Here is a 208,986-nt window from a genome sequence, read left to right on the forward strand (position 1 = left end):
GTACATTACTGTTCACTAAAAGTACAAACATTGTAAACAATCGCAACAATGGTTTTAAAGTCCATCCGTGTTCCCTAAAGGTACATTACATTCTCTTCTCCAGATGGAGAGGTGAATATTTGTAATCTTTCATTATACAACTGTGTAAAGTAAAAGAACATAAGTGGAGATGAAATGAAGCATTTGAAATATTTTACATTTAAAATCTACAATTATTATAGATTACAGTACAGTTAATTCATTCCTTTTCTAGATTTATGCTTTATCTGACACTGCTGGACATAATGTGGACACCTGAACAGTCTGAGCCTCACAATGACCTTCGTTCTCTCGCTGCAATTGAAAATACCATGAACATGAACGAAGATTGCTAATGTATAGCAGATAGAGATTCTTCCAAATTACAGGTGAATGACAGCAATTTGTCACCCACTTTACTGCTCCCATACCTTCACAGAGGGGACTTTTGGAGTCTTGGGTCTTCTTAGTGTTTCTTTCTTCTAATCTTTCAGTTTATTCTTTTTCACATTGTTTCTTGTAAACCCTTCAAGAGTTTGTCTGTTTTGAGTCTTGGTTCTTTTCTGTGTTTCTTCAGATTCAGTCATTCATTGTCTGTAAGCACTTATCCAGTTCAGGGTCACGGTGGCTCCGGAGCAAACCCTGGAATCACTGAGAGCAAGGTAGAAACTCAACCTGGAGGGGGCGACAGTCCTTCGCAGGGCGACACGCGCTCACCCATTGATTCATACCTAGGGACACTTTTGAGTCGCCAATCCACCTGCCAACGTGTGTTTTTGGACCGTGGGAGGAAACCAGAGCACCCGGAGGAAGGAAACTAATGCAGACACAGGGAGAATACACCAAACTCTCTGGAGCTGTGTGACTGTGCAGCCGTGCTGCAGTTATATTCCCTAAAATAGGTACTGAAATATACCCTTGAGGGTACCACTGCAGTGACAGATGTCTGAGAGTATACAGCTGGTAGAATTACAAATATGGCACGTCATAGAATATAATTATAGAATATAACATTATAATTTTGTAATGTCAGATTTCATAACGAATTATAAAATCTGTGATAAGCACACCGGGTTAAGCTTCGGTAAGAATCTTAGCATTAGACGACGGAAGAACATATTCACCCAGCCAATCAAAGTACCAACATGTGTGTTTGGACTGTGGGAGGATACCCATGCAGACATTGAGGCTCCTTACAAATTCCCAAGACTATGGATCTATTTGGCAGTGACAACCTGCAGGAGCACTTTGCTGCCTTGTCTGTCCATAATGAAGGGCTATGTTTTTCAGATTCAAACTGAAAATCAGTCAATGCCAGAGGTAGAGTAGTTGATACTTGGTATTAAGTAATCAACCGGATTGTGAACAAAAGATCAAAACAAAAATAGACACACGAATGGACCAAAGCATAGTTGTTCTGCTGATAATGTTGCTGCCAAACAGCTCCAGGGGTCCTAGGGTCCATGCCCAGGGTCACTGTGTGTACTTTGTTATATTTCCAAGGGGTTTTGTTTGTTTGTTCTTTTGTTTTCACTAAACAGTTCTCAGTTCTCAAATACTCAGTTAAATAGTTTTTACTGCAGACAAACAAGGATGGTCAGTGATTTACTATTTATAACAAATTATTTTTTCAAACAAGAAATAATCAGAGGAAATAGATACTAAGATATCGGTGTTGTTGTGTAAATGCTAGTATTTAACAGTGTAGGAATTCCGTGAGATTTTAGATTGAATAATTAGGAACTGAACAGTGATACCCCTGCTCCCCTGTTTTTTCTTGCCTTTCCTACCTGCAGCAAATGCAGCAAACAAACACAAAACAGTACATATTTTCTGTTTCTGCTTTTTTTCCTCTCTCTCCCCCACTCGAGAGACCATCTGGTGGGTCTGTCGGAGGGTTGGCGGAGCAGTGACCTTGGCGTGTTTGGAATGAGATACAGTATGAACACACACATGGCCTGGGGACATGATCAATCCACGCAGAGGCCTGGAGTGCGTTCTTCTCTCGTTATGATTGACAAGAGTGGAACTAGTGCCCACCCTGCCTCTCCGCTCTGTCAAAAATAGGCACGCTTCACTCAGGTGCTTGTAAAGGAGAACGCTGTTTTTTTGAGTACTAGATTTGTGCATTGTCTGACACTTGCTGAAATGCTGGACATATTCTGGACATCTGAACGGTCTTAGCCTCGCGATGACCGTCGTTCTCTCACTGCTATAGGGCCATAAACAAAGAGCACTAATGTCTAGCAGCTAGAGAGAGATACCTCCAAATTACAGGTGAATGACAGCAATTTGTCGCCCACTTTACTTCTCCCATACATTCACAGAGGGGACTTTTGGAGTCTTGGTTCTTCTCTGTGTTTCCTTCTTCTAATCTTTCAGTTTATTCTTGTGTTTCTTGTAAATCCTTCAGGATTATTTAATTCATTCATTGTCTGTAAGCACTTATCCTGTTCAGGGTTACGGTGGGTCAGGAGCAAACCCTGGAATCACTTACACCTAGGGACACCTTTGAGTCGCTACTCCACCTACCATTGTATGTTTTTAGAGTGTGGGGGGAAACCGGAGCACACGGAGGACACCCAGGCAGACACAGGGAGAACACACCACACTTCTCATAGACAGTCACCCGGAGCGGGACTAGAACCCACAGTCTCCAGGTCCCTGGAGATGTGTGACTGCGACACTACCTGCTGCACCACCTTCTTCAGATTCTCTTTGTTTTTGACTCTTTTTTCTTCTTGATATAAGTCATTTTCTAATTAATTTTAGTGTTTCTTTTAGATTTTTATGTCTGTTTTTGAGTCTTGGCACTTTCTTTCTTTCTTTCATTTAGAGACATTGTCTGTTATGAGTTTGCTTCTTCCTCATGTTCTTCCAGTTTTAAACTTCTTTTTGCTTCTGTATACATATTCTGATTCTGTATCTGTAATTTCTGCTTTTGAATCCTTGAAAGTCTCCTGTGCAGTTCTAACTTTCGAGTCTTGGTTCTTTTTAGTAGTTGCTCTTTGGAATATTTCCTGACACTGTCTCTTGGTGTGATGCTCATTGTGGGGCTGCACTCAAGCTTCTTTGGGACAGTGTCTGCTGCAAAAAGCGGAATATATGCGGAGATTGGATTAAAGTGTGAATGGTTAGCACTTATCTTAGTTTAAACCTAGAGTCATTGTGGAGACTTTGCTTTGGCCTCTGTCCTTTTTTCCAGGCACTTGTCTGCTGCATCCAGAGTAAAAGCTTTCTAGTGTTCTGGACGCCTGGCTTGAGATAAAACGTGTGAAAAGTTCCTTTTAAAAAGCCCTTTTTTTTTTTGAGACTGGAGGACTCTTGCATTAGAGAAAAGTGACACTTCGAAGCAGATCACTTTCCTCAGCGACAGATGGTAGTTTTTACAGCCTCATAAAAACCCTGTGCAGCGGCAGTGCCGTCCAGATTTTTATGGAGGAGGAAGCATCACAATTCATGGTACGCACATGAGCTGAGCGCGGAGTCTATCATACTCTGGATCAAGGCAGTTATATGGGATTTCTTTCACATTTTCAATATGCTTCTCCGCTCTCGGAGCTAGGACTTTACTATGTTTCTGATGGCTGTCATCAATATCTCACACATCACCATGTTCATAAAGAGCAGCTGTTTAAGTATGAGACAGGAGTCTACCCAGGTCCGAAACCTGCAGTTTAAAGGGGAATGGGTCAATGTGAACATTCACGTGAGGAATTTACTTTGTGTGAAATTATAGATAGAACACTTTCTGTGAACATTATGTTTCTAAAATATTTACAGCACATTGGTACATCATCATTAAAATGCTATTAATATTCAGAACATTATAACATGAGTTACACTTTATAATCATGGCTTTTGTGGAGACAGCTGTGGCCTAAATGTCAGAGAAATAGTCTTGGCAATGGAAGGTCCAGTTGCTCATTTGTGTGTCTGTGTGTGTGTGTGTGTGTGTGTGTGTGTGTGTGTGTGTGTATGTGTGTGTGTGTGTGTGTGTTTGTGTGTGTGTGTTTGTATTTACTACCTAATTTTGGTTAAATGCAGAAAATCAATTTATAAAGTAACAATTTGTTATCTTCTTCTTCTGTTCCTGCAGCAAACCATCTTACCACCCCTGATATTATACAAGTAGGTGTCCATTTTATACCCCTCTAGGTAACTTGAGAGCAGGCCCTAAAGAACTGACCATACTGAGATGTCATTTTGAATAACTTCAAGATTGATCAAGAATTGTGAACAATCTTCAGCTTTTCATAAAGGGTGTCTCCAATAATCAGTAATCACTGGCCCAGTGAAAGACCCTAAAGTGTGGGCCACAAACTCATGTTCCGTTCTGTCACCAGTCAGGATTTATCTTTTGTCTTGAGGGCCATTATTGCAGAGATATCCTATAAAATAGAAATGGCCTTTTATAAGGAGCCGGTCCCATTATAAATCTGGAATGAGGCTGGAGAGGTACAGTATGGTGGTGGGCTTCCTGTAAGTGTTCTTCAGAAAGCGTGTTCTCCAGGGAAGTGTTCTTTTGGGAGGGACAGGAATTGAATCTCCTCTTTCTGCTGCTAACAGCACAGTGGTGACAGATGAAGGGCAATGGTCCGGCTGAAATGTTGCTGTGACTGATAGGCGCATCAATCACAGAAGTGTCATTTTTCATTGGACACGGATAACCCTCACCAGAAGTAGGTCAAGGCTTTGGGGCTATAGAACTGCAGCATTTGAACCAAACGGACAGCTTTCAAATCTACACCAGCACTGGATTCCAGCAATATCCCCAATAATATGTGTGTATTAAATATGTACCCTTCATCAGTGGTCACTTTCTAACTACAGAAAGGGCCACTGTCAAAATGCCTGCAGTCCATGATTGGGTTCAATATAGTGAATCTCTAAGGTAAGTGGATACAACTGGTCTGCTTGGCTTACTATGGACCCTGCCCCCTAGACCCCTGAAGCCCTTAAACTTAATAGGTCACTCTGCAATTACACCCCCACAACACCAGTGAATCTTAAACATCATCCTCTACACTACATAGTATGCAATGTAGTGGTGTAGTAGAATTACTGTTATAAATCTTTAAAGTGCACTATTTAGGGAGAAGGTTGATGATTGGGACACAGCTTACATGAGGTGCCAGGAAAGAAACAAATACAAAACCAAAACAATACAAAAATGTTTTTTCCCACATGATCCTGCATCTCTTTATATTTTCCCGGAGACGTACGTATTTTTCTTTTGTTCAACATTTTTATTCTTGCCTGAAGCACACTGAAATCTCTCATTTTCTATGTATTTGCTATGTATTTCAAACTATGTATTTGCTGCTGTCTGTGGTCTCTATAGTGTGGAGGAGAGGAGTTCATATTCCTGTACTTCTTTGGTTCAACATAAACAATGTCTGTCTGACTGCCGAACAATCACAATCGTTGCAGTTTGTGTTGACACAACGCTTTGTTACATTTCTGGAGAGGTGCGCATCAGGCTACGGCATTGACTATGGTTTAGGTTTAATGCAGAAGTATAAATTGAGCTTTTCCCTTAAGCGAGGGAATACTGCAATGCATAATTCTGAGACCAACACCAACTCACTAAAGGTGTGATACAAACCATGTTTGCTGAGCATTGGCAAACACTGTTCTACCAAATATCATGTTAAATTTATGCATTACTCCATCAAGTTCCAAGCTAAGCCTCACTGTATTCCCATCAGGTCTCTCTTGGGTAATAACTCAGCATTATGTTCAGAGGGCTGAGGTTATTACAGTTTCTGCCATGTAGCCCCACACCAGCAGATGGTGGTGAAAATGCATAAATCTCGTCTCAGTGTTTGGGTGGAGGTTGCCACCCCTTGAGTTTGTATGGAGTGCTGTTTCTACTGCAGAGATGGTCTAAGAACTCTTTGCCAAAGACTCAAAGATTCTAAGATTCTAAGGTTGCTGAAAGGCTTAATAAGACCCTGGAAAAAACACTGCAGTGGTGAAGCCAGAAGAGATCAGTGGGGTCAGTTTTGTGGAGAGGGAGATGGTTAGGAGGTAAGTAGAGCAAGAAAAGCAATCTCACATTGTCCACCTAGCCTTCGTCTGTGTGCTGGACTGCCTTACGGCTTGTCTGTTGGCATGTGCTTCCAACATTTATAGACATAAGCTAGTCTGGGATTTCATCTGGAATTGTGGGGAGTAACAGGGAGTTTGACCCTGATTTGCTGTTGTTTCAGCCTCTAATCTTCAGGGAAGGGTTTACAAGACATATAGGCACATTGCTCTGAGGACCGGAATGCATGAAATCAAATAGCAAAAACCATCAGACGGCGGTCATGTCCCTCTTGTAAAATCATCTAATTTACTCCTGGACCCAATTAACTCCTATCCACATACTGAATAACATGGACTGGGATCAGTCCCTATAATAAAGGCTCATCCTGACGCCTGATATGGATCTCCGCAGTGCTGCAGGAGTGATGAAATAGCCATGGCTTTTAACAGGCAGAGAAAAGGAATGAATATTAAGGTCATATCCAAGGCTATTTATAGGACTGTGTGGCGGATAAACAAAAGGCTTTTCCCAGGAAGATAATGATGTGAGAGGGAGGGTGTCAAAGAGACAAATCAATCTACTGTTATCAGAAGGTATTTGCACTTGCTAAGAGGCTTTCACCTCTGAAACTGTTGGGATTCCCATCTACTTTGGCAACACAAGTCTCTTAATAGCTGTTTACCTAAAGCTGTTTATTTCCCTTGGTGTCCATAATGGATTCCGGGGAAGTTATTAAAATCTCAATCCATTTCTGTGGAATATCATAAACTGACCAATATTTTGGGCGATGTTGTGGACATGTGACAGATTGTGTAAAAGAGATTAGCACCATCAGCTAGCGATGTATTAATATGCACTTTGTATAATAGACTGCAGAAAATCTCCTTTCCTGCCCCTACTGGGCAATTCCCTGATTATTATAACATAACAGATCAGCCTCAAGGTGAATTTTAACATATTTTACAAAAAGGCCATTCCCAGGTTCTGTAAATAGTTTACAAATTATAAATGTATTCGTAAAATGTGTACTATTCATTTTTGTGGATGTTCATGTGAATTTCTGGCAACCCAGGGTAAGAAATCAACCTTAAACGTTCCCTAATCTTAACCACAAACTTAAACAAAAGTTTCAAAAGGTTAAAAATGGCATGAAAAAATATTTTGTTTGTATAATACTAATGCTAATCCCAACCCTAAACCCTTAAATTAACACTAGCCCCTAAATCTAATCCTAAATCTAACCCCTAACCCCAACCCCTACACAGTAAATTACACACCAGTGTTAAATCAACACTATTAGTGTTATATTAACTCTGTTAGTATAATAATTTAACACTCTCCATGTTTAGTTAACACTAATAGTGTTGATTTAACCTAGCCTAAATGCTAACTGTAAAGATTAAAACCTGTAGTGTGTTGTGGTTGTGTAACTCTAACGATGACAGATAACAGAACTGTATCTGTGACACTTCTTCAAGTAGAAAAGAGTGTCTGAGTGTTTTGAGTAAAACAGCTCCACCAATGGATGGGAGCTCATTTAGTGAATGTATAATAACCACAAATCATAATGAATCACAGCACACACATTTTAGTAATTTCTTGGGTGCATTTTTTGTAAAATATGTACTGAACACACTCCTTATGCTGAGAGTAGGGCTGTGTTTGTTTGTAGTTTATTATGAGCTTTTCTCTACTACCTTCTCTGTGATGCAAATTTTGCTACACACAGTTCACAAAGTTCACACGGTAGGGCCTGCAGTCAATTACCAACTAATTCTCAGCTTTAAACCAACACGGAAATTATAGACGCTGGGTACAAATTGCTTCCTTGTGATGCTGTGAGTCCCACATTTTCAATCCCTCAAGCTCTACAGTGGCTCAGAGGGTCAAAACATAACACAAACAATAGTCACAACCACAACAATATTAAGAGAGCACAAAAAACAATAACAAAGTCTGAAATCAAGGGTCTTTGTCAGATTCTGACAAAGGGTCTATCAGTTTCTACTCTTCTGGGAATGCATCACACTACATGTGAGGGTTTGATGGGAGCCACTTAACTATGGGTGTGATGTCATATACTGGTGTTGGATAATTAGTTATTGATCACAAACACTGTTACAACTCACCCCAAATGTGTTGAATGGTGCTGCATCACTCCAGGACAACATGGTTATGCAAAAAGTAGTGTCACTCCAGTGTCCTGGGGTTATAGGTTCCAGCCTTGAATCACTATCTGTGAGGGTTGTGGTGTGTTTTCCCTGTGTCTGTGTGTGTTTCTTCTGTGTGATCTGGTTTCCTCCCACAGTCCAAACACTGTTGGTAGGAGGATTGTTCTGTGTGAAACCATGCACAGATGTGAATGTGTGAGTGACTGGGTGACTGTCTGAAACTGTCCACAGTTGTGAGTGTGTGAGTGACTGGGTGAGTTTGTGAAACTGTCCAAAGTTGTGAATGTGCGAGTGACTGGGTGAATGTGTGAAACTGTTCAAAGTTGTGAATGTGTAATTGACTGGGTGAATGTCTGAAACTGTCCTCAGTTGTGAGTGTGTGAGTGACTGGGTGAGTGTGCAAAACTGTCCACAGTTGTGAGTGACAGGGTGAGTGTGTGAAATTGTGTCTGCAGGTGTGATTGTGTGAAACTCTTCAATGGTATGAGTATAAATGACTGGATGAGTTTGTGAAATTGTCCTCAGGTGTGACTGGGTGGGTGTGTGATACCATGTGATGGACTGAAGCCCTGTCCAGGATACACCTTGCATTCAAAGATTAGGGGTAGGCTCTGCCCCCCCACCACAACTTTGTGCTTGATAATGTGGTTACAGAATATGAATAAGTGAATCAATGCATCACTCTTTGGGCCACCACATATTTCCACTTCAGATGGTTTACTTTATGTAATGGGACAGTAGGCACACAATAAAAATATTCTGGTGTGAAAACAGCTCATTCTCACTTTCCTGCTGGAGATCAACAGTGATATTTGTGCCTCTCAGCATTGCCTCTTCATAAGCAGCTGATAATTAAACATCTCCCACTGTGCTTTGTATTGGGGCGAGCTGCTACTTTGTGCTGATTTTAAACTGCCGCTACAATTTCTCTGGCGATTTCAGAGCTGAGACCAGAGCAGCCAATGAAGGTTGAATGTAGATCGGTGTCAAAATCATCAACATCTTCCTGGACGGAGGTATTGACCTCTGAGAGTACATTGGCTTTTTCGCTAAGACTTCACAGTGGCTTGAAGGACTTAACCCCAGAACGTCCTAAGTGATCCGAAAAGTTGGATCCTTGGAAAAGTGGGAGAAAAACCTTTTCACGGAACTTAACGGAAGAAGGACAATACCCACCATTTCAATAGGCCCAAAGCACTCACCAAATTGCGTCCAAATGAAAGGAAAGAAGCTTCAAAAGGAAAGACTTGCCTCAGCATGTGACGGACAAAGAGAAGCAGAGGAGGATGGAAAAAGTAGTTAATGGAGTACATTGTATTGATCATTTCAAATGTGCCGTGAGGGTCCGTCTGTGAAGGTCTATATAGCAAGCTGTCCTAATCAGTTTGTCTGGGTGAACAAAAGGACTTGCAAAAGTAAGGACATTTAATTTTATGGAATGCCTTGGAATGACATCCACAGTCTTTTCAAAGTGCTACAGAGAAAAGCAACCATATACTGAATGTTGTAGTAATAATAATCCAATATAAGGTCTATACAATAATAAAGGACCATAGGTAATCCAATTTAGGCTCATCCTAAGATGACCACACGTCAACTTATTTTACATCAAGGTAAGGTTCAAGTCTCAGATGTACACAACGGAGCCAAATTTGGAGCCTCTGTGCTGTTAGTTGGAATCATCTTGTGTCTCAGAGGTGCAAGTACAATTGAAGCATAGCGTCTCTGATGTATGACTCTCAGTCAAATCTTGAGTCTTAACCTAACCATACACTAGAAGACTTTAAAAAGAAGTCATTAACTTTTTAAAAAGTTAATGACTGTTAAGATGGCTCTCCTGACCACCTTAAACCAAACAATCGAGATGACGGGAACATGTTGCCACTCTTGCAAGACTCTTGAGCTTATTAAATTGCTTGTTTGGTTTTAGGCCAGCATTAGATATGTGAGTCTGAGACAAGTCTCAAAGGTGTGACTCTGTGTACAATTCTGAGTCTCAGAGGTATAAGTTTAAGTCCTGGGGCTTAGAGGTAAGAGTTTGAATCAAGTCTCACATGTTTCAGTTAAGAATCAAATTTCAAATCTCAGAAGTGCTAGTTTTTGTCAGGTCTCTAATCTAGAAAGTGTGAGTCTGAGTCAAGTCCTGAGTCTCAGCTGTTGAAATTTGAATGAACTCTTGATATGTGAGTCAAAATCAAGTTTAAAATCTCTGAAGTGCAAGTCCTAGTCAATGCCATTTCCACCAAGTATTTTATTATTTTATATTTCATAATTCACAGATGGAAACCTTGCTAGTACCACTGCTAGGTTAAGAGTAGTCAATCACCCAAAGACGTCCATCCAAGAGTGAATCTGTGGTCAGAAAATGACCATTGATGACCAGCCAGAGAATGACTAACTGAAGGAGAAACTTAGCATGTCTCTAACAAGTTACAGTTGTCTGAATATAAGCTTTCCAGACTTGCCCTTTCTTTCACAACCTGAAATTTGTTTTTAATCCCATCTGAATGGTCAGATGGGTTCTGATGCCCCCAAAACATTCAACAGCAGAAAACAGGATGGTCAGTTTCTTGGACGCAAATCAGGCTAAACAGTAGGCCTGTTTTTATTTTTGGCTCAGATTGCATGAATCATTTCTGCACCTAAAAACACTGGCCTTCTTTCATTTGGGACTGATATGCTGTTGGCATTCCTAGATAAAGCTAATGCTTTACTGACGTTCCTTGCTAACAGTTACACTCCATGTCTAAAGGTTTATAAATACCTAGTATTTAGAATCAGTAACTTTGATCAGTAACTCCAGTTTCATTAAGGTACACCCAGTGTTAAGTCATGCCAAGTGACGACAAGGGGTATAAAATTCCCCAGCATTATTCTCTGTCTGGAGAGATCCAGAGCTCCATTTGATATATCTCTGGAATGGTTTGTTATCCAGAAATAATTGTCCAACACCAAACCTGAATCTCACCACTATCAGTCGATGACTGTTGATACTCTGATGTGGGACTAAATTTAACTGGAGTTCTCCTACCCCTCAGGCCTAAAGAAAGTCGGTGCTGCATAATAAACAACCCCACCTTGTTTTTCTGACTTGCCCTTGTGCTTCTAAACCTCTCCACCCACCCCACCCCAAATGCCTGTTAATGACGAGGCCTTCAAAGGTCTCACTTGCTTTGATGGCAGCTTGGTAATTACTGGCAAAGGATTTAAAACATTTGATTCATCTTCTATCCTGACAGGGAGATAAAGGCACTGGAGGTTAAGTGCCAAAGTCCTGATTAGTGTAAGTGCAGCACTTCTCATATCACTGCTTTTTTAAGGATCAGGTAATTGGAGGGGGTTGGTTTGAGGGGGTGGTGGGACACATTTCCGTGTGCTGGTATCTTTGATATATTTGACCTTGTCTTTGAATAAAAAGCATGTGTTTTTTGGGGACATAAACTGCTTCATTCCTTGCTAACTGCAGAGCATGAACTGTTTGCTTTGATTTTCACCAAGCAGCACCTTCTTTGGAAGATCATCCAGACTTGCTATGATGAGAAAAAGAGACAAAAATATAGTCAAACTAGAAGAAGCAGAATGGCTTTCTATGAATGTTACATCTATAACAATGGAGAAGCATATTAAATAATGTTAAAAAGTATTTATTAGACAATCATAACAAATATTAAGTTGGAATTCAGGGATAAAAATCATAGACATGTTTTTGGACACCTGCTCATCCAACATTTCTTCTGAAATCAGGTGTATTTATGACGATCCAGTTGCTGTGGGAATTTGATGGTGGCCCCATCAGCGACATCAGGTAATGTTGAAAGATAAGTAATGGGTCACAATCACTACTCCAACTCGTCCCAGTGGTGATAGTTTGAGCTTCATCACTCCAGAGAACACCTCTGCTCCACTGCTCAGTGCTGGAAGGCTTTTATGCCCTTCTATCCAACAGCTGCCATTCAGCATACTGGTGTTAGACACATGCAGCAGCCCAAGAGTCATTAGTTTGCTTTATACTTTACTATGGGGATTATACAAGGAGCAAAATGGGTGCACTTTAGTGTTACTCGAAATATTGTCATTAAATATATTGTAATGCCAGGGTCGTTAATATTTAGAGAATAGTGTTTATGAATGTCTGCAATGTCTACAAATGCAAAAATCAACGGTTCTCAGTACAGTGAGAAGCCAGTTGTCTAATAACTTCAGCTCAGAGAAGGCCCTCCTGGTGAGAGCAGATTTTTGAGCTTCCATTGAAACTTGATGGATCTTCTAATGATGACAGCCTGGGTTTTATCTTTGTTCACTTTCTCTGTTCCGTGCTGTGGAGGAGAGGGAGGGTTATTTATTCAGTCAGGCATCAAGAACTGATCTGGAGATTCATTTTGGGAACAGAAAACAGAAGAAGAAAAGCATTACACATGAGCCTGAAGTCACACCACTTAATGCCAAGTATATGCTAGAGGGGTCTACAAACACCAAGTGGATGTATCATGTGGTCAGAGCCGGACCACCCTATACACTCATTGTACCTTGTCTCTCCCTTGCGTCAAGTTAGGGAGATTTATCACATCGGAAAATGAAGCAAATCTATTCTTCAGGATATAAAATAGAGGAAAAAAAGACTCCAAAAGACTGAGCTGCAGGAACAGTTATTCGCAAGGTTGCAATGTTAATAAATAATAGACTACAAACATAGCCACGGGAATATATTTAGAGGTGGCGTGCACTGCGCAGAGGTTCTCCATGACCTTAAAAGCCTCGCTGTGCCACAGTGTCAGGAACTTTGAAGTACAAAAGTGAACATATACTGATGTTTTTATACTGTCTAGTACTCGTTTAAACTTCCCCAGTACAGTCTAAAAGTTCCTTACTCTTCCATTCCACCTTAAAAAAATGACCTAGTTATTTCCAAGTGCTAAGTTCAGCTCTTCAAAGTTTCAGTTTCACCTTAAATTCTGCCACAACATTCACACAATCACACAAAACACCGGCATATTTGACGTTTTTGTTACACTTTAAACAGTGAAGCAGTTATAGGCGCCTGGATAAAAAACAACTGCATCATTTAAGGTAACACAAAACTGCAAGCTGGAGAATAAACAGTGCTGTTTATATATTGTTTTTTGAATAAATGTTGTTTGTTTACATTTTGGCTGTTTATTCTTAAGCAAAAAAAAAAGAGGGAAAGTACAAGTTGAGAGGCAGGTGCAACTGTCAAAATAGGTCATTTTTTTGGCTCACAGAGTTCATGTAGGAAGGCATATCAACATTTTGCTTAGGGCCCCATGAGAATCTGGACTGGCTCTGGATGTAGTTGTTTTGGATGAATTTATAGCTATGGTTAAATGCTCTGGCCTATAATCAGTGTCTAGGTTAGCACACAAGGCTTTTAGACACCACAGGGATTTCCAGTGGTTTATAGCATAAAGCAATGGGATCAGATATAACTTGAGCAACCAGACGATTAGGAATTTGAATGCGCACCATTTCAGAACTCTGAAACATGATCTTCTGTGTGGGTGTGCTCACCTCAGTTGCGTAGTCATGATGCTGAGCGTTAGCGTAGCTGCACTATAGGCTTGAAAGGTTCAGGCCTGCAGGCGATTAAGCTCTCCCCCACCATTCCTCCTTTAAGCAGCTTATCATTAAAGATGCATTAGTAATGAGACATTCCTCTGAATCCAGCATCAGATCAGACCCAGGGGACGCCCCCAAATATGCTTTTGACTATTATAACAATGCTAAATAAATCAACAGTAGAGCAGATGCAGCGCCCTTTCAAACGAAGAACACGCTAGCACATGGAGAAGATGATTCTTGGTTGATTGTAGAGTTATGGAGAGGTATAGAAACATGGAGGACAACAATCAATCAACACCAGGCTCATCTTTTTTCGATATTCAAGCAGTGGCAACATTAGCATTATTACTACAGATTGCAGTGTTCATTCTTAAGAGGCTCTTTTCTTGGTCCATTCTGTGGTCTCCTACTTGTTTAATGTCTGAAATCAAGGACATCAGTAGAGGGAGGTGAGACAGTGGAAGACTTTTGCCTGGATACTGGAACATTGCTGTGAGGTCTTGATTGCATTCCACCACATACATTTTTCTGAGGTCCGGTCCTAATATGAGATATTTGAGATAATATGAGATGTATCCAGTGATCCACAACCCAATGCTTTGGTGTCAGGCATGGGCATAGGGTGGCTGCCCTCTTTATGTCTCTTTGGCAGTGATTTTCTATGGTCATAAGATACTTATCTCCTCCTTGGATCACCACCTTAACGTGGTGGAGGGGTTTGCGTGCCTGCGTGAGCCTAGGAGCTATGTTGTCGGGGGCAATAGCCCCTGGTAGGGTCTCCCAAGGCAAATTGGTCCTAGGTGATGGGCCAGACAAAGAGTGATCCATAAAGACACAGATGAAAAAGACAACGAGGACACAGCCTCCCTTGCCCGGAGCAGGGTTACCGGGGCCTCACCCTGGAGCCAGGCCGGGGGGAGGGGCTCCTTGGCGAGCGCCTGGTGGCCGGACTTTCACCTATGGAGTCCGGCCGGGCTTAGCCCGAAGGGGATACATGGGTCCACTCTCCCATGGGCCCACCACCTGTGGGAGAGGTAGTAATCCGGGTCTGGTGCATTGTGGATCGGGTGGTGGTCGGGGTCGGGGGCCCTGGCGTTCTGATCCTCGGTTACTGAAACTGGCTTTTGGAACATGGAACGTAACCTCTCTGGTGGGAAAAGAGCCTGAGCTGGTGCGCGAGGTTGAGAGGTACCGACTAGATATAGTTGGGCTCACCTCGACACACAGTATGGGCTCTGGAACCAATCTCCTCGAGAGGGGCTGGATGCTCTTTCACTCTGGAGTTGCCCAGGGTGAGAGGCGTAAGGCAGGTGTGGGCTTACTCATAGCCCCCCGGCTTAGCGCCTGTACGTTGGGGTTTACCCCAGTGGACGAGAGGGTAATTTCCCTGCGCCTTCGGGTTGGGGAAAGGGCTCTGACTGTTGTTTGTGCTTATGCACCGAACAGCAGTTCAGAGTACCATGCCTTCTTGGGGACCCTAGAGGGAGTGCTGGAGAACACTCATTCTGGGGACTCCATTGTTCTGCTGGGGGACTTCAATGCTCACGTGGGTAATGACAGTGAGACCTGGAGGGGCGTGATTGGGAGGAACGGCCCCGCTGATCTGAACCCGAGTGGTGTTTAGTTATTGGATTTCTGTGCTCGTCACAGTTTGTCCATTACGAACACCATGTTCGAACATAAGGGTGTCCACAAGTACACCTGGCATCAGGACACCCTAGGCCGCATTTCGATGATCGATTTTATAGTCGTATCATCTGACCTGCGGCCATATGTTCTGGACACTCGGGTGAAGAGAGGCGCTGAGCTGTCAACTGATCACTACCTTGTGGTGTGTTGGATCAGATGGCGGGGGAGGATGCCGGACAGACCTGGCAGGCCCAAACGTGTGTTGAGGGTTTGCTGGGAACGTTTGGCAGAGGAACCTGTCAGAAAGATCTTCAACTCCCACATCCGGCAGAGCTTCGACTGCATCCCGGGGGAGGCTGGTAACATTGAGTCTGAGTGGGCCATGTTCCGGACCTCCATTGTTGAGGCGGCTGAACGGAGCTGTGGCTGCAAGGTTGTCGGTGCCTGTCGGGGTGGCAATCCCCGCACTCGGTGGTGGACACCCCGGGTGAGGGGGGCTGTCAAGCTGAAGAAAGAGTCCTATCGAGCCTGGTTGGCTCAGGGGACTCCGGAGGCAGCCGACAGATACCGAGGAGCCAAGCGGCTTGCAGCCTCGGCGGTCGCTGAGGCAAAAACTCGGGTGTGGGAGGAGTTCGGTGAGAACATGGAAAACGACTTTCGGTCGGCTCCGAGAAGTTTCTGGCAAACCGTCAGGCGACTCAGGAGGGGAAAGCAGTTTTCCACCAACACTGTATATGGTGGGGGTGGGGAGCTGTTGACCTCGACTGGGGACGTCACCAGACGGTGGAAGGAATACTTCGAGGATCTTCTCAATCCCACCGGCACGTCTTCCACAGAGGAAGCAGAGCTTGGGGACCCCGGGGGGGGCTCGTCTATCACTGGGGCTGAAGTGGCCAAGGTGGTAGGGAAACTCCTTGGCGGTAGGGCCCCGGGGGTGGATGAGGTTCACCCCGGGTTCCTCAAGGCTCTGGATGTTGTGGGGCTGTCCTGGTTGACACGTCTTTGCAACATCGCGTGGACATCGGGGGCAGTGCCTCTGGACTGGCAGACTGGGGTGGTGGTTCCCCTTTTTAAAAAGGGGGATCGGAGGGTGTGTTCCAACTATAGGGGGATCACACTCCTCAGCCTCCCCGGTAAGGTCTATGCGGGGGTACTGGAGAAGAGAGTCCGACCGATAGTTGAACCTCGGATCCAGGAGGAACAATGCGGATTCCGCCCCGGTCGTGGAACACAGGACCAGCTCTTTACCCTCGCTAGGATCCTGGAGGGTGCATGGGAGTTTGCTCAACCAGTCTACATGTGTTTTGTGGATCTGGAGAAGGCATTCGACCGTGTCCCTCGGGGTATTCTGTGGGGGGTGCTCAGGGAGTATGGGGTACTGGGCTCTTTGTTACAAGCTATCCAGTCCCTGTACAAACAGAGCAGGAGTCTGGTTCGTATGGCTGGCAGTAAGTCCGACTGGTTTCCAGTCGGAGTTGGACTCCGTCAGGGCTGCCCGTTGTCACCGGTTCTGTTCACAATTTTTATGGACAGAATTTCTCGGCGTAGCCAAGTGGCGGAGGGTGTCCGGTTTGGTGGTCTCAGGATCCCATGTCTGCTTTTTGCAGATGATGTGGTCTTGTTGGCTTCATCGAGCCGGGACCTCCAGCTCTTGCTGGACCAGTTTGCAGCCGAGTGTGAAGCGGTAGGGATGAGGATCAGTACCTCCAAGTCCGAGTCCATGGTACTCAGTCGGAAAAGGGTGGAGTGCTCTCTCCAGGTTGGAAGTGAGATCTTGCCTCAAGTGGAGGAGTTTAAATACCTCGGGGTCTTGTTCACGAGTGAGGGAAAGATGGAGCGTGAGATTGACAGGCGGATCGGTGCAGCGTCAGCAGTAATGCGGGCTCTGTACCGGTCCGTTGTGGTGAAGAAAGAGCTGAGCAGAAAAGCAAAGCTCTCGATTTACCGGTCAATCTACGTCCCAACCCTCACCTATGGTCACGAGCTTTGGGTAGTGACCGAAAGAACGAGATCGCGGGTACAAGCGGCTGAAATGAGTTTTCTCCGCAGGATGTCTGGACTCTCCCTTAGAGACAGGGTTAGGAGCTCGGACATCCGGGAGAGACTCGGAGTGGAGCCGCTGCTCCTCCACGTCGAGAGGAGCCAGTTGAGATGGTTCGGGCATCTGGTTCGGATGCCTCCTGGACGCCTTCCTGGAGAGGTGTTCCGGGCATGTCCAACGGGGAGGAGGCCCCGGGGCAGACCAAGAACACGCTGGAGAGACTATATGTCTCGACTGGCCTGGGAACGCCTCGGTATACCCCCGGAGGAGCTGGCGTCGGTGGCTGGGGAGAGGGAGGTCTGGGTTTCTTTGCTCCGACTGCTTCCCCCGCGACCCGGACCCGGATAAGCGGTGGATAATGGATGGATGGATAAGATACTTATGCAGATAAGTAACTGAATTAATTTTAGTAGGTGTCCACAAAACCTTTGGACATGTAGTGTGTAAGAGGGCCATATTTCACATTCCCCACATGGCTGTTGGCCTCGCTGCAGCTGTGTCATTGGAATGCTAGGAGCGGAATGACCTCGGAAGCACAGATCCTGGCGGATGAAGGAGAAGAACTTGTCTTATACGTGCCAGAGCGCGAGAGGGAAGGCTTTCTTTGAAGTGAAGGTGATGTCAGTCATACGATGGGGAAACAGCTGCTAGGGTTCATTATCACTCATGAGGCACGGCCTAGCGACTGCATCCTCGCAGGCCCTGACACTCGACCCGGCTGTATTTGAGGGATATGATGTAAAGTAAATTCGTTTTGAGTGTTTTGATGTGACCTTTTCGTTCCGAGACGCTTGAATTACAGTGATAGAAAGGGTGATAGAAATTTTAACCATTTATTCATTCATTTTCTGTGACCATTTCATCCTCATCAAGTTTGCAGCAGGTCAGGAATCTATCTCAGGACCCTGGAGCTGTGTGGGAGCAGCACCATTTTAAATGACATACCCATCACTGCATACTTACTTCCATACATCCTTTACGTTGGCACGGATGTTAAGAGTATATACACTAGAGGGTGCAGCTCATTGTCAATAGTTTCTGACAACAGCAAAAATTGTGTCTCTGTCCAGTGCTTTCAGACGTCTGCCAGCAGTTTCATAGACTGCTTTGCGGGGTATTAACATACATCAAGCAGCCATTCTGCACCAGTACACTCACCACACATCAGTGATTAGTTAGAGAGAAAATGCCAGTTTATTCATCAGATGTCCAGAAATGACCACTGTGCTAGATTTATCCATGTGAGTGATCAAAGGCCATGGGACAGAGATGTAGTTTCTTTTATGATTCACGTTTATGTATGAATAAAACTACATACACACTTGCATCCAGCCTACTCCTCCACCTTACCAAGATACTCACACTTAGCTGCAGCTTGGCTTCAAAATATAGCAGAAAACAGGCCATTATCTGACCCAACATATCTGCATTTACAAGAACAAAGGTCACCCGCTTTTAATTGAAAAGGACTTGTGCTAAGAAGAGTGAAAGTAGTAGACTACATTCTGATTTCAGCTTGATATTAAGTCAGGTCAAGTCAAGTCAAGAGAATTTTATTTTCAATTCTGCATATGTACAGGACATAGAAAGGATTGAAATTACGTTACTCACCTCTCCAAGATGCAGTAACATTTAACAAAAAATAGACTAAATTCAACTAAGCTAAGTATATAAATATATGAAAGTGAACAAACAGAATACAAGTGCAGGACATACGATACCAGCAGCTCACTGATAGACATACATGAGACAATGGGACACTGACTGAAGACAATAACCTGATTTGGAGGTAGAACTGGATTAAGGCTTTGAGACCAATGTTCAAGCCACAAAAACAACACCCTCAGGGCATCATCAACTACAGCTATGTTGCTGATTCCATATGACAATACAGGTTTTACAAATAAAACAAAAGGAGGGTGTCACGGTGGTGTGATGAGTAGATTCAGGGAGGCGGACACACTCGCTACAACACAGACTTTAATAATGAAATAACAAAACAAACGAACTATACGAGAAACACGAAATAACATTAACGAGCAGGAACGAGAAACCACAAACGAGAAACACTACGAAGAAACGTGAGCGTGAAACAAACACAATGAAATCATGAACCAAACAAAGAAACAAACCAAGCAACGAGAACGAACAAACAAACTCAAAATGACCGATCCCAGGAAGTGAGGGAAGAGGGCTTAAATACATGAACTAACTAGACACACCTGACACAGATAACGAGGACAATTACTAAGAGGCGGAACAAGAGGTGGAGCGAGTGAACATAAACAAAGCCATGTGAGGAGAAGGAAAACAACGAACAGAGCCACATAGAAAGGGGAAAACAAACCAGAAAGTGTCAAGGTGTGACAGACGCCCCCCCCCCAAGACGCGCAACTCCCGGAGCGCGAAAAACGAGACTCTCCAGGAGCTGGCGCAGGAGGGGGCCAGAAGAACAAGACAAAAAAAAAAACGAAACTAGAAAAGACTCAGGATGGAAAAAGGGAACAAGGAACTAGACTTTAAACGGACATCGGACAGAAGTAGAAAGAAGAGACGGAGATAAGGCAGGAGAAAACACACGTGACTGGACCTTGGGCTGAACACTGAACGGGGACTGAGACAAAACAGGAGCAGATACACGTGACTGGACAGAGGACTGAAGAGGACTAACAGGGAATTTGACATGAGACTGGACAAAGGGTTTAACTGGGAACTGGACATGAGGCAAGGGAACAGGGACCATGACATTAACAGGAACTGAAACAAACACGGTGACAGGGACCGGAATAGAAAAAAAAACAGACAAAGGCACAGGGACAAGGACAGAGACAGGAACCAGAACAGGAACAGAAACAGGAACAAAAACAACTGGGTGGTACCCAGGACTGGCATGTGTCTGTGGGACTGTCCAAGGTGCCAGCCTGGGTACAGTTCTGGGGATTGGCCTCGAAGTCCTTGGGGCCGGAGCCACAGTCACAGGCTTAGAAACGGCCGGAGCCACAGTCACTGGCTTAGAAACGGCCGGAGCCACAGTCACTGGAGTAGAAACGGCCGGAGCCACAGTCACTGGAGTAGAAACGGCCGGAGCCACAGTCACTGGAGTAGAAACGGCCGGAGCCACAGTCACTGGAGTAGAAACGGCCGTAGCCACAGTCACTGGAGTAGAAACGGCCGTAGCCACAGTCACTGGAGTAGAAACGGCCGTAGCCACAGTCACTGGAGTAGAAACGGCCGTAGCCACAGTCACTGGAGTAGAAACGGCCGTAGCCACAGTCACTGGAGTAGAAACGGCCGTAGCCACAGTCACTGGAGTAGAAACGGCCGTAGCCACAGTCACTGGAGTAGAAACGGCCGTAGCCACAGTCACTGGAGTAGAAACGGCCGTAGCCACAGTCACTGGAGTAGAAACGGCCGTAGCCACAGTCACTGGAGTAGAAACGGCTGTAGCCACAGTCTCGGAGATAGGAGCAGCTGAGGGAGCCGTACTCACGGAGACTGGAGACCCTGCGACGATGTCCACGGAGACAGGGGAACCTGCAGTGACGTCCGAGGAGGCAGGCGGAACTGCGACGACGTCCGAGGAGGCAGGCGGAACTGCGACGACGTCCACGGAGGCAGACGGAACTGCGACGACGTCCACGGAGGCAGACGGAACTGCGACGACGTCCACGGAGGCAGACGGAACTGCGACGACGTCCACGGAGGCAGACGGAACTGCGACGACGTCCACGGAGGCAGACGGAACTGCGACGACGTCCACGGAGGCAGACGGAACTGCGACGACGTCCACGGAGGCAGACGGAACTGCGACGACTTCCACGGAGGCAGACGGAACTGCGACGACTTCCACGGAGGCAGACGGAACTGCGACGACTTCCACGGAGGCAGACGGAACTGCGACGACTTCCACGGAGGCAGACGGAACTGCGACGACGTCCACGGAGGCAGACGGAACTGCGACGACGTCCACGGAGGCAGACGGAACTGCGACGACGTCATCCACGGAGGATGTGCGACGACGTCCACGAAGGCAGAGGAATCTGCGACGTCGTCCACGGAAACAGAAGAGGCGGGCGTCGCTCTCATGAAGACAGGAGAGGCGCGCGCCGCCTTCAAGGAGAGCTCCAGGCGTACCATGATGCCTGTAAGCTTCTCCTGAATGTCAGGAGTGGGCGCAGAGCGGTGATTAGGAACTGGGGTCCTAGCGACGACGTCCACGGAGGCAGAAGAATCTGCGACGTCGTCCATGGAGACAGGCGCGGCCGGAAGCGCCGCGCTGAGGAAGACAGGCGCGGCCGTAGGCACCGCGCTCAGGGAGACAGGCGCGGCCGAAGGTGCTGCGCTCAAGGAGACAGGTGCGGCCGGAGGTGCCGCGGGCATGAAGAGAGGCGCGGCCGGAGGTGCGGCTTTTACGGGAGCAGGAGTTAAAACGCCCAGCGGGGCAGGTGCTCGTGCTGCTCGCCGAGCACGAGTTGAGGATTTAGCGGGTTTGGACGCACTCTCGAGGGACTTCTTTGAACGTAGTTCCCCCGGAGATGCGTCCCTGTTAGCCTCATCTCTCATGTCCTGTGATCTGAGGCTAACAGCCCTTGTACATAACGCCCCCCCAAAAATCTCTCCGGACCTGAGGGGGTAATTCTCTGGAGCTGGGTTTTCAGCCTGCTTTCTCCTCCGGCTCCGTCGATTCCCGCTGGAGGAATCACTCGATTCCTGAATCGAGTCTTCTGTTCGGGGGAAAGGAACCAACCCGGAAATGCGCTGAAGCCGTTGACTCCATTCTGAAGCCGCTTTCAACGCCTCCTCCACGGGATCTTTGCGGAACGGGGTACGGCGAATTACACCTCTCTTAAACGGGTAGTCCGTGCTAGCTGTGTCCATTTTTGGATCGGTCATTCTGTCACGGTGGTGTGATGAGTAGATTCAGGGAGGCGGACACACTCGCTACAACACAGACTTTAATAATGAAATAACAAAACAAACGAACTATACGAGAAACACGAAATAACATTAACGAGCAGGAACGAGAAACCACAAACGAGAAACACTACGAAGAAACGTGAGCGTGAAACAAACACAATGAAATCATGAACCAAACAAAGAAACAAACCAAGCAACGAGAACGAACAAACAAACTCAAACTCAAAATGACCGATCCCAGGAAGTGAGGGAAGAGGGCTTAAATACATGAACTAACTAGACACACCTGACACAGATAACGAGGACAATTACTAAGAGGCGGAACAAGAGGTGGAGCGAGTGAACATAAACAAAGCCATGTGAGGAGAAGGAAAACAACGAACAGAGCCACATAGAAAGGGGAAAACAAACCAGAAAGTGTCAAGGTGTGACAGAGGGATTGTAGCTTTCAGGTTAGAAATGTGAAATGATGTTAGAAAACATGTAAAACTCTTTCACGATCCGCCTTAAATCAACATCCACACATAAAAGCAACAAACACAAGTAGGAAAACACTACTTCTGCTTCACTGCTTAAATCATGCCAACATGAATTTTGTAAATCTGGTGCGAGAAATGAAGAGACAGTGTTTACCACAGATTTTGGCCTTCCTTGTCTAGACGATCAGTGGTTTTTATGGATCATCAGATCTGAAAGGTCTCTCATTGTGGACGCTTGTGGCGGACCGCATGTTGTGTCGTGAATAATTAGGTATCTGCTCCTTTCATGCTGCATACATTTTCACACATTAACCTCGTTTTTTTACGAGCCAAGCTGGGAGCACTTCCAGCTGAGGGAGGGTTTGACCGGAGGCCAGATCTTGTTGGCCGACAAATACAATCGCTTCCAACACAAGGTGATTTACATATCGTGTGTCAAGTGAGAACACGCATCTCTGGACTTCAGGATTCCTCCGGTAATTATATGACAAGGATCTCTAGGGGGATCTCTGAGGGGAAAGACCTGATGGCTGTTTTCATAAACCGCAAGGTGTCATAACTTACAGCTCTCCCCTGAACAAGTCAGGAAATGTCCTTTGGGCTTTTCACATCCATGTTTGTGGACACTTTGTACTAGTCTCAATTGCCCAGTGGTTCTTCGTGATAATTTTAGGCATCAGTTTAGAGTTTGTCCTCCCTTTTCCCAAACTGAGAGCACAGGGTCAGTGGGATTATTGACCCTGTGAATAGGGGTAAAATATTAGTCAAAATGACTGGATAACAGGATTACTGAAGCTTGTATCTATCTATGAATAACTCATTCAGATTCGGTCTCAAGCTATTATGGCTAACAGCATATAACAGTTTTATTCTCTTCATTATGCAACACTGTGGGACACTTTAATCCCATGCAGTGAGCTTCTGTGCTTCTGAGTGCTGTGAGACTCTCTCCAGCCCAGGGAGAGGAGCTGTGAATGAGATACATTTATCTGTATTTTCCATCTGTTTACATTCATGCTGCCCTCTGAAACCAGACAATCCATTCCCAATATGGCACCCATACAAAAATAATCATGTTACTGCAACCCATGGTAACCTCAGGGTCATGTGACTGCTACAGTTGTTTATCAACACTTGCCAAAGACCCAAATTCCAATCACATACTGAAATTAGTCCTTGTATACCACATTATTTATGTTTATACTAATGCCATTTCAGAGTTTGCTAATAACAAGATTCTGTAGTCCCTTGTATTCTGTGAATTATGGGTTGTATTTAATTGTAGCTTTAATCTGATATGATATCATTAGTGTCTGCCTGAGTAACTCTTGCTGTTGTGGAGCGTGATTAAGTCAAAGGTACAGAGACCTTTGCCTGAGTAAATACCCCTTAAACATTTTGCTGTAAATACTATGCAACATGAGCGTTTAGTGCCTTTTAACCCAACGTGTCATTACAAGCTACAACAGCAGATGCACTACATGCGGTGCCATGACCCAGTCCGGAAGCTAAGCTGCTAATTTGGACATGATGTGGAAAATACATCAGTCCTTGTTTTCTAAAGAGGCCTGCCACAAGTACAGCATGTTAGACTATAAATTGAGAGTGGAAACTGGTGGCAAATTCTATGGTGGGGGCTGTTATTTTCTGTGTCATGATATCATTAGTTATATTTGAGCTCAAATCTTTCCACAAGACATAAAATTAAATATATAAACTAAAATTTCTCAGCATAGAATTTGAGTGGAGTCTTCTGCAGAATGTGTTATCATAGAGATAATTTGGGCAAAGCGTGCTTCTGAATGCATAACCATGAAGAGTTGAGGATAGAGTAAAATGGTTATCATGGAGACTGATAACTACTGCAAGGTGTGTAACCATGGAGAATAAGAGGCTGTAGCCTGCCGATAGCCATTACCATGGAGACTGGGAGGGTGGGGTCTGCTGTGGACTATGTTGCCACAGAGACTAGGTGAGTACAGCATGCTAACATTTGTTATTATGGAGACTACCTGGGTGGAGCCTGCTGAGAATTGTTACCGTGTAGACTACCAGAGTTTAGTCGGTTATTTGTTACCATAAACACTACAAGGGTGGAGCCTACGGACAGTTGTTACCATGGAGACTACTGCAGCCTGCTGATCAAGGTTGCCATGGATACTACCTAGGTGGAGCCTGCTGATACTTGTTACCGAGGAGGCTACCAGGGTGGAACCTGTTGACAGTTATTACCATGGAGACAAACTGGGTGGAGCCTGCTGGAGATTTGTGTTGCCAAAATATATTATGGGTTTCTGCTATTCACTAGTGTACATGGGTGGTAAATTTCTTTTTGTGGTGCATTGTGTATTTTCGCACACTAAAACTACAAAATTGTGGAACCCCCACATATTGTATTATATAGAAAATAGGGCACTATACTGGACACAGAATTTATGGGTGGAGCCTGCTACACAGTGATGTTCCACTGACTGGAATGGCTGTAGACTTGAGTATTTTGTGGTTTGTTTACACAGCTGGACTAGATACTGTACAAAAAAAACTTAATTCATATAAAAAAATCTTTTAGATGTTGGTGTGGTTTTGTGGTGTCATTCCATATAGTTTAAAGAGAGGGACAGCAATAAATCTTTGGAAATATGCTGTTGCACTCACTGATCTTGTGCTCCAGTATCTTCTTCAGCATTTGTTTTACCTCCAAAGATGGGATCTGATCAAGACAATCAATACTGCATCCAAGAGAGTTACCTTGCTATAATGTTCATGACTTTTGGAAGTAGTGGAAGAAATAGAATTATTCTTTTACTCACTCTGCACTCAGCAAACTCCATGTTGTCCCTGAATGAACCAGATTTTTTCTATAAAAATGGCCCTCCACATGTATGTTGCTGTTTATAATTAATATATAAAACAGTCTATAAACCAACACAGAGTAGGGACACATAGCTCCTTATGCTCCATGGCACATGGAGACCATGCTGTTGTGTGATGCTGTTTATGATCACTTTAAAACAGAAAGTTAAAACATTACCATTTACTTTTGTAAAACACCATATAATAATAACGTTTAGCAGTTTATCCTCCATAGAGTGGGTACTCCACATAGGTGTCATGCCGCTGTATGCTGTTGGTAATAATAATAGCAATGTTTATGTTCAAAAACAAATATTATGTTTATCCATAGCCAACCAATATGAAGCACATTAATCTTGCATTATTTGTTGTTCAAAATGTTCAAAACCCCCTCAAACGCTCCCCCAATGCTTTTCATACAGAAATATTTGCTAGGGACTATGAATGCTTTCTTGCCTTCTGGACTCTCTTTTGTGTGCGGGAACATTCTGGGTCAGTTCTCTTCTGTTCAGATGTAATTCCTGACCGAAAAGGCCACTCACTAGCACAGCGTAAAAATAGAAACAGGAGCTGTGGTCAGTGGCTCAACAATGTCCACACTATTTCCACTACATCACCATAATGAGTGAAGCTGTAACACAGTGGACAGACAAGACAATGTTGCTCCTCCTATTTCTGCTCATTTCTGATGTCCATACTTAAGTACTCAAATAGCGTACACTTCATGTTCAAATATTTTGGGACACCTCTTATAATCAGCAGTACCCACTGTGGACACAGCTATCTCCAAAGACAAGCATGGAATGAACTGGGCTGCAGTGAAGCAGCTGCACATGGGCCTGAGGCCATCGTGCTTAGTGCTAAGTATTAGCCAGAGAGGTACAGGGGTTGGACAATGAAACACCTGTCATTTTAGAGCACAATAATTTATTAGTATGGTGTAGGGCCTCCTTTTGCGGCCAATACACCGTCAATTCGTCTTGGGAATGACATATACAAGTCCTGCACAGTATCATGTATAGCCCGGTCTAGTGTGTTCCTGCTGTCTGTTTCATTTGTCTCCGCCTTTGCTCCTCCCTCTTGTGGCTCCTTTGTGTTCCTGCCCCCTCGTTATCTGTCCCAGGTGTTTCTTGTTTGCGTAGTCTTTTTATAGTTCATGTCAGTGTTTCCTGGTTGTGGGACATTGTGATTGCATGTATGTTTGTGGTTCATGGCTGTGTGTAAGATGCTAAGTTTTTGTGTTCTGCTGTTTAGCCTTCTTGTTTGGCCTTGTTTAATGTTTATCTTATGTTTTAATGTCTTGCCCCTTTAGATCTGTTCTTGTTTACTGTTTAGCCCAGTATTTAGTGTTTAGCCCTTGTGTTTAATGTCCTAGCCTTTGTGTTTAGCCTTGTTGTTTATAGTTTAGCCTGTTTTGTGTTCATCGTCTCTGTTAAGTGTTTAGCCTGTTCTGTTTTGTTCTTGTTTAGTTTCTGTTTTTAGTCTTGTTTAGTATTAGTCCCTTTGTGTTTAGTGTCTAGCCTTGTTTAGTGTTCTTTGTTTTTGTTTCAAGATCTTTGTATTGTTTTTGTTCTATGAGTTGAATTAGTCGTGCATATTGAGTTTAGTAGTCTTTGTCTAGTTCCCTTTTTGTGTTAATTAAGTTTCCTGCGATTACCTCCTCCCTATTCATTGCTCTTTGGCCTCCCCTATGTACCACCACGTGACAGTGGTCAGAGGGATTTTAAGCCATTCTTCTTGCAGGATAGTGACCAGGTCACTACGTGATGCTGGTAGAGGAAAACAGTTCCTGACTTGCTCCTCCAAAACACCCCAAAGTGGCTCAATAATATTTAGATCTGGTGACTGTGCAGGCCATGGGAGCTGTTCAACTTCACTTTCATGTTCATCAAACCAATCTTTCACCAGTCTTATGTGTATTAGTGCACTGTCATCCTGATACACGGTACTGCCTTCAGGATGCAATGTTTGAACCATTGGGTGCACATGGTCTTACTGGTGCAATTAATTAAGTTTGGCCACCAGGCTGGTCCAATTTAGCCATGCAGCCTCCCACAGTAAAATGACAGGTTTTTCAGTTTCATTGTCTAACCCCTGTATTTCCATGGGTATTATACAATCTGTGGATACCCCTACTGAGCTCTTTTATTCATGTGTTCAATGAATAAAAATGATATGTCTACACAATGTCCACTATTTCAGACATACCTACCTTGTTGGTCCACCTTGTAGATGTAATGTCAGAGACAGTACAGCTAACTTGTCGCTGCACACTGTGTTGGTCATACCCTAGTCTTTCATCAGTGGATGCAGGAAGCTGTCAGCTGAATATTTTTGGATTGTGTACTATTCTCAGTTCAGCAGTGACACTGAGGGTTTACACAAACTCCAGTAGCAACTGCTGTGTCTGATCCACTCTTACAAGTATAACACACACACACTGCAATCCTGACTATTGTCAAACGGTGAATGAGGGGTAACAGTGTATGCAATATTAGCCTGTTTTTGTAGCTGTGAGCTGCAGTGTCAGTACTGTAAATAAACAGCCATTTCACAGGTATGTGTTTGAAGTGTAAGGCTAAAGAATGCCCAGAGACAGGTAAGGGGCTGAGCTGAGTGTAATTGTGCGCAATAAGCAGAACGCACTTTTTCTTTCTAGTGATTCAGCAGCACTCCACGAGCCGTGACTTTGAACATGAATTCAATATCAGCCTCAAAGGCCTGACCATCAACTCGGCATGGATCCTCTTTAGAGAGACGCACAAAGAAAACCCTCGGTTTTGAGTAGCTCACAAAACTGCACACCATACGTATGGGCAGATATATCTGGAGGATATGTACATGCAAGTTTGGAAATGAAAAAATAGAAGACAAGAGGTGCCCAGCGGCGCTGACACTCCCTGTTTCTGCACATTACGCTCTGCTACAATTATAAACAGATGGAGGAGGGGAAGTGATAATTTCCTTTTCAAACTCTTTCTTCCTCTCTTTGGATCCACTCCTACCTTGAGTCTTAGGACACTGCTGTTCATCGTCCAGCAGTGACATTTTACAGATATTTAAAAACTCCAGCAGCATGAATGTTCCATCACCCAAAGTCCTAGGACTGTGAATGTCTTCCGTAATGAAACTCCATTCATGGGTTTTAGATTGGCATTCAAGGTCCTGCTGATGTTTACAGTTCTCAAATCAAAAATATGGACGCCTCTGAAAAAACCACGAGGAGTGGGGACCTCGGCGGGAAAGTGTGCCACAGTCTCCCCCTCAGCATTGCTTTTGTTTTTTTTGTTGTTATTTGTTGTGTGTGTGGGAGTTTTATTGTGTTTATTTGTTTGTAGTGAAATATGTTGTTGTTTGGGCATCTCAGGAAAAAGGTTGTCTGCTGGTGTGTGGTGCCCCTGAATCTTGCTACACAGAAGCCCTTATACAGCTTCTTCACTTGAACCTTTCTGCATTTGTGCCCTTTCTAGGGCACATAATAAAGGTTTGCTTTATTATAATACCCATCTCAGAGTCTGCCACAGTATGCTAGTTTTTCTGGTAGCTGGTCTGCTGGAGCTTAGCAGGTCACCCAGTAGGGTCAGACTGGTTGGCAAGAGGCCAGGACTTGTTTTTTCCATGACCAGACTTCCCATTGTTGTGATTTTGGATGAGAAATTAATGCCTCCAATCACCACAACAAACTTTGTGTGCTAATCTATTACCTGTGCTAGTCCATTTTCTCACTACTTCATGACCTCTTTAACCTTGTTTTGGTTACTTAGTACTGTCCTGCAGAATCCACATCAAACTCTGCTCCTGAATGGACTCTTTGACTCATGGTCAGGGAAATGCTCCACAAACAGAAATAAGCAGCTGTGTCAGTGTGAGGGAGGGAAAGCATCAGGGGGCAACAAAGAGAAGCAGAAAGAGCGGCACAGGCAGAGTCAGAGTGAATCGAGAGAGTAGGAAGAAGTGAAAAGATGGAGAGAGAGCGAGAGCGAAGGAGGCTGGAGGTTTAGGAACATTTCAATTACTGCGTACACAGACAACAAAGAGCCACAACACTAGAGACTATAACAGGTTTTAGCCCTGAGGGACTGCTTTGCTTTTTCTCTCTCTTTCTCTTTCTCTCTCTCTCTCTCTGTTTTTTCCTTCACTATTTTTGTCTGTTCCTCTCTCTCTCTCTCTCTTTCTCTCTCTCTCTCCCTCTCTTTCTCTCTCTCTCTCTCCCTCTCTTTCTCTCTCTCTTTCTCTCTCCCTCTCTCTCCCTCTCTCTCTTTCTCTCTCTCTCTTTCTCCCTCTCTCTTTCTCTCTCTCTCTCTTTCTGTCTCTCTCTCTTTCTGCCTCTCTCTCCCTCTTTCTTTTTTTTCTCTCTCCCTCTCTTTCTGTCTATCTCTCTCCCTCTCTCTCGTTCTCTCTCTCTCCCTCTCTTTCTGTCTATCTCTCTCCCTCTCTCTCTTTCTGTCTCTCTCCCTCTCTTTCTGTCTATCTCTCTCCCTCTCTCTCTTTCTCTCTCTCCCTCTCTTTCTGTTTATCTCTCTCCCTCTCTCTCTCTTTCTCTTTCTCTCTCTCTTTCTCTCTCTCTCTCTCTCTCTCTCTCTCCCTCTCTCTCTCTCTCTTTCTTTCTCTCTCTCTCTGTCTCTATCTCTCTCCCTCTCTCTCTCTCTCTCTCTCTCTCTCTCTCTCCCTCTCTCTCTCTCTCTTTCTTTCTCTCTCTCTCTGTCTCTATCTCTCTCCCTCTCTCTCTCTCTCTTTCTCTCTCTCTCTCTCTCTCTCTCTCTCCCTTGCTTCACTTCTTAAAAAAATAATGACAAATACACAGAAAGCAAATATTTGATGTGCAGCTCTTGATGACTGACTTTTCCTCGCTGCTGCAAATGCAAATGGAATTCTATTCGACTGAGTGACTCTTTTACCCCAGGAACGAGCAGGTCTCTATGTGTTAATAGAGCACATCCTCATGACCAGTGTGTGTGCATGGATACTGACTCAATTTGATCGAGCCTATAGGTGTATGTATCTCCACAGAAAAGCATGAAATGAAATAGCATGGTCTGGAGCAGCTACACATGAACAAAAAGTTAACATGCTTAATACCATACATCTCCTAGAGGAGTATAAAGCCTGGAGCTCTGCATCACTGTAGTCACAGGACACAGCTGGCTGGATATTTTTGTACTATCTAGGACACTGAAGGTTTTAAAATGTTCATCAGCGTTGCTGTGTCTGATCCACTCTTACCTGCACAACGCACAATAACACACCACCACCACATCAGTGTTACTGCAGCACTGAGCATGATTCATCACCCAAATCATACCTGCTCTGTGGAGGTCATGAACGTTGAAGAACATGGTGAAAGAAGGCTCATAAAGTATGCAGAGTAACAGGACTCTAGTGAGTGATTGTAGCGCTACAATATGCTCCTGCTTATCAAATGGACAATGTGTGTAGAACACGGAGGTGGTCTTAATGTTATGGCTGATATATAACATTGCTCTTATTAAGGTGCTTTTTAAACCCCACCCGTTTTCAAACAAACCCCACCAATCCTGGCAACGATTGGACGACGACCAGTCAAAAATGAGCTATTAGCCAATTATAACGCATCAGTGCGCAACATTAGCCAATCACTGTGCAGGAGGGTGGGGCTTCGCATCAGACGGTTGCCCGCGAAAGCGCTTGGACAAAAATCAGCTTGAGCTTCATTGACAGAGTGAAAAGCGAAGTACCTCCGGTGCGGGCTGAAAAATAAATTTCACGAAAAACAGAGTATTTAAGGGATTTTATTATTGCTGTCAGCGGTTTTAAGGCTTTTGTTCGAGCTTTTCTTCTGCCCCAGGGCTTCTCTGCAGTCGCTTGGATTCCTTCAAACCGTATTTGAGAGGATTTGGCGAAGTTTGTATGTGTTTTTTGGGGAGAGAAGGGATCGAAGCTGGGGTAACGACCGTGTTTCTCCCCGAAACGAAAACAGTTTTGGGAGGCTTTTAACGGCCAGGAAAGGACAGCAAAGTCGGGATATAATCCGTGCCCAATTAAGCGAAGTTATACAAGCTATAAACGTTTCATTTTGTGGATAAAAGTGTACTGAAAAATCTTAAATTGGTATTAAGCGTTATAAAGCGGGTTAACGGCATAACTCGTTTCTATTGCCAATTAACGGTAAATCGATTACTTGTATTAACAGACTACGTTAAGACGTCATGTACTAAAGAAATTTAACTAGACGTTACATTTGTATTTTACAGTGTTAAGGAACTTCAACTCGGTGCACGTTAATTCGACGTCGTTTTGTTTTAACTTCATTCAAAACATTAATTTACTGTACGTTAACTCTGCGCCAGACACTGAATAATATTAAGGTTCAATAACATTGCTGTGACAGACTGATATTAATTCAGCGGGATGGACGCGCACGTTCTCTAAGTGGAGACTCTCTCCGGACTCTCGTCTTCTCTCCCAGAGAGTTGTGGACGCTCCTCTCTGTAAAACATCCGGAGCTGACTCGGGGGAGGATGAAGGCTACTCGTCCGCAGGATGCCGCAGGGGAGCGCCGCGGGTCCTGAGCCCCTCGTCCGAACCCATGTCCCGGTGGCGGGGCGCCGCCGCGGCTGTGATCTCGCTGCTGGCGGCTGTTGTGGCGGCGGAGCCCGGCTGGCTTCTCGTCGACAAAGGGCCCTTTCACCGCGCCAGAGATTTCGAGGAGTTCTCCGAGCGCCACCAGCACGGATACACCACCAGATACAAGATTTACAGGTGAACGGACTAACCTGGTTTCTGGTGATGTTACAGTACTGTGCAGAAGTTTTACTTCCTAATGGGAATTGCTTTCATGGACATCATTAGTGACCACTAGTTTCCTGTAGGACATTCTCAAACCCTGACAGAAAGCTACCAAATGCATCTAGGGTCCATTTGAAATCATAAGGATTCTTTACATTTTCTCAGGGAATCCCAAAATACCATTAGTGACTAGTAGACCCCTTTAAAAGTAATAGAAAATAAGGTAGGCACCAACCTACCTTCAGTTCCATTTTGTTGAGGTATTTATATTAAAATAAATACAAAAATAGCAATATTTAACAGCTCTCTCAAGAAGCTCAGTATCATCCATCAATGCCAAACAAATTTGATTTCCAGTCCAAATCACTCTTTAAGAACACTCATTATTTCGTGTGAGTAACCCTCCAGCCCTCAGGTGGCAATGCATGAGAAGCCATAAAGCTACTGTGATAAATACAGCCACATAGGCTCAGGGGTATTTCTGAAAACAGGGAAAACAAAATGGAAAACATGAGAAGAAACACCAGAAAGTTTAAAAAACATAAATTGCATTTTTCAGTGTTCAGTTTGTAAATCCTTCATCACATGTTCCATTCTTTACAGGACCCTTTCTTTCAGAGCGTCAGAGAACATTTCTGAGATGTTTCTCCACAACATTCACATTCAGAAGAAGCTTGATTTGTTAGCTTCTCGTGATCAGAAAAATCCCAGTTATATTCAGCGATATTGAGGTCAGGGCTCTGGGGAGGCCAGTTTGTTGTTCTGAGAAAATAATTTTAAAATTTCAAATGTTCTTTTATCCATTTCCATTTAGACAGCTCTGCATCCATTTAGACGCACGATGCTAAGTGTTCCTCTGATGGTGGAAAGATGGTCACAAACTGTTGTGGATTTGTTTCAGATCTGAAGTGATACCGGAGCATGATTCAGAGGGTTTTGTTGGTCTACAGTCTTGCAGTGTTGTTTGGAGTCAAACATCTTCTATGGGTTTTTATCATATTTAACACCAACTCTGAAAACTTATTTCCTTTGACATTCTTCATTCTTATGCAGTCTTACATCTCATTTCATCAGAAATATTGCCTGAAAATTAATAACTAGTACTTAATAGTTGTTTGTTTGATAATGGAATAAACAGGACACTGTCTTTGGCAGGGTAGTGCTACAATTAGTGACTTTGTTATAAAACACGAGAGTTCTGGGTATGTGCGTTCAGGCCTCACTTCAGATCACTGTTTGTGTTCTCCCTGTCTCTATGTGGGTTTACTCTGGGTGCTACGTTCTCCTCCCACAGTTCAAAACCACAGGTTGCTAAGTGGATTGGATGTTCAAAATGTGAGTGTGTGATGCCCTGTTGCAGAATGGCAACGTGTCCAGGGTGTATTGCCTTGTGCTCAATGATTCTGTGTGGGATTAGCGCTGGGTGATATGGCTGTAAAATAATATCATGATATTTCAGGGTATTTTGGTGATAACAGTATTGTTGGCGATATGAAAAACACTGGAAAATATTTATATTTATTTCCAGAAAACACTATTGCAACAAGATAAATTATATATTATTATTAATTAGATTCAATTAATAATGTTTTATTTCTTATTTAAAATACTATATATAATTTTTTTCCCTTGCTTAAATGCTTAAAGTCAGAATATAATGATAATCACAATATTTACTTTTTTATCATTTGAAAATGTTTTGCGATATGGCACAGCCTTAGGTGGGATATGGACCCACCAAAGTCCTGGACTGGATCAAGCAATTACAGAACATGAATGGACAGTCTCTGATGGTACTGTATTGCCAGAAATAGAAATAGGGCTTTGCTGTTGGGTCTGTCACTCTTAAGGAATGTCAAGTCAACATATTCATGTTCAAATTGGTTTAATATCATCCTCTTTAGGGTAGCATTCCAAATTAAGCACAGCTGAGAAAACTGTGACGGGTAAAATTCCCTTAAAACGTGAGGAAGAATGCTTCGTGAGGAAACCATGTTCTCTCATGAAACATTGAGCAGGACCAAGACTCAAAAGGGGGACCCACATTTTGTATTCTTGTTTTTTTTGTATGTTTTGATGATCCATAAAGGAGAATTGCTTATGGCAGAAGCTTCAAAAGTTTTGGCACTTTTTCCATATAGCAAGGCAAAAAAAAATATGGACAGTAATAAAAGGCCTATACCACCCTCCCTTGTAACAGATCCACCTCTGATTAGAGCATTGGCTTCAGTTTCCACTTGACATCGTCTTCATTTGCTCCTCTGCTCTCCGCTCCTGATTACACATTGCCTTTTGGCTTTTGATTACATGACGCCTGCAGGACCTCATGGGTGGCTCTTGGGCAGTTCTGGAGCCAAGGGCCCTTTTACCCCTCTGGCCTCTCTATGGTGATCACTGGTTAGCTCACTGCTGTAGTGCTCATCAGACCTCTCCACACCCACTTTGAGCCACTCTGTCTGGTGTGATTGGCGGTAATGACACCCTTCATGCCATCAATGATTGTTCCCTGCCAGGATATCATTTCTTCATATGAGTGATTCTCCAGGCTCCCCTCAGCCCAGAGGTTTTTGTGGACTGAGGTGAGCAAGTTTGGAACATACTTTCTAATCTCTGAGGGGGGGGGGGGGTTTAAAGCCTCAGACTACATTGAATTACTAAAAGAAATGAACTTGAGAGGATTAAAAACTAATTTGCATATTCTACTGTGGGGTCAATTGATTTAAGGCTTGACCCCTAAGTTTATTTGTATGCTGTAGTCTATCTACAGCTCAAATACAAAGCAAAATCCCTAGTGGCTGAGAAATATCATAGGTTTAATCAGAAATATGCACCTTAAACACGTGTGTTAGTTATTGTGGATGAAATTGATGTGATTATTAAACATGCCTTTTTAATAATCACCAACAACCAACAATTCCCTCTGCTTTAGAACCTTAATGTTTTGTATTAAAAATTATTTAGGAAATAGACAAAGCAACATAAAGTACCTAACCCCTAAACTTGGGTAATGCTTTTAATGCTAAAAAAAATTGAAGGTTTATCTTCTCAGGGACTTTTGCACAAGTGAGGGGAGGAGGGATTGTGTGAGTGACCATGGATTTGGTTTGCTGTTCCTGGACTGTAGTGATGAAAAGTGAGCTGAGAAATAAAGCAAATCTCTCTATTTACCAGTCGATCTACATCCCCACCCTCATCCTACCAACCTTGAATCAACTGAAGTGAGTTTTCACCCGCAGGTTGCTGGGCTTGCTCTCTATGGTTGTCTGAGGAGCTCTGAAATCTGGGAGCAACTCAGAATAGAGCCACTGCTTCTTTGTGTTGAAACAATCTAGTCGATGTGGTTCAGGCATGAGAAACTCCTGCTGGACGGATGCTAGACATGACCAGCTGAGAGGAGCCCCCAGTGTAGATGCCTAGTCCCTTAGGAGAAGGTAGAGAGCGTTGCAGAGGCCAGAGGTGTCCGGAATTGTTCACCCTGTTGCCACTGAGACCCAGAAATGGATCAAATGGATAAGATGAGAGATGACATGATATTTTCAAAAGAATATTACATCCATAGAGGCTCTTCATGTAGGAGATATTTACATATTGCATATTTTTCCTGAATGTTTCTAGTGAAGTTGAGATTAAATGCTTTGTTTTGCGTGTGTTCAAGCCCTGGGCCTGAGGCTAGTAGCAAATGCTGTCAGACTTGCTTCAGATGTAGTAAGATGAAAAAAAGCTTTGCTTTCTTTGTTCAGCGTTGTGTTTGAGTGCTTTTTAAGCAAAGGTAAAAATATAAATGCCTCACGAAATATAGAATAGTTTGCATTAATATTCTCACATTGTGTGTCTTTGTAGGTGACAGTGAGAGCAATCATTCATGTGAAGTTTATCTATGCAGACAGCTGTTATAGTGTCCCCCAGGGGTAGACATTTGCATTGGCGAATGATTGCAGATGTTTATCGTCAGCACTGTCCTGGGGGTTTGTTATTGAGATACATGCAGACTGTTGAGGTCTTGTCTGGTCTATGCTTTTGAATGTTGTTTTCCAAGGAGTTATTCTCAGTGTAGAAAGAACCTGTTGTAGAAACTAAGAACATTCTTGAAGAACATCACATTCTTTTCAGAAACACCCTCAAGTCACAAAACTTTTTTTTTGTTTTGTTTTGTCATCATTTCTGTTGTCAGCATTAGCAGTGAAACTATATTTTAATAACCCAGCCATCATAACAGGCTATAGAAAACTGCTCAGATGTCACCTTAACTAACATGGTGGAGGCATTAGCATCACTATTGGTAAATTCCATCAGAGTCTAATTTAGTTTGGAGCCATGTAGAATGTTAAAGATATTTGCTATTTAATGTAGATATTTGTGATTCTACCGGTCATGTATTCAAAAGAATAAAAAAAGAATAACACCAAAGCCAAGTATCCACTGCTAAAGTAGTTTCTAAAATGAGAAATGTTTTAAACCAGATCACTTGGCAATAGGCAGCGCTGCCCCCCTACTGACTGTATTACATTTTAACACACTTTATGCCACAGTAGGAAGCCAAGGTCCTGAAGAGAGGCCAAGGGTGGTCTGAACAGACTGAAATTCTGCAGTGTGTGTGGAAGGATCAAACACCTGAGTCCCTGCTGAGGTCTTCAATTCCCAGCACAATGAAATACCACCTACTGCCTAGGTCTGTATTTGCCAAGTGTAGTGGAGAGGTTTGGAGCAGAACCAGTGCAAACATAAGGAGGTGGGGGTGGTGATGGAGGGGAGCCAGTCTGAGCAGAGACAGTGGAGGTGGTGAAACACGTGGTCTTTTTTTAGTGGGTAGACCAGGTGGGATGTGCTGATTACTGTCATGCCCTGCTTTTGTGCCACATTGCCCTTCATTGTTAAAAGGCTGTGCGCTCTGCAGGGAGTTTGGACGATGGAAGGTGAACAGCCTTGCCGTGGAAAGGCACGAGGACAGTGGCGTCTCCGTCCCCTTTGACCCAGAATTCATCCACAATATCAGGCAGCTGGGAAGACGACCAAGCTTGCAGAAGATAACGGACAGCATCATAAAGAAGTACGGCACACACTACTTGGTTTCAGCCACGCTGGGAGGTAAGAAAATTTGAGGAGGTTTTGTGACAAATTCCTCACTGTCTTTCATTTCTCTAATTAGAAATATCCTAAGTGAATGTCATCAGGATTTAACATATTTTATACCAATGTTAAGCATCTAATTTGGGATTTAATTATTTGTTACAAGTTTATTACCAGAGTATTTATCTGATCTGTGGACATCATGCTCCCACTTTTTTAAACATTACACATCTTTTCTTTTAATTAATGTGAATGAAATTGCCATTTTTCAGCCCTACCCTTCCATACCATCTTGTTATCAGTTCTGTATTTGCTTCTGTCTTGTTTCTCTTTAGATTTTTCTCTTAGTGTTTACTCTGTTTTGCGTCAATGTGCACTTTGTGCTTGTTTCTCACATACCGTCTCAGAGTCTTCCTCATGTGAGTACTCTAGCCACACCCCTTCCCTTAATGTGACCATACTCTCATGTGATCTTTTCAGGTGTTTTGTGTTAATCAGTGTTTATAAGCCCAGTTCTGTTCTAATAGTATTTGCAGTCATTTATTTATTTATTGTTGCTGCAATTAATATTTGTGCTCCCTGTGTCTCTTGATGTTTGTATTTCGATGTTTCTTGTAATGTATATTTAATGATGTGTCTTTTGATAATCCTTTTATGGTGTTTGTGTTATCATTAATGTTGTTTATGGTGGTGGTTTGTCTGTTTTTTCTAGTCTCCATCTTTGTTAGTTTATAGTTCAATTCCTTTGATTCAGTTATGTTCTGTTCCTCTCTGTATTCTGTTCCTCTCTGTGTCCTTAGGTGTTTCTCCCTCTACTTCCACTTTAGATTCTCCCTATGTCCTTAGTGTTTGGGTCTAAGTTCATGTTTGCCTTTGGTTTAAAACCCAACATAGTCACACTTACATCTGACTCCTAGTATCCATGCCTTGGTTCCCCTCCAGTCGTGACAGAAAAATGAATTGTTGGGTTGCTGCAAGTAGTGTCACTCACACACCTCCAAGGTTCAGGGTTCAATCCCTGCCTCAGGCCTGTGAGGAGTGTGGTATGTTCTCCCTGTGTCTGTGTGGGTTTGCTCCAAGTAGTCCTGTGAGACTAAATAAGGCGTGTCTGAAGCCCTATGATGGACTGGTGCTCAGGCAGAGTGTATTCTTGCCTTGGGCCAACAATTCTGGGTAGGCTTTAGACTCATCTTGTCCCTGATTGGGACGAAGCAGTCAGAATATGAAGGAATGAATAAATAAATATTAAGTGAATTCAGAAATCAGTGAGGGGAAGGGAGTTGGTGGGGTTGGGTTATTCTGGTCTGTACTGATACCTAGTTTTCATTGACAAAATTGTTAAAGCACAAACAGCTGATATTGGGTCTCATTGTATGCCAAGTGTGCCATTGTTCACTCAAATGAACAATGAGAAAAAAGGACAATTTAGAATAGTTAGCTGTCAGCATCTGGTATGTTGATTTAATTGTTTATTTAATTATCTTCAAAGTTTGCAGTGTCCATCTATCAGAAGTATAGGGAGTATACAGGAAGTGGCCACTTCTGGTGAAAAACACATAGAATGTGGGCTACAAGGTGCATCAGTGCAGTAGCTTTATAGTGTCCATAAAAAGTTTGTGTGTAAGAAATGTACACTAATTATTCTGTAAAGCAATCAAGATGGAGTTCAAAATCAACAGACGCTAGAGATTGCTGCTGGTGTGTTAGGTCCTTGATAAACAAAAGAGAACTTGGTACCTACATAATTTGCCCCCGCCTGCCAGTATGAGACCATGGCCTTGTGGCTTTCCTAGCTTTCAAATTGTAGAAGGAGTCAGAAGACAACAGAGGTTTTCCCCTCTGAGAGTAATTACAATATTCACCAAGATGATCCCATGATCAATATCTCCGTCACTAAGTGCACCTTCTCTGCCCTTATTCAGACTACGCAGGGAGAACATTTAGAGCTCTACTTAACTCACCATAGAACACCATAGACCACTTGACTGCACCCATTTTTCTCTGAAAGGCATTTTCCCCCCTAATAAACGCTCCAGCGGAGTCAATCGGCTTTGGTTCTCCCTCACCCATTTAGAGATGAATGATGCTTCCCCTGTCTGTATCATCCGTAAAATGAGAGATGATCCTATTGAGGTCCGAAGCAGGCTGTAGGGCTCTGTGGATTCCTGCTGTGCAAGAATATAGATAGTTCAGGCTGCTGCTGATTAAGAGCTGATTGGTTAGCTCTGCGTGGGCTTATGGTTCTTCTCTCGCTCTTGGGCAGGGGAGGAGTCCTTGACCATTTTTGTGGACAAGAGGAAGCTAAGCAGGGGCCAGACCAGCGCAGGAGTTTCCAATGGCACCACCTCATCGCTGACCCTAGAGGCCCTCCATCAGCTCGCTGCCTCCTACTTCATCGACAGAGACAGTACGCTGCGGAAGCTTCACCACCTCCAGATCGCCTCCGCAGCTATTAAGGTAAAGTCGTAAAATGGGCAGAGGCAGTAACTTCAGGTGGATTTTTGCCTGAGTGTGTGATACATTCTCTAACTCCAGAAACATAGTGCTGCTTTGTATGCATGCAGTGAATGATATTTTAAGGTGAGATGCCTTAAAACGCCACCTATGCATAATTATGAACAGTCCTCAGTAGATCTCTGTAGCTACACTGCCTTAAGAAATAAGAACAACTTTCTATACTTCAGTGATCCTATGCTGCTGAAATTTCAATATCCTCCTATTTTGAGAGTAAATATGTGCATATATTTCACTGCTTTTTCTGTGCTTCCCATCTTTTATATTGAATAATTCAACCTAGGCTGGATATGGAAAGTTTGCATTAAGAAGTATAGCTGATTAATGAATGTGTCAAGTGAAGCTGCCGGTAGCAGTAGACATTTTGTCAAGCTCCACATCCAACATCACTTGTCATGTTGGGAAACTTTGGTTGCGTTTTGTGTTCTGAAAGATTAGCAATAAAAAAGATGAATGGTTCGGTTTGGTATGAAGTATAGCTGTATGTGGCAATAAGGCAACCTACAAAACTGAGTTCTCTGAAAGCATATCATTTGTAAGACTGTAGCTTTCACACAAGAGGAGTACACTGAAAATGAATAAACTGCATTTCAAAAAATGCATATTAACACAGAAGCAATGGTTTTAAAAAGAATGTTTTATAACCCATTTCTCTGCCTGTGACCTGCTTTGGACAAAATACCACAAGGATCAAACACTAAAGCTGCGTTCTCCCCCTGCCCAAGCATCCCTGTTCAGAATGACCAGTTTCAGTGTCTGTTCCTTTAATTGAGATTGAGCCACACACAACTCACCCCTGAGCATGCAGCAGTGTCAAACCAGCTGCACACAAAATCTTGTTGACACCTTTTTTGCTCTGTTCTCTTTTTTCTCTGCTTTCAATATTGCTGTTTCTCTACTAATGTTGGGTCAGTTTTACATGAGGTAACCCTTAATTTGTGAGCTTACATAAACGCAGGTCCAGTGCAGTGTTTGGAGACTCAGACGAGAGACGGGGCAATTGCACAGTCTTTGTAGTTTATGTCAGAACTGGACGAAAAGCAGAATGTCTCGTAGGTCCCAGGTTTTCTGACTTAAGCATATGTTTTCCTCGTATGTCTTTAATACTGTTAGCCAGGTGAAATTCTTTAGGTGGATGTCAGTGGCAAGAGTGCTGTGGTATTTGCTTCTTCCACCACCAAGAGGTTTTGAACTAAGCTGCTGTTAATGAGGACAAAGCATCTGTAGCTGCTCCTGCTGAAGCATGTATCACCATGATGGATGAGCCTGGCTCATCTCTTTATATTCCTCTCCTCAACAAGTAATTCCACCCATTATTAGCCATATCTACCGTGAGCAAAGTGTTGCCCCCATAAAACAGGAGCAGAATATGAGTTGTTTTGAAGGAATGCTAAATGTGGCAATAGGCAGGCGATCCTTCAGTGTTATGTTTATGGATGAACAGGTGACTGGGGAGTAGGAGAGCAGCAGAGGAGAGAAATGAGGGGGGTTTAATTAAGATGCAGGAGCCCCTGGGTTGGGAGCCTCATTCATTTCGTTGGGTCTTCATTAGAGACACAGATGGTACTGGTAACAGTGGGCTGATCAAGTTGCGGGTCTGGACAGTTAGAACAGTTTGGACAGCATGATTTACTACGAATAGGTTCAGTGTTACAAATGTACCAGACTTGAGCAGTCACACGTCACACGTCCATGGAGAGAAGAATGGGCCTTATTTGATTTAGGTCAGAGAGCTTCTGATATGATAATTTCTGTCTTAGCTGGCAGATCAAGGGAATGACATTCTGAACAGCAGTGGCGCGTTAAAACCCATGAGATTACTCAACAACTCAAGAACATTGATCAGAAGGTTAAAGGGGACATATGAAAAGATCACTTTTTCAGTGCATGTGCATGCTAATCTGGGGATCTGGAGCCCACTATCTCACACACTGTGAAATTAAAGAACACAGTCAGATTTTCGTAGGCTGCTTAAGTCTGAAAAAATGGAATAAAAAGAATTGTTCAGATTTTGTACTGCATCCTACCCAGATGGCATTGCAGGCATTTCAGAATTGTTCCACCATCTCGTCTCTCCAATTACAGTTCTGGACTCATATTTGTGAGAACAAAGACTAAGGTTAAACAAAGCAAAACGAACACAATGAGCGTGGAGAAATAAAAGCACTGAGTTGAAAGAGAACTGAGAGAAAACAGCTAAAAACCAGAGGTTTTGCTCACCACTGCTCTGCGCTCGTGGTCGGGTTCAACAGCAAGCAGCTATTTCTCAGTGAAAGGAGTAGGAGCTGAAATCAGCAATTCTAAACAGGCATGTTTATACAGGTGGGGGGATTTGCGGCTATTGTGTTTGGTCTTTGTGGCATTTTGACCACAGACGTTTCATTAAGACATCTGAACTGTATTCACTGTTGGAGAAATGGGTTTAATGTCCTCTTTAAAATAGTCAAAGACAAATCTTCATGAAATGTAAGTATAGTCTGAAAGGAGAGTATTTCAGCGACTGCTTCATTAATTTAACTTCTTAATTACAAGATGCTCAGTTTTATTTTATCAGTATATCATGGTAGTTTCCACCTGAGTATCCATCACACTCAAAACACTGCATTGTAAACATTGTAGAGAAGCAGTCGAGAAGCTTCTCTGGGTTTTGAATGTACACATCTCTCTAGGAGATAACACTATTTACTTCTGTGCCAAAAAAAGACCTCTTGTTTAATTAAAACTATGATTTGAAAACAACCCTCTATTCTGTAATGTTTATCTATTTTAAACGTCCCGCACCACCTCCTGTATCAGAGCGGAGGTGTCCTTCATTAAATTCCACTTTCTCCCAGCATCTCTTATTGTCCTCTCTCGTTTTAATTTAGATTTATCATATCTCTAATGAGGGTGGCACGGTGGCAGTGTCACAGTCACACAGCTCCAGGGGCCTGGAGGTTGTGGGTTCGATTCCCGCTCCGGGTGACTGTCTGTGAGGAGTTGGTGTGTTCTCCCTGTGTCCGCGTGGGTTTCCTCCGGGTGCTCCGGTTTCCTCCCACAGTCCAAAAACACACATTGGTAGGTGGATTGGTGACTCCAAAGTGTCTGTTGCCCTGTGAAGAACTGGGGCCCCCTCCAGGGTGTATTCCCGCCTTGCGCCCAATGATTCCAGGTAGGCTCTGGACCCAACGCAACCCTGAACTGGATAAGCGGTTACAGATAATGAATGAATATCTCTAATGAATTTTATTAGCTAATTTTTAATGTATTCAAGTATTGTTTTTATTGTAATAGGAATTGTAAATAAGAGTTCATTTATGTGTAGCATATCCACATTAATCACTGAAATCTGTTTTTATTTTCTCCACACAACTGGACCCTAAAATCTAATCAGTATATTTCACATTTGTCATATATCTCCCCTTCCTGTCTGTATTCTCCAGATTAATTAGATGTCCTTAAAATATCAGACTTTCTTCCAGCGTTATGTTTATGTCTTTTAAATTCATTAAATATTCTCAGAGTGGAATGGTGATGCTGGTGATTGTGTTGATCCTCCCACTGTCCAAAAACATACGTTAGTAGGTGGGATTGGCGACTCAAAAGTGTCCGTAGGTGTGAATGTGAGGATGTGTGTCGCCCTGTGAAGGAATGAGTGCTCTCGTTGGTTAGGATTTTTAAACTGCTGTAGGCCAGGCATTAGAGGGCAAGGTATAAGGATGGCAGCTGTTTGGCGCTTCCACTCAAACTTTATAATTGGCAAGCTGCTAAGAGACTCTCAGAATGAATGTGACTACAGGGTATCACTAGCCAGGCCAAAGGAATCCAATTTAGAGTCAGAGTGGGTTTCTTGTTTTCATAGTAAACAAACATGTTTGTTTGGGGCTCTGATGTTTTGGCAGTGGTTAATTTTTGCTTGTGAAAGCAGTCTTTAACCAAGTCCTCCAAGGATTTCTGTTCCGGCTCCCAAGACATCTGGCCCATTCTGTCAAGCTCTGCAGTCCATAATTAACTGACTCAGGTGTTTTGGGAGCTGGAGCGAAGCACAGTATGAACCTGAACCTGAAGAAAGTTTGAGTCCTATTGAAGTGGAGCCTGAAAAGTAACCCAAACATTTTTTTAAGTGAATATGCTTGCTTTATGAAATCAAAAAAACATTCTATGAGTCAGCCTACAGGTGTCATTTTTATTCAGCCGTAACAAAGCTAAGAACGAAAGCCAAGCTCTAGCTTTGCACAATGATCCGTAGAATAAAATATTTAATATGGAGAGTTTTCTTTTCTCCTTTTTTTTAACATCCATTCGCCCGCTGAGTAAAACAAAAGGGTTTCTTTGTAAAGTAGGCTTCAAGGACTTTGGCCTTGGCCGGCACTCCTGTGCCGTGTGAGATGCGAGCGGGTCTGAACCCTGCGGAAGTGTTTGTGGCTTTAATGAGTCTCTTTCTAGCAGCATTAACAGCAACACGAGAGCCTGCTGTGGGTGTAATGAAGTTGTTTCTCCCTCTCGCTTTCTCTCCTACACAAACACATTTTGTGCTTCTCCTTGTCCTTGAGTTCTTCTTTTAATGTGTGTCTAACTGATGTCAAACTTTGCATAATTCTGCCCTGCTGGACTTTTTACTATAGTGCAAGTGCTGGGACCGGAAACTCAAGGATCTGTGCAGCAATGCAAGGACTTTTAATTAAAGAAGTGCCAATAGACTAATTAATTTGATCACTACACATTCCCCTCCACTTCCCAGCTCTGAATAGCCAGCCAATCATGCGCTAATTCTCGACATTATCACTGACTCTAGGCCATGTTTAGAAAGGGGAATATTCAATTACCCCACAAAAACGGATCAGTGGTGTAATCTGGAAGGTCATTGTACAATCCCAGTAATGTATTCTCATTATATCACACAGCTTTAGAATTTGCCTCCGTTGGAAAGCCGTGTAAATATAAAAGTGTAGCGATGTGGCAGTTCTACAAAATCCTTGAATGCATAGCTACTTATAATTAATTTTCATTACGAGATTAAAGATCTGTTTTCATTGTATGTCCTATTAGACAAGATGTGCTGCTCCATGCTGAAAATAACTACACTTTAATAGAAAACCATTTGAAGTGTTCATCTACATGTTTTTGTGTCATTAAGCAATGAGTAGCGATGTCCTCGTATGAGGTTTTAGATGCCTTTGCAGTCATATTTCAGTCTGAATTCATGATATCATATCCTTTCTGCAGGTAACTGAGACCAGGACTGGCCCTCTTGGCTGCAGTAACTATGACAACCTGGACTCTGTGAGCTCCGTGTTGGTTCACAGTCCTGAGAACAAGGTTCAGTTACAAGGTAGATACAAATATGAAATATCTAACACTTCCATTTGATCTCAGATCTGTGGCTAACAAATGTCATGACGGTCTACAATGCCCTAGAAATACCCTGATCAAAACATAACCGCCAATATTGTGTAATTACCCAGAGACTGGTATGCTGCACCTACTCTGATAGCACTTACTTTGATCTGCCATCTAAATGATTTGATGAATGACCAGAATTTGACCTTGAAGACTTATCAGAATATCACAAGCATGTGATCTGCCTGTGCTATCTATGCATTTAGGTTCTGGTTTAATTTCCCAGGGATCCAAGCAGTTCTGCCGAAGTATCTGAGGGGCCGATTTGTCCAGGCTGCCCTGGGCTATATTGGCTGCAACGCTGAGGGTCAGTTCGTGTGCAGGGACAATGACTGCTGGTGCAAGTGCAGCAAGGTGTATCCACATTGCAACTGCCCCCAGGCTGACATTCGTGCCCAGGAAAGCTACCTGGAACAGACCAGGGAGGCCTGGAGGCGAGCCAACCAGGAGTTTGAGGAATCAGGTGACGGAGACTTGACACAGAGGTCTTGTTTTTGAGAGCGTCTACTTTGGACAAGCTTATTTCTGTTGTGTGAAACAACTCTTTCTTGCAATTACAAGAACACTAGGCTACCACAAAGCTTAGCATGAGGCATTGCTCCAGAAGCAATGTACAGTAGTGTTTTGTTTGGTGCTGACATAGCAGTCAGTGTAAATGATACTTTGTATAATGAGAAGGCACTTTACAGCCCGTTTTTCAGTTTGTCTAGATGACATTCACAATTTGTGAAGCCAATTGATTAACCATACCCCTTGGCTAGTTCTCATTCATTTTTTGAGCAGTAATTGGATTTCAAGTCTTGCCTGTTCATGTTAATTGATTTATTTGTCCCCGTGAGCAGATGAGTTCCAGGCATTTGTGGGCAGGCTGCCGATACACTCTGCACTCAACTCCTCTGCCATTCAGCACATGTGGAGAGCAGACGCAGCCCTGCTACAGCGCTACAGGCAGCTGGAGAGCCGCACCAGCCTCCTCCTCAGCAAAGCCCGGCAAAGCGCCAACAGGCTTTTTAGCCTCAGCAGGAGGTGTCGCACCCAGCCCAGAGTAGTCCCTCAGAGGGCAAGGTAACTACTGTTTATAAACTCTCATTGACCTCAGCACGCCGATGTTATACATTTGTTATTGTGCTACTTTTCCAGGTAATAATGCGACATTAGAGAATGGTCCTCATATCAAATGAGCAAGCTAGCCAGCAAATTAGATTCTTTGTCTGGAGAAGGTTGAAATTTGATGAATTTGTGGTAAAATGTTTCTGCTAAAATCATTAGTGCAGTATGGTTCTATGGTTTCTATGTGTTCAATGTGTTATACTACCACCCACTGCAACCTTTAAAGCTATTAGCAGGCATTAGTAGGCTCTTTTCCTGCCATGTATGCTTTTAAAAGCTGGTTTTGCTATCATGTAATAAAGTTTGAAAGCCATTATCACTAGTACAATATGCAAATTGTTGATTTCCTGTCTATTGTTGTTATATCCCAGTCATTTGTTACATTTAGTGACTCCATTACAGTTCTTACTCCAATTTGCACCCATGCATCACACATAATTATGTGTTTTTCACAGCCACTGCTTTATTTTGCTTCTCTCTGTTGTTCTGTTGTATCCCCACATTGCTATTTTATTGATTGTTTAATTTATGCCTTCCAGGTCTGTTGGTTTCTGGTTGCAGCACGTCCTCTCCATCTTGTACTGTGGGGAGAGCAAGCGCTTGGGCTTTTACTTGGAGGAGACCCGAAGCTGCCTGTGTCCGTACGAATACCCTTTGTGCCAGGGCATGATTCCCTGTGTGGTAGGTGATGGACCTCGCTGTGCCTCCTGCTCAGCTGAGAATCGAACACGCTGCTCCAGCTGCAACCCTGGCTTCACACTGAGCCACGGCATGTGCAGGCATGCCGTACCTGACCCCACGGACCATTACTTGGGCTTTGAGACAGACCTGCAAGACCTGGAGTTACGATACTTGCTGCAGAGGCGTGATGGGCGTGTGGTCACGCGTGCCACCTTTGTCAGCAGCGATGTGCGTCTCAACACCTGGTTTGACCCTTCGTGGAGAAAGAGGATGCTCCTTACTCTAAAGAGCAACAAATTCAAATCCAGCCGTGTGCACATGTTGTTGGGGGTCTCAGTGCAAATCTGCCTGACCAAGAACTCCACGCTGGAGCCTGCGCTGTCCGTCTACGTCAACCCTTTCGGTGGGAGTCACTCCGAGAGCTGGACCATGCCCATCAACCAAAACAAGTACCCAGACTGGGAAAAGACAAAGCTAGACATTCCTCTGGACTGCTACAACTGGACTTTGACATTAGGAAACCGATGGAAGAGCTTTTTCGAGACGGTTCACTTCTACCTGAGGAGCCGGGTTCGGACTGACTTCTCTCAGGGGAATGAAACTGCCTATTTCGAGCCAATGGAGGTCTCGGATTCCTCACAGAATTTTGGCTACATGAAGGTCAACAGCATACAGCTGTTTGGCTACAGCATACACTTTGACCCAGAAGCCATTCAGGACTTGATCCTTCAGCTGGACTATCCATACACTCAGGGATCTCAGGACTCTGCCCTGCTGCAGCTTGTGGAGATCCGATACAGAGTCAATCGACTCTCTCCTCCAGGACCACTGCCACTGGATCTGTTCTCTTGCTTACTCCGACATCGACTCAAACTCTCCAGCTCGGAGGTACTACGAATTCTGGCAGCGCTGCAGGCTTTTAGTGCCAGGCAGCCATACTATATGGAGTACGAAGCAACCAAACTTTGTAGTTAATAAGCGACGATCTGATCCAATTTATTTTCGCTGTTGATGTTTCATTATACTGAAGGGGAAAAAAATTCCATTTCACTCAGAGTCTGAAGTGTGTTTTTATGGCAGGGCCCATTGTTGCTGGTGTTTGATATAAACTGCTTTACTGTTCATAGGCGCGCTATATATTTGATGTCTTTGAAAATCAAACAGTAGTTCAGATGAAAAGCGAAAAGTTTTAGCAGTTTCATCGACCTTGTCGAGTTGGAATGAAATAAAATGGGCTGAAACAGCTATTTAAATGAAAACATGTTTCTTAGAATGTTTTCAAGGCTGGATATCGAGTTGGGCAGGCTCCAAATTGAGCATTTACCCTCCTTTGTGTTTAGTCCACAATATACAACTAGAAATATATCCTTAACTGGGAATGTGGAAGTTTTATAGGATTATATTATAGGCCGCAGTAATCTTCAGTGTAAGTGTTGAATCAGTGATAAGTCTTATATTTATCCCTTTCAAGTGCCCTCTTATAATGTTGCAGAGGACAAGTGAAAAAGAAATCTCTTTCTGAATGCATTAGCATGTGTATTTTACGATGTGGAGTTTCTACCAACCTACATACTGTGAAATAAAACAAACCAGTCAGCTTTTTGTGGGTTGCTTAAGTCAGAAATCATGGGATAATTCAAGCCATTCTGTTGCATTTTACATAGAGTGGAGGCACTTCAGTTGTCCCGCCCCCTTGTCTCTCCAGTCACATCGCTGGACCTTTGTTTATAAGAGAGCACAATAACATGGTTAAATGGAGCACAATTAGAGCCATGAGAAGACGAGTACAGAGAAGAAAGAGAACTGAGTGAAAACCGCTAAAAAAAACCCAGAGCCTCTGCTCATCACTGCTGTGTGCTCAGGTCAAGGAGAACCGCGAGTGGCTCATTATCATTTAAAGGAACATATGCTGTTTAGACAGGGGAAAAATCTGCTGTGGTGTTTGGCCCTTGTGGTATTTTCATCAAAGCAGGTCACAGAGGGTTTGTGCAGGAGGGTTTGGAAACAGGGTAGTGTATGTCTCCTTTACAAGGTATAAATATATTTCTCTCGCTAAACTGCTGGTGATATTTCGTTTATTTATTATTTATTTTTTGATATTTCGTTTTCCAATATTCTTTTTTAAAAATCCTACATCATCTTCATTTTAGAACAAACGGTTCTTAAGCACGTTCTACCACTGCACTGTGACACATGATCAGTTGCTTCCATTCCTCTGTAGATCTGAGCTGTAGCACTTCCAATCAGAGCCAGACTGACCTCCTTCAGTATTCCTCTCCCTCCGTCATTCTTTCCCTGCATGATGGATGAGTGCAGGAGCCAGAAACACAGTGAAGCATCAAAGCCAGGCGCCCTATCCGAGTCTATTATCTGAGGTGCTTTCCCCTTGGTGTTCCACTCAGTTTAAAGATTATGTACTCTTTCTGTGCTTCGGTGGCTTTAGTGCAGCTCCAGAGATAAATCTGCAGCAGAGGGAACCTGGTCTACAGTTGTACAGTGGTTGCTCATCATTGGGATACACAGGATTGTTAGGATATACAGAATTTGAAAGACATCTTAATTGCGTTAACCTCTTGATTGTGGCTGCTTATTTAAAGGAGACATTTTCTACTCCTTCACGAGTGAACACAGTTCTGGGGTGTTAATGAAACATCTGTAACCTTCTGTGGTCAAAATACCACAAGGATCAAGCCCCACAGCAGCATTGTCTGTTCACCCTGACCCTGAGTGAGCAGCAAAAGCTTTGGTTTTTGCCATTTCCACTCTGTTTTTCTTCTCTGCACTCGTTTTCTAAGTGTATACTCAGTGCTCTCATTTCTCTTATGTTTGTTTTGTTCCCTCTAATCTCTCTTAAACATGGGTCCAGTGCTGTGATTGGAGATGCTCAAGCAAGGGGGCGGGACAATTCGGAAGTGTCTGTACTTGACGTAAGATGCAGCACAAAATCAGAATGGCTCATTTTGTCCTATGTTTATAGACTTAAGTGGACCTCAAAAAACGAATAGGGTGGTCTTGTTTCGCCATGTGCAGGTTGGTGGGCTCCTGATCCCCAAAATAATGTGCACGAGCACTTTTTTTTTGTTATACATCCCTTTTAACATACAAATATCATCCTAAAATCTAAAGAAAAGCTGTTCCAAAGTCCTCTGTCGTCAGAGACATCTACAGATAAAGCGTAGGAGTTACTGAGTGATTAAGTGGACTGCTAAACTGACAGTTCTAACATCCCCAAAGAACCCAGCTCTGCGATCACCACTGGTGCTAATAACTGCATCAGTGCCACAGTGAATATCGCGGAGGGACGCTCAGTATTCGCTGCAGCGTGTCTCTGCACAAAAATAATGACCGAATTTATTGTAAAAAGCTCGAGCCTTAATGATAATTAAAGCTTAAAGATTAAAGGCAAACCTGAAAGCAGCCCACCACACCGAATGCTAATGAGCAGCTCACATCACAAATGTATGCACGCTAATGATCTGGAAACTTAATCCAGTCAATATTTGGCAACGGACGTCAATGTTAATATAACCCAGATAACATTGCGTAAGGTCTAAACATCTTTAATATCAGCGAGTGTGTGCCACTCTGTCCCTTTATCTCATTTGAATCCTCTGAATATGACTTTCAGATCAGTTTATTAGCTGGGCTATCAAAGCTTTGAGTAAATCTGTGCCTGTGGTGTGAGCAGCTATTTTGCATAGGAAATGGACAATATTACAGCATCCATGGGGAGTGCTTATTGGAGGAGCTTTTTTGGCTCACGGCAGACCTAAGCTGCTGGGAGAAAACTGCTTTCAGTTTTTCTTTTTTATTCTATCCGCCTTTTCCAAAGCTGTCAAACACCTGATAAGATGAATCCATACTGTGAGGCATTGCCTTGACCCTCGTAGATTTGTTTTAGACTCCGGTGTGGCTTATTGGCTCATGCTGTTTCACTATCGCGTGCACATCTGAAATTTCAAAAGCGGATCCAGGCGACGTCAGATCTCCAGCACAACAAAAGGTGGCGGAAAACGACAGAAACAGCAAACGTGGCTGATATCAAAAACGGCGTCCTGTGAATGTTGGATATTTTCACTGTGTGTTTTCCTCCCTTTCTCACTAAGCTGCACTTGGAGAAAAGGAAAAGAAAAAAAAGTCCAAATCTTTTTTATTACTGTTTCTCGTGCTTGCTGCTGTTTCAGCTGGCGCCCAGGGTGCCATAGGTATAGGCTTTCGTTAATGAAACGTGGAGAGGCAAGGCTCTAAAAGCCTGCGCGATCAATGACAGTGTGATGTGAAGCGAGGGAGGGAGGGACAAAGGGAGGAAATAAAAGAAGAGTATATTTCTGTTTTATTTTTTCACTGTGGGGGCCTGACTGAGGCTGTTGCTGCTTCGCAAAACTAAGCTATTTACAGACGTCTCGATGATGGCCTGCCAAGCATCACAGCCAACGCAGCGGAGGTGTGTAAAAATACACACTAGCACACGATGGGGACCTGTGGTGTCTCGCAAGCTTCCTTGCCTATGCGCTTGCCGTCTTAATCAGCTGCACGGGGAAACTTCAGAGAAAAGACACACAAACACACACAGGCGACGCTGAAGGACCTGGAGTCCTTGAAATGAAATCGACGCTGGGTGAAGTGCACTATTGCCGCGTTCAAAAGAAGAAGCCGAACCACCACAGGCAAATCAAGCGGAAGCCTTTTAAGTTCAGTCTTTCACCTTTAGACATGAGAAGGTTCTTTAAAACGTAGCTTCAGAGTATTCTGCTCAGCCTTCAAAAGACCTGTGATTTAAAACTTAAATAGCTTTGTTCCAATTATTTATTCCCAAAACACTGCATACTTTTTGGAATTTAATATTTACCCTCTATTTTAGTCGCTAACATTCCTCATCTACCGCTCCACTTAGGGCTTGTCCACATGTACACGGGTATTTTTCAAAGCAACACTATGTAATATTTTGTATATTTGCTCGTGGGCTCCCCCTGTATAATGTGTAATGTTTACAGCACAATCCTGAAATCAAGGGGAAGTGGGAGAGAGGTGGGAGTGGTTTCCTACCCTCTTTCATAAATTACAAAGTGCAGTTGCGCCCAGAGCAGCAATAATAGAGGCTCTGTTTTCAGGTCAGTGAGACATTACAGTGAGTTAAACATACTACCTAGTGTTCCTTAAGATATGCATTTTGCCTTTTCATCCACATGTAAATTACGGTTAACTGTCCTTTTGAAAAATGCCGTCCAAGGAGAAGAGATTCAGAAACGTTTTCAGTGTTGTGTCGAAAGGGAAAGGAGTTTTTGGCTCGTAACATCTTTTGTTGGACGTCTGAATTTGCGCCATTGTCTCCTTTGTTTTTACACAGAAATGTACAGTTCCTTTTAAACCATAATGGACAGAGGTGTCAGAATGCTCTGTGGAGGTCATTGTTATATTCAGGACAATCACGACTGAAACCCCACTTCCGTATATTAAATGTCCTTTACATAGAACATGCATAGAACATTGGATGCATTAAAAATCAGGCTGACCAATCAGAGCACCGTTGTCATGGTTACAGACCAAAGCAGGAAGATGGCAGCTGAACAGCTCATCTTGTTCATAACACAACACAAAAACTTAAAAAATAACCAACACGCTGAGAACTAAAATGTGGAGGGTAAAGAAAATATCCCTTTTAATGAGAGAAGCAACATCAAGAAGCAGAACTGTCCCACTGAACTTCGGAAAACACTGCTGAACTCCCGTGTTGCTCTGGAGACTGGGGGCAGATTCAGTGTGGCGTTTAGTTTTGGGGTTCACAGTAAAATGATAAATTCATCATTGTTCCTACTCAATAAATCAATTTATTCTTCCTCGTCCAGCGTCGTCTCGTGATTTCAGAGCACTGAGACAAAATCGTAAATAAAAACGTACTCTGCGTGAATAGGTGGCTTTATTGATCTTATTAAGTGGACCATAGAGACGGGTAAAGTCAGTCACAGACAAATGATCAGTTATTGGTCAAGAGTAATGGGTAAAAAGTCATCATGTATAATTTTGAGTGAAAATCAATATAGGCCATGGTTATTCAATTAAAATTCTGTGTTATCCAGTTGCTAAAATATCCTTCAAAACTTGTTTGGTCTCTGAGGTGTTTCACACGGCTGCTTTTGATTAATAACACTGCTTTAGAACCGACTGAAGGAAGTATGACCATAAACTACTCTGTTCATTTTACGTCTGGTTTTCATTTTGGAGCGAGCCCTGTTGTCCTCACTCTTACAACCCTCTCACTCTCTCATGAACTGACCTCACAGGGTCAACGATCAGTTTGATTGGTTTAGTTATTGAAGCTTTAACTGGATTAACTGTATTTTGTGTCTACCGCTTTGTCTGCCAAAACAATTATGCTTTCTGAATGTTATTATTTCTTATTGCCAACTGGTTATGGATCTGCATAGAACTGTCTCCCTGTCCAGGTCAGGACCCAATTCCACCGTTATTCGATGCCCATTACAGTCTTGTGTTTATGTAAAGCATAACATATGAAGCATGTGCACAAATTAGAAATAGCATTGCCTCCTACAGAGGAATTCAACTCATACATAACATGTTCAGCAGGAAGCTCCAATTTAATGGATTTACCCTGCACTGTATCTCTGTACCAGTCCATCTAATGATCTCCTTAAAGGATCGTTTTGCCGGAAATGTCAGTTATTCCTAAAACAATCCTTGGGATTTGCCCCTTGTTTGGAACTAAAACTGTAACACATTCTTCAGTCCAGCTGCAGCCCTGAGGGAATGTGAGTTTACGAAAAACCCATTAAAGGAACAACAGGATCCTACGAAGAACATAAATCAAACATTGACAAACCCTGTGCCTAAAGGGGACGACTGGGGACAGCCACACAATTAAGCCATATGCTAAACCTTGCAGAAGAGGCGTCCACGTCTGCAGTTTCATGCGTCCTCTGGGACACTGGAAAAGCAGGAGATTTCAGAGCCAAATGATGCATAATCTCACAGCTCACGTTGTTTCAATTCATCGCCTACAAACAAGCGAGCGCGAGAAAGGCACACGCACATGGAACAGAGAAACGTCCATTGTGTGTTCCGTTTGGTTCCAATGCATCTTCTGTGATTTTAGGTTTTTTCACTTTGTATTCATCTTCTGAAAAGGAAGCCATAATAATGCACTTCAACAAAGACCACCATTTTATTTAGATTTAGTTTTAATAGAAAGTACACAAAAGCCTCAGTAACTGGATGCAGTATGAAAATTACCTTTATTTTGTGTTCCTCTCTTTGAGCATTGATTCTTTTATGGAAGCTTGCATTTTAATTTGCAGGAACAAGCTGTCTACACCCCTGAAGTTTTAGAAGCTGATCTGCTCAGTTTAAGCCTTGGCTGTGTTGTCTGGAGATCACAGGTTCCATCCCAGGAGATGGCTCAGCCTTCCAAGGCCAGGAGGCCAGCATGGGCATCGGTCACCTGAAGTAGACGACTCGTGACGCTACATTAGCAGCAGTGGATGACATCAGGTGTCTCTGAGGAAGCACACCCACCCAGTGTTGGTGGCTTCGTGAGTGATAGAGGAGTTCGGCTAACGGAGTGGACTCAAGATTGGAGAGATTTGGCTGAATGTTCTTCTTCTCGTGATCCAAATAAATTCCAAACACTCAGTGATGTTGAGCTCCAGTCTTTGGGCTTTCTGGGCTAGTCCTAAGTTTTTATTATTTGTCTGTTCCCCTTTTTACAGCTGCACACAATTTCAGACCTGTAGCAGTAAGTGGTCTTTCAACAGAAAGATGGACAAACACCTGGAGATGTTTTCAGATGTGAAGTGAGAGTGGAGATCGATTTTGGAAACTCATGGAAACTTTGACTTTACTCTTACTTTTGGCAAGTGGCTGGTCTATATTTCTTCAGTAATATCTCCTGAAAAATGAACTCAGTGGCCAATGAAAGATGGTCTCAACTTTTGCCCAAGACTTTATATGACTCTAGATTTCTAGAGTTTACTTTGGAATGTGTATATCGTCCTACTGCAAATACAAGTAGGATTGGGTCAAGAGCCACGGTGACAGGTAGCATGACACATCTCTCAGATGGTCTGCTGCACTTCTCTCCGAAACAGCTCTCTGCTGAAAGACGCTAGCATCCGCACCTGCCTCATGGACATTGTGTTTGTTCAAATTACAGACTACAGACACAGCCGAGCGATGAGGCAGAAACCTCCCACCTTCCCTTCACAGCAAGGACAAGAGAATCAAGCTAGAAAAAAGGAGGCTTTCTACAGAACGCCAAGGTTGCAAACCAAGTGTACCGTGCAGGACAGAGCCCACTTGGGCAGTCTTGAAGATCAAGTACTGTACCACAAAACAGGATGAATCCCCACCATGTGAAAATAGGACTACATTGATTAACCTAGACTTGCATCTACTTGTGTATTTAGTGCTCATTTCCAAATAACAGCCGGAGCAGTATATGAAATGCAAAGCAAAATCTGCATAAACAAACGCAAGTTTAGACTAGACAGTGCACTGTGAAAGCCAACTGCCAACGTCCAGAAACATCTCTAGGCTGAAGCTCACCTGCAGTTCCAAAGCTTGATGTGGGAGGCAACCTGGCAAAGCAAGTTATGAAACGCCCCAGCAGATGTCTGAACAACAAAGGACTTGATGGTTGGGGTCTGAAAAATTTGACTGCACAGCGCCCTCTGGTGGATGTACTGCTTAACATCCAAGTAAAGGACACATGGAAGTGACAGTAGCATTAAGTCATTTTCACAAGTAAAGGGAGCTTAAATGAGCCTTCAGACAACATCTGTGTCAGGAGGCGACAACGAGAATCTGCCTTCTTTATGTGGCAGCGTGATCAGAGAGTACTACACGGCCATTCTCACCAGTCTTGGTCCATACCTGTCAAATACTGTACCACCTGCGCCTGTTTCAGTTTTATTACTTCTTCAGATACTTTCTCTACACTTCTGGAAGTGAGGTTCACAGATGGATGGAGTCAACACTTTGTTGACTCGTTGTAGCCTCAGTGCGTCACTCACAGCCCAGGGAGGTGTCAAGAGCTCTTCCACGGAGATAAAATAGTCCCCCATAACCAAGCTTCAGGCAAATGCCCTTGGCTGTGCCTAATAGCAGCATCCATCCATGTCACCCTGCCAAGCCATCGATGTTAATTCATTTATATATGCGGGCACATGAGCTACGGTGCCAGCCAAGTGACACGTAACCTTCAGCACCCTATAAATTCCCGCTTCATTCCACAAGAGCTGCGTGGCTTGATTTGTGACATGAAAAGCAGGGGTAGAATGGAGGGGATGGTTGGGATTCAATTGAGGCATGTCCCAAAGACATGAAAAGTCTTCTCCTTTCTTCTTCAGCAGAGAACCTGTACGCCGTTCTCTGATAATGATGATGAGGATGAGGATGACGATGATGAAAGCGCGTTTGTGTCACTCCCAGAGATGAAAGAGGCGTCTCGGCAGCATTCGGCACTCATTATTCCCAGTTCAGGTGTGCTCCAAAATCCCCCATTACTCCTCCTCTTTATAGCACTCTTCCTTCCAAATCACTATTGAGGACGTATCTCTAATATGAGGGCGAGGAGCCTCGAGAGGCTTTGATGGAGAAATTGAGATACATTTGCTCCAGCTCCAAAGCCACTTCAATCTCACTTCATTAATCCAGTAATGGTCTTCTCCCCTTTGATAATCTTAACACTACTTGAAATAAGATTTGTCGCTAAGGAAATGAATCCCTGCCTCTGGCCTCTACAGGGATCTATTTTACAGTCCTGGGACTTGGCTGAAAAGTCTGTCTGTACTGGGTTGGGGTCTAGCATCTTTCATTCATTATCTGTAACCACTTATCTAGTTCAGGGTCCAGAGACTACCTGGAATCATTGGGCACAAGGCGGGAATACACCCTGGAGGGGGCGCCAGTCCTTCACAGGGCAACACAGCCACGGACTACGGACACTTTGCCAACGTGTGTTTTTGGACTGTGGGAGGAAACCAGAGCACCCGGAGGAAACCCAGAGTGGGAATCGAACCCACAACCTCCAGGCCTCTGGAGCTGTGCCACTGCGACACTACCTGCTGCGCCACCGTGCCACCCTTGTCTAGCATCTTGTTCCCATGAATTTGAAATATGGACAACAAATGCCAAGGATTCTTCTCCCCAAAATTTTTTTGGTTATGCATTAAAATGTAGAAATTGCACTTGAGATACAGAAAAAAAAAGTTTCTAAGACTTTTATTATCAAATTACAGCTGGAATGAGACTCAGGGAGTCTAGTGTGTTTTCCCTGTGTCTGTGTGGGTTTCCTCCAGCTGCTCCCATTTCCTTCCAAAATCCGAACACACACGCTGGCAGGTGGACGTGGTGTGTGAAACTGTCCACAGGTGTGAGCGAGTGTGTGAGTGACTGGGTGAATGTATGGTCCTACCTCACATCCAGTGATTCTGTGTAGGCTCAGAACTCACCATGACCCTGATCTGGATGAAGTGGTTACAGAAGATGAATGAATGAATGAATGAATGAATGAATTAAAGAAACACTAGGTTTGACTTGATATTTTTACTCCTTTCCTTCCATGGTCCAAAAACACACGTTGGTAGGTGGATGGGCTACTCAAAAGTGTCCATATGTGTGAGGGAATGTGTGTGTGTTGCCCCCTCCAGGGCATGTTCCTACCTTGCGTCCAGTGATTCTGTGTAGGCTCCGGACCCACTGGATAAGCGCCTACAGACAATGAATGAATTAATTAATTTTTGCCACTAGGCTCCCTAAGCAGTTGCAAAGTGTAATTCGCTTTTATAGCTTTGCCCTGAAATGAAGAGGGAGGGAGGAGGAAGGAGGGGGTGGGTTCCTACCCTCATTAAAAGGTTACATAGTGCAGTTTCTGCAGTGCTGAACCCAGAGTATCAACGACAGAGGCTCTATCCTCCCTACTACAGCACAGTGAAACAGCACAATGATTTTGAAGCTGTAGTTTTAGGTAAAAATTCCAACCTAGTTGCTTTAATGAATAAGTGAGTAAGGGATTCTAATTTCTACTTGGAAAATGTTACAAAATGTACAGCATTGCTATCAGAAAAGAAAAGATGACAGAGCCACCTCTCCTCTGACTCTGTTGATATATTATCATACGTATAATAGTTGCATCGCTATGGACCACAACAGCTGTGGAACAGGAAAGAATCGAAGCGTGTGTTTTTCATGAAAATGAAAAGCCCTGCTCCTGGTGGATGCAGGTCATGGTCGGGCTGACCGCAGGGAAGTGGAGTGAGGTTTCAGCCTGAATCATGTCGTGTTTTGCGAAGGTGGATGCCGATTGGCTCTCTGAAGGCTACTGCCCAGGTGCAGTACTCAGCTTTTCCTCCGACTGTCAGGAAGCAGGACTAACGCAGGCCACAGCAGCCTCCCCCAGCTCCCAAGGCGCATTAAGACTGCTGTAAGCGAGCGTGACTCTGATAGGCTTCCAGACGCTGGCTTTTGTCCTCGTCTGGAGCCTAACCCTCCATGGAGTTGCCTTTACAGACTTCATTTCACTTCGTTTATAAACCTCAGAGAGATTCATGGACCGGCAGCATCTGCTCAGTTATCGTTTCCACATACAGTATGTGTCCAGTGTAATTTGTGAATTCAGCGTATTAATTGGTGTCTACAGGGGTTTAATCAAACCACCCCACCCCCCACAGCTCCCCCTTGTGACTGAATGGTATCAATCCTCAGACATGTTGAAACATTCTCTGGTGAGTAGAAGTATTTACTTCAAATTAATTTAAATTAATGGCAAATGGTCAATTTGCACTCGTTTCTATTCACTAATGAACCATTATTGAGTGCCTGGAGATTTAAAAGGATTTTAACTCTGCTGCGAGAATGAGGTAATTAGTCGGGTCAATAGTGCCCTAATGTCTTCACTTTCGAAAAAAGTGACCAGTCCCCACAGGACAGGTTTGGTGTAGTCCAGTAGTCTCCAGCAAATGATGGTGGTCTATTAAATCAACAGCCTGACTGCGTAGCCTTGAACGTATCAGCTGTTTATTTGTCGTATATTACTTTAAGAGTGTTTTGATGTCATAGTTCATCGTAGAGAAATTCAAAGGAGTGAGTGTGTTCTGACTTATTAAGTGATGCCCTGTGATGTCCAGGGAGTGCCTTGGAATGATTCCAGGTAGAGGCCCAACCCACCAAAACCCTAAACTAAAGAGGAGATAATGAATGAATGTTGATGGGCAATGTAGTCAGAAGTCTGGAAAGAGTAAATTTTCTTTGGGGACTATTTTGCATTAACATCTGGTTCCTATCAACACCACTCTAAAGGTTCTAGAGGAGGCAGCTATTTTAATGGCTTTAATTATGTAGATATTGTTGATGAGTCTATCGAGTTCCCGTTTTAAATCACAATACATGTCATTATTGCTTGAAGTTGGTTATTCTCAATAGAAAAGTACGCAGTTTTTATTTGTAAACTCAGCTTATGCTTGCTAAATTAATAAGAGCAGTTCATTTACTCTAATGAAGGAATCGTCCTGATGACTTCAACAAGCTACTTGACCACAACGAAAAAGGGCAGATATTAAAGCAACATCTTCAGCCTGTTGAGATCGTGGGGAAACTGTGAATAGGAATTAGGCAGTAATTGCCACTTCAGTAAATTAGCATTTCCGTCAGTCTGAGGAATACGAAGAGCGCTGTCACATCAGTTTGAGGCTGACGAGAAATGTTCTGAGGCAAATCAAAATGCTTCAAATGCACGCTTTTCAGAGCATTGCCTTGATCAGTGGCAATTTTTCATGACATGGCTTCCAGCCTTGATCTCCTGTCAATCATTTCTGGGGGCGTGGTTAAATCAGGCCTGTTTGAAAGTGGTAGCCCTGATGGAAAGAGTACAGATCATACCATATCAGAGGATGTATATTTCAGCTTAACCTTGATCCTTATAACCCATCCAGTCCCTATTGTGTCGTCCTTTCACAAAGGGAAGTGGGAAGAGAGCAGCAGAGGGTACTATGCCTCTTCCCATAATGCAACAATTGCCCACTCTACCTGTTATTTAGTGGGATTTGGTGCGTTTACAGTTGATCGGAAGCTGTGTGTTGTATTTGTGTCCTGTTAGCTGGGCTTATCTTTGTGGGCTTTTGTGTTAGTTGGTCACACCATTAAAAAGCCACAGCACTGGAAAACATACTGCCTGCTTCAGCATCTTCCCTGGGAAGTCTAGGGTATATTCCATCCCACTTTCCGAAAAGGAAACCACCACCGTACTTTCCTGCCCCGTTTTGCTTTAGTAGAATCTCACCCCCTCCTCCAGGGTGTATTCCCGCCTTGCGCCCAATGATTCCAGGTAGGCTCTTGACCAGTGGCGATTGCTCTAAGACTGCAAGGGAAGCTCAGCTTCCCCTAAAATGTAAAAAATAAGTGATCAAATATATACTGTTGTGTGTACATGTCATTGAATAAATATGCACTACAACATGCTCAACATTTGTTCAGAATCAGCTTCTTATCACTGGTAAAGACACGGCTTTCCTCTTAATCATTCCTGCAGTTTCACACGGTCCACAGAGTTCAATAGCGAAGCAGCGAAACAAGCAGAGTCATTGGATAAACGCTGGGCTTTGTCCCGCCCATCGGACGCTCAGCATCTCTGGGGGTCTATGGGGCAGTGGGCTGTCCTCGGCTGGCCCGGACACTCAGCTTCTGCATGATGATTGGATGATCTGTCTGAGGCTGAATCCCTTTTTGATTGACAGCGAAATGAGCGAATCAGCGATCCTTTGGTGTAAAGATCCGTGGGAGCACAGGCGGACACACTTCCCATGGGCCAAGGCCGTTTAAGCAGCCTAGCTCTGCTGGCCATTGAGAGGACACCAGTCAAGTCCCTGCAAAAGACGCCTTGTTGGTACGACAGGGTCATAGACCATTTTCTTAAAAAGGAACGGAGGGTAGAATTTCCGTATCATTTTATGATGTAGGCCAAAATTGAGTTTCCCCTCCTTGAAAGACCAGCATCCGCCACTGCTCTGGACCCACCGTGACCCTGAGGTGGATAAGCGCTTACAGACAATGAATGAATGAATAAATGAATCTCACCATCTAAAAGGGGTTCTGGTTTTTGAATGGTATTGGGGAGGGAGTTGCTATCAGCATTCTCTGGAGCTCTTGATGTTGCTTGAGGTAAGCAGCCTACAGCCGTGTCATATCCCTAAATGCTTTTAGAAATTTCATCACAAGCTCATTCTGAAGAGTCATGCAAGTGGTGAGGGTCTTCCAACCATGTGTAACATATGTAGGACACATTCAGTGGAATCATGGCGCCGTTCCCATGTGAGTTATGGTAGGAAATGATTGTTTGGCTCTATGCCGACTCTTAGGAAAAGAGTTTGTCAGTGGAATCGTCCATGAATCTTCCTTGCTGTCGTCAGAAGCACTGAGATGTGTGAGATACCGCAGACACTTGCTAAGACATGGCAGTGAGCAGGATATTAATCATTCAGTTAACTCCAGAAGCACAGCTGTGTTGAATCATGTCATTTGCATCCCACATTTACTGTGTTTTTACGTTATTTCGGAAGGAATCTAGTGGTAGGAATCTTTCTAAAGACCGTTAGCATTCAAGTTTCTCTTTCATAATTTACACTTTATGGCTTTAAAGGGAACGTATTCTCCCTCTTATCCACAAGTGAGCACAGGTCTGGGGAGTTAATGAAATGTCTTTGATCTGCTTTGGTCAAAAAATCACAAGGATCAAACCCCACAGCAGTTTTGACCACACCATGTCATAGATGTTGCATTAAGACCCTAGAACCCTTTTCCCTTTAAGGTGTGGCATACTGCGGCATACACACTGTGGCCTCTAAAGTTGTGTGCTCACCATGCCAGTAGATAAATCATTTCTGGTGTTGGGCCTAACTTTGTTTTTCTTTTCCTCATGATATGCTTGTACATTTAGAGAATGCCATTAGTATTCTCTACCATCCCAGCACTATAACAAAGGAGCCAGATCATGGCTGCACTGCTGCTTGCTGAAATAGATTGGACTGTGTGTGTGTGTGTGTGTGTGTGTGTTGCATCCAACCAGAAATTACAACTGATTGCTATAGGCCAAGCAAAGCACACTATTGCAACAAACTCCTATAAGCAGAGCAATATAAGGGGTGTATCAGCAGGCGGTCTATAACAGCATTCTGTCTGACCAATTTACAGAAGTCATTTCCAGTGTTTGGCCTGTACACTTAAACAAGGCTGCATCGAGAAACAATAAAGTCCACCTAGCGAATTTTTAATTCATCGATTTCCACAGGAACTGCTGCAAGACCGGACCATACTATTTCACTCTACTTCTCTTTGCTGTGGAAAATTGAGGATGAAGCAGAATTCAAAATTAGATGTGGGTGCACTTTTTGGGGGATTTTTACCCAGTTTAGTCAAGGCCAATTCTACTACGGGAACTAGGTCTCTCCTAATGAGGACGTCTGGAGACACCCATAATTTATTCTGGGCTTAGTCTTGGCAGGAACGTAGATTATGAAGTTGGGGGACAAATAATAGTGTGTAATGTCTAGACCAAAACAATACCTGGTGAGGGAAGCTGTCCAAGTTTGGGTCAGTTGGGTGCTCATCAACAATGTCCAGCAGACAACGAGTTTCTCGTTAGGCCAAGAATGTGGATAGCATGCCATAAAACACATATAAACATGACCTATGAACAAAAAAACAGAGGCTCACCTGGAAAAGCATCTGCTGCTAGAGGAAAGATATTATACCATAGGGGTGGCTTATTATGGCCCGAAAATAATATCACAATATTTCTGGAGTTTTGGCAATAACTATATTGGCAATTTGACAAAACAATGAAAAATATTTTATTAATTTCAAGACTATGTAATTGCATATTGCACCCAGTGATTCCGGGTAGGCTCCAGACCCACCGTGACCCTGAACTTTATAAGCAGACTTACAGACAATGAATGAAATAATTAATTAATATGTAATTGCAACAAAACAACTGTTCAAATTTAATTTAAGTATAAACAAACAAAACAATATCTGTGAAAATTTGGTAAACACCAAGATATTGGATATAAAACTTTAACAAATATGTCTACCAAAAAAAAATAATGTGCAGAAAATCTTTTGCAGTCATATCAATAGAAAAAAGTACAATAATACAAAAAATTACTTAAAGTTTCACAGTAAATAACTTCTCTGCTTGACGTGGTGAAAGAGATTTGTTGTGTTTCCCCCTTGTGTGGTTACAGGCTTGTTACAGACTGACTTGTTTACGTTATGACATCATAATACTGTGGTTTGTTGCGTATCTAAAATTTTGTAACCAAACCACCTCCATCATATTGAAGTTGCTCAGTATTTGGAATGAATGTACGTCATATTGTGCACAACAGCATGATGTCATTATGTATACAAGTCAGAATATAGCTATTATCATGTTATGAATATGTTTTGTTTGTTTGTTTTAGAATGATATTTATATTATCGTGAACAATACAAGGCACAGCCTTGTTTTACAGCTCAGCACACTTGGAGGAGAACACTAGCTGCTAATTCTGGTATGTCTGCTGAGAACACGGCTCCCAAACTGGTCCTCGGGGCACCGCAACTCACAATGTCTACACAAAGGTTTTGAGCATCATGCTCAGTGATGAAGGGAGATTGAGGTGCATTGTACCCCACCAAAGAAAGCAAGACCTGTTGTGCCCTCTAGGGCATCCACTTACGGATGGCTGTGGAATCGCCAGGGATCAGACTCGAAGACAGCTTCGACTCTTGGGAGCCCATTAGTATGTGTCTGTCTCTTTCAAATCTTTTAGTTCCTTCATGCAGAAAGTCTTATAGCTCTGCCTCAAATCTGTCATCTTATATAAAGCAAATATGTTTGATTTAATAACAGCAATGCTGTCAGCTATTAATCAAAGCCATCATGTAGTGCAGATTGTATTCCAGGCTGGGCTGGAAAGGCCACAAATCCACTGTATCGGAGAGATGGATCTTCGCCTCTCAAGCCCACGCGGTGCTCTCCGAGCACTGAGCAAGATCTCCGACGGCTTGACACAATTGGTTGTTATTACACGCTGGGTAGACCCATTGTGACTTGGGCGCTTATCTAAAAATTTCTCCCATAAATTGCAAAAAGGAGACGTGGCCACTGTCTGCTCCTTTGAGAGCCAAGAATTCCATTATTTCCCACTGTGCTTTCTGGAAGAAAAGACAGAAGGCAAACCTGTGCCTTTTATTTCAAGTATATATACACTGTGACCACCTGAATGTCCAACATTTCTAATGAAATCAAGGCTAATAATAGGTAGTGTACTTTTTTTGCAGTAACATCTCACCTGTTCTTAAAAGACTTTAGACTAGATTTGGAACATTGCTGTGAGGATCTGATGGCAGCCTTGGGGGGTTCTGATTCAGACGATTAGTGCTGGATCAAAAATGCCACTCCAACTCATCACAGAATTACGGGATAGTGGTCTAGCATAAAAACCCACTGGCTAACTATTAGCATTGGACATGGTCACCTGCTCATGTGCAGCTGCTCCAGAGCATCTTGCTTGTCTGTGGAGGTTATACAAACTGTGCTTCTGTGTCCACAGCGAGTGTGCCGTAATGTAACTCCTTAGTCACTCATTAAGTGGTGTTAGCATAGTTTTAGACCCATAGCGATGTAGCGCGAAGTGCTCCCTAACTGCATTTTACTCACTGCTCAGCATTCAAACAGTTCAGATCAAGTGCTGTTATTATCTCAGGTGTGGATCACAGATTCCCGTGTTCCTACCCTCCTCCAAAGGGTACATAGTGCAGCTTCTGCAGTGCTGAGCCTGGATTAGAAACGACAGAGGTTCTGTTCTCCCTGTTACACGTCAGTGAAGCATCACAATAATTTTGAAGCCATTATTTAAAGGTAAAAACACTACCTACTGTTGCTTTAAAATGTCCCACTTTTTATGTTTCTCTCACAGCTTTTTCAAATGGAAAACTAGACCTCAACTTTTAAACTTTTCAAATTCTTCTAAGGATTATTTTTTCTCCTCAATCCAGTTAGGCTTTCTTTTCTTATTCATTTCTTTTGTTTCAGTTTTCTCTCCAAAAGCAGTGTTCACTGAACAGTTTTTTATGTATTTATTTATTTTTGAGGAGTCGTTGTCATGGAAACAGCCGACCATTACAGCCACAAAACTTCTGGTGTAGTTAACCACTTACAATTTTCCCTTAGTTTAAATGAAACATCTGAGTAATTTACCTCCATTATGATTTTAACTCCCTTATGTAATTCCCTTAGGTAAGGGGAAATCTAACATGGTAAGTATAAACCTTAAAGTAAAAACTTGTTTTATGCAACTGGGCACAGGATTTTAAAATGGCCGGGTGGTTTGATATTAGGGTCAACTGCAGATGAGCCTGACAGGCCAGGTGTAGGGTCATACTGGCTGTCCATTTTAAAATCCAGCATATGAAGACCTCTGGGATAGAGGATACACATAATACACTGCATTGTTTGGTTAAACAAAAAAAAAGCACGAGCTAGTGTCCAAAATCATTCACTGAATCCAGTTCACTATAGTACTTACTATATCGTAAGTAATGTAGGGAACAGTGAGTAGGGAGCCATTTTGAACACAACTCCAAAGTCAGTGATGGTCTGGGGTTCAAAGCTTTCTGCTTTGATTCTTCTTTTTTTGCTTTTCTCACTGAGGGCTTCTTGCTGGCTCCATGTCCTTTCAGACCCATAGCATTAAGTCACTTGTTATCAGTTTTATAAACTTCTGTGTCCTCATGCAACATTTCTCATTGCTTTTATGCAAGAGTATTATCTGAAATATCCTCAGAAATATCACCTGAATACCTTTTTGATTGGAGGATAAACAGTGGAGGGTTATCTTTTCATCAGGACTCTCATTACTAGCTTTAGCTTTAACTCACTGGCGTCTCTTCCCTTTAACATGAGAAAAGTGTGCACATATTTATGTGAAACAGATCATTTCCACTGTCTCATAAACTAGATCAGTGTTGTAAAGACACTGTGAGCTTGTTTACCCTTGTACTCGTTTACTAATCACGGGGGTCTTTGTTAATGAGCGAGGGCTGAATACCGTTTAAGGATTCTTGTGGAATTGTGCTGCCATCTACTGGAAAAGGTAAGGAATTAGCTCCATCTGCTGGTTCTCAGTGAATGTCTGTCAGTTTCTAAACACCAATGAGCCATAACATTAAAACTACTTCCTTGTATCCAGATTCAGTGTCCATTTTCTCAGCTCTACCAGCCATTCAGGACCACGTTGTAGTTCTACAATTACAAAATGTAGTCCATGTGTTGCTCTGCATACTTTGTTGCCCACCTCTTTTTTTCTTCTTCTATTTTTTCCCCAAAATTTAGGACCACCACAGAGCAGTTACAATTTGGGTGGGTGATCATATGAGTGTCAGCATCACATCAGTTAATATAGGATAGAATGTTGGTAGGAGTTGCTCCATCACTCTAGAGAACACAGTTCCACCGTTCCACATATACCCAGAGGGTCTCATTACAGACCAAAGGCTTGTATCCATTTATACCAAGACAACACACACTAACACACCCCCACCACATTAGTGTCACAGCAGTGATGAGAATGGCCCACCACACGAATCAAACCTACTCTCGTGGGGGTCCTGAATATTGAAGGACAGGGTGAAAGGGAGCGAAGAAAGTATGCAGAGAAACAGAAACAGCTCAGAGAATGGGCAGTGAGTGTAGAAACAAGGATGTGGTCATAATGTTAAGACAAATACTATAGTATTATATTGTGTTTGCTTTGCAGTGACACTACTGGCCTCTGTCTCTCTCTCCCATTACTCCCTGAGAGCATCTGGCTGGAGTTGCATCACAGAGCTGCCTCAGATTCTCTTGGGGCTTAATAATCGTCCCATGTATCACAATGGAGTGTTTTTGGGAAGTGACAGTCCTCTCCTCTTTGGCCACAGTTGGAGGGGCACTCCAGCGCTGAGGAAGTCCCTGTCTTCCTGCTGTGTTTTCCGCCATGAAATACTCACTTCTTCCAGGCATCGTTAATCACCAGCAGCCCTAAGGTGGCAGGCAGTTGGCCGTGGAGCCAGAGGCCTACTGCTGACCCACCATGAAGCTAATTTGCTGAATGTGTAGTGGGTAACAACATTATGACACCTTTCCACATGGCAGACTAGGGTTCAGTTCCCAGCTTAGGGACCAATAAGTGTCCTTGGGCAAGACTCTGAACAGTCAAAGACTGACGCAGTTAGCACTTTGTGGAACTTAGGGTGTGCAACTTAAATAATCTGAAACAGCAAAAATAAGTCAATATTATGTGCCTATGGAGCAGGAATAGACCAAATTTTTATCCATGAAAAGAGAGATTGAGAGCCTGGCATACTGGGCCAAGACGTGTGTTATTTTTTTTTTAATTAATTAACATATTTATTTTTAATTTTTGTAATTTTTGTATTATTTGTACATTTCATAAACACATCAGACCTGATTCCAGTGCTCAAACAAGCAAAAAAGCTCCTCAGCTGTTTTTACATTTTTTTTACTGAAAGCTCCGTTTTACTGTATTTTTCTGCTGTAGTAAATGGGGTCGGTCAAGCGGGGGCGTAGTTTGAGGATCCCAGTTCTAAATGAGATGTACAGAGGCAGTACTGTGAGTAAGGAAGCTGCCAAGTCATGTCTGAACCAAATGTTTACATTTCAAACATTAACATGTCCGCTCATGACACATTGCTGCCTTAAGAGCATTGCCTCCATCGGGATTTGGAGAGTGTGTTCTGTGAAGTAGTGAAGCAGTTCTTCCTTGGTTCAGAGTGCTCAGGCCTGCACTCTTCTCCACATAACTTGAGGCCAGTGGGAGCGTGGCCTTGGATGTGAGGCCTGTAGATCCCAGGGAAGGATTTCAGGTGGTACATCTTCAGCTGAATGGCAGGGATTCGGGAATGAAGGTCAATCAATCGGAGGCTGTGTACGTCTCTTACAGCTGAATGATAAACGAATCCAGAATACAGTTGGTCTGAGGGGGCGTGGCTACTCAGGGGAAGTGGGTTGGGTTATTTGGTTTAATGTAGGAAGACTGGATATGTGTGTGTGTTTTGAGAAAGTTTGAAGATTGTGTGTGTGTTTGGTGAAAGTATAAAATTATGTGTGTATAGAGAAAGTATGAAGGCTGGATGAGTGTGTATGTGTATTTTTTTTGAAGTATGAAGATGAAACGTATGTGTGTATGTGTAAGGCTGGGTTATTAGACTGGGCTTGACTATGACTCAGCATGTGATCCCCATGATGTTTATCAGTGTGGTTAAAGACCCTGTTGGTCACAGATATGTTCCTAAAGACGAGGACCATGTGACAAATTCAGCAGCAGCCTGGAAATATAATAACGTCAGATACATTCCACACTAGCGTTTGAAGCCACAGAGACACAGGAGAACGCAAAGCCGGAACCACAGTCATGTGCCTTGGTCGCAGCACCACAGAAGGCTTCATTACTGCAGGAGTATTACTCATTCCTGCGCCTCTGCCTTTACCTTGTCCTTGAGGAGCTGCGTGGGCAGTGCTTTCACATCAGTGCGGCGTAGAGTCCCTTTCGCTCCTCTTTCTACGTTAGTGAGGACTCCCACCTTTCACCGCCACACAATCCCTACTCCACAATCCACACACTGTTGAACTAAAAGGACCTCCCAAAGGCACCAGTTCAGTGTGTTGGTGGGTTACGTGGGATGAAAGGGGTCCACTGTGAGAAATATTAAACACCCACGCTGCCACTTGAATCGGCAATTGTGAAACAATGGTGCATGTAGGATTCCCATTCCCAGATTTTAATATCAAAAACATATGCATCTTGTGGACTTACAATTGCAGCATGGATTTGACTGATCCAGAGCTAGGGTCTCTCTGACGGTGGAGGTGGAGCTGACCGGTCTGAAGGTGAAGACGTTTTGTACCGTGATATCTGGTTTTGTGGGGTCATAGTTGAGCTGGAGACTCTCTCTGTGGAAGTGGAGTTGACTAGGTGTGAGGTAGAGACTTTCTCACTGCAGTAATCAAGCTGACTAGCCTTAAGTGATTTTATACAATGGTGATGTAGATGGACTAGATCCAAGTTGGGGATTTACCCATCACAGCAGTGAGCACTCACTGCCTTCTCCCACCTTGCTTTCTTAATGTGGTAGCAGAGTTAACTAGGCCTGGGCCAGGAACCTTCTCAATATGATGGCAGATTTGGCTAGACATAATGCTGTGTGTGTGTGGTTTTATTTGGTTGTCTGTGAGTGTTCCCGTCTGACCCGTCTGATCTGGCAACCCGTTTGGCTGTTCCTGTACCCGTTTAGAAGAAGCTGTTTTGATCGCTTGGGTTTTCCTGTTTACTTAATTCTACTGTTATTTCTGTATTTATATCTGTTTTTATAACCTACTAACCATCCATAGATCTATCTTTTAGATTGTCTCCGCAGGAATATTTATTAAAGAGGCACTAAAACTGCCACCGGACCCTGGAGTAACGTTCTTGGTGTAAGTTACTAAAATCAACTAAAAGCGGTAAGTACCTGCAATTCCATGGCTACTACTGGCTGTTTTGCCTGCTCAGAGTGTGGCATGTTTAGTTTAACCCCCTTTTCCACCTCTAGCGACAAAGATAGTGGTTGTGTTTGTACTAAGTGTCAGCTAGTTAGCTCTCTGGTGGATAAAGTGGACCAGCTAGAATTGCGCATCCGGAGCTTATTATTGTCAAGGGATAAACAGCGAGATTCAGTGTTAGTGACTCCGGGTGCCTTAGGGAGAGTTAGCACCCCCACGACTCCGGCGTTAGAGCCCTCACAGCGGGGTGAATGGGTGACGTCTCGGCGTCATAGCCGGAAAGCTAAGGCTGATGCTAACACTGAGGCCAAAGCTAGCCCACCGGGACACCACGCTCCTCCGATTTGCGTGTCAAACAGGTTTGCCCCGCTCAGTGAAGCACCTGCTGAGGAGCCTGTTAAGAGTGCTCTGGTTATAGGAGACTCTATTGTTCGACACGTGAAATTAGCTACTCCTTTAGGGGCGCCGGCAGTAACAGTTAGCTGTTTATCGGGAGCCAGAGCGCCGGATATTAGTGGCAACCTTAGACTGTTAGCTAATAGGAGATATTTGAGGGTAGTCATTCATGTAGGGGCCAATGATATTCGTCTGCAGCAGTCTGAGGTAACTAAGGGTATTACAGAGGTGATTAAACTGGCCCAGACGATGTCCGATGCCGTAATCTGCTCTGGTCCCATACCAATGCGGCGTGGCGACGAAGCTTACAGCAGACTTTGGGCGTTAAACTGCTGGATGTCCAAGTGGTGTTCCAAAAATCAAGTGGGCTTTATAGACAATTGGTTACGTTTCGAGGGCAAGCCTGGTCTTATAGGTAGGGATGGTATCCACCCCACGCGGGAGGGTGCTGCCTTACTTTCTTGCAGCATAGCACATAGTCTTTTAGTTAGTCAGCAGAGTAGTGTAGACAGCTGCTGACAATCCAGAGCCGGGACCAGGCCGCAGACAGACAGGCTAAACCGACCGTCTGCGAACTGTCTTGAGGCGTCACCCAGGTTCAACTGTATTGAGACTGTGTCTTTCCCCCAAACTAAATGTAAAAGTAGAAAAACAAAATCAGCCTGTTTCAATACCTAATCAATATTAAATCATACACAACACCTCAGAACTAAAATTTGGGTTACTCAACATAAGATCACTAAACTCAAAAGCACTCATCATAAATGATATTATAAGTGATCATAAATTCAATGTTTTCTGTCTCACGGAAACGTGGGAATGAATATTCAGCACTAAATGAAGCCACCCCCCCTAGGCTATAATTATGCACATAGCCCAAGAATATCAGGCAAAGGAGGTGGAGTATGTGTAATTTACCAAAATACCCTAGAAATTAGTCTTAAACAATGTGACACCTTCTCTTCTTTTGAGGTTCTCTCCACTATTATTACAAATCCGGTCACAAAAAAGGACGCATTTTTATTATGCAACATTTACAGACCACCAGGGCCTTACTTAGAATTTCTGAAAGAATTCAGCGATTTTGCTACAAACCTAGCGGTGTGCAATCGTAAAGTTATAATTGTAGGAGATTTCAATATCCATTTTGAGAAGGAAAGTGACCCACTAAAAAAGGCATTTACCTCAATCTTAGACTCTATTGGTATTACTCAAAATGTAACAGGGCCTACACACTACTGCAGTCACACTTTAGACTTAGTTCTGACACTAGGTCTTAACATTGACAAAATTAATATCTTACCGCAATCCTCAGCAATCTCCGACCATTACTTAATTTCATATGAGCTACGTCTTAGCCATAATATATGTAAGAACCCTCGTTATTCTACAAGGCGTATAATAAAACCATCCACCACCCTACAATTTATAGAAAACCTCCCAGAACTATCAACCCCAGTTCCAACTCCATCAGACCCAATGGACTTAGATGTACTAACTGATTACCTAGAAACAGATACCTGTCGATCTACTTTAGAAAAGGTAGCACCACTTAAGCATAAAAGTATAAGAGAGAAAAAGCTCGCACCATGGTATAATGATAAGACCCGTACTTTAAAACAAACATTACGAAAACTAGAGCGGAAATGGCGATCAACCAAGCTTGAAGGACAGCCTTATAGAGTATAGAAATGCCCTCACTAAAGCTCGCTCAGCATATCTGGCCTCGCTGATCTCCAATAATAAATATAATCCGAGAGCACTGTTTAGTGTGTTTTCTAGAATTACAAAAAATCAAGCAGGTTCCGAACAACTAATTCCAGCAACTCTCACCAGTAAAGATTTCATGGACTTTTTTAATAAAAAAAATTGAGAATATTAGACAACAAACTCAAGCCACAGAATTAAATACATCCTGGCTGCCACCCGATGTAAATGATATAAAATATAATGTAACTGTAAAAGAAAGACTTGAAACCTTTTACCCACTCCCACAATTAGAACTAGAGAAGATTATCACTTCCGCAAACTGTACAACTTGCACACTTGATGCAATTCCCACAAAATTGCTCAAAGAAGTACTACCAGCTATTATCGATCCTTTTTTAACTATAGTAAACTCATCCCTTATCCTGGGCCATGTACCCAAAGCTTTTAAACTAGCAGTTATTAAACCTATGATCAAGAAACCAAATCTTGATGGTAGTACACTGTCTAATTACAGGCCTATTTCAAATTTGCCATTTCTGTCCAAGATCTTAGAAAAAGCCGTGGCCCAACAACTTAGTTCATATCTACATAAGAATCATATATATGAAAAATTCCAATCTGGATTCAGGCAACATCATAGTACAGAGACAGCTCTAGTCAAGATAACAAATGATCTTCTTCTTGCCTCTGATCAAGGCCACGTATCCCTGTTGGTGCTTCTTGACCTAAGCGCAGCCTTCGATACAATAGACCACAATATTCTCTTAGAAAGGTTAGAAAACATGGTTGGAATCACAGGGACAGCCCTATTATGGTTCAAATCTTACTTAACGGAACGTTACCAATTCGTAAAAGTAAACAATTTAAATTCAAATTATTCTAAAGTAAGATTTGGAATTCCACAAGGCTCTATTTTAGGACCATTGTTGTTTACATTATACATGTTACCGCTAGGCACAGTTATAAGAAACCATGACATTAACTTTCACTGTTACGCAGACGACACGCAATTGTATATTTCAGCCAAGCCCGATGACAAACACAGATTAAAGAAAATAGAGGACTGTGTAAAAGACGTGAAAGGCTGGATGTTGCGTAAGCAGGTCCTGCTTTTGGGTTCAAAAGTGGCAAGAAATAAATGATCAGATTTAATTTTAAATCTCGCTGACTTTCCAGTTAAACCTGGTTCAGCAGCAAAAAATCTTGGTGTCATAATTGACCCGGATTTATCATTTGATCAACACATAGGTAGTATCACTGGGACAGCTTTTTTACATCTTCACAATATTGCTAAGATTAGAAATGTCTTATCCCTTCAGGATGCAGAAACATTAGTACATGCCTTTATTACTTCAAGGCTTGACTACTGTAACGCACTACTGTCAGGATGCAACAGCAGCAATTTAAGAAAACTTCAACTAGTTCAAAATGCTGCAGCCATGGTCCTCACTAAAACTCGAAAATTTGAACATATCAGCCCAGTTCTATCATCTCTTCATTGGCTGCCTGTTAAATTCCGCATTGACTACAAAATTTTGTTATTAACATATAAAGCTCTACATGGGCTTGCTCCTGAATACCTTCAAGATACAATTTCCTATTATGAGCCTCCAGATCACAGACTACTGGATTTTTAATTGTTCCTAGAATTCAGAAGGCCTCAGCTGAGGGAAGAGCCTTTTCTTATAAAGCCCCCAAACTCTGGAATGATCTTCCAGAAAATGTTCGGGACTTAGACACAGTCACAATCTTCAAATGTAGGCTAAAAACTCATTTGTTTAGTTTATCATTTGGTAGCTAATGCTCCCCCATAGATAAAGGCGGCAGATCTGGGGGGTGCATGGACACAGGGAATTATAGTAAACTGAGACGCTGGTGCTGTCGTCCCGCCGCTTCTCGCGATCACTCAGGTTTGTTGACGGTGGAGCGGAGGGATGCCAGTGTTTCAGGATGCTCCCATGTCTGTGTGTCCTTCTGGTTCTCTCCTTTTAGTTAAAGCTGTCATAGTCAGATCTGCCGGAGTCATTAGCCACACTCTGGAAATTTTCATATTTTCTACTTTACAAACACCAAACAGTTCAAAATTAATTCCATCCCTTTACATCTTTCCGAGTAAACAACTGCCCACCTGTCTGTCTGGACACTGATGGATGACTGTCGAGATCCTCCTCCACGCTTCAGATCAGCTGCCCACGCTCCTGCAACCACCAAGTGCCTTGAAGCTGCCCCTACACTGAAGTTCTCACGGACTACTAACTATTATCACCAGTAGATTGACCAGAGGAGGATGGGTCACCCCTTGTGAGCCTTGGTTCCTCCCAAGGTTTCTTCCTCAGCTGGGGGAGTTTTTCCTTGCCACTGTCGCCCCTGGCTTGCTCACTTGAGGGGTTTACAATTTGTTTTTACATTTCATGTCAAATCTTGTCTTACTGGAATTCTGTGAAGCTGCTTTGTGACAACATCAGTTGTGAAAAGCGCTATATAAATAAATTTGATTTGATTTGATTTGATGTGGTTTGGAATTGGGCAGCATCTTGATTTTTCCATCCACCAAGTTTTTGTACATTTTAAAACTCAAATATCTCAAAAAGATTATTGTGCTCAGATGCATTGGAAAAGTTAGAAACTTTATAAAAGCAAAATAGAAAAAGACTGATGGAAAATATGTTTTTCCTATAAACAATGATGTTTTAAGCAGTAGGTCACTTGAATCACATGAGTCACGTGACCCTACGAGCGGTCAAATCAGGACACAGCCTTTCATAATTTGCTTTCGACATTCTTAAATGGCAAACCCAAAGCTTGTCTGAAAAGTGGCTGTGCACTACGCTTTTGCAGAACTCTCTGTGTGTTTTGTGTCTCCGGGTTTATGGTGGACATCATCTGGGGACATGGACATTTCAGCCCTCATTGGGGGACCAATGCAGTCACTGCCTGGCTTCTCTGAATTGCAGATATCACAGCCATCAAGAGATTTAGAAAGGCTGTAAAAACGCAACTCAAATCTCTTCATCTTGCTGGATTCAACGTTTCGTTTTGATGAGACATCATCTACAGTTTTTTCACAGAACTGTAGTGGATGAGAGAATGACTTATTTCACAGTTTTACTGTGGAAATTTGTTAAATTGCACCAAACATTTATGAAACATTTGAATAGAAACCTGGCTTATGATTGTCTCTCATCCGTGTTTTGTATTTATTGTTTTTACACTGCTCCCTATTGGACACATTTTACTGGTAAGTATATTGCTGGACACCCACGCAATCACCCATGCATACCCTTGCAAGTAGAGCTCAGATATAATTCTGGCTTAAAACACACCAGGTACACAGTGATCTTCCCCTCCTGAACGTCCTTTATGACCAGCGAGCTAATTTGAAATGTCTGTTGTTTACTGGCAGTGCCTCGCAGCAACGAGACTCTGCCTTGATGACTTTGTTCCACAAGGAATTTGTCTGAATACGAGGCGGATTGACCGTACAAAGAGGCCAGCCATCCTTCATTAAAGAAATGTCAGTCTGCGAGAACAGGGATTTTTTTTGTAATGTTCTCAATTAGGGTCCTGTATGAAAACATCTCCGGCTGAGGCCATTTTCATTTGTGCTCCGCTGCCTTTTCTGAGTAGCAGGCAGAGAGAGGGACTTTTATTCTGCAGAGTGCTGATGAAAATGATCTGCTCATTGGATTCAGGTGGGTGTCCAATGAGTGCCCCCCTGCTGCTCTTCACTGAAAGCTCATAACACTGTTTAGCATTCAGTCCATGACAAAGAGATGCAAAAAAACAGAGCCCATCCTTCCGAGAATATTCTCCAAGCGTGAAACAAATAGGTGTTCGAAGACTTCAGGTGATTTCCAGAATGTACACCCCAGGGGGCTCTTCTAGGGGTCAGTCAGTGCTTGTGGAACGTCTGCTAGTAGGTCTTTGCTCTCAGTTCCATTAGGGTCTGCAGCTCTTTACATTGTTTTGAATGAACCAAAAGACACCCCAATGAGTCCAGACGGACCAAGTGCCCAAAGACCAAGTATTAGGCCGAGCTCATCTGACTTACATCAGTCCATAATAAAAAGACCTTGTCATTGGTCAAGTTTCCATATAAATCTAGTCATCTTTCCAACATCCTTCTACCTTCTATAGAGATGTCTAATGGATGTCTGCAAACTTGCTGGTTTAACACTAACTGGGATGGACCAAGATGTATGTATGTATATGTAAGTATATGTATGAATTCACACCAAGACCATATTCTTCAACAATAGGCAACACCCAAAATGGATGCCAGAGGAAAGGGCTGAAACGAAAAGTGTCTAGACATATGAAAACCCACCTTAAAGCAGTTATAGTTTTATTGTTCCTCACACCTCCAGTCAGACGTGGTTTGTAAACATCTGTAAACTGGAAAACCTCCCTCTGAAGCTGATATGTTGTATGCATGCCACAGTAATTGCACCTTCTTGTGACAATCACAAACCGAGACTGAGTCGACTCCAAGACCCTTGAAGAATCGATAATTTGGTATTCGACTCCTTTTCACTAAATCCATTTACTGTGACTTATTCTGCCACTCTCTCTGTGTACCGAGATGCTGCTCAGCAAGACGGCTTCGGAACCAGTCAAGAGCAATATCAGCCCCATTTGGTTTATATCATAAATAGGGATATAGAGTTGACGCAAGCCATTTTAGATCAAAATCTCCTCAGGAAAACCCTCCTCTTCCCCATAATCCTGCGACAGAGATATTTTTGTATGTGTAAAACGAATTCAGAGTGTGATCCTACTGAGAAGCATAACAGAGAGAGCAGTAGGAAAAGGTCAAAGTAAAGGCCCAGAAGCAGAAAGAGCATTTTCCTGTTTTAAGTCCTGGATTTTCTGCTTGCAAATCAGAATATATGCACAGTATTCAGTTTATTATGAACAAAAAAGCTGCACTTGTGCAGCTAAACAGTCATATACAGCTTGTGAGCTGTGGGTGGAGACTACTGTGCGGCCTGTAGGCAGAGAGATAGCACTAGCTGCAGCGAAGATTAGGATTCTCATTTTGGACAGATTGTCTCTTTATGGGTCCTTCTGTATGTTCACATGTGTTTTTGCTTTAGATCTCAGTGTCCTTTTCTCAGCTCTAGACTTCCTTTGTTCTGCCCAAAAAAACATCTTACTGTGCTGAGACAGCCTCAAAACACTGCAGACTTCATGTCATGCCCTTCCCAAACTGATGTTAAAAACATCTAGACATATTTTTGACCACTTGTTTACTCTGAAATATGGAATATTAAAAATAGAAACATTTTACATCTAAGCACTATATCTCATGCCTTTAATTAGGAGAATTATTTCATATCCTAACTATATTTAAGACAACCTCTTTTGCTAATAATGCATCTTTTGAGGTGTTAAATTTTAAAACAAAATAAATAAAACCAAAATTTCTGAGACCATCCACAGAAAACTTCTTTAGAAAGTGACCATCCCTTGCGGGTCAAGCCACGTCAATCTATGAAACCTGCGGCAAGTCCTGGATCACTAGAGGAAACTGGAATATTTGGCAATTTGGAAATTCTAATCTTTTCAAATACTGTCAACCTCTGACCAGTGGTTACAGCTAGGGGACCTGGGGATTGCCCACCCCAAAACTCCACAGACTCAGACAGAGATTCAGACATAACTGCCAAAAAATTTTTGGGAAGCCAGCCGGAAGGACTGACCTCTGTGGGAAAATTACGCTGCATGAGTTTCCATCCTCCAGAGCTGGAGAGCATCCAGGAACATGTTTGGCACAGATCCAAGACATTTTCCAGCCTCCAGACAGGAAAACAATAGAGGCTAAATCACTTCTCCTTTTCTAAAAAAAAATCAAAAATGAAAAAATAAAAAAAAGAAGGAATAGCTAATAATAGAGGAGCAAAGAGGCTGATTAAGTGATAACAGCATCCCGTCAAACTCAACAGCGACGTTAGACGTGCCAACTCCTTTCCTTCCACTGGAGGCATCGCTTTCACTAGAACGGAGTGTGGCAACTTTTCAAGGGTATCATTAGGTCAACTGCAGTGATGATTTGATGGCAGCCACAAGAATCTCCAGGATGTCAGCTTCTGTTGCTGTATTATTAGTTCTTGTGCTCAAACTCATTCTAAATATATTGATTGTAGCATCATTATTCCAGAAGTATGCTTTTCCATGGCTCTACAGCCCATTGTCTGTGGGCTTTATACCCCTCTAGCCGACATTTGTCACTGAACCTGTGGTGCATAATTACTACTAGCCTAATTCTAACTGTAACCCTACTTTAACACATGTGATCACTGTAAAATGTAATGATTACATTGTGAGGACAAGCTGTTGGTCGTTAAAAGGAGATCAAGTCTCCACAAGTGAATGTGTAAACAGGTTTTGGTACCCATAATGTGATATATTCCATATATATGCATGTTTTTGCATTTTAATTTAAATAAATAATGCCTTGTTTGTCAATATCTTTAATGACCATTGCTGGCCTACTTTATTTGTTTGGGATTATTTTTCTCCAGCTTTACATAAATGTTGTTCTCTTACTATGTTCAGCATCGCTCAACTGAGTCATGTTTGCTTTTATAGCCACGAGGCCAAGGCTAGAGGCACAAAAACAAGGTTGCAGGAGAGAAATCATACAAGACACAGAGTCAAGATGACACAAGGACGGCGTTTCTGATGGCGATATGTAACCAGGTGACCCAGTTTACAGGTTCCACAGTGGGCCATTCTCTCAGCTCATGTTTGGGGGCATATTGAGATGAAATTGAAAGGCAATCTCATTACTCCGGCCTTGTATTATTCTCCATATCCTCTTCAAATCATGTAACAGCACACTTCAAGGTCAGGTAGCAATACATCGAAGCGTAAGACCAGTTATACAATATCTGACCCAGATGCTGGAAACTCATTATCTTTACACTCGACTTATAGTCCACTGCAATACATTTGCCTTCACATTTCCAAGAGGAGTGTTGCAACATGGCCTAATTTAGGACTCCACAAGCAATTGAGTATATCCGCATGTAATTACGGGGCCACAACCGGGCAATGGGGTCAGAATAAAAATATTTCAATACAGGGATTTTCAACTAGTGCTCACTATTTATTTAGTTATTCATTATCTTTTTTGTTTTTTGGGTTTCCTATTTAGAGGAGGGGGTTGTTTGTGGACACTAAAATCTCCAAAATTAAGTATATATATATTACTAAAAACCACACTCCAATTATTTGCATGATTTGATTAATTATATTTGATTAATTATAATGTGTACTTACTTTACATTCCCTAAGTGAGTTCCCGTCCACTGGTGGTGCTGTTTCAGTAAATACAAACATACACTATTACTAGACTATTAGATCCCTGAGAGAGAGCCACAAAAATAGTGTTAGCTGTTACACAAGCACACAACACTGCAGTTTATAAACAGTTTAGTTTACATATAAGGTTATGAGTAGGTGAAAGCAATAGCTTTAAACAAACACAAAATTCTGATGTTTCTTACTTTTGGAGCTTAGAATTAACTAGGTTCGGATAATGTTTGGGGTTTGTCTTAGGGTTAAGTTTAGTGTTAGGGATAGGTGTTAGCATTAGCCTTAAAAAGTCACTGCTGTTTCAAAATTTTTGGAGCTTTCAGATTTACAGGTTTACAGTTGGGGTTAGGTGAAGTTTAAAGGTTGATTATTCATGCCGGTTTGCCAGAAATCCATGATTTCCAGTTTTATTTTAGTTCAAATTTTATGAATTCAGGGAATGGTCTTTATTTAAAATATGTACAAATTCTACTAGACCTCAGGCTGCCTGTTTGGAAGTCATTCTAGTTTTTCTTTAAATTTGATTACATGATCACATTTTGATTGATTTGACAAATTTGATTACATGATCACATATGACTGTGGGAGGAAACCCATGCAGACGTGGGAAGAATGCACCAACTCCTCACAGACACCCAGAGCGGGAATCGAACCCACAACCTCCAGGTCTCTGGAGCTGTGTGACTGCGACACTACCTGCTGCACCACTGTGGTAACGTGGCAACACATGTTGGTAGGTGAATTGGCGACTCAAAAGTGTCCGTAGGTGTGAGTGAATGTGTGTGTGTGTGTTGCCCTGTGAAGGACTGGCGCCCCCTCCAGGGTGTATTCCCGCTTTGCGCCCAATGATTCCAGGTAGGCTCTGGACCCACCGTGACCCTGAATTGGATAAGCGGTTACAGACAATGAATGAATGAATGAATGAATGAATCCATCCATGGCAATAATGACAAGAAATTACAGCTCACTCACGTCTATTGACTCTTATTGACACTTTCATTAAAGCCTTTCATACATTTTTTCACTTTTATTGTCTACTCTGGACCAATTTTATCTAATTTTCTCAGAAAAACCTGCTGATAAATAAATTTTTAAATGATTAATACTTGATGCACATGTTGACACCCAGTAGCCAGGCAACATCCCAGACAGCGAGCATATATTGGTCCACTGGCATAAAAAGGCTAGCACTCCACTGACTGTAGACCACTGCTGGTCCACCATCGGACCACTCAGATTACTGTCCTGTACAGAATATAACTTGTTTTTAACAGATTTTACATTCACAGAGACTTTTATTCTGGAAAACAAACTGATACAAATATTACCAACAACTACGAGAGATATAATAATGTTGACACTGTGCTGGAATAAAATTATTTACTAATCTTATTTATAAAGAATAACAAAAGAACCTAATGAAGGGAAAAAAAATAAATTGGACTGTGAATGAAAAAGTGCTAAAATGTGGCATTTTGTCTAAAATTATTTTTAACCACCATTTTCACCAGCGGTCCGCCTGGAAAACGCTGTGCAAAACACTAGTGGACCCCCAGCTTTGCCCTCAGTGGGCCAATAGTGGTCCGCCATCTCCTTGCTATCAGGGATGTTTATTCATCCTGTAAAGCCTGTATATTGCGTGCCTTAAAAGTATTCAGTTAGAACGAAGGACACAACATTCCAGGCTGGGTTTGTGCTGTTATGGCAACGCTTACTTGAAGTCAGTGAGTTTATGGTAAAGGTCTATAATTGGATCGATGACAATGTGATAAAAGCCTCTAGTCACTCAGTGTAAGAGCCTGCATTGTCTTCAGTCTGGACGTCCAGACAGGAAGAGATTCCCATTAACAGGAATGCAGAGACCCAAGGAGGTACACAGTAGCTGAAAATAACTCTCCGTGAATCAAAGGGTGTCAAAATAGCATTTGGACACAAGGTCCACCAATGGTCAGTCATTGAGTCACAGCTTGGTGCTCTGTGTTACAATTAGCCTCTGAAACAAAGACCATTTCTCTAACCTTTAGGCCACTGGTGCCCCCTCATTATCAGATATAGGACTGGGGTCCAGTGCTCAGAGTGTTTTATCTAATGCCGCAATATTATTTGTCCTTGGCTATTGATCTCCCCAATTATCTAATTTCACCTCAGCATGGTGCTAGCTAATATATGTGTCTGTAAGTTAGTGTCCTCCTCAGAGCGTGTTGAGCTTTTTAGTCATGTCTTGTTACCAGAAACTGGTGGGTGGAATTGATCATAGTTAATATGTATCTTGTCCAATTTTTAGGTGTTTAATTAAATTCAGTGCTCTATTCAGTGTTTTTTGACCCTCTTAAAAATTGTAATATGGTGTAGTTTCTGCAGTGCTGTGTTAGTGCTAGTATAGGTCAGTGAAACATCAGAGTGTTTTTAAGCTGTTATTTTAAGATAAAAATACTTCCTGGTGTTTCTTTAATAATGTTAGTCTACAGTTTGGATGCCACCATCAAAGAAATTAATTAGCTTCTATTTAAACAACTGTGTCATATCAACAATGCCTAATAAACAGTTTCCTAGAATGCAGCTTCATTGAAACATTGAAAATTCATTGAAAACATGTTTACAACCAGATGGTGGGCAAAGAGTGGAGGCATGATTCCTGCTGGCCTGTGGCCTGGACAGTGTTTTACAGTGTGTCCCCAAAAACACTGACCCCTGTGACCTCTGGGAAAAACAGAGCACTTCACTGTGGGTCTTTCTGAAGCCAAAACCACTGTTGATGCATCAGACTCCTCTTGAAGGTCACTGCCCAAATCTTGGCACTATATGCTTGATCCAAGAAAAGCTCAAAGAAAAGACAACAACAACATTCACAGAATACTAGAAAAAGGACTGGGAAATGGCCCTTTGTCACATGACTCCTGCTAAGTACAGCCATTTGTCGTTTTGAAAACTCAGGACTCACATCTTTTGGTTCTCTTCTTGCCTCAGTTTCACCCTCATTTGGACTTGACTGTGACATTGCTTGGTTTCCAAAGAGAACGATCAGTTTTCTTCTCAGTTGCAACAGATTTTTATACCAATATCTTTAAACACCTTACACCCCCATCCCCCAACTCATTTGATACAGATGCCACAATTCCTCATAATGGCTATAATAAACTAATTGTTAATGAAAAGGCATTTGTAGAGGCTAAGACCTCTAGTTGTTTACATTGCCTTTGTATTGAGGGCACTCCCCCGGTGTGTGATCCTGCTTGCTTGTGATCTCTTTTGTAAGTCGCTTTGGATAAAAGCATCTGCCAAATACATAAATGTAAATGCAAATGTAAATGCTTGCGTTGCTACATGCTACTTTGCTAAGGGAGCTTCCAACACGTAAACAGTGACGCAGTTTCCTTTTCTGAAACAATGTCCATTTTATGGCATTTATAGAGGAAGAAAACTGAAAACATCTTAAAACTGGGAGAGTTACCAAAAAAAAAAAAATGTCTGAGGTGCATCCAAATTGTCTCATACAGGTTTAGAAATACTCAAATGAGTAAAAAGCTGGAACTGGTGGCAGTTCAACTATTGTTTAATTGCAGATGACTATTCATAATAACAATAATATAACTTTTAAAAAACATCTATAACTTGTAAATAGACCGTATTTTTTATTATTTTTTATTACTCCTTGTATGGCAAAATCATTAAACAAGACAAAATGTGGATCAAAATGTGCAGAAAAGACTTACATTCTTACTCAAAACTAAGAAAACATCCCCCTTCACCTGGGCCAATGATTTGTTAGCAGCAGACTGCAGCAGGTTTCTTTGTGGCAGTGTAGGCGGCCTGCCTTCTAACTGCCTCCTCTCAAACATCCTGTAACCCCACTTAGTGCCGTCTTTTACTCACTGTACGCTTCCTCTGAAGAAAAAACTTCAGACGCCTTCCGGCTGTATACAGTGGAAACCTAGCACTACGGGAAACTTAACTGTACATTTCACAAAAGTTTTGTGCGACCTACAAGGAGCCCACCCCTTCCTTAAAGCTCAAAAGCCTGACAATGGAAATGTCAGAACAAGTGGCTTGCAGCTTATTACATGAGTCATGGACTGACATTAAGTGCTGAAGCTTTTGTTTCTGCAGCAGCTGTCTGAAAGCAGATGGGGAATAAGGAGCACTGTAAACAAATCTAGCAGAAGCACATATATATGATGAATACTACAGCAATATTTTTAGTCTTGTGAAGTCCAGTCCTGTTCGCAAATATGAAAGCTCATATTAGTTGGCACTGATACGCCAAGCTGGGGATTGGCATTTAGCATAAAATTCTGGATCAAAAATTAGCAGCACTGCATTTCTGCACTTTTAGTACTATAGCATACCTTTTGGGTTCTTTAAATATATTTATTTTATTTATTATATATATATATATATATATATATATATATATATATATATATATATATATATATATATATTTATATTTATATATATATATTTATTTATTATTATTTTATTTTATTATATAATTATTTTATTACAAATATATTACATATATTTGTAATATTACATATATATGTTTCCCTCTTTGTCAAACAATGATGGACGATAGATTCCACATAAACCTTAGCTACTGCAGTGTCACTGAATAGCTCAACACGCTCAGAGGAGAATACCTACTGCCAATGCTAAGTAGCGATATTGGATTTCTGAACTTTTGAACACTTTTGCACATTTTGTCATCATTTCTGAGCCAAGAGCTTTAAAACTTTAGAGTCATTCAAGTCATATCACCATGAGAAACGTATTTATCACCTCTTCCAGTTGTGATTTCTCACATATCGCAGCTTTTTTTGCAACTTTTGGCTTTTGGTAACACTTATTCACACCTTTGAGAAGGCTGCCTTCATTCTACACGCATTTACGGGTGGCATTACTGCATTTACTGAACATCAGCAGAGGTGTATACATTGTTTAAAACCCTGTGAGGGAAAACCTGAGTCTCTGAATCTCAAAGTCAGATGTGGTCTACTGGAAATGAATCACAAGCCAACGCTGGAGAAATGTGCACCTCCCATTTCACAGCTGCGGCTTCCTATTGGCTGTGGGCTGCGACATCACAGAGTGGGCTTTTGTATAAATAGCCCTCAGCTGCTGTGCTTCAGACAGAATCCAAACTCCTTCATCACAATAGCCATCTCCAGCATTCTCTGAGGGTCCTACACAGAGATTTTTTTTATTGCCTGAACATGTGCAGAGGACTTGAATCACTGCCATTCACGTGTCTGGAGAGGTATGTTTCATATCTGATTGCTTTATTTTTCTGCGGTTGCTGGTGAATAGGGAACAATTATAGGACAATGCTTGTTCAATCACTGTCGTTTCCCGTGTCTATAGAACATAGCCTAGAAGACTTGCTTTAGTCATGAATTTAGTACCACTATTGATTAACGTCCCGTATTCTATGGGCTATATTTCCTTCCCTGTGTTCTATAGATGTGACCCAGTGTCTAACAAGTGGTTCTGTTTCAATCCTCCAGGGCCAAGGAGCTCAAGGCTCGATTCGGAAGCTTCCTCTTGAAGCAGGAGCTCAACCTGATGGGTCTCTCCAGCAATGCCAACAAACTGAAGGCGGAGGAGGCTCTTAAGTGGAGGACGTCTTTTCAGAACCTTCTAGCACACAAAGGTGAGTGGTCAGCCAAAACACTGCGCACAAATGCAAAATACCTAAGTGTTCTTATGAAGATATGACTTTTATCTTTTAAGATTTTATGGATGCCAAATGGAATTGTGACAATATGATAGCAAGTCAGATTTGACATGAACAGCCATAGCATATAGTAAAGATATATACATATATATAGTAGCATGTTGGCATGCTGTGTCGCTGTCACATGGCTCTAGTGTCCTCACATTGGGTCTTCATTGCCTGTGTTTCTGTATGGGTGACCAGTCTAAAAAGCATGACCTCTAAGTGCAATGGTTCATTCTAACCAAACATCTAATGGGCTTCATTTTGTTTCTATGTGTCCAGATGGATTATGTGCTTTCAGAGCGTTCCTGGTGTCTGAATACAGTGAAGAAAACATCACCTTCTATCTCGCCTGCGAAGACTACAAGACCACAAAGTCCACCTCCAAACTCTGCTCCAAGGCCAAGAAAATCTATGAGGAGTTCATTGACAGTGATGCACCAAGAGAGGTAAATATTGACTGACCAGGAAGGCTGTATATCTGTAGAAATTGATAGAAGGCTACATTGTACGTGCATAAGCCTCACATAGACATTTACACTGAAGGATCACTGGATCTTTTGTATCTGCACTCACTGTCCATTTTATAAGCTGCACTGACCATACAGGAGCACTTGGATGTGATGTGTTAATGTGTGTTGCGCTGGCAGAAGTGGATCAGACACAGCAGTGTGCTTAGAGTTTTCAAACCTTGTGTCCAGTCTGTTAGCACACCTTGTAGACGTAAAGTCAGGGACAGTAGTTCATATGTTGCAGTATGTATTGGTCGTCCTCTAGTCCTTTATCAGTGGACACAGGACGCTGGGAATTTTTTGGTCAGTGCACTATTCTCAGTCCAGCAGTGACACTGAGGGGTTTAAAAATTCCAGCAGCACTGCTGTGTCTGATCCACTCACACCAGCACAACACACACTAACACATTACCACCACGTCAGTGTCACTTGCTGGGCTCAGTCTGTGCAGAAGTTCATGTGGGGGGTGGGGGGTCATCTGAACAATGCCATTAAAACCCAATGTCATTGTCATCTCAGGTGAATCTGGACCATGAGACTAGAACCTTCACCAAGAAGAATCTAGAGCAGCCAACTGTGACCTGCTTCGATCTGGCTCAGAGTAAGATCTACACCCTGATGGAGAAGGACTGCTACCCTCGCTTCCTCAAGTCCACTCTCTACCTGGACCTCACCAAGCAGCTGGCTTCATAAAAGCCAGTTCCCGGGATGGAGGACAGAACATTTCAGTTTTCGTCAAAGAGAGGACGCGAACCTGTACCCACATGGCGACTGGAGGTCATGTGCTGGAACTGTGCAGATGATGTTAATGTCTGACCGAATGTCTTGTCAACACATGTGACAAAGCTGGTAGGAGCCTACTGGAGCGGGTGTCCAGAATCTGAAGAGAGAAGACGGAAGGGAGGACTATGTCGTAGCACTGGAACAAAACTGAGGACACAGCCTCGAGACTCAGAAAAGCCTTTTGCACAAATTACATTCTGTTTTTCATGCCTATATTTATTTAATAACTAAATAAGATTTTATAAAGAGCTGTTATTTATTGGAGAGATGTTTACAGATGTGACATATGAATTCATGACACTGTGATTGTTTATAATTCTGGATTAAATATTTTTAAACTTTAATTTCCAAAGTCTGGCTTTTCTTTGTTGACATCCACTACACTCTAAGCCCAATAGGGTTCAGTTTAAAGATATATAATACCCAGTATCAGTTCTACCTTGAGCCATACCTTAAAAAAACATGAACAACCGGTTTTCCATTTTAGAGAACCAATCAACCAAGAAACGTGTTCCCCTGGCTCTGCTGTTACTAAGGAACCACTGAGGAACCATGGGAGTTCATGTCCTTGATGACAGAGAGGTTCTTAGAGCCATAGACTTCCTCAGAACCTTCTCAATATTTGGCTTGTTCATAGACTGTGATTCTGTGTAGAGACATGAACACTCAGAAAACCATGTTCAATGCCTGGTTCTTCTCTGTGATGGATTCCCTGTGTTTGCTGTGGCTAAAGAACCACTGAGAAACCACTGTATGTCAACGTTCTTGGCAAAATTGTGGTACTTTAATAGATAGTTCCACAGACAATGAAAGAACCATCTGAATCTTTGAGTTGTTTGTAGGCTGTGGTTCTGTGTTGAGAACCATAAATTCTTAAAAATTATGGTTCTACAAGGGTTCTTTTAATAAATATATAGAACCACTTTTTACATTGTGAAGGTGTTCTTCAGATTGATGGAGAATGTTCTATAGATATGTCTGCAGAGCATCTTTTAAAGAAGGGTTCTGTACAGCATCAGGAAGTGTTCTTCTTTTGGTGCCATATAGAACCCTCTTTTAAATGGTGCTTTATAGAACCCTTTATGGCATATTTTCCATCAATCTAAAGAACCCATTCACAATGCAAGAACCCTTTAATCATGCAAAAGAATTTTTACATATTCAGGGTACTATATAGAACCATCTTCTGTACTAAACCATCATTTTTAAGTGTGTAGATGAGTGGTCCTCAGTCTGGTTCTGTTTTGTGATAGATACTATATGAACCGTATATATAAGCATTTTTTAGAGAGTGTATGGTTCTGTATAGAACCAGAAAGGGTTCCATTATTTTTATTAGTCAGTACGTAATGGAGTGTTTTGATAACAGTGTGGTTCTTTAAAGAACCATTTAAATGTGGTTCTTCATGGTATTATAAGGGTTCCTCTATCATAGGTCCACTAGAAGCCCCCTAGACCATTCCTCATTTGTCAGTAACTGACCGCAGGGCCACTGCTGTGCACATCTTAACTCATCATTCATTATCTGTAACCGCTTATCCAGTTCAGGGTCCGGAGCCTACCCGGAATCATTGGGCGCAAGGCAGGAACACACCCTGGAGGGGGCACCAGTCCTTCACAGGGCAACATACACTCACACATTCACTCACACCTACGGACACTTTTGAGTCACCAATCCACCTACCAATGTGTGTTTTTGGACCGTGGGAGGAAGCCAGAGCACCCGGAGGAAACCCACACGGACACAGGGAGAACACACCACACTCCTCACAGACAGTCACTCAGAGGAAACCAACGCAGACACAGGGAGAACACACCACACTACTCACAGACAGTCACCCGGAGGAAACCCACGCAGACACAGAGAGAACACACCACACTCCTCACAGTCACCCAGAGGAAACCCACGCAGACACTGGGAGAACACATCACACTCCTCACAGACAGAAACCCACGCAAACACAGAGAGAACACACCACACTCCTCACAGACAGTCACCCAGAGGAAACCCACGTAAACACAGGGAGAACACACCACACTCCTCACAGACAGTCACCCAGAGGAAACCCACGCAGACACAGAGAGAATACACCACACTCCTCACAGTCACCCAGAGGAAACCCACGCAGACAGATGGAGAACACACCACACTCCTCACAGACAGTCACCCGGAGGAAACCCATGCAGACACAGAGAGAACACACCACACTCCTCACAGACAGAAACCCACGCAAACACAGAGAGAACACACCACACTCCTCACAGTCACCCAGAGGAAACCCATGCAGACACAGGGAGAACACACCACACTCCTCACAGACAGTCACCCAGAGGAAACCCACGCAGACACAGGGAGAACACACCACACTCCTCACAGATAGTCACCCAGAGGAAACCCACGCAGACACAGAGAGAATACACCACACTCCTCACAGTCACCCAGAGGAAACCCACGCAGACAGATGGAGAACACACCACACTCCTCACAGACAGTCACCCGGAGGAAACCGATGCAGACACAGAGAGAACACACCACACTCCTCACAGACAGTCACCCGGAGGAAACGCATGCAGACACAGAGAGAACACACCACACTCCTCACAGACCTGTCACCTGGAGAAAACCCACGCGGACACAGGGAGAACAGACAGTCACCCAGAGCAGGACTCAAACCCACAACCTCCAGGTCCCTGGAGCTGTGTTACTGCGACACTACCTGCTGCACCACGGAGCTGCCCCATAGTTTCTTTATATTATTATTATTATTATTATTATTATTATTATTATTATTATTATTATTATTAAAACACTTTAACACTACCAGCTGACCAGTGGTAACTATACTGGACAATGTCCTCTGTTCTATATAAACCCTGCCCACATTCCAGGAGGCCCTGCTACCTCACAGCAGACGCTGATGCTTTTTTGTATCTGTTCCGCTGCTTGCTGCGCTGGTTGACTCACTGAGCCATTGTTGCCAGCATAAAGTCAGCGAAGGCCATTCCTTTGTCTCACACATATTTTCTCCCTCGCACTTAGGTCCTACTCGCCAGGGAAAAAGGAACTTAGTCATCATTAAAACCCCTTGACTCCTTCCTTCTCCCTCTCACCCACCATGCGCCTACCAGCTCCAATCTAAAGCCCCCAAACTGCAGCCGGCCACCTGGGAGATAATTATTCCTTTCTAGAGTAACCCGCCAGACTGAGATGTGTTTTTTTTTTTTATTTATTTTCCGGGAACGCTGCATAGACAGCAATCCGGTCTCCATGGCGACTACGCTGGCCCACTCAGCCCTCCCACTCCACACCTCGCCAGAGATTTGTTTTTCTCGCCAAGATTCAGAGTGCCGCAGTGAGTCATACACCTTTCTCCACATTGCTGACATCCTGGTGCTGAACCTCTACTACTTTTTGGGTTTTCGTTGCTTTCCATGTGTCCATGTTATTACAATGTATCTGTAATCTCTGTAATCTGTATTCTCAGTGTATCTGAAGTGGTAGTTGCTTTCCAATGGGTTTCTGTTTCCAGTGACAGTGATATTAATCATTATATGCTCTTATTAATGCACTGTAACAGTGTTCTGAGAATTAGAATTAGAACCCCGTTATTGGCCACTGGGCTTGCGCACACAGAAAATTGTCCTCTGCCTTTAAACCAATCTGTGCAGTGAAACACACATTTACACAAACTAGTGAACACTTGGGGGCAGTGATCACACATGCCTGGAGCGGTGGGCAGCTCTAGCCACGGCGCCAGGGGAGCAGTTGGCGGTTAGGTGCCTTGCTCAGGGGCACTTCAGCCATGACCTGCCGGCTCTGGGGATCGAACAGGCAAACTTCCGGTTACAAGCTAACTTGTTAACAGGTTCATTGACAGCACAAATTTCTGTAATACCTTTGAAAGAATTTTCCCGTATGATGAGCCTTCACATAATCCATAGGACCACAACAATGAAGTTATCTATCTGTTTGACTTCCACCTTAAATGTCTGTATTTTTTGGAGTAGAGTTTAATGTAATAGCAAAGCACAAGAACAAAGATAAAGGAATACAGAGTAAAGAGACAGACGAGAAAGAAGGAATGTCTATACATCCAGTAAGGCTATTGTGTATATAGCTGGCATACAGATAAACATCCTTAAACATTTATGAAGCAACAATGTCAAAGAGAAATATGTTAGATTTGGAGGTGAAAAAGACTCCACGGCCCAGTGTTTGGGAACCTCTGGCCTCGTTTGAGTAAAACACTAAATCACAGTATGATTGTACCACATGTGCTTTGAGAATACATTGGTAGGAGATGAGTTCCACAGGATGCAGGGCTGTTCTCACATGTAAAAACACTAAGACGGATAGAAGTTTGACAGATTTATTCCAGGTGGTTTTAATTCCAGAGAAAAGTTATAATAGGAATGGACATTACTTCATTCAGTTATTCATTCGTTCATCCTTGTAACTGAATGGCACAGAGGGTCCTCCAAATCTCTGTATAGCCTACAAACGCTTGCTGACAGACAGTTGCTACATGGCATGGTTATGAATTACTGTCACAACAAACTCGCATTACCATAAGGAGCTTTTGTCATAAAAGGAATATATATTTTGTTGCTTTTTAGGCTTAAAGGGAAAATCTATCTAGGGAATGAACAGAAGTTGACTGTGACTGCAGTGGGATGAGGGTAAGTCTGGGTGAATTGAAAGTTGTCCTGGTAAAAACCTGTGGTGTTAGAAGTGGAGACAAGATGTTCTGTCTGTGTGTTGAGGGCACTTCAGACTCCTCTGTATCTCAGTGCTAAAATAAGCTGAGTGGTTTGGGTGCTATTCTTCAAGCAGTTCTCATTGAGTTGACACTGACCTGTTTTGTGCTTCCCCTGAGACGTGTGAACCCAGCGACTGTTTCTTTGCTTCTTTACAAACTGCAGATAGTAGGAGTTCAACACGCTTGGAGGAGGATACTAACAGCTCAGTTCTGTTAGGTCAGGTACAGACCAACAAGATCTCCAAATATTAGTATATATATTAGTTTAAATAAAAATAACTTCAGGTATTCATAACATTTGTACTTTTTGATTGGTTGTAATTCATAGTTATTATACCTTCACTAAGTGAACTCCCCTCCACTGGTGGTGCTGTTTCACTGAATCCACTCAAACTCTCTGTTATGTATCTAAAGAAGAGCTGCAAAAAGAGTGCCGTTTTCTGTTAGCAATAGCACTACACAAGCACAACACATCGTTGATAGGGCTTGGTATGGGTAAAGTGTTAGTGGTAGCATTACACAATAAAAGCTCAGCCTTTTCTAAACATTTGGAGTTTTAGGGCAAGGGTTAGTTTTAGGGTTAGGATTAAGTTCAGTGTAAGGTTTAGGGTAAGAGTTAGGTTTTAGGGTTAGGTGTTAGCAATAGCATTAAACAAGCATCAGCCACTGCCATTTTGGAGCTCAGGGTTAAGTTTAGGTTAGGGTTAAGATTCACATTAGGGTTAGATAATAGGTTTAAGATTAGGTGTTAGTGAGATTAGGTGTTAAACAAACACAGAACTGCAGTTTGTAATAATTTGGAGCTCAGTATTAGGCTTAATGTGAAGTTTAGGGTTGGGATTAGAGTAAGGTTTAAGGTTAGGGCTGACATTAACATGAATATCCATTCCTATATTTAGTACACATTTTATGAGTGCCTATTATAGTTAGTACACACTGTACAAATCCTGGGAATGGCCTTTCAGTTAATTTGTACGAGACCAGCCTGAACAGACATTCAACTCCCAATGACTCGAAAGTGCCATAAAGGGCTGTTCTGATCTGAGGTCAGCAGCACCCCGCCCTGCCACACACACACCCACACGCACTCAAATCAGTGTGTTCCACACTCGTCCTGACCAAAACGAGCACCCTGTGCCTCAAACATATTAGCTGTGTTATCACTCATGTTTATTTATAGCTCACTTTACCCAGTTAAGGTGTAATGACGCAGACTCCTGCCTTGACATCTCACAAGGTAGAACTGCAGCAGGGTCACGTACCCAGCACTTATATCAGTGACCAGTGTTGACCATCCAGTTTTTTGGAAACACTTACCTTATACCTCACTACAGTTCACTACTGAACACAGATTCAGTATTGATTCATCACACACAGCTCGTATAATCGCCGTAGAAAAGCTTGAAATGAATCTGGCCTTCATTTCCCCTTTCATTCAGTGGTTTCCTACGGCCGTTATACAAGCTGTGCATAATGAACATCTGTGTAACCTTGACTACAAACCAAAACATTAAAATCACCTCCTTGTCTGTGCACTCATTGTCCATTTTATGCATTTGGAGTTCTACAAATACTGACTGTAGTCCATCTGTTGCTCTGTAGATTTTGCAGACCCCTTTCACCCTGTTTTTCAAAAGGTCAGGACAGACAGAGCAGGAATGCAGGTATCATCAATGCTGCAGTGACACTGACTGAGAGTGTATCAGACACAGCAGCTGCTGCTGGAGTTTTTAAACACTGTGTCTACTCACTGTCCACGCTGTTAGACACACCTACCTCGTTAGTCCACCATGTAGATGTAAAGTAAGAGCTCATAGTGCTCTTACAAATGTATATACCTATGCTTCCACATCTAATCACTTTTTTATCTCAGTGTCTTTAAGAATGAACAACAACAACAACAACCAAAAAAACATCTTGAGTAACTTCCCATGTCTGTGTTGGTTTCCTCTGGGTACTCCAGTTTTCTCCCACAGGCATTTGGGATGTGATGAACTGGTCTAGTAGTCTGATCCTAATAATTACAGACTATGGCACTGACTTTATTGAACCAAAGCAGCAGCTCTTCAGCACACTGCAGAAACTCTCTTCATATGGCAGGACTTATTTCTCACACTAATTCCAAGTTCAGAGTTAGAAACAAATAGGTGGTGTTAACAAATTAAAAAAAAACATTTGGATCTTATATTTCTTTACTGTATCTCTCTCTCTCTCTCAAATGTCCAGATTTTCGATTTAACCCCCACCTGACCACTAGATGTCAGCATTGCACGAAAGATTTGACAGTGTTTCAGTAAATGGCCCATATTCTTAATCCATCCATCCATTCATTATCTGTAACTGCTTATCCAATTCAGGGTCGCGGTGGGTCCAGAGCCTACCTGGAATCATTGGGCATACACCCTGGAGGGGGCCCATATTCTTAATGTCATCCATTAATATTTGATTGTTTATGTACCAAACTCAGACCTAATTATCATTTGTAACATGATTAAATACCTTTTATAACTTCAGCGTGAATGATTGGGACTCATTATTTCTTTACTTCTCATTACTTCTTATTTTCCTTTCCACCTTAAATAATGCAGTGGTCAGATTCAGGCATTTGTACATTTAATGTGGAATAGAAAACGCTTAGTATTAATTAGTGCACTTCCACATACACAAACACTTTAACTTAAAATTAAGTACAGGATCAAAGTTTACATTTCATCTCCAGGACTTATATTTTGTTCTTTTATTTGACACGGTTCTATAGCAAAATATTACAAGTATTCCCCTCTCTTTCTGGAAAAGAGGATGTAATGTAATGAACACAACTGGGCTATAAAACCACTGCTGGGACCTTTAAAGGTACATTTACACAGTGTGTACCTTTACTGACAATAATGTACCTCAACAATTTTTACTGTAATTACTGTCAAAGAAATCATACGTCTGCATTTAACCCATCAGTGGGAGTGAACACACACATTAGTGCATCAGGGGCAGTGAGCACAGAGCAGCAAGCAGCCCTTCCATTTGAGGGTAAGATGCCTAATTGCTCAAAGAAAACGCATCTTGTGGATGTTGAAGGAGGAGAGTGCGCTGTTCCTTCACTCCCCACTCCCCCTAGTTGGTGCAACAGGTGGCGACGCAGTTCTCTGGGTTGCGGGATCAAGCTCCCCCCTAAGGTCATTGAAAGTTTGGTGCGTTCTCCTAGTGTCTGTGCTTTTGCTCTGGTTTTGCCCCACGGTCCCAGCACTCGTTTGTCGGTGGATTGGCTGTGTGAAATTTTCCACGGTTTTGAGTGTCTGGGTGAGCGTTGCCAATGTGAATGACTGGTTGAATGTCCAGGCTGTGGGCCCGCATTATGCCGAATGATTTCTGGTAGTCGCAGACTTTAACAGGAATTGATTAATGAAAATGTGTTGTTTTTCATTCAGAAACTTTATCTTAAAATTAATGGTTGATTTATGTATGGACCAGGAAGTAAATGGAACATAAAAATTGTTTAACAAAGCCTGCTAATTATAGCAAACACATATTTGAAAATAGAGACTTAATAAATATTTATGTTGAATATGTTGGCCCTTTAACAACTACAGCACACTCAAGACTGTGACGAGAACAATCTGCACCAACGGCTATTTTCCCCCCACCCGTTTACCGTCAAGTTACACGCCTTCTTGCGCTTTAATAGGCTAATTTGGGCGCGCATTCTGCACTGTGATTGGCTAATACTACCTAAAGTGTTTCACAGTAACCAATCACAGCACAGGAGGGGCGGGCCTTAACCAAAAACGGGTGTGAAAAATAAATACAGTGAACATCTGCCTCATTCACTGCTTACAGACTGTAGCTTGGAAAGCTTCGTGTTTTCTCGATTTTTAAAAGGTTTTAAACATATATGAGAAGCTTTCGTTTTAAAAGACACGTCTGAAGTAATTTAGCCGGAATAAGCAGAGTTTCTGAGGGGTTTTCGCTGGGAAAATTTTCCACCAACACGGTTGTTTATGAAAACAGGATTGGAATTATCTGTAACGGTTATTTGCTGAGGTGACATGTCCGACTGAAGGTTGACGTTCACAGACATTTACCTCAGGAGGCCAAAGCTTCGAGATACCGCCTCAGAAATGCCAGAGAAGACAAAATACAATCTAGTGGACGACACGTTAGACCCGAGAATGCCTGTGGACAACGACGACATCTTTCAGTATGGAATCACATTCGAGGTGAAGGTGAGTAGGAGTACTTGTCTCTGATACGAGTTCGTGATAAAAAGCAGACTAACGCAATTAGTTTAGGCGGGAATTTCCTAGCTGTTGTGTGTTGTATTGTAGCATTACTAACCTGTTGCCTTTGTTTATTCTAGCACAGATTCTCTATATAAAATCCAGACTACATTGTAAATAACTCTCATGTTTTGTTTTTAGTTTGTGGGCAGCTTGGACGTTGTTAGACCTAAAAGCAGACTGGAAATCCTGGCAGCCATGAGGAGAATAAGGGTGAGTTGGCTAATATTGATCAATATTTCTTGTATGAGTCTGACTGGCTACAACATAAGTTTGTAGACACACATTTTAAATACTGTAAAGCACCCTCCTGGTAAAACCAATCATTTAATATTTTAACATGTGCATACACTAGAAGAAGTATCATGAGCAAAATAAGCAGTTGGCTGAGCATTTCCACTTTGAAACTGCAGCACACCAAAGACAGCCTCAAAAACATGGATTCAGACAGGCAGAGTTTCTGATGTCACAATCTTGAGGAACCAATCCCATCAACTTGCAGGGTATGACAGGCAAGCCTGAGAAAGGTGACTAGAAACAGAAGTGAAGACTAATTGCATAGATCTGTGCATAATGCACGGAAATTACATCTAAGCCACTGTTAAGTAATTAGAATATTTATTTCTTGGGAATAACTGGGAAAAAGAAGGATGAGTTTTAGGGGTTTATTCGATGACCAAAGGTGGGATTTAATTAACTTCAGGTTTGTCTACTGTGGAAACACCGTCTATGTGTAACTTTCACACACCAGATAACTGGAGTGTAATTAATTTAAACTCGTAGCCTAATTTGGGTACATCTTGCCCCATTTTACTATAACATTGAGTGCAGGTTGATAAATATGGCTGTGCCAACAGAGACTTCCTTGACTTAAAAAAAACAGTTAAGCATTACAACAACGCTACCACAAAATTAAGATAAAACATTAAAAGATATTAAAAAGAGCACTACAGTCTATAAGGATTGCCCTTAATTTCCCCTCACATTTTGCTGATACTAAGCAGGAACTTAAGATGACAGAATGAGGCTTGAGTTTTCCGTGCAGTATATAAATCTCTACAAAGTGGCTGATCTTCTTAGGGGAAAAAACATTTCTGATGTCTGTCATGAAGTCTCATCCACTGGGAAACATTCACTTCTCCTAGTCAACTTCACAGATCCTAAGAGATGAAATCCTTGATGACTTTTGAATGAATACATAATCCCTTGCCGTTGGACTCTTATCTCCACAGGATTAGATCTTGAAGAGCGCATCCTCTGAATCAAGGCTTTTCTTTCAACCAAGGCATTCGTTTTTGGACATGCCCCAGGGCTGGTTTTAGATTTATGACAACAGCATTGCACCAGTTTTTCTCCAGGAGCAAGAGCTTTCCTTTTTTATTACAGACACGTCTGGTTTTATTACTGAGAAAGTGTTTGAGTATAGAGAGAGGTCTCTCTAGGGGGGAAGTGGTTGTGAAAAATAAATAATCAACTGTTGAGGAATTGATGGAGAAAAGCTAGAAGCATGTCCTATTTGTCAGAAACAGCCTCTGCATTTGGTCTTCTGGCTCTACTTTTCTGTGATTTGAAACCTGCTGAGAGGGGGAACGATATTTAGGCCCCTCTTGCTGATTGCTAGCAGGGGACATGAAAGTGGCTGCATGCCTCCATTTGACGAAAGGAATGTTGTTGTGATCTCTCACTTCCATTTGAACCAAGCCCTGTGGATTTTTTGTATATTTTCTTGTTTTATGACTACACTGCAGTTCGGTTCTTCTAGAGATCTCCAGGTCTCTCAAAAGCAACAATGAATCTTAGGGGTATATGTTTATTTACATGTTTATTTTTCTGTATAATGTCTACTCTTCGCAGGAAATTTTGCAGCTGTGGTTCTTCAGTTTCTCTGCAAAGTATAAGAATGTGTAAACATTTAAATATTTTTTTCATCATTTGCAGTATGAGTTTAAGGTGAAGAACATCAAGAAGACCAAAGTCAGCCTCGTTGTAGCAGTCGATGGAGTCAAAGTGGTTTTGAGGAAAAAGAAAACGGTACCAGCTTTTAGGATGTTCCTAACACTTAATTCAAATAAAGTGTGAATTTATATCTGTATACTAATCAGTTTTTATGCTGGATATTTACAGAAGAATGTGTATAGTTGGGATGAAGATCAAGTAACACTGGCCCAAGACCCCATTTACAGGTAGGAATTAACATATTCAATAAGACCTATCAATCTATTGATCCCATGGCTAATTTTACTGTGGTTCCAGACAGTTACATTCAGACAGCAAACACATGAGGTCTAATCTTATGTGCTGGTCACTGAAATAAGTCTTGTTGATCATGCACTACAAATGTCATGTAAAAAAAGGCCTTTCCTGTACTGCTGCAGTTTTGCCAGTTCTATATAATACACATGAGTTAAGTGGTTGGTGTAGTGTACTGCATAACCAAGTTGTATTCCAGTTCAATCCCTGTTTGTGTAATTACTCCACTATACACCAACAAGAGTCCTTGGGCAGGACTCGTAACTCTACAGTTGCCTACATCTGTAACATGGTTAGAATTTCAAATCGCTCTGGATAATAGAGTCAGCTAAATGCTGTGAATGTAAGTGTAAACAGATATGGTTTTAATTCAAGCTGTATCTTTCCATTTTCCAGAATATTCTACGTTTCCCATGATTCCCAGGATCTGAAAATATTCAGTTATATTGCCAGAGATAAGAAGAGCAATGTGTTCCGCTGCAACGTCTTCAAATCCAAGAGAAAGGTCAGTTGGTACGCATTTCTGACTGTGTGGGCAAATAGTTGCTGTTGGTGTTTTCTCCATACAAAGCAGCTGAAAGGGATTTCCCAGTCACTCCGTTTGGATATGGAACGGGCTGGAAGTGGTGAGTGATTGCTGTGGAATACTAATGAGTTTGGTAGAGGCTGGTTTAATCTCCTTTTTTATTGACCCTGCCAAAAGCTCCATCGATTTTCATGCCTGCTTAGGTCGTCACAGTAAAGCACTGGCTGTGTTTTAGTATGTTTAATTGGTAAGTTTAGTTTGAAACAGTTAAGAAAACATTTCTAGTCTTGAGAAATTTGAGTATGTAGCAAATGCACATTTATATTATTTTACTACTTTACTGATCTATATTTATGTTTTAAAGATCGTGTCAGGACTGAACAGACTGATGGAGGCAGACACACTTGCAATAACACAATGACTTTTAATTATAACTAAATATAACTAACAGACAGACAGACTTGGATAACGTGACAGGATACTTAAACAAATAAAGTCAGAGACAGAGAGACTTGGACAGAATGACCTGGACAGAATGACAATACATAGAGAGCTTAACAGAGACCTAGACAAAGGGGCTAAACAGGGGCCTAGACAAAGAAGCTAAACAGACTAAACTTGAACACAGAGAGCTAAACAGACGAACTAAACAGACAGAGAAAGCTATACAGACTAACCTGAACACAGAAAGCTAAATAGACTAAACTAGAACACAGAACTAAACAGAGTAAACCTGGACATGGAGAGCTAAACAGAGAAAACCTAAATGGAATAAAGACACAAACAGACATGAGACGAGAGATACAAAGACTGACTTGAGGGGAATGAGGAACAGACGAGACAAACAGACCAGAGACAGACGAACGAGACAGACAGACTGGAGAAAGCAAAACAAAGGTGGAATGTCCAGAACAGAGGCATTAAGACAAGGCAACTTAAATACGCAACACAGACAATGGACACCTGGAACAGATAACGAGGAGGCAGAGCACAAGAGCACAAGGCCGGGAAAACAGACATGACAGGACCAGGGCGTGACAGCTCATCAATTTATATTGACATTCTGTAAAAATGCACAAGTTCATCAGTTATGAGGGAACCTGAGTGGGTTTTACTGATAAAATATTGGCTGATAATTGACGTTTAAGAAAAGGGAACATTTAGATCAAGCTGTTAGTTTCCTGTAGGGTGTAAGAGTGTTTTGTAATGGAAGGTGACTCTGAGCACCAAAGCCCATCTGCTCTGAAATGAACTAATCCATCACAATGACAGCACTGTTTTCAAGATCAGACTCCTGAATGTAATTCTCTCTCTCTCTCTCTCTCTCTCTCTCTCTCTCTCTCTCTCTCTCTCTCTCTCATGTCCCTTCCTCTCTTTTAGATCATTGATTAATACTCTTTAACTAAATTATAGTTTTTAACACAGACCCTGATGACTTTTACTTGGTGCAGAAGTGTTAGCTGTGTCTGCTCATAAATACCCGTTTGTTGTTGTGATAGAGCCAGGCTATGAGGATAGTGAGGACGATCGGCCAGGCGTTTGAAGTGTGCCATAAACAAAGCCTGGACTCTGTAGATGGTGAGCGCATGCTCAGTGGTTCAATCGATTTAAACTTCCTTCAGTTTTTCCTCAGTAAACCACAAGTTCCAAAGCCTGGAGTCCTGGAGTAACCCTGTCCTGCATGTGTATCTCACTTCATTTTTTATTCAGGCTTAAACAGCATTTTAATGGTGTGCTTATTTTTCTCACCACCATCATCATTGTCATTTCAAACAGTTTCCATAAATATTTATTAATTTGTTACATTTATAAATTATTAGTTTGTAAATTTCTGTAAGTAACCTCGTTTAATGCTTTTAAAGGTCCACATCTTCACATCATTTCCTGTGTGCATTTTTAGTGGGTTTAACTGAATGTTAAATGCTTGTTTTCTTGCAGCAAAATAGCCATTTTGTTTGATTCATTTTCACTGGCAGCTTGGTTGGTGAAAGGGGAGGAAGAGAGAGAAGAGGAAGTAGAGAAGACTCCAGCCTCTGTCAGCAACGAAGATTCAGTACCGAAGGATGCAAAGGTACTGTGCTTACCATAGTTTGCAAATACTCTTTTGTAAAGTTGAATATTGCATATGTTTCCTTTGGAAAACGAAAGACAACATTGTCCTTTTGCATTTTTCCTGTTTATTTTACTGACATGAAATGAAAGCTGATTAAATATGTTAATCAATAAAGAAGAGGGCAAAGGTTTCTATAATTCCTCCACTGCTGGGGATCTAAGTTTAAAGGGAATTGGTCACACGGTCTCGATCAGATTTTCAGCGCTCTATATAAGCATTCCAGGGAACTCTGATTCTGAATGATGCCATTTTTATTGACGTTTTTATTTAATTGTTACTAAAATGATCAGTGTATTTAAAAAAGGAAAGATCGCTGCTTTATCTCTTAGAAATCATTGGAGAAAATAAAATCATGTTATTTTAGATTAATTATTTCTTGCACTTATGTCATAAAATCTGGACTTACCTAAAATCAGGTTCCAGGCCAGGATTTTACAATGGCAGGCTGGTATGACACCATACGGGACCAGTCATGGGCATTAGCCCTTGCAGTTATAGTGTCATACCAGTCACTTTAAAGTCTCTGCCTGGAATCTGGATCCAAGGTCCAACTTTGAGATAAAACTTTGCTGTTGGTTGTGCCTTAGCAAGGGTAGAAGCAATAACTTCTACTTGGGGAGGGCACAGTTGAGGTGGGGCTGCAGCCAAAAGACCCTCCACAGTCTCCTCAACTCTGATTTCACATTGGTGCACTCTGAATAAAAAACACATTGGCAAAGACACAGTCTACAGGAAGATTTTTTTTCCTGTTTAGCTGAAAGTCTGTGCTTATTTTCTGCTTACAATATTCTTGGATGTTAATAAACCAGCAGAAGGCCAAACTGCTCCTGCCTCCAGCATCCTCTTTCCAAGAGTGGCAAACCATATGTCACAGAGATATGTTGTTTTCATTCAAATGTGTTGTAAAGTTAGTCAAAATAGTTGTCTGAGCTATGAAGTTAGCTGAAATATAATGAGGTAGATGTGCTGGTCATTTATTCACTGGTCAGATTTTGTTTTACTCTTTGAAATGGAGGCTGTTTTTTTAAATCTCTGGCATGATGCAGCATCTTCTCCTGTTACACAATAAAAGTGACGGCTCTCCTGTAACTCAAAGCCCAACCAGTCACATTAAATCCCTTGTTTTAAGAATTTTAATATAGATCTCGGCACTAATATCAACAGCAACAAGTATTTCATGGCTTTTTGGTTCCTCAGTTCTCTCTGTCCATTATTGAACATGTTTTTAAAAGTTACAGAAAGCACCCTGTTTAAGTTTTTTTGCATATACCTGGCTTTGAAATCATGACACAAACATATTTTTTGGAAAGATGCATCTCCCGAAACAATCATATGCAGATGATCTCACCAAATTGTTTGTTTATTTGTCTGTTCTGTGACTTGGACATAAAGCAGTATCAGACAAACCAAACTAAATAACATTAAAATTACCAGTCTTTCGGATAGCAGTTCTGAAATTCCTTTTCCTCCAGAAAATCATGAATAATACATTCTGCAACATCCATTTTTCATGTTCGTCATTCCACCAAGTCTATAATGAATAAAATATAGGGATGTTCCCACAGACGCTGTGTGACCACCTTCTTGTAGTTAATCTCACGAGGTATCAGGGAGTCTGAAAGAGACTCCACAATGTGGCTTTCATATATATGTAATGTTTAACAGCATTAAATAGTCTGTGGTTCACTGTCCCTGGAACTGATATATAGAGCCATTTTCCCAAAGGAAGTTGCCTTCATTTTCAATGCTTCACGCAAGAACTGTATTGAACTCAGCTCAACTAAACTTTATTTATAGAGCACTTTAAAAAACAACAACAGCTGAAACAAAGTGCTGTACAAAGATGGTTATAAAACAAAAAATAACCAATAAAAATAAATAAATAACTCAGATAAAACAAAACAAAAAAAGCAAAAATGTATTGAAAGCCAAGGAATAAAATGGGTTTTAAAGGCTAAGCACCACTGATGTGACGTCATTGGTGGACAATAGCTGATCAACGCCACGGTAAAACACCGTTATGACTGACTGTTATGACAGTATCTAGCTAGCTAAATAACAAACATTATTCATGACAATAACCTAGCAATAAGCTAAACTCAAATGTAGAGGTACCTTTATTCTTGTAAATGTGATCGAAGTTGAACTCATCCGACACTATAAACCTCCGTAATGCAACTACGTAGCTGAGTATAATCTGAGCCACCAAGTTTAGCAAGTCAAGCTAATGTTAACTAACACCAACTAAAACAGGCGAAGTACGTGTACTTACCCTGTTTACCTCCATGTTACAGAGGCTCTTGAACACCTTTCGTTGGTTTCCTTACATGCCCATATTGTTGGAAAAGCACCAGTGAAATGAGCTACAGATAACGGAGTGAGCGGATGGCTCTTTCCAAAGTGCCCGTTTAAAGTTGACAATTTTCTAGATATTTTGGGATCTTTGGGCCATTTGTGCACAGATATCCCACTGTACATTGAATTGTTGCAGCCAAAAACAACACACCTTTTCGTCATTTTGCATTAAATTAAGTGCAACTTCTAGAGTTGTTGTCCACCATCTACGTCACATGCAAGACGACTATTAGAGTTTCCGAACACCGTTGGGGGTGGACCAACGGTTTTTAAACCTTATTCCTTGAATTAGTAAGAAATAACATGTTTTCTGACTATCAATAAAGACAAGTAAGTAACTCAAATTCCACTGTATTTATTTGTTTGACACTTTCATATAGCTGGTGCTTAGCCTTAAAGATAAGTTTTAAAAATCAATAGTGAGGAAGCCTGCCTAATATATAATGGGAGGTTATTCCACAATTTCGGCACAGCAATTGAAAAGGCTCTATCACCTCTGAGCAGCTGATCTGACCTGAGGCACCGAGCAGAGACATAGGGATGTAGCAGCTCAGTGAGGTAAGGTGGGGCGAGTCCATTTAAAGGTTTAAAAACAAATAAGAGAATATTAAAATGTACTTTAAAATGCACAGGCAACCAGTGGAGAGAGCCAATAAGAACGCTTGGCCAAGATTTGTATTGTAATTTGTCGACATCTGTAACATGATTATTTTATTAGTTGTACTCAATAATAGTAGATGCATGAATATGAACAAGGACAAGGACAGTGTATGCACTTAATAGCTGTCCTTATGAAGCAGTTCTTGAATGTGTGTAGGTGGGTGAGTGACCCAATTCCTTGATGTCTTTGTATCTAAAACAGAAGAGATAAGGTCTTAAGCTGTGAATTTGGTGAAAAAATGATTGACATCCTTTATATTTCTGCAATTCATATATTTTACATTGAAAAGAACAAAAATGCCAGAAGTGCAGGCTCTTACCTTTTTGCTACAGAATGTACATTGATGTAAATATGAATGTGATTCATTAAGTAATAATGTAACAGCATTCAAACTATGAACAGTAGCAGCAGCAACTCTAGACATTTAAATTTAGCAGTAGACATAAGCCACTGTCCCCTATTGAGGTTTGATGTACCGAATCCTTGTTTTTTTTGTCTCCAGGATGTCTCAGAGGAAGCACTGTTGGAACTGGGGTCCCCCAGACTGGCATCCCCTCTGTCCGAGCCCTTGACCGTGAGCCATCAGGTGCAACTCTTGCAGAGACAGCTTCAGCAGCAGGAGCAGAAGAACCAGGCTGCTTCAGCACAGGCAGGACCACCACTTACACTGATACACTCTGACATGACATTTAGGCTCCTACTGTTACTCCATGTTTGTAATTCTTGAGTTTGATTGGCTGATACATTTTAGTTTTGAGTATCCATGTCATATTGAGTTGAATTTTTGTTTGCAAAAAATACAGCTGTTTTGTTGTAGATACCTCTGTAAAATGTAAAAATTGTTTCTTGATATTTGTTGCTTGTGTATAGGCGGTCCTGCTTCAGCAGCAGCTCTCTGTGGAGTCCAGGGCGAGGGCAGAGGCCCAGTGCCGGGTGGAGCAGCTTCTTCAGCAGAACAGCGAGCTCCTGCAGCACCTCTCTCTGCTGGTCAAACACATCCAGGAGCTGGAGCTACGCACTCAATCCTCCTCCTCTAGTGAGCATTCTCACCTTCTTACCTTTCTTGGGATGGATGTTATGTAATGTTAATGTAATGAGATGATACCACAATACACAGCAAGAGTCTTACATATGTTCCAGTGGGTGAAGTGCTGTTTGTCACACCTCATTTTTTGAGCTTATCACTGTGCCCTCAGCCTCAATCCATCTTGTAAGACAAAAATAGTATTACAGGTGTTTCTTACAGCCCTCTTTTGTCTCTGTTCCTCACTTCTTCATCACAGAGCTTGCAAATACTTGCATTCTTAAATGTAAAATTACTGAACAAACACAGTGTGTGTAATTGTAGGCAAAGACCTGGCGGGCAGGTTAGTGGACCATAATTACAGTGCACTCCAGTAAAATCTTTATGTATTCCAGTAATTAGTTTTAGTTTATAGCACTAACTCTAGGCCAGAGCCTCAAAGTACACAGGCTCTTGAAGAAAACAGAGCTTTCCACTTTGCTGTTGCTTATGTTTGCTGCTTGTTAATGTTTTCTTCCCCTGAGCATTTTTATTGGCATTTGCTGAAAATGCAGAAGGTATCACTTTATTATTAATTCAAAAGCTGGATTTGACCAAGAGGGATACGGTCACAGATTTTATCAGAGAAAAACACAGTGTATGAGTTTCTACCTTGTGGCCAGTGTTTTCAGGTAGGTGCTGGATAGCACACGCAACACTCATTTTACAAATTTTTTTTTTCTTTCAACAAATTTAATAAAGTAATGTAATATCTCTTGTTTTGACATACAAATACATGTGGTATTATTACAAGCTTTAGAAAAAGTAGTTTAAACAGTTTTATTAAACAGTTTTTTTTATTATTTTCATAACAGTTAGGAGAAACATATGATTAAACAAAACATAAGAAGAGCATTTCAAGGCATATGTGCCAATGGGGACTGAAAACTTTTAAACATTTTATATCACAAGTATGATGCTCAGGAATGGACATAAATATCATGTTGCACCAAAGCTGTGTTGATAGATTTTCTAGTGGGGAGTGAATGGAAAGGCATTTATTCAACGTTACTGACTGGTGAACTCTCTCCTACAGTGGGGTCTCAGGACAGCCTGCTGGAGATTGCCCTGAGAGGCAACATTTCAACCGATCCCCGGCCTAGCTCTCCGCAGAGCAGTGCCTCCCGAGAGCCTGGCTTGGCCCAGCTCAATGCTTCCTTCTGCTTTTTCCCGGGACCTCCACCCCAAGAAAAGAAGAAAGATCAGGACCGAGACTCGGGCCAGGGACAGGATGAGGAGCAGGCAGTCGACGGCTCTCCTACTGAGGGGCAGTTCTTCAGCACTCTGGGGACCCCTGGTTTCAGAGAGTCCGGCATTGCATCCGGCTACGAATCCAACACTGATGAGAGCGATGATCGAGACAGCTGGGGTCAGTAAGAGATGAGAGACACATCTCTGTGCTGGAGACACATTATCCCTGCTGTTAAAACACTGTGCTTGGTTATCATCATTGTGTCAGACTGCAGCTAAAGAATGCAAAACAATGGCCTCCAGAGGATGAGCTCTCATTTTACTAATGGATGGTTATTTTAAAGCTTCACTGATTATACTCCTACTGTTATTAATATACTAAACTGTATATCGTGGCCGTACATCTGTACTAGCACTGTGCAAAAACCTTCCCCAAATGCAGGACTTGTTGGAAGCTTGCTGCTTTACTGTAAACGTTAGCTTTATCTGCATCTGTGTGGTGTGGCTGGGCAGAAGAGACGTAAAACACAGCCAATAGTACTGAGCAAGTATCAGAGACCACTCTTCAGTTATTTCTTTTCCAATCAAGCTGGCCTCAACTTCATTGAAAGCATTTGGGATGACGTGGAACTTATAAAACTTGTGTGGATAAAAATCCCTGTGGAATATCTCTTTGAAAGAAAGGCCCTCAAAACGAGTAGAAGCTGTATTTATTTAGTCTGGAAGTAGAATGAATGAAGAGTAGTTTTTGACCTTTGCATTTTCCCAGTAGATCCAACCTGCCCTAATATTACTTTACTACTGCTATCTTACAGGGCTTTATTGCAAAGGAATTCATAAGGCCATTACCTAAACAGAGCCCTTTTAAGCCTGCTGCTACCAATCTGAGGTATCCTCTGTATTAATCTTAATCGAAGTTGCACCACATTTAATCTTAAACCTCGATGTCATTTTCCTTTCAGTAGAAATCCCAGTGTAGCAGGGACTAACAGTGACTGCTCAGCAGGACTGCTTTATTACCAGCGGCCATAAAGACTACACAGCTCCTGTGTGTTTTCATCTTTTACGTCTCTCCTGTTTCTTGTTTCCTTAAAGACCAGCTGTCCCCTCTGGGACTAAATGACCAGCATGGCCTACTCCTGTTTGGTTTCCAAATGTGATTGGGCAACAAGCAGAGGTGGGTTGAGCAGCAAAAGCCCATACTCAAAATGTTAAACTTGAAAAGTCTCAAACCACAAATCTAATGACATTCAACAGGACAAATAAAATTGATAAGCAAACCATGAGAACTACAACATAGAAAGATATTTATTCATTTTCATTTAAATGTAAATTGTAACAAACTGCAGAGACTCAGGAAAATACAAGACCATACAATTATTTATTCCAAATAATTTTGAACCCTCCCTGTTGGTCTAGCAACCATGAAATTTTAACGTGATACAAAGGAAAATATGAGGTTTTGTCTTCACAGTGATGACATGTAAGTAGTCATAATCCGCCTCCGCCATTCAATCAACCTGGGATATGATTTGCATGCTGCTGTTGTCGTTTTAGAGTTGATATATCTTTTCATGTCTGAGAGAGTATGTGACACTTTTCCTGCTTATTTTTCTCTTCTTTTTCTCTATCGTGCTGTGTAAGATGGTGCTAACATTCTGTGGGTCCTCTTCTAACTATTCAGGTTGCGTAAAAATGCCAAGGTGAAAAGAGCAAGCTAATTAAACAAGCAGTATAACTTTGATGCATTTCTGTCATAAGATGTGTCATGTATTTGGACACCAACACCGTCTTTAATACTGTGATTCTGTGCATCAGGTGCATGCTCATTCACTCTGTAAACTCTGTCACTTTACAGCAATTTGTTATTAAAAAGGGGTTATTTTGTAACGAGCATCTGGCAAACATATATGAAGAGGTGGGTCAATGAACCTAGAAGTTTCCTTGAAAAAAAGTATTCATACTTTAGTAAAGTTCATGAAAGAACTGAATCCATGACAGGTTTCATTTTTTTAAGCACTGAACCAACAAAACCCAACAAAGGCTATGTTCACATAACTGCAAATTTAACTACTTTCTGTGGAACTAGGGCAGTCTCTTGATGTGATAGTTGTAGATTTATAATCGAAAGTGCACTAGGTAGGGAGTATGACACTATTTTGGACTCAACTGAAGCTCAAGTGTCTCCTACTTCTGTTGCCGGTGCTGGCTGATGACTGCAGCACTAAGCGCATGTGCACAGGCAGAATGACGGCTGAAATCCGATCTGACCGTTCACATCCCACAAATTGGATATGTATCGAATCTAAAGCTGCATGTAAGTGACTCAAATCTGATTTGAAAAATATCGGATTTGACATGTCAACAAAGCTGAGAACATCAGATCTCTGTGACATTACGACTTGAGTCACTTCAGCCTGGTGATGTGACAGTAGCCAAAATGAAAGATTTAGACAATTATGAATTAAATTTAAACAGAACACTAAAGACTAATCATGTTACAAAATATCTAGTGTAGTTTTAGGAGTCTGGCCCATGGACTATTGGTTCTTGGCTGTTGGAGTGAGGAATCAAATCCTGTTCTTCTGAAAGGAGAGAAGCTATTACCCACTAAACCATCCATATTGTACTCTGAAGACAAGCATTGAATAAATACATATGAGACATAGATATTATATGGTTACATTGCCCTTCTGTTTTGTACAATTTTGTTTAATAGCATGGTGGATAACGCCTCTGTTCTTTACCCCAAGTACTGAGAAGTGAATATAACTAATTACTACCCACTTCAGCTTGTTTGAATATGGGTCCATTTCACTGCAGTCTTCTCTACTCCTAATATTGCTGTCTACTGTTCCGTTCTATTTTGAATGCTGTGTTTATTAGCTGCTGTGAGATATTACAAAGTGTTATATATGTATGCTTCTGAATAAACTGCTCATTTTCATTGTAGCAGCTGTTGGATGGATTTTGCAAGTGCCTTGCATCTGGATCTGTAGTGTTGCCTTTATTTTGTTTGTTCCTTAACCTCTGTAAAATGCTCTGGCTTAAGTCTCCATCTATTCATGCCTTTACTATCAATGTTGGATGAATGAATGATAGCTTCACTTAAACAGTGCTTTTCTAGAACCCCAAAGTGCTTTCGGGAGTATCAACAACTTCCACCAGAATGCAGCCACCTAGTGGACAATGCAACAGCAGGCAATCTGCACTACTACACTCACTACACATCAGTTTTTTGGTTACACAAATACTAGAGGGAGTGACCGAGCAAGTTTATTTGAAGCAGAGGAGGATTAGGAGGCGAGAAGTGACCCCACTAACATCATCCCGTGCTTTCCTTGGAGGGCTCTCTAACAAGTATTGGCTAGACCCAATGCTTAACATCCATGGACGGGCATGTTCTGCTGTTCAGGTGCTTTACATAGCCAGGTATTTCTGGAGAATAGTTTCCACTCTTCTTTTAAACCTTTGGTCTAGATGTGGGAACACTTATGTGAGAGTTGCATTCAAATGGCAGTGAAGTGCATGTCCTGATGTTGAATGATTAGTTCAGGATCACAAACTTCCATGCAACCCATTCAAAGGTATATCCAGAGAATCCATTGCCATTGCTCAAAAGTCCGTTGCTGGGGGGCTTTATACCCCTCTGGCTGATGCTTGGCACTGGATGACTGGAAGCTCATGTGCAGTTGCTCCAGAGCATCTTGTTTCATTTCTTGTTTTTCTGTGGAGCTTTTGGACATAAATTGAAAATCCTTGTGGTCCTGAATGTCCGTTTTTAACATTTGGCATCTTGAGCCACAGCAGAAACAGTCTCAGACAAGCGTTAATCTTATAGGTGTTAGATTTGAAATGAAGTAAGAAAAGGGAAAAGAAACAGTAGTAAATGGCTACTGTGCCCCATAATTGAATCCTTATGTGTCCCAGGTTGAATTCTGGGCTTGGCATTTCCTCAAAGTGGCCTGGGTTGTAAACTTCCTTTTTTCTCCCCCTGTGTGTTTATTTCTGCTCTGGTTAAGGGCTACCGGCCTCACCTCTCTCTCTCTCTCTCTCTCTCTCTCTCTCTCTCTCTCTCTCTCTCTCTCTCTCTCTCTCTCTCTCTCTCTCTTCTCTCTCTCTTTCTCTCTCTCTCTCTCTCTCTCTCTCTCTCTTTAACAACACTCTTGAACTCATGGGCAGTTTTGGAACTACACTGTGGAGCCACGTTCCTGGACTATGGCTTAAGAGTGGTGAGTTTTATGTCAGATCTACCGTTTGAAATATATTAGTGTCATTAAGTGTCAGCGCAGTCTTGCAAGGTTTTTAACTTCTACAGATGTAGAAGATATCTAATAATGTTACTATAATAGTATGGCAATGTGAAATAAGAGTGTGTAACTAATATAGGTGTTTATCCAGTACTTGCTATAAATCTAGACTGTAGAGCATAATGGTATGAGAACTGCAGCTGGATGAAAGGTAACAGTTTAGTATTAGTCGATAGTTTAAAGCTGTTGTAAAGCTCTTATTAAACCTGATCATCCCTATTGCTGCTCTTTAGGACTTCATTTAGCAACTTTAGGGTGATTTAAGCACTTTTGTTCTGTTACAGAAGCCCTTATTTCTCCTTATCAAGCCAACTGCTTATTTACATATACATATTCCTGCTTTATGTGGCAGTAAAGCACTTTTACCTTAAAACCTTGTATACCATTATAACTTTCTATGTTGTTTCTATGTTCTAAGGTTCTATGTTGTTTATGAAATGTATTATCTGGGACTTTCTGTAGGTCTAAAAATGCAGTTAAGTGAATATATAGCATGAGTTTGATCATTATACTAAATACAACAGTTTGAAATATCTGGGAAGTCTTAACATCTCTTCAATGCCATTTTTCATTGATTCCAATTGAACCTTGTATTCTTTATTCATAAAGGATTCAAATCGATCTTACCCCCATTAACTTCCCAAAATAACTTCCCGAGTAACTTTACTAACAGAGCATTAAACCCTGTTACTCATCTCCCCTGCCCTAATGAATTTTGGCACACGGGTGATTTCTGGGTGGCATAAAGGCAGGAATATTAGCATCACTTAAGTAGTATTTACTGTCCTAACACATAGCCCATGCCTGTCATCCACTGTGCTGGTTTTTCTGCAGTGTAATCGCCTCAGGAATGACTCTACACTCATTTTCTCCCACATCCAGCTGACTGGAGACATACCATAGAGCCCCATTTACAACATAAATAAACATCAGTTGCATAGTGGGCTGTATGTTCAGGAAGAGGGGTCTTACCTGGGAGCTTACAGACCTACAAGAAGGCCTTTGTGTTTATAAAGCTTTGGTCAGTGCCCCTAGATTAAGGCCTGTTTGTGTTAATACAGGAACTTGCATTTTTATACACCCACGTTGTCCATTTTATTAGCAATTCCTACTCACTGGACACTCTGTTAGCTGCAAGTACACATTAGGACCTAAGTCAGAGACCACCCTTCGTATAATTTCCAGGCAAAACAGCCATGATGTGTAGTTATTCTAGATAGATTGCAGATTAGATTGATAATCCACTTGCTAAAGAAGAAGAAAGTCAAAGGAAAACAAACAGATAAGCCTGAGTGGAGTTGGGAGTCCTAACAACCAAGATCCAGTAGAGCAGCAGCGAGCTGTACAGGGGTTTGTGATCATTCCACAGCGAGAAGACAATGTATCACCTTGGGTTTGAATTAAAGTGGAGTTCTTAATGTTGGAGTAGGTGATTTGTCTTAAAAACAGTTTTTGTTATATTTCTTGAAAGACTCTTTACATCCCAATAGCAATCAGTAAATGGAATGCTCTGACAACATATAAAAAGATTCAATTCCTTTTTTGGCTACAGGACAGTAAAATCAGTGAATCAACTAAGGACAGAATTTTGAAGGTGTGGGAAAGTATCTACACAGTGGACACATATTTACTTTGAATGCTTTGTGGTCTTACTACTGTTTTCTATCTGTTGCAGGCTTAAAAACCAAGGGAAAATGTTCCTGATGCAATGGCACATCCTCTCTCTTGTCCTCACTGGAACAGTGAGGTCTCAGGTGAATCCAGGTGAGGGCTAAACACATGAGAGAACTAAACTGATCCCATTCATTGACATTCCAGCCATGACTGTCTGAATCTTCTGTCACTTTCTAGTTAAGGAGGAGCTTATTCTGACGCATTAGGTCTTCTGTTCAGCTCAGACCTGGTAAGTCCTTACCAGTGAGAGAGCTTTGCTGGGCTGTGTATATTGACATACCAGAGTTAAGAATATTCTGACTGGACTTTTTTCTGTCGGGTTTCCAAGATTTTAAGCTGTGTTGTCCAACCAAAGCATTGCAATAAAATACTATAACACATTTTATATATATATATATATATATATATATATATGTGTGTGTGTGTGTGTGTGTGTGTGTGTACTTTGTAAATTTTCCACAAGTAATTAAGTTTTCCCTGAAGACCTAGAAAACAGTCATAGTGCTTCGCTATTGTATATAATTTTGGTTTATTCTTAGGAATACCTTCCTACAGATATTTACCTTACATTCTGCCAATTAAACATTGATTAGTTATCCTAAAATATACACAGTGATTTATTTTCAGGCATGAAAGATGATTTATGGTTACACTGGAAATCAGCCAATTTTCAAGTGTTTTCAGGAAAGATAAGAGGATTATGAATCATGTGACGAGGTTAGGAAACGTTCTGAAGGAGGAAAGGCACTTGAAACACACAATCTAATTAGTTTTTAAGCCTTTAGAGGCATTTATTTTAGTTCAGAATAGAGATGAGCTAGGATAATGTCCCAGTACAAAATATATTTATATATCCAAACATTTTTAAACACATGCTCATGCCCTTCTGTATATTTTAAGGCTTTACCCTAGATATTGAAACATTGCTGTGATATTGCTATGACTATTCAGCTCATCCCCAATGTATTGGATTGTGCTCCATCACTCCAGAGAACACAGCTCCACAGCCTGGTGACTGGTTTATCCAGAGAAAGAATTTTCTTCAGAGAAAACACTATAGCAGTTTCTACACATAGGGAAAAGCTTTACACTAGTTTCAAGAACATTTCTGCCAGGAGTTGATTACATTCAGGCAAGACAGCATTTTATGTGGTTGACGTTAGCATGGTCTAATTCTCCAAGTATATGATTTTATTGTTTTTACTTGTACGGAAAGTTGTACGGGAGGAGGGGGCAACAAGGTGGCGTAGTGTCACTGTCACACAGCTCTAGGGTCCTTGGTTTGGGTTTGTGGGTTCAAACCCCACCTTGGGTCACTCTCTGTGTCGTAAAAGCTGCTTTGGTCATCTTCATCCCAGTAAATGTTATTAAAATTGACCTTGGAGGTTGGTTTATGTCAGTCGTTAAGAGTATAGTCTTATGTAGGTGTCATGCAGCCTTATAAATGATGACCAAAAGTAGAGTGTTACCAAAAACTCTGTTAAAGAAGTGGCCATTTGTCTGCACAGCGTCTGCAGTGGACCGATGCCTCTGTGGTTTTTGGTCCACCGACTAGAACAGGGAGGTCATTCACTCTGAGTCAAGGGTAGAGGAGGCTTCACTGGGGGGGTCTAGTGTCTGTTTAACCAGCCAAGGCTAACAGTGCACCAATGGGGTGACAGAGTTCTTCATTCATTCAGTGCTGTCTGATTTTCCAGCTAGTGCTCTGAGTACAGGATGACCTGATGGACTCAAACTGAGTCATTGCACATATATACAAAAAAACAGCCATAGCATTACTACCACTTGTTGTTTCTACACTCTATATATGTACATACTGTATATGTGGAGTTTGTAGTTCTACAGTTATCGATTGTAGTCCATTTGTTGCTTCACCTCCTGTTCTTCAATGATCATGACCCCCACAGGACCACCACATGGCAGGTATTATTTTGGGTAGTGGATATTTTTGGTTGGTAAAACTCCAACAGCACTGCTGTGTCTGATCCACTGAGAATGTTCCACCACCCAAACCATACCTGCTCTGTGGTGGTCCTGTGGGGGTCCTGACCATTGAAGAACAGGGTGAAAGGGAGCAAACAATGTATGCAGAGGAACAGATGGACTAGTATGTAATTGTACATTTACAAAGCCCTGTATGGTAATGGAGATGAGAGCACAGAACAGATCAGTGTAAGTAGATGCTGTAAACCTTAGAGGAGAACTACAATACCATTCAAACGTTTACAAGAAGACAGCTCTATTAACCAGTGGTTCATATATTGTGACATAAGTTTTCAAGTATGCACATATGTCATAGACATCTATTACAAACTGGGATGCATAGCAATGGATCTGCACTGGATCCCTGGAGCAAGGGGCATCATTCAGTACATTTGGGATGTAGTTTGTGATGCCCTAAGTGAAACTATTTAAGAGTCATTTTACCAGTGTTATTTATTCTCATATAGTGCTTTATACAATTTATTGAACCTGTTACTATAGATTTAATTGATATTTAAACACATGCTGGTAGAAACGTGCAGGAGAAGCATCTCTTGGCATTAGAATTTTGGTTTTCACCACAGCAGTATGTCTCCCAAAGGTCCCCCCTCTCTAGGTTTTTTCCTTGCTGGTGCATAAAGGGCCTCTGTCTCCATAGAGAGGCCTCCTGGAAGGGGCTGGGTGGTATTTGGCTATTTACTTTCGGGGTGTGGATCAGTGCCTGCTCCTTCACCTTCACACTGAAAGCTCCTAGAGAGCAGCGACAGGTTCTCTCACAACAAAAACAAACCCACCCATTATAATTGACCTCTGTTATTAAAGGCAAAAAATCTAATTTACACTATATACCCCTTAGTCAATCGTCCTAGACATGTTTGGCAGATTCTATGCAAAGATTCAGACCAATTCAATCTTCCAGAGGCTGCTGCTACTGTTTTTATTTAGGAGTGTATTCCTTACCTTAAAAAATATTTGCATTTTCTGCCTGATAACATAATCATTCTCAATGATGTTAAGGTCTGGGTTTTTGGAGCTGGGAGAACTTTGTTCTGAGAATTGCAGCAGCTCCTTTCTTTCTGCTTTTGTTTCCATTACTACTTCTTCTACATCAAGGGCTTCTTGATGTCCTTTCAGACCCATATTTTTGAGTTGTTTTCTCACATAGCCCTTTCCACCAAAATAACTCTTTCTTTTACCAGGTTCTTCAACTGGTTCTGTTCAGGATTCTTGAACATATGCTATCAAGCAAACCCGCCCAGATAGAGTCAGGACAAAGTCAGGGTTTGTCCACTGTTTACAGCAGGTTCAGATCATGCTGATAAATGATACACTTGTATAAATGTTGCAGAGTTCTGAACCATTCTGAGCTTGTGAACAGTGGAGAAAAGTAACCAACATGCCTCGTGTCGCGTTGAACACAACCCCACAAAACACTCAAATTCACAACACTATATATGAGTCTCTGGGCTCTTTCTGGAGCTTCTTTATCTCCACACACACACACACACACACACACTATCATTGGTTGCACTGAAGGATCTACTCTTTTTTGGTTCCAGCTTGGAATGAATTTTTCTGATTCACTAATCAATTTTTGCTGGTAGAAACATACAAAATGTTTCCAAACTATGTTTGTGAAATTGAACCAAACCAGTTTCATGGTGGTGGAAATGTTCAGTCACCTGTGGACCTAAAGCAAAACTTGATTTGGTACCATCTCTCAAAGAAGAAAGCTTGAAGTACTGTTTATCAGAGGGGGACTGTTTTGGTGGGACAGGTTTTGCATAGCTGTTTTGGAAACTGCATTTTAAATAGTTGCTCTTCCATATGCTGGTATATTATATATCTATGTCTTGAACCCAATGTTCATTTTAACTAGACATAAAAAAATATCTGTTTCTTGCATGCTCTATTCTTTAAATAATGTCTATGAATGGAATCCTACTTTAATCCAAAATAGGGATAATTTTTGGCTCATCAGAAACCAGAATCTCACCCAATTAACATGGCAGCCTTCAGCAAAGTCAGTCAGAGCTTAGAGCGACAAGTGCTGTCAGAACTGGCTTGAGGCTAGTGATGTTACTGTAAATCATCACTCAGTGACATTCTTGTATTGCATCTGCTGCTGCTAGGGTGCTTTGTGCTGTGTACCCTATCTGAATATCTCTGTGTGTAATAGGTGTGTGTAGGTATCCTCTGGGGATGACTGGCGGCAAGATTCAGGATGAGGACATTTCTGCCTCCAGTCAGTGGTCCGAGTCGACCGCAGCTAGATATGGCAGGTAAGTACACCAACAGAACGCAGACTTATGTATTACTACAAGTCCCAGAGGTCAACAAAATGGCACACTATTTTTATAATACACATTTATGTAAATATTTAAGGGAAAAATACTCACTTGTGTGGTCCTGATGAATTAAGTAATACGTGAAATAGGCCTGAGGCCACTTTTTGGCAAATTATACAAATTATTGGTGCCATTAATAACACATACACACACAAATGTTGTTTTTTTTCCATGCAGTTATGGCTATTAATACATTCTGGTTGGAAGCCCTTCTTCTACTGCGCTGTATTTCACTATAATCCACCCCTCTTGCCCTGCCATTTAAATACAGCTTTTAAAATATGTGCCATTGATGACTCTCTTTATAAAATCCATACTGCAGTGTTGTGAATTTCTATATCACTAAAGAATGTAGAACACAGTACCTCCTGCAGTATCAGAAATGTTACCACTAGAGTTCACCTTCAACAGACTACATTAAGCAATGCTCATCTAAGAGCAGTGAATAAATCAATGAGCAGCAAACTAACAAAAGCAACAGCAACATTGGATGGGCAATGCCAGACAATACACTCTTCCCTGCTCTTTTTCTGGTCTAAGGCTGGACTTTGACGATGGGGATGGGGCCTGGTGTCCTGATGTCGTGGCAGAAACAAACAGCCTGAAGGAGTTCCTGCAGATTGATCTTCGCACCCTGCACTTTGTCACTCTGGTGGGCACCCAGGGGCGTCACGCTGATGGCATGGGCAATGAGTTTGCCCAGCGCTACAGGATAAAATACAGTCGGGATGGAGGTCGCTGGGTCTCTTGGCGCGATCGCAGTGGTGGTCAGGTGAGGTCACTGAACAAAGTCTGAATGGTCAACCAAACGTGCTCTTAATAAGGTGAAGATACTGACTGAGTGGCTAGTTTATGCAAAAGAACACAATTTAACCATATTTCTCCTTACCTAAAATGTAGTTGGTTTTCCAAGACATATACAGTGTTTGCAGTTACCTTCTTTCGTTTTGTACTGGAGCTGCAATGCTAATGCAAACTCTGTTACATGTTTACAGCATTAGCCTTGTAGCTCCAGAGCACAACTAAAAAACTACACTTCAGTAACCAACACATGTCTCTGCTGAGGTTTTTGCTAAACTTTTTCTTAAAAACACGACTTGTTGTGGTTGGCCTGTTCCTTGCTGTGACCTAAGTGTCTTTTGGCTTTGATTCTTGCCTGTGTGTGCTCATTAATTAATGTTTTTCTTCTTGTTGTTATGTCTGCAGCTCTCATCATTCTCTACCACTATTTGTTTATTCCCAGATCATTGAAGGGAACAAGAACCCTTACGATGTTGTTTTGAAGGACCTGGAGCCACCCATTATCGCCCGCTTCGTGCGGTTCATGCCTGTGACAGACCACTCCATGATCGTGTGTATGCGGGTGGAGCTTTATGGATGTGAATGGCTAGGTCAGGGTTGTTCAGTCAAGCAATGAAACTATCAATCATTCAGTCAAACAACCTTACAACCATGGAGCTTCTGGTGTTTTTCTGTTCTATATTATGTGTATTTGCATAATTAATACAACTATTAACTAGTTTCTCACATTTTACTTGGGGTTTTCATGGTGAAGTAGTTATAAATCAATGCCTTTTCTATCTACCAATCAAACAAACACAAACAAATTTAAAAATCTATTATATAATAGAGTGTTCTACACTTGTTGTCTTTTTGTAATCTTGTAATCGTCTCATGTGCATATTAATGAGTTACAAAAACCATATTTATATTTGTTATATAGAAAATAAGCTTAGATCCAGTGGCTCAAATGGTAGTTGCCTTCTGTTGCAGACGGTCTCATGTCCTACAGCGCCCCTGCTGGCCAGGAGATGACCTTAAATACCCAGCATGTGTATCTTAATGACACAGTGTATGATGGAGCTGTGGGCAACAGGTGAATCATTTTGTTTGTTCGTTGACACTTGGAAAAATTTTAGAATAACTTTATTCCAGAATATTAAGCTTCGGTTGATGAACCTTTGGTAGAGTTGGATTAGCACTGCATTAAAACTCTCCAGGAGAATAAGCAGGAGCTAAACACTAAGTAAAGTCCATCTAACTCTCAGGATGACTGATGGTCTTGGTCAGCTGACGGACGGAAGCTGGGGTCTGGATAACTTCACTCAAAGCCAGATCTATGGCGTGTGGCCTGGCTATGATTATGTGGGCTGGACAAACGCCAGCTTCCCTGATGGCTCTGTGGAGATGACGTTTGAGTTCAATCGTGTCAGGAACTTCACGTCAATGAAGGTCAGTCTGGGCTTTTCCCTCATCTCTAGTGTGTGTTAATTCACAGACACTTATGGTTGATGACCACTTATTAAGTCATAATCTGGCTCTACATTAATGGTCAGCTGCTGACCATAGAGCCACTCCTTGTTCTATATTTTTGGATGATGGACCACTGTCAAATTGCCAAATGTAATAAAGTGTGAGCAAGATTGGAGTTTTTAATCAAGTGGCCATTGAAGGTAATGCAATGTGGGTGTTTCTATTGAAGTGGCCAACTAGGGGAAGTAAAGCTTACGTGTTTGTAATAGTGTGAACTTTTGCTTTTCTCCATTCCTGTAGGTCCACTGCAACAACATGTACACTTTAGGAGTGAGAATATTCCAGCAGGCCGTTTGCTACTTCCGTTCGGAGTCGGACTGGGAATCCAAGCCTGTTTCTTTCAAACCTATAGTGGATAACACCAACACAAGTGCACGATTTATTACAGTGGCTCTTGGTCATCGCATGGCCAGTGCCATTAAGTGTCGCTTCACTTTTAAAGATTCCTGGATGATGTTCAGCGAGATCGCTTTCCAGTCGGGTAACGAACGCCTACACATTCTGCATCCTTTATGACTGTTCTTACTCGACGTTTAAACAGTTGAAAGAGTAGTAACCAGTGAGCCAAGATGCATTTGGCAAGTGAAGTTTGCTTTTATAGTTTGGCACTAGAGATATGATGCTAGTGTTGCTAGAAATTGAAGTCTTTCAGAGCACAAACTGATCTCAAAGAGATTGGATGGGGTAGAATCATGTGACTACCAACGTGGTAGTGTTTTTAAGGGGACTGCATGAAAACACAGTATAAGCAAGTTCTGGCTGCTGATTTCAAATCATTATTTGATTAAAGGCCCAGGCCTACCTTAAACCCTTTACTAATTCCAAAATGGATTTCTTTATTCGCTTTTTATTCAGAAAGGATGTAGATAATGGTGAGAATATGTCTTCTTTGAAACAGGAGCAATCATTCATTAGAAGGAATGCACATAAAGGTTTGTAAATGTGCGATTTGTGAGTCGTATAAATTGTAACTGGAAGAAAATAAGAATCCCGGGCTTTAACAAATTAACACTTTTTTTTGTTTACATCAGGCACAGCCGTGTACAACACTTCTCTTGTTCCTCGGAAGCGAGGTCACCCTACAAGCATTCACCCAGGTGAGTATAATCTATTATAATAAGTTATTTAAAAAAAAAAAACAGCTGTTTCAAGAGATTCATTGTTCATTCTTCCAGGACTTTTCACCAGCTGATATTGTCTAATGAAGCCTATGTTCAGCAGTGCCCCCTGCAGTTTATACAAAGCATGAACCAATTTCAGCAGAGTAAATGGGATGGGAATGTGTCAGATCAGTCTGACTTAAACAGCTTCATATTTTCTTTAGGGGGAGATCCCACTCATAAAATTGACGACAGCAACACGCGCATCCTCATTGGCTGCTTGGTGGCCATTATAGTCATCCTGCTGGCCATCATCATCATCATCCTCTGGCGGCAGGTCTGGCAGAAGATGCTAGAGAAGGTGAGTGATGGCAATATTTCTTACCTTAAAATCCCTATATGTTTTTTTCAACTGCCCATGATGGGTGCACCTTAAAGTTGGTCTGTTCTATTGGTCAGTGCTTTTCTGCGCACAGTATAAAAGCAAATTTTTTTACAGGCTTCACGCCGGATGCTGGACGATGAACTAACTGCACGTCTTTCAGCTCACAGAGAAGCCTTTGTTCGTCGCCACTCCTCCACCTCCAGCGAAGCCGACTCTACCGCCACGTACGAGAGGGTCTTCCCACTGGTGTCTGACTATCAAGAGCCCACTCACCTCTTACGCAAATCTCCAGAATTTCAGGCCACAGAGAACCTCGGTGAGGGGTGGTAGCGTTATTGACTCCATGTTCTCATTTTCTCTAGAGTTACATACCAACTTCGATTCATTTTAAGGACAGGTTCATCTCATTTACAAATTTATTCTTACCACAAATCAGTGGTGAATTTTGATTATTATGTGAATGCTAAAAATGTAACCTTATTTTAATGAGAGCCCCTTTCAAACAGCTGCCCCTGATGTAATTATATTTTTGCTGACGTTTCCTTTAAGGAAAGCCCATATATATGAGCCTCCATTTTGAAATGGCTGTTTTACAGCACTGATAGCTGCGTCTTCAGATGAGCCACCTGCAGACCCTGGAGATGAAGCCCCCCACTATGCAGAGGCAGATATAGTGAGCCAGCTGGAGCCTGAGAGCTGCCGGGGCTACTCTGTTACCACCGTCCCCGTGCCTCTGCCCCTTGGAAGGGATGGAGCTCTGGAGGAGTTCCCCAGAGAGAAGCTGACCTTTAAAGAGAAGCTTGGAGAAGGACAGTTCGGAGAGGTCAGTGAAGAGGCCTGGCTTCAGAAGAGCAAAGGCAAAACAAAAGGCTCTTTACATGTGATCGTATTTTGATTCTGCATTGGTTTGCATACTTAAAAGAACAATTTAATCAAATTTCCCTTCCATTTGATGCACAGCATAATACATGGTTTAATCATCACTCACTTGGCTCAAATTGTGAAGTATTCCCAGATACTATTAGTTTAATGTGATTTCTGACATAGCATGACTCTTGCGTATTAAAGCAACACTAGGTAAGGTTTGGTGTTTTGATTCCTGGGCTGCCCCTACAGTTGCAGGGTGTAATTCACTTGTACAGCACTGTCCTAAAGTGAAAGGGGTGGTTTCTTGGCCGCCTCCAAAAGTTACATCATGTAGTTCGTGCAGTGCTGAGCCTAGAGGCTCAGCAACAGAGGTTCTATTCTCCCTATTACAGTTCAGTGGGGCATCACAATGATTTTGTAGCTGTAAATTTAAGGTAAAAATACCACATAGTGGTGCTTTTAAAACAGCAACAAGACAAAAGCATGTTCCAGCTAAAAGCTAGTTGTAGCCAATTTGAAAATTGTGTTTGGTCTACACTTTTTTTCTTTTATATAGAGAAGTTTATCTTGACCTAACTCCCATCATTCAATGCAATACTAAGCCATGAAGGCATTTGTTCGCTGATGTACATATTAAAGCTTCAAAAAGTGTTCTCCTCTGAGCGCGATGAGCTGAAATGTGTAGCAACAGTCTGAAAACACAACGGAGGCACATGCTAATCTTCAATCTCTCTGCTTGTTAGTATCATGTGATAAGGGGAGAGATGGCTAGTGAATGGGATTTAGGTTCTACGTTTGTTTAGTTATTTGGCGGCTGTTCTGCTTCAGGTTCACCTCTGTGAGGCCAAAGGACTGCAGGATTTTATGAAAGAAGATGGGGGCGATATTGGGGACGAGCCTATTTTGGTAGCTGTTAAGACCCTTAGAGAAGATGCAGACAAAAATGCAAGGTTTGTGTGTGTTTTTTTACGTTCAACATTTCTCTAAATGTGATGTTGTCACTTTCTTTTTCACAAGGAAATTTGTGGTGGACTTTCACTGCTTAAACACCGCCGTTGGTCTGCAGTCGAATACTATTGTAATTTTACAGATTTTTGTAAGGGATCATTTACTAGGGTCATCAGGACCCAGTCAAAATGGCTAACCTAAACTACATAAACATGTAGAGCGTGTACACTTCAGTAAACAACAAACACAAATATACATTACAAACCATAAAAAAAATGTTTCTCTTCAGAAATGACTTTTTGAAGGAGATCAGGATCATGTCGAGGTTGAGGGATCCCAACATCATCCGTCTCCTGGCTGTGTGTGTGGAGAGTGACCCACTTTGCATGATCACGGAGTACATGGAGAATGGAGATCTCAACCAGTTCCTCTCTCGACATGAGCTTCAGGATCCCGCAGAAGAGCAGAGCAAGGCAGGCACCATCAGGTCTGTCTGATGAACTACAGTCGTAAGAGTTCTTGCAAGGTTTTAACTAGTTTGTAATTACTGATCTGAACTTGTTTGCATTGGGATCTTAAAGTGTATGTTCAAACTGAGCTATATCAGCTTTATTCAAGGCCTGAATCCAACTTGGCCAAATGTGTGGATTCAGACATCACACTGTAAATGCATTTCTATTATATACCTTGTAGCTCCATGGAATTCTTCTGGAGTCAACATAATCCTGCTCTCTGTACAGTTACAGCACTCTGATCAACATGGCCACTCAGATCGCCTCTGGCATGAAGTATCTGTCCTCCCTCAACTTCGTGCACCGTGATCTGGCCACACGAAACTGTTTGGTTGGGGCAAAGTTCACCATCAAAATCGCAGACTTCGGCATGAGCAGGAACCTGTACCGTGGAGATTATTACCGCATCCAGGGCCGGGCCGTGCTGCCCATCCGCTGGATGTCCTGGGAGAGCATTCTCCTGGTAGGACCAATGGTTTTCTTTAGCATCATGGGCAAGTAATGGTGGAATCAGCTGCTTACTCTTCTAGTATGTGTTGACCACAGAGTTTGACTGTATCATTTCTCCAGGGAAAGTTCACCATGGCCAGTGATGTGTGGGCATTTGGGGTGACTCTGTGGGAGACCCTCACTCTGTGTAAAGAGCAGCCATATTCTCAGCTCTCAGACGACCAGGTGATCGAGAACACAGGGGAGTTCTTTCGAGACCAGAGCAAGCAGGTTAGCCTCATGTTCATGTCTAAAACCTCTCACTTCTATATGCAGCAAGCTCAGGTACTCAAAGGTAAGTAAGTGGTAAAATCCTCTTAAAGAAATGTTTACGGGTTTTAACTGGCTTATTGTTTAGTTAAGCATTTCAAAAGAAGCAATGACATTAGCAACTGAACATTCAGAGGTGGGTAACTCATGTCCAGAATGTTCAAATCCTATGCTCCCATTGCATAGCTATTCCTAGACTGTTTATCTATGGCATTAACTAGTAAAGCCTAGTAAAAACACTAAGTAAAATCAGAGAAAACAAGAATAGAGAAGAGTACTGAGAAAAAACAGCTAAAAACAACAGCTTCAGCTTCTCACTCCTCACTGCTGTGCACTTGGTTCAGGGTAAACAGCGAGCGGCTCATAGCCAATTAAAGGAAGAGACGCTTAATCTTGCCGTTCTGAACGGGGCTGTTTAAACAGGGGGGTGTTAGTTTCTTGACCGCGAAATGTTCACTTGTGAAAAAAGGGTATAACGTCCTTGACTATATGCAATAAGTAAAAGAAACCTCTTCTGCTGTGGTCCCCCAGTTCTTTCACAGCCACAGAAACATTTAGCTCATTTCTCCTGAAGATGGCAGTGGTGAGCTGTGTTTTCCTCTGACAGGTCTATCTCCCGCGGCCGGCTTGCTGTTCTGACTCAGTCTACAGCCTCATGCACAGCTGCTGGAGGAGGAACGCCAAAGAGAGGCCCAGCTTCCAGCATATCCTCACAACTCTGCTGGAACAACAGGCTCAACTGCAGACAGACTGAGGGAATAATGACTTTCTCACACACACACACTCTTAAACGGACCTTCACCCAGGTTTTCATAGCAGATAAACAAACCACAGACATGACACAACTTTTGTTTAATAGCTGAACACTCTGGCTTCGTCAAACACACCGCAGACAAATTAAGATAAATCATTTCAATGAATGGCATATTTTTTCCAGACAAAGATAGAGGATATAATTATGGAACTGCAATTAAACATAATTACGATTAGTATGTGACATATGACAAATGATTTTCATTGCAAAGGCAGTAGACAGACGTTCTAGCCTAATCTTTTGGCCCAATGTAGAATCACTGTAAGTCTAATTATTTTCCTTTTTTTCTGTGTTAGTGTGGGTTTTCATTGGGCTTTCAATCTGTAAATCTCATTCAGCCAGATCCTTACAGTTCTCTCACAAACACTGACTCTTGTTTCCAATCATTTGGGTCTTCCTGGGTCTAACCATATGTTTTCCTTACATAACCTTAACATTTTGTTTATTCTTGCACCACATTTCACATATAACTGACTGAGAACAAACAACATACTCTTTCTTGGATATCTTCTTTTCCATGGTTGCAAATGCAAAGTCTCTTGTTTGTTTGTTTATTTCAAATTCTTGTTGTAAGATCTCCCTTTAACCGTGGACTAATTAGCATTATTGGAAAATACATAGAAATGTAACTTTAACATCAGTCTATAGTTTTTCCTCAATATTGAGCAGTTCCATTATTATACCTCTACTTGGTCTGGAAAAGGGCGGCACAGTGGTGCAGCAGGTAGTGTCGCAGTCACACAGCTCCAGGAGTGTGGTGTGTTTTCCCCGTGTCTGCGTGGGTTTCCTCCTGGTGCTCCGGTGTCCTCCGACAGTCCAAAAACACGTTGGTAGGTGAATTGGTGACTCAAAAGTGTCCGTAGATGTGTGTGTGTGTGTCGCCCTGCAAAGGACTAGTGCCCCCTCCAGGGTGTGTTCCTGCCTTGCGCCCAATGATTCCGGGTAGGCTCCGGAACCACCACGACCCTGAACTGGATAAGTGTTTACAGACAATGAATGAATGATGATCTGGAAAAAATATATGCCTTTAATTAAAATGTTTATCTGCATTTGAGGTGAATTTTGTGAAGCCAGAATGTGTATTAATTAAAGGAAAAATATTTAACAAAATAACATGTGATTACTATATTTGCTGCTAAGTACTTACATGCTAAGTATGTACATACTTGGGTTACATCCTGATGCCATAATTTTTGCCTGGGGTTGTATATATATGCACACACACACGTGTCTTTCACCTGTTCATTTATTTTCAAGCTACGTGCTGGTGTCTTTGTACATATAATAATAGTAGGATCTAGTCTGGCTGTAAAAACATTTGCTATTTTTTGCTATTTCAAATATTTTTATATTTTTTTTATCATTCATTCCCTGCAAGCTGGTGCTCCAGTATATATATTAATAACTCACACTGCTTCGCAATGAAAGTTACCTACCCTGCTGCTTTGTAATAGCAGTGTCTAGCCATAAAATTAATTCTCTGTGCTAATCCTTATGAAAATATTTATTCATTCATTCACTTTAGGTAACTGTTTCATCCTATTCAGGGTCATGGTTCCAGAGCGTACCCTGGATCATTGGTGTAAGGCAGGAACACACACTGGACGATTTATCGGTCCATTACAGGGCACTGTTTCTTATGAAAATGTTTTAATTATTATTTTATTTTACTGTCATCTCAGAATTGCATTTGTGTTGCGTAATTACACGTTTTATAAACATGACGCTACATTGTTTGTGTCAATAAAGTTTTTGTAATTTTTTTTCTCTCCTGGATAATATTCGTACTGTATGTGTCTTGTGGCTATATCTGATTAAAACTGACATCATCAAAAATACAGAATGTAGAGAACTGAAAGTTACCAAGTCAACATCTTACATAAGTGTCATTCTTCGCACCATGTCAGCATTTAGTCAACGCTTGGGGTGAAAAAAACAGCTAATGCCAAGAACAAGTGTATTCACTAAAACATGAGGTAATGTGAACAACAGTCAACTTGTGGACAATACAAGACACTCTCTGTGCCACTTTCAAAGGGAATTGCAGTTATTTTTCAAAATGTCTGTCTAGTTAAATGGTTAAGACCTAAACAAAGTCACTGAGAGCAGTTTGATGCGAAATTCAGGTGTTCAGGATTGTTTAGAGTGACGGGCATAGTAACTGAACAATGAGTATGCCGCTTGATGTCTGACATGTCTTAAAGTAAAATCCATTATCGTGAGGCAATAAATAAAATAGTTGTTTGACCTCATGATCCCTGGTTACTATCACGAATACTGTTCAAAATTAAAAAAAAATAAAAAAATAAAAAAAAGTAGTCTACAATCCACTTCACCCTAGAACACTCTGAATGCCTGTTTCCTTCTCAAAAATCCAATTATAATTTAAATAATTATACAATAATAGTTATCTGCATTTATGCAGACATCTTCACTGCACATTCTAGCTCCAACCCTCTAGTCATATTACACACTCATCGTCCACCATTTCCCAATAAAAGAGGCTGTGTTAGGAATGATCAGATGCACAAAGAATATCTGGTCAGCCACAGATGGTCTCATAGGAAATGACTGATGAGGAACAGGACTGAGGGTGGCTGACAAATGTATGAGAATAAAAGACTTACAGTGTAATTGTATGCTTATTCACTTATAAATATGGGACTTAGGTGTGTGAAGGGCCTTATATAGTCAGTGGATGTGTAGTATCCAGTCAGTCTTGGTGTAGATGGTGTATGACACCAACATGTAGAACTACTTAAATGCACCATCAACATTCACCTTTTTCACCTGTACTTTGTGTAAGTAGGCTGAAATTGCTTAAATCAAAAGCCAGTTTTGGTTCTGGTCTTGTAACAGACCAAACTAAGGTGCTGAATGATTAAAGGAGGGGGGGGGGGGTGTTATGGTCTCCTACTCCTTTATATTTAAAATGAGGTAAAGATGGGAAGCCAAAGTCCTCAAAAATCTCATTTTAAGGTCTTACACTGCTGAGTGTAGCACAATGAGCCTCATCCCTTTAATGAGTTACAGATTCTGGTGTAAACTGAGTTAGGCGCGAAAACACGGATTTAAACCGGTCACTAGAGCAAAAACTCATTAAAGTATGGGACGTTACAGGCATTGTATGTTGATTTGGGTTAAATAAAACAAGAAACACTGGCGAAACAGTGTCAATTCTTCGTGTGAAAAACACTCTTCCCCCTCCTGTATAGTCGCTGATGTATATGACGAGGCGATGGCGTCATTGACCTGACAACACTATGGCGGCTGCCAGACCGTTGGGCTTCAGAAAACACGGTGGGGAAACGGGCGACGAGTGAGCAGGCTTCGTGGGCGCTTTTTCCAGCTGGAAAAAATGTATACAGAATAAAAGAAATAGCCAAGTGTGGGGTGTTTTAAGAACATGCCTGAGGAGAGTCGGTTTCCCCGCGTTTGGTTTTGTTATTGTGGCGAGCGGCGGAGAGCGACCGTTTTAACGTCCGCTGTGGAAAGAGATAGAGAGGAGCTTTTCGTTCGTTAAACCGTATTTATTCCGATTTAGCCGAGGTGAACGTTCATTTCATTGCCCCGAAAGAAGCCCTTCAGAGGGGATAACATCACACAGGATGAAATTTACCGAACATTTGTCGGCGCACATCACTCCGGAGTGGAGGAAACAGTACATTCAGTATGAGGTGAGGACGATACAGCTATAATCTTCCGCTCCACCTTAAATTAAACCATTTAAGGTGGAACGGGTTCTTTCAGGGAGATGAAGAACAAGCTACAGACACAGTGGCCCGGGTTAGAGACTCAGAATGAGCTTAAACTCTGAATAAACCGTTTTTAAATGGCTGAATGATATTAACACATAATACAAGGCTAGGTTTAATCCATGTCATGCCACTACTGTCATGTTTATCTAGGACTCAGTCTCAAACTGCTGATGTAGGTCACTAATGTCTAATAGAAAACCATTAAAATTCACACATATCATCCTTAACCCACATGTAATTAACTATAAGGTTATTTATGTATTTGAGGCATAGTTTCATGTCATAGTCACAATTGAGCTGAGCAATGTGAGGCTATTGTATTGGTATCACGATATACATCATCAGTGCCTGGTTATATTGTGGGTATCATAAGCATTTAAGGAACCCCGAACAACAGCATGACCATAATTATGTATTATATAACACAATGTTACCAATTGATAAGATGTGTTTGTGTGTGTGTGTATATATAAACAATATGCATATCACCTGTGGGCTGTTTAAGGAACTCAAAATATAGTTTACATATATACTTATATATTACATATTTTAAGTTGTCATGTCACTATGTGATGTGTTGAATAATGATCATTATAACTATAGTTTTGATCACATTTTTAAAATACATCACCGCTAGAATGTTTTTATTTTTGCAAAAAAATATAGTGATATTTACACTTGTCACCACTTATTGTGAATATATGTATCATGATGAACTGTTTTGTCTTCCCCTGTATTTAATGCTCTCTTTAGGCAGTAGGGAGCTATTAAAATTAGTCTTTGCCAGTACAAGTCTACACAAGCCGCAGACTTTATCATAACAACCCGAATGGCAAAATGTGTTTGAATATCTGACTACATTGTCACGCATATACAGTGTTGACATCAGGTAAAGGGTTACGGTGGAAGCATGACAGCTTGCATACTGATAAAAATAATCAGATATTAATGAACTAATCTAATAAGGCAATGGTGGCGCATGGTGTACCTTGGATTAAAGGCCCTGGAAAAGCTCAGTCACTCCACTTATAGTCAGTTGTTCAATTAACCGATCTGCCATCAAACTGGGAATGCTGGTAAAAAAAAAGCATTATTAAGACGCTCCTCTCACATGACAATGATCCATGTGTTGGGAAAATAGAGTACAAAAGTCAAAGAACATCCTTCTTTTTGCAGACAAAGTAGCCATTAGATACATTATTCATGCTTCATTTTGAAAAGATATAGACCTATGTATTTGTTGAAATTTCTGTGTAAACATGTTTTAAATAATAACTTTAAAATAACTTTCATGTTTACTGGAAATTAATAAGATGAAGGGTGTTCTTGGATTTGTGTACAGTTCTGTAGTTATGCAGAAACTAATGTTTAGGCCCAGTCTTCCAGTGTCTGTTTACATCACACTTTTGTGCCAACATTTGGAGGCATATCCTGGCAGCTTAAAGAGGACTACTATGAAATAATAATTTTCTAATGATTGTGCTTGTTAATGTGTATATCTGGAGCCTACCAACCCACACGCTGTGAAACAAGATCATCCAGTTAATTTTTATGGCCTTCCTAAGTCAGAAATGATGGGATAAAACAAGCCATTCTTATGTACTGCACTGTTGTTGGAGTCCAATCACAGCACTGGGCCTGCAAAGATGAAATTAAAGCATAAATCAGAAACAACAAACCTGGAAAAAAAAGATTAATGTGTAAAAATAGAACAGAGAAGAAAATGGCTAAAAAACAGCACTCTGCTCCTTACTGCTGTGCACTCAAGGTCGGGGTGAACAGCGAGCGGCTCATGATCATTTAAAGGAACAGGCGCTTGCTGAAAACAGCCGTTCAGAACAGAGCTATTTAGATGGGGAGAATGCTGCTATGGTGTTTTTAACCCTGTTTTTTGTCCAATGCAGGTAACAAACGTTTTATTAAGACCCAGAACTGTGTTCACTTGTGAAAAAATTGTAGAATTTTAAGCACAGCAGTGTGGCAACTTGAAGCTTAATTTTTAGTGTCTCACTAGACAGAAACAAAAAGCCAACAACCACCAACCTGGTGTCCCAAGTTCATGCCTGCAGTCATTTCTGCAGACATGTGGATTTACTGTCCCTCCCTAACAGGTTTGCTTAGATTTTGCTTGCTTCTTTTCTGTGTTGTTTGAAGTTGCCTTTCATTTTCTTTTTCATTTTCTTTTTCACCGCTGCGTAACCTACCACATTAAGCTAATCTCCACGTCCCATAACACGTTGACACAGGCCTTCAAAGAACACTGCAAGGCAGGCGACATGATTGAATTATTTCACATGGCCGCGTATGAGGCAGTCCCACCGTAATTGACAGTGGGCACTGGCTCGGTCACAGGGCTTTAGTGCACTCCAGCTCCTTCAGGTTTAATGGCCTACACATAATGAGATTATTGCTGTCCTGACGCTTGGTAACCGATTAGTCATCACCCTCCTTGAGTAAAGTGGATAGGTTACTGTCTATGAACGTGGCCCACTCAGCTAATGAGAATTAAAAGCTGGGTTGTTACGTGAAGAATGATAATTGTTTACTGGGTGTTGTGTGGTCCCTATAATCGTCAGCCATCTTGGATTGCTGTTGAGGCCTCATACACACTCACTACAACTGTGGGGGTGAGGCAGGGTATCTTCAAGGGTATGTCTGCACCTTTAACTAAAGGAACAGGATTGTCCCACTTTGCAGCTGTAAGTTTTTAAATGGCAATGGGTTTCATGCACCCCTTTTCCACCCAGTTTCTTGACCGCAGCTGAAGTATTTTCCTGAAAATGGATGAGAAATGCTCCTTTGACACCCTTAGATTTGTTAGAGATAAGAGCCTAGATTGGCTGTTCTTAGCACCAGCTACAGCCTCTTCTTGGTGCTTTTCATGGATTTAAAATGCTGATGTAAGCTCATTTCAGGGGAAATGAAAATACCTCTGAGGTCTGGAGGAGGTGGCCATGTTTGGAATATTGCACATTTTAGATTTATAGTGCATAGACTTGGAAGAATGCGAAAAATGGGTCTTTCTGCTTTAACAGTCACTTTTACAAGTTCGTCCACGACCCTATCCTTATGAAGCTAGAGAGCATTATGGTCTCAAATACTGCTCGCCAAAACTAGTACAAAGTCCACTGAAATGCACAGTAAATGTGGACCTGTTTGTCTAGACTAATTACCTCCTGTTAACACAATCAGTTTAATTGTTGGGTAGGTGCTATGTACCTTTATGAACAATTACAGATAGCGTTGACCGTGTTTTTCATTTGTGTCATTAAAAATCCGGACACTTGAGAAGCAGAAGTGGATAAAAGGGCCATACGTACTACCTAGTGTATGAGATTTAAGTGCTGTTGACCTCCCAGACCTACAGTGTGGTCTACGGAGATCTGGTTTATGCTGACTCCAGGCTTACGGAGAGAACAGTCACTTTGTTGTTTTCTTCTCCCACATTCTCCTGGGTGGTTTGTGAACGTCGTAAAGTGACACCTTAGTTACGAGTCCTGGGAAGGTCAGCAGGAATATGGGAATGGATTTTTTTCTTGTTGTTGTTTGTGGTTTCCTGCCCTTATGTTTTTCTGACCAGTCTTCTGTTGAAGGAGTTGTTTTGAGTGTTTCTTAGTCTCTGCAGAGGTGATGGTGATTTCTCTGGCCTTGCAGCTAACCTGGTTTATCTCTTGGTCGACGTCCCCCATCACCCCCTGATCAAGTCAGTGTTTGTTAGCGTAACAGCTAATGAGGTTTGAAAGCAGGCAGGGCTTGATGTGGTTATTGATTTTTGAAGCTAAGGCCTAGATCTTGCCATTCCCTCACCTCTGTATCTTCCTACTGCGAGATGTGACCTTTCACCCAGAATCCTGCAAGGAGCCCTGCTTTAATGTTGAAGACAGAAAAATGCTGAGCAATGAAACGTGCAGACCTCTCAAGTAGGATTTCAAGTTCTTGGGTGGTGTTCTTTGGGTTTATACTCCTTGTGAGCAGGAGATTATAAATTGCTTGCCTGTGAAATGGTTCCACACTGTTTAGTTCATGTGCTACTGCTCATGCCCCATTCAAGACCATTTGAAGTAATTTGTTTGGTGTTTGATTTTGACACTCTGTTGTAGATCTACCAAAAATGAAAAATTGCCAACTCCAGTCATAACAAAGGTAACCAGACCAAGATAGATGTAGGGCTGGGCAGTTAATCATATATAGCGATAATATTCAATATTTATTTAATTCTATTAATATTTGTTGCTGATAAGTCTGTTAATGTCCCTCAGTGTGTGTTCATATACTGTCCCATTTAAAACCACACTAACGCACTGTAGTCATGTGATTCTGTCCCATCCAATCTTCCACTTGGAAACAACTTAAACACAGAGTTCAGCCAAGCAACTTGAGCAGCTCGTGCCAAAGAAAAATGCTGTGTCTGTTGTTTGGACTTTAGTGAATAAAACACTGAACATAAGGCGTCAAATGTAAACACTGAGGGGGAAGGGGGTGTTCAGACCACCACCAGTCATATTGCCCAGCACTAGGGCCATTCCCTCACCTCTCAGGTCCTCCTTACTGTAACCTAATGTCCTGCAAAGACTATAATGCTGAAGGCAGGGGAAAAATTAGAAGTGAAGCAAGAGCTGATTAAAACTGAGTGAATCAGTAAATGCTGAGAACTAGAGACCCCCATCCATTCAGACATTCTTTTCCTAATGCCTTTCTTTAGTAATTTAATACCAGTCTTTTAAGATGCAATTTATATTAAAACAAAAGATAGACTTCCCGATTAAGCATGGTACATTTTGTTTAAGTTTTGCTGGTGACGCTGTTTTATCTACCTCCTGCAGTTTGACTGAGACTCCATTAAAAATGATGTGTTCTACCCTTTTCCATGAGTGAACTGGGGTCTTAAAGAAACATCTGTGACATATTTTGGTCAAACTACCACAAGGATCAAACACAGCAGTTGTCTTACTCTGTCTTAACAGCCGTGTTAAGACCCACCAGTCTCACCTCCTGTTAAGAATGAGAATCGCTGGCCTTTTTAGTCTTTTTTCCCCCTTTTTCTCTCTGTTCAGGTTTTGTTTGTTTTTACTCAGTGCTCCAATTTCTATTGTGGTTTATTTGCCCCGTTTATCCTCGTCTTTGTAGTGTGTCCAGAGCTGTGATTGGAGAGAATCTACTGAGAGGGCGAGGCATTTCTAAAATCTTACTTTAAGTGAGATGCAGCACAAAGTCAGAACAACTAGATTTATCCCATTTTTAGAGTTAGGCAGCCCACAGAAAAATAACTGGGTGGTTTTGTTTCTCTCTCTCTCTCTCTCTCTCTCTCTCTCTCTCTCTCTCCATGTCTTTTCTGTACATTACTTTAAAATGATTACTGCGCACAATGCATCACCTGGGCTCTTCTGTTTTGGATGGATCTAATGGGGTTATTTTGGTGAGGATTCGGTGGGGTTGGAGTGGGGGAGCACAGCCTTTATTTCTCTAAGTGCCAAAAAATAGCAGCCTGTCGAATGGAAGCGTGAAGCACCGTGATTATCTGCCATTTCCTCTCCAGTTTTGGACAGTTCCTCTTCTTTTCTCCACGGCTTATTTCCAGCCGAGGTCAGAAATGGCAGTCACATGCTGATGTGCAGGGTACATGCTGATTGTTAAAGTCGTGGAAAACATGTCTTATTGTCCCTCTTCCTCTTTTCCCAGGCTTTCAAGGAGATGCTGTATTCTGCCCAGGACCAGGCTCCATCAGTTGAAGGTGAATATTTATTGTGGGAAATAAATCTATTGGCTTTATCAATATAAATATGTTTCAACTACGTTGAGTTTATTTATTTATTTAAAATCAAACTACTGCTAACACAACAGCACTAGAGCTCAACACGCTTGCAGGAGGACACTAACTGCCAAGATCTGCTATTGCAACTAAAAGATATTAGATTAGTGCTATTATTACAAATAAAAGTTATTGCATTTTAAATTAAATTCAGAATCTGAACCGTTCACTCTCCACTCTCTGACGCATCTAGCTCTGAGCTGGATGAAGAGATGGGACGTTCTCCTCTGAGCACATCTGCCACACGGTGCTTAGCAACCCTGAACAAAGCTCCATAGGTTTCCTCATACCCCCCCCCCCCCCCCCCGCACATTGTTCCTCACACTGCAGCGTCCAGAGCAATCATTACTCATCTTCTATCCTATTTGCTTAACAAATTCAATTATTTATTCTGAGAGAAAGCAGGCCTTTTGGAGCTTAATCTTTCCCACAGCACAATCACAGCAACATCAGCATTCACAGCAGGGTGTAAACCAGTGGTTAGATCTGATTTACGATTAGTTTAGACTAGGGATATATGTCACAGTATAAAATGTTTAATTTATTGTGATATTCGTCCAGCCAGGAGGATTCAGTCAACTTCAGAGAGAATAGTGCATGTTGAAACATTACATTTTACATTTTATGAACCGTTTGTAAAACCCCTGACAAATGAGAATGCTCTCATTTATAAATTTAGCTTTCTAGGTAGGGATGAACAACTCGGGGGAAATACCTAACTGAGATATTTGCGATTATGGTTAAATTGCAGTTATTTTAAATTTAATTTATTTATTTCAATTATTTTAATTTTTTCAATTAATTGTAAAGTGCCACGATGCCATTTAGAGAGTGTTTTCTTGCTTCAGGTTGTTCTACATTGTAGAAGCGCAGTGTCCCCAATTAAAACACTTAAAGACTTGATAACATTGATTTGAAAATTGCACACATTTAAATTGTGATTTCATTATGAACATGACTCCTTTTTTCAGCTCTTCCACTTGGCGAGGAATTATCACAACATTTGGCCTTATTTTAGCGTTGTAACTGCAGTCCAAATATTGTTCATAAATATGAAGCATATGCAGATAAAATCTTGCTTTGTTTACACTTAAGTAAATGTAAGGCATCAACAGAATTGGAATCTACTCATTTGCATCTCTCCACTAGCAGGAAACGACATCAGACAAACTTGGCACACATTGCTGCCATGTTGTAACATTTATTTTATTGATGTTGTATGTGCAACAGTGATGTAATTCTGTCAGTCCAATATATGTAGACATTGCTCAGTGTAATGAAGTCAGATATAAAAAAATGGTATGCTAGTAATCCATTCAATTGCAGTTCACAATTTCACAGTGTTAACATTTTTGTTGGAATTTCTTTAAAACTTGAAAAAGAAAACCAAGAAACCAGATGTGTGTACTGAAGGTAAATCACTTATTGTTAAAATTCCCAAGTGGTGCTACCTCTTTTGGCCCAACTGTAACCCCCAATGCGCATTAAGTGTTCTCCTGAAATGTGCCTTTTGAATCTGGATGTTAAAACTCTTGCATAGAAATTGTCATGATTGGAACAGAGAACCCCAACTATAGAGTTACCTTTATTTAATAATGAAAATACACATTTCAAAATGGTAATATTAAGCTCATCCAGACGGATTCAAATGAGTCTCACAAATAGCTGCTTCTATAATTATAAGACCCTCATGCACGAAATTGTGCTGGTCTTATCGCAGACAGTGTTATATCACCTCGGACTGCAGCTGGATGCACTCAGAAGTGCATGCACACATCCCTTTGTTAATTATGTAACCCTGCCCCCTCTTTCCTCTTATATTTACACACATTTTGTTTATTAATTGGAGAAGGAAATAAAGTGCTATTATTTGAGTCACTGCTGTTTCAGTTTAGCAATTTCTAGCAAAGGCTAGAAGGTTATACATGCAATACAATTGGAAAAATTATGTATTTAGCTCATCCTGACTACAATAAATGTGTTATGGATATCAGTTAAAAGCCAAAGATTTCAGCAGATAAAATCATAGTTCATGACTGTAATCAAAAAATAAAGTTTAGAAGATGTTCCCTCATCATTTGCTGCTCTTTGGTCTGTTGGTGTGCTCAAAACTGGTCTAATGTGTTTACAAAGCCTCAGTGTCTGTAAATGAGTAAAAAACAAACTGTCCTTGTCTGGTGTGCTAGTCTTTCTCTCTGTTCATGGCAGAGGTGTCTGGAGTATTTTTAAACAACAAATGTTGAAAAGCATGAACCGAAATGAGGATATTGCTTAATTCCTGCTCCATAGCAGGTTGATATTGACTTTTTTGCTAAAGTGGAAGTGTCTTTAAATTCAGGAGACAGCTAACTGCATTACAGACAGTGCTACAAAACGAAACAACACAAGTTACAAATGAGTTTCTGTGGTAATTCAAACAGTGAATAAAACTTAGAGACAGGTTATACTTCAGCCATGTACTAACAGCAGTGTTTTCCCCCTCAGAAACACTGTTCTACCTTTAAAAAATGCAGAGGGTAAATCTGTGCTTGCCCACAACCGTAGACATTCCCTTTAAAGCTAAATTTCTGTCAGAGGACAAATATGGGCCAATTCCAAAATGATTCAGATATCATTGTGCAGGAGAAATTGAATAATGAGTGGAAGACAGCAAGGTATTGTTAGCATTAGTCGTAGCGTTAGCTCATTAGCTCCTCTGAAAGGGCAGCCTCTGCTACTCTTTTGACGTAAAAAATGAAAGCCTTTAGGTTTTTACTAATGCATTTTATTGAAATTATTATCTTATTTAAAAACATATATTATTATTTTTATTATTAAGGGGAGTGTCTATGATTGTGGCTAAGCACTGTTTTCTCTGGTTGTTTATAATCAGAAGCTAAGCATCTTTAATGTGGAACGGTTTGTTGAGGAGAGAAAAAACAATATTGTTTGTTCCTGACTGAGGTTTAACTTCTTATGTTTTTATTCACTGTTTGAATTACCTCAGAAACTCATTTATAAATCAGTTGTTTATTTTTGTGGCACTTTCGTTAATGCATTTAGCCTTCTCCCAAGGTTGGAGACATTTCCACCTTAAGTGATCCGAAACAGCAAAAGTAAGGCAATATTACTCACCTATGCAGTAGCAATAGAGCAATATCCTCATTTTGGCTCTTGCTTTTCAACATTTGGAGTTCTTTCTGTTGAGATAATCTGAATTGTATAAAAAGTTTTTTGTGATTTCAATCGTGAACTACACCTTAAACTGAACATTATCTTCTGCATATAACTAACCTGACATATACACATTGACTTTTACATGCCTTGTAGGCATCTGTGACTCGAAACTTAGGTCAGTAGCTCAAGTTAAGTATCTCACAGCTATTACTGCGGTTGTATTTTTTACATTAGCTGCTGAAGATTAGAATACATACTCATATGTGATTATCAGATTTTTCAGTGTGTTACTCTGCAGTGTTGCTCTAAGCTTTGAGCGAATTTGAGACACTGCTTCATGTCTACAACAGTGGCCAGACATGGCTGGAGTGGCCGCCTCTCGTTTGGACACTTTTTTTAGGCAGATACTTCCACGTACAGACACGTTTGACGAAGCACAGATTAATATTATGACACTGAAGGAAATGCCAGAGTCACTTTTTAATTCCTTTCTCACAGAAAGTGCAGCTTTTGTGCTTCGTCATGGACTCTGTGTTAATCTTTCAAAGTGAGTTTCTGTTATGACACGTCTGTTCTCATCCTCGTGGTTAAAGGTGTTCTCGCTCTGACTCTGAAGTCTCTAATGGAAGTGAAATGACTTTTTATTTAAGCCGCCCTTCGCTTCTGTGTGACTGAGATATGTTGAAGTTTCCGATCCCGTTTTTCCGTCCAGTCTTGGTGTTGTACAATAATCTTTGACTGAGTTTCCTGTTCAGGCCGCTTAGCTGTTTCTTTTTTGTGGACAGTGAAAACAGCAAAGTTGTTGACGAGCCGTGAGAGTGTGCCATTACAGTGACGTCCTGGTATTTTTTTCCCCATCAGGATCATGGCGTTGTGTGGACATGACTAAGCACGACTTGTTTTGCTCTGGGTCACTGTGCTACTTTGTGTGAAGACACTGTTACAGTTACAGGACGCAGTGTTTATGATGATGTCATTATCGACAACTCTTGCCTAATTTCTCAGCAAGTGTCTAAAGTCTGTCGTATCAACCAGAAGGTCTTTAAGTGTGTGCTTTTGTGTAAATGTTGAACAGCTCTACGTGGTTATCATCATTGTTGGTTATCTATATGTTCTTCGGCTTCAAATCTCATTGGCACATTTCTTGCAACTTCTAGCCCTTGATTACTGGTCAGTTCTGACCACAGAGCCACTGCTGGTTGGATATTTTTGCCTGTAAACCTCACAGTAATCACTGGTGTACTGACAAAGGCCCACCACTAGAATAATAACTGGTCCACAGCCATCATGCTGTGAAACTAATCAATGATGAATGGGGTAGAGGAGCGAATTACTGATTATGCAACAAAACACAGGCTACCGTTCTGATTAGGACTGTCCTGATTATTGATTACAACTGATTACTCAACAGAACAAGGGATATTGATCCTCTGAATTGGAAGAGTTTCACAGGGGGGATGGTTTACATATCGCCTCAGCGATGAACCTCTTGCATCCTGACTGCATTAAAGGAACACTAGGTAGTGTTTTTACCTTCAAATTACAACTTCAAAATCATTATCATGCTTCTCTGACCTGTCATTGATACTCAGGGCTCAGCAATGCAGAAACTGCACTATGTAACTTCTGGAGGAGAGTAGGAAACCATGGTTCAGACACAGCAGTGCTGCTTGAGGTTTTTAAAGCTCTTAATGAACCATGAATAATCCACCAACCAAAAACATCCAGTCGACAGCGTCCATTGTCCACTGATGAAGGACAAGAGGACGGCCAACTCACAATGTGCAGAAACAGATAGGTAGGTGTGTCTAACAGAGTCGACACAGGGTTTTAAAACTCCAGCAGCAACTGCTGTGTCTGATACACTGGTACCAGGGTGACACACACTAATACACCGCCACCATATCAGTGTCACTGCAGCACTGAGAATGATCCACCGCCCGAATCCTTCCTGCTCTGTCGGGGTCCTGACTATTGAAGAACAGAGTGAAAGGGAGCAAGCAAAATATGCAGAGTAAGGGACGGACTCCAATGCTTCTGTGTGTTCAGTGGAGCTGATCAAATGGACAGTGTTTATTGAACATAACACGGGTAAATGCTTATTTAAAAACAAGTGGAGAGTGGCTGTAATCACTGGTCACCATCCAGTTCCAATAATGATTTAAATACAAATGTACAATACTTTACAAAGCATGTAATAAATAAACATTATTTACAACAGTGAATATATGAGGGCTGCCGCCTGTTGCAGCAGCAGAACATCTGTTTGTTTTGCTGTGACACAGAGTACTGCCCGCACTAGAGAGAAATCCATGTTGATGCTAGCCCCAAGTCTTCCATATTTGGGATGAGAAGAGCACCACGGACACGGCCTTCAGCTTCAGCGGTCAATGAATAGGACACTGCTTTGAGCCGAAAACTTGACCCATTCATTGCCTGCAATTTCTCTTAAGACCCATGCTCAGTGGAAACTTGTGGAAGGCAGCTCAGACAAATACGCTTTCGTTAAAGGTCAAAGCTGTCAGATAAACAAGGATTGTCCTGTTCTCTCACACACACACTCACACACACACAATCACCCCCACTCTCTCTCCCAGATGCTGCTGATACTTTGTTGTGTTTTCCTTTCCTCTGTTCAGGACGGCAGCAAGGCCTCTCCGTGTTCAAAGCTGTGGGCTCAGGTCGGCTGTAATTATCTGTAAATAACAGTAATCTGCTTTCCCTGACTGTTTATGCTTTTTTTAGGGGTGCTGGTTAAGCGCAGTTTAAACTGTGATCATTTCAGATTTAGAAGGCGCTAGCACCTGGAGCTGGAGCCGGGGGCCTGGCTTCAGGTCGACGGAGCGGCGCTTGTGGCCGTGACGTTAGCTGCCCAGGGCCTTGATTGCCAAGGCTCAACCCCTTCATTTCAGGACGTTTGGGCGAAAAGTTACGCAGGTTGTTATGACAGTGCTTGGGCTGGCTCATAGTGAGATCATTCGCTCAAAATTCCACCGTCAAGATGAGTGCTTTCTGACAGTGTAGTGTAACGTGTAGAGTGGAACAGTATGGACAACCTGTTCTGATCTTAAAGGCGTGAATATTATCTGATTTCTTTTCGTGTTTTCTAATCACTTTTTTAAAGCTTTAAACCACAATAACAAAAGAATGCCTCAGTCCCCACACCAAAAATCTGTGATCCCTGTACGTCTGGGAACACCAAATGAGGGATATATGTGTGAGTGTGTATATATGCATAGGATCTGTGCTTCGTGTCTTGGTGATGCTTCATATATATATATATATATATATATATATATATATATATATATATAAATCCTACACAGAACAGAACAGAGCGAGTGGTTAAAATACTGGTGACCTTATTTCTTATGTAAACAAACACAAGTAAACACAGTGAACAATATTGAGGTCAGCAAAAATTATTGAGCAAATGTTCATATATTGTAGGATTCTTGGGCCCCATCACGTATCTGGACATTCCTCGTTTCTTTTTTGAAAATATCTCAAATCACCTCATACCCCTTATGTAGTGCACTAGGCAAGTCATGAAATTGCTGAAAGTCGATTCATAATAATGCCTTGTGTATTTCTAAATCAACTTTTTATATTCATTCATATATGGGAATCTGAGATCTAAGCTATCTACATGTATACGTTATAGGTTTGACCTATGGCATTCACTATATAGAGAATGAGAAGCTATTTAAATTTCAGCCAGAGACAGACACTGTTTTCGAAAAGCTATGTTTTGCCCGTAAACACAACACCACTAACAATAGTGTTTTCAAAATCTCCAACTTGGAGAGTGTTTTTGAAAACCTCCAGACCTACAACACTGTTTTTCATGTTAAAGGAAGGCCAAAACAGACAAAACCCTCAGCTTTTTAAAACATCTATACATGTAGACCAGGCTTACATTTATGTAATTGTACAGGTTAATTCAGATTCTTTTTTCTTACTTTTTGGGCTGTGCCATATCATATTGGTAATTTTTAAAAGGATAAAATAAAACAAGGGCAGCAGGTAGTGTCGCAGTCACACAGCTCCAAGGGTTGTGGGTTCGATTCCCGCTCCGAGTGACTGTCTGTGAGGAGTTGGTGTGTTCTCCCCGTGTCCGCGTGGGTTTCCTCCCACAGTCCAAAAACACACGTTGTTAGGTGGATTGGTTACTCAAAAGCGTCCGTAGGTGTGAGTGAATGTGTGTGTGTGTGTGTGTGTGTGTGTGTTGCCCTGTGAAGGACTGGCGCCCCCTCCAGGGTGTATTCCTGCCTTGCACCCAATGATTCCAGGTAGGCTCTGGACCCACCGCGACCCTGAATTGGATAAGTGGTTACAGATAATGAATGAATGAATAAAATAAAACATCAATATCGTGATAATAGTGATATTCGTACATGTTTACGTACTGACTTCTTGCCCATAATATGGCATACATTCTTTACACGAGTTGTTTATGCACAGTAATGTACATTGGAAAGTGGCTATGAGGTGGATAAATTTACTCCAAAAAAGTTGTTGTAGATTTATACGCAACTGTATTTTTTATTTAACAGTTACTGTTGTTTACAAAGCAAATGTTTACAGATTTTTTTTTTCTTTTTGGTAAGTGCTTCTGAATGTTTGAAATGGTTACATTCGTGGTAAAATAAGTATAGTTCAAGTTATTATAACACATATTTTGTTGGAAACTATTGCAACAAAACATTATTCTACGTGTTCTTGAAATGAATAAAAGTCTTTCAGTGTTTTGTTCCTATTGCCAAAAATATCACTATCGCCAAAATACCCTGAAATACTGCGATAGTATTTTAGTGACATATCGCCCACCCCTATCTTGTTTCCCATTAAATTTGTGCATGACTTGCACAGGTAAGATTTTCAGAAGCTAACCTGGTTTATTTTATTTTTTTTTTTTTTTATTTATTTATTTATTTTTTTTATTTACCCTGGGCTAAACGACGGCTCAGTAGTCCCTATTTAAAATCTGCACTGCCTGTGTTTTTCCCTAAATTTCCACATGTAAAAACGTGAGCAAATTTCCACTACAGACTTAAAAAAAAAAGGGAAATGGAAAATGTTAAACTTTGCCAATCAGAAGCTGTTAGTTTTCCCAGTCACCAGATCTCGACATCCCTGAATGTGTTTGAGAGTGAAGCCACCTTCTAAGACTGAGCATTTGTACATGGGAAATGAACTGACAGAGTAGTATACTTCAATATTTTTAACCTATTTACCCTTACAGATCCTAACAATCTTAATACAAGGTGCAGTGTGCAATCAGTCATAAATTCCCAGCCCACAGCTTGTTTATGTGGTCTTGTATTTGCAGAAGTGGACAACTGTCAGTGGTTCCCAGAGTAATTTGCAACCCTAGGTCCAGCTGTGTGAGAAAATGGCCGAGCCATGTGCGCGCAGTCCCGCGGTGATCATATGTAATGGAGCTGTGTGTGTGTATTTCTGCTAGGGCTTCATCCACTTTCTCAGCCAGACACATTGACCCGTTTACAGGCCTCACTCGGAGGGTTACCCAAACGGGTTCAGATCTGTACTCGAGGCAGAGGAGCTCAAGAGAACACACAGAGCGGGCGTTTACAAATCATGGCTCTTTTCCCATGGTGCACCATTTCTAGGGTTAGAGCAACATAACATCTCAAACCACATGTTGAGCTGGACTAGCTCCCTGTTTTCCTTCCTTTGAGGATAAATACCATTGAATCTTCAAACAGCGAAGGGACCTAAATACATTGCAGTACAATCTGACAAAAATGTTTTCAGACCTATGTACATGGAGCCATGTTGTTCAAATGTGTAACTGAATGTCCCTTGAAGAGTGTGTGTGTGTGTGTGTGTGTGTGTTCCGTCCCCAGAACAGTTTTAATTAATATTTGTGTCTGTTTTGTACACTGCATTTACACAGGTCGTCTTACTTTTTCTAACATCATTACATTGGTATTTCTGTACCTGGTCTCACCTACACTTCATTCATTCATTCATTCATTATCTGTAACCCTTATACAATTCAAGGTCGCAGTGGGTCCAGAGCCTACCCAGAATCACTGGGCGCAAGGCGGGAACACACCCTGGAGGGAGCACCAGTCCTTCACAGGGCCTCACACATTCAACACACACCTACGGACACTTTTGAGCCACTGATCCACCTTCAGTTTTTGAGGTTTTTTTTTTTGGGGGGGGGGGGGGGGGGGGTTTGCTTCACAACTGCATGTGATCTCAAACACATTCAGTCATGCTGAGGTCTGGGAAGTGATGTTCTTGTGATTTTCTGGTGGTCTTTGACTGTCCCTTTGTATTTGCCATGTAAAATACAATAGTTTAATCAGGAGATGACTGGTTCGATCCCAGATAATGCCTTATCTTTCTGACTTGTGTACAGAACTGAACATTAAATGTTTACTTTAAAAAAGCACTTTTAAACTTAGCTGCTTTTAAATTCCTTTGTGATATGCCTGAGTGTGTTGTCAATTTTGACAATAATGTCTGGCATGTCTCCCCTGACTCAGCTAATAAGATGCGTCAGTCATATCGGTAAACAGCAGTGTGTCCACCCAGCTGGACAGCTGGCCAGATAGGGTTAAGTGTGAGCAATGAAGCTGACAGGGCTGCACGGATCAGTTAAATACTTCATTGATTGCATTGATTCCTTGCTTTCTTATTTTCACATGACCCCACATGACAAAGTGATGCTGTTGTAAGTCATTGCAACATTTTGCTTTGACCCTGAAGGCCGCCAACTTGGTGCCCTCTTAGTAACATGGACACTATGACTTCAGTTGGCCTCATCATTCACCGTTCAATATTTTCCACTTGTGGTTCATTTATCCAAACAGTTTCTGTACATTTCTTATCTCCAATAAGTAACAAAACTGATAAGGCTGCTTTGATAAGTTGGTACCTCACCAAACGTTGTAAAGGAATTCAGGCCTCTTCAGTCTTATCTCAAATGGAGGAATGATTTGCAGACCAAACATGTCAATGAGCAACGTCAAATAATACTCTTACAGTGACAGATTGTTGTGTGATTAGTTTTTATGGACACTGATGCTGCGATAACCTTACAGCGGAAAAGCTTGGTCTTCCAGTGTAATCCTCGCTGTCATTGAAACACAAACAAGCATTGATTCATAGTGAGCAAATTTCCTGTTTATGTATCAGAAATGCAATGACAACTTCTGGATTCAGGTTTGCCCCTTAAAGGCAATGTTCAGTGTTTCCTCACCATTTGTAAGCTCTCCGGTTTATTTGCAAGTTGGAAAAAGCTCCACTGTTTGTACATAGCCCTAGCTCAACTAATAGGGGAAAAAAAACAAAGTGTGCGTAAATTTACCATCATTAGAGCATGAGGGTTTTGCTCTATTGCTACTTCATACATACTTGTTTTTGCTGTTATCTATTAACTAAGGTCGAACTGATTCCAAATTCAACTTCAGCCACAGTACAAGTTACACACCACTCCATCTTAAAAGATGTGGAGCTTCTGAATGAACACAAAAACAGTATCTTCTAAAATGTCTTTAACTAATAATAATAATACTTTGATTAATAAAAAAAAAAAGACTCTTGATTGCTATAGAAATGTTGGGATGAGCCCATGTCCACAGATGTTGGACAGACAGTGTGTAAAGTGGGACATGACAGTCAACTGTACCAAGGGCAGGTTTATTTACAGCAATAATGATCTACCCTCTAAGTGTCTGTGAGGGATTGTGCTGTTGTAAACAGTAGGGCTTGCTCAGTTGTTGATGTAAGACGCTGATATAGGCAGACAAGTTATAACCCGGAGACAGCATTAGTTACAGTATATGCTCGGGAGCAGATGATTGACGTGGTCAAGGTAATTTTGCCCAAACCAGAAGTTTCAGACCTGTGTGTTTGTGTGTGTGAGACTCTTACTCACTCCTGAAGACAGTGATTCAGCGTCTGGCCGTCTGGACGCTGTCCAGCCGCGAGCTTAGAGTCCCTGCCGTCTACGTTCCAGTCCCTCAGGGGGAAATCACTCACTCGCCTCCATCTCTCTGGCAACATACTGTTTACAGTCAACAGCGGCCAGGCATCGGGGCTTTATGCACTTCTCTTAAACTAAACAGTTTAGGCTGCTGTTCCTTCCTTATTTTTGTTTGACCCCTGCCGGAAAATGGGAAGTGTTGAGGTGTTGAAGGAAAAGCAGCTGTAGAAGTAGTAGTGGAGTTGAACAGGGGGCTGTTTTCTATAAATTTACCTGGATAAACCTAGGGCTGGACAGTAATTTAATATCAATATATATCACAATATAAAATACTTCATTAACAATATTATTTTTCAACACATTTTCAGTATTTCCGTATGCATTATTTACAGCATCAGTCACTGACTGACGGTCATAATGGTGCTGTCGTCAGTCCAGCACAGTCCATTTAAAATTTAGTTTAAAAATACTAACATTGACCAAATAAAGTTTGTTTCTTGTTTGTTCTTGGAAGTTTTTCAGTGGATTTTATACTGTGCATATCAATATCTGAATTACCATATCGACGAAATATTTTTTAATTTAATTTATTAAAAAATTAATAAATATAAATTTCTAAATCTCAATAGACTTCAAAAGCATTCAAAGGTTTGATTTGCAAACTTGAACCTGATTACAAACATCAGGATGATCTGCCGGACAATGTCTCTCCAACCAATGAGTAACCCAGTTCCAGAATTCACCCAGAATACTTCATCTTACATTTTCATACAAGCAAAGATTAAACCCCTGTTAGCATTTTCCACTCAATGTATACATCATTCCAAAAATATGTAAGGGTAAGGCTCACTTCAGTTGGGAGCAGCTGGATAGTGTAGTGGATAACTCTGACCTCTACACATCAGACTAATATACACCTATGCGAGTCTTTGGCAAGACACCCAACATATCAAGTTTACAAGTTTTAAAGTGTTTTACTGTGTAATGTATGATTGTAATTCCAACATCTTGTTCACGTAATGTGCTTGGTGTTTATAATGACATTAATAATGTAATTTTATTCAAAACAAAACAAAAAATAACAAAAAAAAAAGAATAATTGAAGTAGTTTGAAAACAGTGAGTGAGAAGAATGTATGTAATCGTTATGAGCTCCATCAGGAAAAAGTGCTGCAAAAGCATGTTATGGTGTTGGTGAGCATATTAGTACTTTATTTAAGCGTTTTTTTATAGTTAAATGACAAATGTCATTTATAATAATATGCAGCAGTTAGCGTAAAATTACGAAAATAAAAATGCTTTAAAACCTAGGTTAGCCATGGTTAGAGAAGTGGGCTCGGGACTGGAACATTACCAGTTCAGTACCCTTGACCAGCAGGACAATCAGGGCAAGTTGATTGAAGGAACAGCATGGTGTCATCCCTCAACATCCACAGCTGAGTTGCCTCTCAGCAAGTCCACTAACCTCTTGGGCTTGGGAATGGCTTCCTGCTGCTCCAGGTGTGTGTGTTTGTGTGTGGTCTTCATTGATTCAGATGGGTTAAATGCACAGGTACAATTTTGGTGCACATTGTGCAGTTACAAAACATGCATGTGTATGCTTTTACCTTAATGTTTTGGAAATAAGAAGTCTGGCTTGCCAGATGCAGCTTTTGAACAAGCAGCAGGGAGCTTGAAGCATGAGTGTAGTTCAGAGAAAGAAGCAAAGATGCCAGATATGCCTTGGTTGATTAGACACAAGGCTAGCGGTTATGTTTTTCACAGCACTGTTGCTTTAAAGTCCAAGAGCTGTCATAAACAACGTCAGACAGGTTTTTATGACGGGGAGATGCCCAAGAACGCTGGAGAATTCTCTCTGTGATAGAGTTCCCACAGTGCCTTGTTTGGAGCTGTAACTATGGGAGCAAGACAGGGTCACACACTCACTCTCTCTCTCTCTCTCTCTCTCTCACTCACACTCTCTCACACACACTCCCAGCTGTACACTTTTAGCGAACTGTCGTTTTGGACAAGACACGCTGCGTACTGTCCAGGTCCAAATTGGCAAGTCTACAAATATGTGCACAAACTCAGTCGGTTGGACAGAAATGGAGAGAAAGGATTTAATCCCATGTTATCCTTATTCATACCTTATGTCTCTCTCTCTCTCTCTCTCTTTGCTCTCTCCAACCCGTCCCTCCCCTAGTCACGGATGAAGACACAGTTAAGAGATACTATGCCAAGTTTGAGGAGAAGTTCTTCCAAACATGTGAGAAGGAGCTGGCCAAAATCAACACGTTTTATTCAGGTAAGAACATGTAAACACCAAGGCGTTCTTCCTCACATTCTCCGCTCCCACCTTTTCTTTTTCATATTCTTTTTTTTTTTTTTCCCTCCCCACCCCTGGTCTCACGATGACAAAATGTCCCGAAGCCTTCCTAAGAAAAGACATTAAATCACTCGGACGCGCTGCCAAAACCAGAATAGGACACGAGCCAAGACCACTCTTATGTAGCCGATCAAATCATGTTGTTCTTCTGCTCTGCTTTCCAATGGTTGAATCCTCTGTCACTTAGTGGTTAGTCCTGCATGTCCAGCTCCTGAAGTGCTAAATAATGAGAAAACACTTTTGGCTGTATCTACCATGACACTGTTGATGGGGGGGTGTCATATTTGAATTGTGGGGGGGGGGGGTTCTGGAATTTAACCGAAGACTAGCTTTAATCTATCCTATGTTATGGACTCTAGTTTCCATTCAGTCATCCTTCTCTCCCTGCAAGTCCCTCTAGTTGCTGATAGCATTGCGAAATCAATAATTTTGCAGGACGTTTATGAAAAATTAGCTGCCTTATGTACATGCAAAAACAGCACTAATTCTACTGGCTGCTATTTCAGATTGGGCTTAATACAGTTCCAGTCAGTGGGATGTGAATGTATTGATCACAGCAGTGAATGCTGCTAAACACAAGGAGCTATGAAAATGATAAACTTATTTGTATTCAGATGTAGCAGACCACCCTGAAACCCTTAAAAGGTCTAAAGAAACTCTGAAGTCATGACTCTAACCGCATGTTTCTCTCTTCCAGAGAAGCTGGCCGAGGCTCAGAGACGCTTCGCCACTCTGCAGAATGAGCTGCAGTCGTCTCTGGACGCTCAGAGAGAGTCCAGCCGAGGGTCCGGCCTTCGCCGCCGCCGCGCTGTCTTCCACCTTTCCCAGCAGGAGCGATGTAAACACCGCAACATAAAAGACTTGCAGCTGGCCTTCAGTGAATTCTACCTCAGTCTCATCCTGCTCCAGAACTACCAGGTCAGACATTTCTGCAGCCTGCAAGGTTAAGTTTAATGTAGGCCTGGACAATATGACCAAACAGCCACAGAATTCTTGATCAATTGGACGTTTTGCATCAGTAAGTTTAAAGGAAAAGATTAATAGTGCAGTTTTGCTCCTAAAGCTCCCGCTAGTGTAATTCATTTTTACAGCACTGAACTGAAATCAGTGGGGAAAGATGGGGAGGAAGTGTTTTCTTCCCTTTGTCCAAAAATGACATAGTCCAGTTTCCGCAAAGTCCTGAGCCTGGAGAAGAAACGAGCGGTTCTGTTTTCCCTATTACAGGTCAAGGAAGCATCACATTGATTTTGATGCTGCAATGTTAAAGTAAATATATTTTTTTCCTTTTTTGAACAGCAACATTTCCTATTTAACAAATGGGGAAATAAGATTATGTATTTGAGTGGTATTTGTCTTAGTTAAACTATTTGTTTTTGAATCGCCTTATGGAAGTGGCTTATAACACGTATACGTACATATCCATATAGTTAGGAATAGCACCACAAGGGGCGCTGTATCTGCCATACTCATTCTCTTTCTGTAACCTATGGGTGTTTTCTTTGCTACAGAATCTGAACTTCACTGGTTTTCGTAAGATCCTGAAGAAACATGATAAGATCTTCGAGACAGCACGGGGGGCTGACTGGCGGGTGGCCCACGTGGAGGTGGCACCCTTCTACACCTGCAAAAAGATCACCCAGCTCATCTCTGAAACTGAGGTACTGATGTCCTAAAAGGTCTTCCAGCAGTTTACATTATACTGAGAAATACTAGGTCCTCCCTATGGAATCTGCTTTGTTATATTCCAGGTCTTTAGGCACGAAATCAAAAGAATACACTCTTATCTTTATTCCAGGCCCTGGTTACCACAGAGCTGGAAGGGGGCGACAGACAGAAAGCCATGAAGAGGCTTCGAGTCCCTCCTCTGGGGGCAGCACAGGTGAGACATCCTTCAAAAATGCCGATATATAGACTGTATTTAGTTTCAATGTAAATTAATATAAAAATATTCCTCTGTTTAGTAGTCATTTGTTAAAACATAGATTTTTCAGATTATGTCAAAACGTAATAAACAACATAAAATGTAATATACTTTAATTTCTACAGTAACGCTATATGAGTGAGGTGTTCCCTTTAAACCACAGATGTAGAACTCCTGTTCTGGAGGGTCATAGTCCAGCATAATTGGGTGTTTTCCCTTCTAAAAAAAACCCAGAACCCTGATTCATGTCATCACGTAATTATCAGGTATAGTAGGTGTGTAAAGCAGGGGAAAAACAGGGAATTCACCAAACTGCAGCCCACCAAGACCAGAGTTTAACACCCCCGCTTTCAAGGGTGACGTGTAGATTACAGGGGCATGTCAAATTCAGTAAATTGAGGATGGAAGGATGTGGTTGTATATGAGAAAATGTGGGTTGAGTGGCCTTAACCCATACTCAAGTGGACATTTTGTTACTTTAATGAGATAATGCCCGAGTACATGTAAATGTAGCCTGGCAAGAAAACAGCCTGAGGAGGAGAAAAGAAACGTTGCAGGACAGAAAGCTCCACGTTCTGTGTTTCTTTTAGAAAACTTTCTTCGAAGGATTTCTAGACAGCTCCACATCCTTTCAGACCCATGGTTTGAGTTGTCTTTTCACAACGGAAGGATGGACAGAAACAGTTGTGGATTTTTTTCAGATATGAAGCAGATAGTTTTCCTCCAAATTAAAGATGAAAATTTTAAGCACTTTTTACCTGATGGGTGTAAGTATCTGTAACTTAATAACTAAGTACAGTACACTTTATATAAGCAGAGTAATGGCATTTGTTTTGTCTTGGATTCACAGTCATTAGGATATTTTTGACTGTATTGTGCTTCCTCTTCTATTCCAGCCTGCACCAGCGTGGACCACTTTTAGAGTCGGACTCTTCTTTGGAGTCTTCATCGTTTTATTAATCACCATCAGCATCACAGGTACAGCTCCAAAACGTTTTCCACTCTGATTAAATACCTGCTGTTTTTTTGGTTAAAAAATACAACATATGGACACCTGCTGATGCAACATTCTGTAATGAAGAGTACTCATTGATAGCTTGTCCCCTGTGCTACAGAAAAAAGATCTCCTTTAGAGCAAAGCTTTAGAGCAAACTTAGGCAATAACTTAAATATTCACACATGATTATCGTCTTCAGAAAAGCAGTGATAAAGAAAATTTCCATGATTATAATTATATAATATTATATTATATATTATATAATTTAACTTTAGCTGCAAAGTAGCACTTCTGCACTTGCGCTGTATTTTATCATGCTATTGCTGGACAAATCAAAGCAAAAACAACCCGGTCTCTCACTTACTCGTGATAGTCACATATATAGGAGACTGCAATTCTCTTGTAATAAATTATTCTCAGTTTGTATGGTAATTACTCATTCACTTACCATTGTGATATTGTCGCATAAAATGTTGAACGTATGTAACTATGTCACGAATTGCAGTCTCCTGTATATGTGACTATATCACGAGTAAGTGTGAGACTGGGTTGTTAATGAATACACACAGTTGGTAAATAGCTGCTTAATACTCCTGTCTTCATTGCTGAGCATTTAAACTAATTTTTTCTTTTAAATTTCTCAGCAGCTTGAGATACTTAATTGATATTTATTTTCCAGGAAGTACAAGAGCGTATGGGCTAAATGTGTCTGGGCTAATTATTTAGGGGCTATCACTGTATAGGCTAAATGTTTAAGGGCTACATGCGTGTGGACTAAATGTTTAGGGGCTATCACTGTATAGGCTAAATGTTTAAGGGCTAACTGTGTGTGGGCTAATTATTTAGGGGCTATCACTGTATAGGCTAAATGTTTAAGGGCTAACTGTGTGTGGGCTAAATATTTAGGGGCTAACTGTGTACGGGCTAACTCTGTACAGGCTAAATTTTGAGGGGCTAACTGTGTGCGGGCTAAATGTTTAGGGGCTAGCTCTGTACCAGCTAAATATTTAGGGGCTAACTGTGTACAGGCTAAATGTTTAGCGGCTAACTGTGTGCAGGCTAACTGTCAAAATATAGCTTTCAAAGCTGCATGTTTATGAGGCATGGAGCTGTTGCAGGGGGAGAGGTGCAGCAAGGTAAATGAGGCGTGTTTGAGCATGGCTAGCACCATGTCAGGGTACAGGGATGTGGCCGTGTGCAGTTTCACACATGCGAACACACACTCTGTCCTGGCTGTTTTTCTACAGTGCACCCCCACCCAATTTGTAGATAAGACTATTAAGACCCTTCACTGTGACACACACATACCAGACTCTACTGGAATTTATTTTGAACATTTTAATTCATACAAAACCCAATCATGCTTCATTGATTTGTCTTGCTGCACCCAACCCCCTCCTGTTGAATATATTCAGCGCTGCTGATTCACTTCCACTGTTCCTCAACCCTATACACGGGGATATAAAATCCCTCAAGCAGACACTTGTTGACATTAGGCTCGTGTGGTTGCTCTAGTGTCCATGTTTTCATGTTGTTCTGTGGAAATTATACAAATTGCGTGTAATATGTTCAGCTTAAAGCAACACTAAGTAAGGTTTGTTATTTTTGCTCCTGGACACCCCCTACAGTTGCACAATATAATCCACCTTTTACAGCACTTTCACTGTCCTGAAATCAAGCGGAAGGCTGTGGTTAGCTACCCACCTCCAAAAGTTTCATAGTGCAGTTTCTGCTGTGCTGAGCCCTGAATAGTAACGGCAGAGGCTCTGTTCTCCCTGTTACAGGTCAGTGGAGCATCACAATTATTTTGAAGCTCTAATTTTAAAGTTGCACACTACCTAGTGTTGCCTTAAATTAGGAGATGTTTGGTACAAATATGTTTATTCTGAGGAAACGGTGTTTTTTTTCTGTCTTCATCCTAAGGTGTGGTAAGCTTGGTGAATTGGAACAAACTTAATGTGACACAAACCTCCTTAAAAGTGTGGCCGCTGGTGCGGATCTATAGAGGCGGCTTCCTGCTGATTGAGTTCCTCTTCCTCTTGGGCATCAACACGTACGGCTGGAGACAGGCGGGCGTCAACCACGTGCTGATATTTGAGCTCAACCCCCGCAACAACCTCTCTCACCAGCATCTGTTTGAGGTGAGGAAAAGACTCCTTATGAAATTTGATTCACCCATTCTTCAGTGCGTTCTCAGGGGGTGTTCTATTGATTTATATGCTCATGATCACTTTATTAGTTGAAGCTACCAAGTACATTACTTTGCTTACTTATTAGTAACAACTAAAAGAAATGAAATTCAGCATGGATTCTAAAGCAAACTTACAACCACATAAATCAGTTATTAGGAAATCTAAGTGTATTACCTGTCTTTTAAAAGATGTATGGATAACTAATTTAGCACTCTGAAGCAAACCTAGCCGAGGGCATGCATCTGATTGAATAATCCACTGATATGTAACAACTGTGATGCATACAAAATTGTTTTACCCTGGATGAGATAAAGGAGCACAGATTTTCTGTACTGCTAATCAGGAAGCTTATTTATCTCTACACGAAGACATTATACTTCCTCTTACAGTCAGTACGTGTGTAGGGTTGTATGGCTTAAATTTTCCACTTGTGTTATTTTCCAGCCCACGAAATCTAATTTTTACAGTATCTCTTTATTTATTTATTTATTCATTTATTTTCCTTTTTGCAGATTGCTGGTTTTCTTGGAGTGCTATGGTGCATCAGCATCATGTCCTGTCTTTTCTCCGAGTCTCTAATGATTCCTGTTCAAGCCAGCCCTCTGGCACTCTATGGCTTCTTCCTGCTTTTCCTCATAAATCCCTTCAAGACGTTCTACTACAAATCTCGCTTCTGGCTGCTCAAGCTCCTGGTAAGACCCTGCAGAAAGCAGCATGTTCATGAGTCGTGGTGTGCCTGACTGATGCTAGAAATAAATGCAAAAATAAATAAGTGTTGTTTCATTTGTCAGACCAGCTAGTGCACTTGTAATCGCAGCTTGAAGCTGAGCATTAATTTGATGGCCACCTCTTCTATGATTCTTTTCTCAGTTCCGAGTGGTCACAGCACCCTTTCACAGAGTGGAGTTCGCTGATTTCTGGCTGGCCGATCAGCTCAACTCCCTGGCAGTGCTCCTGATGGACCTCGAGTATCTGGTCTGTTTCTACAGCGTCGACCTGGACTGGACGTCATACAAGGAGCTGAAATGGAAAAATACTGAGAATAATCGTAAGGCATTTTATTCTCTAAAGAATGTTTTCTGTTTATCTTCTAGGAGCTGTTTTTATCCAGAAAAATAGCAAACATGGGTCAAATAGCATTTTTGTGTTTGTTTGTTTTTTTGTAATTATTTATTTTTTACCAACTTTTAACCCCAAATTAATCAATATTGCCAAGTCCACTCATAAACTTATTGGCTAAACAGATCAAAGCAAAACCCCACATTACGGCCAAGGCCTACAGAATAAAATATCCATATCTGTCTCTAAATGTTATATGCAGAATACTCATTATACAAATAATTGAGATGATTCTGGATAAATACAGACAAAAATGACCAATAGGTTAAAATCATTTTGTTTACACAGGCAGATAGTCAGATCAGACAGTGTGCTCCTTCTGGCCATTAATACGTTGTCTTTTTTTCTGTGTTTTGTTTGGCTAGCTCAATCTATTTGCAATACCTACTCATATGGGGTGAGGGCGGTGATCCAGTGCCTGCCAGCCTGGTTCCGGTTTGTGCAGTGCCTAAGACGTTACAGAGACACGAAGCGTGCCTTCCCTCATTTAGTCAACGCTGGCAAATATTCCACAACCTTCTTTGTGGTGACCTTTAGAGCACTCTACAAAACCCACAAAGGTGAGAATTCTCTGATGAAGTCCTTTAGATTTCAAATAAAGTAAATAATAAAAATATTTGTTCTGTGCTAATGTGTTAGGTTCCCAGTACTGAACCCTGAAGAACTTTCAATTTTCATCAACCAAGATTTGCTTTTCTTAATTAATGATGGTTTTTTGTTATGATTCTCTGACTTTTAGCTAATCAACCTGCTGAAGCAGATATTTTTTTCTACCTGCTGATTGCCTTCTCGGTGATCAACTCCTGTTATACGCTCATATGGGATCTTAAAATGGACTGGGGTCTGTTTGACCGCAACGCAGGGGAGAACACACTTCTCAGAGAGGAGATCGTCTACCCACAGAAAGTAAGTAGAAACACAACAGTTTATCTTTCTGGGAGGGTTGGTCCAGCAGGCAGCTCAAATCTGACTTTTGCAGCTCATCAAAATTTAGGATAGATTTTATAAATCAGATCCAAGATCTAAAAATGCAACATAGTTTGGCCAGTCAGATAATATTTGATGTGAGCTTTTTGGTTTTTTGGCCATCTGCATGCACACACCTGGGTCTTTACTAACTTTACAATTAGTGGTTTCACTGTAAAAATTCTTGATGGTTAGTGATACAGTTTTAATGGTAATTACAGCTATCTATAAACCTCACGTGAGTTACAGCATCAACTAAAGTTGAGAACAAAGGAACAGTCTCCCAGACGCAGCTCTGCCGGCCCAGCATGTGACATGGGTTTGTTTTGTGTCCAGAAACCTCCCTGTCTTAATTTCACTCTCCAAGGACCCTTGAAACAAGGGAGATTAAATCAGGGAGATTGGGCCAATGAGTGAAGACTAAGGCGTAAGCTAATGGGCTAACTGTTTATGCTCTTGTTAAATGCATACATGACTAAAAATGTGCTGGTTTAATTTTTACCTTTAATTTTTAACATCCAGCAACATCTCAAATGCAGAAAAAGACACACTGTTGCCACCCTTTCCACATTAAATGGTGCTGTACTCCTTTCCATCTTAAATGGCCCTATAATTATATGCGAGTTTTTTAAATTGAGAATAAAGCTCTGAGACTCTTTCTGCCTTAAACAGTGCTCAATAACATTCTATTAATATTGAGTTCCACCTTAAATGCACTGTTTGAAATATGCCTCTTAAAAATAGACCTTGGTTTCATCTCTAAGCAAATGTATTTCTACATAAACCGGTTCATGAAGTTATGATACTGATTACCTGTTAAACAAATCCTAATACAATAATTACAATAATCTTGTCTCACACGGCTTTAACAGCTTTACAGAAGAAAAACTAGACTGTGAGGTTTATTGTTCATTTAAGTCTATACACAAGTGTTTATACATAAGTACATGTCATTTATGACATGTTCCATGTAAATACCGGTTGCTTCTCTCTGTACAGGCTTACTACTATTGTGCCATATTAGAAGATATTATCCTGCGCTTTGCCTGGACTATTCCCCTCTCCCTTGATGCTGTGGTTCCGTATTCCCATCTCCCTGATATTTTGGCCACAATTCTTGCACCGCTGGAGGTCTTCAGGTAAAAATCTCTGCACAAATACACAGGCCTGGCACAGAGCCTGAATCAAGAGAGGGCCATCAGAGGCACTGGGGAAGAGGGTGAAGCATATACATGTGTCAAGGGGGAAAAAAGTGTGGGCTAACAAATGAATCTGTAGTAGATTTGGTTGCCCATTTGGCTGAGAGTGAAATGTGAGCCACAACGTAGGGAGTCTGTCTACTACTTTGGCTGGTGGGCCACTGCAGACAGCAGATGCTGTGTTTGCAGCTACTGAACCCCTCAAATTTCATTTTCTGCTGCTTTTTCCTAGTCACAGGACACACGTTTGGTACACCAAAAAGACTATATAGATAGAAGATATAGACAAGATATAGATATGCTTTGATAGAAGATATAGACAAGTCTTTATCTGTTAGGATTCATAAAGGTTGTATAGTGTATCCAAAGTGTGTCCTCACTCTCCTCACCTCCTGGACAGACGCTTTGTGTGGAACTTCTTCCGTCTGGAGAACGAGCATCTGAATAACTGCGGTGAGTTCCGAGCGGTCAGGGACATCTCAGTGGCGCCGCTGAACGCAGATGACCAGACGCTGCTGGAGCAGATGATGGACCAGGAGGATGGGGTCAGGAACCGGCAGGGCAAAAAAAGCTGGAAGAGGAGCTACAGCATGTCCCTGAGACGACCACGCCTCGCCTCCCAGTAAGACCACCTCAGTAATGGCACTGAAAACACTCCCACTCAGTGGAACATGGAATAAGATTTCATGATGCACTGAATGGTTTTTCTAATGTACACATATCGTCTAAAAAATAGTTGCACCCAGAAGGACCTTGTGTAGGTTTGACATCATGAAACGTGTGAATGATTCAAGTTTCACGCTCGGCTGTGTATATGACGTAAACAAGGACGGGCTTATCTCTGTACCTGACTCTAAAAGTTTGTCCTGTTGATTAAGACTTGTGCTGTTGTGTTGGTAGCATTTAAGTTTGCCTTGGAGAAGAGCTGAAGAGGGGTTGCACCACAGGGCTCTGGAAAGAAGGATGTTCTTATTGACTTACTGCATGCCATACCGGTCGTGGGGATATTACCATAGCGACGCCTGGTGTCATGATGTGGGTTGCAATTTCATATGATGCCCACACTACCTCTGTATGTGTAGCTCAGTAAATATTGCCCACATCAGTCTAAACTTTGTAATAGAGCTGGGCAATTAGTCAAAAATGAATCTAAATCGACATTCACAATTATTATCTGACATAATCTTGCCTATGTCGATTTTATACTTTTTTTTTCTGTTATCTACCCACTGTATTTTCATGTATTGTCCCTTTACAATCACACTACCCTGCTGAAGTCACATGATCCTGCCCCTATCTGACACATGAAAGGAACAGAACATGGAGGAGAACCTAAACGAAGAGGCCGACCGAGCCACTCGAGCAGCGCCTGTGGTTTGGACGTGCTGTGTTTGAATATAATTAAGACGTCACTGAACAAAAAGAAGTCAAATGTAAAGGCTGAGGAAAAAACACCAAATATAAACAGTGCTCAGAAAACAAGAGAGGAACAAGCTCCCAGCGACTTTAGAGAAAGTATCCTAGCTTTAACACTGAAAGTTAATACATCACTGAACTATGAGGGTCATAAATACAAAAACAAAATAATCGTTCATTAATCGTAATCGTGGCAGAATGTACAGGTTGAAATCACTCCAATCCGACACTTCGTTCTGAGTGCAACTTTTTTTGTTGTTGACGAGTGTTTTTTCCTAATATCTACAAGCCATTTCTAATAATAATAAGAAAAAACTCCTGTGTTTCTTTCTGTTTTGCTCTAGATCTAAAATGCGGGACACCAAGGTTCTGATCGAGGACACGGACGATGATACCTGACCTCTGGCCGCCCTTTTCAGGGCACAGTCGAATGGACCCCGGTCCCTTCAGGGGCCTTAAGCCTTCACCGGCTAAACAATCAGTCCATCACAAAGCTGCCTGTCCACACCACACACACACACACACACACACTCAGTTTAGCACAGGCTTAGTACAGGAACAGTCCTTTAGTTTCTGTATTTTTCTTATTTTTGATTCATTATTACTGCCTTGATTATTTTCAAAGCTCTACTACATGGAAAAAAAAGAAAAATCAAAAGACTGTGTACACACACGCCACAGGGATCTAAGTGTGAAAATGAAAATCAAGACTGAACCTGGAGTGGACCCTCCAGAACCTGACCGTTATTAAGACTCGCACCATGTCTCTGTGTAACTTTTTATGAAGACTGTAACGTTGGCTCATGTAGCGGTCCTTTAGGCAATTTTTTTTTTTTTTTTTTACTTTTAAAGAATGTGTATTTCATTGTTATTTATGTGAAGGAAAGTTGCCTTGATCATTTATGAGGAAGTAGTCTGTTGATGTTTAGATAAAACAAAGGCAGAGATGTTATTATTATTATTATTATTATTATTATTATTACATCTACCCTGTTTTTTTTTTTTTTTTTTTTTTTTTTTTTTTTTGTTTTGTTTTGTTTTGTCCACCCCACCCCCCCAAAGTTTGGGCATCCAAAACCCTCAGGTGGCCTTAGAATCCATGAGCTCCATAATTTACAACACACTACTTAACACAAGTCTGGCACAGAAACCACTGAACTCTCAATTCTGAAAGCAATCCATGACCGATAGCGTTTGCCTATTTTCTGATTTTTGCTGTTTTTAAAAGTGTAAAGCCAATGCAACGGGTAGGAGAGCTGTGGCATGGAACCTGCCGGAGAGCCATCCGGCAGATTTTGGGTCTCCTGCTCATTTCCGAGCAAAGCCAAATGTCTGAAACATTCCACACACGCTTTATTGTGATTCCAGTTTGAGGTGGAAGGGTTTAGGCCTGGACTCAGTTTAATGGACCTACTTAATCTACACAGAGTCGTCCTGAACTCCTCCTCCACATCTTTCTTTCCTTTTCATGAAGGCGATTTGGGGACACTGTCAAAAAAAATGTAATGAAATTATTGAGAATAAATCTGAAATAAATTAGAGATTTTTTTTTAACAAATAAAGAAAATTTTCAGAGAACAAAATTTTCATAATTCTTTGAAAATTTTGATATTTAACTCACGTCGTTACAAAAATAAATTGCCAGTTATTGTTTTCAGTAAATTTTACTGACTTTTTATTGTCATAAGATTGATTTTGTTCTCAATATATGAGATGTAATTAATGTATTAATTATTGAAACATTAAGGCTTTAAATAAAAAATACTTTATTATTGAATTGCGTATTTTTCTCAGATTAGCTTTATTCTCAAAATTTTTTTTTTTTTTATTCTCATTTTTAAGTCGCCTAAAACAGTCACACTTATTTTTTTCTTAAACCAGAATATACACTGACCGCCGGTGTATATTTATTTGTGCGATATCTCCATCACATTCCATCATAGGAGCCTCAAGTGAGTTGAGGTTTCTCCAGTTCTGTTCTTTATTTTATGATTGTTTTCCAGACACAGACCAAGTCCTCACAGGCCACCTAAGGGTTTTAAGACCAGACCAGGGGAGAGTGATTTATAATCCAGTTGTGGTTTCTTATTTGGGGAAACTGTGGGCAAATGGAGATTGTACTGACATGTAGTATCTTTATCCCACTTCTGCCACCAACACATGGACCACTATAAGCCTCTGGGACCTGTGGAAGTGGGGATTGTTTTGTGGTGTGCCTCAGGGGTGTATCCTGGGGCTGTTTAAGTTCCCAATTCAACATTTTAAATGGACTGTTACATTCTGGAAGAGCTCGGCCATTGAGAGGCTGGGACAGGAAAGAGACAAGTTCCCACTCCTCGTTGTAGGTGTTGTCGTTGCCATTGTGGTGCAATAGGAGCTGGGCTGCTTTCGCCCCCTTTGGGAATATAGATTCACTTCAGTGCATCTGCAATAAATCAGAAGGCTCCTCTTCAGATATCATGTCATGTACTACTGTCCCAAGTAAACGCTTGGACCAAAATGTTTTTCTTTTTCTTTTTGTGGATGTATTTTTCTTTCTGGATGTAATTTCTTTGCCTGTTTTATTTGATTCAGAACAAAGGAGACATTACTGTGTCCCACAGCCTGTCGCTTCTGCTCAGCTTCATGTGTACAAGTGCTCTTGTGCTTGTAGTACATGTTTATACAGAAAAGAGCTTGCTTCCGGCTTGTTAAAGGTTGAGCCTCAGCGGAGAAGGAAATTCCCGTGGCATTTACACTTGAATATTGTTTATTATGCTACATTACACCCATCAGCCAAAACATTAAAATAACCCCCTTGTATCTACACTCATCCTCCATTTTATCAGCTTCGCTGACCATAGAGGAGCACTTGGTAGTTCTGCAATTACAGAATGTAGTCCACCTGTTGCTCTGTATACTTGTAGCCCCCTCCACCAACCAAAAACCGGTCGACAGCATCCTGCGTCCACTGATGAAGCTGCTGTCTCTGACCAAGAGGTAGGTGTGTCTAACATAGTGGACAGTGAATACTCTGCTCTGTGGTGGCCCTGACCATTGAAGAACATTGTGAAAGAGGGCAAAAAAAAAGCATGCAGTGCAACAGATGTACTAGTCTAACAGTGCACCTGTGTTGTCAGTGGAGCTGATTAATACTAAGTTGTGAAGATTTGATGGCAGGTATGCAAGTATCATAGGGCCCTGTGCTCGTACTAGGTAGATTAGTTCTGGATCCTGAAGGTACTGGACAGGGCTCCAACAGTCTAGATGATGTGAAAGGAGTTCTACTCCTCTAGCAGACCCCTGAGATAGGGCATGGTGACCTTTATGTTGAGTTGTGTGCAGCTACCCCACAGCGTGGCATTGTATGGGCAGTCCCTCAACACAAGGGCTACACCTTCAAGTAGCATTGTGTACAAAGCCTTGAACATGGTGTAGCTTAAAATACCAAAATGACCACTTCTTAGAACTTAAATGATGGGATCCCTTAGACTCTAAAAATATTTTGAGTAAAGTGGTCACTAACTTCCAATCTGCGGTTTCTAGTTTGTTGGGAAGACATACAAGGGAGCAATTTAAGTGACATCATTACGAATGCCCTGAAGTGGTCGCTATTTTTGGTGCCGTGGTGCATGACGTAGCATTCAGCTGAAACGGCTTTGCCTGTGCTGCCCATGTTTAGTCACTTGTGTACTTGGAGCTTTGTTAGTTTTATGTTGCAGTGCACTACAGCGGACGTTAACTATTTAAGAAACAAAAAGCTACAGAAGCAGGGCGTGTCTCTACTCTCTGTCTGTGAGGAGTGTGCCGTGTTCTCCCTGTGTCTATGTGGATTTCCTCTGGGTGCTTTGCTTTCATCTCACAGTTCAAACACACATCCTGGTACATGGACTGGGTGAATGTGTGAAACTGTCCAAAGGTGTGAGCGAACAAAAGTTCAGGTTTAAGATTTTTGAGGCGTATTGTACCTTGTAAATTTGTACCAACCTCATTAAGAATGTGCATATTAATGATCATGCAAATTAATACCTCAGCCTCCTGAAATCCAACTTGTTTACTTAGCCCTGCACATTGTGACAGGTTATATAGGAATGTTTTAAGCATATTAATATTCATAACAATTATCAGTATGCGGTCAGTTTTGAAGTCATGCAGATACGAATCTCAAAATATCAACGCCATCTTAAATAATTTCTTTATTTTTATTGTCTGTCATCATTCAGTAATGTAACAGCAATCACAGTCTTCCCACACTTTCTCCCTCCACACAACTGACCAGTGAGGGCTCTTCCCGCGTAACAATGGCCACTCTCAGTCTGGCCTCGCCAAGTACTTTCAGATGAACTGTCTGACTGTCCATTGTACAGTGGCTCGTTGTGAAGATGAAGAAGTCTCAGAGTCAGCAGGGAATGAAGCACGACAGTGTTCCACTCTTCTCTTCCCATTAAGCGCCCTCCTGTGCCAGCCTCCATGCTGAGTCTAAACTACACTACCTGGACATCAGTTGGTAGACACCCCTTATAATCTGGAAATTTGTCTACTTTAAACCAACACTAGATAGTATTTTACCTTAAAATTCATTCATTCATTATCTGTAACCGCTTATCCAATTCAGGGTCCAGAGCCTACCTGGAATCATTGGGCGCAAGGCGGGAATACACCCTGGAGGGAGCGCCAGTCCTTCACAGGGCATACCTTAAAATTACAGCTTCAAAATCACTGTGACGTTTCACTGCCCTGTCATAGGGAAAATAGAGCCTCTGTTTTTGTTGCTCTGGGCTCAGCACTGCAGAAACGGCACTATGTAACTTTGGGAGGAGGGTAGGGTGGAGAATGAATACATCTACTGATAGCTTTAATTTCAGAACGAGGCCTCCGCAAACTTTCACACATCTAATGTACAAACGCAGCCTTATATTTGAGGTCTGAAGTCATTGGAGGAGGCCGCCAAAGGAGAAGAATCAATATAAACCTCTTAGAAAAAGGTCTGTATCAATTGGAAATCAAAAGAAGTGCACCTAGAGGATGCAAACATCAAGGAAAAAAATTAACACAAACAAACATTTTCCTAGCGTAACAGTCTTTAAAGTATTAGCTTATTCAAATTCCACCCTTCCCAAAAGCATTAAATTAGCCAGATCCTACTATGCATCATTCAGTGGTCAATATGTGAACTGTTTACAATGGTAACGTCTGAAGAGTTATCACATTAAAAAAAAGCATTGCTATTCATACTTGTCCTGATATTTGAGACCTTGTTCACAATAGTTACAACCCAAAATGTTGTTGGTGGAGGGGTAGGCAAAATAGTCCCAAAATAAACTATTTTGGAAAACTGGTGGTTGTAAAGGAAATGCTTTTATAGGTCACTGGACATCGTGGGGTCTGGTTCCCATTACCACCGCTGTACCTTAGAGAGTGAATAGGCAATGACAGTGCCCCGTTTAACATCCTGAGCCATCCTCTGTAAAACAGACACTACTTGTCCAAACCCCATGCCATCAACCTCTTCGTAATTAGTAAATTGCTCTAATTAAAAGATGCACCCACTGTGGACACACATGTATATGAATGTAATGTGGTGCTCTGGAGCAGCTGCACATGAGGATAAGGTCACTGTAGTCAAGGCCACATTTCAGCGCTGTATGAACTTCCCCAACTGCATTCTGAGCTATTTGTTTCCACCTTAACCATCAAAATCAACATAATTTTTTTTCAAAAATTGGTGGAAATCCCCTTTCCAAGTGAATCATGACTTGTTTCACTTTCCCCACTGTAAGAGATGCTATAAAAACGAACACATTCGATGGAGTAGCGTCCGAAGGCTTTTTCTAAGATTAAGTTAAAGCATACGAAGGCGACTTAAGGGAAAGGGAACTTTTCTCTCAAGGAAAACCTGCAGCTAAGGCACCAAGTCCATGCCACCAGTGACATCACGACAAATACACAAACAAACACAGTGACCCTACAGAGTGAGTACGAGCCTAACTCAACACTGGAGACTGTCCTCCTTTCCCCAGACATGGATTTCACTTAAGGTCCAGCACCATGGAGGCTGGGTTCTCCAGATATGAGCGCCACAGGTTGGAGAAGCGGCACATTGTGGCGCCGTCTATGACCCGGTGGTCTGCTGACCAGCTGATGTTCATGATATGAGCCTTGACCACCTCGCCATGGGAGTTAAACCTGGGCAGCACCTTTGGGAGAGAAGAGCAGAGTTCATTTTAGCAGCTGATTTTGATTTTTAGTCTCCTTTTATTCATTTAATAATTGTGAGTTTTAGTAGTAGTCTTAGTCTATTAAATTGGAAAAAAATAGCCACATTTTTGTGATGAATTTTTAAATGTTTTATTATTAATTACTAATATTCATAAACAGCTCCAGTTTCCTCCAACAGTCCAAAAGCACATGTTGGTAGGTGGATTGGTGACTCAAAAGTGTCCATAGGAGTGAGTGTGTGAGTGAGTGTCACCCTGTGAAGAAATGCCTCCCCCTCCAGGGTGTGTTCCTGCCTTGCGCCAAGTGATTCCGGGTAGGCTCTGGACAAGCGCTTACAGACAATGAATGAATGAACATTCATAAACAATAGCTTGAAAGTTGTTACATTTAAAAAATATCAACATACAAATTATGGAAGGAATATGGCCACTTCTTCAAATAAATTTTATATTTATTTAACATGAATATTGCAAAACTGACACCGAGTCGACTCCATCCAAGAGATTCAACTCTGAATCATTGGCCAACAGTCCATACAAACAACTCCAAGACTTGACTATTTCGCCCGGTCGCTCCATCACAGCAGAGCATTTTCCTGACAATTTTTTCTTGTGATTTTCATTAATTATCTATAAGCCCTTATCCAGTTCAGGGTTGCGGTGTGTCCGGAGCCTACCTGGAATCATTGGGCGCAAGGCGGGAATACACCCTGGAGGGGGCGCCAGTTTTTCACAGGGCAACACACACATTTACGGAAACTTTTGAGTCACCAATCTACCTACCAACGTGTGTTTTTGGACTGTGGGAGGAAACCGGAGCACCCGGAGGAAACCCACATGGACACAAGGAGAACACACCCCACTCCTCACCCGGAGGAAACCCACACAGACAGGGAGAACACATCAAACTCCGCCTTCACGTTATATATCATATATTCATCAATGAAAAGTGGAAAACATTTTGTCAATTATATTTCATTTAGTTCCATCTAATTTTCATCATATTATTGTTCACTTTAATTCTGTCTTCTCCAGTGTTAATTTCATTAAGGCCAGTGGGAAATCATGGCATTTTCCTCCAGTGACTTCACCATGCTCAGTGCTACTGTGAGTTAGAGGGGTAGAAACACCCCTAACGTTGCGATGGAAGGAGTTGGAGATCATAATCCAAGTTCAAATATCAATGTAAAGCCTTTCCTACAAGAGCAGATGTGGGAAAGTCTCCTTATTAAAACCCTTAGCTTTGGATGAGCAGGTGTGACCATAAGAGTCCTAATCTCAAACTGGGACCTAATGGGTCAGTCCTAAGCTGTGATCTCCTGAGCTCTGTGGATGTTCTGTATTAAACAGTGACGAAAACCCTCACCTGGATCTTTCCCAAAGCTCCGATGGCCACCTCCGGAGGCAGGATGACGGGCTTGGCGTAGGTCCCTCCGATCTAAAGCAGAAAACATTCCAGACGTGTAAGGACACAGAAAGCAGACGGTTCTGTCCGTCTTATATCTTATCATTTATCACTGATATATGCTCTACAGCCCCAGCGTCGTCTCCAGCACGGACACGAGGTCCAGCTGGAGCCTGGAGAAATCGCTTTTCATCCACAGTGACGCAGGGGTGTTTGTTTGCATGCTCGTTCCAGGCCAAATCGAGCACAGCTGACTCAACTCTACACCAGCTCCTGGTCTCAAGGTCAGTGGGATACACTGCGAGGGCTGAGAGGAGCTAAAAACTCAGGGCTGTATTTGGTAGAAAAGTGTTGAAGTATAAGAATAATCCAGGTTGTTGTTATTGTGAAAATAATCCTCAGAAAGCTGTTTCCAAAAACAAAAGTGCTTTTAAATAAAAAGCCTGGCTTATTCGGTGGTTTAAGGGTTCACGCCACCTTCTGGACAGAAGCTGAACTACTTCACTAATAATCAAGGCCATTTATCCATTAGCAGTCTAGCAGTGATTAAGCATTGATCCATCCTTTTAAAAATAAACCTCGATCCCAGATCCAACCCATGACCATAATCTTGATCTTATTAGTTTCTTCAGTTCAATTTTAAAGTGAATATAAACTGTTACAGTGCTCCCTGTGCTGCAGATATAGCCGATCAGCTGGGGACTGAGAAAGCTGCATGTTTCTGGCTTGGTTCAGGATTATTTTTCTGAGGCCCCACTATGTCAATAAGGCTTATTTCTAATAATATATTAATATCTCTATCTGTACTTACACACTTGCGCAAACGGAACCCACTTTAAAGACCAAAAAAAATGCACTCTATATGCAGTACAGAATGTATTTTGCAGATCCCAAAATGACGACCTATCCAATGAAAAGAGGACACATGGTCACCCTACTATTACAGAAAATGTCATGCTTACTCACAAAATTTCACTGACTAATGTCTACTGTGACCATGGCTTAGTGCAGTCTACTCTTTATTGCCGTGTTTTGTTTAGTTTTTTTGGGGGGGGGATATTTCTTTAAAAGAGATCAAATCTCTATCTTCAGTGTAATTTTTAGATCCAATAGAACGTCTGGGAAGTCTCACCGAGCCGATGTTGGAGAGAGTGAAGGTCCCCCCGGACAGATCGACTGTGCTCAGCTGACCTGTGGAGCCCAGACCCTGCAGCCGGTTCAGCTCCACAGCGATGTCAAATACACTCAGAGCCTGGACCCCCTTCACATTCGGCACCAGGAGACCCTGAGCAGTATCCATGGCCAAGCCGATGTTGTGAGACCCCTGTGATGAACACAGGGAGAATAGAGGGGATCAGATGAAGGGTTCACTGAAATTTCAGCACATTTCTGGATGAGTTTTAGATTAAGTTCATTTATTTAGTGAAACCGTGTTACTCCACTGGCACACGGCTGGAAATAATACAGAAAATGTAGCATTTATTCACAAAATGATGCTCGAAACCATCAAAATTATGTATTATGATGGGTATAACATCACTGTCCAGAAACAAGGATTCAGTGTCTTTGATACAATACTCTAAATAGGACCTCCTAGTGAGTGAGAAATAGCGCCCTCGCAATTCCTAAACATTCATTCATTCATTGTTATCCAGTTCAGGGTGGCAGTGGGTCCAGCACTCTGGGGGCACCCGGAGGACACCCACGCGGACACAGGGAGAACACACCACACTCCTCACAGACAGTCACCCGGAGCAGGACTTGAACCCACAACCTCAGGTCGCTGGAGCTGTGTGACTGCGACACTACCTGCTGCACCACTGTGCCGCCCATCGCTAAACATGCAGGACTCAGTTCAGTGATGTATTTTGTATCTGAAAACTCAAAGAATCCCCAAAATGACATCTTTACAGGAAAAGTCTGGATTGTGGCTCACCTTGTAGGTGATGTTCTGGCAGCTTTCGTCCACAGAGGCGTTGAGAATGGGGAACTGTAGAAGGCCAAGAGATGCAGCCTGGGGGGGGGGGGATAAGGTATCATATAATAACCACAGGATTCATAAGAGTGAAGTATACAACTGAACCCAACCTCCTTCATACTGAACAATGAAGCTCCATCTCAGAGTGCAGTTATCTAAATTAGGGAACCTACAATTTAAGGCAAGGCATCTCTACCAGTTCATACCTTGATGAAGAAGGGCATGTAGCTGAGTCTGACCCCTCGAGATTCAGCCAGACTCTTCAGTTCTGAGCGGAGTCGCACCAGCTGAGTCAGATCCACTTCATCACAGAAACCGAAGTGAGGGATCTTCAGAGCAGCCGTCATCGTCTTCACCATGGCCTTCTGGAAACCTGTAGTGTCAGTGGTGTCAAGAGGAGATTATAGCCATGTCAAACTAGATAGGGTCTACATTTCTTTCCTACAGGAATACTAGACACCATAATCCAGTGAATATCTAAGCATGTAAGAAGCAGTAAAGTGACCATTAAGGGGCTCTGTCCGGTCTTTTCCAGTGAAGACAGGCCGCTGGACAGCAGCAGGTGAAGGGGTCGGGGCTGGTTTCCTCTCTTTTGCCGGAGTCTGTGCTGATCGTGCGGGCTGCTTCACTTCATCGTACGGGAGGATGGCGCCGGTCTGTTTGGACAAGAAGTTTAGGATGTCTTCTTTCAGGATGCGTCCATCTTTTCCTGTCCCCACCACTTCACTCAGCTTAATCTGACAGAAGAGGAAATGAGGAATTTTAACAGCCAAGAGCTGGCTATCCAGATTCTTTTAGAGAAAAGGGTATTGGAGGTTCACATTGATCAGGGTCCGGAGCCTACCCAACATCACTAGGCTCAGGGCAAGTACGCCTCCTGGACACCTCCATATTCAACCTATTAGCCAGGTATCCTCCAAACACACAGTGCTACAAAGCTGAATTCAGAGACTTATGAAGCCAGCCACCACTCTCTTTTCAATAGGCACCACTCAACACGCTCGGAGGAGAACACTACCTGCCAGTTCTGTTATATCACAAACCAACAGACGGCCATGTTGTGTAGCCTCATACTCATATTCCATCCTTGCCACCAAGACAGAGAGAGGGCAGTTTTATGTTTGTGGCAGGACCTACATTGTTCTCCATGGCGAGGCGTCGCACGGCAGGTGTAGCCTGAGTTTTGTGGCCTTTAATCTCCTGGTGTGTGTGCTCGTGTGATACTGCTGGGGTCACCACTATGTCCTCCTCAGGAGCGCCATCTGCTGGACACAGAAACCAATTAATCTAACAGGACAACCATTTAACAACTCACCAGGATTAAGATCAGAAGTAGGTAGTAATTACATGTATTTGCATTAATATTTGATGCAGTTGTGGTTCCTGGAGGGGGCACCAGTCCTTCACAGGGCGACACACATTCACACATGTACACTTTTGGGTCACCAATCTACTGCATATACTGCAGATCAGTGCAGCAATCATTCGCTTCCCTTCCATGGGATATGGTAGAGGACGACTCACTGGTCCACTTCTCCAGAGGGGTGTGTGTGTGTGAGTGTGTGTGTGTGTGTTCACTGCCACAGATTTTAATGCAGAGAATCATTGATAATGTAACTCTTCTACTCTCTATTTTTTTTAATAAAGTCATTTCTTACTATCTTTGATCTGAGTATAAATTCAAGCTACTCTACCCATTTTTAAGAGGAGATGTACAGAAGCCCCTTGCCTTGTTCTCTGTCCGTCTCTATGTCCACCAGCGGTGATCCGACAAGGGCGATAGCATCCACATCGTAGTAGAGTTTACGGATGATTCCATCATAACGACTCGTGATGGTGACCGACGCTTTATCACTCTGGACCTCACAGATACTGTCAAACTGGGATACTTTATCCCCCTCCTTTACATACCTTCAGCAAGAAATGAAATTCAGGTGAAACTCAAACGTACAAACTTTTCATGTGTATAACAGGGCTGTAAATTATTTAGCCAGTTTAATGAAAGAGCAAGCCCTGTGGACATACCACTCCTTGACAGTCACCTCCATGATGCCCTCTCCTATGTCAGAGAGTTTGAACTGAAGAACTTGTCCAGAAGCCGCTGTGAAAATAAAATAATAATAATTACAAGATAACTATATATATATATATATATATATATATTCTCTCGATAACTAGCTCTGGATCTGGATTGTTACATGAGATTAAAAATAAAATTGCTTTGGAGTCCTGGAATGAACCTGATTATGCTCCATAGAGTGGGTCCCTCACAATAAATAGAAAAGAAAGGTGGCCAACTTTATTACAGAATCAGACCACTAAGGGGCAGTATAATATCTGTTTAATTACATGAAGAAAAAGATTAACAGCTCCTTTAAGTACTGAGACACATACCACAGCTTGTTCTGAAGGTTCTCCATTGCTGTGTGATGAAGAGTGAGGGGTGATGATGATGATGATGATGATGAGCCGGGGGTCTCGGACATGCCTTAAAGCGGTGGGATGCAATCTGAGGCTGTAAAAAAAAATAAATAAATAAAAAATAAAAAATAAAAAAAATAAAACACAAACTAAGAAAAACACAACAAATATAATATGCCTTTCAGTTACCTTAGACTACATTGCAACTGTTGGTGTTGAGCAATAGTATGTGCCAACTGGAAACAAATAATGGTGGTGGACAAAGAGGTCACCTTAGTGACCAACTCCCTGCAAATCATACCGGTACAGATAGGTAGATCTTGCTGATACTCACTTAAAGGGCCCATATCACAGAAAACTGAAATGCTCTTAATTTTTCTCAGTCTGTTTTGTGTATTCACAGAAACCAGGCTGCACGTCACAAAAACCTAACCAATTTATACGCCCGTTTATTCTACAGCGGTTTAGTCCCGCCCAACTAATGTTTAAGTTTTAAGGAGTTTTGCAGCCAGGAGTGTGTATTTGTTAACATTACACTTTGTAATTTTGTTGTATTATTTATATGGTTTAACATAAAAGACATGTTGAGAATGTATTTCTAGGTAAAAATTTGTAAAATATTAAAAACGAGCTTAAAACTTGTCATCTTTATACAATTCTTCGTTCCACCTTAAATGGGCAGTTGTTCCATTCTGAAGCCACAGGCGCCTGAATGGAACTGATGCCCACTTAAGGTGGAACGAACAATTCCAAAACGAAGACAACGGTAGTTCGGCAAAGTAGGATGCGTCCGCTTTCCAGAAACAGCACTGAGTCCAGCTGTGCAAAGTGTCATACGGTTAATGTTGGTTAAGGCTAAAAATACGTGCAAAAGTGTTTAAAATTACCCAAAGTCTCAATTTCCTCAGAGACCTCACTGCTCCCACCGCCGACATCTTCACCCTCCACTGGAACAAAGACCATTTTAAAGAAACTAGATGTTACTCACAGCAGTTTTATATCACCTGTAACGTCTTTAATTCGCTAAATCGGCTCATATTCCATAAGATAACATTCAGGGGGGTATTTTTAAAAGTAGGAACTCTTTAAAACATTATATTTTGTGCGTAAATAAATATATATTTTTAAAAAATATGCTATCTGGTAATTCCAGAAAAAGTTGGCAATACACTAAAGTAAGCTTATATATTTATTTACATATTTTATTTTAGCCACAACACTCACGTGTTAAGTCGATAGATAGATAGATAGATAGATAGATAGATAGATAGATAGATAGATAGATAGATAGATAGATAGATAGATAGATAGACAGACAACAATGGCACTCTCCAAGGATACAGTACAGTATTAAGTTTTACAGGCTTTAAATGCAATAGAAAAATACTAAAAATGAATAGATATATATGAGACTATAGTCTCCAAGAACGTTGCGATGATAAACTGTGCAGTAAGGTGCAGATTACAGTAGTAAAATATCTGATAATAATTGTCCCCACGCTGATGAATGGAAACATTCCTGAGTGAACCCTCATTGTGAAGCGACACTCTGTGGCTGATGACGAAAAACTTACGCCTCCTGCCATCCACCAATCAGATTGCTCCATTTGACCCAAAGCAAAACTGCACAACGATGATAAAACTACGGGTGGATTGCTAAGGTTTTCTTACATTTTAATGCCATAAAATATGTTGTGGAATATGTGGCTGAATCTCAAATCTATCTCTAGGATACAATATTTGTATTTAAAAGCCATTATGGTGTGCATTACGTAGGCAGTGATTCATATCTGGGATAAAGATAGGAATCAGCGCATTAATATAAATATACAAAACCTCAAGACGTGCTGTTATTTTGCTTTAATTTTGTCATGGTTTTGGCGCCACTGTGCGGTGAAGTATTGAAATGTAACCCAGAGATAACTACATTACAGTGATTTTCATGACTAATTAAATGCTGTTTAAGCAGGGAATTTCTGTACTCCTGTGTTGCTGTTCTGCTAGGTTTATGTATTGTTGAGCAAAAATGTTATTGGGTTTTTAGTATTATTATTATCATCATTATTATAAACAACAGCAATAAAACACATCATTTAGCCAGAGGTCCCAAAACATTTTTGCACAGGTCATAGACCTCTGGACCCACTGAAGACACAATGCCTCTGTACAGAGTGCTGTATGAAGCCACTAGTCATGTGACCCCAGAGCTGTGGACGTCAGTCAGTCCACATCTACTGGGCCTGGGATTAGTGTAAAAGGCTGGGTCACGTATTTCCATGGTTAATCTCCCATTTAATTGGCTGATGGAGGACACGAATAGATGTAGAGAATCAGCTCTATCCACACATTCATCTGAGGTGCACCCAGTGTCCAGCTGCCTGGAGGCTTCAAGGAGGTGCATCTACTATAGACACAGTAACAAGCGTTTAATCTCAAAACCACATGGAATGTCAATGTTTACATCACAGCTGTTTAATTATGGAGAAGCACTGAAAAATACCTGACTTCCCCTTTAAAGATAACTAACTGAATAACATGCCGTTTAAGGGGTTAATGCAGAGGAGTTTCCTTTTACCACTCACTATAAATAAAGCCTTCTTTCGAGCTTGCTCATGTGTCTCAGAGACGCTCTCCTGTAACAGTTGGAAACCTGGCTCCACTCGGACTCTGTCCTCTACACCGTGTCATTGTCTCAGTGATACCTCAGTGCTGACCGCAGCAACTGACCCCTGACGGTGAAGGATGTTTGCTGACTTAAAAAACAAAGCAGGTCCTTCCTTATTGTCCCTGAGGAGGAACCAAAGAAATAAACAAAATTGTTTTTTAAAAAAAAAAAAAAAAACGAATTCCCAGAATCTGGGACCATTACAAACCACGCAAAATCCAGTAATTCACTCGATAAACAGCACATGACCAACAGGAACAAGGCCAGTTCCACTCTCGCTTTAGATCATAATCTGTCAACAGCCATTCTTCCATCGTGAGAAGACACCATCTCAACACAGTGGGTCTGAAAAGATGTGTAGTGATCAAAGAAGCCCTTACTGAGAAAAGGAAATAGACACAAAAGAAGAAACAAAGAAGCTGCTGGTATTTCTCAGAACAGTGGGCTGAAGGCAGTGATGAGAAAATGCAGCCAACACCCTGAACTTTGGTGGCATGTCTGTGGATTTTTAAGGACCTGAAAGCAATCTCCTGACAAACAAAACAGAAGCTGTAATAAGTCCTGCATGGTTTGATGTGGTGATTTCTGGGTACTTATCTTTTAAATGTATCACGGAATTAGCTAGGGTCTTTAGGGAGCCTAGAGGCCTATAAGGATTCATGGAAGCCTTTATATTTGCATTTCTCCACCCCTTCCACTGTCTGGACTGGGGATTTGTTTGGGGTGTTCAATGCATTTTAGTGTCGCAGTCACACAGCTCCAGGGCCCTGGAGGTTGTGGGTTCGAACCCCGCTCTGGGTGACTGTCTGTGAGGAGTGTGGTGTGTTCTCTCTGTGTCCCCGTGGGTTTCCTCCAGGTAACTGTCTGTGAAGAGTGTGGTGTGTTCTCCCTGTGTCTGCGTGGGTTTCCTCCAGGTGACTGTCTGTGAGGAGTGTGGTGTGTTCTCCTCGTGTCCATGTGGGTTTCCTCCGGGTGCTCCTGTTTCCTCCCACAGTCCAAAAACACACATTGGTAGGTGGATTGGCGCCCTCTCCAGGGTGTGTTCCCGCATTGCGCCCAGTGATTCCGGGTAGGCTCCAGACCCACCGCAACCCTGAACTGGATAAGTGTTACAGACAATGAATGAATGAATGAATGAATAAATAGCTCCTTTGAGCAGAATGGCTTTAACTCCTGACCCCTTCTTTGTTGCCCACTAATGTATGTTTCCTGACTTTGGAAAATATTCAGAGACTGGCCCCTGACTTCTGCACATTGATGTATATGATCTTAGAGAGTGTTGGTTTGTCATATTTTTAAAAGGTTAAAAGGCCAGTGAAGGCCAAATCTGAAGTTGTGTAGTTGGGAAATGTTTGAAGAAGTCTCCTCCGTAGTGAGTGTAACAGTGGGATGTAACAGGACCCTGGTGTGAGGACGGGAGCTGGTGGAGGCCAAGTGGAAACCTGAGTCCGTTACCTGAGCTGTCCTTCACCTTCTTCCGCTGAGCTCTGTCAGGTGAGGCAGTGAGTGTACTCTAACTTTCCTTACGTTCCTTACACTGAGAAATGTCCCTCGGTGGGTTTCTGGAACCCCTGTAAATCGGAATTTTTAGGTCATCATTTTTTGACCTTCGTTTTCCTCTCCAACCCGACCTCAATGAAGGCATGTCCCGTTTGCCCATCTGGGGCGGACACTGGCGGGTCAAACACAGACCTCCTGCTATGGTTCCCCCAACAGCCTGGATCACACACATCGCAGGTGGGTCTCCTGCTTTAAACCTAGAGTAAACCACCATTTGTCTTCCATTCTTTTTGTTGAAACTATTGTTTTTCTGTTAGCTAGTGGTTGTAATTTCATGGTATGTGATAGCTGTGTGATAGGGGTGTTGTAACCTATTTTGAAGTAAGATAATTTACAAAAAACTCGGAAATTAGACACTGAAAACACATTGCAAAATGGTGCCCTTTTTTCCTCTCTTTTAATGATGCACACCAAAGCTATTGCCATTTTAAAAGCACTCTGTTACCTCATGAGGAATTTAGATAAAAGATGTTAAGACTGGTTTAACATGATTCTGTTTTTCCCTACTTCATGGGATAATTCAATTTATGCTACAACCATCCTAGTACCATTTCTGCTTGCTCAGAATCTGAATGTTCAGGCACATTTAAGGTCATTTAAAAAACATTTTATCAATCTGATGGTGCTGTACCATGGCGTACTGTGAACCAACCGTGACGAGGCTAGGGTGTGTTTGTGTTTGTGCTTGTATTTAGATCATGTCTGAACGTGATCTGGCAGGAGAGCAGGAAGGGAAGCTGATCACATTAGTTAGCGTTAGTGCTAAAGCACATCAGACACACGTGTCACAGACAATGTGATTCAGAGTGGACAACGGGGTCCTCCATACACACACACACATGCACACCTGGTCTCAGAGGCATCCACAGGATTGGAGGAGTATCAGTATCTTTCAGTTAAATGTGGCCTGACAGAGACTGGGGTCAGTTGAAATGGATCTAATAACTTTGCATTATTTTCATAATAGGTGATGGTTTTTTTTAAATTTGAAAATCTAATTAAGAAAGAAACACTGGGGTTAAATAACTTATACTTCGTATAAGAAATGTAAGCTGTCTTGAATTAGTTGTTTTTGTGACGTCAAGGTAACCAGCACAATAATATACAGTACATTCACTTTATCAGCCTCCAGCAGTTTATTTCCATTCACACTGAATTTATAAGGAATGTTTCAGCCTGTACTGCTTTTGGAGTGAGGGTGGATAGAGGGTGAGAGGTCACTGATAGATAAAAGCCCTAAAGCCATAGTAACAAAAACTGCCTTAGTTATAATAGATTATTTATTTATATGTTTATTTAATTATTTAATACAGTAGCACGCTATAAATTAATTTTATTCTTATACCCAAACATATGACTGCAAATTATACACCTCCTTCAGTGAAAAAAAACTATTTTTATATCCTTCTTAGCAGGTCCCTGTAGTCATTATGCTAGGAGACGTATCACAACTATAATAAGCAGTTGACACCATGGTTGAATACATCTGCTTTGTAATTGCAGCATTCAAAAGACAGTCTCAAACACAGGGGGTCAGACTTTGGGGGATTCTGTTGTCATAAACGTAAGGAACCAATCCCAACTCTGTGGTTATGCTGGTAGTGTCACTGTCACACAGCTTTAAGGTCCTGGATTCAAACCCCACCTCATGTCATTGTCTGTGAAGAGTGTGGTGTGTTCTCCATGTGTCTGTGTGGGTCTCCTCCCACAGTCCAAAAATGTTGGTAGGTCCATAGGTGTGTGAATGTGTGAGTGACTGCGAGTGTGGGAATTTGTCCCCAGTGTGTGTGTGAATGACTGGATGAGTGTACGATGCCCTGAAATATTCAGTGTGTTTTCCTGCTTTGCGAGCAATAATTCTTGGTAGGCCCCGTACCCAGCGCAACCCTGAACAGGATATAGAAGTAACAGAAAATGAATGAATGTATGGATGAGTGAATGAATTAATTTTTAGATGTTTAAATGATGACCAGATGGGGACTTTAAATATGTAGTTCTACTACCATTACTGTGTGTTCTCACCGGTTCTCCAACATGTCCCACCTCTCGTGCTTTGTGATTGGCCGAATCCATCGTGTTTATAAGAATTTCACCAATCGTAGCGCAGAGGGGGCGGTACTTGCCAGAAAACGGGCGGGAAATGAGTAAATAAATGACGCAGGCGTATGAGTCCATGGTCGGCACGGACCCGTTCCCTAGCAACGCGCTTCGACGCGTTCAAGACATTCATATACTTTCACAATATTTTTAGGATTTAAGGTGATTCTCTGGCACTTTTTTCACCTCCAACGGACTTTTTATCGTCTCTTCTCGACATGGGACTATTTGTAAAGGACGGGCGGTGACAACAACTATATTTTGTGTGGAAAACTTTGGCTTTTTTGTATCTGACGGGGTCTTGTTGCTGTGTTTTTGACCCACTGTGGACTAAGTTGTAGCTTACTTAGTTTGTTTTTCGTGGTTCCTCAGAGATTAAGCCGAACTTTGTACTTATCAAACAACACAAATAGATTTGGGAATTCCGAATGAAGTGCAATGGCCCGTGACCATGACCTGCTCGGAGCTGCTGAGTTTATCAAAGGTATTTGGACGCAGTTAATTCCCTGAAATAAATCCCTACGCAATTAGAACTGACGTGCTTTTGGCCGGGTGCAGCTTCGTGGTTCTCCTCAGCCACAGCTCTGAGTCTTAAAGGCTTTAACTGTTATGTGTACATCAGTGTTCTAGAAATTATTGATTCATTTCAAAGCAAAAGCAACCAAAGTGTTCATGTTTTCGTCCTCAGAAAACTAATTAGAAGCCTCAGGAATGAAGTGTGTCCACCCTTTTTTTTACAGCTTCTGTTTTTTCATGGAAAATGTAGTATTTTCCCACACCTCCAAAGTTCAATGTCAGAAGTTGGTTGCACTTTCTGCTTCACACTTCAGCTGGACTGTTTTCCCCACATTTAAAAAGAATGGATACAACACCCCTTTAGAGAGACTTTTCAGATCTGGAGCAAGAGTCTGTGTGGTGCTTAAGTTAGAAGACGTATAGACATATGGCTAGAAGACATAAGAATAAATTAAGCGGTGAAAACTTGTGAAGCTTTAAAGCTGCAGTGTTCCAAAGACAGTGAAAAACATGGATTCAGGCAGATAGGGTTTCTGACATCAAAAACCCTGAGCTGTGGAGATAGAGGTAGGGACTATATTAGAATTAGAATTAGAATCACTTTATTGGCCACTGTGCTTGCACACAGAGGAATTTTTTATCTGCATTTTAAACCAATCCGTTCAGTGAAACACACATTTTACACACACACTAGTGAAGACTAGAGGGCAGTGAGCACACATGCCTGGAGCGGTGGCAGCACTAGCCACAGTGCAGTTGGGGCTTAGGTGCCTAGCTCAAGGGCACTTCAGTCAGGATTGAACCGGCAACAAGCCCAGTTCCCTAGCCACCAGGCCATGGCTACATATACATAGATCTGTGTGTGCATTTTTAAAAGGAGTCTTCTTTTGGAAAGAACGTCTGCCTCTGTAAAGTTGGTGAAGAGAGGTTTAATTTAAGTTTCAGAAAAACTGATGGAGATTGGAAAGATTTTAAACTACCACCACATGTACTCTACGCTCTTGTATTGTTGTGGGGGGAAAACGTTAAAGCATTTTTTAAATAGTTTTTTCTGTCCCCTTGCAGATCGATTGTATTTTGCTACTCTCCGAGGGAAACCGAAAAGCACAGCGAACACACATTACTTCTGCACAGATGACGAATTCCTCTACGAGAAGTGAGTACATATGAATGTTTTTGAAGGTGTCTGATAAAAGACGAGGGTAGAAAGTGCCTGATGGAGTACACTGGCTCTTATCATTTTGATATTACAGTATCTGTGACATCCTACTTTCAGGACACACTGGTGTTGCTTGATGTACATGACTGTTACTAGGCAGCGGGATCATGAACTTACTGGAGGATTTCTGTTTCAGCTTTTATGCAGATTTCGGGCCTCTCAACCTGGCCATGCTCTACAGATACTGCTGTAAACTGAACAAAAAGCTTAAGGTAAGATGATAAGCTATGACACCGTATACGGTGAGGTTAGGACACGTCAGTACGTCTGACATGTTTTTCCATTTAACCGGTGATGCTTGCCTTTTTCCACTGGTTCTTTCCAATGTGGTCGTTCTGATTTAAGGTTATATCACGGTTATTTTATTACTTTCTCAGTCTAACGTCTCAGTCACTTGTCTGTAGACCTGAATTCATATACATTTCATGAGGACTTACATCATCCACACAACACTGTTATTCACTCATTCAAAATGGTTTGATGAGAAATGTTTGATAATAGAGAAATATACAGACTCAGATGTCTTAATAGTGGTGGTGAATGGAACCACACATCAAAATGTCTACAACAAATATAGGCATTTAATCTACTCTCCACAATCACTGGTTAACTACATTAATTTTCTGACTGAGTGTCAATTGATGTTAAAGAAACACTAGGAAAATGTGGTATTTTTGCTCCTGGACTCCCCCTACAGTTGTTGAGTGTAGTTCACGTTTACAGCTCTGTTGTGAAATCAAGCGAAGCGGGTTGATTTCCTATCCTCCTCCAAAATGACACATTGCACTTTATGCCATGCTGAGCTCAGAGTAGCAACGTTAAACTGCATATTCCCCTATTACAGGTCAGTGAGGCATCACAATGATTTTGAAGCTGTTCTTTTAAGGTGAAATAAATTACCACCCAGTGTTGGTTTGAACCGGAAGTTTTCCTAGGGGGCCATTTTGTCTCACGGTGTCCTACGTGTACCCTTCCACCACGAATGTCTTCAAAAATTCTTTTTTGGGCCAAGCCTTATATTTAAACCTTCACTGAACAATACCTGGTGCATTAGGCATGTTGTTCCATTATTATTGCTTTTTTTTATTTAGCGACAGATGTTCATATTTGGACTTTGATGGTTGCTAAATAAATAAATAAGTACTCTGCTATTATTAAGGATTTGGGCCAATTCTGTGACTAAAAGCACTCAATGGCTGTGTCATCTATATCCTTCCAATAATGTTCTTCTGGGCATTCGGCTCACGAATGAGCACTTGCAGTATCATCCACTTGGGGACTCTCTTTCTCTCTGCACTGACCAGGCTCACTGAAGCTTCATCAGTGTCCGACTGTTCAGGAACAGAAGGTTCTGGCGTTGATGAAAGAGACGTCCTGAACTTGAGTGCTCTTTTCCCTCAAATGATGTTGTGTCTGGAAATGACAGCTTGATGATAGTGTGGTCACGTATGCAGAGTCAGCGCAGGACAAAAAGCCTCAAGCCTCACATGCCCCCTGTGCTTCAAATGTAGTATAACGTTTCAAACTGTATGTTTATGATTCAAATATGATACTTCTATAATTCATCTGGAGTTATTGCAGTTTATTTACTGCGATAATTATTACGGGATGATAATTCCTCTGATCATACTATGTGATTCAGACTGAATCAGAAATGTATTTAATATGATTATTATTAAACAATTAACTATTATGGTTTAACAATTAATCAGTCTCAGTCAAAATTCAATACACACATAAAACCAATCAAAAAGAGTCAGAGCAAGACAGAGACCGAGGGATAGACACTAAACCCTGAATGTTTACTGGCTATAATTTAACTGTGACTATATGTTTACAGTAGCTCTGCAGATGGTGTTGCTGCCACTAGCTCGAGGGTCTCAGGCTCTGTTCTTTCCTGGGGTTAAAGTCTGTGAGAAGTTTTTTTTGTGTGTGTGTGTGTGTGTGTGTGTGTGTGTGTGTAGTATTTTTGAACAAGCTGTGGATTAAACTGCTTCCAAACTGGAAGAGTGTGAATCTCAGAGAAATCGTAGATGTTGTTTGTCCCTGCAGTCGTTCACTCTGTCCAGGAAGCGGATCATACACTACACAAGCTATGATCAGCAGAAAAGGGCCAACGCCGCCTTCCTGATTGGTGCCTACGCTGTGAGTTCACTCTTCTTCATTTTTAATATTTACTTCATGTTTACAGGTATGTTTAAAAAAAGCCAAAGCAAGATCTTTGTATTTAATTCAGAGACTCTTACATGTAGCCGACAAAAGTCAAATGAATGGGCCTCGAGTGTCAGATTTATGAAAAATAACAGTAGCCAAGAAACAGGCAAATTACACTGTAATTAACAGCTGGAATGACTTTCTATGATTTTCTATGGAAAGTGACCTACTGTGCAGTTGAGCCCGTGTCAGCAAAAGGTTCAACTAAAAGTAAATGAACTCTACACATCAGAGCGTAGTTTATGTGGTTGAATAAAACTTTGGGGCTATTTATCATTAAAATAATGCTGATATTTCATCTGATATATTGAACTACCCCCTAAAGAATTCGCACTGTTGGACTGTACCTGCAGGTAATCTACTTAAAGAGGACTCCAGAAGAGGTGTACCATGCGCTGATATCTGGAACTAATGTGTCATACCTGCCCTTTAGGTAAAACCCCTGCCTCACACTGACAGAAACAGCACTGATAAACATTTTAAACCCGCTGTGTTTATGTACAGCAGTTCAGAATGGAAGCAGTGTATTGTGCAAAGCTTGTCTTCCAAGACAATCTGATGTGAGGTGGATTTTATCTTAAACTTCATACGGTTCTATTCGTTCCAGGCCATTCTATTGCCTTGAAAAGGCAAGGCAGAGTTGAAATATTACTCTGAAAAATATGAAATAAACAAGTAATGAAATTATGCTAAAGTGTAAATGTGGTAAAATTAGCATCATATTTAATTAGAACTGATTTTTGTTATATTTCAGAGATGCTGCCTTTGGGAGCTGCACGTACAACCTGACTATCCTCGACTGTTTACAAGGAATCCGTAAGGTGAGTGTGCAACACTAACCATTTAAATGTGGTCGGTTAAATGTGGCACATGATTCTGATTAAACTAATTCAAACCTGAATATCTTTGTAGGGATTGGGTGTTGGCAGAATTTATAGTGAGTGTGGGTTATTGACATCCTTCTTCTCTGATGTCTGCAGTTACACAGGGATATTTCATTTAAATGTATATGATTGGCAGCTTGTGTAAACTAGCATACGGATTCACATCTTGTGCCTGTCATTTGAAGAGAGGAAACAATAGTGAACCAACATGAGCTGGAGCTAAATAATGCATGTTTATTTGCCAATTGTATTATACTATAGTTTTATTTTCATTAATATGGGGTTTTTATTAACGATTTTCCTTAAATCTGATAACAATAATATGCTGTTATTTACGTGATATCACTATTAGATATTTTTGTTAATTAAAGAAATACTTAAAACATTTGTAAACGGGTGAAAGGGTATTTCTTTTTTTAACAAAATGTGAAATATTTTGGCCAAGGCTGTGGGCAGTAGGCATCGTTGACCCTTATGTTCAATGGTCTGCTTAATTTCTGTAGCCTCCACAGCCTCAGCTTTATCCCATAATCTTTTAGTCCAATTATCTGCCTTCCGTTCCCGACAAAGGAAGCAGTGTTGACACCATTCAGGATGGAGGGACTATATAATGGCACTCTTCAAAGCACAGCTAAATATGTGATTAAAAAGTGAGAGATGAATGAGGAAATAGTTTTCTTCAGCAGTTGTACTCTTCAGGCCGGAAAAAAACGGAATTCAGTTAAATTAAGTTTTTGTTTCGCTCGCTCTCTCTCTCTCTCTCTCTCGCTCTCGCTCTGTCTGTGTGTAGGCCCTGCAGCATGGATTCTTCGACTTTGAGACGTTTGATGTTGAAGAGTATGAGTATTACGAGGTAGGAGTTCAGACCGCTCTAAATGGCCCCAAGCCCAACATCACTACATTTACAAAATCCCAAACACTTTCAGGACCAAAAAAAAGGAATAGATAATTTAACCAACTTCCAAACCTGAACTTTTTATTAATTTTATAATTTTTTTTGTGAAAATTTAGTAAAGGTGAATTCTTATTTTTGGACAGCACTATATACACCCCCTGGAGGGGGCACCATTCCTTCGCAGGGCACCACACACTCACACATTCACTAACTCACTCACACCTATAGATACTTTTGAGTCGCCAGTCCACCTACCACCGTAGGAGGAACCCTGAGCACCCAGAGGAAACCCACGCGGACACAGGGAGAACACACCACACTCCTCACACAGTCACCTGGAGCAGGACTCAGACCCATAACCTCCAGGTCCCTGGAGCTGTGTGACTTACTTGAAAAATGTATTTATTGCTTTACAATAAATAAATGAGCTTTATTCCTGTCCACTGATGATTATAAAGTAAATATTAATTAGACCAAACGATTACAGACTTTTGGAAAGCATACGTATAGTTCTTCAGAAATATTTTTATTGTTTACCAACAATGCACTTTAAATTTTAAAACCTGATGTTTTTCCTATAAATTTAAAACATGAATTTAAGAACTGGATCAAGCCTTTACATTATTCTTATTTTATTTTAAGCGTGTAGAAAATGGTGACTTCAACTGGATTGTTCCTGGAAAACTTTTGGCTTTCAGTGGACCTCACCCAAGGAGCAAGATTGATAACGGTGAGAACGGAGACTGTGAGTTTACAACAGCACATTGTTATTAATTTGGGGATGTTTTTATCATAAAATCACAAACTTCCAGCCAAACAGCCCACCCACAGTTCTTTGTGGTATTGAGAGGCTGACCATTGACCATAGCATCCTTCTCTCAGGGCAGTGATTGACCTTGTGTGTTTGACAGGTTACCCTCTCCATGCACCTGAGTCCTACTTCCCATACTTCCGGCAACACAATGTGACCGACGTGGTGCGTCTCAACAGGAAGACCTACGAGGCCAGGCGCTTCACAGACGCCGGCTTCGAGCACCACGAGCTGTTCTTCCTGGACGGCAGCACGCCCAGCGACCTCATTACACGCCGGTTCTTATACATCTGTGAAAATGCAGAGGGAGCCGTTGCCGTCCACTGTAAAGGTCAGACTCTTGACTCCAGTAATCTATTTCAATCCAACTAAGAGTTCATAGGCTCCTCACGGAGCAATTAGCTCACTTTACCACCAAAAAAAGGAGAAAATGATATTATAAAGATGATTCTTGACCATTTTTACATTATACACACAAGGAATCATATTGCTTTGCAGTCCTTGAATAAATGGGTTATGCTCCATAGAGTGGGTCCCCTGCATGGGGGCAGCCATGTTTGAAATAGATTTAGTACAGAATGAGATCCATCCAGGCCGCAAGGTGTTAGTGTAATGACTTTTTTATTAATGAGAAGCAGGCTTACGACCAGAAAGTCACTGGTTAGATCCCTTCCGCCGGCAATAAAAATTGGGGTAGGGAGAGTGAGGGAACAGTGATGTCTCCTCCCTCAACATCCACAGCTGAAGTGCCCTTAAATTAGGCAACAAAGCCCCAACTTTTCCCAGGCCACTGAGACAGCTGCCGCTGCTCCAGGTATATATGGGCTCACTGCCACTGATGGGTTAAATGCAGATGCAAAACTACCAGGTGAATATTAAAGTGTGCCCTCACCCCTGGTCCAAAATCAAACTCACATTAGTTATTTTTACTTTCTTGTCCAGCGGGGCTTGGGAGAACAGGAACTCTGATTGGCTGCTACTTGATGAAGCATTACCGCTTCACCGCAGCTGAGGCCATCGCCTGGACACGGATCTGCAGACCCGGCTCAGTCATTGGACCTCAGCAGAACTTCCTGGAAGAGTGAGCAGAACAAAATACGTTCAGCTGAAAGTGTAGCACTGAAAACCTACATGTGTGTTTTCACTGCTTCTCTGACTTTCCCTCTGCAGAAAGCAGCACAGCATGTGGGTGGAGGGCGATCTGTATCGATCGAAGCTAAAGCTCCAGCAACAGAGACAGCGGCGGCAGCAGGAGAGAGACATTTCACACCTCATCTCCAGTCTGGACGACATCTCTGTCAACTCCAGCATCATTGAGGTAATGACGCACTTGTGCCCTCTGACAAATTCCACTCTTACTTTCATCCTTTGTTCGGCTGAGCACATACCTTTTGAAACAGCTGAAAACCATTATTTTGATCTATCCGCATTGCTTTGATCTGAACAATGGCTAGTTGAAGGGTTAATTAATTTGTAACAGTGTAAAAGTTGGTTTAGTAAATAAAATTACTTCTTAAAGAAACTCTAGGTAAGATTTAGGTTTTTGGTCCTGGGGCTCCCCCTAGTGTTATTCATGTTTACAGCACTGAAACCAAAAGTAGTGTTCATAGTGCAGTTTCTGCAGTGCTGAGCCCAGAGTAGCAACAACAAAAGCTCTGTTCTCCATATTACAGCTCAGTGGAGCATCACAATGATTTTGAAGCTGTAATTTTAAGGTCAAATTATTACATAGTGTTCCTTTAAGTATGTAAATATTGTCATTGATGCAAAGGCTTGAATATTTCTACATGTGGAGCCTTATGTTATACATGAATGAGTGAGTAACAGAAAAAAAGCAGAAAGGAGGAAGGAAGGAACAAAGGAAAAAGGAAAGGAAGGAGGAAGGATAGAAACAAAGGAAAAAGAAAAGGAAGGAGGAAGGAAAGGACAAAGGAAAAAGAAAAGGAAGGAAGAAGGATAGAAACAAAGGAAAAAGAAAAGGAAGGAGGAAGGAAGGGACAAAGGAAAAAGAAAGGGAAGGAGGAAGGAAGGGACAAAGGAAAAAGAAAAGGAAGGAAGAAGGATAGAAACAAAGGAAAAAGAAAAGGAAGGAGGAAGGATAGAAACAGGAAAAAGAAAAGGAAGGAGGAAGGATAGAAACAAAGGAAAAAGAAAAGGAAGGAGGAAGGATAGAAACAGGAAAAAGAAAAGGAAGGAGGAAGGATAGAAACAAAGGAAAAAGAAAAGGAAGGAGGAAGGATAGAAACAAAGGAAAAAGAAAAGGAAGGAGGAAGGATAGAAACAAAGGAAAAAGAAAAGGAAGGAGGAAGGAAGGGACAAAGGAAAAAGAAAAGGAAGGAGGAAGGATAGAAACAAAGGAAAAAGAAAAGGAAGTAGGAAGGAAGGGACAAAGGAAAAAGAAAAGGAAGGAGGAAGGAAGAGCAAAGGAAAATGGACAGAAAGGAGGGATGAAAGAACCCAGTTCTATGAAATGAATAACATTGAAAAATCAAATGAACTTTATCATCACCACTCAAACACATTTTGTGGCCATGTTCTTATCAAACTAATAATTTCCTTGTCTTTCTAATAATTTAGTCGTCGAACATCTAACAGTTTATTTGGAAAGCTCAACAAAATAGTGGGGTTAATGTGACTCGTTCACTAAATGATCACAGCACCATTTTAAATTGCTGTCAGTCATGGAGAGAATACATTGAAAATTGTTGCGCGTTCCTGCGTTCTCGCCCTCAGAATGACTACAGAGAAGACAACATGGGTCTGACTCAGGGAGACAAACTGCGAGCTTTAAAGGGCCGTCGTCTTCCCCGGTCTGGCCCCACTGCTCTCAGGTAAGAGACACATGTGCCGACTCATCAAACACTTTCCTAGTGAACCAGGCGTTGCATAAAACTGATGATAATTCACTTTGATACACTGAGCTGCTTCAGTTTCATGGGAAGCACCAAATAGTCAGCATTAATGCTGTAATTCACAAAATTAATCTGGAAAAAAATGGCCAGATTTGACCCCACTTCCTCCTTTAACTCACTCAGTTGTTTTGCTTAGCGATGTAAACACAGCGTCGCTACTGTTGAGTTCAGAACGTAGATTTCATTTCATATATACTGAAATCTGTGTTAAATTTCATAACTAACTCTCACTCTCTTGCCCCTTCCCTCCCCTCTTCTTGTCCCCCCCCCTCACTCTCTCTCTCTCTCTCACACACACATATACAGCTGCTGCTCCTGTAAAGAAGTTTGACTTGCTACTATATTTAATCCATTTATCTCTTAAGGAGTTTCTGAAGCTGGATTATGGAGGTGTTCTATTGTTGGAGCTGTGAACTGCACTCGAGTAGCGTTCATTTTCTCCATTAAATCTGAACTTGCCTCCTACAGCTCTCCCTAAAACTTTTACTCAGACAATTAAGAGTTTAATTTTGAAAAACTTCAAAACTACACTGAATTACGACAAAATAATTGAACACACAGCCCTAATAACAATAATATCTGCTGATCGTGTGAAAGTGATGTCAAGAATAAATTAGTTCTCAGTGTCTGTTTCGTCTTGTCCTTTTCCAGCGGAATAAGCCCTGTGCCTGCCTCCCTCTCTCCTTCAAATCCTTCCAAAGTTCCTCTCCCCTTCTCCGCCGCCCCCTCACCACGGAGAATCTTACGAAGCCCCTCCTCCGCTGGAAACCTGAAAAGGTGAGCTCACTTGAACTTGTGGTTGGTTATGATCATATTCCAAGGGTCTGTGGATTGTGCAAATTAGAATTCTCAGGTTACTTTTCATAGTAAATGTCTCCGAACGAAAGCATGAGACATAATCCAAGTGCCATGAAAACGTTGCCTTGGTTATAGTGGTATAGCTGAGCTTTAGGGAGACCTGGACCTCGGCCATTAATACGTCTTTAAAATGTAAATATTATTATTATTACTATATTGTTTTGTATAATTTATATTGAAGATTTGTGTTCTAATGTAAAGGCAGGCCAAAGAAGCAAAAGAGCAAAGGAACATAATTTGCGTTTGCAATTACACCCCTGCAGCTTTAAACCTCGCTTAGCCCGTTCCCTCGGCAACCTCTACGGCCCGGACGACTTCCAGGAGGAGGACGACAGCGAGTCGTCAGGCCCAGCCTCGCTCTCTCTCTCCTCCGCTCCTCCTCCTCCTCCTCCTCCTCACTTTGGCTTTGGATTCTCCCACCCTGACCCCCGCCTGCCCGGCCCAAACTTCAACCCAGAGGTCAACAACAACCTCAACAATGCCCCCAGGCCTGGGACTGTACGGCCCATGAAGAGAGCAGCTTTCGGCCCTAACAGAGCCCCATTTCAGTCAGGTCTCAGAAGGCTAACGGGCCGCCCCCTCAGCCGCTCCATCCCTGTGAGTGAACCTGGTCCTTCCCTTCTGCTGATGGACATCTTCTTCTCCATTTCTTCCTTCAAGTCACCCCTGATTTCTCTCTTTTGAAGACATTTAATTCTTGTGAACACATCATGCTTCTTCACTTTTCTCCTTATCCCGCTTTAACTTCTGACTGTTGCTTCTTTCTTTCTTCACAGTTAGAAACACTCCCATCCACCAGCAACTTCCTAAATTTACTGGCCACTTTGAGGTCTACCATGTGTTCTGTTACAGATGCAAACTCAGCACTGAGGCCTGGGCCAAGTTACAGCACTGTGACAGTTCTAAACTGCAGCTGGGTTCCTTCCAGGCCTCACCTGGGCAAATTTCAGATTCAGTACATCAGCTTTTCACAAAGGCCTTAATGAGTTAAATTTAAAGCATAAAATGAGGGAAATTGCTACTATCTTCAAAGCAGAATTGAGATGTTTTATTATAAATGTTTCTAAGAAGGAGCCAGTGAGTGTTTTTTGAATGAAGTGAGGGAAATGGATAATTTCTGTTTATTCATATTTATTTTTCTCTGTCTTTTCACAGTCCCTTCAGTCTGAATATCTTAAGTACTAAAGCTGTGGTGATGCGCTGATCCCATTAATTCAGCTGGAGGAATCCTTGACTTGAATTTTTGCCAGGAAGCTGCTAGCTTTTTACAATGATCACATGACCTGCTGGCTCAGCATGTGACAATGAACTTGAAAAGAAATGAAATATGACTCAGCATGGTTTCAAAACGGTAAAAAAAAAAAAATCTCTCTTAATCTGTCTCCCGTAAAACTCCTACATCATACGTACAATGTTCTTAATTTTGTCTCTCACTCGAGATTAAGTGGCTCTTGTTCATCAAAGTTGCACAACAACAGACACTGGACAACTGAGGAATTATCCGTGGTGTTATTAGGGAAACATTCTTACTACGTGGAAACAGGCAGAGATTTGAGCAACAGCTGAACCAGTCCAGTTTGGTGTACTGCTCCCCCTACTGACCAAGCTTTCTACTTAAAACATTAGGACTGAAAAGTTTGAAATAAATAAAATTGTCAGATTTATTTACAATGGTAAAATATTGTGATTTATTTGTGTGAATGTCTGAACTAAGATTGAAACAGTGCAGTGTATTAGAGGCTGTTACTGCATTAGGTGTTTTTTTTTTGTTTGTTTGTTTTACTTTATATAAAAAAAAGCCCTCTAACATGTATTGAAATAATAACACGATGTTGGGGTACAGTTTGTTTACAGGTGGCCACATGTAAAACATAAATATATGCATTTATGGATGGGTTTGCAGTGTGCAGAAATGATAAACATTATTTTCATTATTTACACCTTTATTAGTACTATAGATGTTATTGATTTTTTTTTTTTTATTTTGTTAACAGCAAATTGGCTTTTTTTCATATTATTTTAAGTAACACACTTTTAAAATGTTACATTTTACACTCGCACCAGATGAGATGTTGATCGAGATAGAGATTTGCCAAAAAACGATTGACGAATGTCTGTACATTTACTCATTTTATGATCACATTTGATCGTACGCAATTTTGATGTGTGTGTGTGTGTGTGTGTGTGTGTGTGTGTGTGTGACGATGATCTAATTTTTAACACAAGCTGCAAGAGGGAAAAATTTGGCCATGGTTTAATGTCTTTTTATAAGAATGTTTCCGTACGTTTTGGTTTCCTTATTTTTAAAACACTATATATACACACACACACAATGTATAACAGTACACCGGTGCTTTCATAAAAATACTGAAGGAAATTGTTGGATATTTCTTTGCCACAAGACTGTACAGGAACTGCAGTTTGTTTCAAGCATGTTTTGCCATGGAATGATGTAGAAAACTAAGATTTGTAAAACATGTTTTGTACAGATAGATAGTTTCTCTTGCATTTGACTTTACAATCATATTTCATTATGATTATAACAGCCACTGGAATTAATGTGAATTAATAAAAATTAGGGCACGAAAAGAACAGCTTCTAAAATATTTCTAAAATGTTTTCTATAAGATGACTCCATATCACTAAGTAGCTGTAAGACTACTTGGGAGGCAAACAGAGCACCTGGAAGAAACCCACGCAGACACAGGGAGAAGACACCACACCCCTCACAGTGACCTGAGGAGGTGTTTGAACCCCCAGCCACTGGTCCCTGCAGCTGTGTGACAGTGATACCATCAGTGCGGTGGTGCAATGTTTATTAGTTTAAAGAAATTCAGCTTAGCCCTGGAATTCCTAATATGGTCACAATGCTGACTACAGCACGACCCAGAAATTCTGAGGTGTATAGTGCACTATTTTAAAGGGACAGGGCTTTGCTGGAGCAAGTAGTGCTTTCCAAATTTGTCCAAAAATAGGAACTGAATAGATTCCTTCCCTTTGTTTTTTTTGGCTGAGGGGGTAGATTCGTGTGGTTAGAGTGGACGAGGGTGTGGACATTGGTGCAGTATCTTGATCGGATTGCCATCAACTCCTGTCCTACTTATATTTATGAAGTCCATTCCAACTCCGGACAGATCAGAAGGAGCCACACAGCAAGAGTCTTCTTGGAACATGATTTAATTTCTGGACTTACTTATATACAGCTTAACGACAAACAATGAATGAAGGAAATCAGCAAATTTTTCTTTTATGGATCTCAGCACTACATTTAATAACAGGTGGGCATATTTTCTTTTATCACAAATGTTTCTGTTCTTTATTGAGGGGGTAATATATGTTGTATACTGTACCTCTCCAAAGAAAATTTTCATCTGAATTGTCATTTTTTAGTTTGTAATGAATGGACCAATAGCTCCAAAATGATTAAATTAAATATTTTTGTATTGAAAAGTTAAGAAGGTTTTTTTTCCCGTCTTCGGTAAAGTTTATATTTAGAAGATGCATGTTTGTCTTTGGACAGAGATATGCTGATGCTGATATTCTTGTGTGTGTGTGTGTATGTATGCATATATATATATATATTAGTATTTAGTGCCAAGATTTACTGGTTAAAATTGTGCTGTTGATTTAACAAATTCATACAATTAAGGAGAAAATTCTGAACTTTGTGCTTCACACTTGCTCACAACACGTTTTTTTTTTTTTTTTAGAAAAATAAATGCACTGACTTTGACTTGAATTAAAGTTTATATATTTATTGTATTTAAATATAAATTATACAAGCTCCAAAGTCATTGACAAGAGGAATGATTTTGAATAATAATAATCTTAGATGCCTATGACTTTTGCACACTACTGTGTTTATAAACCTGGCAGAAAATGTATTTTTAAATAATTTATATTTTCTAGAAAACCTCTTTACTTACACGACATGTCCAAAAGTCTGTAGACACTCTTTTGGAATTAGTTGAAACATTGGTGAAACATGCCCACACTTATAAGCTTCTCAGCTTCTTAGAAAGGCATTGCCAGGAGAATGGGAGGCTCTGGAGCAGCAGTTCACCTGCATTCTCTGGAGTGACTGTGCTCCACTCAAATGTCCTCCAATAAAACCCTGCTGAAATACAGAATTTTGGCTTGTATTGTGGTATAATATTCTCCAGGTAGATTTGATCAGATTGTATTTTGGGATGTCTTGGGTTTGTACATGACATCAGTACATGCAGGTACAGTATGTGCATGTGATTACATTCAAACCTTACAGCAATGTTCCCACATCTAGTGTAAAGCCCTTCCATATGAGTAGAGGCTGTTACAGCAGAGAATAACCCTTCAATTATGCCCTTCATTTCAGAAGAAAACATTGGAATAGTCTGTCTAGAAACATTTGGTCATGTGATGTATGTTCTCCTTATATTCAAAATGGATGTGCAATGTTTCTAAACGACTGTATGCAATTACTGATAAAAAAACATTACAGATGGATTTTTTTTTTTTTGCCTTTTCAGCCACAGATGGCTTCAGTGTGCGGTTAGGACAGACATCTGTGATAAAACACGTGGACGAGAGTTTGGAGCTTGAATGCAAAGCACAAGGCTGTTCAAGTCAAGTCTCTTTCATGTGGCGTGGTCTACTTGACCAAACCGTCGGTGGGAGAGTGAAGACCAATAAGACGACCTCACGTGTAATATACGACCAATTAAAGATTACACACCAGAACATAATTTTATGTGAAGGGGGTTGTGGAGGTCAAAAATCACAAGCCAAGATTAAGATACAAGTCTACTGTAAGTACACTTCCCTCACATCCACACTTGATGCTCAGAATGCAGGCTCGGTTGGATAAACATCAACAAGAGGTGTTGAATATGTTCTGGGTGGGGATATAATCTAGTAATCCTGCAGGTAATCGTATAATGGTTCAAGGTAGTGACAGTTTCTGAGGGGATATAAAGAAAACATCAGCTCATGTCAATAATTAATTTTGTTGATATGAAAACTAAACCATGCTGAGTAACACAAGCAACACAATACATTTTATGTATGTTTTACTTCATACCTATACCAAGAATTTATTGAACAGCCCTCAAAGATCCCTGGGTCCACAGGACCCGAATACATCAAGCCATGATGATCATATTGAGAGATTACATAGGTCAGTGATGCTTAAACAAATGCAAATGTGTTGTAAAAGATCAAATATAGATGAGGATGAATACACTTGTTCATCTTCTTTATCTAATGATATTGAATGATAATGAATGATAATGCTTCATACCCATACCAAGAACTTATAGAACCCCTCAGATTCCTGAGTTTATAGGGCACAAATACCAAATTAGCCCGGGGAACAAATGACTTTTGGCTTATATGCCTCTCAGGACATGGGATCCTGAAAAGATATAACTGTAAGAACATAGGACCATGAAAGTAAAGGGCCCAGAGTAAATAGGACCTTGAAACATAGAACTGTATGTACATAGATCAGTAGGACAGTGATGATTAAACAAGTGCAAAAGACGCTTGTTCGTCTGCTCTCTGTAATGATAATGATAACACTTCTCTTTGGCAGCATTCCCTACTGATCCCGTGATTTCCCGTGTGAATGACACAACGGTCAAATGTATGGTCCAAACCGTGTACTCTCCAGAAGTGCTTCAGGTCCTGTGGATGCTTGGAGACACAATACTTTCAGATAGCGATTTCACATTTGACCATGAAAAAGGAATCCAGGATGTCTTCTCTGTGTACACTCCAAGCAAAGAGGTCTACGGGAAGAACATCAGTTGCAGTGCTACACTGAAACTGAGTTCAAAGGGAGACGAAAAGATCCGCTCAGTCACAGCACAGTGTAAGTATGGCTGGTTAGCATAGTGGCTAACCCCACTGCCCTCCACATGGCAAACAACTGTTCCTAGCTAGGGCAGGAACTCTATGCTATACCAATAAGAGTCCTTGTGAAAGAACAAATAATGCTGAAAGCCACTTGGGGTAAAAGTCTGCTAAAAGCTATATATGTAAAATGTAGGCTAATGCTTTAAAACCAAATCTGAACAACAACAAAAATAACATTAAAAACGGACAGTTTGCTAGTACTTTTAAGTAATTATTTTGGTAAAATAAATAAATAAATAAAAACAGTATCCAACAACAGAAAAAAAGATATTATGACATGCTAGGCTAATAATATTATCATTATACCACCTGAGATTGCTAATGTAAACTTGGCACTCTTTGTACAGAGTGGTATGAAGGAAGACTGACATATCAACATACAATTTCAGTTTACTTTCTGGTGCAGTTAATGGTAAGGGTTTATAGCCTTTGTCCATAGAAATGCTACTGAATTGCAGCTGTATTGAGGCATGTTATTAGCAGAGGTGGCAAGTAAGTCCTTACATTTACTCACAACTACTAAAGTGCAGTATTTTTTGATGGGATTTGTACTTTTCTCAGTTCCAATTTTTACTTTTACTCAAGAATATTAGTAAGTACATTAAACACAGCTACATATTATCTTTATAAACATAGCACCTTTCTGTGCTTGTGCTGATCGGTGGTGAAGTTTGTAAGAAGTATCCCTGCAGATCTAGAAGCTACACAGTAGTTAAGTAGCTAATGTTTTGAGCTGCTACATTTGTACTACATTGGAGGATGTTTGTACTGAATTTTACTTCAGTAATTATTTTACTGAAGTGAAATTACTTGATTTGAGTAAAGATTTCCATTACTCTACCCACCTCTGATTGAGGAAGAGATCTTGTTGTTTCTTGAAAGATCACCTCTTTGAATTTGCAACATGCAGATGGTCCGGCGTTCATCAAAGTCTCCGCTAACACTACAGTGAATATCGGAGAACGTGTGGAGCTGAAATGTGAGACGGATGAGAGCTCCAGCATCACGTGGAAGAAGTTGGGAAAAAGTGAGGCGACATTACTGAGCAGAACCACGATGCTTGTGATTGAACAAGCCAACATGTCTCACACGGGCAAGTACGAATGTGAGGCGGGAAATAACCTGCACAGTCGGCGGGCTACAATGGGTGTAACTGTATATGGTAAGGAAGCAAACACTGTTCTGAGTATGTTTAACACTAATACTTACTGTGTTTTGCTTCATACCCATACCAAGAACTTATAGAACCCCTCAGATTCCTGAGTTTATAGGGCACAAATGCTTTTGGCTTATATGCCTCTCCGGACACGGGATCCTGAAAAGATATAACTGTAAGAACATAGGACCATGAAAGTAAAGGGCCCAGAGTAAATAGGACCTTGAAACATAGGACTTTATGTACATAGATCAGTAGGACAGTGATGATTAAACAAGTGCAAAAGACACTTGTTCATCTGCTCTCTGTAATGATAATAATAACACTTCTCTTTGGCAGCATTCCCTACTGATCCCGTGATTTCCCGTGTGAATGACACAACGGTCAAATGTATGGTCCACAGCGTGTACTCTCCAGAAGTGCTTCAGGTCCTGTGGATGCTTGGAGACACACTACTTTCAGATAGCCAGTTCACATTTGACCATGAAAAAGGAGTCCAAGACATCTTCTCTGTGTACACTCCAAGCAAAGAGGTCTTTGGGAAGAACATCAATTGCAAAGCCTCAATGAGACTGAGTCAAGTACCAGAGAACCAAAGGGTCCGCTCAGTCACAGCACAGTGTAAGTATGGACATTTAGCACAGTGGATGACTACACTGTCCTCCATATGGCAGACAAGGCTATTCCCAGCTAGGGCAGAAACACCATGCTCTTTTGAAAGACTCAAAAAAACAGCATTAGACATCAGTTACAGAAAAATTATACCTGGAATTTGCTCCCTAGATAGCAGACATATTTGGGAAAACACTTTTTTTAAATTATAATGTGGCCCAAAATAACTGTAGATGTGCCACATTGGGCCAAACATTCATTACCATCTGGGTCTGGATAAAAGTGTTGACTAAAAGCTTTAAATGTAAAATGTTATGCTTTAAAACTTTCAAAGACCAAACTGAACAACATCAAACAAAATGTAAAAATTTTTGGTAACAACACAGTATCATAAAAGGATTTTGTTTTGACGTGCTAACACTAATGCTAGGCTAAAACAGCACCATAATGGTGTCTGAGCTTGCTAATGTAAAACTTGGCAGTCTCTGTACACAGTGATAAAAAGGGAGACTGACATGTCAACATACAATTTTAGTTTACTTTCCGGTGCAATTAATGGTAAACTCTGCTAAATTGCAGGTCTATTGCTGTTCCTTATTAGCAAAGGAGGGTAGTAACAACTTATTTATTATTAGCAATATTTATTTGATGGGATCTGTATTTTCCTGAAAATTTTTACAATTTTTTCTACTCAAGAATATTAGTGAGCAAGTACATTAAACTTTTAGGTAACATTTTAAATTACAGCCTGATGATTACTGCGTAAGTACAGAGTAAGTACCTGTTAAGTAAGGTGTAAGATAAAAAGTACTGAGTAAGTAAGTGATATGATACTAGAAATATGTGGTTATTACTGGGTATGTTACAAATACTTCTACAAATAAGGCACGTAACTACATTCCGAATCCACTTGTACTTCTAAGTATAGTTTGCAAGTTACTATGTGTCATTTTCTTATAAATATTAAATGCAGCTTCTATTCTGAATCCACTGTAGTTCTGAATGTAATTATAGATCCTTTAACGTTATTTACAGTGCACCTATAGAGAAGGATATGGCCAGCTACTTTCATTACAGGCTCTAGCAGAGTTTCTAGGTGCTTTGTACTCATTAGGTTCAGCATGTGTGATTTACCACAATAATCATTATCACATACTTCAGGGATATTTTACACTGTTTTGCCTATATGTATTAAAACATTATATGTACATAGCAGACTAATGATGAAAGGGGTGTTTCTCTTCTGCTCTTCTTCCTAATTTATACAATGATTGTAAGATACCAGTAATAACCACACATTTCTAGTATCATACCCTTTACTTACTCAGTTTCCCCTTCAGATCTAGAAGCTCCTGTTTAGTAGTTAGTTTTTTGAGCTGCTATATTTGTACTACATTGTAAGTTGGTACTCTATTTTACCTTAGCAATTATTTTACTGAAGTGAAATTACTTGATTTGAGTAAAGATTTCCATTACTCTACCCACCTCTGATTGAGGAAGAGATCTTGTTGTTTCTTGAAAGATCACCTCTTTGAATTTGCAACTTGCAGATGGTCCAGCGTTCATCAAAGTCTCTGCTAACACTACAGTGAATATCGGAGAACGTGTGGAGCTGAAATGTGAGACGGATGAGAGCTCCAGCATCACGTGGAAGAAGTTGGGAAAGAGTGAGGCGACGTTACTGAGCAGAACCACGATGCTTGTGATTGAAAAAGCCAACAGGTCTCATGTGGGAATGTACGAGTGTGAGGCAAGCAATGACCTGAGCAGTCGGCGGGCTACAGTGGGTGTAACTGTTTATGGTAAGGAATCAACCACTGTTCTGAGCATGTTTAACACTAATACTTTAGTGCCAGACCTTTTAAAAGTTTCAGAGACTTATTGTCTTACATGTTAAGCAAAGAGTTTGTGGAAACCCGTATTTATTATTGAGCTCAAATATGTTAGCCACAGTGCTAACTAGTGTATAAAATTGAACACATAGCCATTAAATCCCTAAACATAGTATAAAATCTTTGTATCTTAAACTCTGCTACTATGAGGTCCACAGGATATGGGACATTATTGAATACAAATTCTCTATAACCTTAGCCCCCTAGTTCCAATTTACTACTGATTTTGTTAGTTTGCTGCTCATTTATTTATTTATGGGCCTCCCACTTTAAGTGTCCATTTCACCTGACAAATTAGATATTCCCAGTGTCTTGGTTTTACTGATACTCAATGCATATTTGGTGATAAAAAATCATCCTAGGTCTGTTTCCTGCAGGTCCTCCAAATGTCCCAAATATCAGACTGAACCAGCCCACCAAACCGAGAGCAGGAGATAACGTTACTATATCCTGTGATTCAGACAGTGTACCACTGAGAGAACTGACCTTTTCTGGGGCTTCCCTGACTCAGGTGGAAAAGCAAAGTTCTTCTCTGTCCATTAACATTCCCTTCATTCAGCTCAAAGACTCTGGGCTCTACTATTGTGAGGCAAAAAATGAATTTGGCAGCATGAGAAGTAGCTTAAATATCGCCGTCCAAGGTAAGATTTTTAACTTTCATTTTTACCAGTTACATCTGACAGTAGACAGTAATATATGACCTCCACTATGACCTCTATACAATATAGATAAAAAAATATATCTCAAAAATATAACTCAATAATTTCAGTTTTTATACAAATCTTCCCATCTACATTGTGCCAAACTTGCACAATAAATACAGAAGTCTCCAAAAGTTAATAAAAGGTTCCCCTATCACAGTCACGGGTGTTCACTAATGTACAGCTGGTATATTTGACATAAGAATGCACAAAATTAAGTGGAGTAGCTACAAATGAGTTTAAATTCACTGTACCCAACGCCAAATGTTGGCTAGTGGTGTTTTAAGCTCCTTAACCCTTTAAAGCCTGACACATGAAATAATAGTACAATAAAACTGATTTTTTTTAACATCACACATTATGTGGCCCTTTAACGAAAAATTTAAATGTTGTTCATTTTTAATTTTTGGATCATATAATTTATGAAAGCATCATATTTAGACATTTAGCAATATATATATTTTTTTTATTTTAAATTTAAATTTTTATTTTTTTTATATTTTAAATTGATCTTTCATTTAGTTCACTGCATCAGTTTAAACTGTTCTTCAGATTTCTTTAAAATTTTTTCTTAATTTTGTTCATTTTGAAAATAAAATTGAGCCGATGAGAAACACTGCTCCAGAGGGCCTTGACCCATTAGTACACTCTGTTCTTCTCTCTGACCTTTTTACATTTCATATACTGCTGGTAATAAAAACACCAAAACAACAATGGCTCTTTTTTGTTGATCTGCACAACAGTGTTTCCACATTTAGAGAAACTACAGTTGATTCGGTTACTGTCTGAACCTTGGCTTGAGGTATGAGGTCATTCAACAGACCTCTCACACTCACCATCATCATCTTCCTGTCTCACAAAATCTATGTCGACAACTGAGCCAACACATTTGTACATAAAGGCTTTTGGAAAACTAAAAATACATTTTTGTTTCATAAAAATATTTTGTAAAATTGTCTAAATGGATTTTACTGCTGTAAAAAAAAACATTGAATTTTCTGAATATTTGTTATAATTAAAGAGCATTTAACAGGTAGAATACACTACATCTATGAAATGGAACAAAAATGCTTAGTTTTACTACAAGTAACATCATACAAATCAAACCTGGAATTACTTCAGTTTAATAAAAACTAGTCTTGAGATTTTCTCCTGTGTTTTCATGAAGATGTGTTTTGTAATGGTTTGGTAAATGCATGGAAATGCTTCCACTTCCATTCACAGTTTAGGAGTGAACTCAGAACACTTGCCCCAAAAAAAGGATGGAAGTATGTTTTCATTGCATGATGAAAGAGCCACCTCCAAAAGTCTTATTTGATACCTTTGGCTTTAAAGGGTTAATTTTGTCAAAGTAATAGAGCACCTGTAAAGTTCCTATTTGATCAATGACAATAAACCATTCTTAAGTCTACAACTGGTGTGTCTGCAAAGCTCCTCCCAGGAACTCCACAGTGGAGGTGTTACCATCCGTCCAAGTCATGGAGACTCAGAACATCTCAGTCAAGTGCAGGACTCAGAGTTTTCCTCCAGCCAGCATCACTCTGAGGAGAGAAGCCGATGGCTTTGATGGGTTTGCCAAGTTTTCAGATGGCGTCTTCTTCCTCACCGACATCAGATCTGAGGATAAAGGAATGTACACGGTCAACTTCACCAATGAACTGGGATATGAAGTCCAGACCTTTGAACTCCTTGTTAAAGGTAAATGTTTGATTATATTCAGTCACCATTCTCAAGGTCAAGCATGGTCCAGAGGGGTAGAAAACAACCCCCAGTATTGTTCTAGTGTGATGGAGCTCCATTCAATAGCAAGTCTAAAGCCTGGTCAGAAGAGCTGACGCAGTTGATTTGAACTGAATTAGAAATGTTATGGGGCTCCTTGGCGAGCGCCTGGTGGCCGGACTTTCACCTATGGAGTCCGGCCGGGCTTAGCCCGAAGGGGATACATGGGTCCACTCTCCCATGGGCCCACCACCTGTGGGAGAGGTAGTAATCCGGGTCTGGTGCATTGTGGATCGGGTGGTGGTCGGGGTCGGGGGCCCTGGCGTTCCGATCCTCGGTTACTGAAACTGGCTTTTGGAACATGGAACGTAACCTCTCTGGTGGGAAAAGAGCCTGAGCTGGTGCGCGAGGTTGAGAGGTACCGACTAGATATAGTTGGGCTCACCTCGACACACAGTATGGGCTCTGGAACCAATCTCCTCGAGAGGGGCTGGATGCTCTTTCACTCTGGAGTTGCCCAGGGTGAGAGGCGTAAGGCAGGTGTGGGCTTACTCATAGCCCCCCGGCTTAGCGCCTGTACGTTGGGGTTTACCCCAGTGGACGAGAGGGTAATTTCCCTGCGCCTTCGGGTTGGGGAAAGGGCTCTGACTGTTGTTTGTGCTTATGCACCGAACAGCAGTTCAGAGTACCATGCCTTCTTGGGGACCCTAGAGGGAGTGCTGGAGAACACTCATTCTGGGGACTCCATTGTTCTGCTGGGGGACTTCAATGCTCACGTGGGTAATGACAGTGAGACCTGGAGGGGCGTGATTGGGAGGAACGGCCCCGCTGATCTGAACCCGAGTGGTGTTCAGTTATTGGATTTCTGTGCTCGTCACAGTTTGTCCATTACGAACACCATGTTCGAACATAAGGGTGTCCACAAGTACACCTGGCATCAGGACACCCTAGGCCGCATTTCGATGATCGATTTTATAGTCGTATCATCTGACCTGCGGCCATATGTTCTGGATACTCGGGTGAAGAGAGGCGCTGAGCTGTCAACTGATCACTACCTTGTGGTGTGTTGGATCAGATGGCGGGGGAGGATGCCGGACAGACCTGGCAGGCCCAAACGTGTGTTGAGGGTTTGCTGGGAACGTTTGGCAGAGGAACCTGTCAGAAAGATCTTCAACTCCCACATCCGGCAGAGCTTCGACTGCATCCCGGGGGAGGCTGGTAACATTGAGTCCGAGTGGGCCATGTTCCGGACCTCCATTGTTGAGGCGGCTGAACGGAGCTGTGGCTGCAAGGTTGTCGGTGCCTGTCGGGGTGGCAATCCCCGCACTCGGTGGTGGACACCCCGGGTGAGGGGGGCTGTCAAGCTGAAGAAAGAGTCCTATCGAGCCTGGTTGGCTCAGGGGACTCCGGAGGCAGCCGACAGATACCGAGGAGCCAAGCGGCTCGCAGCCTCGGCAGTCGCTGAGGCAAAAACTCGGGTGTGGGAGGAGTTCGGTGAGAACATGGAAAACGACTTTCGGTCGGCTCCAAGAAGTTTCTGGCAAACCGTCAGGCGACTCAGGAGGGGAAAGCAGTTTTCCACCAACACTGTATATGGTGGGGGTGGGGAACTGTTGACCTCGACTGGGGACGTCACCAGACGGTGGAAGGAATACTTCGAGGATCTTCTCAATCCCACCGGCACGTCTTCCGCAGAGGAAGCAGAGCTTGGGGACCCCGGGGGGGGCTCGTCTATCACTGGGGCTGAAGTGGCCAAGGTGGTAGGGAAACTCCTTGGCGGTAGGGCCCCGGGGGTGGATGAGGTTCACCCCGGGTTCCTCAAGGCTCTGGATGTTGTGGGGCTGTCCTGGTTGACACGTCTTTGCAACATCGCGTGGACATCGGGGGCAGTGCCTCTGGACTGGCAGACTGGGGTGGTGGTTCCCCTTTTTAAAAAGGGGGATCGGAGGGTGTGTTCCAACTATAGGGGGATCACACTCCTCAGCCTCCCCGGTAAGGTCTATGCGGGGGTACTGGAGAAGAGAGTCCGACCGATAGTTGAACCTCGGATCCAGGAGGAACAATGCGGATTCCGCCCCGGTCGTGGAACACAGGACCAACTCTTTACCCTCGCTAGGATCCTGGAGGGTGCATGGGAGTTTGCTCAACCAGTCTACATGTGTTTTGTGGATCTGGAGAAGGCATTCGACCGTGTCCCTCGGGGTATTCTGTGGGGGGTGCTCAGGGAGTATGGGGTACTGGGCTCTTTGTTACGAGCTATCCAGTCCCTGTACAAACAGAGCAGGAGTCTGGTTCGTATGGCTGGCAGTAAGTCCGACTGGTTTCCAGTCGGAGTTGGACTCCGTCAGGGCTGCCCGTTGTCACCGGTTCTGTTCACAATTTTTATGGACAGAATTTCTCGGCGTAGCCAAGTGGCGGAGGGTGTCCGGTTTGGTGGTCTCAGGATCCCATGTCTGCTTTTTGCAGATGATGTGGTCTTGTTGGCTTCATCGAGCCGGGACCTCCAGCTCTTGCTGGACCAGTTTGCAGCCGAGTGTGAAGCGGTAGGGATGAGGATCAGTACCTCCAAGTCCGAGTCCATGGTACTCAGTCGGAAAAGGGTGGAGTGCTCTCTCCAGGTTGGAAGTGAGATCCTGCCTCAAGTGGAGGAGTTTAAATACCTCGGGGTCTTGTTCACGAGTGAGGGAAAGATGGAGCGTGAGATTGACAGGCGGATCGGTGCAGCGTCAGCAGTAATGCCGGCTCTGTACCGGTCCGTTGTGGTGAAGAAAGAGCTGAGCAGAAAAGCAAAGCTCTCGATTTACCGGTCAATCTATGTCCCAACCCTCACCTATGGTCACGAGCTTTGGGTAGTGACCGAAAGAACGAGATCGCGGGTACAAGCGGCTGAAATGAGTTTTCTCCGCAGGATGTCTGGACTCTCCCTTAGAGACAGGGTTAGGAGCTCGGACATCCGGGAGAGACTCGGAGTGGAGCCGCTGCTCCTCCACGTCGAGAGGAGCCAGTTGAGATGGTTCGGGCATCTGGTTCGGATGCCTCCTGGACGCCTTCCTGGAGAGGTGTTCCGGGCATGTCCAACGGGGAGGAGGCCCCGGGGCAGACCAAGAACACGCTGGAGAGACTATATGTCTCGACTGGCCTGGGAACGCCTCGGTATACCCCCGGAGGAGCTGGCGTCGGTGGCTGGGGAGAGGGAGGTCTGGGGTTCTTTGCTCCGACTGCTTCCCCCGCGACCCGGACCCGGATAAGCGGTGGATAATGGATGGATGGATGGATGGATAGAAATGTTATTTCATTGTATATGTTGCTGTGGAGAATAGATTTGACCTGGTGGATTGTGTGTAAACCAGGGGTCTTCTGTTTTCAGAGCGGCAGACCATCACCCCCATCCTGACCAAGACTGTTGTTCCCTCAGTGAGCTCTTTCTCGCTGTTGACCGCTGCAGTTGTGTTAGTCCGATACCTGAGGAAAGCCAAGAAAGGCAAAGGTGATATGAACATGGGTGAAGTATTAGATATATAATCTCAAGACCGGGACAGAGTTATTATAGAAGGTGGTATTGAGTAGTGGATAAAACGACATTCAGGGTTTGTTTCTTGAGTAACTACACTGTATTTCACCAACAAGTGTCCTTAGGCACTCCTTCATATACCTGCATCTGTAGCATTGTTAAAATAATTAAATGAGTTTGATAAATGCCATGAAATACAAATGTATACCTGTTGTCATTGTTTCATTAGTGGATTCATTAGCTTCCTTATTGACAATAGACGTACAATGGAGAAATTACCTCACATGACTTCCTGCAAACCAAAGGATTTTCTGTGAAAACATCACGGGCTGCTTATACTACCACAAATCCAGCACAAAGAAACCAAGGAAATGACCCCAGACAGGAGTGAAGCTCCAACTTGGAGAAGCAGGGCAGCCTTCCCCTTCAGCAACAAAACACCATGCACTCTGCTGAACACAAAAGATGCCATTTCAAAAGACAACCTGAGATACTCTAACAACTGAGCAAATTCTGTTCATGTACCAAATCCTCGCTTAAAGGTAAAGCTGCCCTGCTCCTCCAGGTTGAAGTTTCCCATTACTCCACGTTGCTGGATCTGTGGGTGCACAAGCAGAGGAGTGGTCCACACTGTGACAAGATCTGTAACTTATCCCCAGATTTATGGCAGCTTTCTAACTGTATATTACCTGTATAAGCTCTTGTAAATATGAATGGTCCTAATTAATTGTAAAAAGATATGTAACACGGTTGGGTGAGGTACATTAGGACATGCACAAATTAAGGTGAAGCATATTAATCTTTTTTGTTAATATAGCTAACATTAAACAGTGATATGATATTTTTCATATGTCATAAAGTGCATGTTACCATGAAATCAGGGTTTGTCCTTTTTCTTTGTCAGATATACAGTGCGTGTAAGATATCTAAGATATCTCTAATGCCAATGTACTTGTGCATGAGATTAATGCGTAACGTAAATTAGGGGTGGACGATATGGCCCTAAAATAAAATCACAGTATTTCAGGGTGTTTTGGCATTAACTATATTCTTGCCGATGTGAATACAACACTGAAAAATACTTTTATTAATTTCAAGAACACCCTAGTGCAACAATATAAATGTTATATTAATAATAATAATATTAAATTAAATATATTTAATATATATTTATAAATTCAATGGTTTTATATATTAAAAGTATGGTTTTATTTTACCACAAATGTTTCAAATATTCAAACATTTGCTTATTATATAAACAACTGTGATTTACCAAGATTTGATATATATTTGTATAAAATATATAATTTAGCATAAAAATATATCACATAACCAAAGTCCAGAAAATGTCATGTGTGCGTATAAACATAAAAAGGAACAATTATACAAAAAGTAACCTTAAAGCTTCACAGTAAATAACAAAACAAACACAGAATACACTGTAAAAAAATTGCTTCAATTGGTAACAAGTAATTCAATTAAGTTTATCCAACTTATTTTTTTAAGTTTTTGAAGGTTGAACTTAAAAAATTAAGTTGGATAAACTTAATTGAATTACTTGTTACCAATTTGAAGCAATTCAATTAAGTTGGATCAACTCTTCTCTTTTTAGAGTGCACGATTATCACAATATTGATTTTTTTCATCATTCTAGAAAATATGACGATATTATCATGAACAGTACTATCTGGCACAGCCCTAACGTAAACAGAATATGTCTGAATTGGGTCAGTATTTCAGTTCCTTACAGGTGTGACTTTACATATACATGACTATATTGTTATTTTATTGTCCTATTGATAAAAATACTCTTTTTTAATGTAATATAAAATGTATATGGATCTTACTTGCTGGTTCTGCATGCGCTGACACAGGGAATATACTTCAGCCAATCACAATTACTCTGTGTTAACAAAGCAGCATTAAATTCTTTAAGATTTTTTGTGGCCTAAACAATAGGTGATAAAAGCTTAGGTGATAAAGGCCTTTTGGGTTTTTTTTTTTTTTTTAACAAAGAAAATAAATCCAAACTTGTTCTTTTAGTGACTTTTCAACAACACTATTATTTTGTACAGAAAGTGGACATTATTTCCTGTTTTTCCTATTAAGTGCATAACTCAGGAAGAAGTAAAAACCCATCACACATAACTTTCCACCAGTAGTTCTATTACTAACAACTGGTAATAACAGGGCTCATGTTACTTTTGGTCTTGTGGTTTCGGCAAATAAAACATCATCAAACATTTTTTCAAACTGTGCAATATTAAAATGTGATTATTCACTACATAACCCAGTGTATTTGAACACATGTTTACACACAATTTCATGTGAAAGTCCCTATGCAGAGGTAAGGTAGGCTATTAGTCTAGTGTCTATATTATTCTGTTCTCGGTAGCCCTCTACCCAGTGCTAGGCATTAGTTTCCAAGAAGAAGAAGAAACATATTTATTTTTATTACTCCTCTGCATTTCACCCATCTGTGATAGTGAACACACAAATACACCCTAGTGAGCAATTCTTCACAAACACTACTGGCAGTGAACACACACACACACACACACAACCACAGCAGAGGGCTGTGACCACCTCAACGCCAGGGGAGCAATTCGGGGGTTAGGTGCTTTGCTTGCCGGTCCTGGGAGTTGAACAGGTGACCCTCCAGCCTCAAGCTCGCTTCTCTATCCTCAAGGCCACGGCTGCCCCCTTGGTGACCCTTTTGCTCATGAACAATTTCTCTAGAAATACAGATAGAGTTTTGTGCTTTTCTATGGAGATTATCCATAGTTCCTACAGTGTGCCAGTGATAAAGAAAGAATTGAGATATGCAAGAGATCCAATGGTGCGAGTAAACATGAGATGAGCTGTTTCCAGATCCACCACAATTGGAAAAACACTCCCTGCCCCTTATTCATCACCGAGGTGATTTCAAACATTGCAACTTGAGGACTGTCCAGCCCAAGTCCCATCAGCATGTGTGCTTCCTGACTCTAATTTTCTTTATCCATCGCAGAAAAGACTCCTCAAGCAAGCTTTAAGGACAGTACAGACTGGAATCGACTCTGCTGTTGATTTAGAGGAGTATAATGTTCAGGTTAATAACTACATTAACACCTGCATTGAGAACACTGTTTCATGCATAAACAGAAGTTCAGTCCATGTTACTTGTTCACTTCACTGCATTTGTCTCAGGAAAAGCTGAGGACATTTGTAGATGCGTAAAAGAAGCTAAGATTCTCCGGAATATTACCGGCTGTTTTTACACACGCGCTTACTCAGATATTACCTTGAATTCGTGCTGGGGCACTAGCAGGTAAAATCCAGGTAAAGTCTGGGTGACCATGCATGTGTGAAAGGGGCTATAGTGCAGTTTCTGTAATGCTGAGCCAGGAGTAGCAACAACAGAGGCTCTGACCTCCCTGTTACAGGTCAGGGAAGCATCCCAATGAGTTTGACGCTGTAATTTTAAGGTAGAAATACTACCTAGTGTTGCTTTGTCATGCGTTTTTCACATTGTTAAACTACTTTGATCAGAGAGTTACACAAATATGAAACTGATGAATGAGATTCACATATTCCATTTGTGATCAGGTTTGACCATATTCAACTTTGATGAAAAAGGGCCATTACGTTTCTTGCATAAATCCTGACACCCTGAGAAACCCCTTATCTTCTGTGTGGCCAGAGTGAGAAATGTGTCATTTATGTCAGGATCCTTATGCAGCCCCACCAATTGAAATAAAGCATAAACTTGTCTACACACCTGCTCTGTGCCACACTGAACAAGCTGCTTGACCCAAAACAGTGGAAAGTATTCCCTTGGGATCTCTACAGCACTCAACACAATGCAGTGCTATGTCCAAGAGTAACACTGACAGGAAATGTCTGTATTAACTCTGTTTTTGATATTGACATTAAACATCTTTTTTGAAGCTGGCAAAATGCTGTTTCTGCAAAAGTGGGGAATTCTGGTATAATGTGTCAAAGCTAGCCAAAATCTGTGGTGTGTGAATTGCCTTGAAGCTTCATTTTATGACAAAGCCACAAGTTTTCCAGTGGTGTCACAGACCAACTTCAATCTACACTGTAAATGTAAACAAATTTAGAATGACACCCGCATAACACTCCAGAAAAGTCGGGACAGAGTCAAAATAAAAGAGAGAATTTAATTTGATTTAATTTTTAAGTTCCATCATTTAGAAACTAGATAGATACTTTATTGATCCCCATGGGAAGTTCAAGGTCTCAGTAGCTAACAAACATCACATACAACAATCACTAACAGCAATGGACTAATAAAAAAAAACAAAAAAAAAACAACAACCCTAAAACCAATATCAAAATCGACGTAGTACTTCAAAATACTATGTAGGCTGAATCCACTATAAGCAGAATATAAAAGCAAACCTGGGTCATGGCTTAGCACTTTTAAACTGCATTCTCAATGAGAACATTTCTCAATTTAACTTTAATATTATAGTGGAAAATATTTTGGTCTTTTAACATCTACCAAACAAGGGCAACGCAGCAGGTAGTGTCGCAGTCACACAGCTCCAGGGTCCTGCAGGTTGTGGGTTCAAACCCTGTGTCTGCATGGGTTTCCTGCGGGTGCTCCGGTTTCCTCCCATGGTTCTAAAACACACTTTAGTAGGTGGATTGGCAACTCAAAAAGTGTCCATAGGTGTTAGTGTGTGTTCCTAGCCACTGGAATGCATCACGTTCCCAAAACCCAGAAAAACAGGAATGGTTGCATCAGGAAGACCAAGAATCAGACAGCTGCAACCTTCATCATCATCATCATCATCATCTTTGCTGCTTAATCCATTTCAGGGTCGCAGTAGCTGAAAACATGGACTGAATTTTGTATGAAGTGAGAACTGTCCACAACTCCACTCAGAAAACTGTAACAATTACAAAATTCAATCAATTAAACAGTGTAATAAAAATGAAAGGTAATGTAACAGTGGTGAACACACCTCGGTTCTGGCTTTATATTTGAGTGTGTTGCAGGTATCAACATCTAGAATTGTTCATCTTTATAATTAGGGTCCCATGTAAGTGGGTCAGTGAAAATTAGAAACTGTTTCTTTGGTCATTTATCAGTTAAATAAAGGCTACTTTTCCAGAAAAGCATAGACAGTGGTATCACAATTACAGTCTTTTCAGACACATTCACATTCACATTTAAAACTAAAACCAAAAGTAACAATGTAACAACAACAATTCCATAAACCTGTAAATGAAATGTCCTCACAGCACATGGTGTGAATAAGTTCTTTGTGCCTAGAGTGGAATTTCCCTATGGGGATGTGGTTGATAATCCACTCTGGCCTCCTTCTGCTTCCTACAATTATGAAATTTGAAAGTGAAAGTGCTATAATAAAAATATTTACCACACTTCTGTTATCAAGTCAATCTTTATTTCTATAGCACATTTAAAAGACCACAAATGAGAGCCAAAACCCAGAAAGTCACCGGGAACTGGATAAGCGGTTACAGAAAATGAATGAGGGGAATGTACTAAGATACCAAAATAAATAATAATTAAATAAATAAATCAAGCTAAACTAAACTAAATTAGATCAAAAACAAAAATACTATATTTATATTCATTCATTCATTGTCTGTAACCCAGTATGTCAAATTTAAGTGCCTTTGACTATGCACTTAAATTTGACATACAATGTAGTGGTCAGAGGTAGTTTTTAACGGACTGGCACCCATTTAATCTTTTAAGGAACCGGAAACAGTCATTCATGCTGCCATGAATTCTGGTTTGGCTTTGTTTGAACAGGAGGTATAACTGTATATCATGAGCATAACAATGATGGGATGATAGGACATTTTATGTTTATGGAAGATAGATCCTATAAGAAGCACGAACAGGGAGAATAGTATAGGAACAAGAATAGAGCCCTGAGGTAGTCCACAAGTAAATTCTCAGAATGCAGCGCGCACACCCACACACACACACGCACACACACACACAGGGGAACAAAAAGGCTTTTTCTGGGCATGTGCCACCATACACTATGAGAGAAATACAGGAGAAAAATAACATTTTCACAGATCTTCCCCCGGTTTAGCAGTGGAAATTAGCGAATATAGAAAACACCATAGCTATGACCTAGCAGCAACACCTTATTAATCAGAGGAAATGCTATAGCCACCAACAACACCATAGCAACCACCATAGATTCCTTAGTGACAGCATGGCAAACACTTTAGAAACAGCAGCAAAACTGCAGTGTAAATTAGCTCAAATACATCAGGAAAGACCATCATTCTGCACAATGCTGATCATTGTATGAATCATGAAACATAAAATAATAGCCATTTAGCAATCTCCTGCAAGCATGAGATCCAGTGACATTATAGGCATTTCAAAAAATTTTGAACTAGCCTTCACCTTCCCAGATTGTTAGCATGATTGGAGAAGTCATAGCTAACAGGTACCAGTCAACACACCCACATGAGTGTTCAGTAAGTCCTGGGTGTGGATATACTAATTCTACTGTTAAATTTATAATACATTAAGCAGTGACACTTTTTGAGGGGATATAAATATCAGCTAATTTAGTTAGCTTTGCTGCAATAGCTATAAAAGCAAAACCATTCTGAGTGACATAAGTATATGGAATAAAGTTGTGTGGAAGAAAGACTGGATCCCAGGACATTAGTCCTCCAACTTAGCCCAAACTAAGCCAGAGGGATTTGCACCTGCTCCCAAATCTGATGAAATGTATTTTTTATAGGGAACTTAAAAGCTAACTGCTATACTTATAAAAAAGGAACAGGAAGGAGAAGATAGACAAGTAAAAATATATAAAATGTAACATTTACTACTTCATACCTATAACAGAAACCTAGCCCATAAATGCTGGTGATGGGATCAAGATGGGATAAACACAGGGCCCACCTGCATTCCAATCTATTTCGGGTTACAGGGCTGTCCAATGTATTTAGCCCACCTCGCTCCCACAAATAATCCCTGTAACAACCATTGCAGAGCCCATGCCCACCTTGAACCCAGCTCTAAGGTGTGTTGGCTTGGTTAATGACTAAAATAAAAAGCCAAGAATAAAACGGAACCAAAATCTTTCACGCATACTAAAAAAGAGATGGTCCGATTAATCAAAATTTCACAGCATCGCACATCAATCACAAACAATCACAGCATGTGCCCATTGTTTATTTGGGAATTTCCTTTAGGGGGTGTTAAAGTTCCGCTTTTGCTTTCTTCTGCTTCCTACAATTATGTGAAACTTTGAGTGAAAATGCTGCAGTAGAGTTATTGTTGTGGCTATGCAAATTGCAGCAGAATGAGACTGTGATGATGGACAATGGGCCCCAAGAATCATTTAAAAGACTCAACTCTGTATGCAAATATTTTTATTTTTTCTATGTCAAACAGGCCCCGCCCATCTTGCATTGTCATTGACCCAAAATGAGATCAAAGGGAAATTCTGCTGATTTTTGATAAGTTAGAAGTCATTAAGCTTGTCAACATTGTTACTCAGAGAAGAGAACTGCTTAAGGGTGGAACTTTGGCACCCTTTGAAACACCCATATTAGTAGGGTGGGTCTTACTTTGTGGGCCCCAAATTAATGATATGTTTAGGCTTGTCTGAAGAGCACCTCATAATTTTGGTGCTGTAAAAAGAGAAGAAATAAAAAACCACAAGATCAAATATGAATCAAACGTTTGTCAGATTTAACCCTTATGGCCTCATGAGGTCACCAGTGGCTTCATGATTTCTATCATTATGAAAAACCAAGCTACAGTGAACACTTACCTATCGGAGCCAAAGAAATGAGCATCAGTGTATCCTTGAATTCTAACTAATACAGACTGCAGTATGGGAAAGGTCCTCTAAAGGTCCTGTAAAAAAGACAGGCAATCACACTGTGGTCCTGATGTGGAAGAGAACTGAGTGTTTATTCAAGGTTTAAATACTAATCACACTGTGGTCCTGATGTGAAAGAGAACTGAGTGTTTATTCGGGGTTTAAATACTAATCGCACTGTGGTCCTGATGTGGAAGAGAACTGAGTGTTTATTCAGGGTTTAAATACTAATCACACTGTGGTCCTGATGTGAAAGAGAACTGAGTGTTTATTCGGGGTTTAAATACTAATCGCACTGTGGTCCTGATGTGGAAGAGAACTGAGTGTTTATTCAGGGTTTAAATACTAATCGCACTGTGGTCCTGATGTGGAAGAGAACTGAGTGTTTATTCAGGGTTTAAATACTAATCACACTGTGGTCCTGATGTGGAAGAGAACCATAGTATCCATACCATAGTATGACTTCAGCAACACACTGCATTCCACAGTTACACTGTGTGTCTGCTCCATTATATGCAGCAAATTATTCCAAGAATATATTCGGAGATTTATTACGAGATTTTTTTCTCGTAATGCAGACACCATTGCTGTGTGTCCGAGTGCGAAGACATCATTCACTGTTTGGTGGGAAGTCTGTGGTTAACGTGCAGAGAAGTACAGCAGGTTGGTCTGCCCCATTGTGATGGTAC

General features: G+C 41.5%; 8 protein-coding genes across 10 annotated transcripts; 7 read left to right on the forward strand and 1 right to left on the reverse strand.

Annotated features, from left to right (window-relative positions):
• The first annotated feature begins 31,445 nt into the window (after positions 1–31,445).
• brinp3b (bone morphogenetic protein/retinoic acid inducible neural-specific 3b) lies at positions 31,446–48,869 on the forward strand. Its single transcript, XM_066681062.1, is given in 8 exon segments — positions 31,446–32,274; positions 32,276–32,457; positions 37,379–37,569; positions 39,815–40,008; positions 45,271–45,376; positions 45,671–45,907; positions 46,287–46,509; positions 47,094–48,869. Coding segments are annotated over 8 exon segments (2,286 nt in total). The 5' UTR covers positions 31,446–32,238; the 3' UTR covers positions 48,211–48,869.
• A 27,047-nt stretch (positions 48,870–75,916) lies between these two features.
• rgs5b (regulator of G protein signaling 5b) lies at positions 75,917–86,566 on the forward strand. Of its 2 annotated transcripts, XM_066681224.1 has the most exons (5): positions 75,917–76,146; positions 78,527–78,637; positions 84,760–84,905; positions 85,254–85,420; positions 86,003–86,566. In XM_066681224.1, the coding sequence occupies exons 3-5, from the start codon at positions 84,818–84,820 to the stop codon at positions 86,174–86,176; spliced, it is 429 nt and encodes a 142-aa protein (XP_066537321.1). In that variant the 5' UTR covers positions 75,917–76,146; positions 78,527–78,637; positions 84,760–84,817; the 3' UTR covers positions 86,177–86,566. The 2 variants fall into 2 exon arrangements, with proteins under 2 accessions (XP_066537321.1, XP_066537320.1); XM_066681223.1 differs by lacking the exons at positions 75,917–76,146; positions 78,527–78,637 and adding an exon at positions 84,403–84,512.
• An 8,285-nt stretch (positions 86,567–94,851) lies between these two features.
• Positions 94,852–108,391, forward strand: nos1apb (nitric oxide synthase 1 (neuronal) adaptor protein b). The gene is made up of 10 exons (XM_066680834.1): positions 94,852–95,246; positions 95,442–95,513; positions 97,239–97,331; positions 97,425–97,483; positions 97,947–98,055; positions 99,576–99,654; positions 100,053–100,147; positions 103,708–103,854; positions 104,076–104,241; positions 105,305–108,391. Exons 1-10 carry the CDS (start codon positions 95,142–95,144, stop codon positions 105,643–105,645), a joined length of 1,266 nt encoding a protein of 421 aa, XP_066536931.1. The 5' UTR covers positions 94,852–95,141; the 3' UTR covers positions 105,646–108,391.
• Positions 108,392–111,458: 3,067 nt separating this feature from the next.
• On the forward strand, positions 111,459–125,175 carry ddr2b (discoidin domain receptor tyrosine kinase 2b). Its single transcript, XM_066680833.1, has 16 exons — positions 111,459–111,533; positions 115,606–115,708; positions 116,315–116,546; positions 117,018–117,165; positions 117,548–117,650; positions 117,823–118,006; positions 118,328–118,568; positions 119,119–119,184; positions 119,412–119,548; positions 119,687–119,888; positions 120,178–120,395; positions 121,268–121,389; positions 121,677–121,874; positions 122,128–122,362; positions 122,470–122,619; positions 123,266–125,175. Exons 1-16 carry the CDS (start codon positions 111,464–111,466, stop codon positions 123,410–123,412), a joined length of 2,556 nt encoding a protein of 851 aa, XP_066536930.1. The 5' UTR covers positions 111,459–111,463; the 3' UTR covers positions 123,413–125,175.
• A 1,595-nt stretch (positions 125,176–126,770) lies between these two features.
• Positions 126,771–159,099, forward strand: xpr1b (xenotropic and polytropic retrovirus receptor 1b). Its single transcript, XM_066681690.1, has 15 exons — positions 126,771–127,149; positions 132,910–132,961; positions 146,343–146,444; positions 147,223–147,443; positions 148,034–148,183; positions 148,321–148,404; positions 149,343–149,424; positions 151,367–151,584; positions 152,148–152,327; positions 152,506–152,683; positions 153,120–153,314; positions 153,494–153,660; positions 154,720–154,859; positions 155,320–155,541; positions 156,680–159,099. Exons 1-15 carry the CDS (start codon positions 127,081–127,083, stop codon positions 156,732–156,734), a joined length of 2,115 nt encoding a protein of 704 aa, XP_066537787.1. The 5' UTR covers positions 126,771–127,080; the 3' UTR covers positions 156,735–159,099.
• A 1,390-nt stretch (positions 159,100–160,489) lies between these two features.
• Positions 160,490–169,304, reverse strand: LOC136707803 (lipoamide acyltransferase component of branched-chain alpha-keto acid dehydrogenase complex, mitochondrial-like). Its single transcript, XM_066682061.1, has 11 exons — positions 169,224–169,304; positions 168,310–168,430; positions 167,941–168,016; positions 167,645–167,826; positions 167,053–167,177; positions 166,421–166,652; positions 166,122–166,288; positions 165,874–165,951; positions 165,070–165,261; positions 163,899–163,970; positions 160,490–162,511 (listed from the first exon to the last, which is right to left on the reverse strand). Exons 1-11 carry the CDS (start codon positions 169,269–169,271, stop codon positions 162,344–162,346), a joined length of 1,461 nt encoding a protein of 486 aa, XP_066538158.1. The 5' UTR covers positions 169,272–169,304; the 3' UTR covers positions 160,490–162,343.
• Positions 169,305–174,756: 5,452 nt separating this feature from the next.
• Positions 174,757–187,504, forward strand: cdc14aa (cell division cycle 14Aa). Of its 2 annotated transcripts, XM_066680890.1 has the most exons (15): positions 174,757–175,142; positions 176,240–176,330; positions 176,530–176,605; positions 178,446–178,538; positions 178,961–179,040; positions 179,362–179,428; positions 180,282–180,344; positions 181,029–181,116; positions 181,298–181,528; positions 182,140–182,278; positions 182,368–182,515; positions 183,931–184,028; positions 184,761–184,886; positions 185,231–185,564; positions 186,123–187,501. In XM_066680890.1, the coding sequence occupies exons 1-15, from the start codon at positions 175,097–175,099 to the stop codon at positions 186,150–186,152; spliced, it is 1,710 nt and encodes a 569-aa protein (XP_066536987.1). In that variant the 5' UTR covers positions 174,757–175,096; the 3' UTR covers positions 186,153–187,501. The 2 variants fall into 2 exon arrangements, with proteins under 2 accessions (XP_066536987.1, XP_066536988.1); XM_066680891.1 differs by lacking the exon at positions 185,231–185,564 and having other exon boundaries at positions 186,123–187,504.
• Positions 187,505–188,058: 554 nt separating this feature from the next.
• vcam1a (vascular cell adhesion molecule 1a) lies at positions 188,059–201,414 on the forward strand. Its single transcript, XM_066681654.1, has 9 exons — positions 188,059–188,245; positions 189,476–189,754; positions 190,540–190,818; positions 191,773–192,024; positions 192,358–192,639; positions 194,181–194,432; positions 194,900–195,163; positions 196,655–196,921; positions 200,310–201,414. The coding sequence occupies exons 1-9, from the start codon at positions 188,185–188,187 to the stop codon at positions 200,462–200,464; spliced, it is 2,091 nt and encodes a 696-aa protein (XP_066537751.1). The 5' UTR covers positions 188,059–188,184; the 3' UTR covers positions 200,465–201,414.
• Positions 201,415–208,986: the final 7,572 nt, after the last annotated feature.

This window comes from Hoplias malabaricus, chromosome 9 (genome assembly GCF_029633855.1).
Source record: "Hoplias malabaricus isolate fHopMal1 chromosome 9, fHopMal1.hap1, whole genome shotgun sequence".
NCBI lineage: Eukaryota > Metazoa > Chordata > Actinopteri > Characiformes > Erythrinidae > Hoplias > Hoplias malabaricus.

Excerpts from the sequence above, each read along its gene's own strand:
- xpr1b (XM_066681690.1), top strand. The coding sequence starts at position 127,081 with ATGAAATTTACCGAACATTTGTCGGCGCACATCACTCCGGAGTGGAGG. Across the intron at positions 146,445-147,222 it reads AATCAACACGTTTTATTCAG|AGAAGCTGGCCGAGGCTCAG; the intron begins GTAAGAACATGT and ends TCTCTCTTCCAG. Across the intron at positions 152,328-152,505 it reads TCTGGCTGCTCAAGCTCCTG|TTCCGAGTGGTCACAGCACC; the intron begins GTAAGACCCTGC and ends TTCTTTTCTCAG.
- cdc14aa (XM_066680890.1), top strand. The coding sequence starts at position 175,097 with ATGGCCCGTGACCATGACCTGCTCGGAGCTGCTGAGTTTATCAAAG. Across the intron at positions 180,345-181,028 it reads AAGAGTATGAGTATTACGAG|CGTGTAGAAAATGGTGACTT; the intron begins GTAGGAGTTCAG and ends TTTTATTTTAAG. Across the intron at positions 184,887-185,230 it reads TCCGCTGGAAACCTGAAAAG|CTTTAAACCTCGCTTAGCCC; the intron begins GTGAGCTCACTT and ends ACACCCCTGCAG.
- nos1apb (XM_066680834.1), top strand. The coding sequence starts at position 95,142 with ATGCCAGAGAAGACAAAATACAATCTAGTGGACGACACGTTAGACCCG. Across the intron at positions 95,247-95,441 it reads GAATCACATTCGAGGTGAAG|TTTGTGGGCAGCTTGGACGT; the intron begins GTGAGTAGGAGT and ends TTTTGTTTTTAG. Across the intron at positions 99,655-100,052 it reads AAGCCTGGACTCTGTAGATG|CTTGGTTGGTGAAAGGGGAG; the intron begins GTGAGCGCATGC and ends TTTCACTGGCAG.
- ddr2b (XM_066680833.1), top strand. The coding sequence starts at position 111,464 with ATGTTCCTGATGCAATGGCACATCCTCTCTCTTGTCCTCACTGGAACA. Across the intron at positions 117,651-117,822 it reads GATGGAGCTGTGGGCAACAG|GATGACTGATGGTCTTGGTC; the intron begins GTGAATCATTTT and ends TCTAACTCTCAG. Across the intron at positions 120,396-121,267 it reads GAGAAGGACAGTTCGGAGAG|GTTCACCTCTGTGAGGCCAA; the intron begins GTCAGTGAAGAG and ends GTTCTGCTTCAG.
- vcam1a (XM_066681654.1), top strand. The coding sequence starts at position 188,185 with ATGAATGAAGGAAATCAGCAAATTTTTCTTTTATGGATCTCAGCACTA. Across the intron at positions 189,755-190,539 it reads GATTAAGATACAAGTCTACT|CATTCCCTACTGATCCCGTG; the intron begins GTAAGTACACTT and ends TCTCTTTGGCAG. Across the intron at positions 194,433-194,899 it reads AGTGGGTGTAACTGTTTATG|GTCCTCCAAATGTCCCAAAT; the intron begins GTAAGGAATCAA and ends TGTTTCCTGCAG.
- rgs5b (XM_066681223.1), top strand. The coding sequence starts at position 84,469 with ATGTGCAGAGGACTTGAATCACTGCCATTCACGTGTCTGGAGAG. Across the intron at positions 84,513-84,759 it reads CCATTCACGTGTCTGGAGAG|GGCCAAGGAGCTCAAGGCTC; the intron begins GTATGTTTCATA and ends TCAATCCTCCAG. Across the intron at positions 84,906-85,253 it reads GAACCTTCTAGCACACAAAG|ATGGATTATGTGCTTTCAGA; the intron begins GTGAGTGGTCAG and ends CTATGTGTCCAG.
- LOC136707803 (XM_066682061.1), bottom strand. The coding sequence starts at position 169,271 with ATGTCGGCGGTGGGAGCAGTGAGGTCTCTGAGGAAATTGAGACTTTGG. Across the intron at positions 165,952-166,121 it reads ACATGCCCTTCTTCATCAAG|GCTGCATCTCTTGGCCTTCT; the intron begins GTATGAACTGGT and ends CCCCCCCCCCAG. Across the intron at positions 163,971-165,069 it reads CTCTCTCCAACATCGGCTCG|ATCGGAGGGACCTACGCCAA; the intron begins GTGAGACTTCCC and ends TTTCTGCTTTAG.